Source organism: Lonchura striata, chromosome 1A (genome assembly GCF_050655825.1).
Source record: "Lonchura striata isolate lonStrDom1 chromosome 1A, ASM5065582v1, whole genome shotgun sequence".
Taxonomy (NCBI): Eukaryota; Metazoa; Chordata; class Aves; order Passeriformes; family Estrildidae; genus Lonchura; species Lonchura striata.
The window spans coordinates 29,296,315-29,584,672 of record NC_140741.1 but is presented as its reverse complement, the minus strand read 5'-3'; the positions used below and the strand labels follow the sequence as shown (position 1 = coordinate 29,584,672).

The 288,358-nt window shown below is 36.5% G+C and overlaps 1 protein-coding gene across 3 annotated transcripts; it reads right to left on the bottom strand.

Annotated features, from left to right (window-relative positions):
* Window positions 1-104,057: 104,057 nt before the first annotated feature.
* Window positions 104,058-264,689, bottom strand: TBC1D22A (TBC1 domain family member 22A). Of its 3 annotated transcripts, XM_085570413.1 has the most exons (14): window positions 264,504-264,689; window positions 262,059-262,115; window positions 260,019-260,359; window positions 259,103-259,282; window positions 245,054-245,124; window positions 240,782-240,910; window positions 239,577-239,639; window positions 233,890-234,004; window positions 214,790-214,899; window positions 205,123-205,198; window positions 192,349-192,476; window positions 158,815-158,910; window positions 130,429-130,554; window positions 125,900-129,120 (listed from the first exon to the last, which is right to left on the bottom strand). In XM_085570413.1, exons 1-14 carry the CDS (start codon window positions 264,563-264,565, stop codon window positions 128,992-128,994), a joined length of 1,683 nt encoding a protein of 560 aa, XP_085426539.1. In that variant the 5' UTR covers window positions 264,566-264,689; the 3' UTR covers window positions 125,900-128,991. The 3 variants fall into 3 exon arrangements, with proteins under 3 accessions (XP_021380493.2, XP_085426539.1, XP_021380492.2); XM_021524818.4 differs by lacking the exons at window positions 125,900-129,120; window positions 130,429-130,554 and adding an exon at window positions 104,058-115,005 and having other exon boundaries at window positions 264,504-264,688; XM_021524817.3 differs by lacking the exon at window positions 130,429-130,554 and having other exon boundaries at window positions 264,504-264,688.
* Window positions 264,690-288,358: the final 23,669 nt, after the last annotated feature.

Genomic DNA, 288,358 nt, shown 5'->3' with positions numbered 1-288,358 from the left:
CAGCTCGTTTTCTTGGTGCTAATTTTAGTTTCCAATAGTTTACATACACTTTCACTTTAAGAAGCAGTCTGAACATCTTAAAAAACTTCTTTGCTAATTTATTACATAATTGAGTAAATTATGAAGAATTTATTCACTTTCCCGGCAGAATTTCATAGAATCAATGTAATTAGCATCTAATATTTTGCAGATGAAGCTGACATCCTGTAACCTGGCCACTTGCTGATTATGCAAAGTACTGCTACTTTCAAGTTTGTCTAATTTCTAATTTCTATACACTATCTTGTTATCTCATCTTCCTTTTCTTTATACAGGTCTGAAACTAGTTGAACAGTATGCTGCTCACTGGCCCCTTACTTGAACAGTTTCCAAAAAAATAAACCATTTTTTTTTACTGAAAGAGGGTCAGCCTTGTCACTAGCAGGTTCTTCCTCTGAGGCCGGATGCTCATTGATGCTCTCATTTTTTTCGGGATGTGGTTTTAAAGCCATTCTGTCAGCTTGCACTTTGCAGCAGACTGACTTAATCCAGAAGTTAATTGCATTGACATTAACCTGCTTTAACAAGCCTAAAGTATCAATAAATCATTTCTTTAGTCACTGCACTTTTCCTGCTGCTTTATTGATATACTTCACCTGAACTGATAAATAGGGTGAAAAAGATCTCTTCTAATATACTTTGCATGCTTAATAATACCTTTCTAAAGAAAAAATGTAATGCTAATATACATGAATATATAAAAAATGTTAGATTACTTTAGTTTTGCTATTCTTATCCCTTTTTAAGATTCAGTTTTAGGAAGACATTGCACTTAGGGAACACAGTTTTACTTGTTATGTGGTCTGACTGGTGAGTTCCAACTACAAATCCATAATAAAACTTCTCTAAATAACCCAAAAATTCCTTTGAAGAAAATTATATATATTTTTTTTCCTTTCTCTCCTTTCACCCTTAGTACCTTTTGAACATATGCTGAGTGCCAAGTGCACTCATGTTGCATACTGGTATTCCAGAGCAGAAGTGCTTCCACTACTGAGAATAAATTATCTGCTGTAATGTACCTCTTCACTTGAACCCACACTTCAGTGCAGCATATCAACACTGTGTTTTCCATCAGTAAATCCCTAATCAAAATTTACTGTGAAATTTTAATTACATATTCTTTGTTACCAAACCAGAGACAATAAGCTGGCATAAGTAACCTGTCAAGCAAAGGTTTTATAGTTATTCATAAGAATCTGTAAAAGCAATCACATATAATACTTGTCAAACTTTAATGTGTGGTTGAGAGTAATATAAAAACAACAAAAAAGTAAAGTAGTCATATTTATTGTGCATACATGTGCATATGGCTTTAACTGCTGGACATGAAAAGTTGGCTTTGGGATGCATAAAGATTTCTGCATATCTAAATGAAATGAGAATTTTGAGGACTATTTTTAAAAAGCAGAGAAAAAAAATATTGTTTTAAAGATTATTTTTCTGATGTTAAAATACCCTGGGGCCACTAGATAATAGGAAGTTTTATCATTAATCTCAGTCAGATTTTGAAAGAATTAATGCAATGAACTTGCACTTAATATTGTTCCCATTATAAGAATGAATGGTATTTTGTATGCAGTGACAAGGAGAAAAGAAAATCAATTTTGTGGTTTTAACCTTAATCAGCATTCTTGCATATGGAAAGCTCTTACTATCTACTTTGTGAAAATATGAATCCATGGGTTTGTGGGTATGTATCTACAGAGAGAAGAAAAAAAGAAAAAAGTATATAAATAAATTAGTGAACATACCACTGGAATTCACTGAATAAATGTTGAATTTTCAAATAAAAATAAACCCCTAATCATTTCCCTGCTCCTCATTTGGCTTGTGACTGAATCAGTTTTTTCAAAGCTACTGGAGACCAAAGCCATGGCAATTTCCTCCTGTAGGCAAAAGAAGAGGAACATAATTTTCATCTCATAGGTTCTAACAATCCGAGTGGTTACTGGCTTTTAATATGTAATGAATAGATTTGAGTCTGGTGGCAAGAAAGGGGAATAATAGCATATCTAACAAAGTATAAATTTTTCAACTTGTAACCAGAAGGGTTTAATACTTTTAGTCAAAGGCCATTTTAATGCAGCTAGCATACTGATTAGAAAAGATCACCCTAAACTGCTTGAATTTAAAGTATGATAACCTTTAAAGGAGAAATGAATCAATTTTCTAAGTACAGCAGACACAAAGTTCAACTGATAAGAATCACTTGTCAAAACTAATAAAACAGGACCACATCTAATATTATTTTTTGCACTACATTTAGCAGTTAAAATTCTAAATGGTGCCTTAGTGAAGAAGTAACATTATTTGTGGTGCATGCTTTATGTTCAAATGGAAACCAGAAATATTCAGTCTTTTCATAGCAAGCCAAGGGAAAGAGAAGCAGCAAGAGTAAAATCAAAACATTCAGCAAGGTTCAAGTATTCAGTTCATTCAAGGAAGATTTATTGGTTTCACTGGGATGTAATTTATTATTATTCATAAGACCCTTAAAAAGTTGGGTATCTAACTTATGGGTCAGTATAAGATCATTATGTAGTCAAAGTGTTAGGAACTTCCTGAAAGCAACTTATCCCATTTTTTTTAATAAGTCTCTAAAATAGGAAGGATTAAATAGTCACTCTCTCCATAGATAGCAAAGGCAGTGAATATGAGTATCTTATCCCTACAACATATGTCTCCTTACAACAGTATTTTTTTCAGTCTGAGATGCATGCTCAAATTCACAAGCTAAGATTAATGTGGCTCTGCTCAGTGAAACCAATTTTGTATCATATGTGACATAATTACTTGGATATTCATTGTATGAATGTATTATGAAAGTGTAAAAGCAGAAGGCTCAAAAAAATTAGAAAGAGAACGATAAAGCACAAGAAGAATTTTTTTAATAAACATTTCAGGGTGATTAAAATGGAATGAAAGTATTCTTTTCAGACAAGTTCCTATCATCTGACAGAGCCAAGTTTCTAATCTCATTTTACCCTTTTAGGGAAACAGCACATCAACATTTAACAGCAAGATAGATGCAGTTCCCAAGGGGTAAAAAGGCTGCTGTTGAGAAGCAGTAGAGACTGATGGAAGGAAACAGAGGTGATAATTACAGAACAATACAATTAAAGAATCATTTAGATTAGAAAAGACATTTAAGATCAAGTCCAACCACTTACCCAACACTGCCAAATCACATACCTAAACTATGTCTCCAAGTAGATAGAAACAATCAAAATTATAGGCTTTTTGCCACTTTAAATCCCATTTTGAATGTCAAAGAAAGTGACTCTCAAATAATTACTAAAAAAGGCACTTCCCTCTAGGCTGTGGACTTCTTTTCCACGGATGTTACCTAGTATGATGGATTTACTGTACCATAGTGAGTACTATAGGGAAAATTATGTCATCCTTACTTGTTCCTCATACCAAGGATATAATTTTCTTTACAGAATGGAGATGGATGCAATAACAGTGTAAACCATTCTTACTGATTCACTGATTAAGGAAGATTTAATAAAATGTAAACAAAAAGCTAGTAAAAAAAGTCATTTCTAAAGTGAGTATGAGGTTTCTTTATAACACAGCTCAGATGAAAAACTAGGTTCTGATGGGCTCCTGCTTTACTGCCTACCTTTGTAGCAAAAACTTTCCCCTTTTGCAGTCATCCCTGGAGCTTCCAGTCCCCCTTGGGTTCTTATTCCTGCACTGGAAAAAAAAAGAATATCAGTTGCCAAATTTACTTGAAAGCTACTGTCTCATAGGCAGGCAAATGCAGTAAATGTTATTGCTACTAGTAAGAGTAAATTATATATTCATTTAAGAAGGTTGTCCAGTTATAGTGCTCATAGCTGGTTGTAGGCCTGGCCTCCAGAGGGTAAATGTTTCTTAGTCAGATATACTGGATAAGCATCACCAAAGCACAGGGCATGGACACTAGCAGACCTGTGAAAGGACAGGGGGCTTTCTTACCTTTCTTACTTTGCCTTTCAGGCATGAGATGTTATACCTGGGCATTCATACTCAGAGTGTAGACTGGAGAGCAATTAGCTCTGCAATAGTTCCACGAGTGCATGCTGATGACTTTTGTGAGTTAACAACAAATTGGAATCAATGGAGTTCAGCTTTTAACAAAATAATAATGGCAGAAGTGGCTCGTACAACTATGCACCTTTTAAGCAAAAGATTAGATCATCATGTGTCAAGATTTTTTAATCAGCCATGCATCTAAGTAGATGAATGGGCCTGTGAGCATTAAAAAATGATAGCCTTTTTGGTTTATAGATATTTGTGGGGGATAGATAAATTTAATTTTATTCAATGAAATTTGTTATTGAACTTACATAATATTCACATTATTTAAAAGAAATCTCTGTTGGAAGGGAAATAAGCTTTAGCTTCCAAGATTCATTTCTTCTCTGCATTCTCCTACATTGGTCCATTTCTAATAATTGGCACACACTGAGATGACATCAGTCTGCCTAATTTAAGCACCTAAAACAAGGCAGAGAGGAACTGTCTCTAGAGGCCTTCAAATATACTTATTTTTCACCATCTTCTATACAGAGAAGTTAGGCACTGCTTTTTTACTCCCAGTAAAGTAGGTGTGAAAAAAAGTACATGTACTATAGAGATTAGATCCCTCTCTTGACTATTAGGAAAAGCACACATTTGCTTTTCTCTTTTTTTTTTTTTTTTTTTTTGGGGGGGGGGTCTGTTTTGTTGTTGTTGTTGTCATTGTTGTTGTTGTTTTATTGCTTTGGATTTTTTTAAAATAAAATACAGCATTTTAAAATATATTACAATATAGCATAGGTATCTGACTCTGGGCCTTGACTTAGGGTGACTGAATATAGAAATGGTCTCCACAGAGAGGTTGTGGAGTGTCCACCCTTGGACATATTCAAAACTCACCTCAACATGGACCTGTGCCGTTTTCTACAGATGACCCTGGGTTGAGTGACAGAGTTTGACTAAATGATGTCCAGAGGCGCCAGGTGGTTTCAGCTGTTCTGTTCATGCTGAATTGATTTTGCCTTTTTTGTAAACAATGCACAGAATGTCCACCTTTCACAACCTAATGGCCTTCTGATAATGCTGGATGCATGAATTGGAACTGAGAATGAGACTAATGACTGGAACTGGTGTCAGGAATATATTGACTACACTGGATAAACACCTCTGCTGTTGACATCCCATATAGGTCTAAAACCAAAAGTGTATGTTGAGCATCAGCTTCTAGTCATGAAGTACTGTTCCATGAGTTCCAGTACTCGGGCAAATATATCTCGGGCAAATTGGCAGTAATGCCATATTGCCTACAGAGAGGATCTGGAAAATTTCCCCAGAAGATTCTGAAATCAGAATGACTTTCTATTTCAGAAATATAAATTTTAGATATGACAACATCAGCTCTCCAGCCCAGAAGGGAGATAAAAAGATCCCTTGTAATCGTACAAGCAAAGCAAAGCAAAATTGAGGCTGTATACTGCCTTGCTTAACACCAAGAAGCCAAATTTTAAATGTAGCAGTGATTTACAACTCTCACACACATTACTTATTAGACTAACTCCTTGAGCAAGAGAGGTGTGTTTTAGCATACTGATAGGGAACTTGACCTTGACTATATTCCTGTTGTGAATAAGGGGGATAAAGAAAAAGAACTGAACAAAGCTATAATCTAATGTGACTGTTTAAGTATTTAGTTAGAACTTATATTAGTGGCAAGTATTCTTACATATGAGTAACAGCTAATATTCTTCTTGGAATATTTGTAAGATACAACATTATCAAGTAATATTTGTTAAGCAATAATATGAATTGGGCCATATTTAATGTTTTAGGATGGAATTAATCTGACCTAATGTTGGGTGTCTGCTGTACAGATATGTTCACCTGCACAAGTCACCCTAAGATTTTTGAATGGTATGACACCTCTTTCTATTGATGTTTTGGGACTCATGTGTTGCTAGTTTCAGTGTAGATTCCTACATTAGGTTATAGTCATAAAGTGTGATAGGCTAATTGGCGATAAGTACAATAAAGTGTTCATTTTAAGGTGGTGATAATAGCTTCCCAGCAACACTTTTCAGATAGTCAAGAATTCACATCCTCCATTCTGTAGATCCAAAAAAAAAAAATTAACCATTTGAACACAAAAGAAAAGCAGTCACCTTGATCCAGAAAGCTGCAGAATGACAGCTGTGATTACCTGGCCTCCAGAATTATAATCAGGCCAAATTTAAGCACTAAAGCAAATACATAGGTGTCTGACAACACTATAAGTGTCTTCTTTGTGATATTTCCCTAAGATACCATATGCACCAGAGACCAACTCAACTAGGATTGTTGTAGTATAGGATTGTGTACTTTAAAGCTACCCCTCCATTTTTTAATTTTTTTCATGCAGCAGCTTATCACAAGCATTTTTTCCTCAAGATATATTGAGTTAAAGTATGTTTGTGCATTCTATGGCTCAGGAAATATGTCTTATACATGTGCAGAAACAGCAGAAATACAGTAAGACTTCTATAACAAGGTATATTAGCAAGTTTAAGTGCATGAATGACTTTCAATATCACTGAATGTACCTTTCTTACATTAAAGTAAGAACATAAATATACTTTTTGAGCAAGCTAGGATTGTAATGAGCTTGGGTTATTAAAAAAGTGCATTTTTTTAATGCTATAATCCTGGGTTGAATTCCACTAATTTATTAATATATTTTTGGTTAAGCAAGATAATTACAAACAAGTGACTGAATCTTTTGTTTTATTTTAAATTTAAAGAATGCATTTCTACATTAAAATATATGATTGCAAAAGAAGGGATATTTGCAAGAAAGTAAAATTTATCATATATTCACTCCATTGCACACATGTCTTTATAGAAAATGGATCACATGAGATTATCCCTCACTCTTCTGATTATACTGAAACCTTTATATTGAGGAACTGGGTAAAGTTGCTTCAGACATGTCTGTCTGAGTGTACAGCTTGTATGAAAGACAGTGACTGGAAGTCTTGATTTCTAGATTCCATTAGGCTGTGGTGGTAGGATTCACATCTCTGAATCCACTTATCTGAAAACAAGGTGTCTAGCCTAAAAAAGTCATCTTGGTCTTTCTACACTAAATAGGAAAAGTGCCTACTAGAGATTGTCATCATAGCCAGCTAATCCTTTAGTCTAGATAATTGAATCAACTGCATGTCTGTTTCAGTCTCAAATGATTATAAAAAGAGACAATAAAGAACTTTTAGATTATTTACCTAAAGGTCATATCGGAAAAGAAAAGTCAAAGGAATTCCACTTTGAGAATGCTCACCCTTGGCTCTTCCTTGCATTAGACAGACAGCTAATAAAAAATATCTTGCTCCTCACTACACAAGGTGCTGCAAATTGCACTAAGTAGTACACTATTGTGCAAGAAGGAATAATAGCAGCAAAGCAGCAATACCTCATTCATACTTCAACTATTTTCTGCAGATCCACTGTACATATAAACTGCACCTTTAAAAAAGATGGGAGGTTCAGAATAATGTCTTACAAAATTAAAGAAAAAGGCCTTAAAATAATGGGGATAAATAAATTTGAGAATTTATTCCCTAAATATCGGGTTTTCACTACCAGATTAGTTTTATCCTCTGTCAGAGTATATTTACCATGTTAGCTACCAATTGACTACTCACACATGCAAATCCTCACCGAGAAAGGTTTTGTATTAACAAAAGCATGTGCTTCAAAGGTAAGATTATTGTTATTCTTTCAAATATAGCAGAAATTACATATTTTATATCCCTTTTCAAGGCCTCTCCCACTTAGAATGTATAGCATTTACTTTAAAACAATTACACTATATGAAGCACTGCTTAAAGTATCATCATTTGAGTATTACTGGCACAGAAACTTCAGGTCCAGAAATATGCTACATTCATTTATTCTTGTTAGGATAGAAAAAAGTAAAGCAGCATGAAAAATAAAAGTTCCTATTGAAAAACATAAGAATATTAAGTACAATTTGAAACTGAATTGTATATTAATGTTCAATGTACTTAATCTGTCTGGTTTGCACAGAAAATGGAGGTTAAGAAAGTTAGGAAATTTCAAAAAAGTAAATATAATCTACTGCTAAAAATTTCCCTTGCCAAGCACAATTTATAAAGCTGCTAAACAGCTTTTGAGAGATTTGGAAAAGCCTGAAGAAAGCTAGCAGGCAAAAATGCTAATAGTTAAATAAATCCCATTCTTACTCACATGGATGTCAGGATTTAGACAGAAATGGTTAAAGAATTGTGAAAACTGCCAGCAATCCATCAGACTACAAAGCTAAAATAGTTCTGGATGTTCAGGTAGATTAGCTATCCACCAGCCCTGGATTTTACCTTTAACAAAAGCAAGGGGAGTACATGATTCTAGACATCTTGCTTTATGAAGAAAGGTAGTGTCATCCTACTAAAACATGGGTGTTTGAATGAAATATATGGATGAAAAGCAGGTACTGCAATCATGTCAAATCTAGATATAGTGAAGTATATTCAAAAACTGTCATATAAACCATTCTCCCTAGGTTTTCTCTCTGAAGATGGTATCCAGTGCTCTAGTGCTTTCTATCTGTGACCAATTAGATCACCATTCTTTCTAATATTACTACAATGAACAATAATTTTCAATCCAAATTGCATGGACCAGAGTAGATTTTTTTGTGTGATTTGAGGTTCCATGAAACCATTCCCATTGCTACAATGCATGTAAGTATAGTAGTAACAAATAAATACATACTTAAATAAGAGGTTTTCATCCAAGCTTTGCAAAAGTACAATGCTGGGACAGCTTTCTAACTGAAGTAGTATAAAAAAAACTCATAAATACTTTGAACATGGAGTGCACCTGCTTTAGGAAACAAGCCATTATATATGTGTTATGTAAGACTTCATATGATAGAGAAACAGTCAGTGACAAAGATGATCCATTCCATCCTTTGGCCTGCTCAGAGAGGGTATCATTTTGTAGGTTGCTCAAGAGGAAGGTTTACTGTTTCCTTTTTTCCATATACTGGCCCTTTCTTAGATTCACAAAGTTAATAGCATGACTACATCCATGTGTATTTGGTATTTGTGGAACTGTGCATAAGAATAAAGATTGCTCTTTGATAACACCTTCCTTCCTTTGACTTAAAGTCTCACCAAATAAATACAAGCACCATGTTGGTGACTTCCTTGGAGATACACAGATTTACAACAGCAGAGGTGTATTGTTGCCTCTTGCAAAAGTACAAAGAGGCTTTTGGAAGGAAACTATTTGGAGCTGTACTTTGCCATTAATTGCTGTGCATTCGAGAAAATGCCACATTATTCTCTGGAACGTTTGCTGTTGGTAAGCCATTGCTTAGCAGATAATGTCATAGGAAATTACTTCTTTCATTATCTCTGTGTTCTTCTAGTAATTTATTCACAGTCAATAGTTCTGATGATCCCTTCCCCACTTTTATTTACTTCAGTTACTCTGTTGAATTTTCTTTTTTTACGGGCATACATATATCAATTTCTTGTTAAATCATGACTGGAAGAAGCAATGCCACTTTTTGTTTACTAGGCTTTTCCATTTGCACCAGCTGCTATGAGACAGAGCAGAAATCCTGCTTAAAAGTTCTCCAATTATGCTTCATTATTTTATAACCTTTTCAACAGCTGGATGCTTAATTACATGCACTACAGAGCAGAAATATTTTCTCTCTTTTGGCAAGTGTGCAGCTGCAAATCTTGTGGCTTTAGCATGCTATCTAGAACACATTAATCATCCTTCTAAAGATTCCTATCAGCAATAGCAATGGAAAATAACTAAGAATGAGTTATGCAACAAGTAAATGATCAATATGTACTTTAAATATTATGATTTGCAGCTATAGTGCTTGAAAGCATCTAATACTATGAATGAAATAACGTAGCAGCTATTGGTTGTTGAATGTTTATCATTGCAACTATTGTAATAACAGAATTTAAATGATAAGTTTTACAGAAATCAGACTCAGAGACACCTCTAAAGGAAAAAATTATGTTCATAGAATAAGCATTTTAAATTTGTAGGACCTGAAAGTGGTATTCAAAAAAGGCTGCTATTTCCTCTGATTAATTTTTGCACTTCACTTCAATGTAGGCCCACACTCATGAAAACATTGCTATAAATTTAAGTTCTGATAAATAGTATTAGTATCTATTCAAGGTATTGAAGACCACTTTATTCTTAAGAAATGTATGAAACCTCAAAAAATATGAAAAAAGTACTTGTTAGTTTTAAAATCTATTCTATCAGCTCCATGGAATCTACACAGCTTTCTTCTGTAACCCAGGGGGACAGGTTAAGGAAGGGTTAGAGGTGTAGTTTGTTTGTTTGACCTAAACAAAGGGGCCCGATAACAAAGCTGGAGAGAGTCTTTCAACAAGGGCATATTCCGTTCAGTTGGAATGGCTTCCAACTGAAAAAGTGTAGGTTTAGACTGCATATTAGAAAAAAAAATTCATGGCTGTGAGGGTGGTGAGACATTGGAACAGATTGTCCAGAGAATTTGTGAATGCTCCAGCCCAGGAAGTGTTCAGGGATGGAGCTCTGAGCAACATGGTCTGGTAGAAGGTGTCATTGCCATGGCACGGGGCTGGATCTAGATGCTCTCTAAGGTCCTTTCTGTCCTAGGCCATTCTGAGATTTTCTTTGCTCTTATAGTTGGACAGAAAAATCCCTGCTCACCAGAGCACCACAAACACAATTTGTCAGCTGTCACCCTGGCCTGATTATCAGTATTTGGGCTACATATGCCATTCTATAAAACTTGCACAGCTTTTAAATCACACAGGGAAGTTGCATAAAAGTAATTACTTTTCAGGACAGAGGACAACATGAAGCAGCTGCAGAAATTCAAAGATCTCTTTATTCACCTATTTTACCAGGTAAGTATATACATTGTTTGGAAGTTTGGATCTGTAACACTGTCTGAGTTGGGAATATGGTTACCCAAAGCAAAGCCTTTTAATGAAACTGTTTCATGCAGCTAACATTTTTTAAATTTAAAAACAATTTTGGTAATTTGGGAGGAGTACACAGAGAAGGAAAATGACATGGTTTTTGTGAGTGACTACAAGATGGGATGATAAGTCTCAGTTTAATATCTTTGGTTTGGTCTCATAATTCCCTACTTCTCAAAAGAAACTGGACCTAAAACTACTTTGCTGACATCTGCCTCTCTGATTTTCAAAATCAGAAATATCACTACAGTAAAATGTGATTAATTGATCCTTAAAAGTGGAGATGCTAGTCCACTAACAGTAAAACTACAGAAAAATGTATTCTTATGTATTTAGAAATTTACAGATGTTAAGGATGACACAAAACAGAAAACACACAGAGTGAAAAAAAATAACTGCTGCAAGAAAGGGGTAACAAAATTTTCTGAATAAAACAAATACTTCTGAATAAGACATTGATTATCCCCAAACTACTTCTAGCACTGATTATTGACTACTTCTGTAAAGAGGAAAGTAATGAAAAGCAACATAAATAAGAAAGCTGTGGAAACATGTTTTATAGGGAGAAAATAAACAAAAAATAATTACCTTGTCTGACTTACTACAGCCTCTTGTGACTGCACTTCCAGTCATGAGAGCTGTACATTCCCTGACATCTCAGCCTGCCCCAGTGACTGCATCCTTCCCACGCTTACACACCAGCTTACTCCTTTCCTAACAGTCCTCAACACTACACAGAGTCCTTGATAATGCAAGCTGCCTCCTGACCCCAGTAGCCATTCTTATCCTACTTGCTTGTCACTGCTTAATAAATGTGCATTTCACAGATTTCCTCTTGTTCTAGTCACATTTAGGTACTTTCCAACCCATACTCTGGGCTTCATAACTGACTCAGTTCTAGCTGGGGTCTCTGACTTTCTCTTGTTACACTTGGATTGCATACTGGGAGGTGGACTTGACTCTGTATTTTCACAGTACCTGCCCTAAATCCATTACAGTATGGATAATACAGCACAAAGTGAATTTGGTTCATAGCTTAAAAAAAAAGGACGTGGACAAGGTAAAATGATTCATTTCAATAGTACAGATGGCCGGACACAATATAAGCAATTTTGGGACTATTTACCCACATATTCAGCTTTACCCAATACCCAGCTGATAAAAAATGAACTGCTGCTGTGCTGTGACCAACAAGCTGATGTTTCTTAGAGTCCACTGCAGTAGCTCAAAAATAGTTCTCATGAGTGTGCAGGGAATTTTGGCTACTAAGCAGTAATCACTCAGGTTGTTAAAAACATGAACATTTTGCATCATTACTCTTCAAACTCAACACATGGAAGACAATCTTCTTCAAGACTAGAAGTAGAGCTTTAGCCAAACTTACACCTTCTAAAGTCTATTAAAATCTAATATAAGATTAATAATATATCACATATAATAACTTAATATGAATATTAAGTTATTTTATTCATGTTATGATTGACTTAGTGTAAGGTGCTAACAGAGTGTTGCTAGGATTAAAAATTTTATTTTTATTTTTATTTCCCAGAGACATTGTATTTTAGTAAAAGAAACATGACCTTTTCAAGAGATATACAGACAATGAAGGAACCTAAGCAGGTGGCAAAAGCCATGAGATACTCATTTGGCTACTAAGTTAATTTTCTGGAGAAATAAGCCATATCATGATGTTTAATTTCCTTGCCTGTTACAAATGATTCTTTAATGCATATGAATATAGTATGAAGATACTTGCTTGACTGCCCAGATGCAAATTTAAACATATTATTTTAATTATAAAGAAAATTTGTGGCACAGATAATTTTGGAGACAGTCATAGCATAGTGCTACAATGCAATAATTACATTTCAAAGGGAACCTTTCACTGTCAGTAAGAGTGTTAATCAATAATTAAAATATGAGGATGAGTAATGCAATAAGCCAAATTAGTTTCATAGCTGGTTGCTAATATTGATGACTCAATTACAGGTGAAAAGTGAAAGCATTTTTAAAATGTTTTTGAATATGCTTTCAGTTCTTAATTTTTAACATGTTATGAATTTAAAACATTACTTCAGAGAAGAATACATTAAAGAGTTGTAACTGGAAGATTTTAATTGCCATGATACCTTTTTGTTTCTACTCTAAAGATTTTTTTAAATATACTCAAGGATCATAATCTGTAAGAGTGGCAATAAGGCTAAATTTCACCAAAGGCAACTAGTAATTTGAAAAATCAGATCCCAGCTTTCCACCAAAGTCACATTTCATGTTCTGACAGTGAAAATATAATATGATGAATGCAGAGTTCCAAGTAATAATACTAAGACAGCCTGTCATGTTGGAAAGTAGAGAGTATCAAAGCCTTCGGGCATCGCTGTAGTTCATTTATGTCTTTCATGGGGTAGACATTGTTGAACCAGCACCCTAATTGCTAAAAAATATGCAGCAGTATGAAACAACTGCCAAGATTTCAGTGTTACAAATATCAGTCTTCAAGGAATTTTGCAACAGGCTCACTCAGAAAAAAATTCAAAACATACTGATTAAATAAAAAACAACCAAAAAAAAGTCTTCACATAGACATTCCTAGATTTTAATAAGGGATACATGCACAGTGTAGTAGAGGTATTCTGATTTATGATTCTGAAACTGTCTTAATGGAATACACTAGTGAAGCAGAAATACATGAAAACAAAATTTTATTGCATTAAACTTCAGTGAAAAGAGTGCACATTGTTCATCTAAAAGAACATTATTGAATAAAGCTTTCTCTGAGATTAAACTTCTTCAAAATTTAAAATGGGAAACTTCAGATGTGAGGTGTCATAGGTAGCATTAAAAAATGAGGTATCTAAAATCAATTGGTGTCATGTTCTTGTGTTACCTTCTTAGCAAGATCAGACAGATAACTCAGATCTTAGTGCATTTGCTTCCACACCTGATGGGACTACTTGGAATATAGAAAAAGATAATTTTATGAATGAAAAAGGATTCACATTAAAAGTACAGAAATAATTTATACTGACTAACTTTCCAAGAAGGAATACCAAATCACCTAGAAGGCTGATGCTGACTATTGGAAAACTCATTTCAATGTGACATGCTCTAAAATTTTTCCTTTAGCTCAGGACTAATCTCATAATCTCATAGCCTCAATAACATGTTGCTACCATTTGTTTTTGAGGAGACAACATCTCTTAGTAACTTTAGGAAGGTGGCCAGCAGATCAGAACTCATTGACCCCAGCCAGGCAGGATCATGGGGGTACCTTCCACCATAATCCTCGGGAAGGGGATTGTACAAGCAGGAGAGGAAGACGAACTCAGAGCCCTTACTCAAACATCAGAAATGGGACTTGGTTGCTTCTGGACAGCAGCAGCTTGTCAGCAAAGCTGGGAGAGAGCATGGGATGGAGCTGTACTACAACAAAGTCCAGCTTCCTCCCATGTACCCATGCATGCTTCTGCTGCTGCTGTACAGCTTCACAACTTGTATGTGACTTCCTAAAAAGTTATGCTTTATGACCCTGTATGGGTGTTTTGTGGGCTTTTTCCTGGTCCCTACAATACCTTTTGGATCCTTTAGAATTGTAGAATTGATATATAGAAATTAGTATGAAGGTAGATTATTAAAATAAAGAGCTCCATTGTAGATATATAAAACTCTGTTCATAATTTAGTAGGCTTAATAAAGTTATTTTCACCATTAACATCTTCTTAATACCACACAGTCTCCAGGGATTAAAAGAAAATCTGCTCTTCTATGGAACAGAGGCAGTAATAGAATTTGAGATACTGCAAATATATGCAGTAGTTTTAAGTAGATGGAATAATGCTGAATTATGGATGTATTTTCCATGAGTATTGAATACTTAGTAGTGGTTAATGCCTTCAATCAAAGGTACCAAATAATAGAAAAGATTAACAATTTACATGTTCTGAATGCTCTGCATTATATAAGCAGCAGACAATTTCATGTACCGATTTTAGGAAATATTCCAGATATGTTATATGTTTCAGCTGTGGGGAAAAAAAAGAGAAAAATTACTGAGAATAAATGACAACATGCTTTACAATGTCAACATCTATGCAATGCATACAGAAGTATCACATGGCAAAGAAATCCATACAGCACCAATATTATACCTTAGTGAGCAACTGGACCCTTGATTTTCAGATTTGCACTGAAGCTCACACTACTGAGAATGTTGAATTATGGAAATGTGGGCATCTTAGACAAGATAGCTATTTTATCTTACAACTGATTGATTGATAAATGATGTTGGACTGCTGGAGGAAAAGTACGTTGACCTTCCATTGCACAACAGAATTTAGGCCTTTGTATGTATGTATGTATGTATGTATGTATGTATGTATGTATGTATGACGCATAGTGACAGAGATGTATGTATGCATGTTGTATGTATGTATGTATGATGCATAGTGACAGAGATTAAATTCATAATGTGGAAAAAAAGCATCAAAAAACATTGAATAAAGCATAACTAAGGAATAAAACTAGGTATGGTGGTAAGAATTGTATAATTGAGCCCTGGCTACTTTATTTGTCTACAAAGGAGCAGGCTCTGGAAAATCCGAGGCTTACTTCCCATCTAGATGGTTGATCTCAGGTGCTCAATAGATATTCTGGAAATCATCTCTGGTGGCCAGTTTAGATACTTGCTGACTAATTTTATGTGTCTGGGACCTCAAACTCTGGAAAGGATGCTCTGACATTGCAGAGGATATAATTGCAATAGTATTGTATGGAAATTAAATAAATGCTGTTGCAGTCTAAAGTCAAAAAACACAGCTGAGGCCTCAGTCACCCTAATCTCTCCCTGGAGCAAGTAGAAAGACATATGCGTCTCTACAAGATGAACAAACCCATGTAGGATCTAACTTTATTTCTAATTAGTCACCTTGGATGAAAATACTTCGTAAATTCCAGTAGAGTTAAGATCATTTTGCGCTGTTCCAGTTTCTTCAGTGAAAAAAACGGAGGACAAATACACATGCAGAATTTATGGAAGTTCTAGATTCAGTGCTATTAATCAGAACTGTAGACTTATTTCTTGGCAAGTGAGAAATTGTGAGCTGTATAAATGATAAATTAGTCAGCTCATAATTTTCTTCATTTACATAAGATATGTCAACATTTTTTGACCAATCCCTGTATCTGTGATTGGAACATTATTAGCAAACAAAAAAATTTAAAATAATTTTCCACTTTGGATATGATAGTTTTCCTGCGGTTTTGATAGCTGCTAATTTAGCTCCCATTGTAAGCCTGTAAGAACCATAGTTTATAGCTTCCAGAAACATTCCATGCAAAAACTGCATTTTATTCTGCTTGGAAAGTAATTGTCAAATTTTGTCCTGGATGACATTTTCACATATTTGCTCCAGGTTAAATGTTCCATTGCCACATTAAAATCTGAGCACATTTCACAGCAAAGTACCTATTTCTGTCAGCAGAAATCAGCTTCTGTGTTTGAAGAAGACATCAAGCCACCTGGAAAACTTCAAAGAAACATTTTATCTGGTATTGTTTAACTGATTTTTGTGTGTGTAGTATTGATTTCTGTGAGTGTACAATGCTGATTGCAATGCTGCCTTCTACATAATCGCTATTTTGATTATTAGTCATGAATTTAACACTTCCTAGATAAATTTTGTTATCCGTCTGTACTGGCAGCCTACTGTCTTGTGTTGAAATATTTTAGTATTCTTTTTAGGCATAAAATTAAAAGGAGAAGTCAGACTTTCACAAAGAAAAAAAAGAATATTAAGAGAAGATAAAAGTCTCTCCATAAGATGTTCCTCAATTATTATTTCCCTTGCTAGCATTAGGTTCCTATACTTGCACAAAAATGAAATACAGGATTTGATGCAAGGGTCATTCAACTATTAAACAGTTCTGTATGATAAACAACAGACCTGTTCACTTGTTTTTGGAAATAGAAGCCAATGCCTTTAGTACCTGTGTGAATGTAAGATTTTGAGAATTCCATTTACTTCCTCATAATATCTGCAATTTCAAGGAATAAAAAGGCTCAAGCAAAATTATTCATATATATATTCATATATATTCTTATATAAACTTAAATTAGCAGTAAATTCATAAGTAGTATACAATTAGATCCTGTACAACATGAAAAGTAAATTTTACCTATTCTGTCTTCCTAACTGTGAAATACACCTGCCTTTTAAATAGCCTCCCCAATGAAGTTAAAATTTTGTGCATTCATCTAAAGCAAAATTGATACATTGAGTCAAGAATCAAGAGAGTAGCTGAATCGTGTGTTGCTTCTGTTCCATCTCAAATACCCAAAGAAAGCAGCAAAGTGGGCTGAGGCTTGATGGCGGTAATGCCCATCAAGATATAAGGCAGACAAATACTCACCATTAGATCCAGTGAGAGATATTGAGCTTGACAAGAATTTTAGGAATCTCAGCCCACAGATGAACATTCAACATACTGTCAAGGGCTTGGGAGTGTTGTAGAATGAGAGAGAATAGGGAGAGAAAATAGATCCACCAAGGAAGGTGATTTTCATGACCACCACCTGCAGCTGTTTTGTCAAAGAGCTGAAACAGCTCACTGTTGCCCTTTATAAGCAGGGCAGAAAAAAGGAAGGCAGTGCTATGGTTCACGTCTAATATACCTGCTTAAATAAGCAGGGCACCAAGCCAAATTGATAAGAAAACCTCTTTTTCTCCTCACCATTGTGCTTACTACTGAAGAGTGAAATCTGTTAGGTGCTTCAGAACACGAAATTTCTGAAGTAATGTGGTCTGATCCCAAGGAATGGAGGCAGGAGACAGGCACCTCAGGACTCATGCCAGAGCAGTTAGAAGCAGATGGATAAAGAAAATAATAAGTATTTTGAGTAGGGCATATCAAATTTTAAGTACTGTTCACATTAAGTGTTTTAATTCTGAAAATCCCCAAAACTCTGAAGTATACTGTTTCTTTCCACACAAATCCCAACAATATAAAGGTGGCAAATAGCAGGAGTTCCAGCCTGTGCAGCTCTATCATTCACTTCTAACATGATTACAAAACCTCATTCATGGTTATTTGCATTAGCCATATTGATCAGAATTGTGACAGTGGTAAGCTAGAAATGATGAAATGGAGATTGGAAATTCCCTGTGAAACTTACAGGTGAGCTTCTTGGAGACCATTTTCTGGTGAGATTTTAAAGGGATTTGGGGTTCTACAGTTTACTGTGTCTGAGCATGTAGGTTGTAATCTTGGCTAAAAGACTGCAACTGGGCAGTGGAGGGGAAGGCTGGCTGATTATTCCAGCTGTTTCTATCTTGGTCAGGTTAAACCACTTCAGAAAAAGTGATGGGAGAGGGGATTGTGCTTTCCCAGCAAGCACGTGTGTATGCTCAGCTTGGAGACCCACCTGCAGTGGAGGATGAGACATGCAGGGATGTAGTAGGGTGCCTACAGTTCATGTGGGCAGTGGGAGATTCCTGTGAAGAGCAGAGAGCTCAGCTCTGCAGGAAACATGTCCTCACCCCAGCACAGCTGGAAAGGGTCTCTCCCAGGGAGACATAAATGTGTTTGGAAGAACTTAAATTGATGATTTGCCAGTACTGGAGGAAACAAACCTTGTAAGAACATGGGAGCTAAGGAGAACTCTTCTACAGAGAACTCTAAGTTATCTCATTTAGAAGAACTGATGTTTTCATGATTAAAAGTATTTTTCTTTTCTTCTCATATATTTCTTTTAAAGTACGGACTACTTTTGAATACTGGAAGCCGTTGGTATCATCTAGTGCTAAGATAATGAAATTCATCTGCCCTGATTAAGTAGTGTTCAGTCAAACTAGGCTTCTTCTATACTTACTGAAAAGAAGTAAGCACTTCTTAAAGGTCATCTCATAATAAGACTTTAGGATAAGTAAAATTAATTGCCCTATAAGGGAGTTCTAGAATGACCAGTTTTCACTTGATAGCTAACTCCTAGTGTCTAAAAATGGGTGCTATGACTCCTTCCCTTCTCATACTTCTAGTCCTATTTTAGCAATATTTTATATATACAGAAATGTAATACCTATACTTTTGAGGATGGTACTTGATTCTGTCCATGAGTTATGTCAGCAATAATTATCAGACTAGTGATGTCTTTTAAAGGAAAACCAAACCTTTGCCTATTCAGTTATACTCTTTTTTTTTTCTTTTTTTTTTTGAGGATGAGCCTTTCATTTGCCATACCAACTGTCGTCTTTTATTAGGAATTATTAAAACCACTGGACTTTTGTGAAAACAGAATATCCTAAAGTAGGAAGCAAAGTTCATGCAGCAAGGTTAAAGCTGCATTACTCTAGTGCAGGAGACATTAGATTAAAACTAAATTAAGTTCATAATTTCTAAGGTTGAAAGTAAGAATTTGCCATATTATCTATCTTAATGAAAATGCTTATTCAACCTAAATGCAAGAAATAAACCAAAATTATATCAAACAATCTTGATGAACACTTTAAAACAACAGCAAGTTTAAAAAATCTCCATCAGAATTATATGTCTTAACAGAACTCCTCTGATCTCTCACCCATGCAAACATGTAATAATGCTCACAAGCAAAGTAAGGCTAATTTTTTTTGCCTTATTAAATTTACATGTCATAGAATAAGGTACAAAGTGACTGCATTTACTGTGTGCATATTATCCCCCAAAAAATCTGACATTCATAAAAATCTATGAGCTGCAGACACTAATTTCTTAAATTATTTCTCCTACCAAAAATACACATGAGGCTCTTTCCCAGAGCTATCAGTAAAACATCACTGTGGCTCTGAAATCAGGGACATGAATTCAACCACAGAGATAAAATTTAAAGGAGGGGCTACAAACACTAGACAAACAATCCACTGGATGAACAAAGAGAGGAGTGAACTTGACATATGTGAATCATGAAAGTCCAAAAGATTTGTGAATTCAAAAGAAATATGGGGAACTGAATGCAAATGCTTATGTTGTGCTGTCCACTTAATAAAATTAACTCCTAGAGTACAGGAAGAAAGAAATTTCAGTGCAGAGGTAAGAAATATGACAGGGACATACACTGTTTTCACATTTGAGATGAAAATGGAAGCCCCTGCAGACTGACAAGAATAACAACCTTTCATTCAATGAAGCCTCAGAAGGATTTGAAGCTGTCATGTTGCTGCATGAAAGACTAGTGATGTATGCCTTATAAGTAATGGGGAAAAATATAGAGGCAGTCATGGAAGAAAGATTGCTATGAAAACCTGGTAAATATTAATATATACAGAGTCATCTCAATTATCCAAATCACTAACCAGAAAAACTCTCAATTACTAAATATAAAATATGTTCTCTGAAGCAAGAAGAGCCATCCAAAAAATAGGAAGAGCATCTGAATTTAAGGGCAGGATATCATGCAGATGCCTCAGAGGTAGGCTTCAGTGTCCTTCATTCCCAAGCAGTGAAGAATTTTGTTTTTACACAGCAGGAAGCAAGTTGTTCTGTAAAAATCCATGTCAATCATTATAATAACAAGATATGGACTGTTGCTGGGAAGTTTCCTGTACATGATGTTACTTGAGCTTGCTATTGTAATCACTGGGTTGGTCACCAGATCTCACCAAAGATCACAATTAAAAGTTATCCCGGTCTGATGAAGTCTAGTTATACAACACAATTAAGAAAAACTGGATTTTTTTCTAATGCTTACTGAGGTGTGATATTGAAATCTGTGATTATTTTTTTTTCAGAATTAAATATTTGATTGTATGGGGTAAAAATCACATAACACTGTGTGCTACAGAGTGCTAAAAATTAGTCATCAAGCACAGATGAAGTGTAAAAGACATAATGGAATATCGTGTAAGTAAAGACATCAAGTAAGCATAGGAATTAAAGCTAATTTATTTTGCATCAATACTTTAGCCTTATGGACACAGATGAGAATATCTGTATGTTTACACATGGAGAAAGATCCTATAGAACCCAAGTATGACAGTCTCAGTAAAAAATCTAGAAAAAAATGACAGAGGCATTAAAATTATGTCTGTCCCTTAAGCCACCTTGATCCAAGACTGACTAAGTTTATTTGAGTACAGCAAGGAGGATTTTGCTGACAGGCTAAACTCCATTTCAAAACTGATAGGATGCATAATACAGTACATCAAGTAGCACTGTATTAATGCATTTTAAATGTCAACTTACATGCAGTGCCAGTGCAGAATGATAAATCACAGAAAGCAGTCCATCAGACATTTGATACTGAGCAACACAATCTTGCTAGAGGGGCAACTTCCTTTTCTGGCCACTGGTTGTAAGGAAGGCTCCAGATTCACCCCTGTCTTTCCCAATCTCTTCTTCCTGTCACATAAGACCTAGGGAGTGTGCAGGTCTACTCACATGTTGTGTGACTTCTGAAACAGCCACCAGTTTTACAAAACACTGACCATTTCAGTTGATTTACTTTCCCATTGCTATTAGCCCTGCTTCTAAAGAGTGTATTTTCCAGCTGGGTATCAAATATGCTATAACCTTGTATTTAGGTATGGTGACTGTAAATCAGTAATCAAAACCCAGACTATGTTTTTTTGCTTGGGGTCATGAGAAAAGCACATCTGGTCTGGTTTAAACCCATTGCTAACCAACATATCTCAGAAAATTTATTATTTACACCCTTGAAGTCTATTGTGTATCTTTCTGAATATTCTCTTATTTTTTCTTCACAACTCAGAAAGAATTAATGTAAAGGAATAAGTCACAGTTCAAATAAGAATGGGGAAAAAGAGGGTAAAGGCAGCAGCCACCTTGAAAGTCATCCATCACAGCTTCTAAAGTGTCATAAGTCCTTTGAGCAATTTTTCCCTGTGTCACTTTACAGGCAGTGGCTCAGAGACCATTAGGGCTGGAAGAAAAGTAGAAAGCTGTCTGTCTTGTTCACAACTGAAGAAAAAGTAAAGATGGAACAATAAGGATGACAGAAATACTGAAAATAGATGCCTAGTTAAATAAAAAATTGAAGTATCACTGACAAATGTTCTCAAATAATCAAATTTATCTGGATCTTTTCAAATAGAAAATTATATTGCATTGGATACAGCTAAAAACATGGATTCCTTTCTAGTATTCCTCTTCAAGATTCCAGAGGGATTCTGATCTCAAAGTCAAAACCTCCTGAAGGTACCTGGGACAGTAAGAAAACCTCTTAGCTACTTTTTATCTTCTGCATAATGAAGTAGCCCAGACACACATTTTGAAACAATTCTGGAATTAGAATAAAAGCATTCTGATAACAAAGAGCTCCAGAACTGGTGGTTGACAGGTAATTTACATTATAGACTTGAACTCCTAAAGAACAAAAGGAGACAGCACTTGCTAAAATTGTTGTCTAGTAGACAAAACTTAGTCAACTGTAATACCTTTACTGGAGTGTATAATTAAAAAACAATTAATCTTTCTACTTAGTTTAACAGTGCAAGTCTAAATAGATCAGAATTAGCTACAGTTGAGTAGCCACTGCACTGATCTAAGTTATAGAAAACCTTAGGCTTATAATAAAATGTTTTTAACAAGGAACTCAAGACAGCGAAAACAGTACTCAGAATTTAAGAAAATTTAAATGATAATTAAGCTTTTCAAATATAAACCAAGTGCTTTCTGAGAAGTAAACAGGGGAGAAACAATCCTCTCATCTGTTTGTAGCATTTCAGGCAACAACTCTGACCTTCTTTTTTTCTGTGTTTGGAAATGTCAAAGCAACAACATGAGATTTAATTAATTAATTAATTGATCCTTGTTTAACAGCAAACTACAGTCAAGCAAAGCCTTCATTAAAGGATTACAGAAAATCTAATACCCTTTGCTAAATTCCCTGGACTCTTCTGGGAGAGGTAAAAAGGTTAAAATTATTGCAAACAAAGAAGGAGCAAAAAAAGTCCTTAGAGTACTATATTTGCATTGTTTGAACTTACTTAGCCACTTGAAACCGCATTTCCAGATGTTACTGCTTTTTATTTTCAAAATGTCTTTCATTTAAAATATTTTTTAAATAAGGCTACATAAAAAAATAACCTTTCAATTTAATGATGCAAAACATTATATACTGATTTGTCCAAATGAAAGTGTTAACTTGGCCGGATATTTTTGATATATCTATGATTTATGACAGGTGTGTTTGCATTCTCTCTCTTTCTGAGCCTGAATGAGCAAAAACTAAAGCAAACATTCTCTGAGCTTCTGCATTTCATCTGCTGTCTTATAAAAATAAGATAATTTACTCATTTAACCTTGCTTTGAATTAAAACTGCAACAGAGCTTAAATCATAATAAGTTTCTATAAACTTATTCTGAGTTTAGGCTCCAGGGTGTTTCAAGGAGAATAATGTTGGATTTAAACCTGACTTACTATTTTATCACATTACCTCAGATCATGAAGTTATCATTTTTTTATTGGAATAAGTGTGAAATACTAAAGCTGAGTTATAGCTAAGCACAATTTTAAAAAATAACATTCTATTGATTCCTGAAAACAAAACATCGAGGTGTTGGTGTTAGAGAACTTCACCAAAATGGCCTCAGTGTGAAAGACAGGATGACTCTTCAAATCCTGCATAAAATCTTGGGTTATTCTTGTTGTGCAGTCAGAAATATCACTGAGCTACCTAAATGGCATTTCAGGCCATTTCCTAAATGCAGATTCATTCAGTGAAGCAATACTTCTACCTCCTCACATCCTGCTTCTCCAAAGATATCCATGGAAAACATTGGTAAAAACTGAGGAACCGCTGTGCCTCAGGGACCATAATTAGCAGGATAACAGAGTGGCTCTCCACAAGGAGTGGTCCCTCAGTCAAGCCCCACACTTGGGTCTTCCTCAAGTGTGTCTTGGAAGATGAGAACTATCTGGGTGGATGTGTCAAGCTGAATATGCCTCAGCAAGAAGGCAGAAGCCCATTTGTACAACAGATCAGCCCCAGTCTTCCTTCTGTGTACTCCTAAGCATGTGCATCAAATATCCCAAAGCTTCACAGGAAGCCTCAAATAAGAAGGAAAGAGAATGATGACACATGACAGATTGAAAAAAGAAGAAATGGCTTGGGTTTGGTTTTGTGCTGGAGCACAAAATGAATTGCAATGTTTCTCCTTTTTTTTTTCTTTTTCTCCTAAATTTGTCTCTTTTACTGACTTCTTCATTAATAAACATGCTTGTTTCCAGAAAAAAAGTTTTCATTCTTCCTACCTGATTTTCCTACAACAGATTTAAGAATTAGTCTAAATGCCTTTAAAACCTCTGATTTCTGTAAGGCTTACAGGCCATCAAACAACCCCTATCTAAGAATAAACACAGAGTTAAAAAGTATAAGCAGTTAATCTGCTTCATGGTGCAAAAAAGCAATAGTACAGAGTTGCATAAATTTTTTTAAAGATTGAGAAAATCTTAAGTTTAGCAGGAAAATTTTTAACAGAAGTAATACTGTGGTACAAAACATTTTAAATCATCAGATATTTCTTAGGATTTTTATTGTTTATATACAGCAGACACAATAATGCTTTTTTCACTGTGCAGTATTATACATCAGGTTTTTTTCTCCTCAGTGTGTCTGCTTTGCATATTCAAAAGCTTGGCCCCACTCCTACTCACTTTAGGTCAATAGGAGTTTAATGACTGCCTTGGATAACAGGATCAAGCCCATAATGGCTGTCAAACTAACAAAAACGTTCAATGCCTTTAAGTGAAATAGATGACCTTCTAACTCACCCTCATGAAGAATGAAGCTGCTACTCAGATATACATACCATACATGCCCACATATTGAATTACCTTACAATTTTGCTCTATGTGGTATCCATCATTTGTCACATTATGCTATTTTAAGTAGGCAACCTTGCAATCAATAGCATTAAACATCTTTCTTTGGAGGAAGTGCATTACACAATAAATCTCAGTCAAGCTGACAGAAGGGACGTTTAACCCTCGCTTCCTCAGATACCTCTGGACAAAGTTTTCAAACTGAGGCCAAGAACAAGGCAGAGTAGCACAAAATTCAGATGATCTTATTTTCAGGAAGGCTCAGCAATGACAGCCTTTGCTGAGCTCAGTGAAGATTGTGAGCTGCATGTTTAACACCTGACAGCCCTGGAAAGCAGTTGCTCAAGTACAGATTTAGGTCCCTAACCTTAGGTACTCAAGTTGAATCATTTCGAACTTTTTGCTGTGGTGGCATAATTCAAGTGATTACCATATATTGACATATACTAAATTAATCTACCTTTCAGCTACCATGCACTTAAGTAGACAGCTCCATCTATCATTAGTTTAATAATCCATATAGTTTTGTCCTTTCATTAATAGTTAACTGCATGCATTGGACAATAAATTGGAAGAGGGATAGCATACCTTATAGACAATATGGCAGATAAATTTTAAGATGGCAAGTGATGTGTCAGCAATATCTAGTTCATTATGTGAAGCCATCAAACATTTTAGGGACATTTCTGGAGAGGTGGCTTTATCTTTGTATTTTCTAACCTTCAGAACTGGTATCCTTACTATTTTATTGTCCATAATTCCAACTTAACAGCATTGGCTTTCTTTGTTTCTCTTCTCCCCACTTTACTCCCTCAGAGATTCTGAACACTCAACACCAATTAATGTTAAAAAGAATAAAACAACCACTCCCAATTCAGGTAGTAAAAGACACTGAGAAGGAAACTATTCAAAAGTAGTCACCCCTTCAAAGTTCCAACAATAGCAGAAGCTCAAGAAGCCCAGAAAACTATCAGCCAATATTTCCCTTTTTAGTCAGAATTTTATATGACAAAGTGTCTTTGAAGGTAGTTTTAAAAAGAGAATAAAAGAGAAGTGTAAAAGGATGAGAATGATTTCTTCTGTAGTTTCCACAGCTGAAAAGTATGGAAGTCTGTCATGACTTGAGGTCAGCTTAGGTTGTTCCATAACATATGGAGAAAACCAGACATGATGCAAATAGAAGGCAACCATTTTCATGCCCATTATTTTATAAAGATGCTGAACCTTTGAGAAGTAAATGTAAACTCATACAAGTATCCTTGCTGTACTTACCTACTGTAAAATAACCTTTCAGTTCAAACACCTTTTCATGTGTTGAAGTCTGCCACAGACTTCAGTATGCACAAGACCTCAAAATCCACCATCATTCCATACATATGTATTTCTTAAAACTGCAATTATTCAAACTGAAGTTAAAGAGTTAATATTAATGATTGCTTCTCTTGTCCTACACTTTTGACTCAAAAATTACCCTGTACCCTGTGCTACACTGATTTTTTTATCCTACTCTTAAGATGCATTTCATATGGCTGTTAGATACTTAAGAAGTAGGCAGAGCATCTCAGTAAAATCCAAATCCTGCCCAACTATATTCACTCTGCAAGTTCTGGATCCCTGATAGGGTATACAGCTTCCAAAGGCTTCCTGCCTTAGTCTCTGTGAAGAGATGAAGAAATAGAGCCCACACTTGAAATCTACAGTAATTGTATGTAGTCTGCCTTGTTTTAATTTTCACTTTTTTGGTCATGATGAATATCCACTGAAAGCGCAATGATCTGGACAAGGCGGTACTGACTGTACCTCAGTCAGTTTGCAGATGACTACAAGCTGGGTGGGAAAGCTGATCTGCTGGAAGGTAGGAAGCCTCTGCAGAGGGATCTGGACAGGCTGGATTGATGGGGGGAGGCCAACAGACTGAGGTTCAGCAAGGCCAAGTGCCTGGTCCTGCACTTCTATCATAACCATCCTCTGCAGTGCTACAGGCTGGGTCACAGTGTTTGGAAAGTGACCCAGCAGAAAAGGACCTGGGGGCACTGGTCAACAGCAGATGAAGAAAAGCCAGAGTATGCCCAGGTGACCAAGAAGGCCAATGGCTTCCTGGCTTGTATCAGCAAAATTGTGAGCAACAGGACTAGGGAGGTACAGCCCCCTGTACTCTGCACTGGTGAGGTCACATCTCAAATCCTGTGTTCAGTTCTGGGGATCTCATGACAAGATGGACATTGGGGAGCTGGAAAGAAGGGCAATAGAGCTGCTGGAGGGTTTGGAGCCCAAGTCTTATAGAGGCGAGACTGATGGAGTTGGGTTGTTCAGCCTAGAGAAAAGAAGGATCAAGAGAAAACTTATTGATCCTTTTAACTGCCCTAAAGGAATTTGTAGCCAGGTGGGGGTGATATTTTCTCCCAAGTAAGAAACAGTAGGACAAGAGGAAATGGCCTCAAGTTAGGATATTAGGATACATTTTTTCACTAAAAGGGTTGTCAAGCTCTGGAAGAGAGTGCTCCCGGAAATGGTAGATTAACCATTCCTAAAGGTATTTAAAAGACATTTAGATGTGGCTAAGAGTCATTTAGTGGTGGACTTGGTAGTGCTGTGTTAATAGTTGAACTCAATCGTCTTACCAGTTTTTCTAACCTAAAATTTTGTATGACTGTATGAAAGACTAGGCAGTGGTGTGATGCAATTTTCAAACCTCATTTGAGGTGACTACACCAAGTTGTTTACTGCTGTACAAAATCATCAACTGTAGATTTAGGAGATGCATATCTGCACCTAGTCCTTGCCTACCCTGGGGCAGGTACCAGTGACAAGAACCATCGAACGACGGAAAGCAGCTGTGGATCCTGTGTGTGATGAATCAGTTTCCAATGTCCAAAACTATCTGCCAGGAAAGGGTGACCCATGTCACCTGGACCTGCTCTCAGACCACTTTCACTGTGATTTCTGAATTGCTGAAAACAAACATGGACTACCTGGGAGAATAGTGCTGCTCAGCTGAAGAATCTGTAGAGAAACATCTTTTATAATGTGGATACCAATTATCAACTTGATATTCACACTGAGTGCAGAGCTGCAACCAGGATATGAAAGCTGTCAAATCCCAGCCAGTTCAGTTCCTTCTTAGCTTGGCCTGACATGGACCTGTCCACCAAGAGCCTCTGAGGTGTACAGGCCCAAAAGAAAGCTTCATGTCCCTCCTTTTTATATATGCCACAGAGAGCTCCACATGCAGAGCTCCCCAAGGCCTCAGTGGTGACAGATGAAATGCATTTACCTTTGCCTTTTCTTTGCCCTACCCAGTCAGCTCAGCTGTGGAGAAAGTAAGGGATGAATCAAGGGAAGTTTTTTTCATAACTCTGTGAAAATAAAACCAATTTACAGGCTATTCAGAAAATTTTCATCTAGATTCCTTTCCTAAAGAAACAGGCAGGTGGATAATTCTGTTCATGAACAAAGAAAAAACATTCTTGTTGATGTTACAAATATAGGACTATAAAGTATTTCATATGCTGTAATGAGGGAAACAGCGATAAGCCCATATCTGTCAAACTAAAGGTTTGTTCCTTTTTTCCTGCTGAGATGGTTAATTTCTTGCAGCCTTTCTTATTTACATTTTAAATAATGAAACACCCATGAGTACCAGGCACTTTTCCACTACTGCTCTGTGCAAAAAGAATATTAATAGCATTATTAATAAAGCTGGCAAGACTGCCATAAATGTCTCTGTGCTTAAAACAAAGGAGCATCTTGAAGAACTCAGCAGATTTTCTGTTTTATGCAGGTTTGATAAGACAAGTACAATTAAAATGTTCTCTGTTAGTAGATTAGAAATGCCAATATATGTAACAGAAACTGCCAAAAGTGTAAGCACTTTTGTTCAAAGATATTGCATTCCCAGTTAGTTACCAAATACTTGCTTCATTTCCTGGCCCTCAAATCCCATCTCAGTTAAACTGCTGCAAATCAGGATGGAGCAAATGCCCCTGTGGGCAAATGCACCAGTTCAAATCTTATGGGGCTAAGAAAAAAAAAGATCTATGCAGAATCCAGGTCCCTAGTGCAAGAAGCTGCACCCCTAAGGTTGTGCATTGATTTGTTCTCTAGACAACTGCAGGCCATGTTGATCCCACACGATCTGTGAAAATATGCTCACGTGATCCAGTTCTAATTGATGACAGGCATAATACATATGCTACACAGTGGATTGGACATACATTGCAGGGTTGAGGAGTTTTGGAAACAACTGGAACAATGGTAATGTATTCTGACAGCTTCATTTGGGGTGGGGGAGTTGTCAGAGTGTTTCAAATACTGCAGGTTGCCATCAGGAAAATAACTAAAAGGACATATTAAATTCATGCTTCACAGTCTATGCATAGCATTTCATATCTTTCCACAATGCTAGAGGACTTATTAGCTCAGGACATCAAAAGTAATTTATTTCACCTTATATGTGTTCTGTATTTTGCCTCATCTGAAAAAAAAAACAAACAAATATATTTGAAAGCTTGAATGGTAGCAGGAAATGGTCCAGAAAGTGTTTCAGATTTTAGGTCCAACTGGATGCTTAGGATTGATAAGGCTTCATCCAAGACAAGGATAGCTATCCTCATTATCACCTGTTTTGTAGGAAATTAAATTAAAAAGGTAGGAAAACAGAAAAATTGTAATAATGAGTGCAGTCCTGCCGTATAGTATCAAAGGAAGAAAAGATGAAGGAGGGAAAAAATGCAGCTTTGCTGCCTGAAGAAGGAAACCTATTTTGCAGGATAGACATGCATCTTTCTGACTCACCCTGATACCTACAAATTGTCTTCCAAGTTGCTGATTTTTCCTATTCACTGCTTTTCTTTCTTTTCATCCTATTTTTTTTAATCAGGGCTTCTAAAATACAACCACTAAGATTTTTAGTCTGAATTTGAGACCGAATTAGACACTAGCAAGCCTCAATACTACAAAATCACTGGAGTCTTATTTATATTGTGCTATCTTCTCAGTAACAGCTTCTAAATCGTGTGGTGCAGAGTGTATCACAGTTTTAGATAAATTACTGCAAATATATAATTTAACAAGATCTCTGTACTGACAGACTTTCATCACATATATATCTATATGAAGCACCCACTAAAAACATGAGGAAAAAGGATATTATGGCCCATGATACATTACTGCACTCTAGGCATGCTCTTATGGCTGCTCTGCAGATTCTAACTTCAAAGACAGATTCAGTCTTTTCTCTTTTTCTTCTCTGAACAACAGTACAACTGCTGCACAAATCCCTTGTGCATTCAAGTCCTAGGGCTACAAGTGCTGGTTTTGGCTGGGGTAGAGTTAATTCTCCTCCTAGTAATGAGTACGAGGCTGTCCTTTGGACAAGAAGCTGGGAGAGGACACAGGCAAAATAGCCAACCCAAACTGACTCAAGGGATATTCCAGACCATATAACATCACTCTTAGAATATAAAACTGGGGAAAGGAGGAAGGAGTGATGTTGTTTGTCTTCTCAAGTCACCATTACACATGATGAAACCCTGCTTTCCCAGGGATGGTTGAACATCTGTCTGCCCAAGGGAAGTGGTGAATGAATTCCTTGTTTTGCTTTGCCTGTGTGCATGACTATTACTTTCCGTGTTAACTGTCTATATCTCAACCCTTCCTCATTTTTACCCTTTCAATTTTCTCCCCTATTCTGCTACAGGGGAGTGAGTGAGTGGCTGTATGAGGGTTAGCTGCTGACTGGGGTTAAACCTTAACACTTATAAAATGCATATAAAGACTCAGAAATGTGGAAGAGAGACTACACTACTGGCTCCTCTCATCACTTCTGCAGAGCAGTCTGTGAGTTGCATTTATTTGTTGAAATTCTGTTTAGTTTGTCAAGGGTATTCACAACACACCCTTGCACTATCCATATGAGAAGAAGACCCCTTCAACACTGTCTTAAATTCTGCAATAAGAGCTGACTGTTTAACAGTGTGTGTCAAGGCCAATATCCTTTGAAGGAGCACATGATGAAAGAGCTTGAGTCTCTATAAGTCATGGAATCTGGTTGGAGTTGCAGTCTCCACCTTGTGCTGTGTGCCGATCATGTTCTTATCTTTCCTGGCACTCAGTGGAAACACAATTCCTACCAGGACACTTCATGCTAATGCCTAATAAAAATGGTTGATAATTCACTGAAAAAAAGAGGTCTGAAGATGGGTGCTCTAAAGTAAGCCCTATCCAAGCTTAGTGCCTTAGCCATTATTAAGTTAGGTTCAGTTTCTTTATTTTCTTCCAGATACCTCTGCAATAGAACAGGCAGAGAGTACCCCAGAGCCTGGTAAGGAAGCCATTGGTTCAAGACAGAGCACCAAACATCCCAGAGCTCCAAAGGGGAATACAACCTAGCACTCAACTTTGCCGCTTCAGGGACAAGTGCCTAGTTCCAGTTCTAATGACTCTTTCCTAACAAATACTATTCCTACGAAACTGAACAGATTTAGCAGGAGAAAATAAGATTCACCAACAAACACGGGAGATGGATGAATTTGAGAGTCTGTTAAGGTTCCAGAGACTGCAATAAAGTTCTCATACCAAATAAAATGTAGTGGTGCCAAAGTGGGACCACGAGGTCCCAAAGCCACTTATAACTCAAACAATTGCTACTCTACCATTCAGCTTTAGGAAAATTTCTTCCTGCATAGCTTTACTGCCAATCCACAGCTAAAAATCAGCATCCTTATTGATCTGGACTTGGAGCTGAGCTGGCTGTTTGCTCCAGAGAACAAGGTCTGCATGACATTGTCTGTGTACCCTTCTCAGTTCCTCATGAGGTAGTTCAAATGAAAGAATAAACATTTGTGGGAGATTAAAAGCTTTGGATGAGATAGTCAATAAATCCCAGAAGGAGAAAAGTAGCATTTTCAATAACCACCAGGATTCCGAGTCAACTCAAGATGTCATGAAATGGTATCAAAAAAAACAAAGATATGTTATCAGCTTCTGAACATGTGTTGTGCCCTAAGCACTGACAGACTGTATCCCAGAGGCCAGGGCACTCAGTGTGCAACACTTTCTGAGATTATTTCATTGGCAACATATGAGCATCTCCTGGGGATAAAAAAAAATAAGGAAGCATGAGTATTTCTGACATCACTTCAGAGCCATCCAGGTGAATAATAGTGTATAAAAAGGGGGTGATTTTAGCCATTTTTACAATAAAAATGCAGTGCACAGCTGAATGAGGGATATTGCTAAAAACAGTAAGAATCTCTGAAGCTGGGATGTTGTGTTTCTGCAGATGATTAGAAGTCTGAAAGATAAGCTATATATGGCTACATTTATAGTTAAGGTTGTCAATCAAACTGGGTTAAAATACATGTAAAGATTGTAAACTGCTTTCCGAAATGCCTGAGAGTCCTCTGCATATTTAACAGGTCATCTGATTAAGGACTAAAGACATAACTTTCTTCCCTAAATCTCTAAATATAATGCAATGCAATGAAATACTAAAGATGCACAAGTAATCTGCAACTATTAAGTGTCCAAACTGTTATGATGTTCAACAGATTACATCTGTAAATGACAGAATAAACATACAGAGTAACAGTGGGCTAAAGGAAAGACCTGACAGTACTCTGAATGCAGAGAAGAAAAAGAATAAGCTGTTTCAGGGACTGCTGCTTGCTGTTCAATGTGAACATTGGATTGCTGAATACTTGTTACAAAAGATGTAGACTTCACCACACTGAGCACAGAGTCACAGCCTCAGAGGAAACATAAAAGTCAATAACACAGAGAAATATCCCCAAAGTGCAAGAAAGTCTCTTAGATTCTCACCATATTCCTAATGACTTCATGTGAAGCAGCCTACAGCACTTTTCCAGGGAAGTGGGCACAGCACCCAGCCTGACTGAGTTCAAGGAGGCAAATGGATGGGATTCTTGGAGCTGCCCTGTGCAGGGTCAGGAGCTGGACTTGATGATCCTTGTGAGTCTGTTTCAACTCAGAATATTTTATGGTTCTACAGAATTTCTTTCTACCCACTCAATGAAGAAGAAAACTTTGCATGACTAGGTTCAGCATTCATGGGCATAGTTGTTTTTAGAAGTGTTTCATGCATGTAAATATGCTGACATGGCACCTTTATATGTGTGTCTGTGTCTATGCACAAGGAACACAAGCTGGAAGAGAGCCTCTTTCCTTTCAGCATGGTGAAAATATGACCCTGACTGGATACAGAATAAATTCCAAGTAGCACAAAAGCTTCTGGGCAGTTAGTTCAATGTCTTACTATGTATTCATGACCAAACTACAAAGCTCTGAATGCATAACTACCCTTGCTAACTTATTTTAATCTAGATGTTCACAATGCTTCTTCAAGTTGTCAAAAATGCAGCAACAGGTGCCAGGGAAAGTCTATTAAATAACACCAGAACCTGTATGTATTCAGAGTTAATAATCTACCTCATCAAAGAAGAAAATATGTCAGATGTAATCCAGTGTGACAGAGAAAGAGTTTTGCAATAATAGTAAGTCTTTAAGAAAAGACATGTCTTTTCTTATAAGATAAGAATTATATAAGTACATTATAAGACCAGATGCATTGTTATGATCATCTAATCTGACTTCTCATATACCAAATACAATCAAACCTGACCCGGTCATCAAGTCCACAACTTCCCAACATGCAGTCTAGCTACCTGAGAGACTTCAAGCTAGACTTAAAAGCATCAGGAACAAAATTCCTTAGAATTAGTATTATTTGTACTTATTCTCCTGTTTCTGATTAGCTATGGCATCCTACTTTTGGCTTTTTTTTAATGGATCTAAGAAAATTTTGCGTCTGAGTTCTCCTCTTTGTACAAGTACTTCTTGGCACAGATAAAATCAAATTCATCTAAGCTCTTCTTGTGAGCAGGCTTTCTCAGACTGATACTGTTCTTACAGCTTTTTCCTAATTCTGTCCAAGATCTCAACTTCCCTTTGAAGTGTTTCAGTGGGTTTTGGGTTGCATTTATGCCAGAAAGGTAGGAATGACACCTTCCTATATCTCTACAAGATTTTCCCTGCTTTGTAATCAAAAGGCCATGAGCATTTTTAATAGGTGTAGCATGCTGAGAATTCATTATGAAAAGAGAAAGCAGAAATTTTACAAAGGCTCTATAGAAAGGCAAAAGATCAAGAGTAGGAGGAACTGGCATGTGTTGCTTTTTCTGATACCGTGTGCTAATGTCCTCCATTTCACCATTTCATAGCCATCCCTTTCAAACCCTATAATCTCTAAAACATTTGGAAAAATGTCCTAAGTGCATGCAATTTGGAAAATGGCAGGAGCTTTTCTAATGCAAGGCTGTATCTCAGTGTCATGATCAAGATGGGTTTGTGCTCCTCCCCGATGGTCATATACTCTTTGTGCCTGGATTACTTGGAACATTCCCTTTTCCACACTTTCATGCAACTGCATCACATTTAACGCTTCCACTAGTAATTTTCTTCCCCTTCTACTGGTGCATAATTTCATCCAAAGAAATACTCTTTTTTTCTGAAGTATCTCTCACATCAAGATACTTTTTAATGATACCAGCAACTTTCTAAGACATTTTCTCCTTTTTACTTTTCTGTTCTTCTTTTCTGCTATTGCTAGTATCACTTTTAACATGTTGTTTCTTTTCCTCAGTGTTACCCTCTCTTTATCTGCTCTCTGCTTTTTCTTTAAACACTTGTGTTTTCAAATTAACTTTGATCTCTGTGTGTGGGTTGGCCTGGATAATACTGCTTTTTATCTCTGTTGTATGTCTGCACTTTTTCTCCATTAATCTTCCAAGCCTATAAATTATTGTGGAACATATTTCTATTTTCCCCTCACTGCTTTCGCCACAGAGAATTCACACTGACTTTTGACTTACTACTTTAAGTCGTCCCAGACTTTTATCATGCTCAGCTTCTTGAGAAAGGCTGTTAATATCTCAGGGCTGTATTTTGAACTCATAGAAATACCTGTAACTTCAAGTCTCTTCAGTGGAAATCTGTAGGCATCTTTCAGAGATGAGTTTGTCCTTCCATCCACAAACTAAGCTAAAATATGTTCCACTGCACGGAATATGGTTTCTCCACTGTCGTATCTATACCTATATCATCTATATCTATACCATTTTTACCTAGAGAATCTATATCTATGTCTATATCTATTCTCAATTATGTGGTGTTTTACTTTTGGTGCATGAGGAACCACAACTTTTTGCAAGTTAGGTCTATGAAAAAGCAGAACCAACCTATTAAAATATAAAAATAAAGACAAAATCTCTTTTGGACTCTCTAGAAATACAAATAAAACCTAAATAAAATACACAATAATGTTTGTCTCTCTTGGAATATTAAAGATATGGATGAATTTTGAAATAGTGAAAACATTAAAAAGTTGATGTTCTCAGCCTGGACTCCATTGGAAAGCAGAAGAATTGCTCACACCCGTGATCATTTGTGATAAATGAAAACATCCTTCCCATCCACAAAACTCTCCAGTCATTTAAGGTGGGAGAAATATATTTTGGGTATGCAAAGAGCACTCTGTGTTACAGTATCAGAGGGAAGCCCCCCCTGCAGTGCCAGCTCACATTGAGCATTAACCTGTGCACAATTTCAAACCTTACCAGATAAAGGTTTACATGTGTTTGATTTGTTTGTCCTCATCTGCATAAGTTATATTCTTAAATAAAAGAGATATCAAATGACATGTCTTAAAGGAATGGGAGACTGCTCATTCTGAGGTGTAGTGCATGTGTTCAGATGGGGAACACATGGAGAAGGCAGTCATCAGCCCTCAGAAGCAGTGGCAAGAGTCCTCACCAGGACCAGAAGGCACAGAGCAGAGTTTGAGGCAGCACAGAAAGTTTCTGAATGCGTGTGAGTGCAAAGACTTGCAGCAAGCAAAGGAAATTTTTTATAAGACACTTTTATTGCCAGTCACTTTGAGACTGTGTTACTTAAAAAGCTACTTAAGTGTGTATTTCAGTACAACCAAGCTCTGGTGGCTTAAAGGCTTTTGTTTGGGAACTCACTAGAAGGAAATAACTAAGTGGATATTCTTCAAAGTTCTGGCCAGTTCAATGTCTCTGCTGGAAAATTGTTGTCTTTGTGATTCTACATGTTTAATTAGTGTGTGACTACATGTGAAGGAGGAGTTCCATGCCTTTCCAGCAAGCTGAAAAAGGGTCTTGATCCCCTGCGCATTGAGGTATGATTAATGATTAAGGTTTGCCGATCCCTCACTGCACAAGTGTAGGTGCAGGCAATAGCCCAGATTCATTTTTTCTCACTGACCTGAGGTCTCTGTCTCTCCTGATGTCTGTAAGTGCTTTTGCTCTAGTGCTTGGGATTAAGGTCTATCTCCATTAACTTCTCCAGGGAAAAACCAGATTCACCAAAAACATTCAGTTTGGGACCAACATGGTTCAAGAGCTCTCCAAAAAACAACAGGACTATTTTTCACAATTATCCCCTTTCAAACATCTACAAAATATTAAATTGTGTTTTTCTTGGAGAGAAAAACATTTTTATATGTTAATTTTGACCATAAAAAAGGGAAAGGCACTACAATGTGAGAATTAATTTGCACACAAACATACTTTGAAAATAAAAGTGCTAAAATACACTTTATTACATAAGCTATATGTGTACAGTTCAGTTTTTATAACAATGATATATTGAATTAATACAAATTTTCACAGGCTTGAATGAACTCTATGCTGAATCAGGAAGGTACTTTTTACTATTTTCTAAAAGTACCTGAACTGCTGGTCTCTTCATCAAGACAATTAATATTCCCCTGATTGTTTCACACAATTAAGGAATATTCCATACATATTTTTTTTCATTGGGTAAGGATAATTTTACCCCATGTTCTCTATATTCTGAGACAGCTTGAATACAGATGGCATGAGGTAATAACCACATTTGAAGAATAACCTCTAAGATAGTTTGTTCTAGCAATCATCACTTAATCTCCAAATCCACTTACTTTTGGGGGTGATATACTGTTTATCAAATGCCATGGTTCAAGATTATTTCTCTTTACAGTGGCCTTCAGAGTTCAAGAAATCCCTTTCTCTCAATTACAGAGTGAACATGCTCAGAACAGTCTCAGTCTTCATGATGACAGATAAAAGTTAGTTAGATTCAATTGTTCTGGGATTAAGGAAAAACCAAAATGAATGCTAACCATGAAAAAATCCTTTAAATTGTCAGATTATGATTGCTTTGTTGAGATCTTTAATAAATCAGACAGAAGATTTACATTTCTCTATTCAGAGTGGAAACTACTGAATATTTAAAAGTTCTGTGTTGGTATTTTCCTAAAATTCTATATTAGATAAACAAAGCATAATCACCCTTTCCCTATGCCAAACCTGACCGCATGAAGAGACATTGTACAGGGAAAATGCTATTGTCTTGGCTAAAATTCTTTTTACAGCAACATTGCCTAGAAGTAAAATTGATAGCATTTAAATTTAAGAACAAAAGATAGATTAATCATAGTTTGAATACGACATGAGCTCCTTTGAAATTTTTACCACAGTTGCTCAACACTTGTAAATCAGCCCTTGATTTTTGAAATGTTTATTACTCCCTCCAACATAGCCACAGGCTCAAAAGAGTTGTTTTTAATAACAACGGTAATAATTTCAACACAGTCCCCTTGTTTTTCTCAGTGCATTATTTACTTTTGAACTCAGAAGAGAAATACAATTAATTTAAAATAATTTTTTTCCTACTTGGTAACATTTCTATTATTATAGGAAGAAATAATCCTCAAACAATACCATTCTGGTATTTAGTCCATCAGAAAACACTTTTGGTCACTTGTTTTCTTGATTTTTGCCCATGCAGACTTCAAAATCAATTTAAAGGAACAAATATCTATCCATGGTCAATTGCTAGGGATCAGGATATATTCACATTGCACAGACTACATACTATTCTGCTAGCATGGGCCCTCTATGTCCATGATGTGCACCAAGTGGCACACAAAGTTGCACAGAGGTTTTCAGCTCAGAATATTTACACCTCATCAGAAGATGCCCCTCTGATAAAGACCACATCTTCTCATCTGCTTAACACACCCTGTGTGAGATGACCATCCTCTCATGCAGGTCTATTGACAATTTTTATCATGTATCACTGCAGCATATTGCCTACTGCCCTTTTAGAGTATCTGAGGTTCAGAGAGTCTTGGCATGATGAGGCTCATCCTTTGGAAAATGGTTCAAGTACAATGGAAAGGCTCTGTCAGCACACAGCAAAACTCTGGAATGCTGGCTCCAACAGTGACCACAAATAGATATGACCATAAAAGCTAGTAGAACTGCTCAAAAAAAACATGTTCTCACCTCCAACAAAAAGAGCATCATAAGGCAAAGGTGATTATAGCTAATAACTTGTGACAGGCTTTTTTGCCAATGTGTCCAGTTGCTTTTGAAAGACATTAATTTTCACAAGCTGTGGTAGGAAGGCATTTCACAGACTACTAACTTGCTATTTGAAGAATGCCTGATTTTTATTTACTTTCAGCCTACTATTTTCCAACTTAATTTCATTCCCCCAAACTCTTGTATCAAAAGAGACTTTGGTCAGTGAGTGACCTTGTCAATGTCATTCTTCATCATACAGCCTCCTAACTAGTCTTCCTCACTCATCTCTCTCCCATCTAGAAGAGTTTGTGTTCATTTAGTTCATACTCATACAGAAGGTGTTACACTCTGGAGGAATCAAGTCTGTATCACCAGCAGAAAATGAAGAACATCTTTGCTGGGGATGTTTCCCAGCGTCTCATCACCACAGTCCTGAGAAGCTCCCCTTTCCTTTTTCCTGAGGGCCAGAGGAGCAGTTCCCACACACGTGAGTCCCACTGGGTCCTGGACTGCCAGGAGAGCAGTGCAGTATCACTGAGTGTCACACAGGATCCAGAGGCTGCAGTAAGGATGCATCCCACACCCAGTCACCAGGGAGAGCACCTGGGACTGATGGGCTGGTTCTGAGCAGTGAGTGACCGTCCCAGCTCTATGTCCCTTGAGCAGGGGTGGTGAGGTGTAGTGGAATTAAATAAAGTGGCTCCAGAGTTTGTCTCAACCCCTTAGTGCTGTGCTCTTGCACTGCCTATTGCCTGTTCATTAAAGGCTGTTCCCTTGTATGACCTCTGTCCTTTAGGGAAGGGTCATGAGCTCCTTTTCAACACCTATTGAGGTGTTATTGCTGGAGGACTTTCTCAGGTGGGAAGAGTGAGACATGGTGCACCCTGTGGAAGGAGTTACTCTCTGTGTCCTAACCAAAATTTCCTGAATATTTCAATCAGATCTACTTGAACTGTTCAAGAATAAACAGAGATCAAACTAGTAAGCCCGTAGTGTGGATGTCCAGGACCAGAGAGATCCCTGCAGAGAAAAAGAAAGAAAAACAAGATGACAGTGAGGATGAGCCAGCTTTATTTCAAATGGCTTCAGAAAGAGAAAATCAGATAGACTGGCAGCTACATGACCTTTAAGCCAAGTACTTGTGTGTGGCAAGATCATTTGCCTCCTAAGACCAAAAAGGCATTGACTTCTTGAGTGGCCTCACAAGCTCTCTGGCTTTTCCCGGGGAAATGACCAGCTGTCAGTGAGCATATCTATGTAGTTACATTTTACATTCACACCTTAATTTTGTCTACCTTCCATTTTGTTTTTATTCCTTCTGCCTTTTGTCACCTTCGTGACAGCGGTTACGCTTCAAATTTCCAGAACCAGAACAGAACATAGAAAACATGATAAACATTGTTAATTGTCATGCAGGTTCATGGGCATACAAGAAAACATAAGTCTATGAGCTGACTAAAACCCTGTAAGAGGTCATTTAATAATTTTTCGAGTGCTATTGCTCTTATTAAATGATTTATCTGTATGGATTTTTACAGGAAGAGTTTTCCCTACAGTTCTCAATAATTAAATGTCAAAATGGTTGTGCAGGGAAGGAACCATCCATTAGATGGGTGTTTCAAAACAAACCAGAATGTTTCATTGGCTGCTTCAAAGCCAGTTACTGTCAAGTACTTTTGATGAAGAGACTTATGAGTGCAAAACAGAAATCAAGAGGCTGAATGGCCCCAACAGTCTTTTTGCACCTAAGTTGCTTGTTTAAAACAAGTTCCAGTCAAGAATAATTTAACTCAGTTCAAATTAGAGTGTTGCTCCTTAGCTCTGTGAAATGAGGCAAATGATCACAGTCCGTTTCCCATTAGCCTGTCTGCTCTGCTAAAACCACCTGCACAATTGAAACTAATTGGTGCCCTCAACAGCAACATCAACAGAAAAGATACAATTAAATAGTAATGGATTATGAACTATATCCTCCCCCTAAAGATACCTTTAGATACTGGCAGTGAGCAAGCTTGCCTAGCTGGGGCTTGGAGTGGGGCTGAATTTACACCAGTGGGCTGCCAGTCAAGATCCAGTCACAAGCAGAAATGCAAGTCTATGCACAAATGAACATTAATAAGGATATATTTATTCATCTGGAATATAGGCAGGCCTAGAGCTGGGGAAAACACATTCTACTCTATTTGAATTGAAGAGATCAAAGTGATATGAGCCCCAGAGCTATCAAGAGGCCATCAGACAGAAATCTCATGAAGGACTCCTAAACTCCCTTTCCTCCAGGGATTCATCAGTGTAGCAATAAAAAAATGGCATTGAGTCATAGAGCAGCACATTTAGAACAGGCTGAGAGTATATGTACTAGGTACAGTGCTGCTGCTGGTTAGAGCAACAACTCTGACCAACAGCTGGGCTGGTTTCACCCATCAGTGGGAGCCAGACCACTGAAGCCTGACACAGTTCTGACAGAAACAGTTCCTCTTCTAAGCTGGACAGTTGGGTTCATCTTGCTCTGCTCTGCTGCTTCTCAAAGAAGCAGCACAGCATGCTTGTAAGAAAGGCATGAGCATGTTGTTCAGGGGCTGTATCTTAAGGAATTGTTTTGTAGACTTATAAAAAAATGCTTCTATTGGCTTTTACAGATAATGAGCCTTTGTGCTTCTCTGTTACTCTTTTTAATACGGCAGTTTATACTTTGAATTTCGATAGGGTGCTTTTCTTCTCAGGACTGGAAATGATTAAAAGACATCACCAAAGAAAAATTCATACTGCAGCTGGAAGAGAAGCAAAACTTTTCTGCTTGTGTAGCTATTTTCCACTTTCTACAGGACAGTTTGGAGTTCAGATCAACTCCTGAGTCAGGACTGAATGGCAGGTATCCTTCACTACACTCTAACAAATATTAAACATTTTCTCTATCCATATTTGATGCCTCGGAGGGGTTGATGCTCTGACACAGTAGAGAGAATCATTTACTGTATTGTTCTGCCTACAGATATGACAGTTCAAAGCACAATACTTTGTGCTTCTTCAGATTTTCCTGTGTTTGTTCAACAGAGAATTGCTACTCACTGACAACCTCTGTTCAAAAACATAAAATATCTGAAACACAGTTGGAGTGATATCTATCAATGCATTGACATGCACAAGCTATAAACTTGTTCAAAATAAATTGTAAAAAACAGCTTCTGGTTTCAGATAATGACTACACAACACAAGGTTTGCTCTCAGAGCATTGGTTACAGATACATCAGACATGTGGTGCTCTCTTGGATGCACACAAAGGCCAGATTTCTCAGAAGTTATTAGAGTGCACAGCTGCTCCTGATATGTCTCTTACAGTCAAATTTTCAGATGACTTATTTAGCAAAGTTATCTGCTTTGCATGTCCAGCCTTTGATATGAATAATAAATTCATAAGTCTCTATTTTTTTAAAAAAAGGAAAAGTCAAAGGTCAACAGCAAAATGCTTTACCTTAAAAAAAAACAAAAAAAAAAAAAAAAAAAAAACCCTCTGCACTTCTCAAGAGGAGGTGGTTCATTAAGCACCTGTAAACTTTCCCTCAAATGTATTCCCTGATTAGAGCAGGATAGATTCTTAAACTTGGGAGTTTTTTGATGCATCATTCTCCTCCTAATTTTCATGAATTTAAAAAAATTTTGTGTAGGAAAAAAGAATCACCAAAAATGGGGAAAAAAAAATTTAAAATTACTAGGTTTGCACATGAAAAATGCCCCCACATGAATTGAAAGTGAATGTTAAAAAGAAATTCAAAGTGAATGTGCAAAACACATTCCATCTACAACTGAATGTTCATGCATCTTTATTTTTTTCAGACCTTAACATGATTTTCTTTTCAGCTGGCAGTTTATCTGCCCTGGAATAAATGTAAATGGCTCTGCTGATTGTTTAGGCACTGGCAAAGAGCTAAACAATGGCATCAGCAGGGCAAGTGTGAGTCAGCTGTGGCAATGTTCCTGCTACCTGGAGTCTTGCATTAGGAACTACTGCTGATTTATTTCTCCAGGGTCATCAAAGATAGAGTCTGCAAGCAATAACAACTTTCTTGCAGCTCTCCATTCATTCCTGAAGCAGCACAGAAAAAGAAAGAAAAAGTATTATAGATCCACCATTCTCTTCTTTCTTGAACTGCTTTATAGTGTAAAATCTCCCTTCTACCATGGTTACCAAACTAATTTTCCCCAATCAACAGATCTGTGTTTTCAGTCTAATCAGATCAGAATGGATGTCAGGATAGGTTATATCTACTGATATTTTCATTTTAAAGATAAAAATACTTCTGGACAGGCACATTTATACTAGCAATGCAAAAATGTATTTTTGCAAGGCTCCTACATTCTTGTTTGCATCTCACAACAGAACATGAGCAAAAAGGAAATATTAGCTAGTACTAAAACAGAGAAAACTGTTGAAAGCAAATACATTCAATTGAAAAGTAGCTTTATTTGGAATCTTTCTGCATCATACATCACTTTGCAACTATATTTGCAGACTTTGTGAACATCTTAACCAAAGAACAAAATCTAACGATGCAATCCTGAGCATCCTGATATTCATATTTAATGAATATAACAGCATTTTTCAAATCTACCCTTCACTTTGATTAAATTCCCTTTTTAAGAAAAATACATTGAAATACAACTGTTCTTTTAAAGAATTCAAGAGCTGGGGTAGCAAAAAAAAAAAAAAAAAATCCTGATCAACTGTTTCAATTTAAAGAGCACACAGTAAAACCATTAGATAGAGCTACATGTCTTTAGAATACATAGCAATAAATAAATTAAATCACCCAGAACAAATAGCACCAGCTGCTTCACAGACAAATATAGAAACTTGAAAATATAAAGGATAAAGTACTTCAACCTAAAATAAAATAAACAGTAAGAGGCAGTGAAATGTTGTCTTAGTCTCAAAAGCCGTATGTTACCCATTTATTTTGTTCTGCGTCCATTTATTTTTCTCTCCTGCTCTTCCCTCTGTGCACTCAGTGCATACTAAACAGTGTAACATGAACTGTACCACACTGCATTCAAACTTGATGGTGCCTAAGCTTACCTGTGACTTTGGAGACAAGGGTTATTTTCAGGTTTGGAAAATTCTCTCTCCTTTCCCTCTCCTGCCATCAGCATCTAAAATGTCATTTGTAAGTTGGCTTTGCACCCTCTTTATTGATCATTCTCATGGTAAAAGGAAGAAAGCTGAAAGATAATTAGATTTTGAGTCTGGGTGAGTAATTTTAAGAGCTTTGTTAGTCTGACTCCAGGATATATTTTTTGTCAACCTCAGCTTTGTTCATTCAGTATAAAACGCTGCATGTTACAAGACAGGATGGTTCAAGTTAACAGGGTTATGGAAGGGTAAGGGGGTGACATCTTCAGAGCTTAATTATGTCAGTCTTAATGTGAGTTTCATCATCATAAGTGTAAGCTAATATCTTTAAAGTTGACAAAACTGATCTTTCAGAAAGCAAAAGCAATTAATTGCTTTAAAAGATGCTGGCTAAATGAAATTGATAGCAACAAAATCATTTACACTAGGAAATGTACACTTCGACATAAAAACCAAACCAAAACAAAGTACCTCATCTTCTCAAAACTACTGTGAAAATAATAGATTTCCCATTTTGTTACAAATGAAGTAACGATTTTCACAAAATACACACAGATTTTTCTATGAAATATTAGTTATCATGAAACCCTGAGGGTCAACATATCTTCTTCACATCTGCAATAAATAGAGGGTAAAAGAGCAGGAAATCAACAATTTTGGCATAGGAAATGGTTAACCACAAAAGCAGTGTTATTCTGAGAAACTTGGTGTTGTGTGCGCAGTGTTGCAGCTCATCGAGTTTGACCATGGCACCCAGATGCCACATCCTCAGACAGTGAGTTGATTTAAGGAAGATACCTATTAAATGGCTCTCAGAGGTGGAACAACTTGGATATCCTTTCAGTTAAACTGATGGAAATGCTTTGACAGTGCTGCAATGCTGTCACAGCTGTGAGAAGGTAGAAAAAAAAACCAGAAGCGCCTTACTGAAGGATCAAATTTTCTCCCTGCAACTTCATTTCCTTCACATGAACTGGACTGTGTGTTTCATGTACAAGCTGCAAAGTACTAAATTCCTCTCAATCCCCTTTTATTCGTTATGTACATTTATATCTCAAATATTTTTTCACATTCCTCAAAACTTTCATTTTTTTTTCTGTACTTATTAGTGGTTATGAGATCATCAGTCTTATCTCAGTAGTTTTTCAAACCTTGCAAGCATCTCTAGAAACTCTAGACCTTTTGAGTCATTCTCATCTCAGTTCTCTCAGGTCTTTTAATAGCAAAAATACGTGATTCACCTCTTTAAAATTTAGCTATGGAAAAGTTCATCTGTCCAAATTGGTCACCATTAAGTCAATCTGTAGAAACAGACATATTCAAAGGGTTATGTGTCTCCTCTTAAGACAGGCAGCTCTTTTGTTGTCCATTAACTTCTAGACATGTAAAATCAGGCAAGATGGATACTACTCACTGTATTTTACCCAAACCAGCCTTTCACCCCTTTTGCACTCTGTATTTGCAATTCTATTTATAAAATGGGGTTTAAAACCCTCTATAGAGAAAGTTAGATGCAAAAATATTTACTTCATTTACTTGGAGTATTTTTATGATGCACTTCTTTTGTATGAATAGCTCAGATTTCATTGCCTTGTTTTGCTTCAATATCAGATTACAAATTCATGTCTAATTTGCTGTCCTCTCTCTTCCCTAAGGTCTCTTTTAACTTTACTGCTCTTTCCATCCCACTTAGTATATGTTTTCCAGTTTATTTTCTCCTGCATGCTTTAATTCTCATTTCTGCCATCTGAAACTCTTTTTACTGTATTGGAGCCCTCAGGCCTTTTTTTACTTTTCTCCGTTATATCCCTTACAATATAGTTCATGTCCTTGAAAACAAATTCAAAGAGCCACATATCTCAATCCTCTGTCCAAATTAGATTGTTTCCTAATCAAGGAGCTATATAGGTCTGGCAAACTACTCAAATGTTGTTGTTGGAAAGTGAAGTTTTGATGGAAATTGTGATCAAAACGTCTTTTACTGAAATTCATCACATATATCACAGGCAAGCTGAGCAGGGCAAAGCATTTCTGACCACTTCTAATTCTAATTTATTTTGCAGCAGCAGACTGGTTTATTTGCTGTAATATGCTAAAATTTTCAGTGACAGCTGGAATGTGGGTTTAGACAGCCTTTGCACTGTAAAGTTCATTTCTGCAACAGGGAATAGGAGGAGTTGTTTCCCCTCACCTTGAAGAAGAAAATCTTAAGCCAGAACAATGAAGATCAGATTTAAGAAAATCTAGAGGAGGAAAAGCAAAGGTAATCATAGCAAATTCTCTTAATAAAGAATATATATGTTGATAATCTTTGCCTGCCATTTTGGAGTCCTTTGACAAATCTGAAGAAACAAAGGTCAGGATTATTTCATATTGCATTCATAATTTCATGGTTTTTAATGGGTGAACGTTATGAAGAACAACAGGGGCACTACAAATCATAATTTTATCACGATATAACTCAATGTGTAACACACAGAGATAGGAACTGGAAACTGTGGTATTGGTATTGGAATTGGCAGTGTTGCTGGCTAGCTGTGGACCTCAGATGAACACACAGGGTAGTATTTAACACACTGCCTGCAGTATTTCACAAAAGGATGAGAACTGACTTTATTCAGGAAGGCAATTTTGTATTTTTCAGTTTGAAGCTCAAAACACTGCTAAAAGGCAGGTGTCATAAGCAAGTACTATGCAATTCTGTCTTTTCAGTTTTGTCATTAGACCTCACAAGCTGGCTTCTGTGGGATCCTTTTTCTTTAGAGTAAAGGTTTAACCACCAATAAATACTGATTCCAGTGTACCCTCTTTTCTTCCCTCTTGCATCAGAATCAAAGGCAAAGCTTCCAATTCAGGTGTCATCTTTTACCTATGTAATGTTCTAATTAAGTAGGGAGTACAAATGCAAAGACAGATGATCAAGAAAAAACTTCTGTAAGAAAATGGCTACAGAATCATAAAATTAAGGAATGCAGATTACTTGCTAAGAAATGGAATTTAATCTTTCTATTCAAAATAAGTAAGATGATGACCTCATTCAAGAACAAAGGATGGGAGAAAGTAGCCTTTTCACAGAGTCCAGTTTTCCAAATTTCAGTCAGCCATGCCACAGCTGTCTGGTTTGAAAGAAGCCTGAAAACATGTATACCATGCAGCAAAGAATAAAAAATCTTCCGAATACTCCTTCAGAAAGCCAAGCCTGAACTATGCCCTGGGTAAAACAGAGAATCTTGCTAATACCACAGGTCCCTGTGCTTTAGTTGCTAAATAAAACTCAGAGTCTTAAGATAGACACAGACAGCAGGACTGCTGCTAATTTAAATTCAGGAAAGAATTTTCTCTTAAGCTCATACCTGGCAACTGCCAGCTTTACACTGACTGTGTGATCAGAGCACAGCAACCAGACATCTAAGGATGTAAAGCCATTAAAGGTACAATTTCACCCCACCTATGTCCACTTGCTCACCTCCAAGGCTTCAGAGGACAATGAATGCAGACTGTAAGAAAGCCAAACACAGATCAAGATAGGAAATTGATGGCTTATTTTTAAGCAGTGTTGAATAGAAACTCAGCAATATAAACATGAGTATATGATTTTCTGGCAATAGCATTTCTATGGGACATCTTTGGGAATAGTAACACACCATTATGTGACAACTGTCACAGAAAACTTGTGCTCTGGGACAAAATGACTTTCCAGGATCCTATGACAAATCTCACTTCATGAAATCTCCTATTTAGTTATGTGATCCCTTTCTAAAGTATATCACATTACTTAAAAAAACAGTTTAAATTCCTCAGTCCCTTCCCTCTTTGTCAGACAGTTGCAGAAACATAGTTCTTGGATGGATAAGGAGCCTTCTTCCAATTTCCCCTCTAAATTTATTCATGGCAAATTTACAGTCATTTGATCTTTTGCCAAACCATCCTTTAACTTCAATAATAATATTCCTTCCTTAATATTTACCTCTGTAGTATGTCATTCATTCATTTAATTCATTCACTTTAAAATAATCCTTATAAATGGGGAAATGTTGTAGCTATAAAATGAAAATGCCCTATGATGACCTTTACTAAAATCTGGCACTAACCTGATTTTATTAACTATCAGAAACATTATAATAGATATTAAAATGTAGTGATAGTCCCACATTATGCAAATCTATCTGGAGTCGTTTATATTCTGTCTTTTCTTTCTACACAGTCCAGTTTCACAAATGAAGAAATTTAATAGTAAGCCTAGATTTTTAGAGAATCATTTACATGTATGTGTCTACCAAAAAAAATGATGAGAAAATACATGTTCAGAAAGTTCATTAGCTTATGTAACTGACCACCTATTTCTGCAATCTCTCTTTCAGGTAATAATTATCACAGTTGCCTGTACAAATTAGTTACTTAAAGGTACACACATTTTGAAGAGAAGAGAAATTGAAATCTGGACCGGGCAATTAATGGGTCCATCTGAACCTGTCAATGCTATTATGTTCAGTAGACTAAATACTCAGCAGCAAACTACTAACCTTCTCCTTTATGCTTTCCTGTGGTTACTAAACCTACACTGAAATATTTTGCATTACCTGTACAGCAGGTGTTTGACCTGTGGTTTTTTATATACATGCATTATCAAGTTTGCCTTCATAGTGTATATGAATAATACCAGTGAAAGAGTCTGGTGAAAAGATCTGTTCCTCTGACTCAGAAGACTGGAAAACCTGGATTTTCTAAGAGTATGAATTGACAAAAATGGTTTAGGATTTTCTTACAGATATCATGTCCCTAAGGCAAATGTTTGGTCTGGAGTCAAAACAGAAATATGCATTACCAAGAAAGTCTGACCACATCACAGCCTTTGTCTGTAATATTGTTCCTTGCACTGAGAGCAGAACCATATGTATATTAAGACAATAAAGTTAATTCATGAACATAGATGACCTTCAGGATGGTTTTGCAGAGTCACAGTGTGGTCAAGGTTAGAAAGGGCCTCTGTCAGTCATCTGGCCCAACCCCCTGCTCAAGCAGGGCCACCAAATGCAGGGTGTCCAGGGCAAAATCCAGACAGCTTTTTAACATCCCTAAGGAAGCAGAATCCACAATGTCCTTAGTCACTCTCACATTAAAAAGCATTTCTGTCTTTCAGTTTGTACACATTTTTTCTTGTCCTGACATTAGCTTGGCCCAAAAACATCCACTTTACAGTCTTGTGATCTGTGGCAGGTCTGAGGAAGAGACACTTTTGACACTTTTGACTGCTGGTGAAAGGCATGACCTTGTCCATATGCAAGTTTTTGACTTTCTGCATCGGCATGTTTGCCCAGGCTATATGTGTGAGGCTGAAAATGACACTGCACTACCCCACAGTGCTGCTGACAACACGTTCTTGGGCTCCACTCAGTTATTATCATTGTGTCAAGCAAGCAATAGACTACAAACTATACCCAAAAATTGGCCTTCCCAACTTTTAGTGCCAGAAATAGTCATGGAGGAGGAAAAAAAGTGTGTTTTCAAAAGGAAGAGTTTAATATAAAGAACAAACTATTAGCCCTTTAACCTATGTGATCCTCTAGCAAAGAAAATATCAATATTCTACTCCAAGTGGTGAAATGGTTAGTAAATAACATCATAATGGTCAGAATATTGTTCTGGCATTAGCTGAGTTTACAGCTTATATATTCCATAGTTTGTCTTCAATAATAGAGGAGTGCCTAGTATGCATTTCAGCACAGGGATGGCACAGATAGTACTGTACTTCCAGCAAAACTTTTAATAGACAGTTTTAGCCACTACTACTCTATTGCAACATGATATTTTCAGTTATTAAATATCAAACTGCAGATTCACAAACATAAGTACATGGTTTTAATAATCAGGTTTTGTTCGTAAATGAAACTACTCATAAAAAGACTTCTTATTTATAAAAAACTATTCATTTAGATAGAAATGAATGTGAATTAATGTCATGTGATTAATTAATAGTTAATTAAATAAACTAAATTAATAAAATTGATTATGTTAATTAATAAAAATTACTAAATTAATTTCTACACAAGTCTTGTGAATAGGTTGTTAAGTCCCTAAATCCCACAAGCATTCTGAACTTAAGATATGCTGCATAGTGGCTTAGTTACCCATGGCTTTTTTGTTACAGCTCACCATCCTAAGATTTGTGCCATATATTACAGTTGCTGTGCAGAGGCATTCATTCATCCAGATTTGGTGACGTGCAAAGCACTGCACAGTATGTTAAAATGTATCTATATTGACTTCCCTTCATTGTTCAAGACATGAGGCATTCAAGATTTTCAAGATTTATTGTGAAACACTGTTGTACTTGAAGCTTTACCATCCTACAGGGATTTTACTATCATTTGTCTGCATTTACAGCATTATCACTTCTGCATATAAAAATATTGTCCTTAGTTTTTCTCAGAAACAAGTATTTAACTGATGAGATATGCAGTATACTTCTTCTGTCATGTGGAATCTTTAAGTGCTTAATATGTCTCTGTGAGTTCTGTTTAACATAATGGATCAGCTTTATTTGAACATAAAATGGCATTGTGGCTTTCTGTGTTTTACTTGAAGCACAGTAATTCTCAGCTTTCTTCAATAATCATTATGTCTTTTCTGAAAGTTCTTCTTTTCTCACTTCTCAGGCTCAGGTTCTTACTTGCTCGATGAGAGATGGGAGATACTTGTCAACCCACGACAGCAGCCTTGGAGAAGCCCTGCCCCCATTCGGAGAGCTATTCTCTATGAATATCTCAGGGCATATTACCAATAATCATTTGTGTAATTGCTCCAGGAGATCATATTGTTTATTATTTTTCAAAGAAAATGTCAGCTATAATCATCAAGAATATTATCAAGCTGTCATGGTTGCAACATGGTGTGAAAATAAATATTTTTATATTACCATCACTTGGTATTTGAATCGAATAATAATACTAACATTTTCTTTGAAATCTCCAAGGTATTTATTCTGTTTTGTTATGATTCCGATCAATTATGTTGCATATAAATTAAACTTTTAAGTATGTTGTTGCAGAGGCTAATATTCCTTTTGTTTCATCTGGTGAGCAAAATATTTTTTGTTGTAGATTGGTAATTCCATTCTTCCTATGATGCTCTCACATGGGAAGAATGCTTTTAAAACTCATCAAGTCCTGAAAATTCACAGTGGAAATACTCTTATTGCTTTTGAGGCCAAAAGAGAAAATACATCATAAAACAAACTGTCTACACTGTCTACACTCTGGATACACATATTCACTCTACACTACACATATTCAAATCACAGACATCTGATTTTAGATCCTTTCCTTCATCAAATCTTGTAGGAGCAAAACCTAATCAAATAAAAGAGCCTCCAGTCCATCCTCTATGTTAATTCTTGTTTTGCATGCTTTTCTCTTGCTAGTTCCAAGATGTTTCTGTTCAATGTAACTATTCTTTACACTCTCTATCATACTGTTCTAGGTGCCCATAAGCACACCTTTGACAGATAATGGCTCTGCCTTTATAGCCAACGTTTCAGCTTTTGCATCATGTAGGAAAATTGAAATAACATTTCTGTTGAATATTTGCAGTTTGGTCTTTAAATGGTAGATTTTCACCAACCAAATTTCTCTGTAGCACGAGCTATCAGTGCACCTGCTGTTTTACCAGTTAATAACTTTGATTTCCTACTAGATATCCTCTTTGGCATATGCCATAGGCAGTGCATACTAATTAATTCAGCTCTTACAATCTTTTGCATTGCGATGGAGTGTTTGAGCAGGGATATGTTGGATTCTCATCAGATAGTTTTTCATAATTAATGTTATCTTCCTTAAGATTCCCAACAGCCTTTTGGTTTCTAACAGTGTGTCAACAAAACATGAAATGTCTGGTGCACAAAAAACTTTAGTTGCCCAAGTATTCTCATAACAAAGTTGTTGGGAAATCCAAACATAAATATTATGCCTCTCTCACTTCTTGTTCATAGGCTCAATTACAATAGCTGCAGAGAGTGCATTTCCAGCTGCTGTCAACTGCACTTTTGTCAACTGCCTAGGAGCAACTCCATCTCTGCTTCCAAATATGCCAGAACTGGCCTTAGGACTATATCACTGATTCCTTTGCATTTCTTCAGCTGAACCTGAACGACAGTTTCTAATACTGAAAACTGAGCAACTTATGCTGTGCTATTTGAGTAATTCTTAAAGAAATCAAGACCTACAACAAAAACCCCACATAAAAATAAGAGATATAACTTAAACTGGCTATAATATAAAATCATCCATGTATTTTTTTCTCATTAGAAGTTTCACCTGCTTATCACCATCCTTCTATATTTCTACATATTTTGATTCTAAGCTTCCTTATGACATATGTAACATTATACATAATGCTGGTTAGGTTTTCTCCGTGGTGATTTACCTACCATATTGCTGAAGCTCAGCTACTGTTCTTACCTTTTAATGGAGAAAAAAAAACAAAAAGCAGAAATGTTGTTTTGAAGAGAAAGCCTGAGATACTTGCTTTTAGCTTTTTTAAAACTTAATTTAATTTGATGTATAACTTAAAGCACTGGCATGCGGCTAACTGGATGCAAAGCAGCTTGCCATAAAAGGCTCATCAGGTTCTTGTGGACACCAGGTTGAACACAGCCCAGTGATGTGCCCACCCAGGCTGCACTAGGAATGCTGTCAGCAGGGCAAGGGAGGTGATCCTTCCCCTCTGCTCTGTCCTGGTGAGACACAGCCAAGTACTGTGCCCACTGCTGGGCTCCCAGTGCAAGACAGGCGTGCATGCACTGGAGTGCATTCAGCATAGGCACACAAGGTGATTAAGGGGTTGGACTGTCTTTCACACAAGACAAGGCTCAAAGGATGGGAACTGTTCAGCCTGGAGAAGTGAAGCACCAAAGCAATCTTATCAATGATACACCTGACAGGAAGACAAAGACACATTGTTTTTGGTTGTGTCCAGTGGACCAGAGGAAATGGCAACAAAAATATAGAAAATTCCATCTAAACACAAGTAAGAGACTTTTTGATATAAGGTTGGTCAAACTTCAGAACAGGTTGCCCAGAGATGTTTTGGAATGTCCCCGCCTGCAGATATTGAAAAGATGTCTGATCATGACTCTGAGAAACTTTCTGTGGCTAATCCTGCTGTAAGCACAGGGGAGTGCCACACAGATGTCAGAGGGCTGGAGCACCTCTTCTGTGACGACAGGCTGAGAGAGATTGGGAATGTAGGGACAGGACAAGGGGGAAGGTTTTTAAGCTAAAAGAGGGTAAATTTAGTCTATATAGGAAGAAATTCTTCACTGTGAGGGTGGTGAGGCACCGGAACATGATGCCCAGAGAAGCTGTGGATGCCCCATCCCTGGAAGTCTTTGAGGACAGGTTGGATGGGGCTTTGAGCAACTTGGTCCCTGGGAAGGTGTCCCTGCTCATGACAAGAGTTTGGAACTATATGATCCTTAATGTTCCTTCCAACCCAAACCGTTCTGTGGTTCTTTATCAAGAAGCCTATTCTATAAATTTCTATTTTATAGCATGCTAAGTATAATGCCCACTAACTTACTGACTCCTAATAAATACTGATTTGTTGCTTGAAACCTGAAGGCATGGTGGAGGATTTGAGGGTAGCAAGACAGGGAAACTGCCTTTTTTTTCCTTGAAAATCCTGAAGCTATTAGTTTAAAGAAAATTCTTATTAAAGTATGGTTTTTATAACACTACATTTTTCTAACTGACAGAGAGTATATGTACCAAATTTGAATAACTTAAAGGATCAATAAATCTGGATTAAAATAATCTGGTTTACCACCCTACATAAAGATGTGTACTGCATATATGTCACCAACAAACACTGTGGGTTTTTACCTTATGGAGCTATCTGCTGTTTTCTCACAGACACTTTCACGTGGGTTTTTCACTTCTTTCAAGTGACTCCAGAATTGCCATTATGTACCAAATTTCCAAGTGCAAATTTATCAAAGACTTGCAGATAAGCACAAATAAGCTCCATAATAATATCATATGTCTTATTAAACCCTCTCTAATTTGCTCCATTCAATCTGGTTTTACAAACACACTACTTTATTAGCACATTATTTGTGAGAACCCCGGGCTTGGTCTGGGGTCTCGTGTGGTGGTGAAGTCTCTCCTCCAACCATGCTTCCAAAGAAAAACTCAGCAGCCTCTTGTTGTTTGCTCTCAAGGCTAGTTATCTAACAGATTGTGTTCCCGGGCTGCGGCTGTTTGGTCAGCAGCCAAGGCAGAGACACACACACCCCTGACACCCTCACTGTCTGGTGTCTTCTTCTCTCTCCCCACCCAGGGCTGCTGCTATCTTTTATATGATATATTATGTATTACATGTTTACAGTTATTCCCCAATACCTACTACCTATATTTCAAAGTGCTTTTCTACTCTAAACCAATCCATAAGTGCCAACATCACCAAGAACATGGAGGTAAGGAAGAAGAAGGAGGAAGAACAGGACCAGTCCACTTTCCTCCATCTTAGAACTTCTGACCCCCATGTACAAAGTGAAAACCCCCCTGTACAAGTGCTAAAACCCCCCTGTACAATACTAAAAAAATTTCCCCTCTGTTTTGTAACTACTTTTACTATACTATCTAACCTTTTGTGACTGCTTGTTCCACCTTCAAAGTTGGTAATTCATTCCATGGCTCAAACTCAAAATCACAGCTGTTTCCCGCTGCCTGCCGGGGTCTAGAATGCTTCTGACCAAGGCCTGGAACCTCCAAAAATGTCTGAGAGACATTTTGAGTTCCCACAATTATTCATCATGGAAATATCTGCCTATGTTATTCTTTTTAGTGAAATATGTCATGACATGGCTTTACCTCGGGAGTTTCATTCTCATTATTTCTATACTTACCCAGTTTTTACACCTTGAATACCATCATGTTCTGAAGACTTCAGTGACAATGGGACAAAACATAACAGCACCAGAGGTTGGGTGGGCTGTAATGAGACCTGCATCATGACTCCAATTAAATTATCTATTTTGAAATTTCCCTTTTTTTTTGTAAAATTTCAGCAGTAAGCAATGTAAGCTTTTCATCTCTTCATCTTCTCATTCACAAAGAGACACCATGGTGATATCTTCATATCTCTATATTACAATGGTTTTGCATTGCAAAGGACTATTAACTAATTTCATAATAATCGTTTCCTAAGCACCATTAACATAATTAACAGCCTGTTAACTAAGACATTAGAGCTTCAGCATCACATAATAAATTGTAAGTCCACAGCTGGTAGGAAACCCTTTCAGAAGAAACACTGCTCAGGAACACAACAGCTAGAACTGTGAAAATCTGTTTGTTCAGTGGTGGAAAACTTCCAGTGTCCATTAGAGAAAAACAAATATCTGACTTAAATTGTTCCTAAAATGTGCTTAAATAAGTATCATGCTAAGGAGATGCACATCCACCAGCCAGAGCTCCATGAAAACTGGTTAATTATTCTTTTAAAGACTGCTTCCTTAATGGACATAATTTTGCTACAATAGCTATATATTGGATCATTAACTGCCCTTCAGCAAAAATTATTTGATATTATAGTGAAATAGTCAGAGAAACTTTAAATCAGAAAACAAAGATCTTTCTGGTCATTAGGAAGTAGCTAAGGCAAAAGCTATCATGACCAGGTATTTTGAGATACCTTGAGTAAATAATTTGCTAATAGCTAGTATCCTTTAAGTTTCCTTAGTAATTTTAAAACAAGTGCATTAAGCAACTGTTATAATTCTTATGCCAGGTTTGCCATGAAAGTCGTAAGTGTATGAATTCCTTTCCCCATTTTAAAACACTACCACACTGTTATAACAACATTAAAGGACCATAGCTAAGACTCTTTTTCACATACAGCAGTGTCTTTTCTTATTTGTCTGGGGAATGAATTGCTGTTAAGTTAACTCACATGGTGTGACACACTTCACTCAGCCCTTGCCACAAGAATTGCCACCACCAAAGTTGCTGTGTCCTACTTAAGAAATCAGCACAGAAACAAGCTGCATAATGGCACCATTATGGGAACATTAATAAACTGCCTACCACTTAGACCACTTTAGAAAATCTAGGGGCTGTGTGGCTGCCAAAATGATTGTCACTATGTTGTCATAATGTGCTAGGGCAAAACAGTCAATATAGTTCTGAAAATCTGAGATGAGCTTCACTGTCCATCCTGAGTTTTCCCATAGAATCAGATCCTAACATTACTACAAGACATGAGTTGTAGAAATTATATATATCAAAAAACACATAATTTGCCTTTAAGCCATCCTTTACTTTTGCAGTTGTTAAAACAATCAATTCCTGTGTCGATCCAAAATGAGCTGTTTTACATGAAAACCTTCTCTCTTCCTCTCCTGAGCTGTCACATTCCCTTGTTGTATGTCTTTTGTTTTTTTATCTTGGTAAAGCAGGATAAAAAAAAAAAAAGCAAGCAAGTAAAAAATATTACTGGATCTGCTAGGGCTTGTTTGGCTGGTTTTTTGCAGTCACTCAGTGTATGAGAAATCAAGGATGAATGCACAGAACAAAATGAAGGTGAAAGTGTAGAAAATGCTGCTTTGCTCTTTTAGTTGCCGAATTTTCTAAGGCAGTCACACATTTGGTAACTGAACACCATCATTTTGCTACAAGAGTGGAAAGGAACAAAAGTATCTTCTGTTTCTAACCTCAAGTCCCCTTGCCCATGTCGTGCCCTATCACTGTTGTTGCCACGGGCTACTTAATGCTCCACTTTACTTCCAGAAGATTTTCAATCTTTCTTTGCTCAATAAGGAGCAAAGCTTTAGCTTCAAACCTGCAAGTCCTTCCTCAAGACTCACTTCTACAACTATTATGAACTCTGCAAGTGAGATAGCATCTAGGACAGCTGAGTAGTTACTGATTACAGCCCCCAAAAGCCATTAAAACAGCAAACATAACACATCCATGAATAAGAACTGTATCCCAGGAAGAACACACAGCCAAGACAATACTGTCATTTGTCTCACATTTGTACTCCAGTATTAAAAGAAAATAACAAGAGAGTTACAGATAAAGAGAAAACACAATACTGTCATCCATCCCTTCTCAAAGAGAGTCAGCACAGCAAAGCTTTTAACAGGCTGCAGAGCAAGGAGCATTACACATTATTGGGTCTGTGGATTTGCTAAAATCTTTACCAAAATCATTTAGATCCTACTTGTACAGCCTCAAATATGGTTGCAACCTCATATAAACCTGCATCTTTATAATTCAAAATTCTTTGCTCTTAAAAAAACAAAGAAAGATTTTAATGCTTAAAGGAATAAAATTTTCTTCCCCCGTTTCTGTATTTCTCAGTCTAAAAATCTGGTGCTTCACTTCTCAAAATCCCAGACACTTCCTTCTTCAGGGTAGAAATTAAGAATGTGAAGGAATAAAGTGTGTAAGAAGAGATGATTTTTCTCCTCAAACAACCTGACATCGGATACTGAAACCCCAAGGGGCTAGTCCTTCTCTCATCTGCTCACATGAACACTGCCCAGTTCAACACAAGATATTACAATGAAGTGATCTAAGGCATGTCTCCAGGGTCACAAGACTATGGAGCAGAAAATCCATATGAAGAAGGGAAATTTTAGAAAAAAACTTATGTTTTGAGGAGCTTTTTGTGAATTTCTTCATCTATCTTCCAAATGGGCAACTGTAATTTTTGGAATTAATACATGCTCCATTCCATCTCTATAGATAAAAGCAAGATTTTTTTGAGCCTATAATTTTATCACAACATAATGAACACACAGTTCTCCAAAATCTGCCTTGTAAATAATCACAAAAACAGTCATTTTTCAGATTTCCATCACAAATATTACTGTGTCTCTTCAGTCCACCCATCTTCCCTGAAGACAAATAATTTGATATAACAGGGAAAATAATTTGAACATAAACCAGAGTTCATGCACACAGGGGAAATCACTAAGGAAACCAAATTTATGATCACTGTTCAGTGAATAAATAGCTCTTTGATACACGCTATAGAATGAAATAAATATATCTGCTGGTTTGTTAACATTTATTGTACAAGTAAATACAACACGCATTAGAAAGGTAAATCTTTACCAAGAACAAAATATAATTTTCCATTAATATTCAGAAAATCTGTCTATTGAAGTCGCATTAACATGTTCTTATATATCTTTACATATATTGATCTGTCAAAGGGTTCTCTAAGCCACTATATCTTGATCATGCTTCTATGTCTAGACCTCCCATTTCACCGATGTTATCTGTGCCTGAGATTTGGATCAGCTCCAGAGCAGATGACTCACTGAAAACAATTCCCAGCTGAACGGAGTAATGCACAAAGACAGTGAGAGGCTCTAATGATCAAAACCACTGAGCTGCAAGTCTGAAGAGGCAGCAAGTCAAGTAGGGTCTGATATATAAAGAGTAGATGCTGACTATGCCAAAGAACAGAATTTCTGGGTAGGCTAGTCCCTTGAGATGACAGTGGCCATCACTTTGCTTCCACAGGACTGGGCTAACATGGACACGGAGCAGGATGATGAGCTCCCTCACCACCAGGGACCGCACAGTTCCCTCACAGCCCCATGCTGTTCTTCTTTGCCCTCTCATGCAGGAAAGTTGTGATGTCACCTCTGCCCAGGGGGCAATCACAGACCCTCAATGTACTGATAAAACCCTCTCCTCATCCTCCATGCAGAGCCTGGCAGTGGCACTGATTTGGGACCACAGCTTGAACATGCACTGGTCTGGCAGTGCCTCTGGCCACTCCAGGGCCTCAGAGACATCCTGGAAGAAGGAGTTCACTGTGTCCCTAAGACACAGATACAGATGTATATCATGCAGATAGATCAAAATTCAGCTTTATCATAACAAACAAAGAAACAAACAAACAAACAAACAAACAAACAAACAAACAAAAAAGGAAATAAAAAGAAACCCTACCAAACGTACCAAAAAATTTTAATTTGCTATCTTTTATTCTTGTACAGTTTGAATATCATAAGGCAAAACTGCAGAGTTCAATTTGCTTTATCACAGCATGACAGGGAGAGCCCAGCTAGGATTTTTGAACATTTGGGTGTGCACATGGTAGACAACAGGAGTTTGCCACAGGGAAATTTGTGCTGATATTACCGCAACAGAAAATTTTTAAGTGTGGAGGCAGTGCCTGCTATTAGGAAGCCGGGGGCTCTGACAGACCAATAAGTGTGGCTGGGGGCATTATCACCCATCTGTCCTCCCCTTTTCTCTCCAAAGGCAGCCTTGCCGAAGCGGAGGCAGGAGACGAGCGCACCGCGGCTCGGCGCGGCTCGGCGCGCTTGCCGCGCCTCGGAGCCGCTCCGCCTGGCACCGCCCGTCTGCCCGAGCCAACGAGACCGGCAGCCAGACCGCACAGCAGAGCGGCGGTATTAACGGGATGTGGAAAGTCATGCTTCCCAAGGAAAAAATACGAAATTAAGTCAGTTGCTTCGTATTTGTTCACAGTGTCCGTGGCAGTACATTCAATTAAAATTAAAGAAAAGGAAATAAATCTCAGCTGGAGTGCTGCCTGGATAAGTGCCCAGGCAGGAAGTAAAGTTGCATTGTCTAAACGATTTATGTTTGTGGGCAATTAATAAAACAGATCTTTCTGTTGATTCTGCACTTTTAGCTGATAATTATGGAACATTTTGGGGGTGAGAAGCTGCCACTCTCATTGAAATAAATTTTCCACTCTAAACAAACAGGAGGCAAAAATAACACTGTATCTTTTCAAATTTTTAAGGGGAGAAGTGTTTTTAAAAATTCATTGTTTCCTATCTATTCTGAGGTTTCTTTTGGTTTTATAAATATGTTTAGAATACTTTAAAGTACACATACTTTGAAGTCCCTACCCATTGCCACAACAGACAAAATAAATCCTTGCATAAAACACAGTTCTGCTTGTGCACATTTTTAAACAATAGTGGTCTCATATGACATGGAGCCTAGCATAGGCATTCTCTGTTTTTCTACAAGATTTTTGCATAAACCTGGGCAAACCCACCACCTCTTTGTGTGTTATCTGTGGGGGTAAGGAGGCATGGAAAGTCAATATAGCCCTTCCTTACCTTACCATAATGCAGAGAGGAGAAAATACGGAGAGTGGGTATGGTTTCACATATGGTTACAGCTACAGAAATCAGCTAAAAAAGGTCAGGGTACATGTCAAGTGCTGGTCTGCTGTGGGTCTCAGATTCAGTCAAAGAAAGAAATTGAGAGTTTCTAGCCAGGTAAAAGCCTGGGAAAGAGCTGGAGAAGAATGTAAATAATTCTTTATCTCTCTTGTTTTTCACATTGTTTATAGTTAAGTTCTATCACTGTGTGTCAAGCACTTTGCACCAATGCTGTCAGTTGTTTTCACTTCAGAACCAATGGATTTGATCCTTGCAAAGCTCTGTATAAAAGAGCAGTGTATTTTGAATAAACCAGAGTTTTACTCTCAGCAGCCTTCTGAGTCAGAGTCTTCTCATTCCCATCTTGCCTTGACAGCGACAGTCTGCAAGTCTCCATCCAACAGGAACATTCCCCCAATTGTTACCACAGTCCCTAACACTGGTTTTGGCTTTGCTATCTCAAACATTGCCTAGGAAGGGCTCAGGGGTAGCAAGGGCAGAGGTCTCTATGCAGTAGTAGCCTGGATTTGGCAGCCCTGGGAGAAGAGGAGCAGAGTTCCTCCTGGCTGGACACACACCATGCAGCTCCAACTGGCCTCAAGACTAGAGACCTGCCCCTGCCTGTTTTATTTACTATTGTAGACATAGCCTGTGAAACTCTCTGATAAAGGAACATGGCTTCTGGTTACAGACAATATAAAATTAGATTAATGGTAAGAGTCAAGCACATACTGTTGTTTGTCAATTTGACCTGCAATTAGATCCACACTGACAGTTTCTTGGCTGAAGTTTTCAGGACACAAAAAACGTTTTGCAAATACAGGCATAGACTTTGCTGGGTTGGATTCTGCCAATGACCTGAAACCCAGCAGCATGACCTCCCTCTCTCTTGCAATGCATGTGCTGCTGCGAGGACCTATCCCACAGGCTGCTGCACACTGATCTAAGTCAGACCAGCCAGACCCACAAGATGTCCTGCAGAGCTGCAATCCAAACACACAGGACCAGGAAACACATGAACTATGAAACCACTTCTCTAGCAAACACCCAAGGAACAGGCCATGGGAAGAACTTCTGGTGAAAGTTACAGCTGTGCAACAAAGCACCCCCCAAAGAGACTAAGTGGAAAATTGGTTAAAAAAAATCCTGATGGAAGATTGTGTCCTACTTAAATCAAAGCACTTTTGCAGGAATGTTTCTATCTGTAGGTTTTACAAAAATAGTCTACTCATTCCTTTTCGATACAGCTGAAACATTTCATTTTGAGAAATTCAGAGCATTTTCTTTCACTGCTAGTGATAATGTGTTTTATTGCAGAGTATCTCAGAACTGACAGGCTGGGAGTTGCCTGAAGACAGCAACTGACTGTCCATTCCTCTGCTTTTTAGGTACAATCAACTTAAATAGAGCATCCCTGGCAGAGCTTTGTCTAATCTAGCCTCACAAGATTTTACTTTTTGTGAGTTTCATCTTGCTTACCAGTCAATAAGCTATTCCTAATACTAATATAAATTTACCTCATAATTTTGAAACTATTCTAGAGAAAATGTCATTGAAGCATTTGGTCTTATTGAAACAAGACATTTATTTAAAAGGTCATTTTTCTATTCCCTCAACAATTCTTCAGGATGTTTTTCAAAAACTGGATCACAGTCAGATGTCAGTTTGACATTAAATGATAATCAGAATTTACTGCAGAATAGTCACCCTCATTTGCAGGTCTGTGTTTTCTCTTCATGACTAAATGTTCAGGACTACCTCAGTGCACATCTGCAAAAGTAAGGAGAGGCAATAGGGTGCTGCTTCACCTTTGTTTCAGCTGAAGAAAGCCTTGGGTAAGCTCCTAAGAATGACCCAGGCTGAGCATGAGAGTGTGGTCAGGAGAGACCACAAGAAAAGACTGTTGCAGAAAATTATTGAAGTATTCTTAATTCGTGAAGTTCTTATTACCATAGTGAAAGTAAGGGCAGTGAGAACAGCAGGAAACTCTCTGCAAATAGAACTGAATCTTGGCATGGGGAGATTTGCTATTTATGTGCTTGCAATATAGGACAAAGCTGCCTTTTCCTTTTTTTTGAGTATCTGCTAGGAGTGCAACATTTCCCAAATTAATGAAAATCAAGAGTTAATTTAAATGACATAATAAAATCCAGACATTGATTTTTATGTTAGGAGTCGCTTTTATGCGAAGCATAATGTATCATCTTAAATGTCACTCATTCAAGTTATCCTATTATAATTCTATTCCTTGGTGATGACCAGGAAAAAGTTGTTCAGGGCATTCATCAACACTGTCTCTATGTCATTTTTTTGGCTACTATGAAACCTGCAAGAAATCTCACATATTGGTTGAGAGAAAAGCTGGGAGATAGCTGCTACCAGAGCTGGACCAGCTGTGTGTGCTCCATTCCCGTGCTCATCTGTGTGCTCAGATAAAAGTCACCTCTAAACATCAAGTAAAGGCAAACAGGGAGCTGTGAGGCCAGAATGCCAGGAAAAAAAGGGTTTGTAACTGGCATCTCTAAACAATGCTGATGGAGCACTAGGCCTACAACCTGCAGCTCCCAGAGGCGTGCAAAGAGTTTGGAAACGGTGTTTGCAATAATGTGGAGGGCATTGAGCTCATGTCCCTTTCCCAGCTCCACACCAGCTCAATCTAGACTCTGAGGGAAGAGTGCCATCTACTGAACCCCAGCCTTTGGGCTGCCCACCCAAATACAGCTCACTCAACCTAGAAGCCCCACACATTCCTATCTGCAGCCCTCCCAGCCCACCAGAAACAGCCTTTCCCATCTCTGCAATGTGAGCAGTAGAAATACCACCAAGGTACAGAAAGAGAAATCAAATATCTCTTGTATTTCCTGTTTTACAAATTAATTGCTTATATATATAGCAAGAAAATAACAGCTAAGAATACCTGTAATGATTGGACTGGTCTGTGGGTGATTAACTCAGGTGTCCACAGCTCTCAGCAGCCCTGCAAAGGAATCATTCTTCGTAAAGAAGAAGAAATTGATGTATTCTAAGACTAGAAAGTGCTACATCTACTGATCAACATTCCTATTCATCAGAGCAGTAACCTGCTGCTACATTAGCTGGGCCACAGGGGTGCTATGGTATTTTTCCATTCCATTATAATAAATTAGCTGTTCTGCTATTAACATGTTTCATATTTAAGAGAGATAGTCACTGGCTCCTAAAGAATCAGAGCCAGTTCTTTACATAAACTGTCCCAGGGCTCAATTAATTGCTGCAGTGACCAAGTGTTTAAATGAAACTTCATTTCCCAGATATGTCTCATCAACACAGATTGGAATCAATAAGGCTCATTTCAAGCAGTCTACCCACCATCTCTATATTCCAGGCAGCACTTATATTCATCCGGATAGTATTAGTTTATCATATGTCTCTGATGTATTTTCCTGTCAAACCTTCCTGTTCCATGCTCATACAGATGAATGAGCAGTGTCAAAATAATTTCATTCTGTTTTATCTTTGCAAGAATTTCAGAACTGCAGATGGGAGAGAGGGGTAATTATCTAGGTCTGTGAGGGCCATGGAACAAGGACAGCATCCTTTCTGATTGTCACAGACATACTTTAGTTGATACTCAGCCTTCAGTCAGATCACTGAATAAGAGAAAATTATAATTTACTGTATCACCCCAACAGCCTTTATGGTCCTTTGCTCAGCCAAGGCAATTGTCTCCTCGGAGTCTTTGAGCCACTGGAATGATATAGAAAAAAAAAGTGTCACCACCTCACATAACAGCGAAGAATTTGGGAAAAGTAGTTGTAACTTGCCTAGACATCAGTTTGTTATTGCTTATTTATTTCAGGTCATTCCTTTATTCAGCAATTACAGAATATGCAGGAAGTGAGGCAGCTGAAATTATCTTCATCAGCAGTTTTAATCTGAAGCAAAGGGGCATCAGGCAATGAAAGAGACAAACTGAAGTTTCTTAGCAGTCTGCTTGACTCACAGAGCTCAGACTGAAGGAAATGTCTGTTCCCAAGCGGCTATTTAAGAATTAACCTTTAAAGAGGGTATTTGCTAGATTGAAAAGAAATGAGAATTCATTACTTCTAAGGATGTGGCCCAGAATTGTTCCTACTCTCTTGGCGAGGCATCGCTCCCTTAAAGAGCCTTTCTTTCAGATGATTAGCTATCATTCAGTAGTACCAATACACTCAAACACACATTTCCTAACAGGAGCTGTCTCCTGCCTCCAATCCAGGCATCACACTCTGTCCTACAGATTTAATACAATTGCAGCTGAGCAAAAACCTCATTTGAATTTCAACAGCCTGTGGCCACAATAAGGTACAAGCAATTCAGGTTTCCAGGAATTTCTGGACGAGAAGTATAATACAGCTGCATAATTACAGTACACCAGTATGTGAAATATGCAACTGAGTAGTTTCAATGATGCTTGCAACTTAAACCGATGCATCCACTTCATATACAACTTGATTATACAGGCTTGTATCAATAAGATGGAGTGGAACAGGAAAAAAGAGAGCTGCTCCTGGCTGTAATATTGTTTCACTGCCACAGAGACACTGCCAAGAGGATCTCCTTCCATTGCATTAATGTATGCATCCAATTACAGAGAGGCTTTTTGTTGCTTGTTCCAGCTGTAGAAAGCAATGCTATACTTGTGCTCACACTGTTGTGTCCATGTCTACTGCAGAGGATAAAGCCTTTTTGGAAAGAGATCACAAATTCAGATAGAAGAAAATACTGCCTTCATATCTCAAGTAAGCATCTACATTGAGCAGTTAGAGTAATCTATTTTTTTTTCTGTTAAATTTCAAAGGAGAAGCCCTACTGTCTTATTTTGGACTGTTTTTCATGCTTTCTATTTTCTCTACTAGGAAAATAGATCTTTATTTCTTGAACTCCTTCACAAACACCAGCGTGCAAAGGTTTAATATTGATTTTTATCAGAATTCATTCAGTAGTAGACCCTGGTCTTGCAAAGAAATCAGTGCAAAACCTTCCTTCTTGTAGCAAAGACAAAAACCTCATTCAGAGGGAGATTAGCTAAATCTTCTGCTCCTTCATTTTAGAGAATTGGCGTTTTTGCACTAGGAAACAAAAGTGAATAAATGCATTTCCAGGATGTTGACTTCCCTGTAATTTTTGTGGAAGGGAGCAGAGCCCCAAGTTTGTTTGTTTGTCTTTAGCCTGTAACGAGATATTTTCTAGACAAAATGTTTCACCTCACAAAAGGTGTGCTTAGTTGAGAGATTTATTGTTGAGAACCATTTCTGTTCCTATGTTGGAGATGTGAGGGGCAGAAATTCCCACAAATCCAGCATTTATGGGCAAAAGGGGGAAGGAAAGCTCATCACTTTCTTATCTAGAATTTGATCCAATGACAAAAAGCTAAAAGTGGATTAAAAGGAATCAAAGAGAAAGTTCATCCTGTGGAATGCTGAAGGTCCTTCTCTCTACTCAGTCCCCAGATGAAAAAGATGTTCAGCAGCTCATACTTTTCCTGATTTTCCTACAGTTCATGTGTGGAACATTTTAAAAAATAACATCCCTTTTGCATACTGGTCGTATCAGCCCAGAACCTTTTCTGAGAATGAGATTCACTCTGGAAAAACAATCACAAAATACCCACGGTTCAATAGGTCCTAGACACAGCAGGGTGGACTGAGAATAGCATGTCAGATTTAATTTTAAATGTGTCCAATGTTCTTTCACATGTCATATTTTCTTGGGTATTTTTATATATTCTTTTATATATATTTATATATTTTCTTTTATATATATTTTTATATATTCTTTTGACTTTTCTCAAATTAATGCCCAAATTTTGATTTCTTTTATTCTCATTAGGCTACATGAGAACTGATATAGTTACATCATGATGTCAAGAATTTGCAAATAAATATTCATGGGCCTCAAAAAAACCGAATTTTGTAAATGAAGTTCAATAAATTGTGAAAAGATGTATTATTCTCCACACTGTGTTGTACATCTTAAAAAAAAAAGTATTTTCAAGTGATGTTATGAGCTTGATAGAGCAAAACACTTTCACTGGAACCATCATGGTTTAATTACATGGTAGCATATGTACTCCAAATATTTCTAAAATGGGAAGAATTTGCAATGTAAATGCAAATCAAAATAGCTACATGACCTGTGCAGTAGCCAGTTTTCAGAGCTGTATAGTAATCTCATCCAGAAAACATCAAAGTGTTCTAAGGCAGGGAAAAAAATGAAAAAAACAAAAAACAAAAAAAAAAAAAACCCAAAAAAAAAAACCACTAAAACCAACCAAAACAAACAAACAAACAAAAACAAACTAAAAAACCTCAATAATTTTTACACATTATTCTGAAAGACCAGGAACCAGCACAAGCAGGGCCAAACAATCAGCCCACACTCCTCATTTCCTCATTACTCTGGAGGGACTGGGCTGCCTACAGTCTGCATTACAATGTGTTCCATAAGATCATTTGCTATTTTACAAGTCAAGGGGAATTTCAACCATCAGGAATATGGATTTTAAAAATAGAGGACATTTTAGAAAGAAGTGTGTACTGATTTTAACAGCAATGTTGAGATGTAATGATTTTGGGAAACATTCTAAGTAGAGCATATTTTTAAATTAAAAAAAAACAGTCAAGACTACAAAAGGGGAGGATTTTGTCATAAATATATGCATACTTCTCATAACCTTCAAAAGACAGAACAACCAGCATTTTTTAAACCAAGGCATGTGACTGACTTCATCCTTAAAATGGGTCTGTTTTTACCAACTTCAGCAAAGAATCTGAGAATAGGTAAAGTAACCTATTACTCTGGAAAATGCAGGCCATTATACATCTTCTGTAAAAATTTAATTACATTAAAAAAAAAAATCTTAGCAAACAAAACTCATACAGGAAGCATGTGCAGGGTGACTAATGCCTTCCTCTGCATTGTGCTGGCAGAAAATGGAGCTGGTGGGGGCAATGCCTTCCCTGTCTTAGTGCAATGCACTCATCTGGCAGCTGTGGTGGACTCCAGCCACTCCAAATTCTGGCAGGGGAGCAAGCAGTGTGTGCCAGGACCAGGCTTTATACAAGCCAGAGGAAGCACTGCAGAAAGAAGAGGTTATGATTTTCTACAGGGCACAGATCCTGTTACCAACACTAATCCTGGTACCCCTCTAGTTTGTTTTTCCTGGCAGAGGTCAAATGCCTCATATAGCCATGCTCATTCTGACACAGGTTCTAAAAGGCATACATTAGTCTTGTATCTGTAATAGACCAAAAAAAGACCTTCATAATCAGATTACGTCTGCTGTGATAATCATGGTCCTCAATTATACAACTGTATATAAAATACCTAATGTTTCAAGAAGTAACATTTTTCAACATTAAATTAAGCATGATAAAAATACATTATACTTCCTGCAACTTCTCTCTATATGTCAGAAGAGCAATGCTGTATTTATAGCAAAGATGATACTCCCATTAAATCTTTCAATCAGCTAGGGACTGAGATAATTGGCAAAATTCTCTTCACTGCTATTTAGTCAGCTGGCTTTAAACCACAGTTAAACTTTACAACAGTGTTTCTCACCCACTCCAGTTTTATTTGATGTTATTATATCTGTCAATCTTGAACAGGAAGATGCAGAGAGAATTGAGGAAGTTTTTGTTTGTCTGATCATTCTGAACCCCGTCAAGGTGGCAAGTATAATGAATGGGGTAGAGTATCTAAAAAAGAAAATATTAGTTATGACTGACAGAAAAGTCTTCAGTTACTGTCACTGCACTATTTCCCATCTACCATTCTATGTAATAAAATGCATCCCTGTGGCACAGGCACTCAGTGTAAGGTCAGCTGTCTGTGGAGAAGAGAGCACCTGGAGATGCAGGACTATGAAAGGAAGCATAGAGAAGAAGCACTTTCAGTCCCAAGCAGCTGTGCTTAGGACCAATGGCTGACAAAGGGGTGATGCAGAAATTTTAAACTTGTGGTATGAGGTTTACCAGGATATTTTTGTCTGTCATGCCATATTTGCAGTGCTATCCATAGCAGCGTCAACACCTGGTTATTGGTTAATACCTTGCAGGACAAAGGGTTTGGATAGACTTTTACACTTGTAAATCATAAAAGGTACAAAAATTGGTGCATAATTTTCCGGTGTTTATTTTTATGGGCTATTGAACCTCCTGAAATGCAGCTGCTTAATTGAACATTTTTAGCCTAAACATTTCTGGAAATTATGTGGGAAAGCAGTCCATATTTTCACATAGCAGTGACTGTAGGAAAAAATATTAACTTTTTTCCTCCAAAATGATATGCAGATGAGAACCATCTTACCTGGCTTTAGCCATCTCAAATCTAGGCATTTACTTTACTTAAGGTATAGATTCACTCTATATACTACAGAAATACTGAGGAACCTCCAGACAGATATTTTCCATCCTAAAATAATTGGCAAAGATGACTTGTGCAGAGTGAGCTGATTTTCCCTATTAGGAGCACAAGTGGGAGGTAGCGGGATTTATATGCTGTTTAAGTATTTTCATAAGGTACAAATCTTCACCACAAAAACTATTAAAAGAGGCCAGCTGGAAACATTCCCACTTAATATTTTAATATGGATTTCCCCAAGAGGAAATGTTTCACCGTCACTTAAGTAATTTGAAAACTGCTTGTTTGAAAAGAAACATGAGGAGGGAAAAAAGTCATTTTGCCATGCATTCCAATAATACAATTGTTAAGTAATGGGATAAAAAGCTTGACTGCACCCACAGAGAGGAACACAGAGGCACAGAGGTAGGAGGGGGAGTTCAAACTCCACCCCACCCCTTCTCATGCCAGCCCCATCTCAGCAGGCCCACATTCATGTCCATGAAGGCAAGTGGAGAAACCCCAAAAACCTATACAGAGAACCAGCCCCCACCCAGAACTGCCACAGGAGTGCCTCAGCATCATGGACTGGGGACATCCATCCCCATGAGCTGTGGGAGCTGCTCTCCAGCTCACCCACACAGAGTGGGCCACTGCCTAGGGCAGGGGATGCACTGTGGGATGTAGAGGAAGCGCATTTTAGGATTGCATAGGACTGATTATGGGATGTCTAGGGCAGGAACCAGAGGTGGAGAAAGAGAAGGATTAAGCTGATTTGAGAAGGAACACACACAGAAAGATAGAAGATTAAGAGAATTAAAGGGATGGGTTATGTATGAACAGGGGCTGTTCAGCATCCTCATCTGCCTGTGCCCTGCACCCCATTAGTGAAATGTGTCCTGTCCTCTTGCTAAACCTCTCTCTAACTCTTTTCCTGGGTGAGGGACTCTCTGGGATGGGTGTGTGTGTCTCTGGGAGTGAGGTGGGAGGAAGGGGTGAGTGGTAACCTGGGGCAGCCTCTGCATGTGCTGTGGCTAAGCCCAGCTCCAGGAGGGAGCCCAGGGGGTGTGCTGGGTGTGTGTGCCAGTGCAGGGCTGTAAGAGCATCTGTCCCAGCTGGAATGGAGCTACAGCTTTGGGGGCCCATATGTCCAAGTGCCAGAAACAGGGGAGACGAGACCCAGGGACAGCTGTTGGGGGTAAGAGCCCAGCTGCTGGAGAGACCTGCACTGTACACATGGAGACATCCATCTCCACCTGCAGACCTCCACCCTGCTCAGACAGAGAGGGAAGTAGGGTGAGGGAACAGAATTAACATTTGCAATTTTATTCAAGGAGAATATTTCAACTGACTCAAACTGTGGATTTTTGCTTTAAAGAATATCTCAACACTGTTTTAAATGGGTTTTCCCTCCTGTTTTGAAGCACAGTATTCCCTAGGATACTAAAGATATGCTTCTATTTATTGCCTTTAGAAAAACTTACTGGTACAGATTCTAAAAGTAGTCTCATCAAAAGCAGAAAATGTCTGAATGCCTTTCTCAAACTACAAGTTTCAAAAGTAATTCAAACATCACACAGAGGAAATTTTATGGCCTCAGTAACACAGTCGGACAGGTTAAATGATCATGATGTTCCCTTCTGGCCTTAAAATTTATTAAGTGCCTCCTATTTTTTCTGTTGATAGGCTCAGTAATACTTTTCAACTGCGTATCTCTCTGCAGATATTATATGGTAGCTGCATATAATTACTTCTATCTTACAACATGAAAACTCAGATTCAGAGACGTTAAATGACATAATCATCATGCAAGAGTGCACTACAACTTACATTAGGCCTTAGATTTATTGAGTGGCCATTCTACGTGCAGTCCATCAGCCTCCTAGTTTCTCCCTAGCTAGTTAATTCCAGTCTTCCCTTTTTCTTCCCTTCAGAAAAATAACAGCAATATCATCTTCTTATTTCTATTGATCTAGAAACTGCTGTCAGTGGTGATTTCAGCTCATGGAATTTCTTCAGCTATTTCTAAGCAAACTACCATGGGCAACATTAGCTTTGTAGCAGCAGTAACAGGGAGTTAATTGCAAAATAATTACCTTAGCATTTAAAAGCCACGTTTTGCATCCTCTGATGCCATACCTGGTACAGAGGCATGAGACCTGTACCAGGTACCTGCACCAAAGCCAGCAGAGGTTTTCAGATGGCAATCAAGCTGGAACTACACACATTACAGTGTACAGGTACCCCAAGTGCAGCTGTGAAGATCCACTGCAGGTTTTCATATTTCACATGCACCTGACATATATAATGGAAAGTTTGTGGATTCTTCTGGAGATAGGATCATAACTTGCATATGCACCAATCTTATCTTTGATTGTTATTCTGGGTAAAACTATTTACATTTTAAATGATGCATACTCATTCAACATAACAAAATAATTATGACAATACTCTTTGTAATAAATTGTAGTGAGCAAAAACTTAGATTTTGAAGTTTGATATACAAAGTAAATTGGATATTAATACTTAATTAGGCTAATAAAAAATTGAAGAACAATTTTTACAGCACATTTAATAAAAATATTTCATGTGTAAACTCTCTGGAGCAGTTTAAAAACACAATGAATGGAACTGCCCTGAGGTGGCTCAAGTTTCTCCTCTCTAGCTGAACTCAAGGGCCGATTACAATGACCTGTTTTCCACATCAGCTCTGCCCCTTTCTCCATTTTAGTCTGTATCTGCAGAAGTTTTAGGGAGAGATGATAGGATAATGTACACAAAACTGACAGCACCACACAGGTGAGAGTGAGAACCAAGTGCAGCTCCTTCAGTGACCTCTCCCAGCAGCAGCCTGCTGGCAGTCCCTGAGTAAAGATGCAGAAATCAAAGAACTGAGAAAATACACTAAAGAAGTTGCCTTCTTTATAGCAATACTATATGTGAGGGGCATTCATCCCCAGGAAATGTATTCATCACACACAAAGCCCTGGACTGTGGCGTGCAATAGCTGTAAAAATGTCTTTCCATCCTGCATGTAGGAGATTGTACATCACTGTTTTGTGTAAAAATGTCTTTCCATCCTGCATGTAGGAGATTGTACATCACTGTTTTCTGCATAAACCTGCTCTGCAGCTTGCCTCAGTCCTACCAGGCATCTTCTATCCTGCTAAGTGCCAGACAACAAACCTAATTATCAACCTTCCTAACCCCACCCATTTCATTCTTGTTAGATCCTCCTCTGTTTCATATCAGTTGTACATGTTCACAAGTGCCTTTTTAGCAGAAATAAGTGTTCATTAAATAATTAGGAAATTGTATGTAGATGAACAGACACTTGGCTTCTGTCTCAATCCTCCAGAGAAACAAAATGCTTAGAGGTGGTCAGAGACGTGACTAACTTTACACAGTTTTGCAATGACCACTGCTGGCTTAATAATCTATAAATATCATCATTTACTGTATCTATTCTCAGGTGTCTGTTTTCCAAAGTCAAAGTGCTAGGTTACTTTTCCCTTCTTACATAAAAATCATTCCCTGCCTCTGTTTTGTTGAGCTTTTTCTGAGGAGTTTTCTACATATTATACACCATGCTAATGTTATTCTGAGATCTTTTTAGTATATGCCTATATGTTTTCCATGGACATATAAAGGAACACAAACTCATTTCAATAATCACAGCAAATCCCTTATTCTTTGTTTTTCACTTTTCTCTTTGATTTCTTGTATGTATTTTTTTTCCTTATTTGTGCTATTGTTTTTCTTTTTAGCCCAGGATCATTAGCTTCCACTGGATGGTACTAATCTGTAAGGTGAACCTGTTTTGCCTTTCTCAGGCACAGAACTCATTCCAAAAGAGACAAGGTGCTCGTTTGTTTTTTTTTGTTTTCACCCAGAAGAGACAAAGTACAAAATACTGCTTAACTTCAGTTTTTATAAGAAAAATGGCTTCACACACATCTTCCTACCTTTACTGGTCCTAGTTACTGCTCTTGAAAATGGAGGAAAGGAAAAGGATTACTTTTGCTATTATTTCCATTTTTAACTATATAACTATATAATGTGCTTAATTTATGGAGGTGTAGCACTCAGATATATGAGACAAGGAGAAAAATCCAGGTTAGAATAGAAGGAACAAGGATTCTAGGTTTTCAATATAGTATCTAAATATTTTCTATATATTGCAAGCTTTTCCTTTTATTAAAGTAAGCTTTAGCTTTATTAATTAATGATTCTGTGAAGGATTAATGTGGAAGAAGTTTGCATTTAACTCAATTTTCATACTTGTAGCAATATATGAGTTGATGGCAAATTAGACCAAAGAATTGCATTGAAGTGATTCAGAGGAAGCAGGGAGAGGAATGGCAAAAAGGATTTTGGCAAGCCCTAAATGCTTGGGAAGACAGATAGCATACCTGACAGAATTAGCCTGTGTATCTCAGTGTAGAAAATTTGGTTGCCTTTTGTGGCCAAGATTTTTTTACCCACAGGGAAATAAAAGCCCTTCAGTATTAACATATTTGTTGAATTAGACACATAATTCTGTCTTTCACTGTACTCCATTTCTCATAAGGCACATAATCTATTCTCAGATTTCCCAGATGAATGCAGCTCTGGGCTTGTGGAAAGGATTACAGAATTTTATATTAATACAAGCTAGTAGTTGTGCTTTGTGCCCAGTATGATTACTGAAATCACAATGTGTTCCTTTTTATCTATGGAGCAAATTTATACCAGCGTATATAGAAAAGGCTTTTTCTACCATTGGCAGTGAAGAATATCATCTGGAGCATCTCCTAAGGGCCCTCAGTTGAGGTACACCTGTTATTGCATGTCACAGTCTTTCTCCACTGCTATGAAACACAAGGGCTATATTTTCATGTCTGCTTAAACTAATGATAGATGAGTCACATTCCAAATTACTGTTGTGGAAAGCCAACTCTCAGGCACCAATCCATTGTCATGCAAGCATGCCAAAATGAGATTATATCTTTGAGCCAAACTGCGATTAAAAAGGCCCTTAAAAACACTAATAATTTTGACTTAATCAATGATTGTTGCTCTTTTAAAATGGAGTTTAGAATTTGTGCAGTGGCTTTGATTTTCACTTTTTGTTAAATCAAGCACTGTTTTTGCCAGAATGGAAAATCTGTCATATTGCAATAACACTTAAAGTGCATAAGTACAGTCTAAAAATTGAGCAAGTGTAGCTTTAACATGAGGATGGGAATTAATTGTTCTTTTGCTGTAATATCTGGGGAAGCCGAAGGCAATTCACATTTCCGTGTGCCACCACAATAGTTTCAACCAAACTAATCATCCTTCTAGCCTCATTTCCAAGGCTATATAAAACCCCTGAGCATGACACAAGTCATGCAGCAAAATTCAAGTGAAGTTAGTACTGAAAGATGAGAGTTGTGGAAGAATCATTTATTTCAGTAATTATAGTTTGGTGGATTTAACTCAACAGGACACTCCACAAGAAGACATTTCTATAGAAATCTCTCTCTTTCTTTTTTCATGCCTTTTAATTAAGTTTAAATCTTGTATAGCTCAAAGTAATGTATATAAAATAAGTAAGCAGGCAGCTGCAAATACAATAGAGGGAAAGAAAGGATGTAACATATTGCTAAACAAAGATGTGACATTTGCTGGATGGAGAAGAAAATAGAAAAAGCAGAAATATTACAGCCCAACAGGATTCTTGATTTTACATTCTTCTTCTCTTCTACTTTGATTCTGCTTGCACATGGGATGGATGCCAGAGATACATCAAACTGTCCAAGTATAATTTAAGTAGTCAGGGAACAGATGTTCACAACAGTTTCTGGTCAGTGCAGGGATTTTACTACCTGCCCACAAGCTTCTACCCACTGTGAAAACTGTATTTCTGGAAGATGTACTGTATCAGTTTATATCAAAATACATGTATTCTGTAAGGCTGAATGACCCTAATCAACTACCAATGTAATACAATATCTCCTTTCCTCTCATCCTCCCCTTCTTCAAGACTGGATAGAAGTCACTTACACTGGCCAATATTATAATGCAGACTTCAGATGCTCAAATACTTTAGGAATTTGACTTTGAATGTTGGTGACTTCCTACAGTGTGAACAGGTGGGAGAATGCTGGAAACTGAAGCTGAGCAACAGTTCTCCTTCCCTTCTCCCTTGTACATGCAGCAGAGGTCACTACTTTAACCCACGCCTTCAAAGGAAGAAGACCATGATAGAAATATACCAAAACTTTTTCCTTTTTTCATTTTTCCAGAAAAAGTAAGAAAAAATGGTAATTTGTCTAAGTTGATAATCAAGGTGTATTGATTCTTTTCATTTAAAAGGGAAAGGTTAACCAAATACGTTGATGGGATTGAACATATCAGGATTTATATAGAGAACGGAATATATAGACATGACTGGAACTGGTAACAGAAAGCAAAAACAACTCAAACCTAGAAGAGGGTGACTGGAAAAATGCCAGTTAATGAATCAATTATATAACTTCAGCAACATAAAAGAGTTACTGTTCATTAGGGTTAAGCTCAAACAGCAACATCTGTAGCCCACATACACATATTTTTGCTTTTTTATGTAGGTCACCACCAGTGAAATAGCTGTATTAGTGGATCTTTCTATCTGAAGTTTTTCCCAGTTTCCCTGGAGCCGACTAAAAGAATGTGCTACAAGAATGCAGCACTGCCAGCAGTATCCAAGAAAGGCAATTTTACACTAGCTGTGGTTTTTCTAAATATGCCACAGTATTGTTGTGGCCTTGGCCTCCACTGCAGAAGGCAAAATTCAAATCTCCATCATCATAATGGTGGTGTGTTTGGGGGTATATTTGTCTTGTTTTAAACATTTTCTTTAAGAAGAAAAATGGTGTTTTACTAATTCTGACAGAACTTCTAGATGATGACAAGATTTCATATTTTCTTCAGTAAGAAAAGGATCAAGGTGTATGTTATGATGCATGAAAAATCACACCACAAAGAGACCTCAGAGGCAAAGAAAAGGAATATCCTGAGATCAAAGGGGACACAGCAGGTTTTCCTAAGCTACCATTACAATGTTAACTCCAGTAAAGCTCAGAAGCAAGAACTCATTGGCTGGGACACAGTGGGAAACATAAGTGCTGCATATAAAATTATTATTTCACTTTATTTTAACTTCCAGTCTGTGATTTCTATTTGCTTAGAGCTTTATTTCTTTAAAATTATGTTCTATTCAAATAAAATATTACTGATTTTGAAGACTTCCTGGTCTCTTTGAAGAGCTGACTTAGAGCCAGTCTGAGAATATTGAGCTCACATTTGTGGCCTGCTTTGTGGCACCATCTCAGCCAAGAAAATACAAACAAGTTAAGACTAATAAACTACTTAGTTTAGGAATAGTATGCTTATTGAATTGCATACAAGTGGAAGATCTCTTTTGTAAGTCCTCTGATTTAAATGGAAGCACAATATAATGTTGCCTTATGTCATCAGATCTACGTGGTACATATGTTCCTTCATGTCTAGGCGATCCCTTAAAATAGTCATGAAACAAGTGGTCTGATTGGATCTCCAAGCACTGTCTTATACTCTGTGAAGAAACAAAATAATCATAGTAAATAAAGCTTTCACTATTTTTTCCACTATCATTAAATACAACGAGGAACTGTTCTTTCTCTGCTTAAACCAAAGTTCCTGAAGTTACTTAGAAATACAAAATAAAGGAATACCACATAGGGTTCATTTTCTCCAGCACAAATATGCTGGCTAGGTAGTTAAGAATTAAGAAAAAAAATTTAAAAATCAAAAACAAAAGACAAACAAACAAACAAACAAAATCAAAAACCAAAATAAAAATAAAAACATTGAGCAGGCTCCTTCATTCCCTGGTTAAAATGCACTAACACTCAGATGTTGTGTAAATGGTTCCACACCATCTGGCAGCTATAAAAGGAAAAATAAACCGTCATTTGCAGGTTATGGTAGTTCTCACATTTTTAATAATGTATCACAGTGTACTCATTGTCATAACACACAGCACAATGTACAAAATATTTAAAGTGCACTATGTTCCCTCTCATTCATATTTATGCTACACAGCTCAGGAATGCACTTACATGGTGTGCCATTGCTATTCCCTGTGTTGCCTGGCTGTGTAGATTACATGGGATCTGTGAGAGACAGGGCACTGAACAGCAGTGACAGACTTTCCACAGCACAGCCTTGCACTGCACCACGGATGATAATCACAGCAACCCCTTCTTCCACCATGCTCACAGCCTGCTCCAGCACTCCCACAGACTGAAGCCTATCCTGCAACTGTTCCCACTGCATCTCTGCAGAACTGCACAGGCATCAACAGCCAGCTCCCTCAGCACTTGGCCAAACCCTGGGTCTAATAAGAATTAACAGATTAATTTAGGATGTGCCATTCTCTCTCAGAGAACCCTGCATCTATTCACCTGCTTCAGTGATGCTGAACATAGCGCCAGCACACCTGCACCTATATTTTTCTCCATTCAGACATGGTGAGACACGTTTCTCCATTTGCCTGATTGTAGTGGTCACTGGAAGCACCAGTATCTGAGGGAAGGAGCCAGGAAGGATTCAATCACAGACTTTGCAGGGTCTCATGTTTGCAACTCCCTACATTATTTTTGAAGCCAGCCAGAACGGCAACACAGTCCTCTGTTTCTTTGCAAATACATGTCTGTCCCTACAGAGTTTCACTGACAGAAATTTAGAGAGAGCAAGTAAGGAGCAGTGCTCATGGCCAAGAAACAATGACAAGAAAGATCTTTTCAGGGCTTGGTGCATATATAGTCTTAGAAATTAGATGGTAGCAAATTATTCCTCACAACCTCTTTCAGCAGCTCTCACATTTTTATAAATCACAGTCTCTATCAGATGTAGCTAAACTGGGGGAAAACTCATGAAGATTCCTGTCTTCCTGGTTGACATCCAGTAGACCTCTTTTTTCCTAAGGAAGGCATCATTAAACTTACACAGCCAGACAACTTAGCATGTGTCACACAGTCTCGGATAACTTTCCATACATATCTTCTCAGCCCACACCAAGGCAATTAGCTATTTTAACCTTCTTTCTCTGAAAGTTTACATTATGGAAATGTCTTGCTCTACCAATTGGAGAAATACACTTAGTATCATCTTCCCCAGCAGCCTCTTATGCCTTCTGTTATCACAGTTTTTCTCTCATCTTTCATTCCTGTACCAAATGCAAACTTCATGCCTCCTCCTGCTCTTTCCTCATCTTCTATCCATCCTACGCCCCCTCCTTCATTTCAGTAGGGTTTTTCCTTCAATTACATGTGAATGCTACCCAGCAGGCTCAGCCACAGAGTGAAGCTGACATCTCACAAGGTCCTGCCTCTGCCTTCTGTACATCTTCATTACATTGAGAAATAAATTATCTTGTTAGTAACATTATTATATTAAAAGTTGACAAGTAAATCTTATTATAAAAGTGTAATGATACAATGAGATATTTTATTCATGCATTTAGCCCTCACTCTCTGACACTTAATTATATCTACTGCTGCATGGTGATCTGAAACATTAATTTGAAAAATCAACTAAAATCCTCCATAATAGAGTGATTTCCTGCCCTGCTCTTAGGGTTCTCTTTTAACATATACTGAAATTACTTAAAACATATCCAGTGAACCTTAGAAGAGCTTGATGGTAATGGAAAAAAAAGAAAGACTGTACCAAGGGTATTTTATTAAGAATCAAGAGATACTTAACAAAGAGAATCAGAGAGAATCAAATCTGAAGTTGTGTATAGGATGAAGTTTTTCAAGGACAGAAATAGGATCTTCCCTAATGAGAGCAACCTAGCAACCATGCATCTGCTCCACCACAGTACAGTGAGCAAGGAAGCTGTAGTGTGTGCTGGAGACTGCACACCATGGAGCTCTGAGCACTCTGGGATGCAGCAGATCACCCATTTTTTTTTCCTTTTAGGCACCCAGAATTCAGCCTGTGTCTAGATTCCCTACAACTGCTCACCACCACGGTATGGATATTCCAAGAGCTGTCTTAGGTCTTGAAAAGTTATGCAAGTGTACACCCCTTATCTCATGGTAAGAACTTTGAGGCAGCCAGTGACTGCAAAGAGTCAGGGTCAGACATCTGGCAGATAAATCAGGCCTGGGGTCACTTGGGAAGTAGAAGACCCATTTGATACTCCCCAAGAACTCTAGCAGGTTGACTCCACAAGAGCCCTGATGATACTCCAGGACAGAGAGTTTGATATTAGATATATTTTTTAGAAGCACTATTTAGATGCACCAAAGCCCTGTTGCACAGCTCTTCTCCAGCATGCCTCTTGCATTACTGAACCATCCCAGTCTGCATCCTAAAATGCACCAGAAATGCTTGCAGGTGTAACAGATACAGAGACACATCTGCATGGAGTTAGAGCTTGAAGGGGGAGGCAAGTAAATTGGATCTGCAAATCTTAATGTAAAAATATTCTGAAATTGAGAAATTATAGCTCCCAAAATACCTATAAATTGTGTTCCTGACACAGGGATGATCTCCAAGAAAATAATCTTCTTTCATGCTGAAAACGAGTCTGACCCTGCAGACTTTCAGTAAGGAGCCCACAGACAACAGAACAGGGACATTTTCATTTTCTTAATGTGAACAAAACAAAGAATCTCATAAACACGAACACCCACCTTCTTTAACTAAGCAAGTTGACAAATTTTCCCATCTAGTATAAAGGAGATTGGAAGAAAAAAGGCTGAACCTCTCCTTGTGGTCATAAATAAGTCTAAGAAAATTCCAGTGGAGGTGCTGCACAAAATGTAAAGGAGAGCTTAAGAAACTTTGGCACTCAGTTTTTGCTGAACATCAGCTGGAGGTAAATTACTAACTTTTCTGCACTCCTTCAAAAATCCTTCTGAAAACTATATTCACTTCATCACCTCAGTAAAATTTTGTCTTCTGCTTGCGTATTGCATATCCCATCAAACTTGGGACTTGCCACTTTAAACAGAAGACTTACTATCAGTAAACATGTTTTTTCCACCCTTACTCTAGCATGATTCTATTCATCAGTAATAAACTCCGAGTATAAATCTTCTTTACTGCTGTACTTCTCTCTGTGTCAAAAATTCACACATAGATTTGGTACAAGCAAGTCCAACTTCCTCTGAAAGTTTAGGAGGCAAACTCTGCAATGACAGAACATTACAAGTTATAGGCAACTATAAAAACATTTGAGTGACAAAATATGCCTGTTTGCAATTCAGAGGGAGTATCAAGACAGCAATTCATGCTACAGTTTTCAGAATAACTAAACCTCAATAGCTGGGACAAAAGATTAAAAAAAAATCAGATCTCACTAAAACACCAAAGGAAGTGACCAGGTTTTAATATACAGCAAGTCCACATGTGATCTACCAGGGGCTCAGCATTTTCTCAAAGTCCAACTCTAATTGTGATCAACTCTACTGAAAATTTAAAAATTAGCACATGAATTATTTTCAAAGTCTGTTCCCTAAGAACATTTCAACAAAATTGTGGAAAACATGGTATGAAGAGTATAGCTGTTCAAAATCATGACTTGACCCTTATGTCCATGCTGCTTAACCATAAGCTTGGGTGCAAATTTACCATATGGTAGTTAAGTCATCTGCAGAAGACACACTCTAAGTCACATCTATCTCCTTCAGTTAGTAATATTTAGGCAGTAAGCATAAAAATGGTACTGCAATGTTATGAATCATTAAGGGTTTCTATAATGGTTTACCTCAGACTCTTTCTGAAAGTCAGCTATCTTCTGGCTGGGAATAGGTGTAAATTAATCTTTTCATCTAGGAATAAATAATTCCTTCTTAGTACAGTCTTTCTCTGATTTTCCAGTGATTCTTTCTTCTTTAATGATGTTTTAAGAAGTATCTTCAATTAAGGAGTAAACAACCCATTCTGAACTCGTTATTTCAGCTCAAGAAAAATGACTGGTTCAGTTCCTTGCAGTCAAACTATTAATTTGGACAATTATTAAGGACCAATTAGTTACAATGCAGTTCTGAAAGATCTTATTAAAAATACATATATGAATATAACCTAAATTCTACCAGTTATATGGAAAAAGAATTTTATACTGTAATTATGATTCTATTTTTAGAGAATTATATAAATCACATTTCATTTTTAAATTGACAGGTCTGAAGAACATATGCATGAAAAAAAATTTTGTTTAGTAACCAAGAAACAAGTTTCAAGAATAATGTAACTCAAAAATATATGATATTATCCTCAGTAATTGGCAAAATCAATACCTTACTGCATGACCTACAGTATCTGTTCCTAGGGGAACAGTAAATTGAATCTACTTCAGAACAAGGAATAGTGGGAAACAGAACCCTAAACTTTTCTAGGACTGCATTTGTCATGTATGATTTATCATTATTTTTTCATTTCACAATGCAAGTGTCACTTATTGGTTTCATCTTCTGTAGAAAGCAAATTGTTTTGATGAAGGTCAACTGTATGAGTAGGGTAAAAGAGGCAGACTGGTCATGATAGTTCACTTAAATGGAAAACCATCCTACATGAATGCCATTAACAGTATCCTTCCTGATGGCAGATGTTGTGGCGCGGCCGCAGGCAGAGTATCTTAATGCAGTGACCCAAGAAGGGAGATGCTCTGAGTTTTACCTCAGGCATATTGAAATGTAAGTTTGAGTGAAGAAGACTAAATACAAGGTATTTTTCACCCTTCCTTGCACAGAAAAAGTAGACTCTAAAGAAGACATTTTAATTTGCATTGCCAATTTTGTTATAACACTTAGAATTTTTCCTTCCCCTTAACCATGTCTTACCCTATTAAGTACTCATTGTGTTAAATATTGTTGATAGATAGAGGCCCCCATGGACTGCAGCTCAATTGGAACAAAATGAGTAAGAAGGACTTCAAGGTGTAAGAAGGTTGGGAAAAAATCCCATGGTTATTACAGTAGACTATTAACATTAAAAAATTTATTATATGTACACACAGGATGAGGAAAGGACCATGAATAAATGACCTTTATTTGGGAACTTCTTTATGGGATTAATGATATGGAGCAAAGAGCACATTGTCTGTAGAAGTGATTGGACTAGTGGAAATCGGTGCTGTTGACAAAAATGGGGCACATGCACAAGAAAAATGATGAAGGGAAAGCTATGAAACCCCTACAGGACAAGAAACTGTGATGTACCTTGACTGCATTTTAAGGTTCAGTCTGATACTGACATTAACATCTTCTGTAAAAGAGAACAAAACCACAAAAATTCTAATTTTTGTAGGAAAAAATTTAAATATTTCATAATAAATCAGCGTAATGAAATCTCTTTGCTTTTGCAGAGTGCTTAGGGAGATTTACATTCCACCACAACTATCAAACTTCTATAAAATCCTATTGAGTAGCACCAGCTTTTACACAGACCGTGTTCTGAGTGGAGCAAGCACAGATCTTCATAATTTAAATATGCCTGATGTGTAGAGTAGCCACATGTGATGTAAATGATATTTAATAAGAAACCTAAAGAACTCTGCTCCCTTTCAGCCCCAAAATTCTCTTGAATGGAAAAATTTGATGATCTCCAAAATGTCAAACTCTTGTTTTCACACAGTATTAAATCAATCTCTCTCTAATGCCTTGTGCTACTCAATTTGTTTTCAGTCATGTAGTTTCCCCACCTCTTCCTACATAAATAAAAGTTTTATTAAATTATTTAATCCCTAGTAATCTCTGTCTGAGATTAAACTGCTTGTAATTCAACCACATGACTTTAGACCGTTCATGTCACCTCTAAAAGTGAGCTGTCTCCTCTGGACAACAGAACTTGCAAGATGAATTTAAGAGTCCATGTCAAAAAGAGGTAGCAGTAAAATGGAAGACTGATGCATATAAAAAAGACTGAAGCAGCTACTGGTTTATACTTTATTTCAACACTTAAATCTCTTCTGCACTAAAAGTTGCTAAATCTTTTCCCTTCATCATGATTTGTGAACAATATCAGGTGCAAAGATATTTTTTCATAATTCCAGAGGAAATGAACTCCATACACTATGGTCATACTGCAGTCTTTCTGAACTGCAATTAATTTTTTAATATATCTATTAATATATCCTTCTGGGTAACTGTGGGAGTAGCATGGCCCAGGTGTCAGCCTTGAGGTGAGCTGAGACCCTGGAGCCCTGGGTAAGGCATTCTGGGAGGGTCTGAGGTGAGGGGGGTCAGGGGTTCCTTGAGGATCCCTGATAAAAATAATTTCAACCGCTTTTCTCAAGCCAGGAGTAGCATATTATCTACCACAAGTGTACATGTGAAACTCGTTCTGTGTTGAGTCATCTTTCACCCTAAAAGGGTTGCTCCCTGGGAAAACTGAAATTCATGAAGCTAACTAAAGAATTCTGTGAATAGTTTAGTCCTTCTCCTTTCCTTTCTCATGTCCTTCCTCTTGTTCTCCTCCCAACACACAACTCCCAAACATGGAGTATTCTGCCAAGCATGGTAGAAGTTAAAATATTAAATTCACTTTGAATTATTGAAAGAAACAGGAAAGATTAAACCCACTTCCACCTCCAGATCAATTGCCCAACTGCTTAACCTGCATTTGCAAAAGAGGAGACAGTGCTGGGACACAAAATGGTGCATGGAGCCACAGTGACCCATTTCAGCTTTCAGGCAACCTCTTGGGCCCTGGTTTCAGTGTTGGCAGCAGTGAGAACAAGAGAGGAAGAGTAAAGTATAAAATTGCTGAAGTGGCGTGACAAGCCTCTTTGGCAACAGTTAGTGACAGTCTGGCAGAATTAACAAGAATCAATCATGCAGTAAGTTCATCGGAAAAAGAAAATGAGAATAATAAGGGACAAGCTAAACAGTAGCTCAATAAGGTGGAAAGGCAGATTCTCAACAGGCTGGTGAGAAGCAGTTGATGGAGGATATTACAGCCACTGAGGCAGAATTATGGCAAGTAATTAAGCATAGGGGCATTGTCAGAAGGTGGGTTTGAGCTGGGAAAACTGTGCGGTTCAAATGTGGGAATGGCTCTTGTCAATGCTTATTCCAGCAGAGCTCAGCAAGAGGGTGATCAAAGCTGTCAGGATGCAAGAAAGATTCTGATTAACCCCTGGGTGGTTAGACATATTTTTTAACTACTGTGCCATGTACAGATCCGCTGTCTTGCAGTAGAACATGGCTCAATAGGGTTTATAACCTTTAACAGCAGAAGGACTTTCATATCCCTATTTCTGTATCTTTACATTAAAGCTTATTTTTACCTGCCTCATACAACATCATTACATGATCTTATATCAATGTTTAATCTCCATTTCATCCACAATAGTCTCACCTGCTTCAAGAAGGTAGTCGTAAACCCCTTAAAGGTATATATCCAAAGGGTAACTTTGGATATATAAAGAAACAAAAGGAAGATAGTATATAACCTAATAGCAAAATAAGGATTCCAACTTCTGTTTACTTGCATTTAAAATGTTTGATTGTTTTAATAACACACTCACTGGCAAACTTCTAATTTGGATCTATTATCTTCCTCATTAAAATTCCAGTGGCAGGGTGAGCACATGGGCTGCTTATTATACAGGAGTTCATTATCAAAATCTACCAGAGATTGATTATCAATAAAGTGTTTTTCATTTCCTTAGAACTCTCATCACAGCACTCTTTTTATTTATTATCCTTCCACTCTCTTTTCTTTATCTAATCAGCCAGTGTTGAATCAGCTGCTAAGTATTCAAGAGCAAATGGTTTCTTCAGCCTCATAACCATTACAAGTCAGTAGGAGCTATCCTTCAGACCAATTGTTCTGCTTAAGATCCAGCTCTGCTTTCATTTTTAAGTCCTTATACATCAAGAGTGTAATGATATCAAATGACGACCAAATGTTTTTCAGTTAGATATAGAAAACACACTTCAAACAAAGAATTTATCCTTCCAATCTAGAAAGTGTGGACATGCACACTGGAACCCTCCTCCTCACCAACTGGGGAGATCAGGTACTGCCCTCCCTGAATTTCTGCTGGGAGAGAGAGGGGCTGGAGAAGGAACCCAGGCAAGCTGCAGCTATATCCCAGCTAAATGGCTGAGGTTGAGCTGCACACAGCTGGTCTCTCTGGGTGCCTGTCTGATTAACAAGGGTGTTTTAGCAAACAACACATGGCAGTTCCTGTTCATCTGCAATCAATGAAATGGAAATAAGCCTGCTCCAGGGCTGTGATGGGTAGGAAACAAGAAGAAATCAGGGGCAACATTTAGACAACATCTTTTGTACTTAAAAGTTGTCAAAGGTCATATCAATAAGTTATGGAAAGAGGAAGTGCTGGGCCCTCTTTTTAGTGGAAAAGAAGGAAAATAATTCAGGAGGCTTCAAGATCAGATCAGATCACCCTGTGGTACTAAACCAGGGAAATACTTCATTTATCACCTATTTGGGCTGAAAATACCAGAGGGAACTGAGATGACTGGAAAATTTTACTAGCTCTGGTAAAGCCCATTTATATGACAAGGTAGATGCATTCTTTGAGTCTTACTACTAGTAGGTGGAGCTAAAATAAGAGATAACTACCTCCATCTACAAACTAGAGAGGGAAAAACCTAATTTCTGCTCTAGGATTTCTATCTCAGATATTCTTATTTACATGAAGTGTAGTGCAGAATGCACTACACTTCATGTAAATAAGAACAGCTGAGATGAAAATTCATTACTCTGAACTTTCCATGTTACAACTAACGAGATTCAAAACTAATAACGACTAGGCTGACTTAACTGATAATGAACTGCTCAAAGCACACTCTCATAGACATATTGTCTAGCTAAAGGCTGCCCAAAACTTTCTAGCTAAACCTGTCTTCTCAAATCTATCTTTCTAAAGTAATTGTCTCAGTTCCCTGCCTCACCTTTTAGCTTTACTAGAAATAACCCTGCAACCCTGTCATGTGTGTTGTCCTGCTGTAGATCTACAGAAGTAAATTTCCTTTACATTTGGAAAGCTGTTATTTTTCTTCTTGTATCTTGGACCACAAGTCCAGACAGAGTGGGTAAAATACTCAATTTAATGTTCTTAAGAAAAATTTAGGAGTCGTATATAAACATAAAAACTGAGAGAGGAAGGATCCAGCTCCAGAAAAGGTGCATAAAGTGAAACACCTTTATTTTTTCAGCTGTTTTTTTATATGTAGGTTGTCAAGGAAAGTTTTTTGTAAGCAGATGTTTTCTCAGCATTGAAAAAGCCTTCTCATATAGTATGCAAATAACCAACACAGTAGTTTCTAGCTAAAATGTTAAAATTATAAAATTTTACCAGCATAAAATACAATTGCACAGAAAAAGGCCATAGGTAGTTCATACTAGCTGAAATAAGAACAGTAAACTATATAAACTAAAGCCTGAGGGCTCAAACTGATCAATGCTGGAAGCCAAAGAGGATTTATATCCTCTTACATAATATTTTATTCCTGTCTAGATATCCTGTGAGCTTTTTCTGCCCTCTTTGACAAGCTAGTAGGCTTGATGAATCATTGTTTGTTTTCTGATTTGGCAATTCCCATGTTCTTATAAAGAAAATAACGTATGACAAGGTCAAGAATATGAACACAATTATAAAGGAAGCTTGACAGATCAGATAAAATTTCTGGGGTATAAAGGGAAAAAAGTAAATAAGGACTTTGAGAACAGATATTAGTGAATATAGTAGGAATACAAGACAAAAAAAGACAGCTTCAGTCCTGTGCCTTCAGGAAAGGCACAGCAGTCAGTTATTTGTCAGCAATAGGAAAAGAGAGGAGATGTAAGCATTGCTACCTAGCTGCAAACTAAACTAGGAATGGTGACGTACACAATCATTGTCGAGATTTTTTTTTAACTAGACCAAATTTGAATGAAAGCAAGAAAAAAAACAAAAAGGAATGAAATTCTGAGCAAACATAATTGCAAATAAATCAAAACTGATGTCAGCCCACTTACATGCCATGCTCCCTGGTGTTCAAAAATGTGTGCAAGCCAAGGGCACAGAGTTTGTCAGGAAATGAAAGACTGAGATGAGTAGATTCAGAATGAAGAAAAATAATCAGAAACTGCATATCAGGTTTCAGGTAAGCAAAGAAAATAAAGTCTTCTTGAATAAAAAGCAATTTACAAGTGAGCAGAAGAAAAATAAAAGATGATCTGAGGAACATCAAGTCTTTGGAACAAGAGGGGAAAAGTTCAATAAAAATTAAATTCTTTTGATATATATTACAGGAAATATGAAAGGATTTGGGTGACAGTGAGAGATGGACATACAGGAAGAAGGTGTAGAGGAGAGAGAAGAGCTGAGGTAGAAAGAGGATGGTGTAGCAGTCCAGATGCTGTGCGTGGGACTGTGATGAATAGCATCTGTTTAATTTTCTGGTTTGCAGTTAGTTTTTTATGTTCCTTTTAAAAATCTGTGGCTGGTGGCAGGCAAGGAGACTGCTTGTCTGCCTTGCCTTGACTACTTTACCACTGGGCTTTGGCAATAGAGGAGCATTTCACAGATAGGGCAGTTGCTTCTTTTCTGACAGCACTGAACTTGCTCAGCGGGGAAAAGGTGAAGGAGAACAGAGCTCAGCATCTGGGAAGGGACAGACTTGGCAGGCAGGGAATGGCTAAGGGAGAAAGAGGTGGAGGAGAGCAGAAAATACACATGTAGTCCAGAGCTAAAGAAAAGGGAATTTTCTGAGGTACTTGGTGGGACGGTAGAAGCTGATCCAAAGCAGCAGGCTATTTAAATGTTCTAGACTAAAAACAGAGCTGGAAGGAAAATCCTGTCCAGACCAGTACAGGAGATGAAGGTTTGTAATATTTTGTTTTCAGCCCTTTATGAGTTTCTCACTTGAAAAAAATACTTACTGTTCTGTTCTAATAAAAAAATAGTGTTAGAAGTTCAATGTATTCTGATACATTTTGCAGTAGCCCCTTTAAGAAACAGAGGCAGAATATGGCTTTACTTCAGGGTGAGGACATATTCAGCTCAGTTTCTAGTACCAGTGCAGACATTTTAGGGGAACTTGTGTAATATAATTTTTTTTTCCTGCTTTAGTCTAAAGCTGCTTCAGTCCAAATACTGTCTATATATATAGACAATATATAGTCAGTGTATGACAATAAACCCTTGCTTAATTCTGGAAATTGCATATATCCATATACGTATAAAGAAACTACCTTTGTGTGCCCTTTAAGAATTTATCCAGTTTCTCTCATTTGATACTTCTGGAATAGCTTTTCTATTAACAAAAATACCCTAGGTTTTACATGTTGTATAACACAATATTAGTGCTAGTGAAGGTATGTACAAAATACGAATATTTGGGAATATGAAGTGCCTTAAAGAAGAAGTTAAATTTTAAGAAGGGTGAGGGAGCACTGGAAATGGAGTGTCTGTAGCTTTGTTGCTTCTGCCAGTTAGAAGTGATGATTCCTGCAGTTACACACTGTCAGCAGTGAAAACAGGGAGAAAACAGGATCTGCCATGGGCTAATCCAGACCTTGTGTCCTTCCATTCTGAAAATCCAAAGGAAGACTCAATGCGTTCTTTAAGCTCCTTCATAAGACCACTGAGCCTGGCTCTGAGCTGTAAGTTATCTGAGGACTCCATTCTCTCTTCAGCAGAAAGAGATAAAAAAGGGTTAATTCCTTATCCTAATGAGAGCTACTGGCAGCATGCACATCCTGGCTTATGTACCTGCAGCAATGGAAGACACCTTGCCAGTGAGAATGCTTCTCTGGTCAAATGCAAAGGGTACATGAATAATAATTTTGTTGCATTATTATAGACTGCACTGTGAAACCTGAACTGCATTTGTGAGACTACAACAAAGTAATGCACTTTCTCAAAACCCAAGAAATATCTGCACGAGCTCATCATCTCAACAGTGATGCCTACAGTTAGTAGGCATCATGGTTAACTGCTAGTGAGGTGAGCAAAAACAGGATGCTGAAATACTGTGGTGTGATTTAGCCAACCATATAGGTGAAATGCAAGAGGTACTTTTGTGTACTGAAACACAGTGCAGGCACTTAACTTATATCCTTGTAGTAGAGTTCAGCCTGTTCAGTAACAAAACTATTTAAGGAAGGAAAGCTGATATTTGTTTCATGAGATCACAGTGCAATTTCACTTCTTAGTGCCTCTGGCTCTGTTTTGGTGTGGATGTTGTTTAGGAAAGAATTCTGATAAGTAGGCTGAAGAAATGCAGCATATTAATATGTTAAGAAAAGTGACATATTGAATTATGTGTACATTGCATTAGCAGACACTATCTCCATATCACCAGGCAGTGTGTCACACCTGCTTTGAGACTTTTTTTAGTTGCTCAGTTATAAACAAAGGGAGTAAAATTTTTTAAAGGTGAACCTGTATTTGACCTATAAAACAGGCAATTTTGTGCCTAACAGGCCATACAAATGCACTCTCATGTTCTTGAGGATTTTCTGAGCACAAACACTATTATGGACCTAACTGAGATTGAAGTGACAAATGGTACAGCCTGAAGCCATGTTATCTATTTATAATAATAATCTTTCCCTCTTGAAAGCTGTATCCAACCCATTATACGATTTCAAGGTAAAATTAAGGAAATGTGTTTCCTGAAATGGAGTTTAGGTCGATCCAGCCAAAGTTGGCTGGATGAAAGATCATTTCAGTCCTTTATTGCAGTCTGAATTTGCAGGGAAACACCATCCTTTGAACCCAAGACCTGTGCAACTGGAGAATGGAATAAGCTATAATAAATTGTGTTACTCTATTAAGGGCTAAGAATCTTTCAAGCAGCTGCAGCTAGTGCCTTGCTTTTTAATTATGTAAAATACCATCTTTAAACATAGAGAAAAGCTTTATTCATGACCTGTCCTTCTGTCACAAAAATGTGTATTATTGCTGAATTCAAAGGCATTATTTTTCATGACCCATTTCAGGCCAGAAGTTCACAAGTGCTTTAAGCTGGCATTTGCCAGCATTGACCTTAAGAAAATTGCCCTGTTGACTTCCTCCATTTCTGCTGACTTCTTCCACTTCTCCTGCCTGCTGTTGCATTTCTCCACCCTGGCACAAAGATATGTGCAGCTGAGTGTCAGACTCGGGCAAGGAGGTAAAGCAAGCTCAACTTGAAGTGGGAGAGGGGACAAAATGCTCATTACATTACTGCATGAGAAATGTAAGCACAAGGATGAAGGCAATGAATTAACAGATCATGCAGAAACTGCTGGGGAAGGGTGTTCAGCAAGGCTGGTGCTTTGAGTGCCAGTGCCAGCTCCTGAAATTACAGTGTGTGATTATCCTGCTCTTGCCAGTGACACTCAGGACCCTTCTCCTTGCCTCCACTGAGAAATCTTCAAATGCTGAGAGAAGCAGGCTAGACACAGCCCTAACCATGTAAATTAACCTGGAGAAGAGGAGGCTTAGAGGTGACATTATTGCTCTCTACAGCTTCCTGAACGGAGGTTGTAGATAGGTGAGGGTCGATCTCTTCCACTGGGCAGCAACTGGCAGAGCAAGAGGACATAGTCACAACCTATGTCAGGGAAGGTATATGTGGACATTAGGAAACAAATTTTCACCAAAAGAATAATAAAGTACTGGAATTGTCTTCCCAAGCAGGTGGTAGAATCACAATCTCTGGATGTGCTTAAAAAAAGACTGGACATGGCATTTAGTGCTATACTCTAGTTGAGGTGTTAGGGCATAGGGTGGACTTGATGATCTTAGAGGTCTCTTCCAACCTCATTAATCTGTGATTCTGTGATTCTGTGAAATATGTGCCTCAAGCATTTCTTAAATCAGTTCTAGATACTTCTAAAACTACAGGAAATCTGTAATTTACATCCTACAGAATTTTCATTTGCACACTGAAAACAAGTCTATTTGCTTTAGAGTTGTCAAAGAAAAATGTCAGTTATTTACTGTTAGATTGATGTTAACTCTGTCCTAGGACTTTCTTTTTTGCTCTTCTGCAAGAGTAATTGTGGCAATATAATACAACTTTGGTCCAATCTAAGAGATGTGTGCAGTGTAAGCATGAGGTGTGTTGTATCCTGTGCTTCCAAATGGAAAGTAAGTAAACATCCTACATCATAATTTGTTCAGAAAAAGCATCGCATGAATTCTCTGTGGGCAATATTCCACATTTTGTCTCCCATTCCAGCACACCAGAGGAACAGCTCTGCTGGAGAATTGCATGTCTAAGAAGGTAAAGCAGAATTTCTAATAACTATTTTAATAAGTATTCTATTTCACATTATTTTCTTTTTTTAATGGATATGAGTTCAGAAAAGAGTATCTTATATTTCTATGAGATAAAATAGGAGTGGGAGCAAATACTCATCAAAAGCCGATCGGTCAGGACATGCCTAGTTTGGAGTAGATATTACCTAAGGAGAAAACCTTTTGTTTCTCTAGGAGGGAAAGGGAAAAATATTTAGTGAAACAGAAAACCTGCATGATGATTTCATTATGTCAGGTCAGTGATCCAGTTTGATGGACTAGGACACTTAGTACCAACAAATCTTCTGGCTAAACATGCAAAGGAGGAGGTTACTCACCCTTCCAGGCTTATTTAAAAAGACTGCAGGCATCATGGAGCCTTTTAAGGACAGTTAAAGATGGTAGTTGTCTTTGCTGGTCACATATAGTTAGGTAACTTGTTGCCTGGAAACACAATCCCAGTGGTTTATACACTATAAAGAGTCTATTTAAAAGTTGTCTTTGCTCCAAATTTTAGGTATTCTCTTATTTTCAGCTTTTGCCTCCTATAAGGCAACTCCTCTATGTTTTATAAATTAGCTATAAAAGACATTACACTGATTAAATCCTTTCATAAAAGTAACCCTTAGTAAAAATAACTCATGGTAGGAATGAGTACTTGGAAAAGCACAACTAATTTAGAAGTGGTGTAAAGGACTGAGCATCCTTTTGTCCATCCTTTCTTGATTGACTGAGCAACAGAAAGGTGTGGGATAAAGTAAAAACCACTTTAAAGTGCCCAGGAGGTAAAAATGAGGAAAATAAAATAGCGGTGGAAAGCTATTAAGGGAGCTGGCTGCAGGCAGCACACTTGTGTTTGCATAAGGGCTGTCCTTCAGACAGGCTCGTCAGCCTGCTTGGCCCTTTATAGAACATCAGAGACTCAGAGGCTCAATTTAAAATAAAACCTGATCAAACACTGGATGTAATCTATGCCTACCCTGAAGTGAAGGGAAATACTCCTGAGGAATAAGCTATGTGCTGTTTCTGAATTACAAACACCTCAGCCCAGATTACAAAGAGACAAGGTGCTCGGTCTCACAGCCCCATTTTAGGAACTTGGCTCCCTATCTGAAGAGATGCCTCAAGAAAGGATCACAAAATAAACCTGCTGAAGGGGAAGCTGCTTATCTGGCCCAAAGGAGACAGAACAGGTTTTTCCTTTTTTTCTTCCTGTTCTCCTTCCTTTTTATCTCTTCCCATCTGGAGAAATCTGTCTGAGATACTTACTGCCCAAGGGTAAATATTTCTTCCCTGAAAATAGCAGGTTTTCATGCAGTTGCATGGTATTTTTTCATTCCCTTCATCTCTGCATATTTTGAAACTAAAATTTCCAAACTACCTCCCTAGAGGAGACTGAAGTGCTGGCCAGGTTGAGGACAGGCTGTAAGGACTTAAAGAGCCCATCTCAAAACACTGTTCCACAGAAGGACGTTGCCATAAGAAAAGCCACCACAGCAGGTACTTGAAATAAGCACAGAGGGGAGGAATTTGCAATAGGAAGGTGCTAATTCCCAGTCTGGTGAGGCGAGATCCGGTTCGCACATCCTGGTTAATGTATCCAGACAAAAATTCCCACTGTGGCAAACTGTGAGGAAGGAGGCAACTGCTCATACACATATTACCCAAGTTAAAGGGACAGCATCTGCAACAATCATGTGGATACCCAGAACTTGGGCTGTATAAAGGTGGCACCCACAGAAGAATGACTCCAGGGCCCCCAGCACTGGGAAGCCCAGGGTGAAGAACTGGATGTCACTGGATCCATGGGTGGTGCCTGTCCTCTGCCCCCACCCTGCCACCCTTCTCTATTTCTTTCCATCTCTTGATATCACTATGGAATAAAACCCATATTACTGAATTTGGCATATGGTCTCATTTGCACCTTACTTTGGGCAGAGGCACCTCTCACTGACCAAATCAGCACCAGCTCTCACCCTTGTCGCAGTCACAACACAGTCCTGGCTGAAAAACCAACCAAGGCACAAAGAAAACTCCCAGCAATGAAACTGAATTGCTACTACACCACAAGGGAACGTGCTGCAGAGGGGGTCTCTGGCATTTCAGATCCTAGTGCAAGCATTTTACTACATACTGCACAATATATCAACACTCCTCAGAAAAGGACTGTAACTTAGGATTTTCCTTTCCCTTCTTTCAAGTGAAGATCCAAATTTCTGATCCAAGAGCTAGGCTGAGAGCATGTCTAATACACCAAATATGCATGCTGAGACAGATGGCACAGCATCCACTTTGTGAAACATGAAAGCACTCAGGTGTAACACAGATGCCAAAATGCTCGATATTGTCAAATATAAGGCATCTGTGAGCATGCACAGAGGCGAAGTTCCATGTTTCTATAGCACATAGGGTTATCCAGCAGCTGAGCAAAATGCTTTGGGATTTAGTCATCAAACAGTACTTACGTCTTTCACAGCAATATAGGATTTGATCTTCAAACCCCTGAGTAGGATTATTGTTTGATACTTTGTCTCTGGCCCATCTGGAGCCTGCCATTATAGCTTCCTCAGGGACAAACCATTTTCAACATGTGGAATCTGCCCCCAGAAAAGAATTAAGCTCATTTAATTTGCAGGATTAGAAATCAGTCTACAGGACTGTTTTGTGATGAATGGATAGGTGTGGTACAGATTCCAAAGTAGCAGACAAGTCTGTAGACTAATTGCAACATGAATTAGCAGCTATTATCTTGTTATCTGGCTTATTGTGCACTCCAGACCAAAGACTCAAATGCATTTGTATATTCTCTCCCACAGTACTGACACATTTCATGTCCCAGACATGGTTTCCCTTTTCTGCACACAGGAGGAAATGGGTACCTTGGTCGGCTTGGAACTGCTGCAGCAGCGCTGCAAGTGTGGAGGGAGGTTAACAAAACAGTAATGCTGAGCTGAAACCTGTATCTGAAGTATTTTGTGCAAAGGGAGTCTGAAAATATTTCTTAGGGTGAGGTATTCATATCAGTCTTGATATACAGATCTTTCATTTACTGAGGAGGGATTGTGCACATGTTTGTATTTAATACAATAAATTCAGGTGGGAAGGGACCTCAGGATGTCTCTAGGCAAACCTCCTCAGACCAGTGTCAGTTCTTAGATAAGACCAGGTTACTGAGGGCTTTATCTAGCTGAGTCTTGAAAAACTAAAAGGATAAAGATCACATATATTCTGTGGGCAAACCAGGACAACCTTTTTTCATTGTCCACACAGAGAAAAAGATCTTCCTTTTTTCCTTTCTTCCTTTTCCATCTGAACATCCCTGTTTCAGCTCATGCCTGTTGTCTCTAATCCTCCTTCCCTTTCCTGCTGTGCAGGACCTGGCTCCACCTCCTCAGTGGCTTCCTGCATGCACCTGGAGTGGCTCTTTAATCCACCAGAAACGATCCCTGCTCCAGGCCAGGCAAGCCCAGCTCCCTCTGCCTCTCCTCACAGGGCAAGTGCTCCAGTTCCCCACCATCATGGTGGCCCTCAGCTGAACTCATTCATGGTTAGGAGCTGTGAGTCTCTGCCTGGGGCTGGGGACTGAAAAACTTCCTCTCTTTTCTACAACACTTCCCCCAGTTGATACAAATACTCAGGAAATAGAAATTTCCTCTTCAGTGCCTTCTTCCCTTTGTGGAATCACCTTCCAAGCCACTTCTCTGTGCTCCTTAAAGACTTCTAGATAGCTGGTACTCCAGGGATGGGAAGGTGTGTGCTCTGCAGGCACACCTGGCCCATACAGCTGGGGATGGAAGATGGATTGAGCCACTGCTCCAAACTTTTATCTCCAAGTTATTTGGAAGAGGGGGAAGAAAGGTGAGTTTTTTCCTTTTGCACTTTGTTTTAGCTTAACAGCTGCTTCATTCAGTTGAACTTTATCATTTCTCATCCAGAGTGATTTTCAAAGTCCCAGCTTCTCCAGCTGTTTTGCATGGCTGTAAGCCTTAAGTTTCCTTGTTAAGATGAGCTTCATTTTCCAGCTATTGATCTTACCTTCTAAATTTTTCATTCTCTTTTTGAAGCTGCAGCCAAATAAAAATGTTCCTGCCACTGACTGTGATTTTCTCACATGAAAATTAAGCTCAGTGTATAGTGGTATGTGAAGGTAATGAAATCACATCATCATCTGAGAAAAATCAAAGCCTTTACCAAGTAGCTTTTATGAAGTTTTCCTCTGTTTTCCTGTACAATGGAGGGCCATAGTCTCTCTTGGCTGAAGTGGGGCACTATTCAGGTGATATTCTGATTCCATATAAGATTCATAATGATTCTGTCTACTCTCATAGATTCACTTTCAACAGATTAATGATTGTTTTCTTTCTAGAGAAGATGATTCAGTAATAATACTTTCAGGTAAGAAAGAAAAACTTACCAGATAGAATTGCTAATGTTTAGGTGAAATATTATACAGGACAGAATTGTAAATTAATGCCACATACACATACCTGAAATGCCTAAAATTCAGCTGAATTTTTAATATATTTACTGTTCTGTGAATGTGGGGAAATAATTAGAGTAAGGTGGTGATCATTAGTCAACTATCAGATTAAGAGGTAGGAAATGTTGACTTCCTAGACCCACAAGACTATGCAATTAAATTTTCTCCTATTTTTAATCAGTGTAATCCTAATTATAAATTCATAAACCAACCTACTGACCAAACTACTCCATATAAATTGTGTCTGTGCACAGCGCCTGAGTTGCAGGAAGGGTATTTGTCATAGAAATGGAGACACAAGCAAGAATTAGGAAAAAAAATCCAGAAAATATTTGCACTGAGTTCTATTTTACCATAGCTGGGAGAGCTCTTACTTATTGTAGAAAAGCCATAGTCAGACAGACTTTTTAGGCATCTAGTCTAAGCTCTGAATCCTGATCTAGTACCTCCTGGAGGCAGATGTTTCAGTGTCCCCACAGGCACCAAGCAGCCCCTGAGATCTGAGTGCAGCTCAGACCAGCAGAAGCCGAGCGGTGGCAAAGGGCTCAGGGACAATGATGGGATGCTCCTGGAGCCTGCCAGTGTCAGAGCATGGACACTGGGGTGTCCAGAGAATTTTGGGCTGCAGGACATGCTCAGCACTTGTGAAGCCTGGTCCACAGCTGTGGATGGATGCAGTGGCACCTCAGGGTTTCCAGAGCCTGGCAAGGTGGAGCAGTGGCTGCCAGCCCAGACGGGTGTCAGAGGGTGACCCTGCTGCTCTGCTGGGTGTCCCCACCTGGGCCAGCTGTGGAGCGTGGGAGGACCAGGCACTGCCCTGCAGCTGCAGAGGGACAGGGTGTACTGGGGCTGAGCAGCCCAGGGACTGGGGCACGTGGGGAGGTGTAAACCAGGCTCTGGTCCTCAAAGCCAGATGGGTGCAAGAACCACAGGGATGGCAGCAGATGCAAAATTTCCCTGTGTACTCTCAAACTAGCAGGACTTCTGCCTACGCTCTACGGGCCTCTGGATTTCAGTTTCAGCTATCAGTTTACATGGAAGTCTCTGTGATATCCCAGGGATGGAAAACTGTTTAAAGCAAACAAACAATTACACTTCCTTCACTCCTAAGCATAGTAATCACTGCAAAGGTTAATACAACTGTTAATTCCCCATTTCATAATGAAAATGCTTGTCTCAAAACCTGTCTGACTTTTATCTGTAAGCAATGATACTACAATACTTTGGCCATCCTTTGATCTTAGGTACAATGAGACACTGGAAAGAAGCAGATTGTCCATTCCAGCCTCAGAAGTCTCCTCTGATCACAATGTTTCTGTCAGAACTACCCTACTTTAATGCTGCACTTGCAAACAAAGGTCCTGCCTTCTTTCCTTGCCTCTTCACATCTTTTGTGACCCATTTCCGAAAAAAACTTTGTTCTTTTCAGAATGGTAGCTAAGAAAAATTTGCATTTTTCCTTCATTCCTTGGGTTTTTTTCTTTTCCTTTTGTTGCCATTGGCAACTTGCTGAACTCAGGACTCTGCTCTCAGCACTCCCTTCCTCCCCCTGGCTCCGTTTGTGCCACCCCTCCCCACCTTCCTGTGCTCCTTCCTCTTTATGCTATTTGGTTTATGAACTCACTGAATATAACTGTTCTGTTTAGGAAAAAAAAGATCACGTTTTCCTTTTATCTACTTCCAGTATTCATTCTACTACCTCTTATTCCATTTCTTCTACAAAAGTCATTGTTAAGCCCTTTTTTTCGAAAGCATATGCCTTTTTTTGATTCAAAAATCACTACTTCAGTGCCTTTTGAGAACTCTTTTATCAGTGCTGATATCTTTTGTCAACTCCCACCACATTTTCGATCTCCATTTCCCTCAGTATGATCCCTGAAGAGTTGTTGTATTTTTCTTACCTCTCTTCTCCTCAGTGCTCATTTCACACAAGTTCCCATGATACAAACAGCACAGTTACTGTAATCCTTCATATTTTTAGACAAACTACACATTTTACCTTCTGAACATTAGTACACTGAAATTTGTTTCATGCCTGCTGCTCCAATTCATTATAGTCATAATTTTTTGCTCTGAAGAAACAAGTGATCCTGCAAGTAGATACATTCACCCTCCACTAATCTTTGAGCAGTTTACAGTTTTCCCTGTCTAAAAAATGCCCATGTGATTTTCCTTGTATTTGTGACATATTTACTCTCAAAACTGAAGAATCAGCATCTTTCTGACCCGTAAGTTATTTTGGTACCATTGTCCCACACCACTTAGAGCTCAGCTTTCAAGTATACTAAGCCCATCAGTGTATTGGAGCACTTAAACATTGCCTTACTGTTCAGCACAAGTGCAATCTGCCTCAGCTGGAAGCACCTGCTCACATACTTAAATTTAAGTATGAAATTAAGTCCTCAGGTGGATCAGAGTTCATGGGTCAGTCACAGAGCTGAGCCTCATGTTTTTCTCTGACATCTTGGGGTGCTGCTCACTGCAGAGCCACATCCATGCAGCACTGAGTTCTCCAGAGTCAGACCTAAAACACTACATTTTTTGTAATACTAATGTGGGGGAACTCTGTGTCTTCTGTGTCCTCCAGTGCTGACATTTAATTTCAGTAAAACCAAATATAATGCTGGCAGACACACCCACCTGCCAATCACCACATTACCAAGTAGCTGTCTATAGATGTATCGAGTCATTTTATCAGTTCTCTGTTGAGAAATTCCCCATGCGCTTCAACCACCCCAGAAACTCCCCAAATTAAACTAGATTTCCTGCACTACTGTTGCAATAACTCTAACATACATCCTAGATTGCTTTTCAGTACAATGATCTGTTACTTGTAGCAGAGAAGGAAATACAGCCTGAAATATAAATTTGGAAATGAATAGAGTCCAAGTAATTATAAAACCTGATAGTGGAATATATTATAGTTATGAAAAGCATACCAGAGATATTGGAATAAATTGAAAACTTATAGGAGAGAGGATATTAAAATAACAGTACAGTGCAGGGATCAAATTTACTCGTGAATATCTGAGCAAACACAAAAGTGGTAGTGCTGCATATGCTAAATGGTTAAAAAAATTTTAACACAAACTAATTGTGTCTCTCCTACAAAGCTATCTCATTTTCTGCTTACAAAAGCAGATGATTAGTGTCCCTTGAATCAGTGTCCTTTGAATATCAACTTTTTCCCGTGCAAACTTGACAAGAAGTGATTGAGTTTCAGTAAGAAAGCCATAACCCAGGCTTTTTTGCACATTTGTCTTATGTAGGTGCTTTTTCTATCTAGATCATTTCTGAAAATTTCATGAGGAATTAATATTTTCACTCTGGGTCAAGTTATTAATTTACTTTCTAAAGAATGTTCCACTACTGAAAAGGCAAAATATAAAAGCAAGCCAGACAAAAAAACCCCACTCATTCTTTCTTTGTTTTAAAAAAGCCACTGTCTTGCAGAAAATAAGTACCAAATACTGAACCTAATCTTCAGAAGTATGTTATAGCACCTTCAGAACAACTGGAAATTGAATAAAGCATCTAGATTAAAAAATATTCTGGAAACTGATTACATAGTTATGGCTGGCATTATTTTTAATCTGTTATAAATTTCTAAAAGGAATGGAAGGTGAGACATGTTTTGCAGATTTAAACAATTAAGACACATATTGGTTAAGGTGGCTGAATTACTCCCGCTGGTGCCTGAAACTCCCAAGTTATATGACTGATACAGCCATGCACAGTTGCTCTGTGTTACTCTGAAGTTACTCAGGTTTCCATCAATCTCCCAATATTTGGAGTTAACATCAGGAAGTTAGAAGCTTGACATGAGCATCTGACTCCAGAAAAATAAGGAGCAACTTCAGTATTGCAAGAGCCTGCATTGGCTCCCTCCAGGGTTGAGTCCCAAGCAGCAACAAGAGTGACTGTGAGCTGCTTTAAAAGTTTCTTAAAATTCAACTGAGAGCTTGGGCACAGAGCTCACAACTGAGTAAGGAGAGATAAGGACCTGAAAATCTAATTTGTGGACTTTTTGGACATGCTCCAAACACATGTGGTGTGAGCAGGCTCACAGGTTTAAAGCCTAAGAGATGCTGAGACATCCATGGGCCCGAGGACTGCAACAATCCTTTGGAAAGAGCTGTGATGTTCAATGAAACAGCCACCGTGTCCCAGCACCTGCCTGGCTGCAGAGATTGCAAGGCAAGCTGAAGAGGCTTGTTAAGAAATGCTTCCAGCAAAGCAGAAAATATCATTGTAAGGGAAAAAAAGGGAACACTTCAAACAGAGCCAAAAGTGATTATTCTGCAAATAAGTGCTGCCTTCAGTCTCAGTAAAAATACCTGTTAGCATGAATCCAGCTGTGGACGAGAACACTGCATGCTTTAACTTGTAAAGCAAGGGGAGAGAACCTTGGAGTCACACACCAGAGCAGCACGTGAGAAATCTGCTCCCCTGTCCACTTCCCCCATGGCATCCCCACAAATCCTTCCTCTGTGCCTCAGGGGACAGCTCAGCCTCACCAGGACTAGCTGGGGAGAGAAGGGCACTCGGTTTCCCCCAGGCATTCCCTTGCCCTCATGCCCAGGCTTTTCCAGGCTGGCAACACTCACAGCACAGCAAGGCATGATGTGTGGGCACCTGCCTGGCAGCACCAGCCTGGCACATCTCCCAGGTACCTTCCTCAGCGCCCAACTTCAGAAACAGGAGAACTCAGTTGTCCACAGTAGAGATCCCTTTAGGCAATGTTTTGCCAAGTTTCTTTGAAAACAAAACAATTATGTAAATACAGACCAGCCAGACCATACAACAAATTCCTTCTTCCCTTACAGCTACTTTCATTCCTCAGTTCAGGGAGCAGCAGGACTTAAAAATAGATGGGGTCCTCTGGAGGGAACCAGGCTTTGGAGTTTGCAGTGTCTTTGAAACCCTGGATTAGCCCAGCTCCTTCTTGCTGTCCCTCTGGAACCTCAGGAGAGGAGGCTGCCATGGGCCTTCCCCTGTGACAGGCGATGCTGGGGCACCCAGACCTGGCTCTGGCAGCCCATCTGGTCATGCCCAAAGGAAGGGTTCTCAGCCTGGCAGCCTCCTCCAGGGGCTGTGTGGTGCTTCTCCCTGGCCATCACAAAGCAGCTCTGCCTTCTCCTGAGTGCTGCCCACCACAGGAGGAGTTTTAGCACTACTCAGCATCCAAATGGGTTGGGATTGTACTGATGTTGTACTTCCTCTCCTCAGATGGTTTCCTTTGTGAAACTGCCAGGAACAAAGATTGAACTTTGTTAAGTGTTGCCAAATCCTGGAGCCTGGCAGAGGAGAGGCTGCCACTGCTCCCTGTTCCAGGGCCATCCCAAAGGGACCTGAAGATCCATGCTGCCTACTGGGAATTCATGGGGCTCCAAGGACCATTTACACCAGGCTTCTGGTCCCTCTGGTAGACAGTTGAGTGCCTCTGGACTCTCCAGTGCCCATCCCAGAGTGTGGGCTGTTTTCCTGGCTGGACTACTGGAGCTTACCCTCTTGCCTTCTCTTGTGCCCCCATATTCTTTACATGTGCATGGAGACGGTCTTTTAATCCCATCCTTGAAAACTTTATGTTAGTATCTCCACGTTGTGCTGAAATGAGAAGTTTTACTGTGGAAACTATAATTTGGTGGGTATTAAAATATTACTGGAATTCTTGTGATCAGTAAATAAATATATGTACCTTTTAATAATATCTTCATATTTCCACACCATAATCATAACTTGCTTCAGATGGGTTGAGATTTATCACAAAGGACTAAGGAAAAAAATCATGCTGTTTCTACAGCTGCTGCCTTATGTCTCTGTTTTCTTCTAATGCCTGGCCATGTACCCCCCAAACTAGAAAAAGCTTCTCTTGTTAAGCAGCTAAAAATCTTGAGAGTGAGATATAGAAAGACACTGTGCACCTAGTTTTATATCTGAGACATTTCCAGATGATTCTTATATTTCCATTTAGTAGGTCACTTACAAAGAAAAGAATATAAATTATTAATGGAAGAATGGATCTCTTTTTTTCTTTTTTTATCACTCCCACTGGGCCCTGATCAGTGGAGTTACACCAGAGATGAACTGTACCACAAGCAGATTTTTTTACAGTCTACTTAGTACTAATCAAAATGCATAAGCAACTTGTTAATCAAATTACTTCAGAAATTGCATCCTAGTGTTCAGTGATTGTTCTAACTCATTACTGCCAGGGCAGAATCAGCTTTCACATTTTCTTTTTTTGCCATTCTGAAAATGTATGTACTTCTACATCATAGAGGGAAAGAAAAATGTTCATGAATGCAAAGTTGAGATTTTGTGTCATCAAATGTGTTACCTTTTCATGCTGGCATACGTTATTGCTCTTAAATAATCAGATCTTCAACTTCTGCCAGTAAAAGTATTACCATGATTATTGGGGAAACATATTTTGGAGATAAAACCCACTCTGATAGGCCAAACTGCAGCTCTCAACTTACTGAACACAGTAGGATTTAACTTAGGTCCAGTAACAAAATTTCTGGGAAATTCAGGTGAAAAAAGGATCTGTCTTTTTGATATTATACATCTCCTTTTCTTTTTCATTTCTATAGTTAAAATTATTGAGTTTGTTTCCGATTAACTTTTATTAAGCTCGTATAATAAATTGGGCTTTTTAATTACAGAAATAAAAATATTAAAAGCAATTTGAAACACAGAATTATTCTTTCTGCCACCAGAGGTGGAAGATAATTAGCACCAAAGTGTTATTTGTAAAAGACATCAGGAGAGGAACAGCTTTTCACAGTCACAAGTGGCAATTAAACACTAACCTCTCCAGGAATCTCCATGGCCACTGAATCCTACCAATGCTTCTGTGAAAAATCCCCTTGTTAATGTATTTCAGCATCTCTTGCTAGCACTAAAATAGGTTATAACCTGTTTACAAAATAAAACACTAGAAAAACACTGACAAATCTACATATGCCACAGTTGACATCCAGAGGTTTGTGAAAGTCTGATGAAAAGCTCACTACTGCCGTTGCCAGGCAAGCAGTGAAGGAAGGATGTCCATAGACAAATTTTATTTGACAATTATTTAGTCCCTTCTATGGAGTTTTTTATGTGCAGAAGCATTTAGCAATGCCTAAAATATTAGTTCATGTTTTACACTACAACCTTTGGTGAAAAAATATGATATTGGCAAAAAGGAGAGTCAGTAAAAACCACTTTGGAGTAAATACAAATTTTAGATGCTACTCAGTGGGAAGACGTGTGGTTCAGAAGGTGCAGGGAAATATATTACAAGAGTTAGTTCAGGCTAAGTAATGAAAAACATGCAGAAGCACATTCTGCAGTTATGAATCATTTTTCTATCACAACTATCATTTTTATTAGCTGCAATACTAATTGAGTTTCTTTGTAGCTACTTCAGTTCATCTCACTATTAGAAGAAGAGATATTAAATTGCAAATCAGAGCCTGTGGTGATCTCATGGAGGTAGGTTCATAATGAAGGAATAAAAGTACCCATTTCTCCAGCTATGCTTCATGAAGCTGCACACAGAATTTACTGAGATCTCACTCAATTTTCAGCTCCTGAAGCTGACAGGTAAATGTTTACTTGCCACAGGAAAATTAGGAAGAGTGGGGAGAAATACTATATATATGAATGAGTTATGGTTCTCTATTGTGCCCTGAGCTTCTTAGAGGCTTCTTAGGAGTGAGCTGGTGGAACCCCAGCAGGAGCAGTGCGAGCCCACTAAGCTGCCTTTTGTCACTTAAAGCCGTGCTGCCTGGCTGCATCCCCTGCTCTCAGCACTTACAAGCAGAGTTCCTGCAAACCTGACATCACCCCACAAAGGTGTCAAATCCTGAGCTTAGTCAGAATAACAGGGCAGCATCCATTTTTCTTTTCCACATAGCACAAGGGGATAGCTGCACATGAATTCTGAGCAAAACTGTCTCCTAATTATGTTTTTTTCCAAACAAAAACCAGCCCGGCAGATATCCCTTGTGCCATGTCACAGTTATCAGTTATTAGTTGGCAAGTTGATCAATTTTCAAATAATAAGTCAGCTGCATCAAAGTTCTGCAATAATGATCTGGTCTCTCTTTTGCTGTTTACTTTAAAATATTTTGTATGCATTTGTGCATGTATGGTTGCTACATTTCTGAAATTAAAAGGTTATCAGGAAATGCTGTTAGTAATTGACTTTGGGGCTAGAAAGTGGGAGTAGATATGAAATGTAAACACTGGAATGTCCCCTGCTATCTGGAAGGATTTTGCATGCAGTGAGCTGTAAGGTTTGGCATGTCTAATACCCAAGATCAAAATTACCTGCCTGCAGATCTGTCAGTTGTGGACACAGCCAGATTAGTCACAAGGCTGGTTTATGGAGGTGAGGAGAAAAAGGGATTATAAGCTCCAGTAGCACAAAGTTGTGAAGGAACCAAAAGTGACTTAAAGTTGTAAAATGCCATTGGTGCCAGCGGGTGGACTGAACCAAATGCTTGCCAGAGAGAGGCTGGGCATGAACAGTTCTGTAAGCAGAAGAGGGGCAAGAGACTGACAATGACAGTTCAGAACAGAAGTCGCTATAAGTGAAGCAAATAACCAGAATCAATGAATCAAACTTATTCAGAAAGGGAAAAGAAAGTCCATGTGTTTGCTTGTTCATTTTTGGGGTTTTAGCAGAATTTTATTTCCTGCAGAGTTATATGTTCTGTGCTCTGTTGTAGGATGTGTTCTTAGACCTCAAAGTCACAACAGGCCTTACCTCTTTCAGTCTGTGAAAGTTCACCTAACACACATTTACATGGAGCAGTAACTGCCTTTGACTAAACCTTTGTCTTCTAGATGAGCACTGAGAGCTGAAGCATTCAGCACTCTCACAGTTTGCTGTAACAGTTAATCCTTATGTGGAGAACCTGAGCTCTGTTTTCTCTCTGATACAGGAAAAGAGCTTTGTTCATGGCAGTGGTTGCTCAGCATGTTCCTGTTCTGTTTGAGAGAGTTCTCTCACAAAAATCCCATGCAGTGCTATAGGCTTCTATAGGCTTCAGAGTGGCTTCTCAGCAGAACAGAATCTGGGGGTGCTGGACTTGGGGGTGCTGAGCCTGTGTGTGCCCTGGCGGCCAAGAAGGAATCCTGGCTTGTATCAGAACCCGTGTGAGTAGCGGGAAGTGATTGTCCCTTGGCACTTGGCATTGGTGAGACCACACCTCAATCCCTGTGTCCAGTTTTGTGCCCCTCACTATGAAAGAAAGATACTGAGGTGCTGGAGTGAGACTGGAGAATGGCAACAAAGCTGGTGAAGGGTCTGGAGCAGAAGTCTTATGGGGAGCTGCTGAGTTAGTCTGGAGAAAAGAGACTCTGGGGACCTTATCACTCTACAAGTGCCTGAAAGGAGGCTGTAGCTGGGGTGAGGTTGGGGGGGGGGGGGTCAGTCTCTTCTTGCAGGCAGCTGGTGACAGGAAGAGAGAATGCAGCCTCTAATTGCACCTGATGAGGTTTATGTTAGACAGCAGGAAGAATTTCTTCACAGAAAGGATGGTTAAGCATTGGAATGGGCTGCCCTTGGAGGTGATGAAGTCACTGTCCCTAGAGGTGTTCATGAATAGACTGGACATGGCACTTAGTGCCATGGTCTAAGTTGACAACGTGGTGATAGTTCAAAGGCTGGACTCAATGATCTCAGAGGTCTTTTCCAACCTTAATTATTCTATGATTCCTAGATATCAAATGTATTTTTCCTGGGAAGTATTTACATATTAGAGTAAATAATCTCTCCTTTTTGATAAACGCAACCATAGCAATCTCTTTAAACTTGATATTATTAGGCTTATTTTCCAGCCTCTAGTCATATTTGAAGGTTTGTTTGACAGCCAGTTGAATTTTTACAGTGTTTGTTGTTTGTTCAGTGTTTGCTCTAGGACTTTACATGTATTTGATGAATTTATAGAGAGAAAGCCCCTTCTCAGCTTCCCTTCTCCTAGATTGAAGAAGCTGAACTTCCACTTCTAAAGCAGACTTGCCACTCCTTCCCCCTACCAGCCTTTTCCTGCAGCTAGTTGTTATAAATGAAAATTTGTCCAGCCAAATTAATATGAAAAAATAAAATATTTATTTTGTAATCAAATTCTATCTAGCTAGCCACAAGGAAAGAACAGAGCTGAGCCCGGGGTTGGCCCTGGGTGTTCAACAAGGAGTCAGCCTCAGCAGAAGTTTCCCCCATGCCCACACACCTCCATCCTGGCACAAGTGGTTTTTATAGGGAAAATTCCGCCTGAGGCCAAGATTTTTAGCAATCAGTCTTTTCTTCTATTCAGAGTCCATAGATTAATAAGATTTTCTTTTTTGGTGATGAGGAGGAATAATTCAGTGTCCAGAGTAGGTGAATCCCTGATGAGATTTGCGGGAAGGCTGCATTCACATGGATCTGTCTGAAGATTTCCATGATATCCATCTTGGGCCGTTTACGCGATGATCAGCACCTGGAGTCCAGACATGGCCCATCTCCTGGCCAAGCTACATCCTTTTACTTGTAAATCAGTTTCCAATATACACCCAGTCTCGCCTGTGAGGGTGGGGGGGAAATCCTAATACAAACGAGTATACTCTAACAAATATTCAATATCACATATATCATATTAGAAATGGCGCGAATTATATCTACTACACCTAACATAGTCAACACAGAAATCCCCTTTCTTGACCAGGAGTGACCAGAAATACACTCATACATTTTCTTCATCATCATATTCATCAACTCCACATCAGTGGTTTTCCTTACAGAAGTCTCTGTAGTTTTTTGTGGGGTTTTTTTTTGTTTGTTTTGTTCTCTCAGGAGCTGCTAAATACTACTAACATTTGTGCCTCTGTGCCACAGAACTTTTTCCCAGTCTGAACTTTACGGTGTCCCCTCTGTTTTTGGCAGTAAATAAGTTCTGGAATATTCAAGGAATGTCTTTTTCAGTCATTCCCTTGTTGTCCATATCTGCTACCTGGTATATAATGATAACAAGCAATCTGAGTGTGCTGCCTGTGCCAGCAAGCTGCTGATGGATGTGCTTGAGAATGACTGGGACAGAACAGGGTTCTGCAGGGAGCTGAGAAGCCCCTCTTCAGCTCTCATTTTTAGCTAAATAGAGACACATCCATACCTCCAAAAGAATACCTCATATTTATTCTCTCTCAGAAACCATCAACTAATTTTTGCTGTTTAACTCTGGTTATTCACTGAAAGAGGGATCATTTACTCAAGGACTGAAAACCCCAAGTCACCTCAGAAGTCTAAAGATCTGAGCCCAGTGCTCCTCTCAGACAAAAAGAAACCTCTTTCTTAGACATCAGAGCCTAACAGCCAAAACCACAGAAAAATATATAGGAAATTTATTCTTTGCAATATCTTTTACCATTCCTCTGCATTTGAAGGCAGTCAACTTGTTACTCAGGGAATCAGTGCCATGGGACGTGGCTGTTGGATAGCCAAGGTCATTTTGAAATGTGTGTTTCCAATTGAGGCACACTAAGGCCCTGTGGTGCAGAGCTGACATCATTTAGAGTGCCTTCACAGAGTGCACACATAAAGGAATCAGTTTAGCTTTTGGGCTCCCTGTATTTAACTCACTGGTAGCTACTTCCCCAAACAATAAGAGCATCAGCCATCAAATGATTGCTGCATTCAGCTGTATTTCATTGAAGTGAAGAAAGGGGAGAGACAAGATCTTGTTTTATAATTTTGTTGACTTTCGTCTTCTAAAGAAAAAGAATAAATTGTAATTAATAAAATAAAACTGTTCTTCAAGTGAATGCCTCTCTAGGTAGTAACAGTAGACAAAATGTTATAAAAGCTGTCAGAATAATAGAAATCTTATTAAAGAAATAGAAAAATGGCATTTTATATGACTCAGAGTCTTAGACTCCTGTTGCAAATTGATGCTTATAGAGTCATGCTCAGCAAGCAAAAGGGCACAGTTCTGCACCTGTGTTTTCACATATCCTGCAGTACAACTTCGAAAGAAGCCCTGCTGTGTAACATCTAGGCTCAGTGCAGGACCAGCCACTGAGATCAATACAGACACTCAGAACCCTGCAATACTTATAGGCCATTACAGCAATTCCAAAATCAATGGAGTATTTAACAAGGTGCTAATGTAAATCCATTGAGACCAAGATGAGCCAGCCACAACGTGTTTGTGACAGATTTTTGGAGAAGCATTTTCAATTACTGTGTATTTTTGAAGAAAGGATAAATAGCAGTGTTCTTTGTGCCTGGCATCCTAAACAACACCCCAACCCCAGCGTGCCCCAGCCTGCAGCTGACACGGTGCTGTAGTGAGGCTGCTGTGCTTGAAGCCAGTCCTTTCCAGCAGTGCTCCTCAAGGCAGCTCACTCCCCACACCCAGCATCCAGTGCCACTGTTCTAGTACACTGCCAGGAGATGGACCAGAGATAAAAAAAGGAATGCTCAGAGCAGCCTCTTCAGCTGCAGCCAATTAAAATGCTCTAGAGTTTTAAGACCTATACAGAATACACCTCAAAGGTCACCTCTTCCTTAATGTAGCCAATGAACTGCCCCTTCTTAACAACTAGTGCCCATAGCAGGTGCAACACTGATGGAAAATTCTCTCTTTTCACAGAAACGGGTAACCTGCAACTGCAGCTTTTTGATCCCAAAGTGGAAAAGGAAGAGAACTGAAATGATATTGCTGTAATCTGTCACCTTGTTCATCCACTCTTAGGCAGTGACTAGATGCCAGTTCTCTACAACAAAGGCAATATAAGAAGTTCCCATTCTGTCCATCCTCCCTCAGTGCAATTTTCTGCACCTTGTGCAAGCATCTGTTGGAAAAATGTTCTAAATCAGATCAGTCAAATGACTGTGTTTTCAAAAACAATAACCATTTTTTAAAAGGACAACAACTACCACTTATTTACCTTAATCCTTTTTCACAAATTGTTAGGATCATGGGCAACAGGTAATTGCATTTGTGAGACCAGCTTCAGGCAGTGTGTGGAAAGCTTTGCATCACAAGAGTAAATCAGCATGGAACCATGAAACCTGAAAAACCACTTTATGGTTGTTGCCTTGGTCCCAGAGACCTGTCTTCTGGAGAGCCAGCACTATACTAATGGATTTGGAGAAACTTTGGTTCACATACAGGAATCTTTATTATTTCCTAACTTAGAGAAACTGTTGCTCCAAAGTTTTCTCTATGATGTAGCATCTGCAGACAGGAATTTTAGACTGCATAGAGAAAAGAAAGGTTAATTTTTAAAAAAAAATAAAATTAGGGTGTCAGTCAAAAAGGTAGATGCAGCTTGCAGTGTTTACTTCATTCTTTTTATTTCAAGAGTCATAGTATCATAAAATGGTTTGGGTTGAAAGGAACATAAATATCATCCAGTTCCAACCCCCCTGCCACTAAACCAAAATGCTCAGAGCCCCATCCAATCTGGTCTTGAACACCCACACAGATGGGGTATCCTCAACCTCTCTGGGCAACTTTTCCAGGGCCTCACCACCCTCACAGTAAAGAATTTCTTCCTAATATTTAATCTAAACCTGCCCTCTTTCAGTTTAAGGCCATTCCCCCTTGTCCTGTCACTCCTTGCCCTTGTGAGAAGAACAGAGAGTAAAGCAGTCGTGTAAAAGGCTAAAGCACTTGGGCTCCATATCCCCCTTCCACTCAATCTGTGAAGCTGTGGGGTTGAACACAGCTTTCCTAAAGGGAGATTTTTTCTTTTTCACTCATCCATATTGCTTCCCTCCTTTCTCCCTCATCTGTGTCACGTTTTATCTGTTCCCTGGATTCTGCTTTTATTTGAGATCTTTTAAATTCACTAATCTAGTAATTTTTACAGGTCAACCGTCTCCCAGAAACATTTAATTGGGTCAGAGCTTTTCTCTGAATGCTAGATCCTGCACAAAGTAAACTGTGCATTGCTAGGAACCACAGAAGAGGAGGTGGATACCATCACGTTTAAACCATGAATGCTGCATGAAGCCATTCAGTGGGTACCTAAACTCAGGGTGTTTTCAGGTCATGTTCTCAAGCTATTTTCACTGGGATATGATGCTGCAGTCAGTAGTCATTCTGAATAATTGAATTCTGGTCAAATTTTTTGAGTCTAAATTTCGAGAATCTGGAATTATCTACTGCCTGGAAATAATTAGGCACACTTCTGAAAAACAAGCTCTTTTTGCTTGGCTGCTAGTACTAAGTATTAGGATATTCTTAGTTCCTGGTATAAAGTATTTCTCTAAGACTGTTTTTATAACATGTATCAAGCTACAATTATCAATCAAATAGCTTTAAAATTAAAATACTTACTTGGTCTTTTTTATCTTGTGAACATTTGCGTGAACATTGGAGCCTTGCTGTGGGCTTTTTTTACACAATTGAACCTTTTCACAAATCCCTCAATTAAAATGTATAGCAGCTTTTTATAAAAAAAGAGCACAAATTCATCAAAACAAATAGCACTGAATTGTTGCATCTGCATTTCCTTGCCATGTAGTTATAGATCTGGAAAGTAACGTAGAGGTGCAGATGACATTTCATTCTTCTTCACTGATGTCACTACAGACCCCCAGCACTACACCTATTCTCCTTCAGGACAGCAAAATCAGTAGCTCTGTTGGAGCATGACTGCTATTTGCAACTCCTTGATAACATCTTTCTGCTAAACTACTGTTTTACCTGGTCTTTACCATTAAAGCTGTTTATGTCTGCAATAATACAGCCCTTCTCCACAGCCCTATATATCATCTGTCAAAAGGATTTCTACTCAAATGGAAGACTACATAATCCACTTTCTAGGACAAGAAGTTATCTTCATCCCTCCTATCGTAGTACTACCTAATTTCAGAGAAAAATTCATTTTTATTCTGGCATAGGCTCCAGCCTTCTCATATTTGTCTGCATCATAGCATGGTGCAGTAAGCCTATGACAAAACATGAACTAATTTTTTGTGGCTGCAGGAAAAATTGCGTGTGCTGTAGGCTGCAGTAATTGGGTGATCCTACTGGGACACTCTGATTGTCACTGCAGGATTTGAAGTGGCAGGTGTTTAGTTGTGATGCAGATTCATCCTCTCATGCCTGCACTGCCTAACAGCATGAAGGCAAATCCAAAGCTTCCAAAAGCCTGTAAAACTCTGATAATCCTCCTAAGATTTATTGCAACAGTTCAAGAAAGAGATACAAGCAAGTCCTACAACCAGATAAGAATTTTTTTTTTTTTTTTTTTTTTTTTTTAAGATAAGCAAGTCCACTCTAAAGGAAGAAAGCCTCTAATTCACCTTAAGTATTATCCAAGGAGAAACTAATTCCTTTCAGATGCAGGGTCAAGTTTTATGTGGAGTCATCTTGACCTGTAATCAGTTTGGCTATGAATAAACATATGTACTCTAAGGAACCATAGAGAGAAGATAAAATATGATCACTAACACATCTAGTCCAACTCTCTTGGAGCTCTGTGGAAAGGCTGCCACTGATTTTGATGGGATTTGGATGTAATTCTGTCATTCAACACAGGTGCTTTTATTCAGGACATTTTGATTCTGTCAGTGTCAGAAAAAAACATTATCATCAGGAGAAACCAGAAAAGCATGGTACTTCTAAAAATTAAGCTAGAAAATCTTTTAGAAAGAGTTGTATTACTTCCAAATGAGTCCTTCTCTGCTGGTGGTGAACACTAGTTCAAGTGCTAGTTTAAACTGGAAACGGTTTTTTAGCACAGTTGGAAAAAGCAGGGAGAGATTTTGTGAAGCTGGAGGTTTCTACTTTTGTCCTTCCATGAGTAGCACTTTGTTTAACATATGAATTCTGGGGCACTCATTGATGACAGCCATCTCTAACCAGTGGTTCCACTTCCTACAGTGTAGGGAATAAAAATACATAATTGCATTTTCCAACGGTCAGTGCATTAACAAAAGAGTTCCCTATTTCAGTGATTCCTATAACTACCAACAAAATGACCCAAATTGCTCTTTCTCAGATACACCAGCTATAAAACTGAATTCACTTTGCAATGCTGAGATCCATGGGCTAGGTTCTTGGTGCATGACAAACAGGGCCATAAAAATATATAAATCATATTTCTGATTGTTAGAGCCTTGGAAAAGACAAAGAAAAATATCGCTTTCCATGACTTGAAGCATTTGAATTTCAATTTCTGACTGGAAAAGAAGCTAGAGGGAAGCTGTAGAACCTTTGAGGTGAGGCTAGGAGCAGCTGTTTAAACCAGATAGTCATACCAATCCACTCTGACCATAATGACATTGGACAGCAGATCAATGGCTGAGCATAACTTTGGCACTCTATATAGCCTGTTGATAATATTTTGTTTCACAAAGTTTGTGTCAGAAAACAGTCTGAAAATGCAAGCAAAATTCCTTGTGGAGAAAAGTCAATATCAATGATCCTTTCCACTAAGCAGAAGGAAGAACCCCACAGACTCTTGTCAGACTAGATTCAACTGGAATATTTGTGAATTTCAGATGGCTTATCCTCAGCCCCCAGCAGGACAGACTGACAGACTCCTTGAGGCTGTACCCCAGCCATCAGCCCCCACATTCCATTTGAGCCTTTCAGCCTGGGGAAGGGGGAATAATGGGAATCCCTGGTGGAGCAGCCCTGGTGCCAGGCCCACCTGGACCGTCTGTCAGCTCCGTGCAATGCCAGTTCCTCATGGCACTGACACCACCTGCTCCTTCATCCTTCCCCTTTCCAGCTGCATGTCAGACCCTTTTCCAGCTGCAGTCAGGACTCCTGCTGACCACTGAGGACCATTCTTTCTCTAGGAGTTCAGGTTGGCCAAGTGAAAGTCCATTCTTCTGTCCTCAGGATAGCCATTGAAAATTATAGAGCCTTGCAATTTTGCAGTTACTCTGAAACTGCCTTTTGGAAAGGGTAGGAAAAGCCAAAAGCAGTTCTGTATACCAAATTCAAGGAGAGCAGCTCCACTGTCTGTGGAAACAGTTGGACAGAAATGAAGGGAAATGAAGCATGCCTCACACGTGACTGCTCCATTGGCATGGTCCAGCTGAGAAGTTGCCAGCCACTGTCAGCCCTTCTGTTGAGGACACTTTTATCCAACCTTGCGTACTCCATTTGTACTCTTAGAATAGGATGGGGTTGGAGGACATCCTAGTTCCTCTCACAACCCAGCTCCATGCCTGGGTGTAAGTCAGATTCTGAACTCTCCCTGCTTTTTTGTTTATTACCTCAAGCAGAAACATCTCTACCTCCTCACACAAAGTCATTGCCTGTTACAACTACTTTGCACAGGCAATGCTACTCTCAACTGGTCATTGCTGACCCTAAGCAACAATGCCCAGAATTAAACCTAGCAGAGTATTAGCTTAATATAATGACTTCTGCAGGGATGTGATGCAAGGCAGGAATAAACATTTTCCACATGTAAACCTTAAGTTCTACATATACATCTACCTTGTTATTCATGTCTAATAGGATGTCACAACCAGACAGATATAGGCAATGCATTACCATCGGTCAGTTTAGATAGAATGGTAACCAGCTCTGAGAAGGGAATGAATCTGGGATCCTCACATCATCCTCTCTCCTACGAGCTTGACTTTAAAGGCTCACTTGGAAGATAGGCAGCTGGATAGCAGGATGGCAGTTAAATTTTCTGGACTCTGAAAGCAGACACTCACAGGCTGGGCTTCCCTGGAAGCACCTGTCAGACCACACATGGCTGTAAGAGGTGCAGCTGACTCGAGGCACAGAAGACAGCAAATCTGCAGCCAAGCTGTCTGAAGCAGTTAAGAGAAGAAAAGTCATCCAGGCTGGGAAATTGTACAGTGTTTGGTTTTCACAAGGTGAAGTAACACCTACATTGAAAAATTATATTTACAGTCTGTTGAGATTAAATAATGTACTTTAACCCATGAAATTTAGAAAAGCTGAAGCGTTACTTTTTAAATAGCATTCTCTGTTGCCTGAAAGTTTTTACTGTGGACTATAAGACACAGCAGTAAATGTAGTCCCTCTTCAGAGCCTGAAAGCTAAAGTGGCAGTGCTGACATACCAAATAGTGAATAATACAATTAAAGTAGTCTGCTTTCCTTCTAATATGAGCTTGGAGATGTCAGTGCTAGTATTCTTCAGAGTAATAACATTGTGCATTATTAAAGACAAGATCTCAACAGCTGTTTAATGTTAATACAAGACCCCTAAACACATTCTGAGAGGCTCCACATCAGTCAAATATAGGCACTGCAATTTTAACTTACTAATTTCTCTTGCACTCTAAAAGTTTGTTTCCTGTTTTGCCAGGCACTCATTACTCTTAAAAAAAAAAAAGAATGTTCAGAAAAGGACTCCTAAAATCTTCCCATGGTTCTCCATATCCCTGTTTGAAGAAAGTTATTCTAGAGTCAGCCAAATCTCTGCCTCACTCCTAGAGCCTTGGTATTCATTTTGCCTTTAGTAGAATTGGTATTTATTATGCCTTGCCTTCATTTTGCCTTGAGTAGAATTCCACTCTTCCTATTTTCCAAGACTGAGCAATACTGGCAGCAGCTGTGGTTCCTAAAGAGCCTCATGCAGGATCTCAGTTTAAATTCTAGCTGTTCACACACTGTGTGCTAGCATATGTTATAAGCAACTATAAATTGTGTACAGATGTGTTCCAGAATTCCAGTGAAGCCAAGCTAACAACATTGAATAACAGCTCGTGTGCTTTGTAATTATACATAATGCATTTGCTGTCATATAACAGAGTCCATCTCTGTGTCAGGATTTATCCACTAGCTTTGGAAGCAAGGAATAAGAGTTATAGTGTGAATTTTTAAGCAAGATTTTTATTACAAGATATGCAAACGAAAGAGAGATGACCGATTTCTGGGGAACATTTTAGGTAAGAGATTCTGATTAAATGAGCACACAAGCCAGGGCTTAAGGAACAAAAAAAAGTTTAGAACACTCTTGAAGGTCTAAAGACAAAAAGTATTTACATATTAATAAAAAAAAAGAATGCAAACATTGGCCTAGTTGGAAAAGCAAAGTGCCAGCAAACAGGAAATAGAGGGAAGCACAGTAAAGGAATGGGGCAGGGTGGGGGGAGGAAGAGTGCAGGCTGCTGTTGGAAGATGACTCTAATGGTCATCAGGAGGGGCAGGGCTGAAGGGAGATGAGCATCCTTAAAGTACCCTGTGCACATTCTCTCCTACACTCTTGTGCAAAACAGAGAAGATTGCTCTCTGTAAATTAGAGTTTGAACAATAAATGTTGGGAATATTGGCCATCTTTGTTGAGTGGAGAGGAAAGCCCATCATTGCTCACATACCAGATGTTCCCTTTCCATGAGTCCAACAGAACAGCAGCACTGCTTCTCTTCTGACCAGTGGCAAACACCAAAGAGATACACAGAGCCTGGCTAGAATAATTCTTTTAAGCTGTGTAGACAAAGCAGTAGAGGAAAAAGAAAGACCTGAACACAGTATCAAAATGTGAGCATAGGTTAGCCAGCAACTGGTAGAAGATCAGACTTCTGTGGCCTGCCCCACTTAGAGCTCTCAGGAAAAGCATCTCAGCATATGTTTTAAGTTAATCTAGACCAAGATCTGGTCCCCCTATCCTGCCCATTTCCAGCTTTTTTTGTCCTTCTTTGTGACTTTAGCACAAGTACTTACTGGAGTGCATTGTGAACTAGTTCACAGAGCTGGAAAAACAGAAAGCTTATGAAATAAAATAATTAGCTTTCAGCAGGGTAAATTCCCTGAATGGGATCCACATGAAATCAGAGAGATGCCAGGGCTAATGCAAGAGTAGGGATAGAGGTGTGCAGCCTTGGTTCACAGGGACTGTGCAGGTTACAGTTCCTAGTCCTAGATTGCCTTGAGCTGCTGTGGAAGCACACCCTGAAAATATCACAAGCTTCTTGGCAACTCAGAAAATATCACAAGCTTCTTGGCAACTCCATAGATAAAATTTTGCCTCTTTAGCCAATAGAGAGGAAGTTTTTTTTATAAACTAAGATGTTTTGTGGTTCCTCTACCCCAGGTTGCTTTCCTGATTGAAAGAGGGCTTATAGGTTTAATGAGAGTACTCTCCAGTAGAAAATCATTAGTGAACAGCATCAGGTCTGACAGAGACACAGCTTTCAAGATTCATCCTGTGTTTGAAGGTGATTTGCTACATCAAAGCTGAGAAAATATATTAATAAGGCAAAGGGAAAAAAACTCTGGAACTTTGATTATATCTTGCTTTTCTGTTATTGAGCTTACCTTTTGGTATAGATCTTCTTTCTTCTTGTATTACACATTCCAGTACATTTCTCCATATGCATAGTATTTGCATCATTTGGCAAAGAACGTGAAAACCTAAACGATGATCAGACTGTGCTGGAAAGGGTCTGTTAACAGAAAACACAGGCAGTTAAATCACATCATATTAAATAAGCAACATTCCTATCCCTGAAGTATGGCATCTTATTATTTATGGACTATTTATTCTTGACTCTTTGGTCTCCTTATATTTCAGAAGCCTGATTAGCTACATATTTGATGGTTTCATTTTCTCCTTTCTGAAATTCCTTGGATTAATCCATGCAGGTCATTTTGCTAACCCACTTTGTCCAGACTTCTGGTGCTGCTTGGTACCCTCAGAGCCTACCTTACAAGGTTGATATAGCTTAACATTGGCTGGTCTCCAGCCTTTCTCTGCCACAAACAAAAAGATGAATACTCCTATCCCTTATCTGGGAGGGACAGATGCAGCTGTACTTTCTAGCTCAATTTTAACTGCATATTTCTGAAAGATTAAGTGCTATATACAAATTCAAAGTGAATCTTTGGAAAACATATCTATGGAAAACATGTAAAAGCATAGAACTAACACTAGTAAGGGCTGTGGCTTAAAAAAATCTCAGGTAACATTAGATTGTCTGCTTACAGACAGTCAATCACCAACATAGATTTCTGCTATTTTATTGTCCTACTGCCTTTTATTGTGTTAGATGCTATATTATTTCCTTGAGTCTTCTCTCAAGGCAGACTATATTTGAATGCTTCATACAGCAATGGCTCCTGATTTTCTAGAAGAGCTGGTCTGAATTACATGACATTATGTCATATACCGATGATGGTAACAGGCAGCAAATTCTGATACCACTTTTTGGCCAGGATAAACTACAATAGAAAAAGAGACTTGGTGACATTTCACACTGGAGAAATTTTTGCAAGGGAAGGCATTTCATCTGAGTATCCTAAGCTTCACCTTAAAGCGTGTCCTGTGTCAGGAAATGAAATTCAGTGGTAACACAAAGGGCCTGCCATCAGCTGTCAGACCAGAGTCATTGTGGTAGACCTGATATCAAGTACACAGCATACTTGGTAAGAAAGCAAAATATAGTAAGAAAGAAAATATGAAGGTAGTTTTGTACGTACAGAATAATTCTAGCCTCAACAACAACAAAATGGCTCTTGTTACTAGCTCTAGCCATTTTAATACATTTTGGAGAAATGCAGAACAAGAGGAGTTGCTGCATCCCAAAGGGTATGTGTTGCTACACCAAAGGGCAGCTAAATACATTGTTGGGACTTCAGCTGTTTAGACTTAGCATGCTCCATTGCATTCCCTACTTAACAGATAAGGAATTAGTTTGATGATTAAATTATTTCCATCAAATTCTCCCCCTTTCAGCTATGTTAGTTTCCTTTGTTGCTTTGTTGACCCTGTTTTCCAGGCCATTGCATTTCCAAACAGCAGTTCTCAGAATTATCCCATTAGGAAAACAGTTAGTTTGCAGATTTTAATTTATCTGGGGCCTTACTGATATCTGGTTCCATTTCTTGACCTGTTAGCTTGCTTCAGGAGGTTTTACATGCCTTTGCTGCTGTTTTAATTGATTGCTTTGGTTTATTAGCGCTACCCAGACACAGAAACCAGTGCCCAAATACTAGACCACATTGTGCTGATATACAATGCAGCTCCAGAGCTTCCCAGCCTTCAGAGGCAGGGAGAGAACCGCTTGGAAATTTTTGCTACAGGGGGTAATTATATTGCGTAACGACAAGGAAGTTCAGACAGAAAAGGTGAAATAAGTGCCATAGCTGAACTTTCAGAGGTCAGTCTTGTCTCAAGACATGTCTTCCCCATTGGAGCAAGAAGACAGGGTTGCCTTGTGCAAAAAATGAGGCAGTAGCATGATTCTGCTTTTCTCCTTCATGATACCATGGGCCAATATCTGTCCTTATAATGAGGAAACTATAAACATTTTAACTGGGATTCATCCCTGCATGATGCATGTGCTCCTTTTGTCCCCTTCCATTTCAATATTGAACCAAGTTGCAGAGACAAATTCTGGCCCCATGGTATTACTCAAGGTGAACATTCAGATAGTCATCTTCTGAACCAGCTTGCAGAGGCTAAGTAGCTAGATTAGAAGAATACAGGTGGGAGAGCGATAAATCCCGTGATCAGAGGCATTTACAAGGAGCTGTGAGACTCTGCTTTGTGCTGTTTGTTGCTTTAGGCTGGGATTTTTAAATCCCAGTCTTTGTTGTTTTCCCAGCTTTGTTTGCTCAAGGCAAAGTGATTGTTGAATACCCCACACAGAGGCCCCTAATTCTGACTGGGACAGCCTGTAATATAAAACTTTAAAGAGACACAGTACCAGTATGGAGAGGTATGTCATTCCAGTCTTACTGCTGCTGGTATTTCACTAATTTTACCATATGGTCCATGTCTTCAGAACGCTATTTTCCTATAGTTTCCCATATACCAAATATGTACACTAAAAGTCACATTTTGCTAGATTTATTCCCCTGAAGATGTGTCCTGTCAGATCTGACCAGCCCCCCAAAGAGCCACAGAAACCAATCACATGATTTTCCTGGTTCCAAAGGCAGCATCATGGCTGGATAAGCAAATTTCTTTTGACTGGCCTGACTGAAGGGGAGCAAGTAATTTCTGAAGCCTGGCTTGTAATGTAACTATCCCTGTCTGACATAGGCTCCTGGACCACGGCTGTTTTTACTATTCCTGTGTTCTGGCTGGAGACTTGGCTGCTAAAGCCGGCATTTGTATCTCAGAAGTAAAGGGAGATGCTGCGGAGCCGAGCGCGGCCCAGGCGCTGCAATTGTAGGAGAGATGCGCCCTCCCGTGTACCAGCGCTGAAGTGTTTGCAGAGCCGCAGCATTTGGACATCAAGGAAACCTTCTGGAGACTTGGGATTTTTTGTTTTGGTTTTTTTTTTTTTTTTTTTTTTTGGTTTTTTTTTTTTAATTTTGTCAAATAGCAACTCTGCAAAAACTGTCATTCAACCTGCCAGAATTTATTGATAGTAATTTAATTTGGAAAAAAAATAGAGAAGCTTAGACTTGCTAAACAGCAATAATAGTTAGGCTGAGTCCTCCCCACGTGGCTTTTTTTGCTTATGCAGAGAACACAAGTCAGAAGAAACAGGAATACAGCCACCAAGGGATTTTGCTACTCCCAAAAAGGATCTAATAAGACTTTATAGATCGACATTGAATAAAACCAGCAAAACTTCTGTCAAATAGAGAAGGATAAAGAAAGAAGTATTTCAAGGTGTCAGTCCCTTTGCATGAACTTCTTTGAAGGAGTGCAGCACCAGTTGTACATCTTAAATTCAGGGAATCAGCAGAGTTTAGATAGAACCACTAAGAAGTCTTTTACATAGTTAGATTTTGATACCATCATTGCTGCACTGATTTACCACAAAGCATCAAATAAAAATAGTGGACATCAGCATCTGTAATTTCCAACAGTGGAAATTATTGTATTTCTCAAGAGTTCATGTTTCTTCCTAAAGTATGAGAGTATATTATTAAATTGTAAGGTATCCACATTACAAAACTGTAGCAAAAGAATCTCCAAACTCCCCAAGAGAGGAAAAGGTCCTGAAGACAATTCTATTTCAAGTAGCAGAAGAGTTACGTCAGATATTCTTTGCCACTGCATATATGGTAGTTTAGACAGCCATGGTGCACAGAGTATCCCCATACAACTTCAGAAAGCATTTACCCATGCAGAGTAACACCATACCTCATCAGAAGGTTGTAAGCATCTGCTCTTCTTGTTCTTTAGCCCAATATTTTATCCCCCTCATGTTCATGCACTGCACCTGTGTGCCCTCTGCTCCCTTTGGTGATGGTCAGTGCCCCTGGGCTCTCCCTGGCTCATTGCTGTCAGTGCTGCTCACCTGCTGCTCTCAGCTGAGCCCACTGGGGATGAGGCTGGGCCACAGCCCCAGTCCAAATCACCACAAACTGTGTGCCTACAATTTTTTATATTTTCCCTTAGCAATGGGATGGAGTAGGAAAGGGAGGTATTCTTACTGCCCACTATCATGTAACTGAGTAATCCATCTCAGTTCTTGGCACATGTCCTCAGTGCCTGGGAGCAGGATAGAAGTTGGAGGCTGTCTCCATATCTTTGTCTCTTCATGGCCCCTGGAAGCTCCTCTGAGCAATATAGGCAGTAAACTGGCTGCTTAATGGTGGCACTGTGAATAATATCTGTTGGGTGACAACATAGCTGCTTCAATATATACTTTGCCTTCCTTCTTTTTTTATCCTGCAATCCAAGACAATCAGATGGTATCTTTATCTGGTTAGAGATGTATTGGACTGCTTTCCTTTCAACAGATTATCCAGTCAGATTAAATCTTGTCTATTCTTTTTAACTTTTTTCTTCTACAGAAAGGAGTGGTATTTCTGTCTTTGGATAATTTTCAGGCTATTTCTCTTAATCTGATATTGTAGTTAGGGAAATTCCAGATGGATGCTTTTTTCTTCCATTGATCTATTTTTCCTAGTCATCATAAATTTCAGTGTTCTTCCTCTGCTGCATTTGTTCCATCAGTTGTCTTAACTTGCAGTTTCTTTAATAGTCCTTGTTCATGTATGAGATTTTCATACCTCTGAGCTACTTCATTTGTCTAGAGAGAAAATTAATTTGCACTTTAAACATAAGTAACACTTAGTCCCCATTCAGGCTGCTCTTATGCTGTGGGCTGCCTCAGATCTATCAAGTTTGTTGTTGGTTTTTTTTGCCCGAATTTATTTCTTTCCTTTAATAAAAAAGAATGTTATAACTGGAACCTGGTTTCAGGTCCTGAAATGACATTTTCTTTCACTCAGAGCAACCAAGAAAAGAAAACAACCAATTATTTCTGACGTTTAAATCACTTCCTTTTCAATAAACCAGAAGATGATGCTGTATTGTTTTCTCATTCTGTAGCTCCTGTTAGTGTGCCTTAAAAGCCGGGGGGGGGGGGGGGGGGAAGTTTATAAAGATGATTATAAAAAAGTGGAGACTGATGTTTGTGCCATTACTAAATTCTCAAATATTTTGATGCAAAAATATAAAATTATCCCATAATATAACAGATTAGGAAGATTTTTTTTCAGTTCTAACACCTATGGCCCAAAACTGGATTTGACAAAAAATTCAAGAGTACACACAAATGCTTTGAAGAGTTGTTTTCTGAACTGAGTTTAAAACCTAGCTAGTAGTATTTACCAGTCTCCAAGAGGTTGTCCAAAATACATGCTGGCCCTCAGGGTCACAAAATTATATTATATTGCTTTGAAACCAATTTCTATTTGTTGGGGCTGTACCAATCCGTAGATATAATTTACAGGTAGCTTGCATGAGTTCCATGATATGTTACCAATTATGGCATCTATATCCTTTAAACACCATTTTCCTCCAACCATTTCTGCTATCTCCAAAGTTAGAGGAAAGTTGATTTGTCCTGCCAGTTAGAAAGAAGCCTAACAAAATCTCCATCAAGAGCCCAGAGCAATTCAAGAAACTGAAGGAATAATTCAGAATGAAAAGAGACATCTTCACAATGTTCCTGCTCAATAAAATATGATGTATTTATCCCTAGCTCTACTTGATAATTTGAAATTAAGAGAGTACCTGTGCTGTCTTACAGAAATTTTCAACATCAATACTTTACAAGAGCATCATATAAAATAAAATCAGTGTATGCAAGTAGCAAGAAAAAAATTTATGCTACTAATTTGGTTGAGGAACAACAATTTAAAGTGGACTAGTTGGGCTCTGATACAGAGATGGGTTTCTAAACTAAGGAGGGGACTACATGGAAACTTACCATTTCTGAAGCCCTCTGTATCATAGTTTGCCTTTTCTTCTGATGTGGTAAAAAAACCTGACCCCATTCATAAAAATTAATGCATGGTTTAAAAGAGCTCTGAGAACTAGTTTAACCTCTAATATGCAGACACTGTGTGTCACCTATCACATGCAGATACTTCTCAGCTGTTGGATTCATTCTAAGCTTGAGCAGCAGCCTCCAATTTCTCCATTGCTAATACAGCTGCTTGATATCAGTGTACTTCAAGAATGGTTTCACAACACTCAAGTTACTTTGTTTATCCCATGGATTGATAATATGTCACTAATTTGGGGGGGTTGTTTATTTTTATTTTACTAAACAACACATTCAGTAGGACACAATGAGGCCATTTTGTTGCTAACATACTGTGTTCCCAAGAAACATGCAGGTGTATAAAGTGAATGTATTTCACACTAATTTGTGGATTGGAAATCTGGTCAGCTAAGCAGGGTCTCCTCTGGACATTTGTCAAGTCCTCGGTCCCTGTCGTATATCACCGTCCCAGCCAACACTCCCTATAGTGCTCTGCACATTCCATTCTGTGAGGTAGGATCTTTATCTTCCTTACTGTCTGGAAAACAGATTATACAGTTTGGATGCTACTTAAATAGGAAGAGTAAACCCAACCATTACTATTACTTTTGTTTAGGCAGAATGGGAATTTGTGTCCTATACATTTTAGTTAGCAGCCTATAACGTTTATTTACATAACAGGCGATAGGAGGAAGATCACAGTGCAAAGATTGCATTTTAAAATGAAGTAATTTGTCAACATTTGTTTTTCCACTCATTTCAATTTGCATGCAAGGATACTAAGTTTTATCTCTGGCTGTGCTACAGGGCTATAGTTTATTCACAGCAGGAGAGAGCAAATATGAACAGCAAGCTAATGGGCTGAGCCACCATCTAGCTGGAACTGGAGCTTACCTTCAGTTGATGTCACAGTACAGTAGCTGCAGCAGACAAGTTGATGTGAGCTGCAGATTATAAGTTATTTGGGCCTTGAGAATGAATATAAGATTTGAAATTCAAGTGTGCATTTTAAGAATGTATTTGAGACAGCTTGTGATACTAATGCTGTTTCAAACTGCAACTGTAGTAGCAACTTCAAAATACGAAACTGGCAACGTGGACATCTATCTATAGATGTCCACTATTTGTCCTCCAAGCTGCTTTAGAACCAATGGAGAGACAGAAAACTTTTTGGGTGTCACTCACTTAGAATCACAGAATCATAGAACGGTTTGGGATGGAAGGGACCTTCAAAATCATCAAGTTCCAAGCCCTCTGCCATCGGCAGGGACACCTTCCACTCTACCTAGTTGCTCAATGCCCCATTCAACCTGGCCTTGAGCACTTCCAAGGAGACTTCCAGAGCTTCTCTGACCAAACTGAGGTTCCAGTGCCTCACCAGCCTCACAATAAAGAATTTCTTCCATATATCTAACCTAAATTTCCCCTCTTTCAGTTTGAACCCATTACTCTTTGTCCTGTCATACAGTAGCTCCTGATGAAGAGTCCCTCTCCATTTCCTCCCTTCAGATACTGAAGGTTGCTATGAGGTCTCTGCACAACCTTCTCCATGCTGAACAGCTCCAGCTGTCTTAGTCTGTCTTCATAGTGGAGGTGCTCTATTCCCCTTATAAATTTCATGTTCCTCCTCTGGACTTGCTCAAAAAGTTCCATGTTTTTCATCTGCTGGGGGCACCAGGCTCTGGCACTGGGCACAGTGCAGGGGTGTACTCAGAGGCAGGGGCGATGGCACCTTGAAGGGCCTGAGATCAGCTCAGCTGGCTGGAGCCTGCTGCAAATAACACCAAGGCTGTGGGTTCAGTGCTGAACAGGTCATTCACGTTAAGAGCAGCACTTCAAGGCCCTTGTGGGTCCTTTCCAAGTCAGAACATTCTGTGGTTTGGAAATAAAGACCTGATTCTCTCTCCTGGCTATGAAAGCAGTGTGACAAAGGCTCAGATGTGGACGTCTCTCCAGTTCTGACGTACTGTAAGACTGGGGAGATAGTAACTTGCATAAATAAGCAAAGTTACTACTTATCCAACATTAAATCTTTTGTCCATTGACATACCCCTGTCAAGACAAATATTTTGTGATTACTACATTTCTTGGGGAATGGTTGTTGGATTTGGGAATCCTTTGCTGGCTATAAGTATCAATTTAACTTAAATTGCCATGAAAATTGAATAATATTATATATGCATATGATATATAAAATATATTATTTTCAGAGCATTTCCATAATTAATATAAGTTTTCAAAACTGAACAGGTGTCCTTGGATGAGGAAAGATGGACTTTTTCATAGGATTCTTTCACAGATAACAGAGACAGTATTATCCAGTATGATTTGAATTATTTGGATTAGCTATTAAAGCCCAGAGGATGACTGCACATACAACAACAGGCTGGCCCTTACCATCAAAACATCCACATAAAGTTTCTTTAATGAAAATGTGATGGCTGCTTCACCTGAATCTGAAGAAGTCTGATGCCCTGTATTTGATGACAGTGATGGAGAGAAAATTACTCCTTTTTAAAATTTATACGGAATTTTTCACTGATGCAATAATAGTGAAATATCTGGGGAAAAATATAACAGTGAAAATTGTCTTTACTGATATGCCAACTTTATTCATTTCTACATGCAAAAGCTGAATTATTCATTTGCATGAGGCAATTCATTCTATACAGTTGCAGCAAATACTTGTTGATGTCTTAGGAAAAGTTTTTACTTGGTCACATAAGTATAGGATTAAATTTCTTTCTCTAGATATATTGTTTACTGTTAGCTACAGTCTGAAAGTGCTTATACAAACATAGCTTTAAGCTGGAGCTACAGACTTCTTTTCTGACCACAAGAGATGAAAAATTACCAAGCCTCTTTGCTGTGTGAATGAGATTTTATAAGTGAGATAGCCATCTAACTATTGATAAGCCTGGGTATCTCATTGCCTCCTCTGAGCTGTCATGACAGATACATATTTTGTATTTCTGCTGCTGCTAAAAGAGTGAACAGAATTGATCAGATGGGCTGGTAGCAGAAACTGTTCACTGGAAATCTCATATCTTTCTGGAGGAAGATGGCAATATATGAAAATACATAAGCTGAATTTCAAAAAAGCTCTATGTGAGAGATTGCATCCTGAGTTTAAGGATTAAGTTGTCTAAATACCCCAAGAGGCACATTTTCTCCTTTCTGGAAATCAGAAATTATTGGGAATAAAATTCCTCTATTCTCCCTTTGGTTTTGTTGTGTTTGGAGGTTTTTTTCTTCCACTGTGTAAATTTCAGAATGCTCTTCTTCCCATGAGAAGGATCTCTGAAAAGGCACAAGTAAGTTATGGTTGGATGAGAAATTTCTGGAGTAAAGAGGATTGGATCCTCAAATCCAGATCTCACAGAAATGAGATCTCAATTCTGAAGGATACATAACAGGAAAATCAGAGAAGTATGTATACTAAATCTTGATTGATTTGATAACAAAGACTGAGCACCTCTGTCCATGCTGGTTGCAATTTCAGACTCTAATTTTCTCTGATGCGGAAGCTTGATTGCAAGAACACACATGGAAGCCTAGTGCAAACAACCATATACTGTGCCCATTAATCCCATTAATTTTCCGTTGGAGAAGCTTTGAAAACTTGTAGGAAATTGTAAGAAATTCTTGTGGCCAGAAAAAGCCCAATTTTCAGAGCACCTGTCTCTGAGAGACTTTCTCTAGCATCACATCTCTTAGCCTCTCATTTCTGGCACATGCATTGACTGTCCTGTGGGCTCCACACAGAAGACTTTAAATTGTTAAAAGAGTCTCTGATATAGTGCCACAGCAATTTAATTATTTTCTCCCGTGCTGCCTCAGCTACATTAAGCTTAAGGAATTAGATGGGATGCAAGATTTTAACTTTAACTTATAAAAATGCAAATGATCTGGAATTAAATTGCTCAGGAACTTGACTCTCCGTCAATACAGTGATAAGAAGCACTTGAGCTGCAGTTCTTTCCCATGGCACAGAATTCTGCCTGAGTGATCACCGGACTGGGAGTCTTTCCACCTCACCTCCTTGTCTGATCTCCAAAGAATTTAATGTGCTACAAAGTACTTATCTTCCACTCCACTCTGTTTTCAAGGAGGAACTGACCTAAGTATAGATCAGATTTTCAGAAAGTCCTTTCCGTTGTACTTCACATTTATATCCATGGAACGTCCTCCATCTGCGCAGAGAGTTTTCCAGGACTCCTTTTGCACAAGAAAAATCAACAAACAAATACCAGCACATACCTTTGGGCTGGTACAAGACCCTTTGGGTCTTTACTCCACCTTTTTTATTTCTTCTGCTTTTGAAAGAACAATTTGAAAGACCTCCCATTGTTGATTTTATGCAGGATCTTTAGAGGATTATAGCAGATAAAGAAACACAAGTTTTACTTAAGGTGAGAAACCAGCATGATTACAATTCATTGTCATTCAAGCACATGACAGACAGAATGCCTCTGCATCCCTGTCTCTTTTCCCCGAATGTGGTGTGGAGTTTAAGAGAGAAGTTATTGTCTTTGCCTCCCTTGTATATTTTCTCACCAGATTGGATTATTGGAAGTCTTCCCTGTAGCTTTCTTGCAATAAGGGACTTGAGCTACATATACATATATGACATCTCTCCTTGATAGTTAATTGACTTAAATCATCTTAGTTTCCAGATTTTATTGATACTATCACCTGCTTACTGTTTCCTCACTATGAGCTGAAGTTTCTCCTTCTCCTTTACCCCTACAGCCGTGTGTGCCTTGCTCTGATTTGCTTCACCTTCTCTTCAATTTACTTCTGCTGTGGTGTCAAATCTATCTTCCTCTACGTTTTCCAGAAAATGCTCCATACCCTGTGTGCACATGGTCTGTGCACAGACACACCCTTGGAACTTGCCTGTATTACCAACTTGTAAAACCTACAAGATACCTGGGCAGAAGGTGGCAGAAATGTATCTGAGAACTGAGGTTCTGTTAACTCATCTCCTCTTGTGATAAAGGCTTTTGAGGCTGTGAAACAGAAACACACCGAATCCATGCTTTGGCATAGGGTGCAATGTGTTTGAAGAAAACAATGAACACAAGCTTTCCACTCTATATAGCACTTAATAAATATATGTTTATTTCCTCATCTTTCACCAGTTTTACAGTTTTAACCAGTGCCTCAGTGGTAATGTTTGTCAGAAGCATACAATGGAACTTCAGATAGTTCTATTCTGTAGTTAGGAAATTAAAAATATTAACAGGCCTTTCCATATGGAACTGCACCAAATAATAATGAAACTATTTTTTATAACATATTACAGAGTTACCTAAGATTTCAGCTTACAGTTCTATTTTATTCCATGTACTGTATTTACACAGTTACCTAATTTATTATTTACATTTTTCAAATTCTGTAGTCATAAATCTTTTTATATTGTACATTCTAGTTTAAACTTTTATTACAGAAATTATTTAACACACATTTCAGACACTGCAATTTAAATATTTCACATGAGTTCTAGGAAATGACTGCCGGTTTCACTACTAATGTGTCAAGATGCCTCCTTCATAAGAAAATACATATTACAAAGAAATTTTATAATATTCAGAATCTTGAAATTTGAAAATAGTAAGTACAAGGTATGTAATAATGATAATGCTATTTCCTTTTCTATGCAATACTTTTTTTGGAATGACATTTTACCTGAGATGTAAAATTGTAAAATGTGTGGGCTTTTGATAAAAATTTGAAATTTTACATGTGTTGGCCTTCTATTTACTGAGAACTACTCCTAGCTGCATAGATATATAAATGTTATTTATATATCTATATCATATTTTCCAAAAAAGGCTATATCTACATAAATAAACATTGGTATTACATTAGGAAACTTCCCACTATCCTTAAAAAGCAATGTGCTCAAGTACAATATTCAACTTCTGACACAGACACAATAGTAAATGTGACCTCTAATGGTAATATTTCCTTCCAAGGGAAGTAAGAGGTACCTGTTGAATTTGGAAGACATGACAGACAACTTATGTGGACCCAATGAAGGAAATTTTATATATCCAGTCCCAAAAATGTTATGCAGGAGCATCTGACACAGCAGACAACTTTGGGTCAACTTTCCATGTTACATGTAACTACCTAAATAACCTCTTAATAGAAAAAAGTTAATTATAGAAAACCCTTACACAATTAATGCTGTGTTGTCTTCTCTCGTTACAATAATATGCATTTCCATTAACAAATGATTGCAGATACCAAGGTTAAAGCAAATGGTCATAGATTTCATGTTTCTTTTATTCTGTTATTGGTAGACACTGTTAGGCACAATATGACATTCTTTGTAAACATAAATATTGATACATTAGAACATGAACTGAAGTTACAGAAAGCAGTGCACAGACATATAAGCACAGATCCACTACACATTCCAGGCACAGATGCAGCCATCTGGGAGGCCTGACCCTGTATCCATCACAACTGAAACACCCAGCTGACACCAGTGGAAAAGAAATGCATCCTCATTGCCAAACTAGGCTTCTGAAATAATTCTCTTTTTATCTTCTACCAAAGATTTCATATACTTTTAAAAAGTAGATGGTCTCATAATCACATGGTGGTAAAAATGTATTTTACTTTATTTACCCTGAAACACCTAATTATTACAAAGTCTCTGTGAAGAACTAAGGCCCCTTAACCAAGCAATGTAACTAATACATTTAGAAAGCTCTCTTCAAAATATGTATCTACATATTTTTAAGAAGTTGAAAATAATCTTTCAATAACAGGTAATAAGAGAAAATCTCTTGAAGGTTTGTTATTTCCCAAACTTAAAAGTGCACTACACTTTCTGTGCAATGCTACGCAACTCAAGAACCAAACTGAGGAATAGTAAGTCTGAACTTTTAAGTGTATTGCTTATTGCAACTCCCACCCTTCATAACCTGCATGTGTATGGTAGGCACAAATTAATATGAGTTATTTACATCCAATAGAGCAAAAGTAGCATTCTTATCAGAAAATATTTATTGAAAAAAACAGTGCACTTGAATTATGTAAGTTTTAAGAAATTATTCAGTATCCCATGGTTATATGAAGAAACATTAATTTTAGTCCATAAACTCATAGAGGATTTTTGTTCTGCTAATGACCCATGAGCAATCTGAGTATACAGTTACTGTTATTGTTATTGGGAACTAGCTCTCTTTCTCTGAATAATCAGGAAAAGGGTAGTAAATTATTTAACAAAAAAGCTTTGGAAAGATATATTACTCTTTCTTTTCTAATCGCTAGAAATGGAGAATAAGGCAACAACTGAGATAAAAATATATCTTGCTTAGTAAACCAAGCTTCTTAATACATTTCTTAAAAGTGAAATTTCATGCTGAAAAATTGCAAGGCCTTAAAAGAGAAACTTTAATTACTTTGACAAGACTATGCCTTCTGTTTAATTCACTATTTTAAAGCACTCCAGAATATATTGAGAGGGATTTTTTTCAGTGTAATAGATGAGTCTTCAGCTTTAAGTAACTCCTTTTTGTGGCTAAAAAGCTTCTATAGCATCCTTCAAGACTGAATAATGTTTAGAAAAATGCCACCAATTTACATTGCAACCTTTTAGATTCTTATGTTATGGAAGTAATCTAACCTAATTCCATGGAAAAACAACAGATGGTGTGCTAATATCAGTGTCTTTGTATTATAACCAGATCTCAAAACACAGGCATTGCTGTCTCATATGGTCTGTATGATCAAGGAAAAGGTTTTTTTTGCCACTCAGAGTAGATAGATTTCCCTGACCAAAAGTGGCTGATAAAGTCATGGCAGGTGACACTGAAGTAATGACAAAATCATTCCGTAAGTAGTTTTTACTCGAAAGCACATAGAAAAATTGGTCAACATAAAAAAGAGAGACAAAAATTCTATTTAGAGAAGGGGAAAAAAGAAGAAAATTATAAGACTTCTGAACTCATTTTTCATGCTGAGCAAAAAAATTCACTTTTAAGTTCATTCGGTGCTCGATATCCTGCTTTGTCCACTTCTTTGGTATTCTGTTCTCATTCTGCAAATTCTAACAGAATTTTAATGGTCATCCTACTTCAAATGAAAGAGCAATGAGCTGAAAGCATAACCAGAACAACAGATATCATAATACTGCAGAAAACGTGGCTTCTTTTGATTTCTGTCTTTTTATATTCACTTCTTGTAATGATTGGGGGCATCCGCAAATGCAAACTTCAGTCTGTAAGCCTCTGCTAGGAGTACACTGATGTCTTCATTTCCCCAGTGTACTGTGGGCAAATTCTGTAAAAATATCAGTAATTCCTAATTGAAAAGAAAGAACAAAAAAAAAAAAAAAGTAGTAAATATATTTTTTTCAAATAGCAATGTACTAACTATATATTACTTATACAATGATAATTTAAAAGCAACCACTCATGTAGCACCTCTGTATCCCAAACAAACCTGAGATCCAATTAGGTTTAGTGATTTTTACATAGATACTTCCTATTCAACGTTTCAATTCAGAAACCTGCTACGAATTCTAGCTGAAATATGGTTATTTGATAGATATTCTTTTTGAGAAAATTAATCTGTGTTGTTGCCTATCCAAATTATTTTTATGCTCCAGGGCATTAACTTATACGATTGGATATATTTTCAAAATTATGGATGATTGCTAAGTCTGGGATTCTCTCACACCAATGCAAAGATAAGTTATTTCTCTACTTATACATGAAGAATCATGAAATAAAGTATTATTTCAGTCAGTAGCAGTCAACTCCCACCTCGATTCTTAGCCCAGTTTTCCCACTCCCTATTGGTTTCTGATCCCAAAATATTTTCCTGTGGGTCAGCTTCTCCCCTCTCTCATGTTAGGTTTAGGCAAAATTCACTTCAAAGAAGCCTAAGCCCAGAAAGAGGAATCAAGAAGCTCACGGGGACAGTGCCTCTGTGTTCAGTTCTGATGAACATGCAGCAAAGTCCACCATGATCCTCAGCAGCACAAAGCCTCAAATCCTCATCTGAGGCTGAAACCTACCAGCTCTGAGAGGACTCTGGAAGATCAGCTACCACAAATTGTCTCCTGGCTTTATGCAAATGACAATTTTTATAAGGCTCCTAATTTGACTAAACTCATGAAGTTAGTCTGCTCTTTAAAGAAAAAAAACTGGTGGTCCATAAGGTCAGAAACCCTCAAATGTGATGCAAAAGCCACACTAGGCAAAATTTGAGGTTTGTGTTTGAAAATTTCCATAGAGCAGATCACCTGTCTGTTTTAATTGTTTTGATAAACTGTGGCGAAACAGCAAAAGAAAAGTTTTGGCTGTGTCACAACAAAATGAATGTGGATTTTTATGATGGGAGGTATAAGGCAATCTCAGGAATAAGTGAAGTTGTTAAGCCTGCTTGTATCTTCTAGGTGCTCTGTTTTTGCAGAAAAAAAATGCAATTTGTGCACATTTGTATACGTGCATATGTATTTGTGAGAATGTGTATAAGTATATTTCTGTGTGAGTACGTATGTTCAGGTTTACTCTAAAGATCAGCCATAAGTGATCAGGAATGCAATTAAAACCACAGCCATTATCTTGTTATAAATCAGCATCCTGCAGTATCATGTGTAAGTACCCAGGGAATTTCTTCTTCATGAGAGTCTTTATTTTCCTTGTTCCTCCTTCTCCTTCCTCTGCACCTTCTTTCATAGAAGATGGCTGTAGAAGCCCTTATCAAGGATTCAGTGGTTTTAGGAAACAGCTAGGAGCAAAAATTAACATTAAATTATTTCTTTGTGTTTGTGAGAAAATTGTTTTGACTTCATCTATTTCACGGTCTTGCTATACTGGTTCTTCTAATATGAAAAGAGAAAGGATAGAAGTTGAGCAGTGCTGTATATTTAATTATGAATAATAAGTAGTAATACAACAGAGTTAGCATAAGAATGTCTCTATTACACTTGAGAGAACACATTTTTAATAAAGTATTGTACAATTGTCAAAATTCCAGTCTTCTAAAAAATTGCTATGTATTTATTTGACAGTTATGTTGATAACTGTAATTAATAAATTAGCAATAGAGTGTAGGAGGGTTGTGTGGAGGGATCAGAAATGCCTACCTCCCTGAAAGTTCTTTTCTCCTTTTACAAAAGTAACTTTCAAGCAGCCCTAAGACACAGCAATTAATTCAGTGAGCTTTGTGCAATTACCTCTTTTACTTTTTGTAGTCTTAAGACTTTTCTGGGTCAGACTTCTGCTGCAAACTGGGGCAAATGATTCATATTGCTGAAGCAGTGTTTTGGTTTTCTTTTGGGTTTTGGTTTTCTTTGGCCTTTGGAACATCCAAAGACTATAGCTTTGACATCCATGCTATAAGAAATTTAACATATAGCTCAAATCTGAAATAGGACTGTTAGTGATGAACCAGTTTAATACTTCTACCATTAATTTCAAATTTGATAATGATTTTCATATGAATTAAATATATAAATAAATGGCAGAGTAATGCATTTACTGTCTCCAAGTCCACTTGAGTGGGCATTTTGCCACTGTTACCAAGGGAGAAGACCAAAGTCTAAGACTGATACCGACTAGTGAATATGTGTTATAAATCCATGTAAAGTAACTGGCCAAAGACACACTACTTGTATGACTGTCTGAAGATAAGGCTTATCTTCCTGAGATCTATTATAGAGCTTTGAAACTTACTCAGATAGAAAGAAAGCTTACATCTGTTTAAAAATAAAGTGAAAGTTGGCAAAAATCTTACTAAATAAAATGTTATTTTCTTTAAATAAGAAAATTTTATTTTTCTTTTACTGCTAAAGAAAGTCATACTGCCTTTATTGCTGCATATGGAGCATTCTTTGGAAATCAGGAGACTACTTGTCATGGTTTGACACTGGCACAATGCCAGCGCCCCCATGAAAATGTAACCTATCAATTGAATGCTGTAAAATGCGATCAAGAACAGAGCAAAGCAGGCCAAACTTAATAACAAGGGGAAAACTTTATTACACTACTACTACTACTACTACTACTACTACTACTATAAAGGGGGAAAAAAACCCCACACAAAATTCGAAATGAAAACCTTTCAAAACATTCCTCCTCCCCCCACCCAATTCCAACAAATCACAGAGAGACACAATTGGACTTTTAATCTAGTCTTCACCTTTCCACATAATAAATACTGAGTCCATCAGGGGAGAGAGGAGTCTCCCTTGCACTATAGACACCCCAGGAAACACAGCTGCCACCTCTTGTGTTTCCATGTCACACGTGGCACCACTCGGAGAGAATCTGCCAGTGTGACACTCTCCTCTCCATGTCACAGTGCTCTCACCACCGTGCATGGACAGAGACTGCTTATAGGGCCCCTTTAAGGATGCTTTGCAAAGGACCAAGAGAAACAACAGTCCAGTGTCTCATTTTGGGACTACAGTCCTCCCCATTTTCCCCTGGGGCCGGGGGTCTAAGAACAGAGATCGCCTTCTCTTCTTCTCTGAAGATGGAGGGCATCCTCACACCCTCCTCAGCTGACCTCTGTTCATTCCTGAACTGGTAGCTGCTGGAGGAGTTTCTTGGCTCACCATTGAATTCCCCTGAAATGCAGTTCTCTCTTGGAGGAGAAATTGGTTCACTCTATGGCTAATAAGAAGAGTCCAGCCAACAGCCACTCCATCATCTCCCCCCAACCTTCTTTCCCTAACAACTGAGGTCACAGGCTGTCTCTCTTTCCTTCAAATTGAGGAGGAGCAATATTTCACAAAGCCTTCATTTCCCAGGAAAGGGTAAAAATTCCCGAACTCCCCGGACGACTGAAATCTCTTGGCCCAGGATGCTGTGCTGTCTCCCACGCTGGGCATCTTTCCCCCTCCTCCTTCTCCTCTGCTGGCAAACTCCCAGGTGTCTGCAGGCTCTGTCTCTTTCCCTCTAGGTTGGGGGGGAACAATGACATCTCAGACGTTCTCCACCCTTCCGTCTGCAGGAGCTGGCCCAGCTCAGTTCCCGATCCTTCACCCCCTGGCCTACCTCCGCAGGCCACATGGCTCTCCTCCTCCACCCAGCTCGTGGCTGGGCAGGGGAGGTTTGCACCCTCTGATGACCGGAACCAAAGAGAGTGAGTTCTCTTGGGAATTCTGCTTTTAACCCCTCTGTGTTCTCAGAGGCATATCCACCTTCAAGTGGTCGCCAGTATCCAAACCTGACCCCTGACTGGACTGACCTCTTCCTTCCAAGAAAACTCTTTTCCCGTGCCAAACCACGACACTACTACAAAGAAACAATGAAAAACTCCCAAAGAAAGTCTTTGGATTTGAAGAACTGTACAAACACACCACTTAATATTAAAAAGACCACATGACAAGTTTGTCTAAAACTGCTCAAATCAGCATTTTACAGCTAAAAAAAAAGATCAAGAATTAATACAAGTGACTCAAGCTTACTAATTTATTTTTAAATATCATTATTTGTTTGACAACAGGTAAACAGGAACTACTAAGCAGCATGTACAAATACAGCATGCATACTAACTTCTTAGATTCATTTTCCTGTCCACAACAGTATTAAAATATGAGGCACTCTTTGAAATATGATGAATCATAATGTGAATTAATATTTACCATTAAAAAATTGTAGGTGATAAACTGCCTGGTCTATTTCAGAAGAAAACTGAATCTAAAAATCAATCTTTGTAAAATATTCCTGGAACAGTTTTGTTTTCTGCTTAATTTAAATGGTATTGTGATGACACCTGGCTGAAGAATCAGGGCAGCCAGTGGATCATCATCATCAGAACTGGGGTTTCTAAAATCCCAGTCCAATATTTGTTTATATTTTGGTTGTATCAACAAAAAATATGCTCAAAATTATGTCCTTTGAATTTTGCAAATAGTGTTCCCTGGTTTCCTGGACTCTTACTGACAGGAACAGCCATATTAATCCCTTGAACTGGGGCCCATCTGCACAGCCCAGCCTGCCAGCTCAGCTTCAGCTCTGTTTGTGGTGTCTGCCCTCCCATGCCACACCACGGAAAGGCATCTCCATCCTCCCTCCCTCCCTGCCAGCCAAGCAGAGGAGGATCAAGGTACCACTTGTATTTGCTCCTGCCCCTCATCAAGCACAAAAAGTGAAGATTTCAGTCACAGTGTTACTGCCATAGTTAGGGGCTGCAGCTGATGTTCCCCAGGACAGTGTAACTAAACTGGCATTTGCTAGTGGGGAGGGGGAAGGCTAAGGCAGGATCTAACAGCACCTCTACAGAGGGGGCTGGAAGGAAGAAAAGAGGTGCCAGGCAGCAATAGTAACAAGCTGAAGCTAACTTGTCATGGGAAGCTAACTTGTCATAAGAAAACAATCCTTTGCAATGAGGGTGCTTCAGCAGCTTGCCGGGAAACTGTAAATCTGTCCACTGGGATTTTCACAGCTCGCCTGGCACAACCCTCAACAGGCTGCTCAAGCTCCAATGCTGGCCTGGCTTGCAGCACCAACTTACACTATAGACCTGCCTTCCACAGTAAAATTTTCCAGTGTTTTATTTTTTAAAGGACCTGGGCTTAGATAGAAAAAAAATCCAAAAGTACAACAGAAAAAAAAGTTAAGCATTTACTCCTTTGGATCATCTCACGAAACAATAAAGGTACGTTTCTTGACAAGTAGAAGTATGTATTTTTCATTTGTAATTAAAGGAAATAGGGGGATGGTGCAGCAGAGTTGCTGGGTCAAACTATGAATAAATTACAAATCTATAAATCAAACTGACTTTTTGGTATGGCAAAATATCTGAATGTAAACTACAAACTAGCCTTTGTAAGAGATTTCTGGTGTATGTTGACATATTTAACCCACAATTCTGAAATAGTTCTTCAGTACATTTGAAAATCAACATTTTTGTTGCCAAATAAAACCTTACCTTTTATAGAATTACATTCATCATATTTCCACAACTTTAACTACATTTGGATTTACATTATACTTTATATATGTGTGTTTGTAAAATATGCTAAAACACTTTATATATAGCATCCTCAACTATGCTGCTATATATATTTTTAAACACTTAGAAGCAGCTATATAGAGTGCAATTTTAAAGTAAATGTACTTTCAAAATCTAATCTTTCTCAGATAATTAACATGTATTCTAGAACTATTCTCTTCACCTTGTAGTCAAGACATGACAGTGGTAAATATACTGGAAGTGCTATGGCATAAAAGCACCTCTAGATGTACGAAGAGTAAAAGTATGAGGTCTGTGTTTTGCATGCCACAGCAATAAGAGTAATACTGAAGGTTAAGTGATGGCTGTTGTCAGACACAAAATTATTCTAGAGGGTAAAAATGTTATCCCAGAAGATCCAATACTCATATCTACAATAAACTACCAGATTACCAGACAGACAGCTCAAAAAGGTGATTTCCACAGTTTCCTCTAAAATCAAAAAGGTCAAGGTCTGCTCCTTGTAGACTACATCAAAACTGAATATTAATAAGACTTCACAAAATATATTTATAATAATTATTACAAAGTTATCAGCCTCTTTCTCCTCATTGAGATTTTAACCCAGTGAAGCCTCAGTATATTAAAACAATCTTTAAAAACCCCAAACCCAGAAAAAAGAAAGCAAATTTTATTGTGTTTTGGAATCTTGTTCATTACCAAACCTCCTTACAGTATGATGTCTGCCATAATCGTGTTAGAAATACAATTTTTAGTGTAAGATTGGCCAAACATCCTGGTTATTTGACAATGACTATCTGTAGTTGTTATGCTATTTACTATCACCCCTACTCTAATTCCATACGTGGATCTTGAAGGAACATCAAAACCAGTTACAGAAAACATGTTGATAGTTTATAAAACATAAAAATGTTATTCTAATGAGTAGAACACTAAGGTATCTTCTGTGCTAATCAAAGCAGTATATTTAATTTGCAAATACAGAGGTTTTGTCTGTGTGAATTATTGACAGAGCTCAATTGCAAGGGTTTGTTTTTTTTTTAAGAGAAGGAACTTAACAGGACATATAAACCAGTAATAGTGTTTCCATTTTAGATAATATGAAATGGCAGTAACTAAAGTTAAAATCAAACTTGAACATACTGAGGACATTAACAGAGTTAGCTTTTAGTGTCAAAAGTGAGAACTGATCTATTAATTTAACAAATAAAGGCACTCCTAAAATGCAGTACTTTTCTATGAGAGCTGTTAATCCTTCCCGCTGTTAACTGCAATGTAATTACAGTCTGAGTACTCCTGGTCTACCACAGCTCTATTTTATACTGATAGGCAGAACCTACAATCTTACTATACTTTATGATAATAAACTTTACATTATACTTTAGGACTGTATAGAAGTAACTTAAAGGTAAATTAAATTTATATATAATCTCCAGTGATTTGATAAGAAAATGCTAACAACTATAATTTTAATAAGAGCTGTATGTATTACACATTATGAACACATACAAAACACTGCAAAATTTATGCTGGCAATTTGATTAAATGGCCCCTTTATTTGTACTTTCCAAAGTTTTACTTGAAATCCCAGAACACAGCACTTACTTTTAAAGAATTAAGTAAAATTATACTAAAAATTTATTTAGTGTAATTATTGAGACAACCTAAGAAGGAAACCAATTATTGCCAGGGGAAAAAAATTAGGCTCATTTATCTTTTTAGATAATAGAAAAGAGAAATAAACCTTACGCATGCATTAAAAGAAATCTAATTTTTTTTTATAGTTTTATGGGAAATTGCATAATGTTGGACCAGAGATAGAGCTGGACACTGATTCTTACATTTGTTTGCAGCCAGATGTAACCACTATACAAGAAAAAAAAAATCCCTAATATAGGGATTATTTAATTCCTGTTTCCTACAACATTCTTTTTCACTTGATTGCATCTGGGATTGTCAAATTGGAAAGGAATAGATGGCCAGTGCCACATGAGCATCCCCTCTGTGGCCTGGGTCCCCTTCCCTGCACTGAGGAGCAGACACACAGATGTGCCACAGCTGCAGTGCCTCACACCCTGTAAGAGCTGCAGTAGGCAGGCTGGCACGGTGCTGTGCATGTTAACCTCTAATCCTCTTCCCAGATATTTAGGATAAAGGATACCTGCTGCTTTGGGACTCAGCCAAGCTCACTACAAATCCTCCCCTGCCGGCCTGCTATCAAAGCAGTAACTGCAGTGCCTAGTGACATGAAAGCACAGGTCCAGCACACACTGCAGAGCCTGGATGACCTCGTTCAGCTGCCTCAGGGCCACCTTCCCCTTCTCTCTGCCCCTTGCAGTTGATATAGTGCACCAAATGAATATGGCTCTAGCTCTGAGACAAGTTCTCCTTTCTTGAGTACTGTTTCTTGCAATATGCTCAGCAATATTCCCTATGCTGCTGCCACTTCTTCCTTCTCCAGATGTCCTAACCTGCTACACAGAGTCGCAAATAATGAGCTCTATTTCTGGAGTGCTGTGCCTCTTATTAATTACCTGTGTCTTGGACTCAGAGAAAACATTTCTTTCCTGTTGGGTCCAGCTGGAATTGAGAACACTAAGATTTAAAAATCTAATATTAATGAGAGAGGTCACCTACTGCAGCTTAAGAAATATTTGCTGCAGATATGGGTTAAGCGGCATAAGTGGACCCGGATCCTCCAGTGGTACAGCTGAGTGCCTGTGCTGCTTCCCGAGCATGGAAAACACAGGCAGCAATGGCTGAGGCAGCACAGAACAGACCCTTTTGGATCCTCGATGTAAAAATGCCTTCCTGGTTCCTGTAATGTCAAAGACTATGGATGAACCAAAACTTTGATAAGCACAAGGTGGGGCAACAATGAGTTATCTTTGCTAAGTGGTAGGAGCATTGAAGTCTGCACTCAACACAGTCTAGACAGAGAGATTTAAGAGATAGATATTTCTTGGCCACTCACAAATATGTGTCACTCAAAAAATTCCACCTGGAATGTGAAAATATAGAGGAAAGAAACAAGAGTCAAAAAACCTGACTCTAATATATGCTGAAATACTGTAACATTGAACTTCCTAAATTCAATGCTAAATTTGATCTTTTGTCATACATTCCTTTATTATGCATTACTTACATTATGCTCCTAGAATTCCTTGAAATTAACATGAATTCTTTCAGTCATACATCTTAGTTTTGGCCTTTTTTTCACACACCACATCTCAATCAACAGACTAGCACAGAGAGCTCAAAACAGTAGGAATCTAACTACAGAGAAAAAGTTATATTGAGAATTCCAACTAGACTTGTTGCATCTTAAAATTAATATTTTTTTAAAAATCTAAATATTTTAAAGGTTAATTTCTTCTGCTACCAGCTTACATTCAGGATCTCAAGGACAGTTCTCAACAAGGATATATTTTTTTATCCTTTGATTCAAGTACAGTATAAATATATATACATAAATATATATGTTCTTTGATTCAAATATACATTTTAATTCTTAATTTCAACTGATCAATCTGTCATTAATCTTTTAAAAACATAAAGAAGTATGCTATTCTTATAATTAATTTAATATTCCTAATAAGAATTTCAAAGAAATGCACCTTGGCATCTTGAAAATGAAAGCTTATGGAAAGCTGATGGTTTTATCATTTCCCTTTCATGTGTTCCTTTTCATGACTACTGAAAAAGATTCCAGTACTCAGCACACTAAACTAGCAATTAAAGTCCTGTTTCGTCTGGTATGGATCTCTTACACAAGTCATTAGCAACCTTAATCACCAATCACAAAATATGTGGTTCTAAAGGACTATGTCAGAGAAGCTGTGCTTCGCTTCAGCTCACTTAGCTGAAGAGATTTACATCTTCATTTCCAAGAGTATTGGTTAAAAAGTACATTAAAGGACCACATCTCAACTGGTATTATAGGTAATCTTATTACCTTGGTTCCAAATAAAAACCAAACCCACAGTAATCTCCATCCCTACAACAGGAAACAAATTTCATGCTAGATCTTTTTCTCAGTTGAACTTACTATCCATGCATTACTATCTCAAGTTTATAAGACAAGTTTAAGGAGTTAGAATCAAGCAAGCATTGCCACAGAACCTAAAGGATTTAAGGTCACTTCCATCCCAAAACCTCCTATGATTCTATGATAGTAGAACACTGATTTAAATTCAAACTTAAATTGAACAGTCAAACAAAAATATTCCTAGTTTCTTTCTCACATTTAAACTAGAGAAAACAGAACTTCAATTTTACATATCTCATATGGAAACTGAGTATCTCAGGAAGCTTCACACTTGTATCCAGGAAACAGGGCTGACTGTTCCAATTGCTAGAGCTGAGAACAGAACAGTCCTGAACCGTTCTGATTTATACTTTTTGCCATATTGTTCTACAAAATATTGTCATGTTGATGTTATTTGGAAATCTGTGTACTTCTTATGTACCAAAATACAAATCATAACAAATAAATAATAAAAAGCCCAAGTATGTAATTTACCACAAGTTCCATCCAAAACACAATCAATAAAGGAGAACAGATGCAAACATCCAGAATAAAAAAAAGTCATGAGATCAGTAGTCATTCTATAAAAAGAACATCCAAACAAAATCCATCCAAACATAGAATGTACTGTATCAATTAAGGCTGCAGCGATTATGACAGAATTTAATTTCTGAAATGACTTACCAATAAGTTACTACATTCTATATATTTTTTTCTGTAGTCAAGCAAGATCAAAATATTTCTATAGCAGATTCCAAGAGAAAATTTACAATTCTATCTTTCCATGAAGTCCATATGCTAACCACTCTTCTTGGTTTGGCTTTCCTGACCATAATTTGGTGACGCATTTTAAGTGGGATAATTCGACAGCTGTGGCCTCTTTCTACAAATTCACACATATTTAATTTCCTTATCTACAATGACTTAGATTTCAACACTGTAGTATGTGAGAGATTTAAGAGACATATTCTTAAATCTAAAATCTCAGCCAAAAAAAAGGAAAGAAAATCATAAAATACCAACTGAATATAATGATGCACAGCAGAAAAGTGTATAAAAATTGTATGCATTTCTAACCTAAAGTAATTATTATGTTTTCACAAAATGCTGTAAATTGTTCTAAATAAAATCTCATTTTAGAGAAAATATATCTTAAGGATAGCTGATGCAAAATTGCCTGTTTTCTATAACTTAAGTAGTATTAAATGAGATATGTAACTTCTACTCCAATAAATATGTCACAGTGCAGAGCCTACTTAAACTAGTGTATTTTTAGAAGTAAAACAAGTAGTCCTAAACACAATTCAAATTGAATATTGTCAGTATCCTATGGGATACAGGACCAATTCCATTACATTGCTCAATCACCACCAAATGAAGCCACATTTTGATGTTTTGTTCTGAATAACAATCATTCCCCACTTGCCATGTCAAAGCCCATAAAGTATTTGTGCAGCTCTAAGAGACTTAAGGACAGCAGTACAGATAACCAGTGACTTGGCAGTGCAAGAGACCTTCATGAAGATATCACTGTTAAAGGAAACAACCTGCCCCATCTGATAACTGAAAATTTCCTAGTTAACTTGAGAAGCCTCACAAAAATCAATAAGATGTAATATGAAAATCCCTTCATCTCTGAGGAAAATGCCACTGTTTAAATTAAGAAATCAATTAAGCTTCCTTGGTGAGCATAGCACGCAGGCACAACAACACAAGACGGGATCACCCAAGCTGCACAGGTTTTTCCCAACGTACAAAAACAACATCCCCTCAAATTTCTATACATTCCTTGATGCCTTAAGAAAAAAAAAAAAATAATAGAGAATGCTTCAGTCAGAGAGAATTTCCAAAAGTGCATCCATAGCCAACAGACTGAAACATCAATTCAAATTAACACAATGCAATCCAATTGTAAACTATAAGCTAAAGAATTAAAATATCCTAACCAATATCCTAAACTTCATAAGAAACATGACTAATAACTGAGATTGCCCAAGACATCTTCAGTTTGTTTGGGGAAAAGAAAAATCCTGAACCAGAATTAATCTTCTTGTACCACAAAATAACATATATTTCTCAAGCTTTGTTAGAAAATATATGCTGTTCTTTATGTCCTGGTATTTCACACACAAGATGCTTCACTTTATCTAATGGCTTATAAATCGAAGTGAAATAATTTATATACTTTTGGTCTTTCACCACAATTACATTATGACTTAAATCTTTAACCCTGTTATAAAGCCATCCAAAGGCATTCTTGAGGATGATCATATTCTCTGTCAAGGTTTGCTTCACAAGGTTAAACAAGCAACATTCTTCTAATACTCTCTGCTAAGTTCAGTTCTTCATTTCCCAGTCTACTGTTGTTAAACATAATTCTAAATAAATTACATAAAACCCAAAAAATAATTCTCATGCAAGTCATAGAGAAATACAATTTTAAAAAACAAAGAACATATTACTGGAACCATGGGAAAATAATAAAAACTAAAACTAAAAATAAAATAATAAAAATAAATAAAAATAAAAAAATAATAACTCTAAATGGAGTAATTGGAAGCCCTAAGGTACATACAAATATCATAAGGCCCTGGACTTCTAAGACAATTAAAATACTATCACACTTTCTTTATATAATATTTAACTGCCTTTCTTACACATCACTAGACTGATAAAAATAGGTATCCAGAACTCAACTTTGGCCAGTCAGAATCTGAGATTAAATTTGTATATAAGATGATAAATGCCTCAAGTTTAAAAAAAAAAAATGTGTTTGTAAACCAAAAGCTGAATGAAGGGCTCCAATGTAAAACCAGCACATTTCTTTACTTATCTACAAAAGAACAGCCTCCAGACAAACCTGAGAGAACTGACTGTCTTTTCAGTACAGTGGTGACAATGGGCTAGGTTAATCTATTCTGACTGCTCATTTTTAAGATTTCCAAGATGAAAGTCATAAAAGTTCTTAGGCCATGACTACCTTTTCTTGGTAATCCTGGTCCACACACATAAGAAATAAACAAGTTTACACTCAAACTTTAAAACAATCTGCACATTGAAAGCAGTGGCCTCTGTCATGGTATCAATATCCAAAGAGCAGTTTGGCCAAGGAACATTCTGACAATTGCACAGCAGCTCCAGAATGGTCATCAAAGATCAAATAGGTCACTTAATTTCCCACTATGTAAGGAGAAATATTACTAAAACCAGAGAGAATCAAAATTGAGAGAAAAATACTGTTTTCATAATGATTATTTCAGCATGTGACAACTAGTATTATATAAACTGAATATGAGCAAAATTTTGCCATATTTCTCCCAGGTGTTGGGCTCTTACACCCACTTGGTTTTATAAAATTTGCAATTACATTAAAAAGAAGGTTGTGGCCTTCAGAGATTCAAAGAAAAGCATCCAAAAAATCTATCTGAAATGGTTATCCAAAGAATCAAAACCACACATAAACCAAATGGGTTTTAAGGACAACATTATACCAAAATTCCTTTTCTTTGGATAACTGGACTTACAGCAACATGATTTTTTTTACAAAACCATACCTTGTGAATAAAATGTCATTTTGTTTAAATAAATAAACACAACCAAAAGTGTTTCAGCGTCTGGCAAAAAAACCATACTAACAGTTCCAATGGAAAAACATTTCAGTGATGCATTGTGCAGTATAACACATTTGATGGGCAGGTCACCAATGGTAACGCATCTCTCACCTGTTTCTGCTTCTTTAGCAGGCAGATGAGAAGAGGAATTCCTGTATTTATCACAATAATCTCCTAGAAAGGACAGCATAGCACAGCTTGGAAGATGTGACCTTTTCTCACAGAAGAGAATAAAGACATCAACTAAATGAAATATATCTTTCAGAGGTATATTGCTGCTGGCAATTTCGGGTTGCTTTAATAGGCTTGCCTGCGAGCTGGCACTGCTGTAGCAGTTATGTGCCATGCTCTGTCATCTTTTCTCAGGGGTGGCAATATTTAAGGAAGCTGTTGGTAGAGAACAACAGCTATTAAGGATTTCAGATGCCCCTTTTTAACCTGCTGACCTATGGGGATCAGCCTGAAACTAAGCAAGATGTGTGAGAGTTGCAAGGAAAAAAATTAACACAAAGCTTTAGTGAATCAGCTCCCAAGGACTGGATGGAACCATTACTATTCATTCAGCTAACAGCAAGCAAATACTACTGTGAAGAAAACAAATTAAGATGGGATAAATGAGGGGTTTTCATATATTTCAAAAGGGATGTTTAATACAAAAAACACTACAGAGAGCAAACAAGTTGTGCAAAGATTTTACTCTTCAAGGCAGCTGAAAGATCTAACCAGGAGGCTACAATAGTAATAGTAAATCTGCCCTAATGACATGTCTGGAAAAAATCTAATTCTGATTTGTTTACAAGGATGACAAAACAATAGGCTTTCTAGTTCTGGTTATTTTTACTGTCTTGCAGTAGCAAAGAGACAATTTTGTTGTAAAACAGCAATATATAATAATATAATAATGCACTAGCATTTAAGAAGCCATAGGAGAGAACAGAAAATTGAAAGAAAGAAACTTAATCCTCCTCCATCTTCTTGTCTCAAAGAAAGGCATATGTAACTTCATCCTATTACTAAACTCATACTCCAATACCTTCTGGTTTCTCTTTGTTCTCTTATCAGTAGTTTTGATTGAGTTTGGTTGTCAAGTGTACAGGCTCCTGTGATTTCAGTCTTCTCCAGGGTTACACACTGATAAGGCCAATAATTGACATTGTTATGCAGCAGGTTCTGCTGAACAAATAAACATGGAAAAAAACCAGTTTTCTTTGTAGAGAGATGTCTCCAGTGACAGCTGTGAATTACTAACTAAATGGAAGTCCTGCCAGTGCATTTAGTTTAGCAGGTCACTTAAATTGCTCAGGATGAAAAGGAGTTCTTCCTTTGTTCAAGAAAAATCCATTTTATATTGAAATTGAGAAAATGCAGAGATCCCTTTGAGGTATTTAATGAAAATAATTTTTTTAAAAAATGGTGAGAGAAATATGGGATACAAGAATCAGAAAGTGCCTTTTCTAGAAACTTACAGGATAGCAAAATCAGATTTTCATTGTGTGGAAGACTTGATTTAAAACTTGGACAGTAACAGCAGCACTGTGAAGCAGAAGCCATAAAGCAAGACTTACTGGAAATCCCTCCAGATTATGCACACTTAGCATCATATCTTTCCTCTCCTATAGCTGGAATCAGAGCAAACACAACTCTTGCCAACATGTGCAGATGAAGGGGACCCCAGTTCTGTATCCCAGCCTCCAAACCACACTGCTCAATCCCTAAGGAGTTTAGTCCCTGCATCCTTAGAGGCACATTGGTCTGAACAGAAAATACACATATATTTCATCTTATTTCATGTAGCCTTCCAGGACAAGGAAGGACACAATTTAGAAGCAGAACAAAATCAGCTTGCTTCTAGAGTTCAATAATTTTATTGGGTATGGCGACAAAAATTAAAAGCAATAAGGAAAAAAACAGTGATTACTCAACAATTATTGAACTTTTTTTAATCCAAAATAGTGCTTTTCCTCTGCAGCTAGGCTTTACAGAGAATCACAATTTTAGACATATTTACCACTGCAATGTGGTCTCAGTTGGTAAAGAGAACTAAAAATTACTAGAGTCCAAAATGTTTAGAAGGTATTTGTTTGTAGACAAAAACATTATACATGCTTTAGAAATGGTGACTGACAATTCAATATTATACTCTAAAGCCAGTTCATTATCTAGCTGTTTCAAAAACTGTGAGAGCTTCAGATGCTTTTTATACCTACACAAGCTAGCAATCCTGTATGTCAGGGGGAATATTACTTGACAGGTACACAACATAAATTTGGGGCTGGTTCCTAGAGTCATAGATGATACTGCCAGAGATCATGACTTATCCTGGTCTGACCTCCTGTGTGGATAATAGGAACTAAACCTAAACATATGGTTAGTGGTTTTTTAAAAATTTCAGGGAAAACATAGATTTGAAATCTTTAAGAGCTACAGAAATTCATTTTCAGTTAATGTCTTTGGGTTTTTTCCATATCAAATTTCTCATATATTAATCAATTCACCTGTTGGTTTTCTTTTTGACAAACTAAGTATGTCAAATGCTTCACTCATGATCTCTGAGCCCTCTCTCTGTCTTTGACCTAAGACATCAGAACTGGATGCATTATTGACAAAGAAGGAAAACCACCCAAGGCAAAACAAGCTCTTGGGTTCATCAGTTCAAGGATCCAATCACTCCCATGTGCCACAGCATCATTCTGGGAGCTCATTAGGAGAGATGTAGGCACCACCCACCCTTCTGAAGCCACACAGCACAGGCTACAGTCTCACACTCCAGAGGTATGACCTATTCTTATTTGATTTATTTGCAAATTTTTTTCATTTGACTATATCAAAATACAGCTTGCCTGAAGAGTTCAACTAAATAAGTGATTCAAGATTTGTTTATGTAACTACTCTGTTCTCCTCACTTTGTCAGAATGGTAAATCTGTGTCATCAGCAGATTTCTATTATCAGTTACTTTGTTAGTGGAAATGCTGAATAGCCTCATAATGACCCCCACTAAAGAAGCCTCCTCTTGTATATCGTTAACAAAAAAAAGTATTTAGGATGTTGTATTATATTTTTGTTGACACAGTTAAATGCTATTTAAGTGTACAGAATAAATGCTATTTAAGTGTACAGAATAAAGGAGACCACATGAAATTATTATATTGCAAATTTGTATCCACCAATGTAGATTCACTTTTTCAGAATTAAAGAAAACTGAAGAAATGAAGCTGTTAAGAATGATATTGGGGGAAAACCATTTCATTTGTTCTTCTTAACTGATAGAAAGAAAACTAGCTAAATAAATACTAATAACTAATAATTATTAGAGAGATAATAAATTAAGATGATAGAATTTAATACCTGTAATCAAAACTATATATTTTTTATCTTCCTGATCATAGTATTTTCTTCCCACTGTGCCTTCTGAGATAAACAAAAATTGCCACACATACAGGAAGCACTTACATGTTACAAGATTTCCATTAAAATCCATAAAGGAAAATGAATATCTACCTCTTTCTGCAGACAATAATAATAACTGGACACACTGTGGTCACTAGAAAACCAGTCTCATCATAGTATTATCCTCTGATATGTTGGAGTTTCCCTATTTTCAGTCTTCTTGAAAATTAGGAAAAGCTTTGGATAGCCCACTGGTAAAGTGAGCAACTGGAAGAGGTCTGAAAACATTTAACAAAAACTGATTGAGTATTCAAAATCTACATGCAGGCAAAAATATATTTGCAAAACTATCCAAATAGATAAAAATATTTAAAATAATTGTAATTTTTATCTGAAAAGTAAACATAAATAAAGGTAATAAAATGGCAAATTGTTTCATTGCAATTCCACATTCATGACCCAGAGTGTATTGCTTATTGGTGAGTAATCATGTTGCCACAAGGGAAATGATAAGACACTCAACAAGGCTGAAATAGGACTGAAGTATGAAATAGCATCCTTGCAGCCCCAGCAAAGCCCAAAGTCAGACTACTTATGGTGACTGGAACCATTCCAAGCCTAAAGCTACCTCATTTATTTCCCAACACTGTGTTGAGATAGCAAAATTGCAGTAGAGATTTGGAAAGCCCAACAGTCCACTGCTGATTCATGCAGTTAAATCATGCTGTTCTTACATTGTATTTATGCTGTTATCACACTACTTTATGATGGGAGACTTCATTATGGTCAGAGCCAGAGCAAATGAAGAACTACATGTCAAGAGGAAACATCAGTTGCTTGCATGCATAGTCTGAATATCAGGTGAGATTAATTCCAGTGATTAAGAACCATTCCCAGTTACAGATATAGTCACACAGAACCCTATTTCAATGATTATACAAACATACAGCCATGTTTTGCCAAATGCAAGATTTAGCTGCTTAATTACATGAGAATTGATTGTTTACATTGATACTTTAACATGAGTTTTATTTTTTCTTTGATCCAAAGAGTCTTTTTTTTAGCTGTGTGTTTTTTATATCTTCAGGAATACTGTGGTTTGGATTTTCCAGGGTTTCTTTTAGTGCATCTTCAACAATTCTATTTGCCAACTATAACAAATAACTTGAACAAAATTCCTGGGAATGCAAACAGCAAGAAAACCCCTTGGCTTACTGACAAGATTTTATCTGAAAAATAAGATTTGAAAAGCACTACAGAAATACTGTCTACTGATCACCTGTAACCTCCAATCAAAAACTCACCTTTTAATTTCTTATTTCTTTGATCAAATCTTGAAATAAATTCAGTCATTCCACTGGATTATAGTTTTGGGTATTGAGTTTCTTTTGCTGAATACCTGAACTTTGGTTGCTATAAAATAAACTGGAATATTTTATCAATTTTGTGATATTAATTTAATTATTTAAAATATTTTTAGATACTTTCATCTTGCTGTAAGTAAAATATGTATTTATTCTGTTTCTAATTCTCTCCCCATTAAGATTGTAGAAATGGGCATTATATAAAATAAATGTTAAATCATCTTCCAATTTTATGCTTCCAACATTAATAATTTTGTTTTGGTCAACTTTCTCAACACTGTTGATCTTTACCACAGCACTTTTGGTTGAATTAGCTTCAGTATAATTTGTTGACACACTTGACAGTCTGGCATTGCTTTTCAACAGCAAATAACCACTATTATGTAAATATTTTTATCCTAAAGCTCAAATTTTTAAAACAGGCAACTTTATTGAAGTTAAAATATGATAATTCTGCAATTAAGATTAACCCAGTGTTTCATCTGAGAAAGAATAAGTAATTATGATGAAACCATTCAAGATCCAGCATGACTGTAATATAGCAAAAATGAAATCTGCACTGACAAGAATATCCAATGGAATTTAGAAGAATCAAAAATCCCCTCTGGTGCCCAGAAGTCTATTTCTGTCAGTTGAAAATTCAAACATCACAGAAAGTTAGACATTATGTGCTGTTCAATGCACAAATCATAGTTGGAATGTATATAAATGAACCCATGAAAAAGCAGAGTGGTTCTTTTACCAGATAGCACAGACAGCCTCTTCTGGTTTGCATGGGCTTGTGGGGGCTCCTTTCTTCATTTGCTTGGTTTTTTAACATAAAGAGACATAGAATACCTTTGAGGTTTTGCCAGATTGAAAATTTCTGGCAGTAATTTTATTTTCTATTGGTAGAAGGTCTTCTCTGGTTTTGGTACTTAAGATTGGCTAAGAAGAGCATGTCCAGAATAAAACAGCACTTTTCAAAAACACCAGAATATGGATGCAAAAACCTCAGCTCAGCTTTTCCTTATGATTTTCTGTCAGGATTTTATGAGTATTAACAATGATATGTGTAAGTCTTAACTATAAAACAGAAAGACTGAAACCTTTGCATCTTGGTAAAATGCTCTGCAAATTGTATTTGAATTGCTCTGCATATTTGCAAAACACTTTTTGTTTTGAAGCCTATTTACTGAACTTACATTCTATTGATTCTCAATGTGCCCTAGTGAATATGCTTTGAAAAGAGGTATGATTGTATTTATGTAGCAGCAGTGTGCCTCTGGATCCCTGAGAGCCTACTCAAAATACTCAAAATGTTATGACTTTTTTTTTGCTCTGTGATCAATTTAACTCTTCAACAGCAGCATTTAGTAAAAATGGTGAATTCAATTTGTCAAATAACTCAACTGAAACCAAAATCAAATTATTATTCTGGTTCACTTAAAGCCATCCAAAGACCTAGAGGGTTATCAAGAAACTATTTTATGGATAAGAGAACAAAAATCAATCTGTATTCTTGCATTCTTTCCAAAGGTTTATTAGCCCAGCAATATTCATCACCCCTTCATCCTGTGTGAATACTTTTAACCATATATTTTCCTTCAATAAGCAAAATAGAATCATGTTTCAATTATGACATGCACAATGTGATTTTTAGATGTAATCACAACTACTTAACCTAATAGTTATTAGAAAATTGTGCCAAAGCCATAAAGATTTAGAAAAAGTTTATATAAATAACTTACTGAAAAAGGCCACATCTGTTAGAGACTGTCAAGAGTCCTCTGTCCATAAACAGGTATTTTCCTTCTTAATATATAACTGTCTTTCAAAGAGCTGGAGGAGTAAAAGGTTTCCTACCAACTTAATTTTAACCTACAGATTTATGAATTCTAGGATAATATTACATTTTCATAAACTTGAATTCATTGTGCTCTGTGCACATTGAAGCATTTATGATAAATGTCCTTCTGGATAGTATAATTTGCTTTCCAACCTCTGTCTTCTGAAGCTGAATATAACAAAACTGTGCTTCCCCTATCACAGAAAAAAAATGGTTTTTGGCAGTTTGTTTGGGTTTGTTTCTTAAAAAACCTATCCTCACCTGTGCAATACTCTGATAATGTGAAGAAACATAAAAAACATATGGTTGCCATCAGTTATAAGAGTACATTACAGGTAAGTTAAAAAAAAAAACAAACCAACCAACAATAAAATATACAATCCACATTATAAACAGCATTGATAAAAATTATAAAAATCATTTTCTCATCTTGCAATGTCCAAGAACTGTTCACGTACTTGTACATTTAAATCCACAGTAGAAAATCCAAACCACAGTATTCCTGAAGACACAAAGAATACACACAGCTAAGGAAGGACTCCTTGGATCAAATAAAAATAAAACTCATGTTAAAGCCTCAGTGTAAATAAGCTGTTCTCATGTAATTAACAGCTAAATCTTTCATTTGGAAAGACATGGCTGTATAGTTCTATAATAATTGAAATAAGGTTCTGCGTGACTATATCTGAAACTTGTAATGGTTCTTAATCACTAAAAAATTAATTTCACCTGATATTTATTTTCTTCATGTACTTTAATGCAGGCAAGCAAGTGTGAAACTCCAAGTACTGCTCTTCAGCTCAGGAAAAAGTTGTTAGCCATCATTAAATATCTTATGCATGAATGCTTTATGACCCCATCAGAATGATGGGGTCAGAATATTTGAATAGATAGATCAGAATATTTGAATCCAAACACTGGTTTCTGTAACTCTGTTCATAAAGAAACCTCCTCTAAAATAGCAATGATTATGCTACATTCTGTCCAGACCAGACTCATTCACTCTAAAAGTTGCATTTGCTATTCATTTTTGTTGCTACATCTGGGCCTTTTTATTTGGTGGCAGTTCATTCTGTAAGGACAACCTTCAAGAAAAACAATTGCATAAGGGACAAAAAGTCATATTAACATTTTCCTACAATTAAAAACTGCATTAACAAAAACAATAAAGATAAAAGCACTTAATCTAGCACAAATTTCACTAAGCATTTCCATTAAAAGTTTGATAATTAATTCCTGGGGAACACAGGAAAAGCTGACCAATTACATTATAAGGTTAATGGGATTAATCTAATCAAATTCAAAATATGCAATTTTCAGGGAGCAAAATGAAATAAAGAATTTGGTAAACTGCAGAACTTTGAATACAGCTTCACAAGATTAAATAGCTGAGATCCTAGAGCTTTTATGGCACTCAGAATTTGAGATAGAAATTATTACTATTATAATAGTAATAATAATACTATTAATATTAATCAATATGAATTGTATAAACACCACGTCCTACAGTTTTTCTCCACACAACAGCAAGTTTTAGAAGAATTATGCTCAATATGTCTTTCCCTCTATTGAGCAGTCTCTACTGGATTGCTCCTGGATGCTTCAGAGCTTCCATCCCTCTTTGTTACTGGGGTAACATCTCTGGTAAAAAGCAGTACAGGAAACAACATTTGGGCTTGCAAAGAGACATTCACATGCTCAAGCAAGTCTTCACAGAGTATTTAATATTCAGACCATTAAATGCAAGATTTAACAGATGAATTCTAATTTCTGTCAATGCCATATTCCTTCATAAATAATACAGTGACATAAATATTTGCACAGGATAGGGTGAGATCAGAAGTGACTAATTCATACATGTCTTTCCACTGACTACAACTGTAATTTAAAATTGACTTTATTTCTAATTTAGACCTGAGTTACAGGATTCACTTTCTTTCACTAAACCTTAATCCAAAGTACATAATGCAACACATTTTCAATCTAACTGGTCTCTGAAACATGAATATAATAATTGTACTGAACTATGCAGCTGGTTAACATCTTTGTTACTTAAAAGATTAATATTTGAAAAATAAGGCTGACATTAGTTAATATCACACACAATTGATTTAGAAAATAGAAATATCTGCTCGCTTTGTCATATAGCTGCTAAGGGATTTGTTGAAGAACACAGAAACACAGAGTAAGAATTCTGTCATACTAATATATAGTATAATGAACTGAGCTATCAAATACACTACATCTGTTGTTAAAGATTTTTCTCTGTATGAAAGAAGGGTTAGAAGTTAATGAATTGCAGTATGTCACACATTAAAACCATCACAAATCTGCACTTTCAATGCTTACATTTGAACTTTTTAATTCAATGCATCATCTAAAACTGCAACACATCTCCTGACTATCAGAAAAGCAAACTATTCAAATAACAACTTAATTTGAAACTAACTGTAGAAAAAAACCTGATGAAATGAAATTTTTCAAATGGCATGAACATTTATATGCAAAAAAATACAGACTATTCAGGACTATATCCCTTTTTGGTTTTTTTTTAAATAAAAAGTAAATGTGAACGTATTACAAACTGACACTTGTGTGTAATGAGTCAAAATATATCTCTAAACTGTTCTGGTAAAAGACATAAGTTCTTAAGACATTGTCTCTTCAAGCATCTACTTTCAAGAAAAACTAGCTGGCCATCACTTCAAAACAATTATCTGTGCTCTTCTTACACCTCACACATTTTCTCTAGAAAGAGCCACTGCAGCTTTTACAGTGAAGTACCTAATTCCCTTTTAGATGCTCTCAACTGGTGTGCTAGGGAAGAAGGCACTTGTTACTATCTCCCAAGGCCTTGATTTTCAGATTTGTTAAATTCCTGAGAAATAACTGACTTCATAAAAGCCATGTGCCTTGGAATTACACTTAGGTGAGGATAAAAATGAAGTTACTAAATCTCAACACTCTGTAAAAAGATTACAGTTAGAAATATTTATAAAGTATTAAGATATTTTAAAAATAATTAAATGTTATTCTACTTATAATAATATCCAAAGCTGAACATCCTTGTCCTGTTTCTTATAAGCAAGGTTTCAGTTTTCCACTTTTCATGCTGCAACCCCAAATAAAATTTCTACCAATGTAGTATGCTGGCCCTGTGGAACTAGTCTCCTGCAGCAGGGATTTTGAAAACTTCCTATTTTGACCAACCTATTTCAGTGGAAAAAAAAATAAATAAAAAAAAGCCCTAGACAGATTTCCCAAGATAAGTCATGGCTGCAGTGATTAGGTATTCAAGGACTACTGTTCTTCCTCAAGTGCTTTGGAGACCAGGGTTTAGTGTCACTGACTGCTGTGATTTATCTGATAATATTAGAGTAGATCATATCACAGAATAACTTCTGAGCTTCAGTAGCAAATACATATATTTAAGCTACTTGTAATTCAAAATCATTGTACTGTAGTGAGTAATTTTACTATGTGCCACTGTTCCAAATACCTTGTGAAGAAAGGAGGACTTCTGGAAGAGAGCTAGATGAAGGGAGGGCAACAGAAATGGGTAGATTTCAAATTCAGATATTACAAAATTTACCTGTATTACTGGTAGTATATTAAATATTATTTTTAACATGCCAGGCAAGAGTAATGTGTTATTCCTATAGACTCTTGGCTCAGAAACTCAAGCAAAACAAAATAAAATAGGTGAATTTAGGAGTGAAAACACACACATTCCTAGCTACATAAGATATAAATCAAGAGTGGGGTTGGTTTGTTCGGGTTCTTTTTTAAAAACTATTTTCATTCATTTGCAAATTTGAAACCAAACTTTGGGGAGAACAATGAATAACTTCGGAAAATAGGCCTACAGTATAATCAAGAGAAAATGGAAAACCATACAGCAAGAGATAAGTAAGGGTCGCGTTACAAGTTTTATTTCCTTTTTCATGCTTATTAAGCCATTTTTAATGTACCATATAAACTGGTCAGAATCTTCCAGTAGCTTTCCAGGCAGAGGGCAAGTTCTCCTCTTAGTACTAGACAAGTATCAGTAGTAAAATAAGGATGACCTACAGACTATCTGTTATATTTCAGTTCAATATTAAAATTTTGCAATAGTAATTTCTGTGGGACAAAACCTGTACTTCTAAGACTGAATGTTAAAACATCTTTGCACCGTTCTGTTTAATTTACAATACACTCACAAGTGGAGAAAATCAAGATATTCATGACAATCAAAATATGCAGAAGCTTTTGACGAAGTTGAGTAGGGTTGATAACAGAGCAGTTAAACTATTACCACTCACATCAGTCTCTGTTCATTAAGCTCTGCATGCAAAAATGAACTCAGCAATGTTATTATTGCAAATTGGCTCTCCTGAACATAAATGATTCAAGAGTGTTGAATCCCAGCTGTCTGCTACCAGTACCCAGAGATTAAGAAGTGATCTCACATTAGGTTGCCAGCTATGACTTTCGAAGTCTAAAACAGCAGAGCTTCCAGTTTCTTGAAACACATTACAATGTATTGAACATCTTCCAAAAGTGCTCCCAGCAGGGAATAAAATCACAGCAGTGTTAGTAGTCAGGCTCTTTACAGTTAGAAAGATTTCCATGTTCACAGTTTGTAATTCTTTACCAGTTTTGGAACATCCACAGAAAAGACCCTCTTAGCTTCCATACACAGAAGAATGAGGGCATAAAATCATCTAATCATAGAGCTTAGAGAGAAGGAGCGCAAACATTCCTCTATTCAAAAAACGAATCCTTTCAGAAACATATTTTTTTTTAACTGAAAAAACATTTTCTTTTACCGCAGGAGCAATGGAAACTAATTTTTTAGCACAGTACATACCAAGAAGCTAAATTAAATTAGATTTATTATTTACACCTCATATTATATGAAGTAAGCACTCCTATATTTTCAGGAAAAGTAAATTTTAAAAATTTAAATCATAAACTATGTAAAGATCACAAAAGACTACTGAAATATCTATTACTGTGGTTGAGTGTAAAAAGACAGTATGAAATTACATTTCTGATATCTGACATGTTTCTACAGTAAATAATTTCTAGGAAAGATATTAATATAAACTTTTTAAACTAAAGCCCATTACTTATATAGGCAGCAGACAAAAATTTGTCTTCTTAGCATCTTGTTATTCAGCATTTATCTCAATTCTAATACGACATAAAATTGTGCATGCATTCATTTTGGCAAACAAGTCAATAAGACTTACTTCCTATATAGAAAATAATAATTAAATAATAATTATTTAAAATATTATATAAATAAGAATAAAGCACAGTCACTAATCCTGAAGATTTATGGCTCAAGTGTAAAGCAAGAGACAATAAATTCAGAGAAAAGTAAAAAGAAGCAACACAAAACTCATCAATGTGACTCTAAGTGCTATTAACAGTCTCAAGCCAACCTGTCAAATCTATTCTGGGCATAGCAAAAAACCAGAACTTAGCATGACTTAGACAAAAGCAGCTGAATATCTGCATCAAATGCTCCATTTAGGTAAGGTGGCAAAGTGGGAGATAGCACTGCTGCTTTCTTGGAGTGAGGTGGGTGATGAAGCTGTCATCACGGGCTGATAGACTGCAGCCAGCATCTCACTGCTGAGTCCCAGATGCCATGTAAGGTGTCAGTATTAGTCCATTAAAGGCCTCAAAAGAGAAAGTGTCTAAGTTTTCCTTGGTGCTCTAAAAAAGAGGGAGCTCAGGGAGATGCAGAGCAAGAAAGCAAGAAAAAATGATGGACTGAAAAATTATCTTTACAGCTTCTCTGCAGTCTGGGTGAATATAATTGGAGCAAAAATGTATTTGTCAATGACAAAGAAAAGGACAATGCAGTAATAAAGATGTGAGTTGGTGACAGCATGGGTGAAAATGTCTTTTCGACAGAAAAGTCAGTATCTTAAAATCATAAGAAAAGATCTGCAAGACAAATTCCTTACCACAACATACTGAATATATTTTTGTAGCTCAGCTATGTCAACAAAATGGTAACTTCCTCAAAGTACAAATCTAACAGATAAGCCAGTATGAATTCAACTGTTACTAACTTAATTATAATTACCATTAGTTTGTATTTATTTCAACAGTTGAATCTAATCCCTGAAGTCTTGTTTCTGTAAAAATCTTTAAGATATCTTGTACATTCCAACAGTAAATTCGGTAGCCATATTTTCTATTAATAGTTCAATTCCAAATATGTTCAAAATCATACATGAATATTTTATCACTTAACAGCATCAGCTATACACACCTTTCAAGAATTCAGGAGAATTTTGGATTTATGGCTGTAGTTAGGAAAATTAGTAACAGCAAGTCAAAGTCTAAGACATGCTGATGAGTAGAAAGGTTTTCATTACTAGCATGTTTAATTACTTAAGCTTAGATATGTAAGCTAAATGAATTGCACATTTTGCATTCAAAAAGCATAGTTTATCACATTTAAAAAAAAGTATTTTATTTATATTAAGCTTACTGCTTTTTTCTTTTTTTTTTTTTTTTTTTGCATGACACTAGTATGGAACCAGTAGATTAACACAGAATATTCATATCATCAGCAGAAATGTCGGAAACCAAGAATGACCTGTTTGAGTCTATAAAATATCACACTGGTTACAAGAGAAAATCTAAGGCAGGATTAAAATTTCTGCCATTTACTGCCTAGCCATTATGTTCCCTGCTCCCCTACATGTGAAGTATAAACTGCTAATCTGAACTGAATAGAGTAACAGAGTTATCCAAACTTCCTCTCTGTATCTGTGTTTGTGGGGCACCCTATCTAGATAAAGAGAGCTCTCTAGAAGCAAGAACCAAGAGAGAATAATAAGCTGTAATGAAAACTACAAAAACCCTCACTCTTTTCCATAGTATTAATCTTTGTATTATACATGAGCATGAAATATTTAAAACATCTCCCTGAAAACATGTCAGTTTAATTTCACTGCTATCAAAAAGTGACTCTGGGGAATTTAAAAATTGCTGAATGTAATAATTTTTGTCCTCATTACATAGCATTGCATCACACAGCTCGTTGCATTAAACAGCAAATTTGAAAATGGTATTATAGCTTACTAGAAAGATTAATGAATAAGTAGGACAAAATATAAGCAGATTTAAACTCCTAGGAAAATAAAACCATCTGATATTGTTTACTTAACTGAATAAATGGCAGTGAGAGCAATTCTTGTTCAAATGATTCAAAAGAGGACAACTATAATCATGACTTGATTATCACCTTACAAAAAAAATTATTTCACTATGTTATTTGAAATATGAAAAATATGGCAGAGCATCAACACAGTTTTATATGCATGTCTTCCAAGTCTACATATACACCTATTTAGGTACATATAATATATACACAAGAACATTTGAACATTTGGAGGCCTGAGCTGAAACATTTATTTCTTCCACCCTTCCCTTATCAAAACTTACTTCTCTTCATTTCTTAATATTGAATTCTACAGCCATATACCAAATATCAAACAATTTTCAGATTGTATCACTCTATAGTTTGAGTCAAGCCTGACTTCTTTCATTTCAAAATTTATTTCTCTGCTACATGACAATACACAAAAAAAGTCCCCAAAACCAGATATTGTGTGTCTGTAATAAGGAAATAATGAGGGATGAACATTTGGTATCTATGTAAATTAATCTGTTTATATCAAAAAGAATAAAAATCATACTTTTACTAATTGCTTGGTTTCAGACATACTTTAAATAATGGAAATAAGTATCTTAAGAGCAAAGATTATTTTCTATTGTCATCCTGTCTGTAGTACTGATAATATACTTCATCAAATAATAAGAATAAAAGTATTGCATAACCAATTCCTTTAAAATTGGTCTTTCATTCAAAATCTGTTCAGTGCCTCTTCTGGCACAGTGCCACATCTGAGGTTCTTGGGAAATTATTCCAACTTAAAATTCCTGTGAGGTCTATAATACTACTGAAAAAGGTCAAAGAGACATGTAAAAGAAGAGAAGGAGTTTTCATAGCTAGCAGAAAAGAACCAGGCCCTCTGACTGACAGGAGAGACTTCCCTTATTCCTGTCATATGCAGAAAAACAGATGCAACACACGCTATGTGCAAGAGAAATGACTGAATGCATGTGATTCTTGGTACAGTTTATGGAAGAAAAAACTTCTGTACAAATTGTACTATAGCTGTGACTTCTCAATAATGTGAATTCAATGCAATCAGAGTTCTCCAAACAGCATATACTGAACTCCCCAATTTTCCAATGTAGTTTAAGTGCTTATTACTTTGAAGACTAGGCACTGATCTACAGCTATTATTAACAAAGCAGAAGAATAATGGATATTATTCTTGCCTGTGGAACAGAAGTATCATTTAGAGAATTGATAACACTTTAGTTCAGCCATTTTAAAAGGTCATGTTACACAATAAAGAAGGCCAAGGCTTTTAGTGATAACATATGATGGTGATAAAACTAGCATGGATCTACAGATCCTCAAAATTACCAATTGCATTTCTAGGTTGTAAGCAATCCAAAGCAGTATGATAAATGCATTCCAGTGTATTTCTGATTTCTGTACTTTATATTCTAGTTCACACAGCCTATAAAGAAATTAAACCATACAGGAATACCTTAATTATTAAATAAGTAAACAAATCTGAATGTGTGTAAGGAGAACAAAACCAGTCTTCATAGTACTATAGCATGGTATTATTTATCTGAAGTATAGTTGTAATCGATTTGGTAGAGAGAGGAAAATTACGCTCTTTGGTGTGGGAAATTAACATGAAAAAATTAATGGGGAGGATTAACAGTGACCAATTGTAATCAAGAGGTATGGATACCAACATTAGAGATGATTTTGACAAAGTACCATAAATTGAGAAAATCTGACAGTGTTAGCAGGTAGTAGAAATTAAAGCTGTTATGTTGTGCCCTTAGGGATTTATTCATTTCAAAGACAGGCAACAACAGCTCTGAATAAATCCTTTCATGAAGATAAAATAGATTGAAGTGATACACAAATTTGCACAATGGTTCATTTGTAGAGGGCCATGGAGTTCAGTCAGCTGGAGAGAAAATAAGCTGGTAATGGGCCATTTCCCTGGGTAGGCAATGGTGGGGGCTTTGCAGCACAGGCTATTCACATTCGGCCTTCAAACGAGACTTTAAAGCCTTTTAGGCATTCAATGTGTATCATAGGGTAAAATTCAATATAAGTACTTCTATGAAAGTGAACTGTCACCAGTTCACAAAAATAATTGGACTTCTATGGATGTACGCAAATCAACTGCCTATCTACCATATTCAAATCTTCTTACAAACAACTTCCTGATATGTCTTTTGCTGGAAAAATCTAATGGTTTGAAACACAGGGGGCTGAAGTCCTTTAACTTCCTAATGAAAAACAGGCTCTTTATTTTAAAAGACTGTTTGCCCAGCTGCTTTGAAAGAATGAACATGACCTTGTTAGAGAATGTTATATTATACAGATGAGAAATTACAAATAAATTCTTCAGTGATACATTTAAGATTTAAAAAATGTATCTTTTAAGAAATCTCTGCAAAATACCAAGGTAACAGCATCCCCAGATATCATCTTCTCAAAGTCTGCCTCAGTTAAAACAGCTTTTTTTTCCAGAGTGGACAAAGAAAACACATCTCCTACTGTTTATATTCCATCACTTCATGTCTAACAGTTTTGGAGCAACTCTTAACTAACAGCAAGATATTGTCAGTCTTGATGCTCCTATTTTGTCTTAAATTCATCCCCAAGTAATGTTAGGAAGGTAAATCTAAGAAATGCCACACTGTGCTTGAAAAATATCTTCTTCACTTACTTGAAAATCTTTCTCCTCCAGGATCTCTTTCCTCCACCTGACAAGGAAGGCAGCACAGACGTACAAGTGGAAGTGAGAAAAACCCTCTGGTTCAGACTAGAAAAAATAAAAAGAGATCATCATTTCAATACACAAATAATAATACTTTTGATCACCATATGCCCCAAGTGTATTTTTATGACATTTACTTCTAACTACAAATGTCAGCCACATCTGTCTCTCTTTGTAACAAACATGCTTGCATTTAATCTATGCCAAACCTATTCATTTCTATTATCTCTAACAGGGACAGAGGTGAGGCAGCTTCCATTTCTCATATTTAAATTCATTCTTTACTGGTGTGTTTTCCATTTCTGGTGTTATCCATTAGCTTGTATCTGGCATGAAGTACTGTACGGTCCAGCTCAACACTGTGGTGTGAACATATGTTTCATCTCCGTTATTAAGTCAACTGTTCTACTAGCAGTAGCATTTAAACTATAAATTTTGATATAGGAAATTATTAAGCATTGTAAAAATAAAAATAACTTGTATTATATTGAACAGAATTAGATGTTTTCACTATAGGAAGAAAACTTACTCATACGATGAAACATTTACAGGTTAGTTTTGTATTCAGATCTGAAGCTTTCTGTTCTGGTTCAAATTAGCAGATTCCATCCCTTTATAAAACTCCCACTAGAAATTTGTATTTTATAATTTCACATAAGAGTTGAGAAAATATTCTGATGAAATCTTTAAAAGACATCACTAAGTTTTTTCGTATTATCAAATTAATCTCAGATTTTATTTTCTATAACACTAAGACCTGAAAAAATAATTATGATATTAAATAATCAATGTTATGACTGTGAACTAATGCTATGTAAAAGCTCATTAAAATAAAATTTTAAAATAATAATTATAAAATTAAACTACATAATCTGGCAAATGGAGGTATACTTAAATGCTGATATCTATATAATTTACAAGATGTAATTATAGTGCTTGAAAAATATAGCAAGTTTTCTCATATTCTTTCTGGTCATTTCAAAACTGAAGTTTACTCTTTAGAAAAATTCAGTGCTCTGCTCAAGAATAGTGAACTGAAACAATTTCTTACATAAAGCATAACATAAAATATCTATTTTATTGTTATTTAACCTAGAACAACATGGTATTTAAAATTTGTGCAATAAATAAACTTCCCAGCTACAACAAGTCACAAAGGAAAAATATTCTACTACTACTCTTCCATGTCCTCGATCCTTGACTGATAAAAAAGCAGAGTGTGCTACAAGAGGTTTGTGAAACACCATTTTTACAGCTACAGAAACTACAGACCACCTGATCCACCAAATAAGTATAGTTCTAGAAAAGAGACAATACCAATTATTTGGAGGGAAGCTTTTAAGTTTAAAAGTGCACTTGGAACTGAAAACAAGAATAAGCTAATTATGGAAATACTTTTAAGGATTTGTAGAAAAATTATCTGGATGCATATAAAAACTTGTACTTTGTCTTGTGATTTTTCTGGATTTTTTTTCACCAATAAAAGTTTCTTCAAAATGAAGCTCTTTTAAATGAAACAAAATAGGTTTAAAAATGCAATTCATTAGAGAAAAAAATGCATATCCCCTACAGATTTAAAAATTCATCATGCTTCAGAGATAAGTCTAGGTACAAAGTATTTTCAATGGATAGTTTTAGACAGTTTTAGAAATTGAGTAAAACAGCTAATGCATAATTGCCTTTTCTAACACCTGATACCTATTATACTTTTCCATTTGCAGTTTTTGAAGTTACAAACAGTTTGATCTCTAAATGTACAGAAATGCAGACTACCAGCTAAAAGCTATCTAAAATCAAGTATAAACAATAACCTTGATTTAAATATTTCAGAAAAAAATCTCAAGGCAGATGTACAACCTTCCAGAAGACTTATTCTGAACATATTACAGACGACTCAGAGCACATTATCTAAGACCCATCTGTCATTATCAATAAAAATCATTTAAATTGTTAACATCACAAATATCTCATTGCCCTGCAAATGCTGGATCTTCTCTGCAGCTGAAATGAAAGGCATTCTTTGGACTGCACTCCCCAAACTTCTTGAATTAGACAACTATCAAAAGAATACAAATTTTGTGGTATGACTAGACTAATTATTGTCTTGTCAATGATTAGTCTAAGCAGCCTTCCACCCTGGATACTTCAACATTTAGGGAGTGCTAATACCTCGTGCTATTATATTTGTATTTTTATACAAGTTTTATGGTATATTTGTATTTATAGAGATATAACAAGATTATTGTTTAAGTACTCTGAATAATTATAGCTATGAAATTTTGTCAGAGTTAGGTATTAAACCACATTTCACACTCAAGTTATAGCTCAGACACAAGGACTTCCACTCAATAATTACACATGAATAAAGCAACCTTAAGCAACTCCATTTCTACCACATTACAAAGAGCAGATAGTTTAGGCGAAAAGAGATTTAAATAATTTTTGCCAAAATATCCAAGCAATCTATGGCAGAAAAAGAGAAAGAAGCCAACATACGAACATCATGAAAAGTGAAATATGTTGGCTGCTCCTCCAACTTTTGCATTTTTGATCAGCCAGGAGCCTTGACTTCCTAGGCTCAGACTCAATTCACTGTCAAAACAGGCTCAAGAGTTCCAGTCAGAGAAGAAATACAGCAAGAACACACCAGAGAGGTCCATGACAGTAACAAGCCTCTCTCCAGGAATTACCAACAACAGACGATTGAGTATAGGAGTGCAAGATATAGCAGGACCTCCCCAGAATACTCCCAAATTTCAAAGGTTTTGCATTCAGAGATATCCTAAGAGAAGCTGCAGAATATGTCCGTTTAATAGGAATTAATAGATTTGTCTTAATTTCCTAAAACCTTTTGCAACTGTAAACTTTTTGGTAAATCACCAAGTCCTGGAACAAAGAATTCCAAAACATGAGTGCATGCCATATAGTATGCCTGGTTTAAACCGGTTCATTTCATTCACAGTAGTTCAGATATTTGCAGTGAAAGAGTACGAATCACTTCCTGTTCACTTTCTGCAGTCCATTCATATTTCCTTCTCTTTTGCAGACTATTCCATTGTTCCTCATGTACCAGTTCCACCCCATTGCTCACCCTTCTTAACCATCCTTTCTGTAGTTTTCTCATTTTAAAATAGGGCCTGAACTGTGTATAGCATGTAAGTTGCAGAAAGAATATAACTCCCATAGTGCTCATAATGAAATTTTATTCTTCCTACCTTCTCCAGTAATTCCAAATTGTTGTTTTTTTTTTTTACTTTTCTATTTTTGACTGCTACTGTGCTTGTATTTATAAAATGAAAATTCAATTATAAAATGAAAATTAATATAAAATGAAATTTCAATTATTCCAAAAGTGTTAGAAATTTTAATCATTATGCATATTAATTTTTTTACAGTTATATGCAAAAAATACCTACTAACAACACTTCTGCTGCATTTGCACATTTTGGATTGTCTTGTATCATTCTTTTTGCTTGGCTATGTCTATTCCCAAGAGTAAGTGAGCAAGAGCACTTGTCTAAGCTGAATCCATTCTCACCATAAATGCAGCAACAAAGCTGTATCTTTTATGCTTTAAAAAAAAAAAAAACAAACATAACATATAGGTAAGGCCTACAAGCAGCTGTTTCTAATGTGAACATCCATCAATTAACATGAAAATTTATGGGCAGGTTTGATTTTTGCATAAAAGAAAATCTGATGCAAACACATTTCATAGTGTTTCAAAATCTTTAATGGAAAGTAACATTTCCAGGTCATAACATCAATCTAGAAATATGTGTCACAGCCAAAAAACTATGCAAATATCTCAACCCTTAGAGTTCATTAAATCCTTTATAGAAGAGCTGTTTTTAAATAAAGTTACAAGAACTGTGTTCACATTCCCTATTTCTGCTAGGCATGTTGAAAAAAATTACTTATCATAAAAATCTTCCATTAGATTTGGCATATTTATGCTGAAAACAAGGTGGAGGATAAGTTTTCACAACAATTTAGTCATTGGCCTCTCTGATCTAATCACCAACAACATGGCAACTATTCCTAAAATATGACTTGTAACATAAAGCTCTGCTGTGAAATCCCAGCCACAAAGAACACAGACCACTGCTGGATTTTTTTTGGATCAATACCTTGCCCTATTGGAATGTTCCATATGGCATGCAAAATTAATGTTAAGACTATGAATCAATGTCAAATATAAACACACGTTAATGATAATTACTATTTACTCTATTTATGCACTCTTGAACTAGTAATTTAGTTTTATTAAGCATCTTTCATATAAATTTCCACATGACCTTGTATTTTCAGAATGGAGTTTAAAGTACTGCCCTCCTCACTTGCTAACATGCTCAATTCAGATAGATTAGAAAAGTAACTAACAAAGTGTGTATTTGACTTTTTTGTCCTAGCTTTTCCAGAATAAACTGTGGTGGAAAGCAAAAATCAATGTTTCTCATTTGGTTCTTCTAAAGAATTCACCATGATGTTTTTAAAGAGTTCAGTCATGACTAGGATGTCAAGTGGACTCTCACTCAATGAAATGCTTTCAAATCCAACACGGAACTGTCATCTTTTACAGCTATTTTTCCTCCTCATGTGTGGTGGTTTATTACCTTTGCACACAGGAGTGTTGCTAGATCTTAGCAAAGGAATTGAGCTGCTTATGCTCCTTTAAAGCCTTTTCTTGCTGAATTATGTATTGACAGAAGAAAGCCATGGAAAGCAGTTTTCTTGGAAAATGCCTTGGATACAAATGCAAGAAGATGCTGAACTCTACACAAGGGGAACACTTTGCAATACTTATTTCTAACATTATTTTAAAAAGAACGTAAATAGACACAGAAGCATTAGGGATAGTGAGACTATCAGAAAACATAATTTGATTTCTCTAATTTCCCATGTTAATAAGCCTCTTGTTATCTGTAGTGACCATGAGCTGTTCTTTGTATCTGCAGGAGAAACTATTACTAAATCTACTGCCTTGAATTTCTACAATTTGAAAAGGCAAACAACTTCCATTTTACCTAGCAGTTATAACTACATAGAACATAGCAAAACAGGGATGTGGCAATGTGAGCATGAATTCTACCAAGTGATTGATCAACCACTGTGGTTTTAGATAACAATAGTGAGGGCAGTACATAAAACCCCAATCTAATATGCATATTTTACATTTTGTTCTTCTAGTAGGAACAAAAAATTACTTTCTACAAGTAATTTGTTTGTCAATGAGAACAGAAGAACCAGCAGCAAGAACTAATGAAACTTTTCCAGGTTGTTTTCAGTGCATTAACAAGTAGAAGCCACATAGCATTATAAGCCTACATTAATAACAATAGATAATTTACACTGTTTATGTTTTAGAGAGCAGTTGATTACTTACAGCTATGTTTTCTTTGTTCACCATAGTTGATGAATTAAAAAACAAACTATTTAGGTTAGAGCCATTAATATGGTTCCTAATTATCTTACCAAACCATGACATAGTGTAATGACTCAAATAGCGAATCTCTGTGTAATTAACACTGAATACCACTACATCATTTACTTTCTCTAACAGCATGAAATACAAGCAAACAATTCTGTTTCTCATGTATATAAAGGTGAAGCATATACTTCCCTAAACACCTTAGTCTTGAGTCTTTTCCTCAGAAAAGGCTTAGGCAGACAGATCACACAAGCTGTAAGAGTGTATGAGAACATACAACTACCAACAGCCTTTTCAAAAACTTCTACATGCTTGAAAAGGCTAAGTCTCTAGCTACTTCCCAGAAAATTCATTTTGCATCTTTAATTTGCTGAGATTGCCCCAAATTAATTTAAAATCCCTCTTGCAGGTGTGAAATTATGGAAGTACTGAGTTGTTATGGAAAGTCAATAAGATAAGCATAAACCCAGAAGTGAGCAACTAGCTGCCTCCCCAGCATAGACAGGTTGCAGAAAAAAACTTTCTAGAACCTGCAAGCTATTTCTTTTTCAGTAGATTACATGGCAGACTTGACTAAAAACATCCAGACAAAATACTTTCAAAGGCATGCACATTTGAGACACCAAAATTTAGATTTCATCTTTGTTTCATCATTCAATGATAGAAAGAATATGTACTGCATAAACTTCTTATATTTTAAGCTAGGCTGAAAGCTGGGCTTCAATTATTTAGACATGACTGTCCGGCTGGAAAGAAATTTGTTTTGAAGTTTCCTTCTAATTAAAACCCATTGGTTCTCTCTGAAATCACTAATTTAATTTGTACTTAAACATCCAGATTCTGTCTCAAATTGAGACTTGACACCAATTAGCTGGCCAAAAATGCATTAGGAAAAAAAGCAAAGCTGTGTCACACTAAAATCAACACTGCTTTTAGTCACAGAATTCCATTTAAAAGTATGATTTAACTTGAAAAGTACAAACTAAATCCAGATTGTTAGTAAATATGATCAGCTGCAACTGATTTAATTCTGAAGTATTTTGCTGCAAGGCAAAATATCTCTACATAAATGCCAACCTGCTTCAAGCAAACTACTGATTTAAGAACAAGCACAACTGCAAAAGCACAATCAAAAAAGAATATGGCAACTTTTCCACCTGTGAAACTTCAGCAGATCACATGAACCAAAACCTTCCACACCTCCAACCTGCTTTTAAAAGGCAAATGAGCACAAATAAGCAGTGTGACTAATATTTACTAAACTAATTCCCTATTTCACCTTTTGAATTTCAGAATTATTTACCTCATGTATCATTTTAATTATTTTTACAGTTCATTCCCAGGGAACTGTGATACTGGGAAATTAATTAATGGGCACAATAGAAGAACTGTCAGCATTGTTTAAATATAATTTCTGCAGTAGCCTCATTTACATGTATCCCTTTATTCTAAACAGAGGTACTGCTGAATTTTTGGTATTAAATTGTTAGTCCATTAAAAAGAGCACAATGATATCCTTTTCTGCAGATATTCATGGGTTATCAAATCTACTGAAATACATACTTGAGACAATTATTAAAGCTTTTAGTCTATGGATGTCAAAGACACTGAAATAGCTGTATAATAGTTGTATTATTGTTTAATTAATTTGCTTTAGCTTTATCATATTACTAGTTTTCATAAAAGTTATCAAATGAATATTTCAAGACAGACCTACAGAAAGTAAGAAGTGCTATTCTACCATTTCACAACTGAAAAAACTAGTGAAAATATCTCTACACATATATATCACATATTTATACTGAAAGACTAAAGCAAAATCTAAGTAACAGTATTAAAAAATAATGGTTGCTTATTCCAACTTCCATCAAATAACAAGAAGGTGCATACTGACACATTGCCAACAAGTAATTCAAAGAAATCCTCTCCTGAAGTATGTTTTCGGCTACATATGTCACTTCCAGATAATGAGGTTTTCATATGCCTTTTTGGACAAAGTTGGTGGTTGGATTACAATGAACTCTTAAACATTACAGGTAATTTGAGAAAAGCATACGAAACAATCCAACAAAGGTATTGCTGAATTCTTTTTCAGTAAATAAAAACTCTACAATTCCCAAATTCCTACTTCTGTAAATTGGGGGATAAATGTAATGTAAAAGTTTTGTGAAGATTTTGGATTAGATTGACATTTATACCAGAACCTTGTCCATTCTAAGAATAACTTATTTTCTTCTTAATAAGAACAACAAATAAATTTTCATGCAAACTATTTCCAAAGCCTTTTCCTTTTCTCAAGGAACACACCATAGGAACTGAGAATGAACAAATATGTCACATGTTCAGTCACGTGTTCTGTAATAGGTGGTCTTGTTAACTAAGATGATAAGTAGAAATACCAAAAATGTATTTAGTAATAAGCATGAGATATCACTTTCCTTCCCTGTTTTCCAAGTTAACAAGTTTAGGTATGTCCTAACACAGTGTCAAGAACATCATCCAACCTTCTAGCATTACCAAGATACTCAAGACACATCACTGGCTGCTTCCCCTTCTCCCATTATTAAACCACATTCTACAAAACAAGGAACGAGCAACAAAATCCTTAATTTCTGATCACCATTATTCCTATTAGAGGCTAGGAAATAGCTGGGACTGGTATTTTCCTTCATTTGCTGTCCTGCAAAAACCCTTCATGAAAGCCCTTTCATTGCACAGCAACATTATCTGAATCAGTCTCTGCTTAGGGATGGCAATTTGCCTGAATGTTTAATCTTACTTTGTGATGATGACTTAATTATACCAAGCTTTTTGTGACCATATGACTGCTTACAACATTCCTTGGTCTGTATGCTTCACATTTCATTCAGCTTCCATTAAAACAAACTAATAATGCCATTGAAACTAAAGTAGGCAGTTGCAGAATGCAGCAACATCTTGTCTGATTAAAGAAAAGCACAACATCTGAAAACATTACTCAACAGCTCTTCAGCTACATCCAGCACACAGGCTCTATAGTCATGATGGTGCTAAACTGCAGGTTTATAAAAGGGCTTATGTGAAAAGCAACTGAAAAGCCAACACCATTACTCATTCCAAGTATCTGAAAATTGCTAGTCATTCAATAACACAGCTGGAAATGTTAATAATGCATGAATTTTAATTAAATTCATTAAATACTTGATAGCTATCACCAGGAGTTTGATCTTGTTGGGATGAATAAAACTAGCTGCTTCTTTTGTTAATACCAAAGCTAATCCAAAAACTATTCTTCAGACCACTTCTATTCCCATCCACCAACTGCTTAGCACACAAAGAATTAATAGTCAGGTGCAGATGGTCAGGTGCAGCTTTGCTGAACTCTGATGAGAAGGAGAGACTACATCTACTAAATATGACTGCCTTTCTTAGATTTAGCAAAAATATTTCCTGAGAATAACACTACAGTTATGAGGATGCTAAATGACTCCACAGACGCCACACCCCGCTCAGAACTTAAGTATCTTTAAGGATACTGAATCAAGGTAAGATCTTTGATTTAAATCTTCTTCTGCTGACAATTAAGTGCAGATCAAGATAAAGTCTGCTTTAATAGCAAGTCTTCACACCAGACCACTGAATAAAAACAGCAGCATAAAGCAAAAGACTCATTGAGAATGGCAACACCTGTAGAGTTGTTGCAATCTGCTTTATCAAGGTTCTCTGGAGTTTCTCTGATGATACTGTTCTTATATCTGAAAAACAAAATTTTTATGTTGACCCTAAAGAGCCCTGAGCAATTATGAGATTATTACAACAGTAACACTTTTATACTTTTCTCCATCTCAGGTGTATCAGACACTAACCATCAATGTTTTCCTAGCGGCCACTTCCTTAGAAAAGCTCCTACAAGAATATCCAGTAGCAGTTTAAATGAAGAAAAAAGTGGCAAAAAGTGAGGCAAATTTCAAGGTATTATCCCCTACATGCAACTTTATTAATTCTAATATTACCAATAATGCATTGGGGGCTTTTCTAGAAACCTTACTCCATCACAAATACAACACAAGGGCTTAAAAAGCTCTTGCTCTTCAACAGCTTTTCCAATACTGAAAGCCTAACCTGGCCTAACCTGCACAGCTTCATGTTTTCCTGTTTGACATGACATCACCAGACTGTGTAGTTTAAGTTACTCAAATCTCTTACTGTTGTCAATGAACATGACTTGCTGTTTTCTTTCCATCAGCTTTTGTGAGCAACACTCCACTAAACCATGGTGACACTGAAAGGACTGAGTCTTCAGCACCAGGAGCTGGAGACTCTTCCAACAGAAGGCAAAGCAAACATGAGTGCCCTAAGCACTACCCTACCCTTAAGCAGCTCAAAACAGGAGGACAACTTTGATCCAAAGAAAAGCTTTCTGGCTGGTTTTTTTGACCAAGCACAGAATTTTCAGCTGAAATTCACAGTATAACATCTAGTATAATACTTCTCTGAATTCCTTTCAATCAAAAAATATTGACCAAATACATTAAAAGGACAATACTATCCCACTGAAACAGCCTGGACACTGCGCTAGATTCCCAAGCATCTCTCCAAATTTTCAGAAGCATTTTACTTATTTATTTTATTTAAGACTTTAAAAGAGTACATAGTGGGGTTATAAATGGCACTTGCTGGATTTATTTTTTACTATCATAAAAGAAAAAAAAATCACATACAATTTTATTTAAATCTCTCTTATTAAGCTGTAACAGGGAACCAAAAAAAATCATAAAAAAATTCGGCTGCCAGGCTTCAAGATGAATTTTATCAACAAAATGAATGTGAAAAAAACAAACAAATATGCTCCACAGTAACAACTCAGCCTCTAGAAAATTAAAACAGAAACCAAACAAAATATTATCTACCCATGGTGTGAACTAAAATATTTACTTATTAAAAGATGTAGCATCAAAATGTAACTGTTAACTGTATCTGTCCTTCAGCTTTATAATATTATTCAAATTATTCAAACTGTTTTTTCTCACATGATATTGCTTATAGCAATGAAGACTGAAGACTTTGAACTTTTAGACTTTAAAATCTGACAAACATATCCCAAAATGCTAGAAAGAAGCACGTACAGCTGTATGTTCGAGCATAAATTTAAGTTAATGTCAATGTTTTCATATCTCCCAAATAATGTAAATTGCAAATATTAACTTCATTTGGTACATAGCTACAAGATTCTTAAGACCACTTACTCTGTTGCTTTGTGTATATAGTGATTTCTTGATTCCAAAGCACCCTAAATCAATACCACAATAGCAAAGGATATTAAAAAAATTAAATAACAAATAAGCTACAGTTAATGCAATCAGATATCTTGCGCAAAAAAAAAAAAAAAAAAAAAAAAAAACACACAAAGCAGAGATTTTATGATAATCAATACCAATTACCCAGTACCATTTTGGAAAACTGTTTTCTGGACACCTTGTTTTTCAGGGTAGCATTAAAAACTTACTGGTATAAAATCTCTGCCATTACAGAATGGCTTTATGGAAAGATGAGGCTCACCACACACTGACAACATCTGTAGCTTGTTCCAGCCAAAACAAAAGCAGCACAGTGTGCACTGCTGGAAGGAACATGTTTGAAACAAGCAATGTGCAAAATGAGCTGCAAAACAAAGCTATCAGCCCACACAAAGTTATACTGAGAATTTACACACTGAAGAGACTCCCAGAGCCATGCACCCAGGCACAATGACAGAAACAGAGGTGGCAAATTACTAACTCATTCCTGAAGTTCTACAATTCTTAGGTTTCGTGATGAGCTACTGAAGATGGTTCCTGGCCACCTTTCAAGAACCTGCATTTGCCTCATAACTTTCAGACAGCAAGGACTGTATCAGGAACATTCCAAGGGCTGTTTTTTATTTCCCATGTTATCCCACTAAAGCTTGGCTAGCCTTTGAAGGCTGTGAAAATTCACTGCATCCCTGGGCACTTAAACAATAAACCAAATTAATAATCACTTCTCAAAAACAACAAGGTGCTGCTACTATGGAAACAGGTGGGGAGCAAAGGTTGTCAGCACTGCTCAGTGGGAGCCTACAGGGAACCAAACAACAATTCTGTTGCCTTAACAGGTTCCAAACCAAAAAGAAAGAGAATTTAAAACAATAAGGAAAAAAGATGTCATAGTCCAGATAGAATAAAAGCCATGAAGAGTGCACGTGTAATGAAATGTAACACAATACCAAAGAGGAAAAAAATCTACAAGTCAGAAAACCAAATTTACGTAGCGTATTAATCATCATATAAATCATAATAAGATCATATTAATAATCACACTTAAAACTTGAAAAAAAATACACTGCAATCATACAAACATTTAGTCTGGATTTAAATATTTAACTGCAAAAGTCATACAGTATCATGAAACAAAATGTTTCAAATTGTATCTTATGGAAAAATGAACAAACTTGGTATTTTTAATTATGAAAATGCTTTACTAAAAAGCAGGTATTGGCTTGTTTCAAGACAAACCAAAAGCACATAACCATCAGAAAAAGATTTTTTTCTGAAATATTAAAATAAAGTAAAAAAAATAAGAGACAACTTTTCTCTGCAACCTAAGCTTGAAAAAAGTATCACTAATGAAAGTTTATACTTCTCAGAAAAGACAGATTGATTTGTTCGCTGATTAAGACACTAATTTTCCTTAGCCTTGATAAATTACTATTAACATGGAAAGAATCCAATGGAAAGAAGAAAACCTGTTTATTAACAAACAGGAAGATTATCAGAATTTAAAGGCTCAGTCATGAAAATGCTACTATTAGTTTTGTGGACCTTTTTGAGCACAATGTACAAGACTTTTTTTCAGCAACAGGAGAATTTATTAAAGGATAATCAGAAGATACAGTCTTTGTTGAGCTGATTTGTATTTAGTAATTTATATAAAATTTTCACAAAGTCTGTTATTTTACAGACAGGAAACAGTAGGCGATGTTACCTGGAAATTTTCATCCATAACTTTTTGTAAGAAAGAAAGAAAAACTGTATTTAGATGAAAAAGCAAGAAAGCATAGGTATTTCAACTGTTATCTCTATTGTCCTATCTACTAGACAATGTTTTCTCTCCAAAATATTAATTTCTGCCTAGAATGCAAAAAAACTGCTGTATAGCTATTTGTACCTATTTAGCTTATTCAAGGTATTATTACTATTTCCTAAGTCACTACATAAAACTTGCATTTTCAATACTATTTATTGTGTTTCATAGAAGTTCCATTAGATCAAATTCAGAGCAAACAAAAGTTGGAGGCATAATTTCCATTTATTATTTTTCATAATATCTTTTTCATTCAGACCTATCAACATAATCTAAGGAATTTCTGCTATTGTTCTCAAATACAGATAAAGGACAAAAAATAGCATGCAATTGTTCTAATCTACCAAAAGCAATGGAATATGTATTAAAGGTTTTGTGATCCAATGTACAGCACTCCTACAGATATTTATGATTATGCAATTGAAGAGTATTGTAAAAGATTATTATTTGCTTTCAGTTCGTGGGGGTTGTATTCCTTTTCAAAAACAGACACAGGTGGTCAGAATGATGTCTCCAGAGGAAAAGTGAGATCCCTTAGGAGCTTCCCTTCAGATGAATCGAAAATTCCAGGGATGACAGTGAACACCAGGTGAAAAATTACAGCAAAGAACACCAACCAGAGCCATAAAGGCTGATGAGAGGATCAGGTGGTGAACAGAATTAGATGAAAGAAATCTTGTAGAGGCCTCTGAGGAGTTTTCTAGGATTCAGAAAGTCATTTCTGAATGGCACACCTACTGTGGTTTGGTCTGGACTGCAAACATTCTTTCGAAACACATTCTCACAGTCATGGATTGAACCACAGCTAAGGCCAACCTGAGGTTTTATAGAACCTCCACAGGGTCTTGTCAGAGCTAGTACCTGTAGTTATGAACTATTCTGTTGCATGTGAAAGTCGTCTTGAAACATTTTATTTATCTCCTATTCCTTCATTAGTTAAAAGCATAACAGAAAAAATAAGTCAGACTGGGAATTTCATGTAATGTTTTCCCGTACACCCGCTCTCAGCAGGAAAAAATAATCAGATACAAACTACCTTAGTTTCAAAAACGTTCAGCCAAACCAGACCACGGAAGAGCCTTTGATTTTATCTCAGTCCTCTGTTTCATTTATAAGCAAAGACTGCTCCATGTACTGCAATAAATTCAAAGCTTTCAATCTGTCTCCTGTCATAAGAAAAATGAGAATGTTGCAGTGTGAAAAGTGGGAAAAACTATGCATTTCTATTAATACCTGAAGTGGCCAAACACCTTTTGACTCCAGACTAAAGGAGAATATCACATTTACTGTATTCTGATATTCAAAACTAGGGAACTAATACAGCCACAACTCCAATTACCACTTAAAAATGAAGATTTCTCAGAACTCACTAATCATTTGTGACATGATTCTTAGTACTCTTAAGTCAAATGGTCAGCCTCATCTTCACTCTAGGAAAGAAAAGCATAGCTAATTCATAATCATTACCACATGCTCTCTTTTATTATTCAATCTCTTTAAGAAAGCATGGACATGCACAATTGCTAGTCCAACCTCCAGCAGTAATGGTATTCATCAGTAATCTTCTTGTGAGCCTTTACAATGGCTCTACTACTTGACTTCAATCAGCTGTAAAGCTCTTTTATTCTGTTATCACATCAGTGTGAGGGAATGAATGCCAAGGATTGAATGCCCTCCTAAAGGAGCACAGTCATGCTGCTGGAATAGCAATGAGCTTCATCTGACACTGCTCAACACCTTCTTTCACACTCCCTCACTCTCGCAGAGAAACACAGGCATGACAAAAATAAATGTCTGCTGCGTGGGAATGCTAAGAAACAAATCTACAGAATAACATACTAAATAGAGCATATCACAGTTTAATAGAAAGAGTTGGAAGCTGATAAAAAGGATGCAATTAATAGACAACTGGCAGCAGTTGTGTTCCATTTGTCAGAGGAAAAGGATGAGTGGAATAATTAGGCTACTAGTGAGAAAGACTTAGAATTTGCTACACAGAGTGTCTCATCTATTAATACTCAGTTCTTCTTAAGCATATTTTATTTTTGCTGATGTAAGGACCTAAGCAGAGACTTGTTCTTAATCATTTTAATAAAGATGAAGACTAGAGGTCAGATCAAGAAATGCATGATTGTTAATATTCTAAGTAGAATCTTTTGGTATGACAGCCTCTCTCAGGCTGTCTCCTCCCTGCACTTTTTGGTGTTGTGTACATGGCTTCAGCCAAAAGAAGTAGATAAGCCTGATGTGAAATCTCTGCAAATATGCCCCCAGAATCTAGACTGCCACAATGACAAAGCTATCAGACAACTCAGGAAAGCAACTAAATTACCATTTATAACTTAATATTGCTTTTTGGACAAAATCAGATGGTTTTATTTTTATAATTTGAAATACATGATCAAAACTCCACCAGGAAAGCAAGCAATGCTTCATCAGGAAAAATAAAAAGTGCATTTTTCTAGCTCATGTACGTTAGTGATATTCAGTAATAAACACATTATAAAGTGCTTTCGACATATCTCAATAGTTATGATAAATTCCACTTTCTGACCAGCTATAAAGCAGTGTCTTTCCTCGAGAAAGCTTATTGCTACTAAATATTTTTTTAATATTTAAATCAAAACTTATTTTCACAATGATATGGAAAAATCTACACAGTCTTGTAGATAAGATAGAATGGCTGAAAGGAGGAAATACATCAGAAAGCTGGCAAAGAAAATGAATCAACTAAGCTAAGAAAACTTAATTCTTTTTGCAGGACATTCTCTTTTAAATCAACACTAAGTTGCAAGACTATTAATTCTCTAAAACTTACACTTCATAATCACAAACCAATGGGTTTATGCTCCTACTTCCTGACAGCCATTAAGATATTCTTTCTCCCTTCATTTAAAATGTTTATACCAAAAAAAAATAATCTTCCTTGCATGAGAGCTTATTTAAATTGCTGTGCTGCTCCATAAAGGATGAAGGATGGTGCTGTAGACTCTGAAATGCCTTTGTATTTGACCAGAGGCAGATTATTTCAATAGTGCACTAGGCTATACAGTCCATTTTAGAGTGAACAGGAACACAGTGAAATCTCTCTGCTGTGAAGTATGCCAGCATCAACTCCAGCTTGGAGAAACAGAGAATGACTTTTGTGCCTCTTCTCAGGAATAAGGCATTGATGTGGCAAGTGAATGAGGCTCCTGAACACTGTTTTCAGAACGTGAACTGACATCTCAGCACACCAGAGATGCAATAAGACTTAATGAGTGACTCAACTGATCACATTTTCTTGAGAAACTACACTGCTTCAGTGACACAAACAGCAACTTTTCCAGTAGGAATGTGTTAAGTAGTTTCCTGCACCTCTCAATCATGCTTGTAAAAAGATCAAAACTCAGGATGAAGCCCTACAAAACACCTTCCCCAGTTAAAGTATATAGCTAAAATTGTATCTGCAATGGTGCTAGACCTTAGTATATAGTATTTTGTGACACCCTTTCCTAGTAATCTAAGGAAGAGAAGACATCAACAGAAATCAGCAAAGGATTGATATTTTTCTTTTTTATTTAGTGTAGGTGAGCAACAAAAATTTATCATAACGTGATCAGGTAGTTGGACTAGATGATCATTGTAGGTCCCTTTTAAATTAAATATTCTATTCAGTCATACTAATTACTGAATCACAATCACAACAAACAGTTATTAGCACATGCAGTCAGTAAACAGACTCACATCTCATGTAGAAATGGGCCAGAAATGACTGCTTCTAACATGGCCAGCCAGCCATTCCCTGCCTCCTCACACAAAAGCGTGAGACAGAACTGCCCAGCTCTGCTGTGCCCTAAACCTAGTCATGTCTAATAAACAAGAGAGTTAAATTAGAAAAGAATCCTCCTCATAGCCATGGGCAGAAGAACTTGATTGCAGCTGAGATAGCCCAAATTCAAACGCCTCTCTGACAGGACAACAAGAAGGCACTCACAACTCACACCTGTTTCCATAAACAGCATTTTTCAAAAGAGCTAGGCTGCACCAAAAGTAGAGTGCAGGAAGATATATGCTTGATGAGATAGGGATGGTTCTCAAGGTTGTTAACACACTGTTTTTACACTACATTAATGAACTCATGGGCATCAGTTTCAGGATTATGTGTGAGATTAAGCTTGTTTTAGCACAAGTATGCATGATTCCACATGTGCTCATCTTCACACTTCCAAGAACTCCTTCTAAATATGAAGAGTTTTCTGATTCAGGATTTATTTGCACTTCTAAAAGCAACAAAGCAGAATAAGTGCAAGAAGAAAACAAAACCAATTGTTTTGGTGAGTAAAAACATTTAATGAAGATTTAACTCTAAAAAGTCTACTTTTCTACTGATAATTAGCAGAATTTTTGGAAATTACACATGGGAAAAATATCTATAGCAAAAAGCTGATTAATCTGAACAAAAGTTAAGGGGATAAAATGCACAGAGTAACTTAAATCATAAATTCAACTTCATCTAAAAGAAAACAGATAGTCATTACATTTTAATACCAAAATGGTCAATTGTTAAATTGCCCATTAAAAAGTACTTTACAAGACTTATTTACAACAATAAAAGTACCTGCAACATTACTCTGACTTTGCATAATTTTCTGTTAATTACATAGAGCTAGCAATATGATGGAAAACCTAATAATGTTTAGTACTTATATAAAGGGACAACCTGGAAGAAAACCAAATTCCAAATGGATTTAAATTACACAAAAGAAGAAAGAAATTTTTTTCTTCCCTTCATTTTCCAAGCACTTATTCGAGGGATCAAAGCATGTTAACACAACTGCTTTATTTAGAAATATTAAAAACAAGATGACTCATCTCTCCTACACTTTATTCTCCCCATTTCATCCCTGCTTCCTGCTGAAAGAATAACATTAGGTTTTGTTAATGCTTTTAAACAATAAAAATGTCTTATCTGTAGTGGAAAACTATCATGATTAAAATTAAAGAAATATTTATTTCTGGCATTTAAACACATATAAAATCAAAATGCTTCTGATATGAATAATGTGGAACTAAATAAGAAATTATTAAAAGGGGATTACTGGAAACAGTGGAGGTCAAAACAGATGTTTGCTTGAGACCAGGAAAAGGAAGCAGTAAAGACAGCACACACAAAAAAACACAGGTCTTAACTCTATGAGCAATATTAACACCTAAAGGAAAACCACTGTGCAGTTTCAGTAAGTTTATTAACACAAAAAAGGTGCTACCTATCATAATCCCATTAAAAATAAGAACTTTGATGAATAATTATTTAAAGGTTTTCTTAATTAGAAGCAAAGATATAATTTTCCTATAATACAAATAATATTCTATGTAAAATATTTGTATCCATTTTTTTCTTGACACTTTCCTCTGCTTATTTATTTTTCTGCAAACCAAGCAATCTGCTGACCTGGAGTAAATGAAGAAGGCAGCTTACCTCAAGCTCTCTTGATGTATTTGAAGACCAAACAAGGAAGTTAAATTTTCCTACTGTGTTATATTGCCAAGTGCTCAAATAAAATACACTTGGAAGGAAGAGCAGAAAAAATATATTATAATAGTAAATATAATATTTACTTTGAAAAGTAAAAGAGGACACATTTAAGAATATTGCTTTTAAACAAAACAAGTTTAATATTCCAAGCTAAAAAAATACAGTGGAGAAAGAAATGCTGCCTTATTTTGCAGGTCAACTGTACATTCCTTAGACCCTAGAGATAACATAAAACATTCCAACCATCACATGGCTATGAAAAAATACAGTGCCTTCTGGAAGAAGAAAGAGTCTTGAATCAACATGGAGTTTATAAAAAAAAAAATTTAAAATAGCATAATCTTCAACCTTTTTAACCTAAAGATCTTCTTCTATGTGGAATATATGCATAGAGTTTCATATATCAACAGTTTCAGAGTCCAGTATAGCTACTCTAAAAGAATTTAGGTGGAGTATCTTGTCTTTGAGTAAGGGAAAATCCAAGTAAGTGCAAGCATTAGGTAACTTCTTCCCATCCACAAGCATCATAGCACAGAGGTGTCTTGATCCAGATATTGGAATCTGCTTCAATTCCTAATGATAGATTTTTCTCTCACAAGTTTGCTCAGTCCCTTTCTGAATCCACATAACATTCAGGACCACAGAGTGCTGTGGTAAAGAGTTCAACAATCAAAAGGCTGCGTAAGGAACTTGGACCTGACACCAGTTTTTAAATGTGACTAAACTTTCCCCTATGTCACGTGTACTTTGTACACTTATGCTACATTCTCCTCTCAATCATTTTTACCCCTCTGGCTAAGGAATCTTGAAGGTGCAACTCTTCACTTTGACTTATTCTTGACTTCCTCCAACCTGTTCCATAGGAACACTGTAGATTTATATAATGGCAAAATTAGGGGCTCTTTTGTTCTTCATTCTATCATTTTCCTAAAAGTATTCTGACCTCCAGTTCCTGTTCCTAGGTGGCAACCCACAGTTCATGGTTAAAGATTATGTACCAGAATAGAATTTCCTTTATCAATCTAAATCTTTCCATGCCACTTTACATTTACATGAATGGGAATTTTAAGTGCCACTGTATTTTTGTACTCTAGCTCAGACAGTCTACTTTTCTTGGTTTTAAGTTCAGTTCTATGCTAATTCTGAATGAGTTTTTACCAACTGCAGGCTTTCCTATTCTGTTACTCACTTTTCTTTCCTGATCAATTGTGATGATACTGCATAACACATATACAACTAGCACACATAGGAGAAGTGCAGACATCTGCAGTACTTTCTGTTCATCAACTTAAAAATGTATTTTCATCTGAAAACTTTCAACTTGTTATGCTACCAGATACAACTCTCTTGTTCAGATATGAAATAAAGAAATATCTGTTTTATTTCAACTTCATCTACTGTGCACTTCAAAGTAATTAAATGAACTTTTTAAAAATTTCTAACTAACAAAGTAAGTTCCTTCATAGTGAATAGAGGAGAAATAATGATACACCAAAATACCTTTCCCTTAGTACTTCCCAGAGGCTCACACTGTCTTCTCTGGATTGATAACTACTCAGCAACTTTATTATGGCAAAACTGATAACAAGAAAAGGTTCACCAAAGATACTTTAACTGCAAACTATCCTGAAATGTGTTTAGTGGGTTTATTATCTGCTCCCCAACAGTAGCATTTCTGTGTACCTTTTCTCCAATTTTACATTTTAATAATAAATCAACACAGCAATTAATATTCCCTGTTCCATCTCTGAAATAATGTGATACAACAGAAAGTAATAACAGAGTTAAAATAACTAAACATATCTAAAGTATACTAGAATAAAATGACATGTAGACATGTCTTTTTAGTCAGTAGGAAAAAAAATCACATCAAATTTAGAAAATAAGCCTCTTATAATGAATCTCTGTTTTAAAATATGACTTAAACTGCAGGTTGAAAGATTATCACACAGGAAGATAATGTGAGCTTTGTATGAATCACTACTAATCACCTATCCTCAAGAAAGAAAAGTATCTTTGATTGAAATGCTATATTAAAATGTACAGAAAATATGTACCTTAGTTCTTTTTAAAGTATCAGCTGTAAGTTTACAAACTATATTTTAATTACTGTTGATGAGCATGATATAGGTTTTCCTGTTCATTACTCATAGTTGCATACCAGCTTGACAGTTAAATCTTTGTTATTCTCATTTCTAAATACTTTTGAGTGTGATCAGTACTTACTTTCTGCTAGGAAAAAGGCAAAAAACACAAGTTCAAATGCTTACTGGGTTTATGATGAAAAATATTGTAAGAAGGATTGCTTTGACAGTTTGATTAGATTAACACAATCCATCAGCTTGCACAATGTACACTGCTCTTCAAAATGCAGGTATTGTAACTTCCTTAGTGGATGCTAATTCATTTAAATTGAAAAGCACTGGTATCACATTTTTCCAATGCAAATTTCCATGGAAAATAAATTGAAATACACTGAATGGCATCTGATAATGGCATTTATAAACACAGTCTTCTCACAAAAGAATAAGTTAAAAAAAATGAAGCACAAAGTCCTGTATATTTTCTCATGAAGATGCAACTATATTTTAAAAATTTACATGGAATTTGTAACTATTTTACATGTATGGAAAACTACATGACAAGTTCTGAAATTGTTGAACTATACAGGTAAAAAAAAACACTACAACAGAAATTGAAAAATTTGCAAGATAGTCAGCATGGGTTTATGAAAAGCAGGTCCTGCTTGACTAACCAGAGCTCTTTCTATAACAAGGTGACCTGCTGTGCTAAGTTCTGATTTATGGTTGCAAAAATAAATTATTAATTTTATCATGTAATCATGATACAGCAATGTCACCAAATCTAAATATATGACTATTGTAAAATGTACACAGCTTTTCCATTTTTTTTCAGCAGATATTGAAGATGCTCTGAGTAACATTAGATACTGACTAAGAACCATTTAATAGACTGCATTATATGATTTCCATATAATAACAAAATGCACTACTGCCCTTGATGTAATGTCTAATTACCCAGGATTATGTAAGATGGATTGGATAGGGTTATCTGAAAGCTCACGTCAGCATTCGCATTAGCAGATAACTGAAGGCAACAGCAGGTGACAGGAAGATGAGAGCAGCCTGGGCTGAGGCTCCTACACAATATTGCCTATAAACATCTACAAGTACAAACCTCAGAATGAGGAGCATGGCTACTGGCGCCACAACATTCAAAAACCTAGAAGTTTTTATTTCCATGGCTGTAAAAAATGTATCTTTAAGACAACAACTTAGTGGTACTAGAGAGATAAAACATTTTTAATTTCAAAAAAACAAGGAAAATACAATAGAAGGACTTGGAAACAAAGGTAGAAAGGTTGGTGAATTGTCAGTGCTGCTTAAAACAGCAGAGAAATAAAAGCTAGACTGTGTGAAATTAAAGCATTGTGAACCACTGCAAATGGAATGAACAGAAATCACAGTCATCGACTAAATACAACTGTGCTTTATTATTCTGATAAAGTGAGCTGAAGTATCCTTAGTGTAATAATATTCAACATTTCAAAATAATAGTAGCTAAGTTCAGTATATCCTACTATAAACATTAGAGAAAAGGGTATTGTTCAACTTCACAACATACTAGAAGCACTTAAAAAAAAAAAAGCATCATTTTTTAAAATAATTTTGTAAGTTACCTTGAAATGAAGTTTGCAAATTCATTTTTTGCAACTTCTGTCAGCATACATGAATGAGAAACTTGTGCCTTTGCAATACAGAATTCAACTTCTATGTGACTTCATTAAATCAGTATTTCTCAAACATCAGGGTAAATACAAACTGAGAAAGCCATATAAAGTGCACTGTTCCTTCTTACAATTAACTTCTTTATTAAATAAAAATCAAGTCCTATTTTTCCCTCCCTACCATGGAAAACTATAGTTCCAGAATGTAACCCACATATCTCTAGCTTGAATCAAAACTTATCTTCCTTCAGTTACCACCAGTCACAACTTTCAAAAATTACAACAGCAGATGTGGAGTCACCATCTCTGAAAGATGCTTCCCACAACAGCTATTTTTGCTTTTTTAACGCTTTCACTGTTTACAAAGTCATGACAATACTGCAACACAGCAATGATGCCCAAGTTGTGATTCAGATATTATACTTAGTCTTGAGAGAGTGTTTTAAAGACATTGAATTTTAGCTTCATTGAAAGATATCATTACCCGATGGAACATTACTGAAGACAACTGAGTTACGTGAAATGAATCTTCCCCACCAACTCCCGTGTACAAGTTTGTTTATGGCTTATTGCACACATAGTGAAAATGGATTAGAGTGTAGTCAAAAAGGTTCAACAGAGAAATGAATGTTCATTCACAGACATGTGTTTTCAACAAATAAATAGACTAGGCAAAATTTAAAACAAAACAAAAGGTGGAAGCATCAAATTAATTCACTAATTTAAAATATGCAGTAATTATTAGTAATAATTTATTTGCATAGTTAATCAGAATAACCAGTATAATTAACTACATATTTCACCATTTGTACCTTCACAGTATATATCCTGTTCAGAGATCTGAATAATCAGGACGATTTTATTTCTGAACTAGTGCCCAGCTGAAGATTTCCATGCTGAAGTTTTTTTGTTCTGTGGAAATGTATCTCAACAGCTAAAGGTGGCAAAGATTTAGTGAATGAATGCTTACTAAAGACAGCCCAGAGGACTGCTGAGATCAGATTTAACTTGAAAACCATTGTCCAGTTCTAATGCCATGTTAGGCATCACTTTAGAACTTCTTCATATTCCCCTACACACAGCAGCATTAGTAGCATTATTTCAGTTTCATACTACAAAAAAAATTAATTCCAACTAAGCCCAGAAGAGCCAAATTTTATCAGATTTATATACATTTTGAAATAGTTGGAGTTTTTTGATCAGTAATTTCTGACCTACTGCTGGGACAACAGAAACTGAATTGGGATAACCACATGAATACTTACAGAGAAAAATGTCAAGAAAATGAAGGAACTGAATGATGGAACATCAGAGTAATAACAGAAGAAAATTACACATTCTATCTGATTTAAAGGTATTCATCTTATTTTTATTAGATGGAAATTGAAAAAAAAAAAAGAATAGGAATTGGGCTTTTTGAAATTCTGTGAGGGGAAAGTACAGCACAGATTGCTTGGAAAATGTAAGAGAAAAATATGTTGAACAAAAAAATCCTATAGAGAATCTACTAGAAATAGTTATGAAATAAGAGAAGCAAGAGCTCTATTGAGAAAAAGAGGAATTCTTGGTATCAGTAACTGTTGTCAGCTATCTCAGGAGAAATGTCATGCAGACATTCTGAAACCCGTATCTTAACTAAGGAAGACAGGTCAGGAAAACAAAGTAGATATGCAAATCATCAGCATAAGCTGACAGTGAAGTTGTAAGAAAGCCTCAGATCACCCATGAGTAGGATGGAGGAGGAAGAGTGAAAAAGAACCAAGAACCCCTGTGAGACTGGAAGAAAGGGCAGAACAGCTCTCAAAATAGACAGCCAAGGACAATGCAAGTGGCAGAGCGAAGCACAAGACTGTCATGTATCAGGAATACAAGAAAGGCCAGCATATTAAAGAAGTAGTGATCACTACTGGGAGCTAAAGGACTGGAGAGACAAAAGAAGATAAGATTTTTATTATTTCATGTAGTTCTAATGAGATTGCACATTCCAGAAACAAACAGTAATTATGCCAGTTTCATAAGCCCTTCACAAGGATCCATGCTGCTATAGCTTCTAAGCTATTTTTACTGAATTTTACTGGATTTGTCAAATATTAGTTTGTCCTTTCTCTCCCGCCCCCACAAAGTTATGTTTGAAGTTAGGTATTATGTCTTACACAGTGGCAAAGAGTTAATATTACCTTTAACGTTTAATAGATTTTCTGTGCAGGCTGCATTAGCTATGGATGTCTTAATAAATTAGAAAACAAGGAAGCAGAGAACTGTCCAACATGTTAGGACCTTTGCACATTTGTTCAGGCTTTAGCAACAACAAGATGTCAGAACAAAAAGGGAAAAGTCAAATGGCAGTCACGGTTGAGTTGTTAGTGTTCACTTCTGTGAACAATAATAACTGACACAACTAACTGGAACTTCAGAAAAGATAACTAAGGATATTTAAAATACTAAACTAAACAGCTTGAAATTGTAGTGTAGTCTTAAATGTAATGTAGTCTTAAAACACATCAGTGAAGCTCAGTGAGGAAGAGCTCTATGGGAGGAAGGAGCATAACATTAAAGAGTATATGGATGTAAAAAGGCAATTTTCCTTTTTGTCTTCTGGTATAGTAACACAACTCTCTTCCAGACTTTTGTCTTTGAGAACCACATTAATTTTAATAAAGACTTTTTTCTAGAAATACTGGCTATTTCAAAGGAGCCAAGGAGCAAAACAAAGACTGTATCTAACATTCTATCTGCATTCATCAAGACCCTGATCAATAAAGCACTTGAGAGTGCATGCTTAAACAAAAAAAATCACTAGGTGTTCTGTTGAAGTCAATAGGATTATTCACATTCTTCAAGCTATACTAAGCTAAGCATAAGAAAAAATACTTTATCTCTGTATTCACAATTAACTTTGATTTAGCCACAGAAAAATTAACATGTATTTCAAAAGTACTGGAAGCTGCCTAAAGAACTTGAACCTAGAAAAGCCTACAGGCTTCCCTATGAGTATCACTGAGTTTTGATTTGCTGGTTTTTGCATGTCTAAATACCTTTCTCATAGAAAAGCATGGGTTCTCATCTTTATTCCTTTTTTTACTTTCCACACTGAATCTTCCCTGATTTCAATGAATGCCTCCAAAGAAAAATGGACAAAAATTATCAATGCACAAACATACTTCAAATTCACACTTACTTACATTAAAAAAGTTTGTCTAGTGGTCAAGAATTTCACATCGTAAGTCCTTTTAAATATTATGAAAAGAATTTCAAGTCACTTTTTGCAAAAATGCAGAGAGCTTCCATTTTGAGATGAAGATTTTTAGATTTGAGTGCCTACCAGCCTGCTGTGTACTTATGCTACAAAGTTAATGAAGATGGAGTCAATATGTTCAATGGAGCCTAAAAAGGCATTCAGCTGATGAGTCATTCTAAACCATACATCTCATAAATCACGCTAAATTTCTCTCTAGGCTCCTGAATTTATTTACTGGGTGAAGCTGTTCACAACAAGCCCACTAGTAGGAATTGGCCCCTAGATCAGGAACTTGGAGTTCTGGATCCGACAGATCTCTGCCAACACAGAAATTCCCATGTATTGGCAACTCATTCAAAGGCATGCATTTATGCCAGTTAACAACTTCAACTATCATGGGGAATCATACATAGAGGCTGCCACTGTCAGTTTTATATCTGCCAGTGCCAGTGCAGGTGAAGCTGCAGATCACAGTTGGGAAGCTGAATGTGCATACTGCTATGTGCCAGAATGTGGTCCAGCAGAAAATCAGGATCCACTTAGTCTGCTTTCACTGAGAATTTGGAAACCCCCTCTCTACACAAGAAGCCACAAAATAAATAGGAAAAACTAACAAACTAGACTTGGATGATCAACAAAAGATACATACACACCATTATAATTCTACAAATACCATCTGGCTTTTTTCTATTATACGAGAAAACCTGTGAGCTATATTCATATATAAAACAGTCATATATGAATGAGAGTATTCTAAATTCACACTGAAAAGCTAAATTATTGTTTAAGAAATTTATTTTTTCTCCTCTGTGCACATAATACTTAGGCATGTTAAAGACTGTACAAAGTTGTGCATATATCTATATATGGTTAAAGCAGTGTGGTTGTTTTTTTAACTAACACTTTTACCTTCTTTACTTTGAGTTTTCTATTATTTCAGATTGCACTTAACACAAGGCAAACCATAAGAGGTTAGTGACTTCAGTAGTGCTGTACACTGAAATATAATTGCCTGCCACAATAAATTCCTAATGAGCACAACTCTTGCCAGTGGAAGGTTGCCGTAGCAACAAAGTTATTCCAGAAGGTAACTACCCATTTGGTAGAAGGTGATGACACTCAGTTGTCTGACAAAGATTTGAAAACTATAAAAACTTTTTAACTGCTCAAGTTCAACAGAAATTTGATGTATCAGGACTCTCTTGACACAAGAAAATACTGATATGCTAAATACAAAGGGATTGAGAAACTTCCAAATGAATGCGGCGTCAAAACAAGGACATTATGTTAAAACAGGTACACCTTTGGATTGCCAGCCTTGCAATAAAAAGCAATTCTCTCACTTGTGCGTGTCTTCCTATGGTTCCAAATAACTAAATATCATTTAAAACATACTTTTAAGTTTACTTTTAGAGAGAACAATGTGAAAAGGTTTTCCTGAATTATAATGTAAGTTGACAAGATCAAAGCTGGGCTCAGTAGACAGTAGGATGGTGAATTCCAGCTCTGAGGTAGGGAGCTAAAAACATTCACAAGAGAAAACAGGTGGCAGGATCAAAAGTAGAGGCATTGACCTGAATACAGCCTCCTGAGGACACTGATGCTTTTTGACCCAGGAGCTGTTTTCTCTACAGCAGGTAGTGACAAGAGTCACTACCAAGACACACAGTATTTTTTACCTTTATTTTCTAAGAAAATTAAACTTTCATGTTTGCATTTTACATCTGGCAGGAAAGGTTATATCCCACTATGTCTGTTTCCTCTACTCCAGAACATTTAATCCACTAGCCAGATTCAAATTGACAAATGCCTAGAAATTTGAAAGACATTATCCTACCCACATGTTAGTAATTAGAGATTAAATGTTCATATGTCCGGATACTTCTTACAAGGTAACTAAGTCAGATTCTAAAATTAAGTTATTGTCAAATGATAGAGAAAGTGTTCATAAATTAAAAGGAAAAAAATAGCAGAACAGGATCTATGTTGTTCAATAAAATACTAAAAAATACTAAAAAATATTAGTTTGGTAGAGATGCAAAATTATTCTGAATACCTTTTACTGGTAAAAAATAAAGTTGGCTTCAAAAAGTTTCAGAAAGCTGTTGTGCCACTGAATAATAAAATGACAAATAAAATGCAAAGTCTGGATATACACACAGAGGTAAAATCACTGCAAAGCATAAACATCTGATGTCATCCATGACATGAACCACTAAGACAGTCAAGCTGGACTAACCATGAACTAACCATTAACCTGATGTACTCACCTTTGAGAGGAGAAATGGATTCTCAGCACTTCTGGAAAATTGTACCAATATTATTTCTTAAAACTTAACATTAGATGCCTACTTTTAAACAAAATCCCCTTAATCAGAACTTAGTAATGAGCTACATAAATTATACCAAGAAATAAATGGGAAAAAAATATGTCTGTTACCATACTGGTCAATAAAGCATTAGGTCCATTATGAGATAGTGCTCATTTTTATATTCATTTAAGTCAAAGAAATGAAAAATGCACATCAGTTTTCCTTGAAGAAGGGAAGATATAAATGGTGGTCAATACATTTACATTTTCCAGAAAAAAGTAGTGTTTATTTTGAGCAAAGAAAGTATCAGTCCCCTCAACTAAGAAAAAATAATAAATTCCAAGCAGGAAAAAAATGTATTTTTCTAGACCCACCTGCAGGATTTCTGGAAGAAAGATACAAGCCAGCAGGCTCCACAAGCAACAGGTGCCCTCTATTGAAGTTTGTCTAAGGGACACAACCTGAGAAATGCACTATCAACCAAGAAGGAAAATCTGCTTCGGAAAGGTGGCAAATAAGGACAAGCAATAATTCTGATCTAACACTAGGGCTGAAATCACACCTCTTCTCTCTCATCCTCTCTCCCTTGCATCGGCTGTGGAACTCATCAGCCTTCTCACTTCCCTAATGTGAAGAAAACTAACAGATATTGCCACGGAGCTGAGGGGAACTGAAACTGGAAGAAAAACCTATTTCAGCAGTGAGACAGTAAATCAACTCACCAGTACTGTCAAATTCTATCGGTCTTATTATTTGCCTTTTCCTGTATCTTTTGTTAATCTTTGTTTTGCACTTTACATGGTAGGATTTTATAAATTCTTTCATTTGTGCCTAATTTCACACAGTAAGCTTTAATAACCTTGGTAACAGTAAAGTTTTCCTCACACAAGAACAGGGCCATGCTACAAAGTAGGACAGCAGGGCACTGTAAACAGCACCCACCTCACCTCCCTGGTTTTGTGTTTCCAATGAGTCTGAGTGCATTATTCATGTCATCTGCATCAGCTCCTTACTGGAGAGCTAGCAACACAGCAGTCAGCTAAATGGCATGAAACAAAAATGCCTCCTGGCAGGTGAAAATATTAGGCTGTACATTTCAACTCTAAACATTCACACAGCATATGACAGCATGCATTTAGAACTGAAAACTAACATACATGGCTGCTATTTCATTTTCCTTTTCCTACTGCTACTTTATTTTTCTTCTTTTCTGAGCAAGTTCTTAGCTACGAAACCTGTGTTGGTGTCCCTTCTGTGAATTATGTACACTACTACTGCAGTGAGTTACACAGAGAAATCACTGCACAAAAGGCAGGACAAAAAGGTAATTTATGTGAGAACATCAGATCAGAAAATAAACACTTTAATGAAAAATACATCCACTCCAGTCTATGTGAAAAATAAATAAAATTAAGTACTTTTATGTTTATGAAAATTCCTATCCTATTTAAAACACCAGTTATCTTGCATCCAGATAATTTGATGCCTTGTTAGAGACTTCCTTCCAGCTGCAAACTGCCTACAAGTCAAATGCAGTTTTGAACTCCATATTTAAACAGTTAAAAATACTGATACTCAAAATTAAAAACTGTCCTGCTCTGAGTATTGGTAATACAAGCACTGACATTCAAGTCCTGTATTGCCATTTCTAGTCAGAGATGAAGAATTGGGAATGGCTGCCACTGCTGAAATGACATTGCTTCCTATCCCAAACACAGGAGTACACAGCTGCATAAACACAGCATATCTTACAAGTGCCTGAAGGACAACACACTTTTTAAGAATTTAAATAAATGAAAATAAACTTCAATGGAAACTGTCATCAAATACCAAATGCTACCTGAAGAAAGGATACTTTCTGAGATTAAAATATAAAGCACATAAATATACTTATCTAGAGCAAGACAGCACAGATGCTGAGCATTGAGGCATCTCTATCTTTTCTAATACAGTATGTTAAATCTTGAGTGAAAGTTGGAAGCCCACAGAAGTGAGTTTCAATTCAACACTTATATACACTGAATAATTCAGCCATTGTGCCACTTTGTTTTACCAATCCTTTGTGCCATAAAAGATGATAACACATAAGACAAAAAGGAAAGCTACTATAAAAGATAAAACTCAGGTCTTATATTACATTATTTTGGTTTGTGGACATGAAAGTTCATATTAATTAGTTTAAGTTCTATGGATTTAAATTTTAAATGTCTTGGGTATAAATTAACAAGCAATTGGTATTTTGAAATAATTTACAAGGTATTTAGTGCATAAAAAAAAACAGTAAAAAAAAAAAAAAAAAAAAAAAAACCCAAGACCTGAAATGAGTGAACAAGTGAAGAATTCACTCATCAAAATGCAATTCAGGTTAAAGAATAAATCAAACTAAATACTTACAACTAAAAGGCTTTCTCAACATATCTTTTGCAAGCAAAATTCATAATGTCTCTGTCTCTGTTTACTCTGTCTACTCTTCTTCAGAAAACAGTGATGTATTTTAGTGGATTTCATAGATACAGTTACAGAATAACAGAGCATTTACTGATGTGAGAATTTGGGAGCCTTTCCAAATTTCTCTTCCCCTGAACTCTAACTAGCTCAAGTACAGGTATTTTGGATATGTTCAATGATTTACTCCACAGACCGTAACAACTGACTGATGAATCCTAAATTAAACTAGACAGAGAATATGACTCCAGCCAGAGTACTCTTACTACCATACATTCCACCACAGAGGTGGACATCATTAAAGTGTCCAATTCTATTCTCACAAAAGTCACTGGGAGAACAGTAAAAATACCAAGAGACAGAATGCAGTTCCAATACCTCCAGCCAACAGCAGTTATCTCTCACACTAGGAAATGCACAGCAGCAGACGATTTAAGTGTATTGTTATTCCCCTAAAAAACCTCTGTTGCAGTTCATGAGAAACTGGGGCTTGCTGTGAGAATCACCAATCTAGAATTTAAGCTGGAAACAGCACAGTATTTATTTTTCCACTGAAATAGAGGAAAACAGGCAGCTTGGAGAAACAAGGCATGGTTTCAGCTTTAATGGGGAGACAGGAAGACAAAAGAGAGAAAAATGCTATTTTCCGTGAAAACAGCAGCAGCAGATCCTCTCTTTCAAAAGGTGCCACTGGTCTCTTCTTGTTGGATTTCTGCAGGAAACAGAGCCAGAATGCACTCCAGGTGCAGACATGAAGGGATCTGACAGTTCCACCTGCCCTGCTATTCCTTCCACATGAAGGAATCTGACTGTCCTGCCCCTCCTGAACCCTCATCTGACACTGCTTCTTTGGCATTCCCACACCATGACACAAACTGGGACTAGAGATGTCTGGAAACAGGCCTTCAAAATGCGCCATCCCTTCCCAAGAGCCACAAGGTAGGTGGAGAGCAAAAGCCCAACATCAACAGTGTAGGCATGAATTCCTGCAGTCCCTACTGATGTTACATAACAACATGATAGTTCACCTTTCTGAACTTAAAGCACAGGTAAAGCTAATTCTGTTTACAGTAGTTCAAGATTATCAGGGGGTAAAAGTCAGTACAGGCACATCCTAAGTACAGACTGAAATAGCAGTCAGTAAAACTGTGTCAATCTAAGCAGAATTTTCATGTGTCCTTAATTTACTGCTGTAGGACACATGAAGTAGCAAAAGCAAGCCTGGTAACAGGATCATCAGCCTTTGAGTACAGGGAGAAAAGTAGTCAAACATCTATTCCCTCCTTACAATTATTAGTAGGATTGTTCCTCCCATCTGTATCTGGAAGGCTAATTACATTTCTTGCCTTTACTCATTTTATGTGTCTCTTTCAAATCCAACATCACAGGTCCATCCATAGCTAAACCCTCTGAAAACCTTCTTTATTAATATATCTCTAAGTGAGAGATATATTTTGCCCTATAGCAGGCTTTACAGTTGAAAATATGAAGCAGACAAGAAAACCAACTGAACAAATTCTCTCAAGTGTTTTCCATTTGGAAGCACTGCTAGTACAGCTGTAAACAATTAACTCAGAAATGGCAGGCAACAGAATGGCTTAATGACAAGTTGGGTAAAAATCTGTGACGTTATTGCTTAATGCTTTAGCAAAAACTTTGCATGAACTTTACTGGCTCTTGCAGGTTCACTGCATTTATTATTCATAAAATCCATATTATAGGTTGATAATCAGTGTAATACAAGCACAACTGAAATCTGATTAGCAGCTTGAGGAATTGCTTGAAGTTCTTTCAGAAAAACGTGTCTAAGATATCCTTATTGGTTTGAAATACACTATTAGACAAGACATGCATACAAAGCAATCTACTAAATAATGAAACCTAGAAAACAGCCCAAATCTGCTGCACCTGCTGAGTCAAAACACAGAATTACTCCTTAAACTTGTTTAATACACAAAAATAGTCCCCTCTCTGCATATAAGAATTCCATTTAGATATTTGGATAAATATACCTCAAAGAATTTAAAAGATACTCTTGGAAATCTCTTGCAAAGATCAAGTATAAGCTTTTAAATACTACTTTAAATACATCAGGTTTTTTTTAATTATAATTAAATAATCAGACGCACTTATGAATAAAGATCCATTGAAGTGCAATTTGAGAGGTGCCTATGGACTAGTAATGAGAAAGGGCTCCTTTCAGCATAGCAATAGTTTGAGAAATTAATCCCAGACTTACTTTTCAAAGGAAAATTCTCAACATTATCATAAAATCATAGCTCAGAGAGGAACTCAACTTGAAATTCTGTCATAAGCATATATTTTTGGGGCACATATTGGTAGTTAGCTGGATTAAAGAGGCTCTCTTACATTATCATATAGGTAAGGCTAATGATCAGGTATCAAGAGCAGTACTAGAGGTAGCATGGTAAAAAACCTTCAGGAACTAAAAATACTGCAGCAACAGCAACAAAAAGTCAAAAGGAGATCAATTAGTTACAGTACAACATTTAAATAGCTCAATCCTTCAAATTATCAGAAAGGTCTTATAAAGAATAAATTTTTTACACTGGAATAAAAGGCCAGGTAATAACAGATATCACAATGAGTAACAGATATTATAATGAAACAAAGGAGGCAAAAGATGAAATCAATCGCCATGTTCAATTCAGATATTTGTTGAAGATAAACTCTGCAAGGATACCACCTCTTAGAATAGATTAACAGTAGAACTGATAGATTCCTCATTTCTTAACATGTTGTTATCAGATTTGGATATCATCAGTTATCACTGAAATTACTTACTGGACTCATTAAATGAAGAGCAAGCAGTTCTTCACTCTCTGTTACAGGTTTGGATAGATGATCTAAGTAGACCTTTTGGCATTAAAGTATATGAAACTAACAAAACATTTCTACATAATGAGTAAATATAAAGACAATGGTATTTAAAGAAACTGCATCTTTTTACAGGGCATAAATTATGAGTTAATCTCATATTTACTGACTAATACAATTGAAAATTCTTAAGGAATTTAAAATATTGTTATTTTTACCTCCCTCACTAACTTCAACAACAAAGTTGGTAGATAAGGATACTAATTTAAACATATAGTCAAGAATTGCAACCAGAAGCTTCTGGAACATCAAGAAATAGAAATAAGAATGTGTAAACCCTTTATCTCAAACCTCAATTCTTTCTCATGACAATAAGAAAAGACATTATTGAGGAAAAACAATTACCATAACAAGAGGTCAGCAACATCAAGTTTTGTCTGAACAAACAGTAAGACAGAAGACATGACAAAGGACAGAGGCTGAGAACTGAAGATTGAAAGCTAATATTGGACTGAATAGTTAAGCAGATGGACAATAAGAAGCCTGGAAATCAGAATTGATGGAGGGCATTGATTAGGCACAATTCAATGTTTCACTTCTCTGAAGAGACAGAAAGGAGTATTGACATTAACTTTGAGTGAGTGTTCAATTTAGTACTATAAACTACCATGACATCAAGTTCTTGGTTTGAAGGGCAAGAAGACTGAAGACATTAAATATTTCTAAGCAGCAGTGATCATTAAAGGCTTTTTCTCTTATTATGGTGATTCTCAGATGACACTAAAGCCCAAGGTTCAAGAAAAACCACGCACAAAGACACTGGCATGTCCAAAACACATTACCAGAGTTATGGAGGTTTAAAAAAGTACTTACTTGGTATGTGTCCCATAGCCTGATGGTACACCGTAAAGGGACTTCTCTCATCAGCAAGTTATTCATCCAACGGAAAGCAAATTGCAAGTATTTCACCTCATGCTGATCCAAGTGCCTATGAACTTGTTCTGAAGATAGAATAAACAGGTATTTTACTGCAGCTTTTCTGAAATCTCAACATATCAAGTGCACTGTCTAGAACAATAAAATACTCCTCCAATCTCAAGGAAATAAATTGTGGTGGTGCATGCAAATTTTCACAACCAAATGAGAACACTCAAAATATAAATTAGCTAAACATTACACTGGAGTGATTTTTCTGCCACTGGATGGATTAAATAACTGGTCTGAGTTGCACCATCTTAATCAAATATTAAGATCACAGTTTTACAATATACCACAAAAATATACAAATTTAAAATGTGAAATCATTAGGTACATATATCCTCACTAATTTCTTAGGCTACAAATTTTTTGGGATAACACAACAAGAAATGTGGTTTCCAAATAAGATAATGGCTTCCAGAAAAAAAATTGGCAATCAAAAAAGAAAATTATTAAATTAAGAAGGTAAAGAAATATAAGGAAAAGACATGTAAAAGTTGCATTCACTTGAGACAAGAAAAAGTGAGATTAATATGTAGGAAATACAGTGAGAAAACTAATTTACAGCTTAAATAATTTTTTAGTATTACAAATAAATGCAAATAAAACCAATACAAATCAGTGGTTTCTAAACCAGGACTCTCACACACTGTGTTTCTTGTAGAACACATACAATTTGAAAGTAACCCATGCTAGTGATAACCACTAGCATGGGCTACTGCTAGAGCTAACAGAACTAACCTACTACATGGCTTGTCTATATTGAGACAATTTTCTGCAAAAAGGATCACAGACATTCTGTTAACATGCTTTAGTTAACAGACTCAAATATGGCATTAGTATGGTGTAGATGACAAATACTGCAGAAATGCTAATGTCTTATTTTGGACAAATTGACAAGAAGTCTTTGTGAAAGCCTAAAACATTCCCACTGTCTTTCTGTACACAAATACATTCTTTTGCTGCCCAGATCATCCCCTCATCCAAATTCAAAGAGGTGTATTACCAGCTAAAACAATGAGTAAATGTTCATCTTCCAAACTTTACAAATCTAAGAAATATCTAAAAAGGCATTAAACCACTAAATTAATTAAAAGAATAATCCCAAGAGTATGGCAGCTCTGTTACAGGAAACATTACCTAGAGATTAAGGTAATGGAAGTGATACTAAATTATAATGAAGACTAAAACTGTTCATTTTTTTTTCCCTCAGGATGTATTTTTTGGCTCTATGAAAGTGTCAGACAATATACAACAGTTGTTTCAATATGTTTTCAATTCTAAAATCAAAAATTAGGGCTTTTAAAAAAAATAAGACATCACAACACATTACTCCAAAGGTCCACTTATCACATCTTGTCTCCAATGATAATGGAAAACAAATATCAATGAAAACGTATTAAGCACTGGTATTTCTCCATAGCACTTGTCAGCCTCCATTTATCTGTGGCTAATGGAGCCTTCAGTAGACCTGGTATTTATGTTCCTAAAGTCACATCCTTCCATAATATAAATATAAACAAATATAGACAAATTATTAAATTGCAAGGCCCAGAACTGCACACCATGCTCAAGGTGATCCCACACCAACACTGAACACAGTGAGATAATAAATAGTGGGATAATAATAGCTGGAGATGCTGTGTTTGATGCACCCCAGGATGGGATTTGCCTTCCTGGCCAGGACAAACCAGATCCCTTTCTTCAGGCTGTTCTCCAGCCCCTCCTCTCCAACCTGTGCTCAGAATTACTTCATAAATGGTACAGAACTTGTGACTTGTTCTTGTTAAATTTTCAAATATTAAATAAATCACTGATGACTGCCCAATGCTCCAATCTAACAAATCCCTCTCCAAGGCATCTTGTTCCTCAAGAGTCAACAGTGCCCCCCAGTATAGCATCATCTGCAGACTTAATAATGTTGTATTCAACTCCTGCATCCAGATCAGGATAAAAATATTAAATAGATCTAGCCTTAGACTTGAACATTTAAGGATATCCCTGGTGAATACTCACCTGCCAAATGTAGCCTCACTCACTACAACCTTTTGAGCCATGTCATCTGCCAGCTCTCCACTCACTGCACCATTACTAGGTCACTTAGATTATTAGATTCACGTCAAATGCTGAGTTACTATTGTGTGTCTGCCTTTGCTTTAGAAAAATTTAGCCACAAGTTAAATATACTGAAGTGAGATACTGGGTTAAATTTATTGTTTGAAGCTACATTTGGATACCTACATTACAGGCTACTATGATTTGATAATCTAGTACATCAAGCAGGACGTAAAAAAAAAAAAGGCAGTTTTATTTCTAAGCAAAGTTACTAACTCACAAAATTTTTGTTCTTCACACAGCAGAAACAATTTTCATTTGGTTGTTTGTAGCCATTAAAAGTAAGTAATGAAGAACAATAAATTGTGCCAGTTGTGATATTTCAACTGTGGTAGTTAACGGGCATAATCAATTTCTTGAAAGTTGCTTTCTAGTCTAAACAAGTTGAAAAATGGATTACTAAACTCTGTGTTTTATACCTAATTGATGCAAGACTGGAATAGAATATGCATTGAGTAAAGAAACTAATTCTTCCTACTTTGCAAGTAATTGTAAGCAGAAGCTAATTTGCTGATAAAGGTAATTTGGACTGGCATAATCTAAATCTAAATTTTCCATTTCAATGAAAGTAAGTATGTATGTGCAATGAACAAGAAGTTATATAATTACTGTCAGCTTTAGGATGTGAAGTATTTTATAAAAGCTACTTCTACTGCAGTTTCTGATAGCACAATTATTTTACAGTTAAAAAAATAATTCTTTAATCAAAATTCACATAAATCTACACAAAGTTTGGGTGAAGGAAGTCTTCTGATTAAAGACTAAAATACATTACAAAAATGCATTTCAAAGTAGCATACTGTCAAAAATAGGCAACCTGTAGACAAAAGCTATTTATAACTATTCATATTTTTATTAAATACACTTATTCGTACATTATTTTGAATGATCACATTCAGCCATTTAAACAGATGTTCCTCATACCAGATGGGTCTATACACATAAAATATTCATTCTTCATGTTCAATGTCAGCATCTCATGCTGTTTCACTGAATTCAAAATTAAAATCTGCATGATTACAGAATCATGACCTGAACAGTTAAAGACAGAAACAACCTGTCGAAAAATGTCAACCTATATCCTGAGAGGAAAATGGTGTTAGAATGAGTCCCTAGGCGAGCTTGCAAATAAGAAAAGGAAAAAACCACAAAATAATGTAAGATTATGCCTGAGCTGCCAGATTACTGTGGCACAGCATGGTGTCACAACATCCATCTGTACAACTCAACATTTCAGAACATTGGCCTATTGGTGCTCACCTTTACTCCAAGATTCCTATAAATCCTAGCAATAGTTTCTTCTGTTTGACCTAGTTTTGAAATTTTGAATATTACTTAAAGTTTATTTTTCAGTCATATTTCATACCCCGAACACTTTGTTGATAACTCTATCAATATTTAATATATATTCCATTGTAAATACAAAAAGCATTAAGTGTTCAAAATAATCTGAAATGCAGGTAAACTAACAGTCTCTCATAAAGAGGCCTTTTCATTCAACAAGAGGAAGAAAAGTGAGTATTTCTCATGAAAACCCACACAGTTTTTTTAAAAAAGTCACAAGAGTACCTGCTCTGATACCAAAGCAAAAGGAAAGTAAAATAATGAGCCTATCTTTGCCACAGGACATTATTGACATTGCCCTTTGCATGCACAATGATTTTTTTTGCATTGATCCTTAACGTACAAAAACATGCCATAGAAACATGTTAGCACTCCTGTGTTCCATGGAATCATATAACCATTTAGGCTGGAAAAGACCTGTAAGGTCTTGATCCTAAACTATTAACCTAACACTGCAAAGCCCACCAATAAACCACGTCCCTAAGGGCTCCATTTACACATCTTTTAAATACCTCCAGGGATGGTGACTCAAACACTTCCCTGGGAAACCTTCCAGTTCTTGATAATCCAGTTCCAATCCTTGATAATCCTGGTGAAGAAATGTTTCCTGATATCCAATCTAAACCTCTCCTGCAATAACTTCCTCTTGTCATTTTCTCCTGTCTGTCATGTGTTATTTGGGAGAACTGACTGACCCCCTCCTGGTCACAGCCTCCTTTCAGGCAGCTGTAGACCACAATAAGGTCTCCCCTGACCCTCTTTTCCAGGCTGAATACCCCCAGCTCCCTCAGCTGCTCCTCATCAGACTTGTGCTCCAGAGCCTTCCCCAGTTCCATTGCCCTTCTCTGGACACACTCCAGCACCTCAGTGTCCTTTTTCTTGAGAGGGACCCAGAACTGAACACAGGATTTCAGGCATGGCCTCACAAGTATTGAGAACAGGGATAATCAGTGCCCTGCTCCTGCTGGCCATGCTGTTTCTGATACAAGCCAGGATTACATTGGATTCTTGGTCACCTGGGAACACTGATGCAAGCTGACTGATGTTCATCCAGCTGTTGACCAGCACCCCCAGGCCCTTTTCTGCAAGGCACCTTTCCAGCCAATCTGCCCAGCCTGTAGTGCTGCAGCGGGGTGTTGTGGCTGAAGAGCAGGAGCTGGCATTTGGCCTTGTTGAACCTCACATAACTGGCCTTAACCCATTGATCCAGCCTGTCCAGATCCCTCTCCAGAATCTTCCTGCCCTCCAGCAGATCAACTGAGGGTGCACCCCATCTCTATCTTATAGTTCCCGCATACGGAACCTTGCAGTCCAAAAGAAAGGACCTTGTCACCAGTCAATGACTGCTTTCTTTTTTAATACTCTATTTGTTGAAAGCTAATTTTTAATCTAATTGTCTCTCCTGAATAACTTCAACATTGTCCAAAGCCAGGATATTTATGGGACACAAAGGTAAGAGTTTAGAGTAAAATCTCAACACCAGATGTTGCCAGATGCAAAGGCAGAAAAGGGCTTACAACCCCCAATACGAAATTCTGAACAAAAGGAATTCTGTCAACACCACAGCTTAGCAATGAGTTATTTGTAGTTATATAGATTAACTTCTATTAATATACATTAATTACAAAAGAAGTTCCTGATGACTGAAGAAGACAGTCTAAATATCATAAATGTGCACCTCAAGACAAGATCTCACCATGATATATGGTTCTACTTCAAGTAATAGCAGAGATCCTAGTCAAATATTTACATGATGATTACATCTTGTTCCAGACTTAGTTTATTTTTTATAGCTGGTTAAAATTGTCCACTGTAAAAAATTACAATAAAAACATTTTAAAAATACACTGAAATTCCGAAAAATTAAAATATGACTGGCAGAAGCACAGAAGTATTGCCAATTACATTCTCCTCATGACCTGCAATTTAAACATAATGGTCCATTTAAATTTAGCTCACCAAATGTATAGCTCATAGCTAAAAGCATCTTCATCATAACAAAAGATATGGTCCATATGCTAATACTGAAAAGCCTAAGACACTGATAACAAAGCAAAAGAAGAAAATACTAGAGGAGGGAAGGAGGGAAGGGAAGGCCTGGTAGCCTCATGGAATCAAAAGTATCTGTGGTATTTAACACCAAATGGAGGAAAATATTAGGAAAAACATTTAGTAGTAATCAAGAAACATCTACTCTTCTAGTTAAAAATTAAGAAAAACCCCATGTTTGCAGGTGGACCTCAATATTCCGAGTGCCACAAACAACAGAGAAAAACATGTTTGATGAGACAGTTCTAGGTACCATCACTGGACTTCTCTAGCCTGTTCTAAATCATAACTGTGTGCATTCATAAAAGTGTTTATGCCTGACAGTTTTTAGATCCCTCATCATATGAAACATCTTTTTTCTTCCTTTTTTTCTGTTTGGGTTTTTTTTTAATTTGCCATGAAAATTGTAAGGTTTGGTGATTTAAAAGTTAAAGTGCTTACAAGCACTCAGAAATTTACAAATTACAACTCTTGCTAAGGTCTCTGAACTCTCTAATAGTATACAAATATAATCTCCACAGTAAAATATAAAAATATATAAAATATATATCAATTAATTATAATGCCCAGTGAACAGCACTTACAATTGGATTAAAGTATAATACAGTAATTACAACCATAAAATCAGATATAAAATAACTACTAGTGAGCTAAATAAAATAGCTTTATTAAAATGAGAAAGAGTTTTGGAGTGCAAATTAATTAAAACAATTATGAAATGCTTACAAGATTTTCCCATCACTTCAGTACCAAGCTGACTTCGAAAGATGGGCCAAGAAATAAGATCCTTATTAATCACTCATTCTCAATAGCAGCAGTAAGGTCTAAAAAATTCTATGTCCATTTCAATTCAAAATGCTTTCACATAGCTGAGAACACCAGTTTTGCAACTCTTGCAAATGCAAGCAATTAGAGCTCTTTTTTCCAGATACTTCAATCCTAATTCAAAGTTATTGGTGTCTGTAAAATGTTTTACAGTATAATTAAACATGAACATAATTTTGCACAGATAATTATGCATTCTTCAACCATCAACCAAAAAATCATTAGCATGATTGAATACATAACAAAGATAGATCAAATGTCAACTATTACCGCAGTTTCATTATCAGTTCATTGTATGAACACCCAAGATTCAAATTAAAAACCAAATTTATTAATCTATATCTATCACGTATATTGAACAGATAACTTGTTCTATGAGTTCTGATTAAACAACAGTAAATGGATTAATAAGAAAATGTAATAGTCTTGGTTGATATTTTGTCTAAGAGTCAGATTTTCCTAAAGAAAAAAGCAAAACTATTTTCTCTGCAGTTTAAAAAGTTCAATCAGCAGAGAAACTGTGTATCCTTCGGAAATGTGCAGTAAAGCATTAAAACTACCCATGAGGTATTTCTAAGTACTTTTTGGCTTAACTTGTCATATGAAATTAAGTTCTGAGCAGAACTGTGAAATGTTTGTGTTTGGAGCATTGGACAATTCTATGGGAACAGGCACCTTTATCTCCTGGGACAAGAATCTGCTGAATGCAAAAGATCCACACAAGACTCAAAGAAGAATCCCAAAGTAAGAATCCCAAGTAAAGTCTGGACATTTAAAACTTTGGCAGACCATTAAAAACACACAGCTCTTAAATAAACTAAGACCTTAGAAAGGATAATCCTACAAGTACTAATCCTATTCTAATGAAGGATGTTTTATAAACTTCTCCAATTATATAAGAAAACATATTATAAATAAATATTAAGAGCTTTATCAACCAACCTTTTAGACATTTCTACAGCAAATATTACAAAGCATGAGAAGTACACAGAATGGTACAATTAAATAAGCCTTTCCACTGTGATTAAACAAAAATGCATATAAAGAAAAGGTTTTAAATGACTATATTTCATGAAGAACTTGATCTGCACATATTTACACATTACTATTTACAAGAGAGTTATATTTAAAAATTTCATGTGAATAGCAAAACTATGTAAAATATGAATTTAAGACCACAACATCAAAGTATTTTATTACAAGTCCTTAGTTCTGGCATCATCTACAGAACTTCAGATAATGGGCCAACCAAGATATTTGTAACCCAAGAGAGAAATAAGTAAAGAAAGTCTGATTAGTGTAGTTAAGATTAATTTGCTCAGAATATTAAGACAAGAGGCATTATCTATTTTATCTGTCATTTGGTGTGAATGAAAACACATATAAAATATTGCAGCAATAAGAAAAATAGGACTTGTAAGATTTATAACAGAAGACAGTTTTAAAAGATGAAATAGCAATGTAACTGCACATAGGAATAACTAACGGTATTTCTTCAAGCAATACTATTTAGTATTTGTTAAAAGTCACTCTTTTAAGCAATCCAAATATAACAACTTAAATTTTGCACTAAAAACACCTCTTAAATTTTTTAAATTTTTCTTACAACAATAAAATGCAAATAAACTAGAAATTGCCCTGATGAAAACATCATCTGTATGAATAGCTGTGGTAAGTCTCCAAAACAGATGATCAGAAGATGCATTCACAGTGGAAACGGCAGAAATTCTGAAATTTTACTGAACCTTTAAAAAATGTAGCTGAATTCCAGAGAAATGGAATTCTTCCTTATTAGAAAATTAAAATGCAGCACTCTTCTTATGTTCCTAGGTATTTTTCCATTACTTCCATTTTCAAGAGAAGGGGGAAAGTATATACAGCAACAGTAAGTGCTTTTTTAACTATTATTTTTAATCATTTTTTGCATTTTTCCATCTCTTGTTAATAAAATTCAAGGGCAAGTTCTACAAAAGGTTTGGTGATTTTTGGTGAAACAATGTGAAACAGTAATAACAGAGAATTTCTTTATGTACAAAAAAAAAAAAATCTGTGCAGAACACAAATGCAAAACCTGGGTTGAGTTGTTCTAGAAAAGATGCAGAATAAAATCTTTTCAAATTTATCCCCACCCAAGAAATAGAATATTTATACTGCTGTCAATACTGGCTTTATAAATTTCTGTAATATTAATAAGAAGTCAACATATAAAAAAAATACATTTAGCATTATAATAGGCTACGTTTTTTTCCCCGAGAACTGCCTTATTGTTAATTTGGAGAGAATGCTACATTAATGCTTTTATCAATGTTATACATCTTTTATCAATCTTTATGGAATCCCCAGACTACTTTTATCTAAAAATGCTCAGCCTTCTACAAATGGCTACCTCAAACTCTCATGCAATTACCAGTTGCCTTACAGTAAACTGAAGAAGTTGAGACTCTTCCAAGCATGATGCTAGTCAAGTGCTAAGCACCTGTAAATTCTGGAAACACAAATCCTGAATTAATCTGGATATTCCTATACCATGTCTCTTTGATTTCAACCCTAAATGAAGTAAAAGTGGAAGATAGTTTCCCATGTGAGCATGACATTTTACAAACCATGAGAAATGGTTCATGATTTAGAGCAGAGAAGCTCTACTGGCATTACAGGAAACAGTTATAAGAGATTCCTTGTGTTATTGAGCTATCTATTGATGCTCCCTCTCAATTTTTTTGTACAATTCCAAGAAAAATCTGAATGATGATGACAAGTAGACTAATGAAATTGAATAATGTTTTCTCTTCAAACTCCATATCATCTAAAACAACATTCTATTAACAGGCCAAAAATGCCATTAAACACAATTTATCAAAATTATTTTCTGGAGTTTAAGCAAAATGAGATTATGATTAAATTAAGAGAGCATTTTGTCTGTTTGAAATCTTCTGCAATATTCTGGTGTGTACACACAAGGACAGTTACTTTGAGGGGAGTTGTGATCCATAAGGCTGGGTTAATGAAGGTTGTTTGAATCACTGACATAATGCATTAGCACTTTGCAAAGCACAAGCATCACCTTTCATACACTGGTAATCCATTACTATTAGCAAATAAGCAGAACAGGCTTCATCCACTCAAACAGCTACTTACTACATCAGGATTTGCTTCACTGTGCAGTTACCCAGCATCAAGAAATAATGTGACACAGTACCAACAGGAATATTATTTTCTTGAAGAGTAACCTTAATGAGCACTTAGGATAAGTACAGCAAATACAGAGTATGAGGGGCTTTTTTAAAAAGCAAGATAACTGAATTTATATCAGCCATATATTTCCCTTTAACTGAAGTATAGCAAAACCAGAATAAAAAGCCAAAAGGAAAAAGGAAATTAAGAGAAAACCACAATATTCAATCATACTATGCATGACTCCACCAAAAACTCAATAAATTCAGGATCCCTTAGCTGAGGCATCCAAAAGGTTATGACTGCAGTACACAACCACCATTGTCTAATTAACAACTAAAACTTTATTTTCCTCTTAGACATACTTTGTTGTGCTTTTCTTGCAGAAGAAGGTAACTGAGTGGACAGTCTTCTAGCCAAAAAGACACAGCCCAAAGAATAATAAATATCTTTACAACACAAAACTTTTAACTGGACCCCTGTATTAAAAAGGTTGTGATCAACAGTACAAAGTCCAATTGACAACTAATTACTAATTATGTCCCTCCAGAGGCAGCACTGGGGCCAATGTCTGTTAAAGATGAATGATAGTAGAGAATAAACTCTGTGTTTGCAAATGATACCAAATGAGGAAGAGTACTTACACACTGAAACTGAGGGCTACTATGTAAGGAACATCAGGAAGTTAAGGAATGGCTAAGAGAAATCTCCTGTGGTTCAGGAGAGCCAAATGTCCTCTGTTTGGGATGGAAAAGTTTCATTCAACAAGCACTGACAGGGCACAGCTAGATGGAAAGAAGCTCTGCCAAGAAGGACATGGGGATCCTGATGGACAACAGGCTGTACCTAAGTTAAGAATGTCCTGGCAGCAAGAAAGGCCAAACATTTGTCAGGCTTTCTAAGCAAGAAAGATGCCAGCAGGTCAGGGGATGTGATTCTACCTCTGTATCTGCCACTTGGGAAATGACATCTGCAGCATGTCCTCCAATGCTGTGACACTGGCATGAATGAGCAATCCCAGTGCAGGGCACAGGAAGCTGGAGCACTTCACACATGAAAGAAGGCTGATAGAACTGGGTTTGCCCAGCCTTAAAAAGTAGTCTATGAATAGCTGCAACTACCTGAACATGGAGACAAATTATTCTCAGAGGTACACTGAGATAAAATAAAAGGTGGTGGACATAAGCTCCATTTAAAAAAATAATTATTTATATTAAAAAATAAAATTACAGTGGAAGTAGTCAAACTTTCCAAACAGTCCTACCCAAAGAAGCTGCAGAATCTCTATCCCTGGAATCACTCAAAACCCAACAGGGCAAGACTCCACACAGCCTGATCTAAATTGGCCCTGTCCCATTAGATAGAGTCATCAAGGCAAGGGAACTTGGAACACTGATTTCCAGAGGCCCCAGACAACCTAAGCAGTTCTAAATGTCCATCAATATTTACTAGCAAACATTCACAATGTCTACTGAAAACTACAAAAAGTTTATAAAGACCTCACAGGTTTATTTAAAATTAGATAAAAAACAGGAACCCACACTTTACTGTCAGTTGCAAAGGACGATCAAAGCACAGTATAAGATGACACAACTATTTGTTACAACTGACTTATTTTTTTCAAGTGTGAAGCTTTAAAAATACTACTTCCTAAAATTAATATTTGAGAGAAATTATTTAACTATATCCCTAAAGCACTGAAGGTACAAATAAGACTTCAGCATTTATTTTTTCCTAAACTAAACAATAATACTTAATATTTTTATTCAATTGAACAACAAAGTTGACTATCAGAATGCTATTTCTAATTTTAAAAACTTGGTTAAAAAAATCCATTTATATAAATGTTCATTGACCAAGTTAAGGAAGTATACTTACAGGAATTTTAATTATATATTTCATTTAAAATATAATCATTTGCTTCTGAAATGTAAACATCAATTTATGAAAGACTAAAATTGTATATAAAAAAATCATATTATGAGAAGTTAGATTATTTTTAAGTAACAAAATATACTGATTTAACTATATTTGTAATATAAATATTTAGCTACCCAATATACAGAAATATGCCCTTGTATTTTTCATATTCACTGGCATTTAAAAAAAATGTATTTACAACAAAAATTTTTACATACATTTAAGCTATAGTGTAATCTTACACAAACATGTTTCTCCTGCCCTTGGTTTTTGATCATTAAAAATACCTTAATATCCTAGAAAAGCATGAAGATTATTATCAAATATAAGGATGTACATACAAGCAGGCAAAATCTCCTATGACAAGCATGGGCAGAAAAAAAACTTCACAATATATGTAACAAAACCAGGGAATTAATGTTTCCAATAAGATTATAAAATATAAATCTGCACAAGAAATATTTTTTTCTAAGTCATCACTGACATGCTAGTGTTGCAAATATATGCCTGGTTCTGCTTGGCAACATTTTGTTAATACTCTGTTCATTAATTTAACAAACTATCAAGAGATTATGTTTAGAATGGGCAAGCATTATCTCTTGCATTTCATTTAATTAAACTCTGTTCTAGCTATATGACAGTCAGCATTTCATGAAAGGAATTACTTTAAGGATGAAGGTAAAATTTTTCAAAGTGCACTGCTAAAACATGAAAGAATAATCTAAAATTACCCCTGCACATACTGTAATTTATCTATAAAATTAAAGATATTATATCCAGAGTTCATAATTAATTGGATTCCACAGAGAAATTATGCAGGCATTCCAGACAGCAAAATGATGCACAAAGGCACAAAACACAGTACCACAGGACAACCATAAACAACCACTGTGACTTGCCTGCATAACAACAACCATTGAGGCTTAATGTGAAATGAATACTGGCTGCCTTTTGTATGTGGCCATTACTCTGCTGCAAAGAAATTGCCATTGAATTTTGATTATATTGCCTTAATAAAAAGTAATGAAAGAGGCTCACGCTCTAGTGGCTTTCTTTTAAATGATACACGACAGTGATCCACAAAGGCCAGTGTGCCACAAACCAGTGATGACACCTCACCTGAGGAAGGCCACGTTACCCCACCACTGCAGGGAACTGCAGGGATGTTGGATTTTCTTGCAAACATTTTAACTAAACACTTTCAGTGTAACATCAGTTAGAAATTAGCTTGCCTTTGAGACTTACCATCAATCCGACTAACAAGTTCTTCCAACATTTTCACTTTCTTCTGGATTCCTGGCTGTGCAAACGTGTAGTTATCCTAAAGAGGAGACCACATAGAAGTATTAGTTGCAGAAAAGCAAAAAAGGTTTATTTTCTTTCAATCACTTTTCTAAATCCACGTATTTTTCTCTGTTTTCTTATGGTGTTTCTGGTTTATGACTACATTTCCTAGATCTGCTTCTACAGTAAAATAGTAAATCACCACACTGTACAGTCCTTGGAGTCCTCACCTCTAAAAGTATATTCTGTATAGCTATTCCTGCATCAATTGCTCTCTACTTGCTAATCTAGTGAAGTTACTTTATTGCAGGAATCCAAGAGGTTTTAAAAGGCCCTCATCTTACATGCCAAAGTGTGCCATGCAAGAGATTTTTAAGGTAATTTTTTTTCTCAGAACTTTACAATTCTACAAATAATGTAGGAAATATGAAAATTTAGCCTATAATCAGAGGCAGGGAAAGAATTTGATCTTTTGAAGTACAGAGTAATAACTTCAAGCAGCATAAGAAATCAAAAGTCTGTTTTAATGTATTCGTAACTGTTCGGAACCCAAGATTATAGTTAATATCATGAATCAAAATCTAACACAAGTAATGTAGCTAAAAGGGCATTATATTTGCATATATTTCTTTGAATGAATTAACTCTAAATGGATTTTTAATTTGTGGATTGCAGCTCTATAATATAGATTTGAGTTTGAAATAATGAGACCAAGAAAGATATCTGCTTGAAACACAAATTGATCAATCTTTTTAAATAATGGCATTATTTAAATATACAGGAATGTTTCTGAATATTTAATTGACAATCCCTCCATTCAGCTCATTTTGTTACAGTTGTCTTCCTGTTGTTCTTGAGAAATTCAAGAAAAAAAATAATACATACATTTTTAAAAAGGAACTTGCTATGTAGAAATTCTTTTTGTGTAACCACCACGCTCACAGAAAATCAGAGTAAAGCATTTTTTTTTTGCATCAACTGCTATTGTTTGAATAATTCCTTTATCAGCTGGAGCTAAGTAATCCCAAAATATTATATTTTCTTGACTATATTTCAAATTTTAACTTGGTATTAGAGTAAAAGAGATGATTATCAGTTCATTTTTATGCATCCTGATGTTTTTCTATCTAAAACCAAAAAAAGTCTTATTGGCTCTCTTGACTTCATTTACATGGAGTTTTTTTTAGGTTTTATTTAACTTATGAAACTGAACTGAAATTTAATCTTCAAAGTCTGTAAAACTGGTATCAAGTGTGAAGCCTAAAAGTTCACAAGGCAAATGATATACTAATAATTCTGTAAATTAAAGTACTTCAGCCAAACAAACAATGTACAGTATCAAAAAGTCTACTGAATGCTCTGATCACTTGTAACTGACCACAGAAGTAGCTATTTTAAAAATTATAGCAAAATTTTCTGCTAGTTTAGCAGTAGCACTTTTATAGTAATTCATATTAGAACTCAGTGTATAAACTAAAACAGTATGGATGAGGGAGCAAGAATAATTCCATGAATTTTTTAATTTTCCATAATCACCAAGTAAAATAGGTAACTATTTCAGCTTGTTAACATTATTTCACAAACAGAACATGAGCATCCTTTTCAATGCAATAAAGCCCAAGACTGAAAGAATGGAAAGACTCACACAGAATCAGGCCTATTATAGTTTAATTTCAGGAAGAAAGAAACTATCCCATGCACTGGAACACTGCCTTTTACACAAGTCTGACACACACCTGTATTAGTCATGGATAATATCCAGGGCTCAGCATCTTCAGGAAATCATAATCACTTTCTTTACAGAACATACTCTTAACAACAAAAATTGTGCGCACCTTTTTTTGGCCCAAAATATTTATATACTGTTCTATTTATTTATTAAAACAAAATTAACTGGTGTTTCTAGAAGTAGTACTGCTCTCAAAGTATAGTAACATGGTATTTAATTATTTCCTCTGTAACAGATGCTCTGTACAAGAATGCTCCTGTATGTAATACTGAAAGTCAACACAGAGTTAAAACACTGGTGCTTCGATCATTAGTCTCTCCCCAGGTAGTGCATCTCTTGACTGTGATCTATGAATCTGAAACTACTTTTTTTCTCAAAGCCCAATTTACTCCATACAAACCTGGAAATGCAACCCAAAACTGCCATCTTGATTTGAAAACAGGTAAATTTGCTTTTCACTACATTTGATATTTTTCCTACTTATTTTTCTGTTCATTATTTCAGCTGCAAATGCACACAGCTGGCGGTCACTCTTCTACTTGTGCTGACTCACCTAAACCAGAAAGATCTTTATTGGATTCCCCAGCATTCCCTTCTAATTAAACTGTGTTGCACATATGCCCACCTATGACACATGTAGTTGACTTCCTGGAGTTTGTGAAACTGTGAGAAAGACTTTGTAAATGTAAAAGGTATTCTGTTACTCACTATTCTTGCTCCTTTTGTACTTATAGATGAAGGAAAAATGGTAAAACAGAAAAGAAAAAACACACCAAACTCACAAAATTCATTAATTATTGCTCAGGGCTGTTGAGCCAAGACAATTATTTTTTCAATTACTTATGACTATTTCAGAGATTGCCTCTTGCTCATTATTGATGGTCAAAGTTTCAAATGAGGAAATATTAAAAAAAAAAAAATCAGGATGAAAGCTAGGAGTTCACATAAAATATCTCTTATTTCCAAACACTGTTCTTGACAATAAGCATTCACATATAACAAAGCACACCAGAACCTCTGATAAACATAAAAAGTCATGCACTGGTGTGCAATGAATATCTAAATTCTTTATGTTCCACTTAGATAGGTTCCAACACACTTTCAGTGAACTATGCTAACCTACTTCACAGCTGAATGGTCATAATACCAAGTTCAGACTGACACATAATTATTTTCACCTTACAGTACAGAAGGTTAGGACTTTATAATGTCACAAGAGATCAAAACTTGCATCAGCTTCAAATCTTTGTTAGTAGTCTCTACTTATTCTGTAGAAACTGGTGTAACACCCTACTTCCTTGCAACTACAACTAGGTCTGGATTTCTCAAAACCTAGCTATTATAATTAAAAATAAAATGCTAAAATTATAGACTTCACAGAACATTTTAAAAATTATAATGCAATTCCTTACTTTTTTAAGGATAGAGAAATTTTAAATGGAAGAAAGTTGGAAAAATGCTCATAACAAATTTAACTGTGACTGTTGTCCCAGAGAGGGCAGAAGAGAGTGATTTCATAGGCACTAGCTGAAGAAAATCTCCCATCTTTTTCTCGTAATACATGATGATGGAATAATTTTAAAAGGAGAAGCAGCAAGCTGAAGAGGAGTGGAAAACAATCTTTTATGACAGCATGAAGAAGAAACAGAGCCAGCCAAACTAAAAGAAAAAACACTGTCATTAATTTGACGTAATGACTGCAGCCAAGTACAGGTGTAGGCACAACGCTTCTCATCTTTTCAGGTCATACACATTGTTCACCAACAGTGTACTGAAGAAAATATCAGAAACATTTCTAGAAGCAAATGGAAAGTTTTGACACAAAGTGTTCATGTGCTGTTTGCTCATGTTTTATCAATGAGATCAGAGCTTTTAAATTTAGAGGATACAGTAACCAATCTATGTAAATCACACAGACACACAGAATTAGATGTCTATTTTCTCTACTGATGCATATTTAAGAATTGCTATGCATCAATTTAGTATGTTCAAGTATAGTATCACATGAACAAATGACAACTGAAAGAAAAAGGTTTCCTCATCCTCATTATGTCACAAAGAGATTTCCAGAATTCTTCTTTTTTCCTCATTTAAATACTTCATTCACATATTTCTGAACATTCTAAGAAAACTCCTATTAAAAATCTTGGTTGACCTTGCTCAGAAAGTTACGTAAAAAGATAGGGGCAGGAGAGAGAGAAGCATGACAGCAGATAATGATAGGCACAATGTATATTAACACTATCAGTGGAAGTACACTTCACCCAAAATGTTTCTTGAAAATACAGATTATAATGTAAATTCACTCATAAATACAGCTCAGGATAGAGTGTGCATGCACAACAACAAACACACAAGTGTGCTGAACTATGCTGTTAGCACAGCCCATAGCATGTTCCATCATTACTCCAAGACACTTGTCTTACAACAAAAGCTCTGTCAACCATTACAACTATTAAGCCTGACTTTTCAAAGTGCAAAATTTTCTAAGTAGGAGGAAAAATATTTATAAAGCACTGCAGCCCAAAATTTTTTACATGCAAAATGGTATCTTACTTATTTTTTACACAATAGGACAAAAAAACGCCCCAACCGTTTATTAAAATGTAGGTACTGATTGTCATGTTAGAGTAGCATCCATACAGTCAGAACCAAAGATCCAACCTTCTACTGGTCTGTGTATCAAACCTCAGTTTTACCCAAGATGTATTATAAATAACAGAAACTGTTACAGTAGCAATGACAAAAGTGCTCAGGGTATATTTCTGGATTACAGCATAGGCCAGGCAACAGTTCAAATATGGATAAGAGCTAGAAACCATATTTCAAAAGCTGATGCTGCAAATTTTAGGTAGAGGATAAAATATTTTTATGCTGAAGTATACTGATAGCACAGTATATTTAACCTACTGATTACAAATAGATTTGTTGTCTTGCTGAAAATTTTACTCCCAGTGACAGGCTGGAAAACTGCATTATTATGCAGAAACTTGTGCAGGAGTTCAATGAAAAGGTACAAAGAAAGCTATATTTGACCTATTTTTCCTTTAAAATAAACCAGGAGGGTCCTGTGAAGAATTTTCAGAACAGTTATTTCTGCACATTTTCAACAATTGAAATGCATGTTCATGGTATTTATTGGATCCAGCTTTCCAAGTTTCCTTCCTTCTTCCCTCCCTCCCTCCCTTCCCTTCCATCCATCCATATATAAGTAACAATTTTCCATAACTCACTCCTGGGTTATGGAAACTGCAGGATTCCTTTTAAAGGTCATAAATCTTGCTATTTTATCAGACATATAAATAGCTAGTATGTACCTCAGCACACTCTAGTCCCTGGATGTGAATTATCTCACTTTTGTTCTAAAAATTACCAGGCCATGATAAATTATTATATTAATATTTTAGTGCTATTTTTAATACATCTGGTTAGATCATTATGCAATGCATGTATTTCCCCTTTGGTTATTTTATTACCAGTATACTCAAACTTAAAATGAAATGTAATACTCTATTTTATACATGAACATTACATTTGCAGGTGGCACAGATCAATGTGAACTTTTTACTTGAATGTTAATGAGACACTATTGAGGAAAGTGTTATAAAGGACGATTTAGTAATAAAAAAAAAGTTAATAATCTGGATATATGGGAATGTCTACTTAATTACATGGAAAAAATACTCATGGGATAATTCTAGTTTTCCCACATGAACAGCCACAGATGAAAATACAAAAATGCTCATGCATCATCTACAGTTTAGAAGTGTTGTAAAGACAACCAGCTTTATCACACACATGGAAGATATATTTTGCATATGGCCACACACAGCCTCAGAACTAGGTGTTCATAAATCAGCATATCCTGCAAGAATACAAGTTCTGTGGCAAAGGACCTGAAATCTCAGCAGACAGAAAGCTCAGACTGAGTCACTGGTGAACCCTGGCAGTAAAGCCAGCCAGCAGGCTCCTGGCCCATGGAGGGAAGTGGCTGCCCAAAGCCAAATCACTGGAACAATCATCCAGCAAGCTCTGGGTTTGAACTTCCAGAATGAGGATTCTGCAACCTCTCTGACCAAACAGTTCCAGAGTTCAAGCTTTACTATGGAGAATTTCCTTCAAATGTTTAAAAATAATTCCTTGTATTTCAAGACCATATCTAAAATATCACATACAATTTTAAGGACCCTGATACAACAAAAAGGTAATAAATTTCAGAATAAACTGAAACAAGAGTTAAAGGTCACCAAGATGCTCAGAGATATGGAGCACAGGCTCTTTGAGAGGCTGGGGAAACTGGGCTTGTTCAGCCTGAAGAAAAGACAGCTCCAGAAGCACCTAATCACAGCCTAATAAAACCCAAGTTATATGGATGACAAACCTCCATTTCCCATAGTGGTGCCCAGTGGGAAGATAAAAGACAAGCAGCATAAACAAAAAATGTTCCATCTGCCTATTGGGGAGAACCTTCAACATAAGGATGAGGAAGCACTGGAATAGGTTAATCCCCATAGACTGTTCAGTCTCTGTCCTTGGAGAGCTCAAGACTCAACTGAACAAAGCCTTGAGAAACAGTCTGACCTCAGAGCTGGCCCTACATTGCACGGAATTATCCTATGTTCTTATGATTTCAGAAGATCTCATTTGTTCTCCTGAAATAAATAAGAAGCAATTGGAGTGGGGCATAGTCTTTCTGGGACAAAAATTAAAGAAAAAATTCAGAGCACAGACTCAGGAAGCACTGAAAAGGAAAACCATAACATACATCATAATCCAAAATTGACTGCTATAAAACAGCTACAGATTCCAAGATTAAATTGTATTTTAAATAAATGTATATTTAAAAACTCTTAGTATCTGTTAGATCAATTTTTAAAACTTTAATCAAACTGTGATATGACACATGCACAGTCACTTAGAAGCCTAAACTTAGAGACAACCAACAGAGAAAGAAGATGCAAAGTAATCTAAGAACAAAAAATAGATTAAATTATCATGCAAGATTAAACATTAACTACTGGAAAAGTTCTGCAAACTCTCTAGCTGGAGCCAAAAACATACTTGCATAGGAACCTCCAGATGACAAAAAAACAGCACAGAGGAATCCAGTAAAGTGACAGATGTTTTTAATAGGTTTTTATTTCTTCTCTCAGCTGAGAACTGTATGCATGTCAAGAAGTGACTGTCCTGCTGCCCAATGCCAACTCCTGTTCTTTATAGCACAGGTCTTTGTGGTTCAAAGATGCATTCTTATATTAAAAATACAGAGTCACATTAGATACATAAGGGAGGGAGGTAAGATGAGTGAGGAATGAAGAAATAATGGATACCATGTGTGGCAAAACTCCAGCAAGAAACACATATGTCTTAATAACACCTTTGACAATTATAGAATAAAGAAAATGAGACCATCTGGATGGATTGGAAAAATAAATGAATTTTCTGTTAAGAAAAATAAAGGGGTACAAATACAATCATACAATCATTCTTCCATTACATCCTTCTGCACTGAAAAGACAAAACACTAAAAAATGTATCTATCCCATATTAGCCAAAAATTTCTCTAAAATGAGCCTAACAGATATCAAAGTGCACTCTTGAAACTTATCCAATACTGGCAGGGCAAGATGAAATGGAAACTTATATTGACAAATAAATTAATGGAAACATTCTGCAGAGATTCTTTGATTGCAGTTATCAAATGTCACATAACCATCATATACAGCACATAGGAGCCTTCTATGCCATATTTTCAAAGAGAAATGGTTGTGCATCCAGAATGCAAGTCAGACAGAACTATAGCATCACACAATTAATCCACTGGGAATCTTAAAAGTTCATATAGTCCAAACCTCCTGCTGTGGGCAGGGACAGCTTCAGCTTGATCAGGCTGTTTAAAGCCACATCAGTCCTGACCTTGAACACCTTGAGAACTTCCACAACTTCTTTGGGCTCCCTCATCATAGAAAATGTACTCCTTACACCCAATCTAAATCCACTGTTTGAAATGTTGCCCTTTGTCCTATCACTACAGGTCCTGGCAAAAAGTCTCTCTCCAGCTTTCTTAAAAGCCCCCTTTGAGTACTGAAATGTTATAGTAACATCTCCCCAGAGCCCTCTCCTCTCCAAGCTGAACAACCTCAATATTCTCAGCCTTTCCTCATGGGACAGATGCTGCAGCCCTCTGATCATGGCCCTCCTCTGGACCCACTCCAACAGGTCCATGTCTGCCCTGTGCTGGGGATCCCTGAAATGGCTGCAGCACTGCAGGTGGGGGTCTCACAAAAACATGACAGAGGGGCAAAATCTCCTTCCTTGCCTTGCTGCCTGCCTTGCATGCAGCCCAGGACACAGCTGGCTTTCTGGGCTGCAAGTGCACATTGCCAGACACATCCATCAGTATCCTGAGTCCTTCTCTATGGGATTAGCTCTTCCAACCAACTCAGCCTGCAACTACATGACTGTTTTATCTGTTAAGTAAAGTGGCATCATCACAGAAAGAAAACAAAACAGGAGAATGGGAGAAGAAAAACAAGAAAGTTTTTTATTTCAGCAGCACTGCAGTTGCACCGAATTAACTTTAACATCATTAGTCACACTACTAGTATAATCTTTCAAGCCTTCTTTTGATGGATGAGTGCATCCTTGAATATATCCAACACTATTCCATTTATATAATATCTTAAATTTTCATCGATGCAGTTTAATTCCATTGTAATTGGTTTCCATATTCTGCTTCTTAGTACCCAATAGTTTTGTATGAAAACAGAATTTTAAGGAGAAATTGCCTAATCTGTTAACTTCCTTTCCTAGAAAAAAATAAAGCAACAGGCTAGTGACAATGATGTTCCAGAAGTAGGTAAAACAATTGGAGGCGTTGGCATTTCTTTATCTGGCTGTCTTCCCTTCCAGTAGATTTCAAGCTCTCACTTTTTTTCTTTATAACTTTTCAAATATTTTTGCTATGTGGTCAAATGTTTTAAAATTGAGGAGATCTGAGACACTGAAATAAGCAAACCAGCATTTGTTCCAGGAACTGATGTGAGAAAACGACTGTGCATTTCAAAAATGCTACTCAAAACACTGAGCTATTCGACCTTTAAACAGGAGAAATACACTTAAAACACCTTCAAAAAAGTTAAAGCCTTTGCTGCCTCAATCCTCTAACCATTTTGTCATAAATTAACTCCATTACAAGTTTTAATTCACAATGCACCTTAGCCAATGAAACATTGATATTAAAATATGTCACGGGAAAGAATGCTCTTAGAAGATTAGATACTTCTAACCTTCATAAACTTTTACGTCCATGAATATTTGCACCAAAATGTACCATTATTAGATTCCAACTTGCTGCATGTAACAGAAAACTGTGCTTTCATTTACAGCTCTTCCACACAGAAAAAAATCAAACTCTCAGTGAAGTAGTATAAGTATCAAGTTATAAATGGGTATTTTAAAAATATTAAGATAATTTCAGGAACTATTAAGACAGCAATCACTTATAGGTTGATATATCAACAACTCAAAAAATTAATTAAAAATCCAAGTTTTTACCACCTCAGTGAGATTCTGAGTAACTATTCTTCATGCTAGATAACAGATTTGCAAAACATGCATCTAGAACTGGAAGTTTCTGTTCTGCTGTAGAACATCACACACAATGAAACATGAAGACATTTTAATGAAGAGAAGTTGCAGACATTTTGATGAAAAGAGGGTTTTTCTCCTTTTCCTTTCTTCCCTTTCCATGCCAAACTTGCAGTGGAGTTCTCCAATGGGAAAACCAACTTCTCCCCTGTTTTTAATAGATGCACTATTTTGCAGCTTTAAAGTAGTTCAAAGCCATGACATTAATCAGTTAACTCCACTACTTACAGACAGGAAAAATTAAATTACCTGAATGCCATCAAGCAACTTGCTCATGCACCAGTAACTGTCAGCTTCTATGTTCTGCAGCACCTCTTCAGGCAGACTGGAAACATCAAAATTTTCCACTTCTTCTTCTTCTGTTTCAGGAAAAGAGAGAGAAAGACAAGTCAATGAAGTGCACAGAATAAATAAAGTAAGAATGAGGAAAATAATTGAAAACGAAGACAGCCACCACTTATCTTCTAGTCAGAAACCAATGCACATTTACTTTAATAGAGCCTAAATTAATAATTTATTGCTTAACTGTGTCATCTAATGGTTTTAAATGTTAATGAACACTTAATTTCCTGCAGACTGTGAAAATCTCAAATCATGTCTAGTTAACCAAAATTAATACATAATAAATCACTTTATTCTAAACATTTCACACCTGAAAGAGGATCAGAAGCATTCTGGGAGCCCTCAAGCTATATATGAGAAATCCCTGAAGAAGATTACTATGTTTGCACCATGCACAGAATGGGCAAATATGTTGCTAGTTTTCACAGAAGAGAAAGTCCTGAAAAATACTTCTCAGAAAACCACTGAACTTTATTTAGAAAAGCAGACTACAGCATGAATTTAGAAAAGAAAAACCTTTCTAAGTAGAAAAGAAAATTAATGATGTTTCCACTACAGCAGGAAACAAAATTTTGGTACATCTTACACATATGAATTCACAAAAAAGTCTTACAGTTATACAGTTTATTTAAATTTTCATAATCCAGTGCCTCAGCGGTAAAAAAAATCTAGTTAATATTTTTAGCTTTCATTTTAATATTTCAAATGGCAAAAAAAAAGAAGCAACACATTCTCAGTCTGCCTCACTATGTCTACAGAAAAGAACAGAAATGTACCAGAGTTTCTCACGTTTATATAAAACATAAACATATACTGAAGTGTCTTCCCTTTGAATTAAGTCTTCAGAACCTCCTCCACCAAACATTTGTTAGTAGAATGAGATTACAACTACTTTGACAATGTGGTCCTTTGCAAATTTTCTGTCTTGGAGCATCTTTTCTTTTCATGACACTGGTATCACATTTCTGAAAGAAAAGGCAGCTATAAACTATAGCACAACACATGTAGGTGTGAAAAGAAATGAAAAATACTTTTTATGTTCTCTTTCTCATCTTTCTTACCTCATTTTTGTCTCTCTCTTTCAAAATCTACCATTTCACACTATATTCTCACATCAGGTTTTAAACCAACAAAAAAAACCTGAAGATCTACATAAACATCAAAGGTGGGCATCTTCACCTCCCGTCACAGCCAACAAAGAAGACCAAGAAGTGACAGAGTACTACCTGACTTGTTCTAAACTAGAAAGATAAATAAATCAGATGAATCACATTTTTAAAAATTCTTGCTTCCAGTATTAGCTGTAATTTGATCTTGAAAGGATCAGAATGTACATCTTTAAAATGTGGAAGTTTTAAACTAAGCTGAAATAAAGCTTTAAACACCCACCAATCAATCTGCTTCCTGTGACTGAACTACCTGCAAACTGTAAGAAAACCAGGACAGTTTGTAGGTAGGCTAAATGATGCAACTTGGACAGCAACAACACTCCAGCATTAATATTTTGGAAAAATCTAGATTCTAATTGTTCTAAGAAAGATGGATTATCAAATTAGAATGACCAATTTTTATTCCCCCCAGAAAATACACTATAGCTTTTAAGAAATATCTTTCAATGGTTCCAATTCCTGTTCATCAGAGGTATGTTCCCCAAGCACAAAGAGAAAGTCAGGACAGACCTTTCTGACAAGAATGAAAGTCTGACACAAATTCACTGCTCTAAGTAAAATTCTCATTATTCCACAGGGAGCAACAACAGATACAGATAGCTTTTAGAAGAATTGGCAGTCCCCAATTATAATGCCATAGAACCACATGCTCAGCCATTACAGACATAAAAATAGCAGTTTTATTAAGTACTTGTCCAGCTGTCTTGTTTTGTCTCCCCTCTGAAGATCTATCCAGGAACATTTTGCTTTTCTGTGGCTTAAAGACACTGATCTTTACCATTTCCATAAGCCTCTTAAACAAAAAATAATTATTCAAGATCTTTTATATGTTCTCTAAATACATAAGCTACTTCTAGACCAAGTTTCAATCCCATTGTGCTTCCAATGAATCACACTAAGTCATCTCTTCTAAAGTCAGATAATAAAGTTTTGAAATTAAAAAAAATCTAATTAAGTGTTTCAGACAACTCAGTTGTATTTCTATTATACCCTAGCAGTATTTCCCCTGTATAAAGGAAGTATGTTAAACTTTGGCGTAAAATTCTGCAACCAAGTATTTCAACAAATAAATCTAATTACTTGGAGCTATAATACAATACAGTTTCATTAAATCAGCTAAGATGTATATTTTTTGATCTGTTATGCTAACTGGTACTTTTTGATTCAAATGTGGTCTGTGATGAACAAGGAGCAACACTGTGGAAGCACCCAAGAATTCTTCTAATAAAGATGGCACAGAATCACAAAAGCAAAGTCTCAAACAAGCAAGAGCTCAGTTATGTCAATGGTTTCTGCTGCACCAATCCACCTTACCTTGCTACACTTTCCTGTGGAATAATTGACACTGAATATCGAAAGGACCCTTTTCCAAAGTACAAATGAAATTTAAAAAGGCCATCCCTTTTGACACACACCAATTAAGGAACATTTGATTGGCAGAATGCTATGCAAAATCATAATCCACACATTTTGTATTTATTCATTTATTTGGGTATGCACATAGTGCAAAATGCTTGTTTTTCCCTGCAGTTGTAAGGGGAAAAGCAGTCAAGCTTCATGTTGCTCTCTCTCTTTTTTTTCTTTTTTTTTTCTTTTTCTTATTTGGATGAAGAAATAAACACACTAGAAAAGTTTTGAAAGAAAGACTGCAAGGGATTTTATAAAAAAAAGAAGGAAAAACTACAAAATAACTATCCCAAAAGCCTCTAGGGTATTATTTGCGCTTGAGAACATAATTGCAATTTCTGGTTTTAAATAACTTTAAATTTATTTTCAATGAATGAAATCTGAATGAACAGCAACATAAAGACTGAATAAAAGAATGTGGACAGAAATACCAGGCCAGTGTGTGCAATATCTGGGGGAAAATAGATCACTGCTTAAAACTTCCCAATTATGAAATCTTACAGAAACATTTCTCATCTTCTTCAGTTTCCTGTGGAGATCTTTATCATGTTATCTCTACAACTGTAAGAGACAGGAAAATGGTTGCCTGGAGGAGAACTGTTGTAGCACAGAGAATGTGACATGCTGATCTTAATATGTGCATTGCTGTAAGCATGGTATTAGCTCTTCTTTACTCAGGGCATGCTTCTAAAACTTCCCACCATGCAAAAAGACCTTTTCTAAACAGCTCTAACTGGATCTACTCACAAAGGCAGAGACATAAGGATAAAATCAAAATTTTAGAAAATACTGCTTACAGCTACTTGCAGATTTAGTTTCCCAATGACAGCAGAAAGTAAATATGCTAAACAGCTTGCCTCCATTAAAAGTAGGTTTTAATTGAAGATTGAGCCTGATGGATGATTTTGATTGATGTTGTTCCGAATACTAAAATTAAGTTCACAACTGATCTTTGTCTTTCAGCTGTAATAGACTTCTAAAGAGTGCTGGAATTTTACCTTTTCAGTAGAGATCAGGGGCAAAAACACATGCAAACAACAAAAGGTAGTTTGCATTCAGAACTTCTCTAAACCTGCTACCAACACCAAATCTCAGTCTTTATAAATTGTGAAAAAACTGAATCTAACTTTATAGTTTTCAGACTCCATTACACCAAGCATGTTCCTACAAAAGATATCTCCCTTAAATAAAGCACACATTGTCTCAAAGGATTTTTTAATGAAATAAACATTTAATTGTGTTACTAATATTTTAACTGTAGCTTTTTATCTTGAAATTGTTTCTCAACACTCAGAACCAGCAAAACTCAGATGAATCCACTGGAGTGCAAGGTAGGGGATGAAATGTATGGCAGGGTAAAAAAAGACCTAGTGTTGAAGCCGAAAACAGACTGCAATATCACCAATAAATTGATTGCTCTTTACATACATGCAATGTACAAAATAATAAAAAAAAAACATTAGATCAGTTAATGAGCTGACATTTTAAAGTTGGAGACTTTTTTAGCACTATTTTGTGTAAATGTAGAAAAAGCATTACCATATACCTGAAGTCCAAATTATGTATTCCTTGCAGCAGTGCAAGGAAACCATTCTGACCACAGATACATAGGTGCTTTTCTGTATAAAGCTTACTGTGCTGCAATCTACTTCAAATGTTACAAATTCAGGCAGATCTAACATAAAGGTTACCACCCAAGTAAGAAAGTACAACAAAAATCAAACACACGATTGCATGCAGAGGTGCACAGCAATATTTCTACAGCTTACATATTCCACTCCACACTCAGTTTTCAAAAAGCTTTATGAAACACCTATTCAGTCACTGCTGCACTAAGGCAATGTTTTTCTAAGATCAGGACATAATAGAGCATTTACATGTAAATTATTTCAGTAACAATTGCCTAATTAAATATGTATATTACCATATCAATATCTCCCATTGAAAAAGTCCTAGTTACATATTAATCTTGATAGAAATAGCTCTTCAGTTGTTAAGGATGAATCACCAAAGTAAAACCTTCCCTTTTCTTTGTGGTACTGCAGTAACAAAGGTAAAATTTAAAAAACAACCTTAATTGACTCATCAATCCAGGCTTAGGTAAACATGGCCTTAATGCATTTCAAATATTCCCCTATAACCAGTCATGTTCTGACATACACGATATATTAACTTGTCTATTTTAACATTGCTAATAATCTTACATTTGTTTTCAACTGATCTTCCACAATTTCTTTCAAATGCAATAGGAAGCAAGATAAATATCTTTATACATCCATGTGAGAATGGTGTTTCAAACATTAATAATTTTATTTTACTAATATGAATTCTCTAAATAATTTTACTGCACATGGCGACTGTTACAATCTTGTGTGCCCTGACGAGCAAGGTCAATCATCCTGCCCAAAAACACCATAAACTTGATCACATGGACTGAACTTCTATCCTCATCAAAATTAATGTATGACCCTGCAAGTACTCTCAATCTGCTCTATCACAAAAGAGTAGATACTTCACATAGTTCTACTTTAATTTCAGATTCTGTATGAAAGTAACTAGCAAAACTTTCCAAGCCTTCCTTTAGTGGGCCTATATTATTTGCCAATAAGACCTTTTCTACCCAGCCTTTTTCTTGGTTAGATTTTAATTATCTTTTTTTCCTCCACACTAAATAATCCAGAATTTGCTCTTATTTCATATTCATAACCCACTGCACATATATACACAAAAACAGACCTGTTTTTAAGGATGGAAAATTTATTTGAAAAATGTAAACTCTCAGGTCATGTTGCAAATTAAACAAAAGACATCAGTTCCTCATAGACTGCAGACTGAGATTACTGCTTCACAGGTAAGACAGGAGGAAGATTAAAAACTCTATCACCAAAACAGGGTACAAAGGAGAATTAAGTAAAACTGGTGGTGCCAAGAGGTCTTTGACTCATAGAACTTGCATAATGCCAAATACAGGACTGAGAACCTCTTCCACACAGGTGAGAAATCAGGCAGTAAATGCAGTTTGAAATCAGAAGAGTATAAGCCCCATCCTTGGGAATGACATTATCATGAAACAGAAGCCTTCAAAGCTTGTAAGATGGCAGCTCTTCTTAAAAATTCATTTCAGCAACAATTAACACAATGATCAGAACAAATTCTTCTCATAGCATTCACTTCAATAGGTTTGCTAGTGTCAACCAAAACAGCCTGCAAGGGAGAAGCTGTGCATGTGACACCAAATTAAGGGACTCATAATTAGCAACCAGTATGCATGATGAGCACAGGATACTAATGAGTATTTTTTAGAATGCCACATAAGGGAATTCCCTGAGAAATCCAAAAGATGCTTGGAGAAGAGGAAATGAAAGATTAAAGGCTGAACATGTCTCCCAGATTGCATTTTTAATTAACTAGTTTGTACCTTATCATTTAATTTTTTAAAGCATCAACACACATATCCACAAATACACAGAGACAAAACACCAAGTGTGGGACAAGAGCAAACCGTAGTGTGGTCAAAAATTTTAAAGCAAACCTCAGGAACAGAGGCCCTTCCTGTGTTCAGGTATGGGATTGATTAGAGAGTTATTTCAGAACTATCACCCTAGCACTGGAAAAGTCTTCAAAGAGAATCTATAAATTAATGTAGTTTTGAAAAAGAACTATTTATCTGAGATGGAAAAAAATCAACTGCACTAAAAGCTACAATATATTTAAAAGATAAAGAAACCTGCATATGTATCTGCATATGCAGGGGTGAACTTTAAAAGTACTGAAAATTAATACTTCTTTACTGAAAATATTAAAAAAGAAAAGTCAAAAAATAGTCTTGCATGTAATTACTTAATAGAAGGCTGGCAAAGAGAACTCATTTGAACAACTTCATAAACAGCAAAATAATTAATACTTTTCCTAGATAACTTAAAAAGTTCACAGGTTCAACTCTAACTTGGGTAAATATAAAAGCAATACAAATTATCCAAGAACCTGTACATAAATATAAAAACTTCAGAAAATTCAGAATGCAATTTTTCCTTTGACTGAAGACTGAAAAATTTGTGACTGTCATATACGGACATCAACCGTTTACATATGACCATAACTTTATGTAAGTATAACTTCACTCACTCATGAAGCAATTTTTATTTTAACCCATTAGTATCATTTGAATGGCATAGCAAAATAAATTCTCAAAGAAAAATGGATGGCAGAGGAAACAACCATCCCTCATTGACAACATCCCCAAATGTCTATGACAGTGGCAGTTTGCTGCAACCCACACTGTGCAATATCTAATTTTCAATTGGATATATATCAATTTCTTTATCCAAAATTACATGCTTCCATATTTTGTAATCTCCCACAATCTTCACAGCTAATAAGAAATCCACCTAACAGATTTCTTGCCTTATTTACAACAGAAATTAAGTAACATCCATTATTTCTGCTTTTTAGCACAAACTGCAAATACTGAATTTGAAGAAGGATATTTGAGGAGAATGCACTCCGCAGGTAAAACTACTTCTTCTGTTGCTTAATTGCTAAATGCATTCCTTAACTACTTTAATCTGCTGTGATTTACACTTTCCTAATGAAACTGCTATGTATGCTTCCGAGGCAAAAAAGCCACAAGACTTGCTCTTTTCATAAAATTCAAACATATTTTTACATATTGTATAGGTATTTATTGTCAAGATAAAGAAATAATCAAAACTCTAGGAAAAAAAACGCCCATTCTGTCTATTCAAAAATAATAATATAATCTCTAATTTTCTTCAACAATGTTACTGCAAGAAAGGTAGCTGTCCTTAAATTTCAGTCATACTGCAGTAAATTTTTATGTCATAATTAACCAAAGATTGAACACATAAATCAGTTCAAAAATGTTTTTGATGACAACACATTTGATAAGCCTTTTTCTTTAAGTACTGGGGTTTGTCAAAATGAATGTCCTATAAAAACATAAGAAGCATAAAAGCATTCTGCTTCTATGAATAATGCATTGAAAGCCTACAGAAGAAAAATGGTTTTGCAAGAAAACCTCCCTTTTTTTCGTCACTCTGCTCAAGTACATAATTTTTCACTTCTGCTTTAAAAATTCGTTTTCCATATCTTAAAAGTAAAAATTTAAAATATCATATTTCTCAAATAAGAAACTAGCAAAATATCTCCATGCTAATGAAAAACCCAATGACTTCATTACTATGATTTAAAAAGTTTGCATTTAAATTACAAGCACAGCCAACTCAAATTAAAGTTTCAGCACACAAACTTTTGACAAATTTACTTGGTTTGACATCTATAAATTATTAACTAACCATGTATCTCATTGAAAATATGACAACAATTTTTTCGTACAATTCTTTTTCAAGCACTGATCCGCTGAATTTGAAAATCTTTTCTTATATCTTACGCTACTACTGATCTTTGCAACAGGATTGCAATGTTACATTTCTGGCATTTGTAAAGCATGTTGTCATTGCTTAAGCATCGCTGTTTCTCTTTTAGCTTTTCTTCCCACAAGTTACTTCATAACAAACACAGAAAGCTGTGATATTTGGATGTCAAAAGCCACTTTTAATGGCATAAAAGCCATTAAAGTAATTTCCCAGTCTGTTGGTAAGCATTCTCGAGAAGACTTAGATCTGGAAGTATAAGCACTTCTGTGCCGCTTCACTAAAAAAGATGATCACCAATTATAACTATATGGAGACCATGGGGAGAGGAGAAATAGGAATGCAGAAGCCAAAACTAAAATATGCTGGCTCCCTTTGGAATACATGTCTCTCCCATAGCTATATTTATTGCAATTAACTTCCTTCTTCACAATTCTTCCATTTTTATACCTGAAGAAATTTTTTGGTTTCTCTTCAATTTTAGTTTACTGCTTCTACTACTATTCAAGATATATTTTTTCCATTTATTCCCATGACCCAACATTTCCAGTCTGTAGTTTCAAAAAGAACACCCTTCACTAATATCTCATTACTCCTCATAGTATGAGTCTATTAGTTTCTTAATTGCCTTCAAAATGAGACAATATAAACCACAAGATGTATTTCAAACCTGAAAAATGCACTGGTTTTTATATTAGCATTCATATTATAAAATTAATTTCATTTTTAAATACTGGGAGTGTGCACTAAGCATCATGAAATAGCACATCTTTAGACAGATACATTTGAAAACTTAGAAAAACACACATATAGATACAAAATAAAATTTAAAGCAGGTAATTTAAATCCACATCATCCTATACAGTAAAAGAGGACTTTCATTGACAGATTTGTTCTAATATATATGGAGAACAAAACTTTTTTTTTCTCAAGTTCTTTTAAGTATACATCAGAGAAGGAGAAAAAACCAAACTTGAATGATACAAAAAGAATTATATAAAAGACAAATCTGAGTTAACTGAAAACATCAAACACTTCAAATCAATAGAAAGTCTAGACCTTACTTATTTATTCTGAATACTTATGACAGAAGTTTGAGTAGTCCTATTTGACCTAAGAATTTTTTTTATCAATCCAAAGATTTCTTTTATACATCTCTTATAGCAAAAATTGAAATGAATGCCTCTTATTTTGCCCATAAGACAGGGTTTGGAAAGTTTCCTCACAAGAAATATCTAAGCAAAAAATCCACGCAATCTCCTGCTATGAGATGGTACTTTATAGGTTCCATCAGATCTATTTCAGACTTTTTTGCCTCTTTGATAGACTTCCTGGCACTGATATGATTGAAGAAATTTTTATTAGTAACTTTCAAGCTCCTACTTGGTTTTTCCTCTAAAGTGTAAAAACTATGACAGTCATCTAAAAGATGGGCTTTACACGGGCTTGAACTCCCCAGTTGCTTTCCAATAAAGTATTCACTTCAGATCACAGCTTTACCACAAAAGATAAATGGAGGGTGGGCATAGTATGCAGAGCAGTATTCTCAAGACACATTTTTTGGTATGACATGGAAGCATGCAATAAATATTTAAAACAAACAAACAAAATAAAGGCTAACCCAAAGCATTGAATTCTACCTACAGATGCCTCCACTCTAAAGAATGGAGAGACCAGTACAACAAATAACAAGAAGCTGTAAGTTTAAGGAAATATAATCTAATCATTTTTGCTCTAATATTAATAAGAAAACATTGTAATGTTAGGAAGAGTAGGAAGATTATTGTAATCTTACACCTAGAGATGTAGTCAAAAACATTTTTATTAAATGGCAAATGCCAATTTTTCCATTCCTATCTTATGCCACCAAAGACTTAAAATTTTAACGTAATTCCCTACTTCACAGGACAGCCAGTCTTATACATCTAAGAAAAAAAACATTTAATTTAAACACTGGTACACTGAAGCTATTGCTACCAGCCATCAAAATCACTAGATCTGAAAAATCCTGTCCAACATTGATTGTAATCTTGGAGGAAGTATTTTCTTCTTCAGAGCTGCTCTTTAAGCTTTTCTCTACAGTCAACCTTTCTTAACCAATTTAAATACATTTTTTTTAAAGCTTGTAAGTCAAACACAGATTAAAAAATGTAACAACTGTTGCTACATTTTCAATGAAAGTATGATAATTAGGTATGAGTCGGTTTTGAAACATTTACATAGGGTAAAGTGACAGGTTTCAGACTCAGCACAGCAACTTCATAGGTAGGTACTATTCTGAAAAAGTTATATGGATTTTCCTTTCTTTGAAAATCACTTAAAATTTTTTTTAAAAATTTATATATTAATAGACCTTAAAATTTCAGGCATTAAGAGAGGTTGGGATGGTTTTTTTTGTCCTGTTTTAAAACAGACATTCATAAGAGACTATGAGCAATTAATACCATTACTCAAAATACTGATTTTCTCTTACATACAAAGCTAAAAATAACAGGCAATTAAGCAGTTGGATATACTTAAGATAATATTAATGTCTCCTTTTCACTTCTGACAGCTATTATTAACAACAGCCAGAGAATTCTAACTTTAATTAGACTTACTCCACTGCAAATAGATAGAAGCCTCTTTTAAGATTATCCACAAAAACAACTTGAACTGAATTACACTAATTTTTTTCTGAAAGATAGTGAAGCTGAGGTACATCCTACTTTGTCAACTAATACATCCTTGTGATTTAAGTATCCAGGACAAATACTAGTCTATATCTGCAACCAAACTGAAGAAGGTATTTTATCACAACCCAAAACTTCAAACAACAATATGTGCCAGTTCATAAAAATAAAAATTTACATTTCACAGTTTGTGTGGTTAATTTAACAGATTTTCAAGAAAATTATTTTGTTTCAGTCAGGAGGTCATGAAGATTTACTTCAATGAAGGTACTTTCTCCATTGCATCAATATGAAATGACTTTAAACACTTTGATTACTAAGAACTACAAATATACTTGGAAAAAAATAAGTAAGATTGTAGAAAACGTGACAGGAAGTCTACATATGAAAAGCAAAGGAAGGGGGCAAAGCCCAAGTCTATTGGATGCAACAATGTACCTAACATTTTAGATGAACTGTTCTAATTAGCTCAGAAATCTAACAGTACATTAGAAAATGAAATAAAAATTGAAATATAGAGAAAAACCAATTTTGTAAAACTGCATTGTCTATAGTAAATCAAGGTCGTTCAACACAGTACTAGGAAGGAAAATAATAGCATGTTCCATATCCCATATCTCTTTATGTTCCCTAACCTGCTATGCAAAAAGTGTAATTCACAAATCCTTATCATGACCATGTGTTCATTACACAGCTAAAGCAGCCTCAGTGCTACCTGGCACTAAATAGACCTTCACCTCTCCCTTCCTCCCTGACCTGCTCTTATCCCCTCATCAGCACTCATATTCTTTAATTCTCAAGATGATTGCAGAAAGTTATATAATTCAGTTTAGTTTCCAGCCAGTTTAACTGTGCCCAAGGAAAGCCAATGAGGACCAAAAAGAGAAGAGAGGAATGTATATTTTGGCTGGAAAAGAAAAAGCAAAGCCACCTGTTTTGACAGCAGAAAGCCCTGCTTCAGCTGTGTCATCTAAGTACACTGAAAGGAAACCTTTTTCTGTTTGCTTGTTGTGCATTTAGATGACACAGCTGAATCAAAAGCCCTCACAGGGAATCAAGTACATTAATGAGTAAAACACATGCAGCAATATGCTATTACCCAACTACACTATACAGTTGCTTGTAGATATATGCTCAGCTGCTCATTATTGAGACCTTCTCTCAATGTTACTATGTTCTAAAATATGCCAAAATTACATTGGTGCAATTAGCCAAAATTCACTAACTAAAGAAGTAAATCACCTAATTTTATCAAAGCCTATAGAGAGCACTTATGCCAAGAGATGCCAACAGATCCACTCATACAGTTGATAAGAAATGCCACCAAAAGCTTCCAGTAGGTTAAGCAACTAGGGAAAAACAGTAGGGAATAAACTGTAGCATTTGCAAGTCACACACAAACTGCATATCTGAGTAAAGCTTAACTACATTCATTAGGACTTTTATACTGTTCTAACTATTGAAAAATAATTCCTTAAATAGTTTTATAACTCTAAGCCAGAAAAAAAAGTCCACTACAGAGTAAGTCCACTGAACTAAAAACGTAATACTCCAACAAGTCACGCTGAATGATAAAGATTCATTTGTCCAGTAAATAACTAAAATAGATTGAAACATAAAAGGATCAAAAGATAAACAGGAATTTATAGTCCACTGATTCCTATCAATCAATTCTTTCCATTATACAAATTCTACCAACATATTTGCCCTTCTTCATGCTCCCTTATTCCCTAACCTCTCACAAACTAAGTATGAGATGTCCTCTTAACATCCTGCCCTGTTTTCCTTAGTTCTCTTTGGAATGCCTCCATATATCTTGCTTTATGAACCAAACTTACACAGAACAATATATCATGGCAAGCACTGCTAGCTGACAAACAATTCAAATAATTCAGTACTAGTTATTTTCATATGGATTCTCCTACTTGTTTAAAGTGAATAAAAGGATGTAAAATAGTAAGGTTTCTTCATCCAATTAGGCCTGACAACATTATATATTAATAAAGACAACTGCTCAGAGATTGTGAATAATTCATTTGTTCTTAAGTGAGACATACATAAAAACAAATTAACAATTTATAAGTATAATCTGTTCAAGTGCTTCAAAAGCATGCTTTTTAAAGCACTAAAATTCAGGTCTGTATGTTTATTGTCTTTGTTTCCAGGTAATCCACCTGAAGGAACTTTGGATTTTTTTCAAAAACTACAACTCAAAAATATTTAAAGTAATGGAAAAAATTTCTAACTGTTCTCCCACCACAGTCAAAATCAGTCCTGCTTCACAGCACAGAAGTAACCACATCCTCTGTGTGTGGGCTCAACAAAGGTTTCTGCTTAGTTCTGAACCTTTTCCATAGTGCAAAGCAGGAGTCATCAATTTGTAAAACCAAACTCAAATACTGTCTATCTTATTCATTACAGTTCTCCCTCTCTTCAGCTACCCTGCAGAAAGTACAAAAATACTTTCACTGACAACAGACTGGCCCAGCAATAGCAGGAGAGTGGGGCAACATTTTCCTAGAAATTGAAAAGGTGAACAGTGGCTATCTCAAAGCAAGCTAAGATAATGCTGAACAACTTCTATGCCATGCTACAATTATAAATATATATGTACACATATATATATATGTACATCCAGGTGTACATATATTAAGTGTTCAATAATACATGAAAGCAGAATGCAGCAGAGAAAACTGATGGGTAAGTAAAAAGATTCAGGTCACTGAGTAGCTCGTGTGCATTGCAGCTTGTTCAGAGGAACGCTTCTGACGTTTTCTGGATTTAGGTAGAGGATGTAATTGACTTATCAGTACTTTCAAGTCTTGAATTCAACAGTTTTGTGTAAGATTTCTTCATTCTTTGCTCACAAAATCACAGAGCTAACAATAATCCATTTAATTACCAAAGAATATTTCATGGAATATTGTTCATGTTTATGATAACTTGAGTCAACTTCCCTATGTCATTAGTATTACTATATTATGGCAATATTAAGAAACAGCACTGAAACATACCTTTGTATATGGAAATTACACTACTAGCAATTTGCATTAAGGAGAAAAAATCAATGTAATTAAATGGAACTTGTGCTACAAAATTTACATGTGACATAAAAACTATTTAAATTGTTTTGAATATTTCTCATAAAATTTTACAAGGGCTAAAAAAAGCCACTTTTTTTTAATATTTTTACAACTTGAAGGAAAACATTAAAATATCAATTATGCTTCATGTCTCTGCTTTTATGCAAATTCAGTTTGTGCTTCATAAAACATTTCAAAAAAAGTGTAACTAAAAATATTTTAACACAATTTTGGGCAAAACCTTTTATTTATTTAAACAAAAAAAAAAAAAGGCATGAAAACAGTAGACATTTATTACAAACTTTAATGCCAAAATTAAAAGAAAATTTGAAGAGCATACTACAATTGCAAATAAAATCTTTGTGACTCTCTTAAACTGAAGAAACCCCTCATATTCCTGAACCTCAGTCCTGGGAAGTCTTCCAGAATTTCTCTCCTTGTAAATCAGAAGATAGAGAAACTTGAAGGCCCTGGGAGAAGGAGAAGGATCCAGTTATTTGTTCTAGTTCAAAAAAACAATTTGTTACCCTTCAGTTTCAGTTAGTCTCTTCTAAATAACTACAAATACATTACATCTTTTCTACTTTCTCTCCTCAAAACCCCAATGTACAATTCCTATTCATAATTCTGCAAGGACTAGTGAATTGGTGGAACTGAATAATAACTCTCTAAATATTTAGACAGAAGGATAAATTATCTCAAATTAATTTATATACTGTAGCAATCAAGGCTTCAGCTTGGCCCTGTACAGGAAATAATGCATGCTGAACAAAATTTTACCTTATAACCCTGTAAGTATGAAGAAAAGCAGTTCCCTAAAGTCAGTGGGTTAATACTCTTTGCTCTCTGCCTTGCTTTCTCATCATTCAGAAATTCAGTTTTATGTACATTCCAAACCAATCTATTTATCCCACAAAAATTACAACTCTCCTGAAAAAAAAAAAAAAAAACTCCACTTAACTAACAAATTTTCATATTTGAAACTGAGGAATTACCTCAGATACATCCATGATAAAATGCTCCAAAACTTTACTTCAATTATACAATGAAAATAACCATTTTTGATACATTTTCAAACCATGGGGGGAAAAAAGCCCCAAATTAATATTTAAAAGGGTGAAAAGAAGACAAAAATGAGACTGCATACCAGTTATAAGGACACTAAGACTTCCTGTAACATACGAGAGGGAATGGAAAAAGCAATAAACAAGGGAGTTATAGACAGATCAAGGCATTTTCAGGACCAAAGAACATTTCCTTATTTGTAGTAAAAATAGTCTGGGAATAAAGCCTATCCCATTTCCACTAGGATTTGGGCCTAGATTAATTATTCCATAAAGCCATAGAAGTATCAATTCAAAAAACACTAGGTAACAGAAGTTTCATTTAATGCCACATCTACAAAAGGATTTAAGATGACAAGAAAAAATACTTACAAGGGTAAGATCGCTCTTCTCGAAGTTTTCAGCTCATGAGTTCTTGTAAGTATCATCAACTTGTCTCAGGCTCCTCTATTTCAAGAGGGTTGCACACAATATCTCAATCGCCATTCCAGTCTTCAGCAGCCTCATTTTTCTTGTCATTCTTTATCCAACATAAAATGATCAAGTGCTACAGTAGAATTCATTTTTGGCCCTTGACTTCCTATTAACTGGTGATTTTCCCTTGAGCCAATACTCCTAGGCATCCTAAAATTATTTCATACAGCTATTCCACTTAGCAACAATCTGACATGCATCCATATCATGGTGGTAACTTCTCTGAAATTTTCATCTCTCTGGAAGGTGAGTATATCCAGGTCCTCTTTAGGGTTTTAGATACACACACAAGCCCAGTGAACGATGATGTACTGGAATGTCAGATAAAGTGAAGTGTACGTGAGCGAGAGACCACAAGTAATTGTACAGCACAACTTAACACTAGAGGAACTCAGGGTAAGAGGAAGGTGTACAAAGAGCACATCTGAGGCAACTTGGAATAAAGATGACTTGCAATCCAGTGCAAAATTTCCTTGTCCACATTAAGTCTACAAATAGTGAGCAGTCACATGGTATCTTATCTCACTAACAAAAAACCCTCTGGTGCATCCACAGGGATGAGATTCATTTTGCCACAAATATGCTTTCAGGAAAACTGCCCTGACAATAATTACCATTTGTTCTGACAACACATGTTACAACACTACTATGTCATACAGGAGGTTAGAAGTAAGTCCAGAATAGTTTTCCCACACCTCCAGTGTTTTGATTTCTAAAGGGGCTGTTATAATATGACAAAGTAAGATTAAATACCTCCAGCATTTTTCATGAGGAAGAAAATTTTCTTTAAAACTGTTGAGAATAACACACACAATTATCTGGTATAAGAAACCTAAGGTTTCTTATCATCTTCCTCCTAATTTAGGCCAGAAAATCAAAACTGAAACTACTGTATTCCAGCAGGGGCCAGTATCTTCCCCCTCTGAAATTTTCTTAAATTATGGTTTTCCCTCTCCTGGCTTGGTTTGATAATTAAGTTTTCTCTTGCTGAAATGTTACAGCATTCTGTTTTTATTGCAAACTGGAAACTAATGAGACATTACCAGATTACACTTTCATCACAGTGGAAAGTTTGAAAGTCCTGAACATTTAACACACTCAATTCCTATATTCAATAACTCAATATATTCTAAATGTGTGAATCTATGTGCCAAAATCAGATACCTCAATCCATACTAAACCATCAAAACATCTATGACTTCAGCGCTCATATACACACTCAAAAAACTACTTTATGGCATTCAGATTTGAGAAGTAAATTAGCAATTTCATCCGTGTCATTTTTATCTTCAGAAGTTCCTTAACAGCACTTTTCCAAACAGATTGCTGATGTCTTTAGCAGAGCAAAAAGACTCCCATCACTAGAATAACTATGTCACACACTTGTTATGCAATATTAAGGATTAAGGGCTCTCTCAGTTGTCATAAAGCTAAAATAAACATGGCTTTCCTCCCACCAAAATATCTGACAAAACTGCAAATGTTTTGTCAATTACCAGGATGTACCATCAGATGACCTAATCAGCAAAGATTTATTATTAATGGCATTGTCAATCATAAGAATTTATTTTTAATATTCAATAATTTTTAGGACTTCTCTTAACTACAGAAAGAACTTAAAAGTATTATTACTTCCAACTGTTTAAATTAGGATCCAAGTGACGTAGAACTGCAGCAAAAAAGGTTTCAGTTAAATTAAGTAAAATACAAAAATCAATAGTGAAAAGATTGCAATAAATAAAGCTGTTTACTGTACAAACCAATATTCATGTAAAGCAAAGAAATGAGATCTAGAGTAAAAATCTGAAGTAAATACAGAATGTTACTGAAGTAAATATAAATACACTAACAGTGTAAGCATTTTTTATAGGAAAATTCTGCAATTCTGTGTTTATTTCTATATAAATTACTAAAGCCCAATTGACAGTGTTAGTTTTGAATCCTGTAATTTTGTTATGAGATTTTTGACATACTTCATAAATGCAATGTCCCTATTTCATTTATTCATTCTACCTTGAGTGCATCATTCAGTGTAACTTGAATATATTAGAAAGATTCAAATCAAAAAGCTATTTCAAGAAAAATCTTTGAAAGTTTTTTAATGTCTCTGGGGGAAATAACTGTTTTTAGCACTTAGCCATGACCACCACTATAGTGAAAGAAAAACAAACCTTAATTTTGCTGTTTTTCTTATGATATAGATACTAGTTTTTACATGAGCTTTCAGAATACAGTTTTCTGAGCTTCATACATTTCCCCCAACTATATTCTAAGGTTGAAGGTTTTCACGTTTTGTCTTTCTTCACCAAACACACAGGAACAGCTATGCTCTCCAATATGACAATCCTGACAAAGTGGCAAATACATTAACAATCATCAGTCTCCAAATGTAAGTTGGTGGTAAAGACAAACTTATTTACCATATTAATTAAATGGCCTATTTAACATGGAATATCAATTCTCTAATCACATCTCATTTGAACTTCTTATTTTAATTAGCAACCCTTAAGTCTACTAGAGACCCTACTGTTCTAGGATCATTAAGAACATTTTCATGTTCTGTCAAATGAGGGAGTAAAAGGCAGAAACTGCAAATACTCTCAGGAGTAGGCCTCTACCCTACTTAGGAGATGATTAGGGAGAAAGCAGCAGTAGTTCTCATTAGTTGCTTAGCAATGAAATGTCCCCCTATGAAACAAGAAATGAATAAAGCAACAGAGGTGTTGCCATGCAAATGAGTAGATGGATAGTCTATCATCCACTCAAGGATAATCAGTCCTTCATTAAAACTAATCAATCTGGATTAATACACCTATGGATGTCTTGCACAGACAAGGTAGGAAGAATCCACTGTAGGTAGCCCCACAGAAGTAGCCAGACAATACATTGCTCAAGTCTACATACACACTGAAAGTTTCACTGTGTGTGTGTACAATAAACACAAGTACAAGAAAAACAATTTTAATGCAAACCAGATAAACATTATCATTTTTACTGTTAAACATTTTATATCCATAGTTATATCCAAGTTATTAACAACTTACTGTTAACAGTCAGTCATTTTCTTAATGTTTACAACTTAAATTCAAATTTGTGAATTTAAGATTTAACCCACATCTAAATTGCTTAGTTTTTCAAAAGCATATTCACACATAAAGCCACAAACTAAACACATATGGGCTCGTTGACACTACCATTGTTACCAATCTTGTAAGTCTCAGAAGAGCAGAGTTCTTAACCAGAAAAATTTGATTACTGTTGTCTTAATTTTCAGACCCAAATTCCAGGATGCCATTATTTCAGCCACGGATGCAGTTTAATAGGTTCCCTTTATTTCAATTTCCCCACAACTGATTTAAAAATATCCATGTTTCATGGGTTACTTTTTTTGTTTCGGTGGGTTTTTTTCCTGTGGGGCAGGCATTTTTTGTTTCGATGTTGTTACCTGGTTTATATGTACAATATAAAGTTTTCAAAAAAAACATTAATTAGAAGAGAAAGGGAAAATAAAACAGCTCCTTAAGCAGAAATCAAGCTGATTCCTGAACTTCATTGACTACCCAAAATCTGGTTGCTTCTCAGTATATATTTAAAGCAATACAGATTTATAATTATAAACATTTATGAAAAAAAATTAATGTATCAAATTATGCTTTGATTAGCTCATCCAAATTTTTAGATTAAAATGAAAATTATGTTTAAAAACCAATACTAATTCATAATTCAGTATCAAGACAAATCTTACCTATGTATTCACAAATGAAGACTACAAAAAAAGGAGTTACAAGATCATTTATGCCCTGAACATATCCACTGGCTGGATGACGTATTGCCCAGATAAACAAAATTCTTTCAAAGATCTGAAAAAGAGTTAAAGAAATCATCAATTTAATTTAACAAGTGATAAGCATATTTTAAACAAGACACTTGTAATTTATAACATGATAGAATTACAGAATATCCTGAGTTAAAAGGGACCCATCAGGACTACCGAATCTAACTCCTGGCCCTGTACAGGACAGCCCAGGAAACACTTCATGTGCCTGAGAGTGTTGTCCAAACACTTTTTGAATTCTGTCAGGATGGTCTTGTGACTATTTCCCTGGAGAGCGTGTTCCAGTGTTAAACCACTCTTGGAGTGAAAAACTTGTTACTTATATCCAACCTAAATATTCCCAACTCGGCTTTATGCCATTTATTTGAGTCTTGTCCCTTGCCATGAGAGTGAAGAAATTGGTACCTGCCCATCTGCTTCCCCTCATAAGGATGTTGAAAACATCCTTGCAGAGAAGCTTAATATCATGGAGTTAAGTAGTATAGAAACCATGCATACAAAAGCATAAATGAACACCGGCATTCATAACCAACTCTCAGTTCTTCAAAAGGAAGCATTTTCAGGGTATTAGCACATGTTAAAACCAGCCTAGTATATAATTCAGTTACAGTAGTTTATACAAAGTAGCTCTTATTCACTGGAGCTTTTCCAGTAATATAAAATGCCTCTTTTCTCAAGGGAAAGAAATATGAAATTATCTTCCCATAATTTTTCATCTCTTTGAAAGAAGTATTCTACTAAATATTCTATTTATCCTTAAGTAACAGAAATAAGGACATGATATAGTTTAGATTTTTTAATAATATGCCCATAAAAAGAGATTCCACAAAAGTTAAGCTGGCCTAATATTCCAGTGCGGAGTTCTACACTCCAGGCTTCTGCATACTAGTTAATGAAAAACCTGAAACAATCGGAAAATGTAGAAATAAGGCAACTGTCTGCCATGTCTGCCATGTGTACCAACAGAACTTCACCCTCTCAACTCTGTAAACTGAATCTTAGGGATCTGTAACTGAGGTTTAGGATCTGCAAAAGCTCATGAGGCCAAACTATATCTTGGCATGAGAAGAGAGCATGGAAATCAGAGAACTTTCTCCTGACTCCATTTAGGTCTGTGACAGACTTTATCTTGTCTCAGTTATTTGCTTCTGAAAATATTATGTGCCTTTGAAAGACTGCAAATAAGCAGCAGAGTGAAAGCGGCTACATGCTTTGTCCTAGCTACAGGCATGTAATCAGGGATATATAATCTTCTGAAACAAAAGAATGTTTGCTCATTCATGAGAGCACAAACCATACTGCTCTTCAGATCTGGCCTCAATACTAAAAGGAGGAGACATTTTGGAAGGACCCAAAGGATTCTGTGGTTTGCTGCAACTCCAGAAGTCAACAAATGCTTTGGCTTCAGAAAAGCCAGTGAAAGACCTGCCCCAAAAGGATGTAAGAGGTGTTTATTTGTGAAGTCAGGATTATTTATACTCAATCTTACTTTAAAATTTTGTAAGATTAATAAACTGTTTTAATTCAATTTTAAATAAAGACTTATTATTTAGTTTTAGTCCTCTTGCAGTCATTTTCAAGTAAGAAAAGGTCTCAGCATAAAGGACTCACATCCTGGTGCTTGAAATTTCTATCACAAGCTTCTGCATAAGTTACCTGAAGCTGAAATATATTTGTACCTTCTGCTTTGAAAACAAGTCTCAAATATTAACATCTATCCTTCTCCTACAGGCTTTCTTTTGAGTCAACTGTCCTCCAGGTTTTATGTTTCTCTGGCTGAAAATTCACAGAACAGGGGAGACAGTCAACAACAGTAAGTACAAAAAGTTTTGGTGGGCACTGAAAAACAAACCTTAAGACAGCTCACGTCTGATCCATTACAACCCCAACTGAGATTCAGTTTTTGTGCAGTGTGAGTTCAGAGATTAGGCAAAAAAATTATTAGCAAATCCTCCATAGAAGGCTCTTGTTTCCATCAGCCAAGATGCTTATTCCTTTAGATACAAATTCTTGGTAGTACTTCTGTCACCTCATGCATTTTAACAAGAACTGCATATTAAACCCCAAAAAAAACCAGCCTCTGCCCATTAAGCAATAGCCAGTGGTGTTTCACTATCAATAACTGTATAAAGACTTTACACTCAGCCATTTACAACATAATTTTACATTTTATGTAATCATACCCTGATGAAATTACAGTTATTTGTGTAATATTTTTAGTATTACTGGAAAACTGCCAATCTAGCAAGGTTACTTAGCTCACAGCCACTCTGCCTGCTTCTGTCCATTGCCACTTTGACTTTCAGTAACACTAGTTTCTCACTGTTATCAGAGTTATCGTTCTGTGTTTCACTTCTGAAAAAGGACATGCTTAACATACTGCAAATACAAACAACTTTCTCAAAAAACAAATATCAGAATGAACTGACTAGAGAAACCTATTAAAGTAGCAATTGCAGAATGTAGAATAGGGTTATGCACCAGGCTAAATAAAAAGCTCATGGTGTGATGGGGCTACAAAATATACACAGTCAACAACCAGTCAAATTCAGTAAGAACAATCAATCAAAATACCCACTGCACAAACTACAAACATAGTGTTTTCTCATGAAGGCATGTCTGAAGTCAAAAAATTCACAAATTTCTACCACCAGCTTTTCACTTTCTCAGAACTTAATAACACGGACTTTGCACTGCAAATTGAGAAGCCTATGGATTTTAAAATGTTTTTAAAATCCAGGTATAAGGGGAATGATATTTGGATTTGTTGGGGAGGCTGTTATATTTTTGAGCAGGAAGCACCACTCAGTGATAGCACATCAGCTTTAATAGCCCCAAATGGTTCCAATCAGAAATTCTGAAATACACACTGAACTAGCATTTTCAATTTCCTACCCATTTACGTAAAGTTTCATTTACTCTCCTGAATCAATAAAAATGAGCACTTTAAAACCTGAAAAGCAGCTTGATTTAAGTTTCTATACAACACTCATGATTGTATTCAAATAGGACTCATTAAAAAGGTCACTTTCCCAAAAGGATTCCTTATTGATTTCCAAACCAGCAACAAAAACTGGAATTATTTTTCTACTGTGAACCACTACATCTCATGAGATGTCATTACCAATCTATTATTCTCTTTTGAATTTGACTCTCATTCATAATTACAGCAAGAATTATATTCACATAAAGAAAAGAATCCATCAGCTTATATGAAGTTTTGAATTACTTGTGGGTTTTCCCACCTCAGAGGAAGTTCAAAATCTCCAAAGCCTTAATTCAAAAGCTTTTGAAAATTTGTGTTTTGTCTTCTAAGTAGAGAAGGGAAAGGAAGAAAAAAAAAGAGAAGGAAGATAAAAATTAAACTATTTTAAATTGTGCAGTTTTCTTGAAATTATTATGTATAATATGCAAGCATAGATAGAAAGTACACAGCCACGTGCTTTCCATTTCAACAAAATACAGTTAAAGATAAAGCAAGAAAAGATAATAAATTAGACCAGTCTATGTTGGCTAATCAAATTTATTACAACTAAATAATAAGTAGTCTTTAAAATAATTTGACTGCACTATAGGAAAGACCACCTCCCACTCTGCTGTTCTCCTTTTTCAGGGACACTATTAAGTCATTTTTAGTCCTTTAAATCCTTGCTCCAACATTACCTTCCCGTCACTCAGGATCCACATAACTTCCATAAAAAATAAACACTATAAACTGATTTTAAAAGGAACACATAAAAACAAGTTATTTCTGCACATCAGATTCAAAATATCTTTTTCTAAACTGCAACATTTTATTTCAGAAACCAAACTCTGAGATCAGATAAGAAATTAAAACAGCCTTATTAACTCTAGAAGTTCTTCAGCGAGAGAGACTGATACCACCAAGAACAGCAGAAATCTTGGAATAGCATAATTTGAAAATTTAAGTCAGGAGACTGTGAGGTTTATACACGTGCTGTCTTTTTGAAGCTTTAACCAGTGCTTTTGTCTAATTCCACCAACTACACTCTGTTCATCTCATTCTATGGGAGATTCTTCCCAGTAGTGGTATCATCACTCTAAATCTTTGCAGCATCAGAAGTACATACAGAACTCAGCATAATATTCACAACAACGATTTTGCACATAGTGTCATCCTTTAAACCTATCTTTGACCCTTACTCTGATCCCCTTCTCCTCTGTATAGCACTTGAAATGTCACCTTAAAAGGAGTGACTGTTGCTCACCAAAGACCAGCACAACCTTCTCTCGCTCTTGAAGAGTCAGCTCTGGCAACAACACACCCTATCTGCAAGAGCCCTTGAGATTAGGGAAGGATCTCTGTGGGGATGAGGGATTCGGTGGTGCTATGTTAGGTCTCCAGAAACTCAGAAAGCAAGATAAAGCAACATTGAAGAAACTGGGTGGTATGATCCTTTCAGCACATTTTCTACAATAGCATTAAGCAAGTAGAGTTTGGTTAAGATCATAAAAAGAGTAAAAGACAGATGCAAACCCATTCTCCCAATAGTGCACAGATCTAATTAATTTCTTTAATAGCTTATTTCTTACTGGTACTGCTTCATGCTTGCCCCTTGATTGTACTTATACTACTCCTTGATTCATCCCTAAAACTGCCCAGGTAAAACACCACTGTGCAGAAAGCAGGTGGAAAGCCCTAAATGTATAGGTTTTTCTTTTGAAACACCATACTAGGCTATTTCTTCAAGCCAATTCTCCAACATGTGGAAGAGCACTACCATTAAACAAATAATTGGAACAATGGAAAACCAAATGAAAGCTAGTTCTGCATTTCATCATTAAGTTCTCATAATGAACCAGATTTTGTTCTCTTTGTATCTATAATTCTATGAACAGGAGCTACACGGCAATATATTTGAAGGTCTAACTAGAACCATTAGAAAGAAGAGTAAGTTGAAGAATTAAACTAAATAATTGAAAGAGGATAATCCACACCATCTATGCTATGTATGACATATATACTTCAAAATGAAAAGTCCCAATGAGGTTCAATTCCCCAACAATATAGGTCAATTTGACTAATATACTTACCATTAATCCCATTATTATATATTTACATTAATATACAGTTACAACAGTAGTTAAACAATTTAAACAGTGTACTCAACACACAAAACTTACAAGGATGCAAAATCAGATAAGGCATTCAAACCAGTTGTGCTAAAATTTCAAAGAGAATTTCCCAAGTGGAACACTCTAGGAACTTCCAGACCTTAAATACTTTTGAAAAATACACAGAACCGCAGGACTATGCTCTGGATTACTTAAGAAACATGGTATTAACAAAATACATAAAAAGGAAAAAACGGGGAAAAAAGCCCTCAAGGGCACAAGGCCACAATAAAAACTGACAGATTCAATACAGGAAATTAATGAGGTGCTTTTGCTTTTATTACTCATACTTACACTGCTATTCTTAGACTCTACTTATATATCCTCAATTTTTTTACTTCTTTAAGCTCGTTCTAAAGTCAAAATAGTAAATGTAATAAAAATAATTAATAATCAAATTGTGATATCAGATTCATTAATAAAATGTTTTCTCTAACAAAAAGAAAATATGTCATTCTTACCTCAGTTACTTTGGGCTGAAGTCTTAAAACTTCAGGACTCATGCGTGGTATATCTATGTGGATCTAATTAGACAAAGAAGAATACTGTAAAAGGAACCAATAGCACATATTCTAAGCAACATAATACTTCAAATAATTCTACTGGTTTACACTATTAGTTGTAATCCCATTGTATCATTATTTTTGGGATAACATGTATTTTTACTATATTTCAAAACATACAGCCAAATCTTTAAGTTAATCTTTCAGTGAAGCAAAACTTAAAAACACATATATTTGTATTCACATTCTAGGATCCTTACATTTCAATTATTTGCAAATTATAATCATACTGGCAATACTCATTACCTTAGGGTAATTATGAGTAAATACATACTACTACTTCTGTAAAGTCATATTCAACTGCCACTAGCATAGAATCATTTTGGTTGGAAAAGACCTGTAGAATCATCAAGTCCAAATGTGCAAAGGTAAAAGATGATTTTAGCAGTTATTTTAATGTATTTGACAATCAAGAAGAGAGCACAAAAATACCAGTATTACTAAAATTTTTGTTCCAAACTTCACAAAGGAGTTTATGCAACAGAGTGCTTAAGTGATGATTTTGGGTTCTATCACCAGCCTTATCTTGGCAATGCTATATACATTTTGCTACTAAAGATTAGTCTTGAAACTGAAAGGAAGATCTTAGTTTCTTATGTCCCAAGGAAGGCTAAAGTATCATTACTTAGTGTTACAAACTACTCATTTCAATATAAAACTTTAAGAAAAAGTTGTCTGCTTATCTGGGTGATCTTTAAAGTTTGACACCCCTATGTTTATTGCACAGCATATACTGTTTCAACTTCTTATGCAGAAGTTCCGAGACAGTAAGAAACAGTCACTGCTGCACTTTCCCTGTCCATCTTCACTTATTTGAAAGAGGGTTTGAGCAGGAGATTAAAGATTTGAAAATGCAACTATCTTTAAGCAGAAAACCATGGCAATACTGATGCTAACATTAAAAGTAATCCACTATTTTGAATTACAGATCCAAACTACTTCATATTTTTACTTCTAAAATTTAGGAAAATTATTAGAGGGTTGTCTATGTGATAAGATTAAAGAAAGAAAAAAAAAAAAAACAGGCGCAAAGTTCAAAAATAATCTTTAGGTCCTTAAGCAAGTGTTCTGTAGATAAAACTCAATTCAGTCAGGTGTTCTACCTGTCTGTAGGTATCTTGGTGGTTTTCATCATTTCTGGAATCATAGTATTGTTCCACAAATGCAAAATACTCTTTGCGTTTTCTTTGTAAAGTGCTTTCTCTTCGGTCCACATTTGCAGGAAGATAGCCCTGAAAACACAGTGAAATTATAAAGATATTACTCTTGGCCTTACAAAAAGCATCTCTGGCATTTGATTACATGTGACAGGATATCTAACAAACTGATGCAGTGCCAGGTACTCCCACACTAATCTCAATAATCCTTTACTAAACTATTTTTCTAATCCCTCCAACTCATATAAAAGTTCAGATACAAACACCTTAGAAAAACAGCTGCAATTTTTTGCCTTTTTTTTTCTACAAAATGCATCAAAAATACTAAGATGGTGCTGATTTTTGAGGAGAAAAGCTTAAATAAATAAGTTCAGGTAAATTTAATAACATGTGAGTTACATAATTTCTATGTGGCCAGTATTGCAGCCATTTTGTTAAATTTTTAAACACTGTGTATTAACTCAATTGCCTTTATGTAGCAATTATGTACATTATCAAGGGAGGCTTAGATTCAATATTAGGAAAAACTTCTTCACGGAAAGGATTACCAAGCCCTGGGACAGGCTACCCAAGGAAGTGGCTGAGTCACTACTGGAGGTAGTTAAAAGACATGCAGATGTGGCCCTTAGGGACATGGTTTAGTGGTAGACTTGGCAGTGCTGAGTTTATGGTTGGACTACACAACCTTAAAGGTCCTTTCCAACCTATACAACTCTATGATTCTACATTAAAATAATTAAAAATGTTATTCCTGTACACTTTAATTACTTAGTTTATAATGACAACAGAATAAGTACAAGCCATATTACATTCCAGATACCTTAAGAGATACTTTCTTTGGCAAAATGAATTCCTTTAAGATATGCAGACTTGTGTTTAATTCCAAGTACTTTAAATCCCACCAGCTTCACTTCTGCCTGAAGACTTTGTCTGGCATTTAATATCCTGTCCCAGTGTTTTGTGTTAAATATGGAATTTATTCAATAAATGTATTGAATAAAATTCATTTATTCTCAACAGTAGCATTCCCATTTATTCTCAACAGTAGTGGTTTCTTCCCTGTAGGATATCTTAGTTTGTTGCTTTAGAAAATAATTCATTTTTGAAATCAAATGTGATTGTTTGAAGCACACCGATACTTTCTCAGCAAGTCTTTTTCCCATTATTCAGTTTCAAAGACCGAACTAATCTCTCAATTTGACATGTCATGTTTGCTGTTCTCTTTACAAATTAGGTTTTATTTTTAAAGGTTGGGAAGGCTTGCAACATATCAGCAGTGAATAAATTGGTGGAGAGTTTAATCTGTTTATTCGTTAATTTCCTCCAAAGGCTTTTGCATACATATCTTTAGTTTTGTTATTCAAAACTGAAGAGAGCCTGTATAGCTCTTCTTGCTGTTTAGGTACAGTGTACTTAACATTTTTGCTACATTTTCAAAATAAATCATGTCTTTTTTTCATATATATTGTTACCAGTAGACATGCATTACATCAACAAAGTAATATATTGAAAAATTGTCTTCATCAAACATTTGTTAACATTATTAATATGTTGACTATGTAACGAATATTTCAACTGATCAATTTCTTAAATCAGGTTTTTATAATTCCAATTTCTATGGCAGTTTTACAAACAAGACGATCATCATCTGCCTCAGATACCACCAAGTATACTCTGTTCCCTGAAAAAAATTAAGTTTGGGATTTTTAAATAAGACTTCTGAATAATTTTGAAGCAAACATATACTACTAAAACCATAACTATACTTTGGTTTCTTCAGTTTTCTGTTTGTTTTTTTGGTATTGCAACGCATCTTTAATGAAAATATCACTCAATTTTTAGGAACACTTATTTCCCCAGGAGCTCCTGATGACTGTATAGAATCATAAAATGGTTTGTGTTGGAAAGGACCCTAAAGATCATCTATTTCAACCCCCCCTCTTTCACTAGACCAGGTTGCTCAGAACTCTATCCAACCTGGCTTTAAACAGTCCCAGGAATTACCATTATTACTCCCCCTAACCCGGGACATTAATAGTAGGTCTCTGTTAGGTTGCCACCAGAAAAAAAACATGGTGGAGCTTATGACCACAAAAACTGAAAGCACTTTTCTTTCCCACTTGGCAAAGAACATGAAAGAAAATGCTGCCTTACAGTATAGAAAAGTAATGATTACTAGAAGACTTGTCTTTGGGTTTCCAAAATGTACTAAATGAGGACCACATATAGATAAGAAATCACAGAAGGACTTGCCTACGAAAAGCTAAGAATTTTCAAAACATTGCCATTCAGAGGTAGAAAACAAATAAACAAAAAAAGCCAGAGTTCTGTAAATCTCTTACTCAAAAAAAAAAAAAAAAAAAAAAATCCACTTAATTGCTAAAGTACAAAAAACGTAATCTGAAAGCAGGTTTTTGCAGAGGTATGGCAAGATGAAGTTGCAAACTGAACTGAAATATATCCTGGAGTTGTTAAAGTAACAGAACAAGAGAACTCTACACTTAGGCACTTTTCTAGACCAGGAATGCTAAATTAAAATAAACTTCTGGATTTAAGTTAAAGCTCCTGGAAAGCCTATGCTCTTCCAAGAAAGCAAGAGAAGTCAGCTCATTTTATATTTTTATAATTTGCATAATTCCAACTCTCTAAACTCCTGTGTCAGTCTTCTGATTCAAAACTTTAAAAATGCTTATGCTTTAGTTTACTATATTTCAAAGTCAACTTTGAATTAGCCATAATTTTTCTTACTTTTAGTATTTTAAAACAGACATCTAAACTTGAAGAGAAAAAAATTGCCTTTTTTACAACCAAAATCACATAACTTTGGAAACAGAACTAAAATAAATTGTAAGCTCCATGTTTAATTTCAATTACAGCAGGATATTCATATACCCACCATTAAACTGCATTTGCATTTAGCATTAGAAGGAACTAAGCTGCAAATTTAGTAGAACTCATCAACAAGAAAGACTCTTTCAGTCACTGGAAATCAGTGTCAATCTGAAGTAAATACTTTGCATTCCCTACAGAATTATTCTATAAAAAGCAAAGCTATTTAAGCCTACTCTCAGAAAAATTCGATAGTGCTAAACTGGTGTGTGTATATAATTCAGAATTTTAAACAGTTCTTAAATGCACACAGATTTGCTGAGAAAGTGTCTTTCACAGCCTCTGGAGAGTAGACATCACGAGAGTTCTGCTTCTTTTTAATACAAACATCCTTATGAACTTTCTCCCAACCACAGGCAGACAAACAACAGCTAAAATGTTTAACTAGTTGTCATCACAAGCATTATAGCTGAAAAGATAGACATGAAAAATACCTCTATGAAGAATAAACTGTATTTTTGCAGAAGAACCTTTTTAAACATAGCAAACACCAAGATGAAAAAAATCCTGTTCTGTAACACCAAACCCATACACCAAACCCCACCAAACCCAATGAATCACATATTTCCACAAGCTTCTGCCACATGCCCAACTGAAAGACTTCCATGGTACTTCAGCCAACCTACTCCCAAGCTACAGCCATTGCTAAATCCTCTGTCCATAGGGAAAAGCTCAGTGCCCAGCCAGCCAAAAACTCGCACTATACAAAGGTTATTAGCTTTTTAATGAGGTTGTCTCTGAACTGCCTCACAAGTCTGACATCAAGAGAGCCAATGCCACAACTCCATTGACACAGTGGTTCAGAGTTGGTCACCTTAAAGCACTATAGAAGAATCAGCCAAAAAACCATGTAGATCCTATCACTTCTTCTCCTCACTACAGTGTTAATCCTTTCTTGCAGTTACTTTAATATGAAGCCAGAATGAAGCCTTTCGTAGGATGCTGATAGTCTTTGCTTCCCTGTGTGTCTATTTTCAAGACAACTGTTAAGAATGTACTTGTCTTTGAACTCTCCACCATTCCATCAAAACTGGTTGAAAGAAGCCACTGTTATCACAAGCCCTTCTTTCATAGAAAGCCAGGCTGAAAAATAAAGATACACAGCCAGCATGATTTACTACTACTTCTCATTCTCCTTCTTTCAATTTGATAGATTAATCTTGAAATTGAGTAAAAGAACATAACTTCCATTACAATTCAGCACAAGACACGTTTCCAACCATCACTGATGGATTACAATTCATGCAAAATCATTTGCAACGCTTGAAAAAGCTATTAGTACTAAATGTACTAAATGCAGAGGAAGAATTAAAAAAAATTACAACTTACTGAAAGAAGCTTCCATGCAATTGGACGAACCCGTTTGGGAATGCCAGACCAACTCAATTTTCGCAATTCATCTATTAAAACACAATGGCTTTATGAGAAGCAAGGAAATTACTACCAATTTACATACACAGATACATTCAAATTAACACAAAGGCGTTCACAACAATGGTCTTAGAAAATCCAGTGAATACAGAAATATAGGGATATCCTAATGAATCAATAAAATACTGGATAATTGCTATCCATAGGGACATCTGTGGTATTGAGTGCGATAAGGTAACTCTCTGGAGTATTTATCAGCATTAGTTTTTGGTATACCTGCCTTATATTGTCACAGTTTGTATTATTCTTCCAAGTATTTCAAGATACATATGAAAGGAATACAGTGTATCAAAGCAGGTAAAGCAGTTGTAATATTATTAAAGTCTACACAAAATAAGGAGCAGCAGCATATGCTTTCAAAAGCATTAAGAAGTTCACAGTACTTCTGCACACTAAATATGCATAGATAGAGGAAGCATGAAAGCATGCTTATACACATAAACTCAAGAAATTTCACAGTTCGCAGTATATTTCCCTCTTATCCTTCATTCAAGGAGTTAAGAGGCATTGAAAGAATAAAAAAAAGACCAAAGGATCAGTAATATTAGAAAAACACAATACTAGTAGAGTTCAGTGTGAACCAAAATCTCAAAGAAACAATGAAAGCAGGTACAGAGTATAAACACAGATTAAGAGATAAATTTGAAAAGTCACAGGTTGGCACAACAAGTATACTTTATTATCAGTATGCTGTAACTGCAAACAGAAGGATTCAATGAAGAAAAGATGCAATAAGCAACTGAAACAAGTTTAATTTATTGTCATATTCCAGCTGTGAACATCACACACAAACTGCCAAACAAAAGCCCCAGACAGCAGCTGGTCACATTTTTTGATCTTCTTTTTCCAGCATTCTTCTACTTCCTTTTCTCTGCCCCATTTAACAAACCACTCCAATTATTTCTTCCCTTTATGGTACCAGTTTTGTTACTACTATACCCAAATATGGCATTTCTGAAATTATTATCAGGCACCATGGGTCTTGTAACACTGCACTTCCCAAAGTGATCTCTCAGTGCTTCTCTCCATACAATGGCACTGTTTGGGCACCTCTCACACAATTCCCCCTTGACTACTTGTGAAATCCAGGCATATCATAGGCATATCTACAACTTGTGTCAGCTTCTCACACTGTGGTTTGTTACATACAGCAATTTCTCACATCACCTACAGTAGTTCTCCACACCCCAGGGAGTTTGCTCAGGGTCCAAGCAGCTTTAGTATTGGCTTGCAGCCCCTACTACTTCTGCAATTCCACCCATGATCTGATTCCAAGTAAATCACACTAAAACACTACAGTGTAAGTAGCAGTATCACTGGTTTTATCTTCTAAAAGCCAGAAAGGCAGGAACTCGTCAGAAGACATAAAGGCAAAGTAAACACGTAATATGAACAAGAGTAGAAAAACTGTATTTTGTATAGTTTATGAACAAAAACAATAAAAAAGAGATAATATCTGCTTTAACAATCTACAAATTACATATGTATTTCCCTTCCACCCCAAGGCATGACAATTAGCTCCAGATGTTTTAATACCAATGAAAGCCCCAAGTTGTCAAAAGCAAAATCTCCAACTGCACATCTTCCTGCCCCTCTCCTCCTTGTGCAGTATTTATGAACAAATATGATTTACTGGGTCTAATCTATTTATGTCCAGGCTGAAGGGAAACCAGTCTTGTGCATTAGTTTATTACTTCCTTACACAATCATTTTGCACAACTTTCAAGTTTTGGCTACCTTTACACATAGCCATAGCATTTACAAACTACATAATTGGTATATGAAGAAAATAGAAAATAAATTGTAACTCAGCAATTACTTTTATTATTTTCTAGTAACACAATGGGCCATTCTCAACCTTATACCCACCAAACCCACTCTAATCTTTCACCTTTCCATATTTTTGCTCCACCCTTGACTCAATAGGAATCCATGCTCAAACATAGGCACCAACTTCTGAAAACAACACATGTAAAGGAAGAAAAATTATAAAAAAGGAAAATATGCAGATCTACTGTCACAGTCAGAAATATGAAGTATATGATTAATTGAGTGACAGATCATCCTAAATCACGCAGTACAAAAATTTCACTCAACTTTAAGTAACTCATTTAAGGCCAGAGATAGGAAATACAAGAGCACATTGGAACAGAGATTATTTTCCCTCCCTCTTCTCCTGATGCTATTCTGCAATGAATATACATTTCCTTTTATAGCTTGGGCTATCATGTAATTCCAAACAGTAACACACACTGTGGGAGTGGGTTCAAAAGGACCACTCTTTCTGGAAGGAAATCTCAGCACTGGACAATGAAGTGAAACCCAGACACAAACTATGGGTTTTTTTACAATATAGCACTTACTTCAAACAGATTCTCTATTTATCAATCATGTAAGATTTGGGAGTGAATACATCCCTACATTCTTCCATGCTGAACACAAATAATTATGCTGCTTTGCTACTGCCTTATCCTCTCTGGGAGCTCTTTTTACATCCAGATTGTCTGCTGGCCTACAAAATCTTTGGTGATGTGCATTCCCTCAGTATATCTAAGAAAAAACATTTAAAGCTAGTTTTTGTATGTTTCTAAATTGTTTCTCAGACTCTTTTAAAAATGCTTCCATTCATTCGGCCTGACAGGATTCATATTCTGCTCTGCTCTCCTTATTTGACACAAAACTTTACCTTTTGGATTGTATCTAATAACCTTCTATTGTATTTAATAACCTCCTCTGCTCTGCTGTCATGCCATCCTTCTGAACTTTTTCAAGGCTTTTGTTTCTGGTTTTGCTTTCATAAGTGGTACAATAATTGCTTTCAGGACAGAGAACTGTTAGACAGATGATTGCACAAGTGAGAGTTAAGTCAATTCCATTACAAACCATTAGCCCTGGCTTTGTGATAGTTATATTTCTTCACACTGACTGCTGTCCTACATCATAGTCTTCCGAAATTCCAGGATCTCAGACTAATCCAAAAAAAATGTAGATTTCTGGCCCTAACTTTTCACTGCAGTGAGTTCAACTACTATTTTGCCAGTGACAAAGAGCACAAAGTAAAACTCAAAGGGGCTATGCAAGAATTCTTATCAGGTGTAGTAGCAAACCCCAAAAGCACACAGTCTGACCCTTGCATGACACTACTGCTTAAGTATCAATTCACATTATGCTTTCCTGTGATGGTTCATCACCAAAACAAGAGAAAAGAAAACAAAGGAACCTGCCTTTTCCAACAGCAATTACAACAGCAGAATCCAAGTTGCTCCTGGAAGACTTAGTCTAACTCTACTACAACATAAAATAAAAATGCTTCTGGTGATGGGAAAAAAAAAATTGAAGCATATACACAAGAGTACCATTTTAGACATACATAAAAGACTGTCAGTGAAGCTAAATTCTAATACTGCTGTTAAAATACATTAACTACATGTGCATTTTATTAGACAAACACAACTAAATTTTACAGCAAATGTCTCTATTACAGTCTTTAAGATGGGCTTTATTCTTACAAATAACTTAACAGGAGAGTTCCTAAAATTCAAATAACAACACGTAATTTAAATACTCACATTCCAGTTCTCAGGTTACCGTGATACACTAGAGACTTAAATTAAAAAAAAAAAAAAAGAAAAAAAAGAAGCCCCTGGAGACTACTGACTGGTCAGCCTCACTTTTGTGCCTGGGAAGATCATAGAACAGAAGACCTTCCTAGAAATTCTGTGAAGGCATATGCAGGACAGTGATGTGATTTGAGATAGCCAGCATAGCTGACCAGTACAAGTCCTGCCTGAGCAGCATTTTGGCCTTCTACAGTGGAGTGACTAACCAGTGGACAAGCAAAGGCTTTACAGGTGTCATCTATTTCAACTTCTGTAAAGCCTTTGACATGGTCCCCCACAAAACCCTTCTTTATATTGGAGACAGAAGTGGATTTGATGGGTAGACTTTTTCGTGAATGAAGAACTGCTTGAATGACTACATCCAGGGAGTAATGGTCAGTGGTTTCATGTCACAAAGGAGATCAGTGATGAGCAGTGCCCCTCAGGAGTTCATACTGAGCCCAGTATTATTCTGTGTTGGTGACAGATACTGTGGGATCAAGTGTACCCTCAGCAAATTTGCAGATAACACTGAGCTGAGTGGTTTGGGTGACACACCTGAGAGCTGGGATGACATTCAGAGGTTTTTGGACAAGTTGGAGAAGTAGGATCGTGGGAATGCCATCAGGTTTAACAAGAACAAGTGAAAGGTCCTGCACCTGGGTTGGGGCAACTGACCAGTATCAATACAGGATGGAGGGATTAGGGCAATAAACGTCGGAGAAGGACTGGCAGGCACTAGTAGATGACAGGCTGGACAGGTGAAAAAGCCAAACATTTCCTTGGCTATACCAAAAGGAGCATGGCCAGCAGGTCAAGGGAGGCAATGCTCCCCCCTCTACTACACTTTGGTGAGGTCTCCAGGTGGGCATGGAGTACTGCATCCAGCTCTAGAGTCCTCAGTAAGACAAAGACATGAACCTTTTGGAGTGAGTCCAGAAGTCCATAAAGATGATCAAGGGGCTGTAATGCCAAACAGGTTTTTGGGTTTTATACATTTTCCATACATTTGTAAACTACTATTATATAGTTATATATCTCCTTAACTAACTATAGTACTTTTCCTATCCTATTACCTAAATTTTAGAATAATAAGCTAATCTTCCTGTAATCTTATTTAGTCTTGCCTCTAAAGTGAACCACTATTTTTTCACTATATACTGTAGACATAATAAATGCGGAGTTAGAAGCTAGAGGCACCTTCAGTGGGGGGGCAGAACCAAAAAGGGGGGGATTACTTAACTGTTCCCTAAGTGGATGTTTTCTGTTAAGTATCCTAATTTGTTAAACTAATAAAATTGTCACACTGTATTATGTGTGTATCTTGCCATATTTGCACCATGAAGAACTTTCATTAAAGGAAACCACTCTTTATTATCTTAATATTGTTTGGCTTGTGGCATCAGGCATCAGCTGGACCACCTCTCCTAAAAGTACAGGCTGAAAGAGTTGGAGTTGTTCAGCCTGGAAAAGAAAAGGCTCTGGGCAGACATTGCTGTGGCCTTTAATACTTAAAGAGAGCTTATAAGGAAACGGGGACAGATTTTTTTGTCAGAGTCTGTTTTGATATGACAAGGGGTTTTAATCTGAAAAACAGTGGCTTCAAACTAGATAGAAGGAAGAAATTTTTTACAGTGAAGATGGTGAAACACTGGAACAGGTTACCCAGAGAAGGTGTGAATGTCCCACCTCTGGCTGAGGGTCTTGGACAAACCTGATCTAATCGAATATGTCCCTGCTAATCACAGAGGTGCTGAATTAAGTAAATTAAATGTCCCTTCCAACCCAACTATTTTATGAACTTAGTAATTTAATTAATTACTAAACTATTTGTCATTGGCTGAAACGTTACATTCTCCCTAGTCAAAGAATAGCTTCAGTGAATTTTCATTAGAGCAACTCCTTCCCCTTTTAGACTTCCCAAGGAATTAAACATCCTAGTTTTGAGTCACCTAGCATATTCCCAAGCACAGACTTTATACAAGCGAGTTTTAATAATACCTACAAATCAAACACACATTTTCAATCAAGATAGTACTACCAAAATATTCTTGCTTCAATACAATTAATATTTTTCTAAACTTCCAGAACAATTATTTTGAAAATGAGCACTGGTAAACATTCTAATTACAGACACAATCACTTGTGAGTAAAGAAACAGCTGAAATTAGGCAGATCTAAAAACATTATCTATAAAACCCTGTCTGTGAACTCTGTCCCAGACTAAAAGAATACTTTCTGAAGAAAGAGTTTAAACCCCAATTGCTACTGTTTTTCAGCTGCCTCATTATTTGACATAATTCTGTGACAAATGGGTATGAATGAATTTATAAATCCCCACAGATTTTTAGATGAAAATATCTCAATTTGCTCACACTAGCCAACTACCACTTCTGCCTAGGAGACAGCAGTTACTTTTCACAGCAATGCTGCTTTAGGATATCTTATTATGAAGATGTGTGTGGTATGAAAATGCTTCAAATTAATATGATTAAATTAATTTTGGAAAAAATTTGTTTTATCTGGCTTACTACAATACATTTACAGATACATTTCCTCTCTCAGAGGAAGAAAAAGCTTAAAGCAATTGTTTTAACAGAAATCTTAGGACTATCTTTTTACTGCATTTAGATTTAAAGACTTCTCATATTCTATAAATACTTCATGGGGAATTCTACAAAGAAAACATGCCATTAGTTTGCCAGCTTTCAACTGTACAAGCAATTACTGGAGTTATTATCCACTACACCTAAAACACATGAGGGCAAACAACCAAGTCTACAAGTACTTTTCTTGGAACTACAAGCTATTCATTCTACCTATTGCAAATATATAAAAAATAAGAAATATTAAAGGAGTGCAAATTTTCTCTGTATGTATTATTCATTTTTGATACAGCTGTTACTTCATTGAGATTACTATAAATGGCTACATGAAGTCATGGCCTGCATGAGCAACTCCATGATAGATATGATAAACTAGATTTACATGTTTTATGTTCCTACAACATAAATTCCTTGAATATTTTAGCTATACAAACCTGGAAAATTCTTTCAAAAGCATAGATACACAGAACTGCAGCTCCCCCAACAGCACGTTATAATACAGGCAGTACATATAGAAAATAACTTTAATACAGTGCTTGTTATTACTATGGCAACCACAGCAACTGGTTTTCAAAATGAATAATAGCTCTGTTAGGCACTTCATTAATTTTTTTTTTTTAATCAAACACTGCCCTTAATCTTCTCAATGGAACAAAGAGTTATTCTGAATGCTGCAGAAACAGGAAATAAAGTCCAATCCACCTTTGTAAATACAGGGTAAGATCCTTTTCAGAGCCTTTGCTAGAAAAGAGTAGGAAAGTACATCTTGTCTGCTACTTCACATAAAAAGTCAGAAGCAGAAGCAGATGAGGTTGGTGTTACAAGGCACAAGAAAGCAAGTGATTAGGAAAACTAAGGCAAAAAGAAGATTATTGAAATTGCTAAGACCTGCAACATGTGAAGCCTGTGAGGGATATGATGATAAGTAATGGAGAACAACCATGCCAGCAGCAGATGATGTTTTTCATAGTTCTCCCAAAACACACAATTTCTGTGCCTCATCAACTGTTTTTATTTTTACATGTTTTACATTTTTACAAGTTTCTAACTTTTCATGTACAACTAAGGGAAAGCCTATTAAACCTTATTCTGAATGTTTAAAAAAACAGCTCTTACTGATTTAATTATGAATCTTTACTTCTGTGATTGCATTGGAAGTATTATTTTACTTTAGCTTTACTTTAGGTTCTATTATATCAAATTCCTGTCTAAGGTTAGCCCTTAACCTCTAATCCATGTAAGTTTTTTGCAGTTAACTGCAAACATATATTACATCCAGAGCAGCTGGCCATTGTGGCTAAAAGACACATGAGAGCACACCTAACCAATAATCTGCAATAGGGAGGCAGCATAGCATAGACATACACAGTAAAACTTGCTCCCCTGTGTTTACCTTCCCAAACAAGTTTTATGTACTTCTTCCAGTTCTGGGCATGCTGCTAATGAAGAAATAATGACTTATGTTCCAACTTTATTAACAGTGAAAGAGATGCTGGCAAGAAAACCTAAAGGATTAATTATACTTCTTTGAGCCTTCATAAACTGATTTACAAACTGATTTACAATATGTACATTGCTAATCTTGATGTTCAAAAGGTTCAGGACACAGAGCATGTTCAGAGTTTTCACTGAGGACATTCCTGGTAAGCCCCTCCCGTGCTACAAAGTCTGCAAGACATCATGGGAAGAGGCAAAGTTGCTCCCTCAGTCTATGACTCCAAGAGAGAACACTGAACCTCTCGCCCATCTATTTTACTGGATAATACAGATTTCACAAAGTGTAAGTTCAGCTTTCATGATACTCTCAGATAAGGAAGGGAGATGGCACACCAAAAACAAACAAAACAAAAACTAGAAGAACACTTCATCATGTAATACTTCTCTTTTTCCCAGTTCATCCAGACTAAAATATCCCTCTTCGCTGCATTGTTCACCACATGGTTCCAACTCACTGTTTTTGAATACCTGATCAAAAATCAGTGCAATGATCTCCTAAAATTTCTGCTAAAACTTTAACAGACACAAAAAAACCCTTTTTAATTAATCAATCTTGCAATCTGAAGTAGAATGCTAACTCTTTTTCTTTTTTGATGGTCAGTTAGTTCTAACTACCAAGGCAATTTTGCATGTACACAGAAATTTGAATGATAATTTAGTGATTTTTTTTTAACAGTAACACTTTCACATCAGCTGAACTTCAGGGTCCCACTGTAACGCTCTACATCCAAATCCACTTGGAAAAAGACATAGTGCAGAACTTGACTGTTAATGGAGCCATAATCATAACATGGGAGTTTTAAGGACTATGTCAAGAGCACACTTCCTTTTTACCCTGATTTTAACCTGAAATGTTCTTTGTGGACATCCACACAAAAAGAAACAGCTTCATCTCTAAGCTAGTCTGATACTAACAAAAATCACATAGATCTTCTATTGATAGGCAAGAAGTCCAGAACCACAGAACTAGGCTCATCTGTGTAGTTCACAACACCTCTTACCCATTTATTCATTTGAGTCATACTTGAATACCAAAACTCTTGACCAAAAAAAAAAAAAAAAAAAAAAAGAGGAAAACTTATCTTACAGGCTCCTTTTCCAGAACTGAAAAAAGGGAAATATTATCTTGTTTGTTAATAGTAGCTGCAACTGTTCAGTCTTACTCTTTTTTTCCCCCCTCAAAAACTTAATTCAATGATAGGTGGCATTTGGAACACATAAGAGTAAAGAGTCGTCACTCAAGTTAAAATTAACAAATGCTCGTTAAAAGATAACAATATTAACATACAACTAAACTACAGTTCTTCTGTAAAGCCTTTGAAACAGTCCCCCACAACATCCTTGCCCCTAAAACTGGACAGATTTGTTTGAGGGACTTGTTGAGGGCTATTAGATATGGACATTCAGCCAGTTCCTTAGCCAAAGAGCTACAGTCAATAGCTCAGCTCCAAGTGGAAGCCAGTAACAAGTGGTATCCCACAAAGGTCTGCACTGGGGCCAATACCATTTCATATCTTCCTTGATGACAGTGACAGAGAGACCAAGTGCACACTCAGTAAGAAGGCAGATGACAACAAGCTGTGACACAGTAGATTTGCTGGAAGGAGCATGTCCCATCCAGGGAGACTTGGACAGGCTTAAGAGGTGGGCTGATGCAACCCCCATGAAGTTCCACAAGGGCAAGGGTAAGGTCCTGCACCCAAACTGGAGCAACCACTAGAATCAGCACACATCTGGAACTACTATGTCAATCTAGCATCTTAACAAAGGAAGAGAAATGCATCCTGAAGAAACAAACTATGCAGAATCTTCTCAAAATTTTTTCAAGAATCTATTATTATCTAGTTACAATGAAAAATCATACATTAATACCTTTACATTGAAATATTCCACTAGAGCAGTAATCAGACTAAATGCTTACTATCAAATGAAAATACAAGTTATGAGACCAATCCACAGGAAACAGGAAGACAAAATACTAATCCTGCAACAAGTAATTGAAAAAGGAATAAATAATGGATATTTAGCATTTATTTCTTTCAGAAGACTGAATTAATAAAAAAGATGTTACAAAGTCTACTGGTACAATACTGCCTGGTTAATAATCTTTTTTTATTAGCTAAATAAGAAAGTAAGTTTTGTAGATAAAAAGCTAACTAGAACAGGACAAGAACCAGAGATGGCACATCACACAAAGCAGCAGTAGGACACATGTAAACTTTACATCAACAAACTGAAAGAAGAATAGGCACTCACATGATCAACTACAAGTAATTCACAGCTGCACAGGGCATTAAAATTCTAAATGACATGGATGTACTAGGAGCACAGACATAAATCACTGTGTAGCTTAGTACAGATAAATTAATGAAGCTGGGAACAAAATTAATCAAGTTTATTTCAATTAATGCATTTTGTAAAGTTATTGAAACTTTTCAATAGCACCAGTTTGGCAAGCAATTTTATAGGACATAACAGACTGCTATTACAGAATACTAGATTTATGAGCCATAAGTGAAAGAAAAGGTAATTACTATGTTAGATCAGGTTTAATATAAATCTACAATGGATGCAACCATGAATAGGAAAATCCTATTTCAAGTTGCTACAACAATCTAGAAGACCACTGTGATAGGAAAAAGAAACATCTAACATGTTTTCTTTATGAATTTAATCCTTAGAGAACCACTCGTGAATTCTTTTATTATAGCACACAGAGGCAACCAGCTATTGTTAGGAAATAATATGAGATTACAGCATTTTAACTCCTGTAAAATTATGTAATTAGTTTTTGCCACCATCAGATACATAAAAAGTTCAGCTAGTCTTTAAAAGTTCTGCAAGACTTCACAACATTATCTACTATTTCCATAGCAAAAGACTAGCTAAGAGACAGCACCCAACTCAGCAACATGTAGTACTCTCTGAAAAGGTTTATTCTTTGAAATTTGGCCAGAAGAAGGAAGACAAATAGATGAGTTTTTTTAAAAGTTCAATGGAAAGTGCTGTTGAATGTGTACAGCAGCTGCAGTAAATCTAGGATGGGAATACTTCACAATTTGCATGGGTGCTTTTACAGGACCTTCTATTATTTTTATCAAGGTAGTATGCTAAAACTTCAACATATTTTATTCAGCTTGGGATTTGTTATGACTAAGTAGGAAAAGTGACCCTAACATGCAAAACAGTTTTGCAACTTAAGAAATTAGTCAGTTTGACTCTGAAATAATACATGTGTTATGTTGCATAACAGTAGCATTACAATGTTTTGAAGCTTTATTAAATCAAGAGAACACGGCACACCAAGTTTACCATTGGCTGTTATTTTACTCAAATAAACATGTTTCTTATATCCAATTACATACTCATTAGCCATATATATGTGTAAAGAAAACCAGAAAAATAGTTGATTTGAAGATAAAGGAATTAAGGAAATGCTTTAATCAGCTAATTTTTAAATTTATATTAGTAACCCATCATACATCTGCTGTGTTGAAGTTGCAAGTATGCAATAACTTGTTTGTTGCCTTGTCAGACTTTATCAACATTGCTTACTTCGTGTTTGCACAGTAAAAAGCTCCTTAAAACATTTTACAAGATTACTGAAAAACACAAATTTAATAAAAAAAATTAAACTTTAACTGAAAACCTGACGACATAGCAGTACTGTTCCTCTAATATGTACGAAGTGGTCTGTGAAGGAAAAAAAAATTCTTCTCAGAAAGACTCCCCTTACACTGCTTTTTTAAAGTTCTGTTCCCTCCTCTTAAAGCAAGCAAATGTTTGTAAAAATTCTGCAAGCCCATCTTCACTTAGTAATACAAGGTCCATTGCAAGGAAAGACAAGACCTGAAATTCAGTAAGTCTACAGCAAACTGACTGCAAGTCAAGCATAAACACAGGTTGATTACACAAAACTACTGTGAATTATTCCTGCTGAATAACCTGGCATGCACTACCAGGAGTGGGAAGCTATGCAGTCAAATAGACCCTACAGTCTACTCCTCAGCTGTCTCCTGAACTCTCCTATCCTACCCACAGTCCCACTCTGCTTCCTGCACCCATGCACCTCACTACAATCTAATTAACAGGGGCAGTCCTCAAGTCCCCATCCAACCACACTGCTTCTTACAAGAGGCTCCTTCTAAAGCCCTCATTTTGTCCAGTTACTAAGCCCACCTTTCTTGAAGTTACTGCCTATTTCCACAAGTTCAAAGTAGCCAGCCTGTAGACCAAACCCAACTCCAAAACCTGTTAGTGGTTTCCAACGACTAAATAAATCTTCACTTCCAAATTTATACACATGATTCATCTTTTTGAGATTTTTATTGTGAAGGAAGACACTCTTTCACACCTCTAGTTGTCATGCACAACTAAAATTGCATTTTACACTGTCTTTATAGGATAATGATTATTCAAGTGTGACTGAAAGGATTTCAAGGTCATTTGCATTACTTTGTATTCATAGTCGATGTTGATATCTCTCATTATTATATAAGAATATGTGCAAGACATGGCTACAGTTCCACAAATTAACTTACTTTTATTTTCCTTTGAAAGGACTTGTTACATAATCTATTTCAACAATATGCAAAGCTATACCAAGAAAATAAGCAATAGAAATACTTTACTTCTGTACTTCTACTTCCAAGCAAAACCAAGCCCAGAAATGAAGATAAATATTTACAAAAATGTCTCCATGTCTTACTAATTTAATTCATTGTGACAAACAAAGCCCAACTATTTGTGGCTCCAATACAAAAGAGACTCACACAAATCACATCACCCCACACACACAAAGACAGAATAAGCCGTCTGTAACAGAACAGCCACCTATCCCTATATTACTCACCACAAATTTTAGCTTGGAGCCTATTGCCTAGTTCAATAAAAGTTCAATAGGAAAAAAAACACAGAATTTGTTTAAATAGCATTGATTAAGTTCACCACAGATAGGGTGAGTGCACTCCTAATAAGAGTGGAAATTTTCTTCCAAAATTATTTCACTTTAATCCATAAATCTGATTTACTGGTAAAGTATTCTAAATTAATTAGACAGCAAAAGTAAAATGAATAGGTTTGAACTGAATTCTCTTTCCTCTGATTTTGCAACCTTATGTAACAAAGACTTCAACTATCACATTCTTAAGCTACGAGTTTTCATGTTAGTCACAATCACAAAGGTCATAACATCTGTTAAATCAAAGGGCTAAAAAGCAATATTTGATTACCGTTTTCAAGTTTATGTTTTAACACCTCCCTTTATTCACAGTTGAATTTCAAAAGAATGTCCTATAACTCACTGAATGCTCAATCTCATGCAGTTACTATAGTTTCCATAATTGTATTTTCCCAGCATCAATCTGACAATAAGACACAGCATGGGAAAAAAAATAAAAGCTACACCTTGGACTGTATTATATTGAAGAGCCTCATGACAATGACCAGGCAGGAGAGCATCACCTCAAGAACTGCAAACATGCAATTTCTCTTTCTTCCTGTAAGTTTCCTGGAGATATCTTCCAGAATGGTCTACCTCAAAGACATTTTCTTTATTCATTATTTTACACTCAGCTCCTAATCACCAAGTTCTCCAAATGGAGTATACTAATCCTGCTTCAGATTTTCACTTGGGATACAAAGCCATTTGATTCTGTGATACCCTCTTGGCACTTGTATTGACTATTCAGCAGCTAAAATCCAGTAAACAAAGGGAACAGTCAAGTTATCTGACAATACATTTGTTTTCCCATTGACTTGTTGTCAGCATTCACAGATGAGACACAGAACTACTGTATCAGCCTGTGAAAATGAAGAAGGCTCATGGAGCAGACAAGCAGCAATAATTATATGCCTCGTTGTTTTTCACTCCTATTTATTTCCAAGTATGAAAATCACACTTATATACCAACCTGTTCCATTATCAGGCAAATACAATAAACACAGTAAATTATACTTTGTGGTTTTTTCTACAGAGATTAGTCTGGTCAGAAGAAATAATCTGAGAAAGAACAAGAACCCATCAAACACCCTACATATATTAGTAAGATGTATGCAAATCACTTAGTAAAAGCAGGAGTACTACAAACTTACAATTTTATTCTTTCTTTTGTAAGATCAATTTTCAATGTTGAAAGGATTAGATCCTAACCAAACCATATGGCAGGACAGTACATCAAACAGGAAAATTCTATTGTTTAAGAATAATTTAGATGCAATTCATAGATTCTAGAAGAAACACTCACCAAGATCTGTATTTGGGCCAGCAAGTAGCTGCTTAAATTTGTCTAGTCGAGATGCCTCTCTCTCAGTTAATGCAGGATTAACTGAGGTGTTGTAGTCTGCCATTCCACTTGTCAAGGGAGGTATGGAAGTTTGTGGAAGTGACTGTGATCTCTGCATGGAAGAATTTTCACTAGCATTATCTGAAGGGAAAAAGAAGTATAGCAGTTAGCCTCAGCTAGTGAGAAGGCTACTAATCAGTTGCTTATAATTTGTAAATTTAGAATAGAATTCTGTTTTTGAAAAATGAAAACTCAAGGATACTAGAATGTTGGACCTCAAATTACTTGGATTTAGCAGAAGGAGCATGTCTCTTCAAAGCAGTATTCCACAATTAAAATACATCAATTAGAGATCATATTAATGGCAAGGCTCATGGATTTCTAAGATTTGTGTTACTAAAAGTTGTTTTCATTCTCCCTTACATTCTAAAAAAAATACAGAAAGCAAATAAAAAAAAAACAACCACAAAAATCTTGAAATTATTGCAATTGAAAGCTCATATAAAACCATAAAAAAAGACACATAAGGGTGAATCTCCCAGTCCACCTGCATGATTTTCTCCAGCTTTTCAACATATTTTAATTATATTTTAATTACAATTTATTTATAATTTTTCACAATAGTGAAAAACAAAAACTAGAGAAAACAAAAACAAATAGTGAAAATAAAAAAAGTTTAGTTATTCTTCCCTCACACACATTCATTACAATTTGGTAAAGCATTTATTTGAGTCTTCCTCTCAAATAAATCACTAGTGATAAACAGTGTTTTCCTGCAATATTAATGAAGGGTTGGGAAGGGTTTACTGTCTTACAGGGGCAAATATGGTAGCTCTCATCCTTTAACTTCCAACATCTTTTTCACTTTTCAACATACCTAATGAACTTGATGTATGACCTTCACTGACTGATTTAACAAGCCTATTATCACCACATGCCATGGAAGTCAGCTGTGCAAATTCCTCTTGTTTTTCTTCCTGTAGATGTTCTTCCTGAAATTTATGCTGTTCTTGTAGCTTGCTGTGATTCTGAATTACTTTGTGAGCTGTTTCCATGACCACTTCTGTATTTAAGTTTTCAGCAGCTATTGCTAGGAGTTCATCATCATCATCTCCAAGATCCCAAGCATCACTTGTGTTACTTTCAAATTCTTGGAAGGTGCTGACTTTCTTCAATTTCACTGGAGTTGTAGGTGGTTTTGAACCTGGTTTTATCAAGCTGTTCAAAAACAAATAAACACTATTTAGAAAACGAGTAAAGAATCAAAACACTCTGGGTAGGACTAAACCCCAAAAGTTCATAGTTGACACTACACAGGCAGCAAATATTTATCTCTCTCCACTACGTCCACCCACAGTAACATACAGCTGAAGAAATCTGAGAACAAGGGCTGTAAAAACTGACAATTAGTTGCTTTGAATAGAAGTTAAGCAAATATTTCCTTCCCTTGTTTAAGAAAACAAAACCCAAAAAAAAAAAAAAAAAAAAAAGCCCAACCCCAAAATCACATGAAAGGATGAAAGGATTGCTACTAGAATAGCTTATAAAATAGGGCATACTGCACTGCTCTGGCTTCATCAATTTCTGTAGATTTCAGCCCTTTCAATGCAATTGCTGTGTAACAGCACAGGAGCTGCAATCAAGCCATGGTCTACTCCTAAGTTGTCATAAGCAATCATGCAATGCAATCACTGTCATAAACAAACCAAGTCTCACCTTAAAACTCAGTAAATCTATCATTCCTCCCCATCAGGGATGCCAGCATGGATTTCCTTCAGAACTTTGCTCTTCTCAGAGCAAAGATATATCTTCTAATTACTAGTCTAAGTGGACCCTGCTCAGCTCCCAACCTTTTGCCCCTCTGTCAACACGCAGTACAAGATACGAACCAAGTATCCCTCCCTAGCCTGGAACTTGTTCTCACTTACAGTAAAGCAGAGCAATGACATCTCCCTTCAGAAGTGAACTGAATAAGGTATAAAGTTGAGAGGGTTTCTTAGTCTGTTCCCAAAAAAATGAAGAAGTTACTGCCATTAATTTAATTGTGCTTTCACAGAATAGGGAAGATGGGAAGAGGTCACCAAGGGTCAGCTGGCCCAAACTCCCTGCTTAAGCAGGGACACCTTGCACAGAATTGCATCAAGATGGTTCTTGAGTTCATTTCTGACCTCCCTGTCTCTCCACCTGGGCTATTTTTTTTCTGTGAAGACAAGGCAGGCAGAACTGCAAATCAGAGAAAGTTCTTCCTCAGTTTTCATGTAGTATCAGTTATAATGTTTCTGTTATGACTTACAGGGAGTATCTTCCCTAACAACTGCTACACTTACACTTTCACCTGCCTTGTCATCATAGTCTAAAACAGCCAGGTCTTTCTCTAGTTCTGTCACTTCAAGCAATAAACTTCCAGTTTTTGTCACTGGGTCTCTATACCTCCGTACTTTGAACTAATTAATCTCATTTCTTTTATTTCCACCCTTAGGATGAAGGGTGCCTTTTCAATTTCAATTGCCTCCAACTCAGTACAAGAAGTAAACATTCTAGTTAAGTTTTGGATGATACAATCTGAAACCAGCCCTTGAAAAAATTTAGTAGAAGCATGACGTCCTTCCCACCAAATCCTTTTCTTTGTAACACTATTTTTTTACTTTACTACAATTTCCCATATATAAGGCATTAAAAGTAAATAATAACAGTTGGAAATCTATGTTAGTTAAGATCTGAAAGTGCTGATTTGTTCCTGCAAATATGGTAACCATCAGGAAGTCACAAAGGAGAAGTCAAAACAGAGAAGTTAAGATTATGACAAAAATTGAAAAACGAAGATTAAGAATGAACTTTATAGCCAACAGGGAGGAAAAAATGAGAAAACAGAGGAGACACAAAATACTTGGAATATTTAAATATTAAGTTAACTCACGTTCCGTGCAATAATGGGTCAAAAGGTGGATGCTGAGCTCCATACACATGTTGAATACTAAAGGAAAACAAACAGAGTTATCACAAAAATAGTAAATAATCAGAGAGTTTCTGTGTATTAAATTGTATATTTGGAGAGTTTCTGTGCATTAAAACATTTCAGTTCTGTTTATTACTGACTAATAATAAACAGAACTGAAATGTTCCAACAGTTGTCTGTTTCAAAAACTAAAAATAATGAAGCTGCAATTGATATGCATACTAAGAAGTATTTTAATAAAAATAATAGATTTGCTAAACTTGAACTCTGTGAGACCTAAGCTAAGGCTATTTTAGGCTATTTTATTTTTCTAACTAGGAATTAAAATAAGAAATAAGTTAGACTCTGCAGTAAGAATCTACAAAAATTCTCTTCTCAGATTTATCATTTCTTCATCTCTTGCAAAAAATTAAAAATTCTCAAAGAAATATCTACAGAGATTTAATCTTCTACAAACCCTTGCCACCCAAAATCCAACCAGACAGTTCTTAACCATTACTAAAGTACAAGAAGGGCAAAGCTACAGAAAAATACAAAAGGTGACAGGTTAGAGAATAAAATAGGACTGTTAAAAGAATGCTTTGAAACAAGTTTCCAAAGACTTATTCCCTAGCCTCTAAAATTACAATATAGTATGTTATTGTGTGAAAACCAAAATTCTCTACAAACTAAAAGTTCATTACCTCCTAGTTATTTGGTATAAAACTATCTTGTAAGTAAAAAAATGCCACAGAAGACGCATCAAGACTTACATGTGGCTTTATATTAGAAATTATTACAACACAACTCTCTAATTGTAAGAGAAATAAATCATATGCAACATTAACAACTAGCCAAACCTGTAATAAAAATCACATAGAATGAACATGCCCTCCTGATATACCAAAAACAATCTCCAGACCATAAGGATAAGTAAGTCCAACCTTAGTAAACCTGAGATAGAACCAAGCCAAAGAGACTCAGTTCAGTCAAAACAGATTTTAAGAGAAGCTCAGACTTTCACAACAGCTGCAGCATTAACACCAGTGAAATTATCCTTGTGGTGACTGAAAATGTTGTTTTATCAAAACTCTTAATGATTTTTATGTAATTCCATGGAAATCAATTCCTCACCAGCCTTCCCAGAGCCATATGCCATTCTCTCCCTGCTCTGTGCTCACATGGGTCAGGTGTCACTGCCCATTTCCATGCACACAGAAGGTGCCTTTTCCTTACACCACTCTGTGAATAACTGCAATGCAAATCCACTCAAACAGAAAGCAACAACAGTCCTTTCCATGCCATGAAAAAAAAAAACCCAAATAAAAATCAAAAGCACATTCTCCACAGTGTCCTTGTCTTTCCTCAAGCCTGAAGTTGTCTGCAAATTAACTGCAACTATTTGTAGATCCTGCGCAAGGGAGGAAGGCCAGAAGTGTTTCAACCTCAAGCGATGCAGCAAAGTTACAAAGAAAACATATCAGAAGGACAACAGTTAGACTGAAAAAGTTAGTTTGTAACTAAAGAAACAAAACCACTCCCAGTTAGTGCTTATGGGTAACTGAAAAAGTAAGAAGGTAAATGATGAGCAAGGCTATGTTGCTGAATTCAAGTAAAGGGTAAATAGAATACAGAGTTACTACTCCCTGAGAGCCACAAGTGCACACCATTCTTACAACAAGAATATAGAAACCTGTACTGTGAAAACAATTCGAGGATAAGACCAGAGAATGTTATTGTTAAATAATAATCTGAACATGTGTTTCCACCCTGATGTAACAGTCAAAAGAGTTCACGGCACTTTGGGGATCTATTCCCTGGAAAATCTTGAATGGGAGAATGTGCCTGTAGCCCTTTCCATTGACACAATTGCTCTGCTGTTCACGCTTCAGAAGAAAGTTGAGAAATTGACACTGTTTTGAAATACGTAGCAGAAACTAAAACATGTCTCCATGCCTAGAAAACACATTTCCTACGAAGTACTTCAAAAATATCCTAACTTGCATCAAGTTTCAAAACATCCTAACTCGATCCTGCCGAGAGCTACAAACATTCTCCCACTCACGATTTCCCAGAGAACACATTCCCAGGATCACGTTCACTCCTTTGCCCGCGATGTCAGGCCGGGAACGCACATTTCGATAATTATTTGACAACACCTTTCTGATACAAGTTATAACCATTATAACCAACTCCAGCTGACCGCCGGCGATCTCCGCCTCACGGCTGGAGCGCCGAGCCACCGAGGGACCCGGGAGGGAGCGGGGCCCGCCGGCCCCGGCCCCTGCGGCGGGACCGAGGGCCCCGCGCGGCCCCGCGGGGCGGGGGCGGGACGCGGCGCCGGCTCTCGGCGGGGCCGCACGGGCACAGACGCCCCCGGCCCGGCGCCGTACAGGGGCCACACCGACCTCCCGCGGCTGCTCTCACCTGCCCGGCACCTTCGCGCCGCTCCGCTTCCAGAACTGCTTCCTGCCCCCGTCGCTCGCCATAGCGGCGTCACCTCATCCCCCTCCGCGCCCCTTCAGCCTTCACACCCCGCCATTCCCGGCCACAGAAGCACCCCTGAGCGCCGCCATCTTGGGACCGGAAAACAACCCCGCGCCTTATTGGCTCTCTGAAGCGGCACGGAAGTTTGAGCCAACCAGAAGTGAGGTTGCTGCCGGGTGGGCCCGGTGGGGCCAATCGCAGCGAGGGGATGCCGGGGGCAGCCCGGCCCGGCCGTGCCGGGGCAGTTCCTGGGCCGTGCCCCGCCCGAAGCGTTCCTGAGCTCAGGAACTGCCTCGCACCGAAGCCATCCTGAACTCAGGAACTGCCTCGCGGCTCCCCGGGTGTGGCCTTCTCAGACTTTTATCCTTTTTGATTGAACCGTACAGAGCGATTCCTCAGAGTGCTCCTGAGAAGTGCAAAACTTGCCTTGTAAAGGGATGGAGACTTTAATTGAAGATCGGCGGGCATCTGTTTATAACAAAATCCATCACATTTTTTCTACCTTTATCTTTTTACATTTCCAATTATTAACCCAGTTAATAGTGGGGACGGGCGGGAGTGGAGCGGGGGGACTTTAAGCTTTCTCTGTTTGAAAGTTCTTCACTCATTGTACCCACTTCATTCATGGCTTTGAGATGGTACAAGAATAAGGGGGTTTATATGTATCTGTAGATTCCCAGCAATACATCACTTCAAAGGATACATTACTTCTACCAAGAAAATAAGTATGATTTCATTTTACTCTTTCAAGTATTGCTCCTGAAAAAACAGTGCTGAGTTACAGGATTTTTTGCTGCATCTCAATGCAATTTAGCATATAATTTTACATGTCAAGAATTGCTCAGGGAACATCCTTCCACAATTAAGCCAAAAAACTGGCATATAGTACAAGACCTGAACTGCAGTGCAATGTTTGTTCTTTAGTATGCATTTCATGTGTAAGTTATTTCTCAAAAATTGAAAAAAAATAATTCTTTCTGTTTGGGATTTAATTTAGCAGTTGCATTCTAAAAACTGTCAAAAATTAAATGTTTCACAGATCTTGCTAGCTCACCATCCACAGTTGAGAGCTGTAATTTCAGTGGCTTTTGTAGATATGTATGCTGTAGGAAGTATCACCTTCTCCATTTGTGTTCTTTAAGTATTGTTCGTCTTACAGATTCTAGCCCTTGAGTATCATCAGTATTAATAGAAAATACAAGAAAAGTAATATGATCTGTGTCCGTTAGCTAAAGTGGAATGAAACCTGCCAAGTCATGACTGGAACTTTGTACGGTCATAGCTAAATAAATAGAAATTATACTTGTTGCTGCTAGAATAAAAAAAAATGAGGTGTATCTCTTGTGACAGTCAAAAAATGGTAAATCCATAAAACATCCATTCCATTATTAGTATTAAGATGGATGTTAAAACAGTGTTTCAGTTATTTTTGTTTGTTCATTGTTGATATTTATCAAAGAGAAACATAGATTCAGCCTAGATAGCCCAAGCCATCTGTGATCCTTATGACAGTTGACCTGAATCCTGAAGTGACACAATTTAATTTTTGTGTCAATCTGGTGCAGCCATATTAAACTTCTGGATCATTTTAGCAGTGGAGGTTTTGCTGAGTTACATAATCAAGTCAGCACAAGGTTAACTGTATTATTACTATTTCATTATATTAAGTATATGTTACCTTGTGTATAAGTTTTTCATGTGGTTCAGAATTTTGTGCTGGAAACAACTGGCTGCTTCATGGATTGCTTCATGAATAAATCTGACTTGCAAACGGAGAGCTACATTTGTATCAAGAACTGCAAGTGCCCTCCTCTGCTACTGTGAAGGGCTGCTGGCAGTTTTACACCTGTGGACTGAAGTACCACAAAGCTGGCTGCTGTTTATTTTCAAGAAGGCAAGGATACTCTTTTTATTCCCTTCCCATCAATTTTTATATTTTCTCATTATCCTGATTTTTGTTTTATCCCTGATAGAAACTGTGTTGCCAAGGTGCTGGAGAGGTAAGGGATTTGGAAGGAAGACCCTTTCAAGACCTCATCAGGTAAGTTAGATGCAATTCCCCATGCCCACCACTCAAGCTGATCTGGCCACAAAGAGTGTGTCCTTGAAGAGAACTTCTCAAATGGTACAAATTGAATATCACAAGAAGGTAAGTTCACAGCTATGGAAGGAGAATTTGGTCTGAGCATGTATTTTAGCAGTGTTACAGCTTAACTTTACAGAAATGTGACATGGACAGCTGAGGGTGTGCACAGGTTCCACTTCCAGTCTCTACATTTGAGGAGAACTGCCAGTGTCCAGGTGCTGACATTCAGGGAGTGCCACAACACTGCAGTCACTGCTGGGACTCACCTGCTGCAGCTGGTGAGCACAGGCCTCGAGAGCTTCCAAACATCCAAACCAGCTATTTCAAATCTGCACAGCTGTATTAACTAGGCTTTGCTCATAGGGACTGCAGTAATATTTCAGGTACAATTTCTATAGGAATTTCTGTTACTTCAGAAAAATAAAAAGTATTAAAATATCTACTGTAGTATTTGTTTCATGAAAAGTTGTATGCAATAATTTATACTTAAGAAGTGGTTTGTTGCCAGTATGGGTAAATAATGTATTGAGCTACAGGGTGTTTTGTAGACTTCTTTCTTTTTCGTTTTCTCCCTTTTTTTCCATTTTGAATTTTTTTTTTTTTATTTGTGTCCTTTTAACTTGAGCATTTTTCAGAATCAGGTAACAGCATAGAGTTCATGACTGTTACTGGGGATGCTTGGAAGGTTTCTGTTTATTCTGGAATCTACACATGTAGCCATGCTCTTGGCTGACCAAAATTAGGAGTGTTGTGGCTTGCACTAGCAGTGTTTTGAACAAAGTAGGCACTGAGATGAGTATTTAGTGTGATAGCTGGTGAGCTGTGCATCCAGGTGGACATTCAGTTTGGATTTTAGCTCACATGTTCTGGAAAGCTTCTGCTGTGCTGGCGTGGTTACACAGGTAACTTCTCTGTGGAGGGCAGCGGTATCTTGGGAAAACAAGTTTTTTTGACAACAGATATGAGAGTATAGATTGGTGCTAAACATAGTTAGCTAAGCTGACAACAGCACTCCTCTGCTAACTTAGCTGCACTCAGACCAGGAGGATTTGCAGATAAAGTTGCATAAGCTGGGAAGTGCTTTTTCATGCTGATCCTTACACTGCTGTGTCAGCAACATGCTGCAACTGCAAGGTGGGGCTTAAACTCACTCTACAAGCTGACAAGGCCATGTGTCTCTACATGCATTTTTTTCTGTTTGATTTAGTCAATAAGGAAAAAAATTAAAGTGAATTCAAATGAGACACTTCCATGCTGAAGCATTATTTTATGCACTTTTTACTGCTCCAACAAACTAGTGGAAGTCCTTCTGAAGCACACATGGCTTTTTATGGTTGCTGGTCACTCTCTTGTCTGGTCCATGGACATGCCTTTCTACCAAGCCATTATCTCCATGTGCTTTATTGTGAATATCATGGAAGAAACGGTTCTTGAAAGTAAAACTGAGCAAGTGGAGTGAAGTTACCAAGCAAAATCAGAATTCAGGTAGAATCAGAGAGTGGAAGACAACAGTTATCTTTAGGTAGAAAACAATAACAGAGAGTACAGTACTTGGTACAAAAAGACATGAGACAAGGTAAGATAAAAGGAAAAATCAGTAATGTAGAACCAAGGAAGAAAGAAAACAGGGATGTTTAAAGGAGAGGGATAAGCAAAAGGTACATTCAAAGAGGTTGGACATGGTCCAGCAAATCACAGTCACAAGACCTCTGTCAGGGCAGTGCAATTTTTCTCCATAAAATTGGAGAGGAAAAGAGAGAGAAGAAATCAACATGAGAGATGGCCAGGAGAAGTCATCATTGAAGACAAGCCATCACTGTAGTATTTTGTAACATTTGCTCTGCAAGTGCCTTTCCTATTACATATTAATTGAAAAAGTTTTTTAAAATTATAGCAAATTTGTGAAAATGCATTTACATTGGTAATGCACATGAATGGAGTCATGTACACTCACTCTATTCAATAGCAGTGAAAGAAGGCTGTGAGACAGAAAAATAAATAGATAAGTGTGTGCTGGTTTGGGGTAAATGTTTCTCCATCTGGAAGAGTGATTGATGTGGGTATTTTTCAAAAGTTGCCATTCATGAAAAGTTGCCATTCACTAAAATATTAGTGGCAATGCTCATGTTAACATTTCATGCATTTTAGATGAGGGTTTTTTGCTTTATTTTTGTTTGTGTCTACACATCAGCTGACACAGCCTGCTGGGTGTAGCCTGGCTCCACACTCTGTGTCCAAGGACTGCTGCTCACCAGCAGCCCAGTGGATAGAAATGCTGTTTCCTGAAATCTCACACAGTATGCAGTTAAGTCTCAAATGACTCAGAGAAAGAAGACTGCTTTGTAAGTGGATGTACTGGGTAGAAGAGGAGAAGTTTGAAAAAACAACAGGTCCTCTTTCAAATGTATTTCTAGTTCCTTGAAATTCTACCTAATTATGTCTTCTCTACATACAGTGAGTGTTTATACATAGCATTACAGCATGACAGAACTTCAAGCCCAGAGGAATAAATCAATTTATATTTGTCTCTGAGCCACAATAATTGTCTTACATTTACATTCATTATTGAAACTTATTTTCTTTAAAGTATTTGGTTCATATTAGTTTCTGACTCTCATGTTCAACTTACTATTAGAACAAGGTGAAAAGCAAAATTATTGGAACATTATGTTTCTTGAAGTTAAAAGGTGTCAAGATATTGGGAGAGCTTTAGAGATGCCAAGAGACCTGCTTAGTACTGTGATTTGATGAGGAGAAAGTCAATACCATTTCTCTAAGATCAGCAGAAGAAGGCAGCTCCTTGGAACAGACACAGAACCTCTTTTTTTTTCTTTTTTTTTTTCTTTTTTTTTTTTAATGTCGAATCATAACAAATATCAAAGCTATTGCTTTAGGCTAAAAACTGGGCATGTACAAGAACAACATAAAAGATGTGTGTCTGGAGCTTTTCTGAATCAATAAATTGGTTTGGTTCTCTTCCTTAGGAATCATCTGTAATGTACTTGAGTGCAAAACTAGATTTGGGTAGGTAATGAAAGTGAGCAGGGCTCTAGGATCCCTTAGGTTTCTGTTTTAAACAGGCATACCCATCTTCCTGTGTGCCTCACTTTTTTTTCTTCTTTTCACAGTTTGTATTATAGACATTTTTTTGAGGAAGTACCAGAAACAAAGTTACTTGTAACTTTAAGAAGGAATTCAACAGCAAGTTTAGGTGCTTTGGTTCAACCACTATGTTCTGGTCATTTTTCTTCTAATAGACAACTTAATCTGAAATTTCAGGAAAAACACCAGACACAGACAGAAGCATTTATCAGCATTATTTAGTTTTTCATTATTTTAGTTTGTTCTCTGGACAGCCTGTCTTTCTTTTTGTATTTGGTCCATTGTTCCCAGATGTATTCAGTGTGGGGGCATTGCATTTGGCATGCCAGTTGCATCAATCATGCCCTTGGTCCTTTCCTTGTTTCAGTCCAAAAACACACTTTAGAAGTAAATCGTTAACTGCTCACATATGTCTAAGAAGAGTGGAGACATGATGATAGACAGAAATTTAAATGGATTATCTTCAGCAGATATTTTCAGGTTTTAGAATGCATTAAGCTGTGTGTTAATTTACATCTATCATTCATATTGAGAGCATACATGTGTTGTCTCAAAATATTTATGATTGACAGCTGCAGGATTTGGGATCTGGGGCTTGGGGATTTTTTTTTTTCTCTTTTCTTTGATTATCCAGCTTCATCACAAGTGCTTTTATGTTTTTTTCTTGGACCTCTGTTTCTAATTCTACCACTGACATCTCTTTTCATGTCTCAAAGCCCCTGTTAGTGCATTTTTCATATCATTTGTGTCTCTGGGAGGGATTCATTTTTTTTGGTGTTTCTTGAAGATAGAAAAGCCTTTACCGTGCTATTTGACCCTATTTATCTCTCCATTAATTTATCTTTGATCCAAATGTGTATTAGAAGGTAATTAAGTTTCACTATTTGCTTTCTAAACCCATTTCAGGGTTTCTCAGCATAGTACTTGAAATGTACACTTGAACTGAACAAGTCTTATTGCCTTCTTTCTTAGTGTTCCACATATTTTCAGTATTAAAATCCTATTAATGCATTTTCTGTAAAAAGGGATTAGTGGTAGAGTAAGTTCAGGTAGTGTAAGTTGAATTAAAGATACCAGATAAAATTAAAAATAAATACAGCTGGCATTATAGTTTATTGCATAGATATCGTTTCCAGAAGTATCTCCATTGTAGTGCATTATAGTTGTTATTTAATTCAAGTGAGTTGTATCAAAGGCATGTTTTTTTCTTCTGAAAGAGGAATGGACTTTGCTACTTAAGAGGTAAGTCTGTATCAGATCTCATGAACTGACTGTTATTGAATATTTATTGCCGGTCTTGTGGTTTGTGTATGCTTTTGCTGGAGAGCAAATATAAACATGAGCAACGAGTATGTAATGAAGATAATGCAGTTGGAGTCCCAGTAACAGAGTGTTTCCAGCATGACTTTCAGTAGAAAAGAGTAATGGGGTAATGCTGTTGGCTGAGATGCCCATTTTACTAGTGAGAGTGTTGGCAAGGCTTAGGATTTAGTAACAGAGAGGTTGAGATTTTGGTGAAAGAGACGTAAGCTAAATTATAGTGCAAAGAAAATGGGAGTAGCTACAGAATTTTGGGTGAAAATATATGATGAAGGTAACAAAGTATTTTACACATTTGCTTTTAGGTGTTGCTGCTCCTTTTCCAAGAGGTATATTCTGTTAGTGAGTTGGATTTGCAAAGTAGTCTTTAGCTGATTATAAATGTTTTTCCAATATTTAATACTGTTGGGGGAATTTGGAAAAAAAAAATCAAAACCTGCAATTTTTTTCTTTTTAGCTCTTGTTATTTGAGAAGTGGGTAGGAGTAGTAGACAGTTTTCAGCTAAGTGACAAAAGAAAACTCAGACTAAAAAGCAAGATTTAAGAATTTTTCTATTCTGATCGCTTGCTGGTATTACACAGCATGTAGCATCATGTTGAAAAGTAATAAAAGAGAACAGCTTAGTTTCTAAACCTTGAAATGAAAATTTGCAAGTTTGCTTGAATGGTCTTGACACTTGTTTCAGGACTGGCAATCTTAATGCAAGAAATTATCTGAAAATTCTGATATAAGACCACCAGAGTCCCTAAGTTTTGAAGATAAATTGATAAGGTAATCACAGAAAGCTCTCAGAAGTTAAAGCCATTTTAAATTGAAAGACCTCGAAGGTTTAATATCTTCTATTGAGATCTTGACTTATAGAGGTAACAATTCTAGCATGCATGATCATTAAAATAAGATTTCACAAGTAACCAAGCAAATAAATATGTTAAACGTGTAATTTTTCAAAGATCTCTCCAACACTGAAACTCAGCCATGGCCTGTAGAACAGGAGCAATATTGAAATACTAATGAAGTCTAAAAACTTCTGAATTTTTTGCTTCTTGATTTTGTTTTGTGAGAGGAAAGATTTGCTTAAAGAGATTGTGTCTTACACTGTACTAATTTATGTAGCCAAGGGAAGAACCAAGATTTCTACCAGACAAAGCTTTGTCTATTCTTTTACAAACCCTAAAAAAAAGCTCATGTCATACTGTATTTTTGTTCCCATATTAATAAAATTAATATAGGAACAAAATTCGTATTTTGTAATAATAATTACTATCTGTCTGGAAATTTGCTCTGTCTCTCCTCACTGAGAAGTCAGGAAAGTTGGCACCTTCTCTAAACATGGATTATGGGAGGGGGATCTGTCTTGGAACCTTTTCCTTTGGAAACAGTAACAGGCAATTTCTTTGTAGTTCTTAAATAATTACCCAGTTAAAGTGTGAATATATGGGAACAGCAAAGGAATAAATCACCACAGCAGCAGCTATATGCATTTTTTTATAGTATCCTAATTTTCTCTCTTTCACACTGCACAATAGAAGAAAATGTCCACTTTATTTCATTGCTAATAATTGGAAGAATGCTGAAGACCAGTAAAGTTAATGAGAAAATTATTACGGCAGAGAAATACAGTCAGTTTTCATCTATTTTTTAGAAATTATGAATCTAGGATAAAACTGCTTTTAAGGAGGCTTTGAATTTGGCCTTGATATTTTTCCTAACACCCTTGCTGTTCTGTAAACTTTCAGTATCTACCATAGTTTTGGAAATTTTCTGTTGTATTTATAAGGTTGAAACTTATACTTTTGTTTTCACCTATGTCAAAATGGGAAACAAACATATATGTTAATAAATCTTGTTTGCATTCAAGTTTTCCTTTCTTGAAGGCAAAGAGCTATTCATCATTGCATCTCTGACAATGATGCAATCTGAGCAGTGAGATGTATCACTGCATCTCATTGCTCTTTTCAGTGTGCTCAAGCATGAATGCTTGAGCTGAGGTGCCCTTGGCTCTACTGGAAATATTATGTCATCATCTAAACAAGATGTTGTTATGCCAGAAAAGGATCAATACTTTGATGAGTAGCTGCTGCCTCAAAACTGCATTGTTATTTTATAAAGGACCACTTGGAATACATTCCAAAGCACTTCCCATGGTATTTGATTTGTCTCTCTGCCCAGGAAAATGAGTTGATTCATCTATAAATACATGTCTGCCAACCTCAGATAACAAGAAAAAAGGCATATTTTGTCCACATTAGGCTTCAGCCTTTCAGCCATTTAAACAGTGTACTCTCTTTGTGAAAGAAGTACTTCACATACCAAGAATTAATTCAGTGGGGAGGAGAGGAAGAGCTTTCAGTCATTTTCCTGCTGCTGAGACCAGATGAGCATAGCCTTGGGTCTGTGTGACCACACAGCCCTGGCAGCACTTCGGTGGGTGGCGTGCAAGGACTGGCAGCCCCCAGAGGCTGAACTTTGACAGGATGCAGTGCTGGAGAGGATGCAGTGCTGCAGACCTTGAGAGGGTGCATTGCTGCAGTCCTGGAGAGGATGTAATACTGCAGTCCTGGACAGGGTGCAGTGCTGCAGACCTGGAGAGGATGCAGTGCTGCAGTCCTGGACAAGGTGCAGTGCTGCAGACCTGGAGAGAATGCAGTGCTGCAGTCCTTACCCCTCAGTCGGCTCCCCAGCCAGGCTGCAGTGCCAGTGCTGCCGTCTGTGTCTGCCTCGGGACCTGCAGCTGAGACAAACCAGAGCCACAAGCCTCTGGGCCCGGGCATCGGGAAAGGCAGGACTGATGCAGCTGAAGGGCTCTCTGCTGGAACAGCCTCATTTCCCTGCTGAGAAACAAGTCTTGCAAGAGATTAGTGTTGTTCAGAGTGCTAAACTAGCATCACTTTGGATAATATCACTAGTATACAACAACCAAGGATTATGTAACTGGTTAGCAAAATGGACTAAAAAACCTTTTTGGAGTCTTCTTGTATCCTTTTCATGCAGTCAGCAGTGGCTTTAGCAAAAAGGCTGTATGGAAGTCCTGTAGCTCCTTTTGAACAGCCTGTCATCTGAGGGGAAAACACTACCTTGCTAGATATCAGAGCATCATTTAACCCTCCTGTGGATTCCTTTAATTCTTCTATTGGCTCAAGTCCCAAGTAATCAAATTTAAGGATTTAAATGCATAAAGACATGGAATTATTTTGTGAAGGTCTCTTTTCTTTTATACTGATGAGGAAAATAATTTCTCCAATAACTTTAATATGGGAGAGGAAAAAAAGGAGAATTCAAAATCTTTCAATGATATATAATATTTCCTTATTCTTTTTGCATTAATTGTCTATTTATACAAAGCTTAATAGAGACTCAGTACCTAGTAGAGTTTTGAATGAATTTGACTCGTCTAATAGAGAGAAATTGCTCATTGGTGTTATTAGAGTAAACAAATATATTTACCTTGCCAGAAGGCATTCTTAACAATGCCTACTCACTTCTATCCTACTTGTTCAGGCCTAATTTGTTAAAAATGCTCCCAGGTTCTTCCTTGTGTTCTGGGGTGCTGAAAATATTGAAGAATTGATTTTCATTCTAGCTCAATTTAACTATTACAACCCACCATCGAAACACTGATTATAACATTAGGCTTATAAGAGCTTCAGAATTATTGACAAAAACAATGGTTATTGTCTAGAAACCTAACCAATGCAGAACCTGCTTTTCATACAGAAACAATGTAATTCACTGCATCTGGAAGGCAAGGTCAGCCTGAATACTTATTTCACCTTAAAAGAATTCCTCAGTGTTTGTTTGCTGTTTTGTTTCTTTCAACAGTGAAGCCATATGATATTTCAGCTGAAGAAACAGGCAAGGAATTTTATCAGTGCTCTTGTGAAAAGCCTTTCATAACATCCGTCAGCTCCTGAAAACTTCAGTGGGATTGTTCATCTCTTTGATACCAAGGAAAAAGAATCAATATCAGAGAGATCTATTGTAAGTTTAGGAGTCCTGAAGAAATCAGCCAGCAATAGGCATCTGTGGTTCTTTGAATGTTTATTCTTTCATGCAGTCTTTTATTCTTTTGCCACCTGCGCATCTAACCTGCATTGTTATTGATTTTTGTCTGGCAGATAGGCCTCAATATACACATATACCATGCCTGGGAGAAACTGAGCCTAGGTGGAAAGGTTTCACACTGCCCTAAGAAACACTGATTTTTCTGAAAAGCTCAGATACAGATATTATGAATTCCAAGAACGGTAACCTTGAACAAAGACTTTTTTCCCCAGAAAATATCTGAGAACTTTTTAACACACAAGAAAGAAGAGCCTTGTGTGCTTTTGAGATGACTCAAAACTTGGTCCTTCAGTTATAATTGGTTCATTTCATTTGTTCTCTATTTTGCAACAAACTGAACTTGTAGCATCATTGTATAAGTATCTCTCACTATCCTTTCACACAGGATCAATTTAGGCAGGCAAAAATAAAAATTTGTCTTATTATAGAAAGGTATCCTCAAAGCCCATTGTCTTAGTTTCAGTTCTCTGTTGACCAAGTATTGGACTTTAAATGTTCAATTTTTCCTATTGAAAGAAGGACATAGCTCAGGAGCATCTTCCCACTTGCAGAGGAGGAGGTGGGGAGCACCTTCCTTGCCACCAGTGCTTCCATCCTGTACACTATTGCAAATGGAGTTTCACATTTACTGATGATTCCTTTCTGAGAAAAAACAAGCAGTTTTCTCTTAGGTTGCTATTAATATCTCATTATGAGATTATGATATCTCCCTGGAGTCTGACAGCAAAACAGCTGTTGGAGTAGATGTGTTGATGCTGCTCAGTGCTGTAATGTTTTGGTAATCTCAGTCTTGAAGATAGTCAGGCATCATTTTCAGCATGTCCAGGTGTCAGTCAGCTGCAGACCAAGGAGTCCTGGAATGATGTTTGAACCTGGCCTTTCTCCTGTCATCATGACCACAGCATTGCTAATCTGCATTTTTGGAACCTACCTACTTTGATAATTAGTATATTAGGAAACAAAGTGTCTTTCTTAGAGTAACTGCAACATTGACAACATTAAGATTGTGATGGAAATATGTTAATACCAGAAAGGAGAAAAAGAGTCCTTCCTGAATTTTGAAGAGCACATCCTACTTAATCCCATACTTCAAAGTGTTGTCCTTCTATGCAGAAGAATGATTGGAGGGTGATTACTGCTTGAGATGAGTAAAAATTCCTTCATGTTTCTTTATCTGTTTTTAAGTTGGGTTTTCAGTCAATTCATACTTTCCCTATACAAAATTCCCAGAGACCTGGCAAAAATTATTGACTTAGAAAAGAATTCTTCTTAATTCCACTGCTGTGATAGCTGTGCAAACTCATAAAAAAGCTGCTTGAGCAGCAGTAGTAAAAACTATGCCAAATACATTCAGCTGTTTACTTTCAAGCTAGGAAGTGCTGCAGGGATCTTGGCATATGGCCCCCACTATTTGAAATCTGAGGAAATTCCCACTGGGTCTGAGACCAAACACTTTCTTGCAGCCATTTGGTGGGCTTTTACTACTGTGGTGTTTTAAAAGCTGTGATGGTTAGCAGCCTCTCACTGCTCGGGAATCCAGCTGAGCTGCCCTACAGAGTGCTGTTCAGTTTGCCATGGTTGCAAGCACAATTCAGCCACTCCCAGCTGTGTTCTGCCTACTTACAGTAATGATTAATTTCTTCCCAAGACTTCAATATAAAAGTCATCTGAACTGAGGGATGTACAGTGCTTCATTCTTCTTTGCTATGTTTTTTAATATCAAAGCTGTGAATGATTGTTTTTTCACATTAGAATTTTCGGAAAAAACATTCCTTACATTCCTGGTTTTATTCTAGTGGCCCTAGATAAGCAGGCTGAAAACAAACCAGAAATTGAAAATTGGGGTGGTTTTTACATAAGAGGCAGGATTAAATCTCTTTAAACAGTACTTACTAGTTATTGATTAATATAGAATTAATGCATATTAATAAAAATAGTGTTGGTAAAAGAGGCAAACCCTCTTTCTCATCCTTCATTTTTCACCAGTTTGATGTTTCTAATGCATGTTTTATGCTGAGAAGGAATCAGACATTATGGAGATTAACTCATGATAGTGACAGTAAAGGATAGAAAAGTTGATTGTAGACTGCAAGGTTAGTAGGCCCAACATTTTCTACATTTGATCAAAGGAATTATGGGTTCCAAAGCCATCCTCATGCCTTCTTGTCACAGCTTCACTGCTGCAATTCAGACTGGTGCCTAGCCATGGGAGGTCAGCTGCACTGCAGCCTGAGAAAAGAAGGGTAACCATTAAAAGCAATTTGTGTTCATTGTCCTAGAGCTGTAATAAAGTACTTGTAGTTGGAATTTTTTCCAACAAGCCTTGAAACTAATCTTAAAGTTGCCTCACTTTGTATCAAAGAGAAAAATGTTGTAATTTGTTGAACAACCACTGATTTGATGAAAGTTTCTGCCAACTCATAAGTGAATTTTAAAGCACAATGGAAGAACCTGACTGTCTGAGAGAGCTTCTCATGGGCTCCAAGTCAACCATTTCCCCTACAACTAATATTACCAAAGGAGATTGTCTCTTAGGGACTATATTGTTATTTTGTGCATTTGTGCTATACCCTGCCCTTAAATAATGAAGAACATTTACTCCTGAGCTATTCCATACTACAAAATCTCACTCAGGATTTGATAATTTACTAGTAGCTTGCTCTAAATAAGATGATTCGTTTATAGGCTGATTTTCTGCTTCTACTATTAATTTTCAAATATTGATATCTCCAAGGAAAACAAAAGATTGTTTACTAAAGAGGAAAATGCATTATGCCTTCCAAATTAATTGGTAGGAATAAACTTGAAACTTGACTGTTTGTGTGGTTTAGTTATTGCATCAGCTTGAAGTAGCTTCTTCACCAGCTTAAAGAGACACAGCCCTTCTGAGCTCACCATGTTCCTGTATGAGTTAAAGATGTCCATAGAAAATGCATCCACCTGTGGATTTCTGATCAATGGAGCATTCTGTGTATCCGTTCTTAAGAAAATTATACTACACCTTTTTGGGTTTAGCTGGATTGATTGAATCTTTATTGAGCCATTTATAAAAATGTCCCAGCAGGATTGGGTAGTATGTGTGGTTTGGGTAGACTATATGAACATTAATTCCATACAGTCAGCTGGAATATGTGAAAAGGAGGATGGAGGATGGTATGATAATACCTCAAAGATACTCTAGAAGCAGGTTTTACTGAACATATTCTGCCAGCTAGTGCTTCTGGACTCCTAAACCAAAAACAGGAGTATGTGCTAAACAAAACAAAATAAATCTGAAAAAAACCTGAAGTTGTGAACAATGTCAGAAGATATTAGAAATCCAAAGGCTACCATGGCTTGGGTCCAAATTCTGAGTTTTAGTGTCTGTCCAGGAAGTGGAAGAGGGATAGGAAGTGAGGGTGAAGACTTGCATTTTAAGTCTGCTTTATCCACATATGTTTATGCCTTTCTGTAATTCATACCTTCAAAACTAATTTAGGAGATAACACTCTAACATGCATTAGGCTGTATCTCACTTTATTGGAAGAAAGAATGATTTATTCTCACCTATCACACTCCCTGAACAGCTAAATAGATTACCAAAGAGTTGAACACAGAAAGAAGAAACTTTTAGGATTTTTAGGTGTTAACATCATTATTATCCAATGAATTTGGAGGTTCAAGTAAATGTTTTTCCATCTGGCTGTACATGCACACCTGCACCCATAGCCATGTTTTGCAGCATCTTCAGACAATGAAAATAATAAACATCTTTCTTCAGTTTTGTCTTTAGTCATGTTGCTTTTTATCTGATCATTTTTAGAGAGCCACATTGTCATTGATTCAAGTAGGAGTAGTTTGTCTGTTTTAACCCAACCTCATGCTGTGTTGCTGTCAACACTGCTATGCATGTTTCTCTAATCAGCCACATGAAGTATTCATTGTCTATCTTCTGAAACACTGCATCGTGAGTACAGGGGCTTGTGCTGGTTAAAAAGGGAAGGTGTGGGAGTTTATCTCCTGCTTGTCCTGTTTGTTGTTGGGTACTATCAGCTTCTGTTAAGTCTAGAGCTGCATTTCTGGTTTTTACTGAGGCAATGTGTAGCACATTTCTCCATTTCTCTCTCCCCACTTCATGTTCTATCCCACAGTGTTCATAATGTTTCCATGCAAGACAAGAACGATTTGTGATGTTGAGATTATAAACCATATGGTACAGGCAGTAAGTCACACATGCTTTCTCAATAGCCAGGGATTGCTGGCTGTGAAAGACACGTATAGCATTACATTAGTTTCTGTCCTACGAATTCTAGTCACAGCCTCATAATTTTGTAAAAAAATTAAAAAAAAAAATTAAAAAAAAAAAAGCAGCAAGAGGAATGAAGTGTAGTGTTGTACAAGTTTAATTAGACTGAATATTTATTTTAACTCATTACTACTTCCCTGATTTCTATTATAATTCCTGTTCTGTCCCTTTGTGGGCTCATGCCCATCATACTGTGACAGTGGAGGAAGTTTTTCACAGTTAAATCTAGTACAAATGTTTTATTAGTTCAAATCTCATTATTGCATTCTCTTGTCTAATCAAGATAAAGAATCTGCCATTAAGAATATAATCTTTTTTCTACTTATAGTTACAACCATAAAAGCAATTGGTTCAAATAGTTCCTTTGCACTCAAGGTTCTTTTTTGAAACATTGATTACTCCTAATTGTCATTTCTCATCCATAATGATTTAAAATTGTGTCTTTCAGAGTCATGATTTTTGCAAAACAGTTCACATTACCCTGTCTGGAGAGTTTTGAGGTGATTGATTTTTCAAAGCATTGCACTGAAATCTGATTCATAGTTTTGACTCAATTAGCTGATTGACTAAAACACTGCACAATCTTTTAAAAACATAACTTTCATCAAAAGCTACAATTAGTATAAATTGTATTTCAAATGACATGTAGACTAGTCAGCTCTAAATATGTTTCCCATAAAATGGTGTGCTCCAAATTAGTTAGCCATTGCCACCTGACAAACAGCTTATAAATGTTTATTACATTACTGTTCAGTCTTTGAATTTTCTTTTCAGTACACTCATAACTATCCCCAAAATGACTGTCATCCCTTTGAACAACTATGAAGTTGGTTTCAGCAAAGTTCCTTTAATATATTTGTTTACTAGAAAGAAATATTTATCTTCAGTAATGAGCTGAACCTCTTTCTTCACCATTGCCCTCTTTTTTACTGTGCCTCTATTTTACTGTGTCTTCTGCTCTTAGCTTTCCTTTTAAATATAATACCAGAAAATAAAAAAGAGAGTTTGTCAATTCAAGTCAACATGCATGCTGAGATGTCAAAAGGCATATGCATAAATAACTCTGCTTTGTGGATTTTATGCAAAGTATTGGCATGTATTTGCATTCTAGTATCACTGATTCAGGCAACTTCATACCAGCTATCTTCATCTCTACTACAGTAGCGATCTGAAAAACAATCAAAGTGAAAATTACTCTATTCAGACAAACCGCTTCAATCCATCTTTTATCTTACCTTTCAGAACCTTGGTCTGAAAAAGAAAATTTCACCTACATTTCTAAGCATTTACTCTAGGTTTATATTGTATTTCTAAAATATCAGACTAACCACAGAAAGCAATGTTATTAATTAACTAAACTTGTGCCGAGGAGAAAATCCACTCTTATTCAAAGAAAAAAACCCTTCCTTCATTTACCCTAAATCTGAAAATGCAACTCTGAAAGAATCTACAAACAGGATCTTTGACTTTACAAAGGTAGGTACTTTTGAAAAAATAAATTTGTGCACTTGTGAACTTTCCAATTATATAATGAATCAATAACATGACTGATGAAACTGTGTCCCAAAACTTATAAGATATAGAAAAGAAATATTATTTTTCATTTCTTACACTCCTATCTTTTGTGAATAGCTTTGTTCTCTTAAAGATATTGTGTAGGTTTGCTTATTTCTGATGAAATAAAAATGGTGGAATAATTTAAATGAAAATATTAAAATATAAATCATGATTATAAATAATCAATTTTTCAAAGTGGACTTTCCATGAAGTTATCTCTGTGCTATTCTATTTTAAAATGACAGTATTCACAATAAAGAGCTTAATCCATGAAATATTTTTAGCTTAGGCAAATGTCTTTGCCCTTCTGAGCATCCTTCCTCCTCATATAGTAACTCTGCTGTCTTGTAAATAGCGTCTGTGTCTTAGAACCTCTCTTGCTCCTGTAAGAAGATGGAATTCAAGATCCATCTTTAACCAATTATTCACAGTCATGTAGACACAATGAAAGACACACGAGCCTGTGAATATCAGTCAAAATGTCTTCCAAGAAGGCTGCTGTGAATGTTTGTGTTTCATAGTATATTTGATGGGTGATAAGTTCAAAAGGAGAAAAATTGATTAAAGTGTTCAAGAACCTTCCAAATGTCAAATAGGAAGTAGGAGGATTTTTTGGTAGCTGGTCATTAGGCATTTCACTAGCTCCTGAGTGAGCTCAATCTACTTATGTTCACAGAAATTATTACAGCTTTAGTTAGAAATGATACATCAGTGTCATTTTCTTGGTGATAAGGAAAAAAATGAAAATTGTTTAACATAATAATATGAATTAGGTTTATGTTTCATCTGATTCAGTCTGTATCAGGTCAATTTTTAATCCTGGCACCTATATAGAATCAAGAACTTTTTTTAAGAATGTAGATTCTTCACATAAACATTCTGGTATCTTTGTTGTTTATGGTTTTTTTTTAATTTATTAACATTTGGAGGCTAAATATTTTCCACTAATGCTTCAAAATGAATAATTGATTTGACTGCTATGGATGACATTGCTGTTCACATGGTTTTTTTAAATTTTATTTTTATTTTATTTTATTATAGTAAAGATGATAATGAGGTATTTATATATTACTATCGTAAGACCATGGGTGGTGCCTACAGAGATGCTTCCATGGTTGCATAAGTAATAGATACTTTATTTGGTTTTATCTGCTAGACTAATTAGTCCAGCTAAGGATATCTTAGGTAATATTTGGTCTGAAGTGTCACGATAAATAATGGGGTAGTGCTTATTTGCTAGTGTTGATAATCTGATTATCTGTATTTCTGTTTATTTCCTTTGTTGTTAAGGAGGCTATCCAGAACTGAAGGAAGTATACAATATTTTTAATTGTGAAATAATTTTATTTAAAAATATTTCACTAGTTGGTTATTTTAAGTCTTATAAATATACTCCCCAGATTTTTCTTTTCTGCTTCAGAGAAACAGAAATTGGTTTGATTTATATCCTCTTTGAAAAGGGGCTATTTCTACTGCCTCCAAAGTCTGCGTGATTTTTTTTTGTCCCCAGTTCTTTCCTATTATTTTACTTGCAGTCTTAATTAGTAGTTTCACAGCGTGTTCTTCTAGAAGCGGCATAAAAATAAGTCTCTCCATCTTAAGTGTAAGAATAATTTTCCCTTTTTTTATAGTTTATGAATGGCATGCTGCCTGGTGCAAGTTTGAAGAGTCCTGATACGGATTAGAGCCCTGCCTGCTGAAGCAAAGCAATTTGAGAAGTACTCTGGGAATAAAAGATCCAGTTAAGATGGCTCCACTTAGAGATCTAAAAATGAGTTGGGAGAAAAATTGTTGCTTCGATGATGGTAGGAACTTTTATATTAACAATACTTTCATCCTGGAGCTCTTTTATTGCATAGATTGGAGCTCACACTTGAAATTTGTCAATCATGTCATGTTGGTAGCACACACGTGCTCTATATTAGTGTAAAAAACTCTTTAGGCAATTACAAACCATTAAAAAAATCCTACTGTTTTTATACTCAGAATGTATAAAAGGTAGTACATACAAGGGAGATTGCTATTGAACATGATACATAGTTTGATAATACTTCAATATCAGAACTATAAAAAATTATCTGCCTGCCCAGAGTTATAGCTTCTTAGAGCTCTTCTTGTGAGCTGGTCCCTACACATGGTTCTGTAAAAAAGCACCTGGATATGCTCCAGGCAAGGTCTGCATGGGCCTGGTTTTGAGGGACTGGAAGTATCAGCAAAGCATACCTTGTAGAGAAAAATAGACTCTTACTATACAGTTGAGAGGTGGACAGAAGAGAGAAACTTTTTGATGTCACCAGCACTTTCTTCATAGACTGACAGAACCATAGAGTGATTTGGGTTAGAAACGACCTCAAATGTCTCATTCCAGCCTCTCTGCCTTGGGCAGAGACACCTTTCACTAGACCAGGTTGCTCAGGGCCCCAGCCAAGCTGGCCTTGAACACTTCCAGGGAGGGGACATCCACAGCTTCTCTGGGCAACCATTGCCAGTGCCTCACCACCCTCACAGCAGAGAATTTCTTCCTAGTATCCAATCTAAACCTACTATCTTTTACTTTAAAATCATTCCCCATATTCATATCACTCCATGCTACTGTAAAAAGTCCCTCCCCAGCCTTCTTGTAGGACTCCTCTAGGTGCTGGAAGGTTGGTCTGACACTGCCAAAGAACATCATCATTCTGGCAGACAGGGACCTTTAGATGTCATTGTTTTTTAAAAGGATGCAGTTAGTTGAGGGGGAGGGGGTTCTTACAGCCCTTCTGGGACTTTGGTTGAGACTAATAATTAAAATAGAAATAAGGAACTTAACAAAGAAACTCAAATCAATATTTCTGTGTATATCCGTAGGTGGGAGTCACAGCTACAGCAGCTTGAAACAAATAATATTTAGTATTTTTTCACAGTGATAGACAGCTTATGCAGAGAATATTCAGGGAGGTTGGAGCTTTGGAAGAAAGGAAGGATTCTGTAAATTTCCATGGAACAGCGTGTAACATTTCCCTTCCTAAGGAAACAAAGTACCTTCTGGATCTCTTCCCACATCCTGCTGTATATCAACAACTTTCTCTCAATTACCTTTTGGCTCCAGTGAATAAAGGGCTGCAATCATCCTTTTTAACAAGCCTTTAGAATTGCTCTTTTTTTTTCCAGATGATTTCCAACAATAAATGCAATTTAAACTTTTATGATAAAATTGTGGAAGAGCTTTAAAATAGCTCAGGTATTATTCTAGAGAAGATTATGTCATTTTTTCCATCAGCAAAAATGCAGAACTCATGCTTTAGTCTTTGTTTGCTGATAAGTAGAAAAGGAATTAGAAAATTAGTCAGGATTTTGATATTTAAAATGAATTCTTTTCCTCTGTTTTACTAACTTTGTTAACTAGTTTTCATTTTCCAAAAGTATTTCAATTGCCAAATTTGACCTCTAGGTGTATGTACACTGTTCTAATGTGACTTATGTGTATAATTGAGAATAGAATTTGATTTATGTGTAAGTACTTCAGTTTACCTGACATGAACTGAGATAAAAATTTTTTATGATTCCGAAGCAGCCTTTTAAAATCTTTCTTGGGGTATTTTTCTTTGGAAGAAAAGAAATACCTCATAGTTACTTGTGGGCACTTAAAAAAAATATGAAAAAGTAAAATCCTTACTGATTTTGGTTCCAGTTTTAAATTCTTGAACAATGAGATTAAAATTTCACTTCTGCACTAGTTCTCATTTGGACAAGACCACAGCTGACTCTCACATACATATTCAAGGAACAATATTAGGAACAACTTCACTGATGTTGAACTTCCTTCTCTTCCTTCATCAGAATTGAGCATAATTGCAGACATTCCTTGGGATATGGAGGAGTCCTTGAGCCTGCAACCATCCCCCTTTGGAAGCAGTGGGAATAGCAGCTGAAGGGCTCCCTTACATGTCTGTGACTAGCTGTCTTTTTCAGAGCTCCTGCTACAAATCTGTGATTCCCTCTAGAATTCCAACACATAACTGAGTAGAGTGGCCAATTTTGGTGGAATATGATTCTTCTTTGTTCTTCAGCATATTTATATGAGAATTATCCAGCTTTCACTGTTGTTGAGATCTTTTTCACTTTAGACTCATGCTCTTAGATAAGATTGGATGCACAGTACTTTTTACCTCTGCCAAAATAATACAAGGGCATGCTTGAGTTTCACTATGGAAAATAAATTAGTTGCAGGATCCTAATGGAGAAGCACAAATGCAAGAGATTTGGAAGAGTGATAGCTGGAGTTTGTAATTATTTAAATCAATATTTTGGTAATGCAGGTCATGCTGAAGAATATGTCTCTGCTGCTGTTGATTAAATAGATGTACCTGCTTAGAAGAGTTTCTTAATTGACTGCCTACATTATCGTGTAATGATCCTGTTCAGTATTACAGAGTCCCTAGAGTTAAGTACTTTCTATAAAGATCTCAGAGTCATAGAATGATTTCCTGCTATGGACAGGGACACCTTCCACTACACCAGGATGCTCAAAGCCCCATCCAACCTGGGCCTCAAACACTTCTAGGAATGGAGCATCCCCAACTACTCTGAACAACCTGTTCCAGTGTCTCACCATGCCAGGTGGGTCTCACAAGAGCAGAGTAAATGGGGAGAGAAATATCTTCCAGGGTGAGGCAGGCTGGCCACACTTCTTTTGACTTAGCCCAGGATACAGTTGGCATTCTGGGCTGCAAGAACACGTTGCCAGGTCATGTTCAATTTTTCATCCACCAGCACCCCCAAATCCTTATCCTCAGGGCTGCTCTCAATGCTTTAATCTCCTATCCCATATTGATACTGGTGATTACCCTGACCCAGGTGTGGGACCTTGCACCTTCCCATGTTGAACTTACTGAGGTTTGCAAGGGCCCTCTCTTCAAGGCTGTCAAGATCCCACTGGATGGCACCCTTTCCCTCAGGAGTAACAGCTGCACCACTTAACTTGGTGTCATTTGAGATTAATTACCTGCTCTAAACTCAGACACTGAGAAAAGAAATTTGGCTTTAAACACTGTGTTGTTTTCTAGATAGGTAGTAAATGGATCATAGCAATAAACTTTGTAAGTTGTGTTACCTTCCTACAGTCTTCCCATTTGACATTGTGAATTGTACTCATTACATAATGTATTATTATTCCCAAGTTAACTACAATTGCAACCTCTCCTGTGGCCTCTTTAGACCTGTGAATAATTTTTACAACTATGCCATTTCTCAGGGTGTAGCCCTGTGATGGGATATCTTTACCACCAAGGCAATAAATCCTGCAATTTACTGGCATCACTGCATCCACAGTAATGTCCCCTTAGTGGTAATTACAGGCTTAGGTAATAAGTAGTAAAACAATAATTGATGTGTGTACTTTAGTCTACTAAATCAGTCATCCTTTAGAAATTATTTCTCTGTTACAATCAGGGAAGAAAAACATAAAGTACTAAAACAGATTGAAAATAAAAATGTGTTGGCTCAAATTTGACCTTTACTTTTAGAGACAGATGCACATGTTGATATTCAGGGATCTACCAGAGAGTACCAGAGCAGACCCAACAAAGCAAAGGTAGGAATTCCTACAAGACATTCCTGTAGCAGCATGAAGTATCCCAAATCTTGGGCTCCTCAACACAAGAGAGACATATTGCTCCTGGAGCAGGCCAAGTGGAGGGCAACAAAGATGATTAAGGGACTGGAGACTCTCTCTTATGAGAAAAGGCTGAGAACATGAGGCTTTTCAGTCTTGAGAAGACAAGAACAAGAGCAGACCTCATTGATGTATATAAGTGTCTGAAGGGTGGGTGTCAAGAGGATGGAGCCAGGCTATGCTCAGTGATGCCAAGCAATAGGACAAGAGCCAACAGGCAGAAACTGATGCAGAAGTAGTTCCACCTGAACATGAGGAAGAACTTTACTGTCAAGCTGACCATGGACTGTAAAAGGTGGCCAGAGAGGTTGTGGAGCCTCCCTCATCAGAACCATCACCACCAAGAACCATCTTGGTGCAATTCTCTGCAATGTGCTCTAGGATGGCCCTGACTGAGTAGGAAGGTTGAACCAGACCACTGTCATCTTTCGCAATCTCATCCATTCTGTGATTCTGTGAACAAAAAACTACAACAGTGTGCAAAGAAGAAAGAAGTGGCTTCTTCTTATCTAAACAAGTAAGAAATGTGGATGCCAATCCTGCTAGTGGTGCCTACACTTTAGTAGGCTTCTAACAGACCAGAGAATATTTTATCAGTTCTGTATTTTACAGTTCAAGATTTTAGCCTTAAGTAAAAAAATGGATTTTTCAAATTAATAAGAATAAAAGGAAACCATCATAGGCAGGAATGGTAAAAAGAATGAACATTTTATTTCTTCAGCTAACATGGATCACAGTATAAGAATATTGATTCTGGTGACTGTAGGCTATAAAAGATTAAATCTACTTCGCCCACTGGAGAAATTATAAATAAGTATCTCTGTGTAATATTATTAAGATAACAGTTTTGAATTAGTGATCCATTCAATTTTAGAGCATGTCTGAAGTGTTCAACAGCAAAAGCCTCCTGTGGGAGGGAGCCTGTGTTGGAACAGGGAAAGACTCCTCTGCCTGCAGTGGCAGAAGCAATGTGTGATGGACTGAGTAACCCCCATGCCCCATTTCCCTGCCTCTGCAGGGGCAGGAGGGAGGGGTGTAAGGTCTTACTTTATTTCACATTATCCTGCTCTAATCTTCTTCATAACAAATTAAATTATTATCTCTAATTTGAGTGTGTTTTGCCTGTGACAGTAGTTGGTGAGTGATATCTCTATGTCCTTATCTCAGTCATGATCACTTTGTTACATTTTCTCTCCCTTTTCAGCTACAAAGGGGAGCAATAGGCTTTTGTGGATGCCTGGCATCCAGACAGGGTCAACCCACAACACCATCCAAGTGCAAGATGGATGATAAGAGATGACGTAGATGGCAAAATACAAGGAACCAGTGAGATATTAATGACTGCTCAGAACTGCACTTGGCAGACTATTGTTCACAATGGATTTTTGCAATAAACTTTAAGTCTTAGTATAAAGAGCTCTACAGGTGCTTGTGGAGAGGCATTAAAAAATGTAAAGAACAAAAGCGACAAAGTGTGGAAGTGTGGCATACCTAGGTTTGTTCACTAATAAAGGTAATATCATGTCTTTTAAGGCCAGAGAAAAGACTATTGGAATGACTGTGATAGATGACAACTAGTATTTTTTGTACAGGAAGTCTATCTTCAACACATAACTTGGATGACAGTGCCTAGCTCATTTGTTTTCAGAAGATGAAATCATAGAATCACAGAATGGAATAGGTTGGACGGGAACTTAAAATCACCTATATCCAACCCACCAGCCATGGG

Bases quoted from the DNA above. Each gene is read 5' to 3' on its own strand.
- TBC1D22A (XM_085570413.1), bottom strand. From the start codon at position 264,565: ATGGCGAGCGACGGGGGCAGGAAGCAGTTCTGGAAGCGGAGCGGCGCG. The intron at 192,477-205,122 runs GTAAGTCTCAAA...TTCTATCTTCAG, and splicing joins ACTTGTTAGTCGGATTGATG to AACAAGTTCATAGGCACTTG. The intron at 158,911-192,348 runs GTAAGTACTTTT...TATTTTTTCTAG, and splicing joins GGCTATGGGACACATACCAA to TCTGAACCAGAGGGTTTTTC.